Source organism: Staurois parvus, unplaced genomic scaffold, assembly GCF_062004578.1.
Source record: "Staurois parvus isolate SC_StPar_1 unplaced genomic scaffold, SC_StPar_1.0 ptg000282l, whole genome shotgun sequence".
Taxonomy (NCBI): Eukaryota; Metazoa; Chordata; class Amphibia; order Anura; family Ranidae; genus Staurois; species Staurois parvus.
In genome coordinates, this window is record NW_028318078.1 from 9,589,383 (window position 1) to 9,875,174 (window position 285,792).

A 285,792-nucleotide genomic window follows, 5' to 3' on the forward strand; every position below is an offset into this window, starting at 1 on the left:
GCAGTATACAAATTACATGACAACTTTAAAAACATGACACATATACTGACAGAAATGAAAATGCACCTCTAATATGCATCGTACCTAGAACAAATCACAGATATATAAACTTTGGAACTGGCATAATAAGCACGGCTACAAAAAACCCTTATTGTTTACGGTGCAGACAGGAAGGAAAAAAAACAAACAATCCTAAATATAAATAATGAAAAATTATATGAAAAAAATAAATAAATAAATAAAAAAATCGACCCTACTCATAAAAATGAGTAACATCCCACCAGCCCTTGAGGGATGCGTGTCTGCAAATGAAAAGTCCAAAAAAAAACTCCCGTTTGCACAGAACATGAAAGGTGTCACCCCTTCTAGCAGGAGTCCTTACCTTTCTATCACTTGGATGCCAACTATGGAATAATCACCACCATGTAAAGAGTTGAAATATCTAGATACATTGGTGGAACAATTGTTTCTCACATGAACCAGATGTTCACAAAACCGATTCTTCAGCTTTCTGGTCGTTCGTCCAACATATTGTGTATGACAAGCAAGGCAGGTGATGAGATAAATCACATATTTGGTCTTACAATTAAAAAACATTTTAAATGTGAAAAACCTTTCCATTACTGGTATACCAAAAACTATTCCCTGTAATCATGTGGGAACAGGACAAGCAATCCAATGCACCACATTTAAAATTGCCTTGAAAGTGGAGCCAAGAAGTAGATGAAATCGATGTTGGATTGAAAAAAACTTAGGGATAAGGTCCTGCCAGGAGAAGGTGCCCTTCTGGAAATAATGTTAATACTCTTGTTCAGGATTTTGGAAAAAATATTGTCATTGTATAAAATCGGTAAATATTTGATTATATTGTTTATTTGTCCAAATTATGAACTGTAAGACAAAACCCAAAAGGACTAAAATTTATCTGATTGATTTTTCCTAGTACCTCTAAGTATCTCTGATCTATCTTTTTGTTTTGCAATACCATAGGTTCAATCAAGAGCCCACTTTAGGATATCCTCACTCTATAAACAGATGAAACAGATTGTGATTCCCGTTCAAAATCTGATGTATCACTGCATATACGTCATAGGTGCAAAAACTGTCCCACTGGTATTCCTTTAATGGTATGTCTGGGGTGGCTTGATCGTGCTAAAAGGAGATTGTTACCTGCCAGAGGTTTCCTATATAATTTGGTACTAACTTGTTGATCTGTTGCAACCAAACATACATCCAGGAATACAATTGTATCTTTATGAGACTGACCAGTAAAGAACAAATTACAGTTCTGATTCAATTATTCCAGGAACATGTCTGGCTGCATCTCCCTACCATTGCAGATCAACAACAGATCATCAATATATCTATAATATGTTATGATCTGACCACTGAATGGGTTACTACCAGCAAAAATGTGGTACAGCTCCCACCAACCCATGTATAGGTTGGTGAGTGAGGGCGAAAACTTAGCCCCCATCGCTGCCCCACACCTCTGTAGATAGAAAACATGATCAAAAACAAAATAATTATGCTGCAACAAATATTCCAAAACCTGCACAGTAAATCTGCAATGCTCAGGAGATAGGTCAGTATAGTTCTGCAGATAGAACATAACCGCTACATAGGCTAAATTATGTGGGATTGAAGAGTACAAACTAGCTACATCACATGTAAGCCAGATGTAACTCTCATCCCAAATTACATCCTGCATGACCTGTAAAATGGTTAGAATCTCTAAGAGATCCTGGCAACCTACTCACTAAAGGCTGTAATTGTCCATCCAACCACTAACTAAGCCTCTCATTCAAACAAACAATGCCAGTCACTATGGGGTGACCTAAGAGGGGGTCAAGTCTCTTATGAGGTTTAGGAAGATGGTAAAATGTAGGTAGAATAGGATAGTCAGGAACAATAGATTGTGCTTCCTTGGAGCTAAAAACTCCCAAATAGACCCCCATCCTGAACAAGGGTATTAACATTATTTCCAGAAGGGCACCTTCTCCTGGCAGGACCTGATCCCCAAGTTTTTTCAATCCAACATCGATTTCATCTACTCCTTGGCTTCACTTTCAGGACAATTTTAAATGTGGTGCACTGGATTGCTTGTGCTGTTCCCACATGATTACAGGGAATAGTTTTTGTTATACCAGTAATGGAAAGGTTTTTCACATTTAAAATGTTTTTTAATTGCAACACCAAATATGTAATTTATCTCATCACCTGCCTTGCTTGTCAGACACTATGTAGGACGAACGAGCAGAAAGCTGAAGGATCGGTTTGTGAACATCTGGGTGATGTGAGAAATAATCATTCCACCAACGTATCTAGACATTTCAACTCTTCACATGGTGGCAATTGTTCCATAGTTGGCACCAAATGATAGAAAGGGTTAGGACTCCTGCTAGAGGCGGTGACACCTTTTGTGTTCTGTGCAAACGGGAATTTTGGGGGATTTTTCATTTACAGACAGCATCCCTCAAGGGATGAATGCAGAGTGGGAATGTTACTCATTTTTATAAGTAGGGTTAATTTTATTTTTCTTTATTACATATAATTTTCATTATTATATTTAGGGTTCCCCCCCCCTTATTCCTTCCTGTCTCCACCGTACACAATAAGGGTTTTATGTATCCCTGCTTATTATGCCAGTTCCAAAGTTTATATATCTGTGATTTGTTCTAGGTACGACGCATATCACAGGTGCGTTTTCATTTCTGTCAGTATATGTATCATGTTTTAAAGTTGTGTCATGTGATTTGTATACTATGTTATTTCTGATTCAAGTTTAATTGCCAATTGTCAGCAGTTATATTCTGCTTAAAGCTTCCTCTGACAAGTGAAAAATCACTAATGACTGACTAAGCATGTGTTCATGTGAAACATCTACTGCTCCTCTGTCCTGTCTTGGAGCTGTCATGTTCTTATCACACTGCATGTAAAGGATTCCAATAAAGGATTTCATCCACCACATTGCTTGCTGTTTGTGTGGCCAACCATTCTGTTTTTCCATTACATCTGTGATCACGGATCGGGCCAGCACCTGCGTGTCTATGGAGGGGTTATGAAGATTCGGCACTCACCTGGAGCGGATCTTTTGCTATTTCAGCAGTGTCATTTCTTCAGTGTTGTCACATGAAAAGATATAATAAAATATTTACAAAAATGTGAGGTGTGTACTCACTTCTGTGAGATACTGTATAGTTTCAATGGCATGGCCTGCAAATAGTCTGGACCTCAATCCAACTGAACATCTATGGTTATATCAATACAATATTCTTAGGGTAATGCAGGAAACCCAGCAGGACCCAAAAAATTAACAGGGAGCAAAGTTAAAGTCCACTATTGCACCAAAGTAAGGTGTGGATCACAGTACCTAAAATATAGCTATAAAACAAGTTGAAGGGAAAGAAGCCCTAAGGAAGAAGGTAACTTTGGTGATCTAAATAGTTTGACCAAGTAACAAATTTTATTAGAGAACCATAAAAAAAAATAAAAAATAATAATATCAACAAAATGGAAAAGATTTTTCAGTAGAAAAATATACACCTCCACCCATCACCATTAAAAGTTGGACAATGTTGCCAATTAAAACCAAAGAGTCTGGACGGACAGTGACTTTGGGTTGATGTCTGACCATCAACAATATCATGTCTTAGATCATGCAACTCTGCTCAAAACTGAGCATAAAAAGATTAAACAATGTATCAATTTGAAAGGAGGAAACCGATAAGACCTAATGCTGAGGATAGCAGCTGCTGTGAGCGACCGCCGAGCGGCACCACTAGCACTCCACTGGTCAGGCGTGCCCAGAGCGCGGAGTCTAAGCCCCAGGGTACTTGTTCACCAGGGCCCCTGATGGTGGGGATGGACTTGTAGTACCCCGAGACCAGGTCGCCACTACTGAGCACACCTGTCAGTGGTAGGGGTGTTCGCCAGGGGCTCCAACCAGGGAGAGCCAGATGTGAGGAGGTCAGGTGACCCCGATGGGATGGATGGATGGATGGATGGCTGAGCAAGTGCGAAGTCAGACAGGCCGAGTTGGTAACGTAGAGGACGGTAAGGTACAAGGGAGCAGGCAGAGAATCGTCGGGTCACACGCCAGGTCAGCAACAGTAGGTCAGATCTAATGAGGGGCATCCAGGGAGAGAGGTCAGGCAAAGCAAGGGTCTGGGCAGGAGAAATCAGCAGGTCAAGAACAATCCGGGTCAATAAACTTACAAGGCACAGGTTCAGAATCACAGGAAGCAGGTAAGACCAGAAGGCAACGAAATGACAGCTCAGGGACATTTAAAGATCCCGCCCTGCGCTGCCATTGGTGCCCAGCGGGCGGTCGCGGCTTCTACTGCGCATGCGCGAACTCGAACGCCGCGGCCGGCCCGGACCTAGTGCCCGTGTACAGGGCGGAGCAGTGCGCCTGCGCCGGGACTATCGCGGCAGGGATCGAGGAGATCCCTGACAGCTGCTTTGCAACACTGTATAAACCTCTCTCACATAAATGCAAACAGCTGATATAATGTATCCAAACAGTAGCAATGAAGCAAAGAGAAGATTTGAGAATGGCCTTAAAGGCTGGATAAATGCACTTGACAAGCAGCTGATGGAATTATCAAGCCAGCACATTTATTTTAGCAGTTAACTTAGCCCGTATGCAGTGCAGTAAATGGCTTTTATGATATAAAGCATATACATTAGATGTCTCTTAAGTCCAATATCAGGTAAAATGGTCCCACAGATAATTTGGAGGTATCACGTTCTCAACAATATAAATCCAGATGAAAAAGACAAAGACTTGATAAGGCAATATCCACATGATGGCATACTGATTGTAAGTTCACTCAGAGCCACACATTAAAAAGGTAACCGAGGCTTAATACTGCCTCCCTGTGAGCATGGAGCAAACTCCTTGACAGTTCAAACAGTACTTATCACCTGTCAGATGTAGCCTTCTGGCATTACAAGGTCCGTGTCTCCAACTCATGTGCAGGTAGTCTCAGTGACCCGGAGTATGGATACCGCCAGGTGGATGCAGCATCCTTCCGTGGCCAAACAGAACACAACTCTCCTTTCCAGTCTCACATCGCTTCCTCCGTTGCACATGCGCAGAAAGGGCTTTCCAGTACTCAGCCTCACTTCACCGCCATTCATGACCGTACTCTCCAGACATCAAGACACAGTACCAAGGACCCCATGACTGTGGATGCTACTGTAACACGTTTTGACTGCTTGTTTAGACACAAGCTTCCTCAAGTCCAGTAGGTTGTGCCAACCAAACTTCACTTTATAGACTTTGCGAATTACACACATTTCAGGCAGTAGGTAGCTCCAAATACCTGCTTCAGTCAGCAACGTTAGATAAAGACAATCCATGCTGTTCCAAATATTAAAATCTACAATTAGTAATCAAATCTAGAAAATTATAAACAAAAAAAAAAAAAAGACTAGGATACAGACGTGGAAAAATAGACCAGCCATCCCAGGATCCGGAGAGCTGCTATCCTCAGCATTAGGTCTTATCATTTTCCTCCTTTCGAGTTGATACATTGTTTAAGCTTTTTATGTTCACTTTTGAACGGAGGTTCAGGATATAAGACATGATATTGCTGATGGTCAGACATTGCCCTTAAGTCACTTTCAGTCCAGACTCTTTGGTTTTAATTGACAACATTGTCAAACTTTTAATGGTGATGGGTGGAGGTGTATATTTTTCTACTGAAAAATCTTTTTCATTTTGTTGATTTTTTCATGGTTCTGTAATGAAATGTGTTACTTAGATCACCAAAGTTACCTTCTTTCTTAGGGCTTCTTTCCCTTCAACTTGTGTATATTTGGGTGCTGTGATCCACACCTTACTTTGGTGCAATAGTGGACTTTAACTTTGCTCCCTGTTAATTTTTTGGGTCCTGCTGGGTTTCCTGCATTACCCTAAGAATATTTTATTGATATAATCATAGATTTTCAGTTGGATTGAAGTCCAGACTATTTGCAGGTCATGCCATTGAAATTGTACAGTATCTCACAGTGATCATAAAAGTTACCTTCTTTCTTAGGTCTTCTTTCCCTTCAACTTGTTTTATAAGAAAATCTATGGTGGCAATTAAAATGTTACTAAAGCCAGGACCCTCATTCACTCTATCTGGTCTACCACAGTACACAGAACATGGAAATGCAATTATTTTAGAAAATAAAAACTGCTAAATACCTTTTCTCATCAGTAGTTAGAGCAGTCTTGGGACTTCAGCAGAGCACTGGTTAAAGCTTGTAGGAGTTTTCTTTCTGCTCTAGGAGGATGCAAAACCCCTGAACTCTTTCTGGACAGTGCTTTTTGGCCCTGTGCTTATTACATGCACCCTCCCAAGAAAAAAACAAAACAACAACACGCCACTCTCTAGCAATAAACTGAGCATATGCATGTGGCTACGGGTTCAATCTGTCTTATTAGGTGGACATCTGAACAAGAGGAGGGGCAGAGAAGACAGAATCAAATGGTCTTACACAAAGCAAAGGATTAACCCCTTAGGTTCCACAGTGAGTATAACAAGCATGCTTTACTGCATATACAGACCTATTTTACTGTTGTGGGTTTAGTAACACTTTAAAGAAAATGGTCCATGACAAGGCTCCATCCTGCAATGCTGATCTGGCAACAGCAATAAGAGAAAGTTGGAGCCGGACTGATGAAGAATACTGTTTCTCGTTAGTTAAATCCATGCCTTGGAGAATTTAAGCTGTTATAAAAGCCAGAGGTGGTGCAACAAAATTACTAGTGGTGTACTGTAGTGCTTTTTCTCATGATTCCATAATATTTTCCTCAGAATTCCACATTTTTTTCCTCTGCTTGATCTGCAAAAACAGTTGCAGCTGACTACAGTTTTCTTTTTTTTTCTTTTTTTTTTTTTTTTAAGCGTTTCTTAAAGCCAGAGGGTTGGAATGAAAATAGTTTTGAGGCATGTCTTTGATTAGTTTTTTTTTCTTACACAAATAAATTAACATTTTAATGTTAAGAGTGGTGATTCCATACTTCTTGCCAGGGGTTGTATATAGGGGAATCAGGACCTCCTTTCTCCTGTTGGTGACCCCTCTAGTGATGCATCCTAGAATTCTATTTGCTTTCCCCACTGCCTGGCCACACTGTTTTCCCATTTTGCAATCATATGAAATAAGTACCCCCATGCCCTTTTCCCCTGAAGTCTTGACCAACAATGTACCCTCTCAAGGGATTCTTTTTCCCTAGGTGCATTATTTTACATATAGAAACATTGAACTGCAATTTCTACTTTTTTGACCAATCTTCCAGCAATGCCAAATCATGTTGCATGTTAGAAAGACCTCCAGGGATATCAACCCTGTTGCATACCCTTGTGTCATCAGCAAAAAGACATACCTTACCTAACAAACCTTTAATTATACCACTTACATATAAACTAAATACAACAGGACCTAGTACAGAGCCTTGTGGTACACCACTAGTTACTGGTCTTTGTTATGAGTGAACCCCTTGATCCCTGAAAGGAGAGGAGAGAAAGCGGCAGGGATTTCAAATTCCCGCCACTTTCTCTCCTCTCCTACCACTGAGAATATGGAGCATGTGTCTCCATAGTATACATCCCCACAAACTGACTCTCCGATAGGGTGGATAAAAATCGATGATTTAAAAGAAAAAAAAAATGATTTTTTTTTATTTAAATCAGATTTTTTTAATTTTTTTTTTTTTTATTTAAATCAATCAGATTGTTTTCATTTTTAGAAAATTTATTTTAATAAAATGCTTTTGGAGTAAAACTCTATCTAAAAAGATAGTTTTCTATTTAAGATACAATAATAATTTAGCCTATTCAGCATGAAATGGAGCTTAGTTATGTAACATGAGGTTGTATAATATGCAATATTTACATTTTTGGTAAACTCATTCAATGAATCCAAGCTCTACAAGCTGAGATAACATGCACTGCATTCATGCAGTCACACAATTTCACAGTAACCATGAGAAAAAACATGAAATAGAAGAATTTGAGTAGTTCTTTAGCTATGTGTGATTAACCTAAAATTGTTTCCGATATCGCTGTTTTACTAACATGACAGCCTATTATTCTAAAAAGATTCTAACTACCAGCAAGAATGAGTCGGATTCTTTACATTTAAAGAGCACCTGTCATTTTAGATCCATCATGGCAGCGCCTGTTAGCAGGAATCCACTCACCTGCTCACGCCATGCCCCTCACTTTGTTGTGTTCTTGCCGCATCACCAGCTGTCCCATTAAAGTGAATGGGACTATCAGTGAGTCAACAGCGGGTCAGACGGCAGTTGCTCTTTAAAAATTATGACTTAAATTGAACCTTTTCACTAGTGATCTAAATCAACTTAATTTAAACCAAATCCATCCTGCTCTCCAATGAAGGAAACCTCCCAGCACCATTCCTGTGTGAACTCAGGCTATGACAAACCTGGGTTCACACAGGAGAAGTGGTGCGATTTGAACAGGGATTGCAATCCTGTTCAAAATGCATGCTATTCTTTGCAGTGCAATTTGCGTCCATAGATTTTGTATTGAGTATCGGTTAAGTATATGTAATCTGCGAGTACTTGACTGAAAGTATCAGTACTCGTACTCGCCAATAAAAAAAAACGGTATCGGTGCATCCCTAGACACAACATTGCTGCACGCCCCCCCGCCAACATCACGAGAGAAAGAAGGCACCTGAATCAGATGAACTGTGCACTGTAAGTCAATGCTCTTTCGGCAGTTATTGCACTATGCGTCACAGGTATCAAAGAAAGCTCTGCTTGATTTTCTCTTAATGCCACACTTTCACTTAGAAAAAGTCCCTTATGTGTGATTGTAAAGATAAAAAAAATGCTCTTAAGTTTATAAATGATTTCAGCAGTTACACCCAATAGTTTGTTTCCCTATTTTTGTAAAGCACCTATTTTCCTTTTATGTTTACATTGCTTTATGTTAATATTGTTAAAGTTGTTGTTAATACTTATTTTTGTAACTTTATCCTGCATAAAACATTTAACAGTGTCATTTCATGAGAATGTACGAGGGCATGTTTAGGGGTGGGGCAGAGTAGGGGTTGGGCAGGGCAACTAGTGGCAAGTAACCCTTAAACCCTGGCTAGTAGCTCAGAACTTGAAATTTTGAGCCCTGTTTTAGACCCTGATGTCTCAAAGAGAACTTTTCACCAAAAAATCACCACATTTGTCCCCTTTTGATGGAAAAAAAAAGATTTTTTTTATTTTTTATTGTAAAAAATTGCAAAGTTACACCCAAGCATATAACTTTCGCTCCCCCCCAAAAAAATACTTGTACCCCCACATACAAGTATAAACGCACACAGGTCGGGGCACGTGTGAAAACATCAATTGCGATATACATGTTACATATCACGGCACACGCAATAATTCTAGCACCAGTATCTCTAAACTGATGACCTATAGGGGGCTTTATAGAAAATATAGGATAAAGTTTGTCGTCATTTCAAGAGCACACGCAAATTTAAGGTTTGACATGTTGGGTATCCATTTACTCAGTGCAACCTCATCTTTTATATTTTACCACAAAAGTGGGTAATTTATTGCCTTTTTGTGCCCTAAAATTAACTTAAGTGTGTTTTTTACTGACATTTTGTATTTACTAGACCTTTGCGGTAATCTCATGTGACATAGAAGATTGGAACTACCACTATTTTACTCTCTAGGGTGTCTGCTTCCAGAAAATATTTAATGCTTTCTGGGATTTATGTAATCTTCAGGCATAAAAAGGATAAGTTCACCTTCGGGAACATGTTACATGTTCCACCCGTTTTTAGGGTGGAACATGTAACACATTCCCACTCCTGCAGCAGCTTGGCTATCAAAGCCCTCTGTGTGACAGAAGTATGGAGAGAAGTTCCCTGCATCCGCTGTCACTTTTTGAACAGAGCGCAGCTGTGTAGGACTCCATCCATATGACTGCGCCATCCAGTCACAGAGTTCTGTGAATGAATCAACTACAAGTACAGGCATCCTTTGTGGATGTCAGCTTGTAGTTCTCAAAAAAACTATCACAGCGCTGTTGAGCACTCTGGTAGTTCATTGATTCTTCCTGTCAGTGTGAAACAGTCTGCCCGTACAATGTACAGACAGACAGATTATTCCGACAGTCCACAGAAGTCCAGCATTAAACCAGTGAAGCAATCTGCTGATCGCCGATGCAATGCTTTCCAGGCTTCTAAAAACCAAAAAAATAAATGCACATTTTTTTTTTTACTTACAATGCATGTGCATTTATTATTTTATTCGATTTTATTTTTTTAAACGTGAACTCATCCTTTAAACGGCAGCATGCGCTTGTACAGAGCACCCAAGTGCTACCGTGTGCGATGATCAGGGTGGATAAAAATCAATGATTTTTTTAAAAAAAAAACAAAACAAAAAAAAACAAAAAACAGATTTTTCTGATTTAAATCTGATTTTCTTAAATAAAATGCTTTTTTGAGAAAAATATATTACCATCCAAAAATTTTTCCATCATGAAATAAAAATTAGTTTTTTAATTATGTAGAATAAGGCTGTATATGTTTAATTTTTTTGGTAAATAAATTCCATTAATCCATTCACAATGTCATGCTCTTCCAGAGGTTTTTGTAAGATTATTGGGCAGTTTCTCTGCCTACAAGATATTATCAGAGTTAAGAAAAAGACCTTAATCCTAACTTCTACAAACCTATGAATACAGAATCAACCCCTTCAGTGCTAAGTTTCAAGAAGTTCAGTGAATAGAATAGAAACAATATTGTTCTGATTGTTTGGAGTGGAATAGATCTGCACAAGAAGAAAGTGAAACTAAGTGTGAGGAGGAAGGGGCTGACAGTTTAAGTTTCTTAAAATATATATATTTTGTTTAGCCAAATTAGTTAACAAACATGGATGTTTGTTTAAGCAAATACCATATGCTGTAATGTTATGGTTTCAGTTGAATAAATCTATTTAAATTATTATTAAGGTAATGATTATTTTTCTCCTTCCTAAGTACAACAGAAAAGTTGTCCAAATATGAATGATTAACCTATTAAACTGGGGATAAAAAAACTAATATGAAAAGTTGTTATTCTAAAAATCTTCATCTACTTGCATATTAAAGTTATACCAGCAAGAATTAGTCTTTATGTATAAAACTAGGATTTAACTAGTTGCCGACCACAGATAGCCGAATGACGGCTGCACTGCGGCCGGCCAGTTCTGGGTGGACGTCATATGACGTCCACGGACACAGCTGATCACGTGATGTGGTAAAAGGCCAATCACAGCGGCCTTTTACCACGTGATCAGCGGTGTCCAATGACACGCTGATCAGAGGGAAATGCAAGTGCCGGTTCTCGGCTGCACTTTCCTCACGCTGTCAGATCGTGAGGAAAGTACTGCCGAGAACCGGCAGTTGTCAGAGCGAGGATCGGCACCGATCATCAGTGCCCTGATGATCGGCGCCCAGCAGTGCCACCCGCAAGTTCCGCCCACCTGTGCCCAGCAGTGCGCCCACTAGCTCTGCCCACCTGTGCCCAGCAGTGCGCCCACTAGCTCTGCCCACCTGTGCCCAGCAGATCGCCCACCTGTGCCCAGAAGTGCACCCACCTGTGCCCAGAAGTGCCACCCACCTGTGCCCACCCACCAGTGCAGCCCAGCAGTGCTATCAGTCAGTGCCCAGCGGTTGTGCCAGTCAGTGCCGTCTATCAGTACCCATCATCAGTGTCACCTATCAGTGCCGCCTATCAGTGCTGCATATTAGTGCCGCCTATCCGTGACACCTCATTAGTGCTGTCTATCAGTGCCCTTTAGTGCTGCCTATCAGTGCCGCCTATCAGTGCCCATCAGTGCTGCCTCATCAACGCACATCAGTGAAGGAGAAAAATTACCTGTTTGAAAAATTTTATAATAGAAACAAAGAAACTTTTTTTTTTTTTAAATTTTTTGCACTTTTTTTATTTATAGCGCAAAAAGTAAAGCGCCCAGTGGCGATTAAATACCACCAAAAGAAAGCTCTATTTGTGAGAAAAAAATGATCAAAATTTCATATGGGTACAATGTTGCATGACCGCGCAATTGTCAAAGTGCGGCAGCGCTGAAAGCTGAAAATTGGCCTGGTAAATAAGGGGGTATAAGTGCCTGGTAGGCAAGTGGTTAAATCAAGCCTTACTGACTAGTGATTTAAATCAGTTTGATTTAAATCAAATCCACCCTGGTGATGATAACCTAAAGGAATAAAGGTTTTGTTTCTCATTGGGGCCGATGCATCATTTACTCATTCAGCAGATGCGTTTCTGCTGAGCATTAAGATAGCTCAACACTATCCTTTCCTGACGATTAAATACCATTTAAAAAAACGTTCTATTTGTTTGGGTATAGTGTTGCATGACTGTAGCAACAGCACTGAAAGCTGAAAATTGGCCTGGGCAGGAAGGGGGAAAAAGTGCCCGGTACTGAAGTGGTTAATATAGTGTCCTGTGTTAACCACTTTCCCGCTGCCCTATAGAAGAAGTACTGCTACAGGGCTGCGCAAAATCACATATAAATACGTGTTTGCATTTCCAGGTAAGGGGCCTACCCACACCACCGTAGCGGTGTCAATGACCGCAATACCCAGCACTCAGCGATTGTCAGGTAAAGCTGACAAGGGAGAGACTGGTCTGTAAACAACACAGGTCTCTCTCCTGTCAGCTTGGATATGCTGTTTTGTATCTCCCTGCACAGCGAGTCTCCCTAGTAAAACACAGCACACAGTTAACCCTTTGGTCGCCCAAGATGTTAACCCCTTCCTGCCCAGAGTTATTAGCACTGATCATTGTATTAGTGTCACTGGGGAGGTCAGTGGCATTCAGTTTCCAGAATGCCTGCCGCAGTCCCGCTATATTATTATTATACAGGACTTATATAGCGCCAACAGTTTGCGCAGCGCTTTATAAAATGAAGGCAGACATTACAGTTACAGTACAATTTGGTACAAGAGGAAACAGAGAGCCCTGCTCACTAGAGCTTATATAGGTCACTGATCGCCGCCAATACTAGCATAAAAAAATCCCAGTATATATTCCGCCATTTGTAAACGCTGTAACGGTCACGTAAACCAATTAAGTTACACGTATTGGGGTTTTTCTTAGCAAAGACATTTGGCCTAAAATTATGAAGAAATTGTATTTTTCTAATTTTATTAAATATGTTTTATAGCAAAAAGTCAAAAATGTATTTTTTTTCTCAAAACTGTTGGTCTTTTTCTCTTTATAGTGCAAAAAAAAAAAATGCGCAGGCGATCAAATACCACCGAAAGAAAGCTCTATTTGTGGGGAAAAAAAATACATAAATTTTGTTAATGTACAGCGTTGCATGACAGCGCAAATGTCAGGTAAAGGATGCAGCACCGAATCGCAAAACAAATGGCCTGGTCAAGAATCGGGTTAATTCCTCTGGAAGGCAAGTAGATAATGAGTCCCAATGAACTCTATGTCATCTGCAGGACACATTGAGGGCAGTGGAGGTGAATTTGGACCCGGTATCGTGGATTACTGTGTATAGCCCCAGCTTTCTCAACGTCCCCTGCGAAGAGTGACCGGGGTGGGAAGGATCCAGAGCACCAGCCAGGCGAAGACAGGGCCTCTTTATATAGAACACAGGCCGCCCAGGCCCCGCCCACTCACCGTGTAATTCTCCACCAACTCGGAGCCAACGACGGTCACCGCCCGGTGCTCGTCATTGTCCTCCATGAAGCCTGCCGGCCCCTCCATGGTGCTCGGTACAGGACTCGGTTCCCCCGCCTCTACTCGAGCTCTCCGGCAGCCGCCATGTTTGTTTATTGCGGAGCTCCCGATCATTGAACTTTATTGAAACACGAACAGGCGAACAAAGCGATGAGAACACCACCTCCCTGTCCGTCCAGTGTGGGGGGAGGAGGAGGTCGTGCTGGGAGCTCAGCACCGCTGGAAGAGGATTTCACTGGAAAAACCAACAATTATGTCAACCACGCTACTGTACGGGGGGATGTCTTCATTCCTTCACGTTACAATCAGAATTGTAATAGTTTTGCTAGAAATGACTGTAAACCCACCAGAAGTATATATTTTCTGAAAGCAGAGACCCTGGGGAATAAAATGGTAGTTTGAAGTTTTTATGTTGCACAATTATTATTTTTATTTCAGTTATTTTTCAAACTCACGTTTTCAGGACAAATATATTAAACTGAATTTTAGTGCAAACAAGCCCCATGTGATATATAATTTTGAGCAACATATAAAAGATGGCTTTATGTTGAGTAAATAGATACCAAACATGTCAAGTCTGAAAATTGCGCAAGCCAGCGGTACCCAAAATTAGTGGTGCATCGAAATGAAAATTCATGGACCGAAAATTCAGGATGCATTTGGCTGAAAACTGAAATAGACAGTTTTTTTTTTCAATATATATACAGTTTTGTTATATATAATTGTATTATTTTTGACTTTTTAATTAATATCATGAAATAAAATGAATATGAATTTATTTTCAGCACCTTCGGGCCAATAGGCTGCTTTCACACTGAGCAGTTTTTGAAGCGCTTTTGTGTTTAAAAAAAAGGTACAAGAAAAATGCATCCCTTTATATTCAGCCTCGGTTCACATATATGTGGTGTGGGACATCACATGTGATTCGCACAGGAACTGCAACACATTCCAGTGCAAATCACATGCGAATTGTGTGCGGTGCGATTGAAGCCATACATTTTGCATTGCTCTAATTGAACGGCACCAGAAAGGTGCAGGACCCTTGTTTGGTTCAGTGGAGACGCTGCAGAAAACACATGTAGAGCGTTTTTGTAGCATTTTCACATGGTTGCCGTGTTTTTGATTTGTGTTTGTAATCTGTACAGCAACAAGTTAGCCAAAGAAAAGTTCAAAAACATAAAATGCGTGCAAAAACGCACCACAAAAAAACGCATTGCACAATGGACAAAACGCAAACTGCATTGTTGTGAACCAGGCCTGAAATGCATTGAAAATGCATAAAAATCGCATACATGTTGTTTTTGATGTGTTTTGCTGTTTTAGTCTGCCCAGCAACAAGTTGGCCAAAGAAAAGTTCAAAAACATAAAATGCGTGCAAAAAAACACTGCAAAATGGACAAAACGCAAACTGCATTGTTGTGAACCAAGCCTGAAATGCATTGAAAATGCATACATGTTGTTTTTGATGCGTTTTGCTGTTTTAATCTGCCCAGCAACAAGTTGGCCAAAACCCCCCCATAAAAAACGTATAAAAAAATACATAAAAAACATGCATGCAAAAACGCAAAACGCACTGCAAAATGGAGACATCAAAAACTGCATTGGTGTGAACCAGGCCTGAAATGCATTGAAAACACATAGAAAACGCACGTGTTAAGTTTTTGATGCATTTTACTGTTTTAATCAGCCCAGCAACAAGTTGGCCAAAGCCCCCCCCCCCATAAAAACCTCATCAAAAAATGTGTCAAAGACATGCATGCAAAAACGCACTGCAAAAAACACTGCAAAATGGACAAAATGCAAACTGCATATGTGTGAACCAAGTCTGAAATGCATTGAAAATGCATAAAAAACACACGTGTGTTACGTTTTTTGATGCGTCTTGCTGTTTTAATCTGCCCAGCAATAAGTTGGACAACCCCCCCCCCCATAAAAAAACTCATCAAAAAATGTGTCAAAAACATGCATGCAAAAACGCAAAACGCACTGCAAAAAACACTGCAAAATGGACAAAATGCAAACTGCATATGTGTGAACCAAGTCTGCAATGCATTGAAAATGCATATAAAATGCATGTGTTATGTTTTTGATGTGTCTTGCTGTTTTAATCTGCCCAGCAACAGGTTGGCCAAAACCCCCCATAAAAATGCATCACAAAATGTGTCAAAAACATGCATGCAAAAAGCACAGCAAAACTGCAAAAAAAAAAAGGAACAAGAAAAATGCATCCCTTTATATTCCGCCTGAGTTCACATATGTGCGGTGCGGTATATTGCATATGATTTGCACAGGAACCGCACCTCATTCCTGTACAAATAACATGCAATTGCAGCATGCGGTGCGATTGGAACCATACATTTTGTATGTCTCTAATCGCACCGCACCAAGTAGGTGCAGGACCCTTTCTTGGGTCTGCACTAGAATTGCATTGCATGGGTATTCACACCTATGCGATCCGATTATGCACAGCACACCGCGTTTTGCAGACCACTTTTGGGGTGTTGTTAACATACACACCCACAGCGGTTCGCATGAACGGGGTGCAATTCCGATGTGGAATTTGCACTGAATACGCTGCTAATTCCGCATCAATGTGAACCCAGGCTTAATGTATGTCATAACACTGGTCCATTGTGCTTCCCTTGCGGTGTTAAAAATCCTGCTTGCCGCATTTTTGGTGCATATTTGGTGTGTTAAAAAAAAAAAAAAAACGCACCTCCCCATTGAGGTTTGGTTCACAGCAATGCGGTTGTTTGTTTGTTTTTTTGGCTTTTTGCAGAAACACACTACAGTCCATTTAGCATGGTTTCCTATGGGACATGTTCACATCTATGTTTTTTTGAGCTGCTGAGTTTTTGGAAAAGGTCAGGGACTTTTTTAAACACAAAATGTTGTTTTTTTAGGTTCAGTGGAGATGCTGCAGAAAATGCATGTAGTGCATTTTTGTAGCATTTTCACATGTTTGCCTTGTTTTTGATTTTTTTCTTTAATCTGTCCAGCAACAAGTTGGCCAAAAAAAAAAAGATAAAAAACGTAAAACGCATCAAAAAATGTATGCAAAAACACACTGAAAAAACACTGCAAAATGGACAATACGCAGACTGCACTGGTGTGAACCAGGCCTGAAATTCATTGAAAACGCATAAAAAACACGTGTTAGGTTTTTGATGCATTTTGCTGTTTTAATCTGCCCAGCAACAAGTTGGCCAAAACCTCCCCATAAAAAACGTATCACAAAATGCATCTAAAACATGCATGCAAAAACACACTGAAAAAAACACTGCAAAATGGACAAAACGCAAACTGCATTGGTGTGAACCAGGCCTGAATTGCATTGAAAATGCATAAAAACACACGTTACGTTTTTGATGCGTTTTGCTGTTTTAATCTGCCCAGCAACAAGTTGGCCAAAACCCCCCATAGAAAACGCCTAAAAAAGCATCAAAAACATGCATGTAAAAACGCAAAAAGGACTACAAAACGGACAAAACGCAAACTGCATTTGTGTGAACCAGGCCTGAAATGCATTGAAAATGCATAAAAAATGCGCACATGTTGCATCTTGATGCAGGTTTTTGAGTCACGTGACCTATGAAAAACACACCCTAAACGTGGTAAAATTGTGTGTTTTCTGGCCTTTTTTCCTATCAGCAAAATGCCGATAACACTATTTTCGGCTGTTACAGTTCTGCTGCCGATATATCAGTGCATTGCTACCATAATGCTCCATAGGCGACACTTTAAAACCTTTGTAGGTCATCAGTTTGGAGTTAACCATGAAGTATGGCTCTAGAATGATTGCTCTCACTCCAACGTTCACAATGATACTTTACATGTGTGGTGCAATCACCATTTACATATGCATGCGGGACCTGCGCGTGCGATTTCATTTGCGTATACAGAGGAACATACTCATGCTCCCCTACATTTTTTATATGGGGTGATCGCAGGGGTGATGGGGGTATTTTAACTTTGTTATTTTTATTTATTTTATACAATATTTTTCAAAACTTTTTCATTTATTTATTTCTTTTACTTTACTGCCATCACAAGGAGGCTAACAAGCATCCATACATCTTGTATTGACACATATTGCACTGCAAAGTATCGGTACTCGGATGTCGGCGAGTACTTAACTGAAAGTATTGGTTCTTGTAGTGACTGATCAAAAAATAGTATCAGTGCATCCCTAGTCTAAATAACAGTTGAGAGTCCATACCAGCGAGTTCCATATATTTTAAGCCATGATGAAGGGGACAATGTGAGATCCCTGAAATTCATTTGCTGTAGCACCTATTATACATCGAGAATAAAACCTTATTTCAATCTCCAACATTTCAGTGAGGAACTTCAATCTTTACACCCCGTTCACGTCGGTGCGACTTGGCATGCAATTTGCATGCACTGCAACTTGCAAATCGCATGCCAAGTCACACCTTATTGTCCGCAATTGGAGAGGTTATATCTGTGCGGTTCCGATTGGAGCGATTTGGATAGACATCTGTATCAGTCCCCAGTCACATCAGGTGTGATTTGCATGTCAGGCGACTTGCAAATCGTAGGCCAAGTCGCACCCTATTGTCCGCTATTAGAGCTGTCATATCGGTGCGGTTCCGACTTGGTCAGAACCGCACCGATTAAAAAGTAGTGCATGCACTACTTTTCATGCGATTTGCATAGACATCTGTGTCAGATGTCTTGCAAATCGCAAGTAAATCGGCAGGTGATCCAATTTTGAAATCGTGCGACTTCACTGTAAGTCGCACGATTTTAAACCCGGGCTTAATGTGAACGGGGGCTTAGATGTCTTGCAAATCGCACCTGAAATCGGCGGGTCCCCCGACTTTGAAATCGAGCGACTTCACTGTAAGGCTTGGTTCATACTGGATGCGTTTTAAAATTGCGCATTTTGTTAGTGATTTCACAGCGTTTTCTGAAGATTTGTTTGCAACTTGTGAAGATTTCCCAACGATTTCTTGCGTTTTCCATTGCGTTTTGCAGTGCGATTTCTATTGTGGTCTATGTATGTGAAATTGCAACAAACTGCACAAAAAGTAATACAAGAACTACATTTGAAATCGCACTGCAGAAAATCATGTATGTTAAGACACTCCCATTCACATCTATTAGACCCGATTTCAGGTAGGATTTCAATTCCCAAATCGCACCTAAAATCATGGCGTTGTGAACCAGGGCTAAATAACACGATTTTCAAAGTCGGGCTTGATGTGAACGGGGGCTTAGACCCCGGTCACATTGGATGCGATTTAAAATTGCCATTTTGTTTGCTGAGTTTTCTGAAGATTTCACAACAATTTCTTACGTTTTGGAGTGTAATTTCTATTGTAGTCTATATGTGAACTTGCAACAAACTGCAGAAAAAGTAATATAAGAACTACTTTTGAAATCTCGCTGCAGCAAATCACGTATGTTAAGACACTCACATTCACATTCACTAGATCCGATTTCAGGTACGCTTTCAATTCTCAAATCACACCTGAAATCGCAGCATTGTGAACAGGGGCTTAGGCTCAAATATTACTTTCACATTCTGAGGTTTCTGAGGCAGTTTCTTGGTTCAGGGGAGCATTCAACACATCATCTAGGCACCCCATTAGGATACCAGCAGAACAGGTTTGCCAAATACACCAATAGCACTAAATTATTATCTACCTAAGGTTACATCTACCACTTTTTGTTTTGGAGTCAGTGGCAACCAGGACAAATAGAGAGGGTGAATCTTCCCAGCAAGTACACAGTGAAAAAATAGTTCTATCTCTCACACACTACATCCGAAATGAACAAAAAAAATGTTTTGGTTATGTGGGCAGCACAGTGGTTAGTACTTCCGCTTGGCAGTACTGGGGTCATTGGTTCAAATCCCAACCACAACACCACATGCCTGGAGTTTGCATGCTCTCCCTGTGCCTGTGTGGGTTTCCTCCCACACTCCAATGACATGCTAGTAGGTTAATTGGATCCTGTCTAAACTGGCCCTAGCATGTGTATGTATGAATGCAAGCTTGGGATCTTAGATAGCTTAGGGATTGATGTGAATGTGCAATATATATGTAAAGCACTATGTAAATTTATGGCACTGTATAAGTACCTGGGATAATAATACTTACACTTTATAGCTGCATACCTTCCAACCATCCTAGATTCTGCAGGACTGTCCAGGTATTTCAACCATATTCAGTTGTCACATGGATTTGGGCTGAGTCTCAGGGCACATGCTGGAACAAGTTCTGGCATTTGACTTCATCAATTTACACTGCAGGGGAGTGGGTAGCACCAGGCACCCAGGTCCTGTGCCCCATTTTTCCTGCAGGGTGCTTTGGCCTTGTACACACCATACACACAAAAAAAACTGATGGAAACTGATCTGCAGATTTCACTTGCAGAGACATCCGTTTTCATGTGTGCTCCAATGAGTTTATACATGTTGAGGATACCCACTCAGAAAAAAATCTGCACATGATTCTAATGTTGTGGTGTGAACAGGGCACATAGAGAATAATTGATTTTGTTGTGCTTATGCAGAAAGCGTGCAGAAAAACTGATGTCTCTGCACCATGGTGTGAATGAGCCCTTAAGTCCAAGACATCATGAGCGCCCACTTTGCAGAGGCAAAGGATGCTTGCCATAGCCTCCTGTTTGTCTCATGCACAATGGGAAAATGAGTGCGGGAGGAAAGGCTACCTCTTGCATTGAGCCACGCAGTATTTGAGGACTCTAAGTTTCAGAAAGGGAGGGAGTACTGCACTGGGGGGGAGGGGGGGGCAATAACCTGGGGAGGCATGTTCTGTAATAAATATTTGGGCTGGGGGGTGGAAGAATTATGCTGGGAGAAGTGATGGGGGATGGGGAGTGGGGATAAGAGGAATTGTGTTGGGGGGGTATTTGCGCTGAGTGGAGGGATTTGGGAGGGGAGAGGATTTGTGCTAGAAGAGGGGGTTGTGGGGGGGATTTGTGCTGAGTGGCGGGACTGAGGAGAGGGAGGATGTGTGCTAGAAGAGGGGGTTGTGGGGGGGGGGGCATTTGTGCTGAGGGGCGGGATTGAGGATGGGGAGGATATGGGCTAGAAGAGGGGGTTGTGAGGGGGATTTTTGCTGAGGGGTGAGATTGAGGAGAGGGAGGATTTGGGCTAGAAGTGGGGGTTGGGGGGGGGTTTGTGCTGAGGGGCGGGATTGAGGAGGGGGAGGATTTGTGCTAGAAGAGGGGGTTGTGGGGGGGTGTTTGTGCTGAGGGGCGGGATTGAGGAGAGGGAGGATATGGGCTAGAAGAGGGGTTGGGGGGGGATTTGTGCTGAGGGGCAGGATTGAGGAGAGGGAGGATTTGGGCTAGAAGAGGGGGTTGTGGGGGGGGGGGATTTGTGCTGAGGGGCAGGATTGAGGAGGGGGAGGATTTGGGCTAGTAGAGGGGGTTGTGGGGGTGGGAACTTGTGTTGAGGGGCGTGATTGAGGAGGGGTAGGATTTGGGCTAGAAGAGCGGGTTGTAGGGAGGGGGGATTTGTGCTAAGGGGCGGAATTGAGAAGGGGGGTGATTTGGGCTAGAAGAGGGGGTTGGGAATTTGTGCCGAGGGGCGGGATTGAGAAGGGGGAGGATTTGGGCTAGAAGAGGGGGTTGTTGCGGGGGGGGGTTGTGCTGAGGGTCAGTATTGAGGAGGGGAAGGATTTGTGCTAGAAGGTGGCAGTTGGTTTTTGCTGGAATGGGTGTTTGGGAGGGAGGAGAAAAGAGTCTGGGGTCGCTGGAGAAGATTTGTGCCAGAAGGAGTGGGGAATTTGTGATGGGAGGTGGGATTGGGGGGGGGTGATTTGTGCTGGTATGGGGGGTGGGGGTGGAATTTGTTTTAGGAAAGGGGTTGGGGGAAAGGAAGGTCTCTGCTTGAGGGGGGGGGAGATTTGGAGTGGAAGAGGAATTTGGGGTGGGAGGAGGTTGTGTGCTCAGTTGAGGAATTGGGGAGGTGTGAGTTTACAGATTAGTGCTGGATTTTTTGGAGGGGGAATGGGAATGTTTGCTGAAAGTGAGTAACAGTATTTCTTGTGGGGGAAATTTAGCACTCTGCTGACTTTACATTAAAACCCCTGATTCCTGCAGTCCTTTAATTTTGTACTCCTGACCCCTACTATGCATTATACACACCTGACCCCTACATTGTGTGCATTACACACTCCTGACGCCTGCACTCTGTATAGTACACTCCCCGGACCTTTGCACTCTGTATTTTCTGTATTACTAATTCCGAAACTCACTGCAGCACTCTTTGTGTTATGTACTCCTGACCCTTGCACTCTGTGCAGACAGACTCCTGCACTATATACCCTACATTGTACATTCCATACATCTGACTAAATTCTTAATTGTCTCAATAGTTGTAGGTTGTTAAGTAGTCCCTGACTATTTTAATACATTTAAATATGTTTTTCTTTAACCCCTTGATGCCGATGTCACAAAAATATACGGCCTCACGGAACTGGGCTTTTTTCTATTTTATGCTATTGTGCTCAATGTGTTCACCCAAAAAGGGAAGTTCTGTTCTTTCTCCCCCCTTTTTACACTTGGCACTTTATTTTTTTAAGGGGTGGGGGTTTTCACAGGTAACTACTGCCTAATTTCGGATCAAGTGGCCTTGGTGATCTGAGCAGAAGTTCGGCCCCCCTCTTTCCCCACAAGCAGTTAGAGCTGGATGCTCACACTTAGCGCCAGGGAAAGAAGTCCAGTGAAGAAAGCAGCCAGGTGAGGACAGTGCTACCGACTTCTAGTTTTTGTAACGATTTGTAACAATGACTGAACAACTGCTTTAAGCTAAATAGCTGAGGGTTTAATACTGATCTAAGGGCTTGTTCTCACCAGATGCAGTCTGATTATTTATTTTTATTTTATTTATAACAGGTACTTATATAACACTGTAAAAAAAAAAAATATATATATATATATATATATATACACATTCACATCACTCCCTAACCCTCAAGGAGTGTACAATCTAAGGTCCCTAACTTAAATTCATATATACACATACTAGGGCCAGTTTGGAAAGTAGCTAAGTGACCTACCAACATGTCTTTGGAATGTGGGAGGAAACTGGAGTACCCAGAGGAAACCCACGCGGGCACAGGGAGAACATGCAAACTCCAGGCAGGTGGTGCCATGGTTGGATTTTGAACCAATGATCTTGGTACTGCCGGGTGAAGGTGCTAGTTAGTTCTGGACTCCTGTGACCCAGATTCAGCTGACAGCAGGTTAAAGTCCTCTGTTAGCTGACATCACAGAATTGGTCCAAGCTCTGCAGGGATCCTGATAATAATGTCGGTATCTGCCCAGATGCCTAACCGCACAGCTGGCTCAGTCTCTCAGCCAGTGGTGTATTTAGGTTTTGTGCTGCCCTAGGCAATACAAAATCCCCCCCCCCCCCCATGAGAGAGCGAGAGAGTTCAGTGAGTGTGTGTGTGTATATATGATTCTCTCTCTCTCTCTTCCCTCTCTCTCTTCCCTCTCTCTTCTCTCTCTTCCCCCTCTCTTTCTCTCTCTCTTACTTTCTCCCTTACTTTCTCCCTCTCCCTCTTCCCTCTCTTTCTCTCTCTCTCTTTTCCCTCTCTCTTCTCTCTCTCCCCTACTTTCCTACTAGCACATATTTCCCCCATTTCTCCTAGCAAATACCACCCCCCTTCCCAAAATCCAGATTACACTTCATAGAAAAAGTGGAGAGGAAAGAGTTGGGAGGAGGTGAGCTGTGTTGCGTTCTCTGGGCTCTCCCTCCTGTCGTCCATCTAGCACAATACACAATCACTGATAAATCGTATGGGACTGTATACACACACACAGTATGGTTAGCCCCCCCCCACCACCACCACCACTTCCTCCAAGGGCTTCTGATCTCCGGGTAGCAGGAAATGTGGGTAGGGGGTGGTAATCATACTGTGTGTGTGCAGTCACATATGATCTATCAGTGATCGTGTATCATGTGCTGGATGGACAACAGGAGGAAGAGCTCACAGAACACAACACAGCTCACCTCCTCCTGGCTCTTTCCTCTCTTCTCCTCTAACTGCATTCTTCTTTCCTCAGAATGTACCAAACAGTTTATTTGGCCACTCCTAATATTGCTGCTATCTCTCTGATGAATTTGTTTCAGTTTTGAAGCCTTACAATGGCCTGTTTCAATTGCATGTACAGCTCCTTTGAACACATGATGTAGGTTCACAGCAATAGATTCCAAATGCAAATACCACACTTAGAATCAACTCCAGACCTTTTAACTGCTTAACTAATGAAGAAATAATGAAGCAGTAGCCCATACCTGGCCATGAAACAGCTTTTGATTCAATTGTCCAATTACTTTTGGTCCCTTGAAAAAGGGGGGATGGCTACTCTTAAGAGCTGTAATTCCTAAACCCTTCCTCCAATATGGATGTACATACCCTCAAATTAAACCTGAGAGTGTGCACTTTCAGCCCATATCCATTATATAACTATAGCTTGAATATATTTTGGTAAATACCTGAAAAATATTAAAATTGTGCCTGTGTTCAAATATATATGGACCTAACTGTAGGTGCTAGTTTAGTTGTCTACCTGTGTGCATCTCTCTAGTCTACATCTATGAATGTTGACTTGCGGGGTTCCTGCAAAAGCCTGCATTAGATCCATGGCATATTGTTAAGTTGTCACCAGGAACACTATATAGGGCAGAAAAAAAATACCTATTTTCACACATCACTCTCTCACTTTCCAATTGAGCAAGGTGTCACTCTGTCAATGGCAAGCGACATTTCTTTTAGGGATCTTGTCACTGCTGAGTTCTTGCTAGTGACAGGATCGTCAGTGTGCCATGAACCTTCGTCTTCAGATTGATTTCTGTGTCTCTGTAGATTTCCTTAGGTTCTGTGCCCAGACAATATGCTCTATGATGTCTTAAAGTGATAGTAAAGTCATTTTAATTAAACACTTGCCCTCCAGAGGATTTACCCCTCTTTCTGACCAGGCCATTCACCTGTGCAGTTTTTATTTTTTGCTCTATAAACAAAAAAAATGACAACTTTGAAAAAAAAACCCTATATTTTTTACTTTTTGCTATTAAATATGTCCAGTAAAAAAATATGAAAAATCGAATTTCATCATAAATTTAGGCACAAATGTATTCTGCGACATGTCTTTGCTAAAAAAAAATCCTAATATGTGTAAATTAATTGGTTTATGTGAAAGTTATAGCGTTTACAAATGGTGGTGTATATATACTGGATTTTTTTTTTTACTAATAATGGCAGCGATCAGTGACTTATAGTGGGACTGTGGCGTGCATTCTGACACTGGGGGGAAATTACTTGGTGTCAGTGACACCAATACAGTGACCAGTGCTAATAAAAAGCACTGACACTGTACTAATGGCACTGGGCAGGAAGGGGTTAACATGTGGGGCAATCAAAGGGCTAACTGTGTGCTTCATGCTGTTTTATTATGTGGGTGGTGTGCTGTGTTTCACTGTAAGCACACTGCTTTGTATGGCTCTGCTATGCACAGCCATACAAAGCAGTGTGCAGGAGCTGACAGGGGAGAGATCTGTATTGTTTACATAAAGGTCTCTCCCCCGTCGGAAATCCTCGGAGATCGCTGGGTGCCAGCGGGAAATCACTGGTCGGGACCCAGTGATTGACAGCCGAGGCCGCGAATGAGGGCGTGGGTAGGGCCCCTACCCAGAACTGCAAAATCACACACACACATATACAGTGGGGCAAAAAAGTATTTAGTCGGCCACCAATTGTGCAAGTTCTCCCACTTAAAAAGATGAGAGAGGCCTGTAATTGGCATCATAGGTAGACCTCAACTATGAGAGACAAAATGAGAAAAAAAATCCAGACAATCACATTGGCTGATTTGGAAAGAATTTATTTGCAAATTATGGTGAAAAATAAGTATTTGGTCACCTACAAACAAGCAAGATTTCTGGCTCTTACAGACCCGTACCTTCTTCTTTAAGAGGCTCCTCTGTCCTGCACTCATTACCTGTATCAATGGCACCTGTTTAAACTTGTTATCAGTATAAAAGACACCTGTCCACAACCTCAAACAGTCACACTCCAAACTCCACTATGGTGAAGACTAAAGATCTGTCAAAGGACACCAGAAACAAAATTGTAGACTTGCACCAGGCTGGGAAAACTGAATCTGCAATAGGCAAGCAGCTTGGTGTGAACACATCAACTGTGGGAGCAATAATTAGAAAATAGAAGACATACAAGACCACTGATAATCTCCCTCGATCTGGGGCTCCACACAAGATCTCACCCTGTGGGGTCAAAATGATCACAAGAACGGTGCGAAAAAATCCCAGGACCGCACGGGGGGACCTAGTGAATGACCTGCAGAGAGCTGGGACCAACGTAACAAAGGCTACCATCAGTAACACACTACGCCGCCAGGGACTCAGATCCTGCAGTGCTAGACGTGTCCCCCTGCTTAAGCCAGTACCAGTCTGGGCCCGTCTGAAGTTTGCTAGAGAGCATTTGGATGATCCAGAAGAGGATTGGGAGAATGTCATATGGTCAGATGAAACCAAAATAGAACTGTTTGGTAGAAACACAACTCGTCGTGTTTGGAGGAGAGAGAATGCTGAGTTGCATCCAAAGAACACCATACCTACTGTAAAGCATGGGGGTGGCAACATCATGCTTTGGGGCTGTTTCTCCACAAAGGGACCAGGACGACTGATCCATGTACAGGACAGAATGAATGGGGCAATGTATCGTGAGATTTTGAGTGCAAACCTCCTTCCATCAGCAAGGGCATGATGAAACGTGGCTGGGTCTTCCAACATGACAATGATCCCAAACATACCGCCCGGGCAATGAAGGAGTGGCTTTGTAAGAAGTATTTCAAGGTCCTGGAGTGGCCTAGCCAGTCTCCAGATCTCAACCCCATAGAAAACCTTTGGAGGGAGTTGAAAGTCCGTGTTGCCCAGCGACAGCCCCAAAACATCACTGCTCTAGAGGAGATCTGCATGGAGGAATGGGCCAACATACCAGCAACAGTGTGTGCCAACCTTGTGAAGACTTACAGGAAACGTTTGACCTCTGTCATTGCCAACAAAGGATATATAACAAAGTATTGAGATGAACTTTTGATATTGACCAAATACTTATTTTCCACCATAATTTGCGAATAAATTCTTTCCAAATCAGCCAATGTGATTGTCTGGGTTTTTTTTCTCATTTTGTCTCTCATAGTTGAGGTCTACCTATGATGCCAATTACAGGCCTCTCTCATCTTTTTAAGTGGGAGAACTTGCACAATTGGTGGCTGACTAAATACTTTTTTGCCCCACTGTATATATATATATATATATATATATATATATATATATATATATACATACATATATGCACACACACACACGTGATTTTGCACACCCGTGCTGCCCTGTAGCAGTATTTCTGCTATAGGGAGGCATGGAAGCGGTTTAAAAAATAAAAAAAAACCCAAACAGGTTTATACATACTTGCTGTGTGCAATAGTATTGGAGAGAGGCCCCGAAACCTCCTCTTCAGGGGTTCCCCATCGGTGCTCTCGGCTCCTCTGCTTTCTGTAATAGCACGCAGTTGTGCCCTCTTCCAAGCTGGGCTGTGTGTGTCGATAGACGCACACAGTGCTGCTAGGCCCCGTCCCCACTCCCTTCTCACAGGATTTGATTGACAGCAGCAGGAGCCAAAGGCCCCTGCTGCTGCCTATCCCGTGATGCAGGGAAAGAGAGGAAATAGAGTGCTGCATTGAGTGAGGACTCAGGTAAGTATTTGGGGGGTTGGGGGGGCGATACTAATACTGGAACATTTTTACCATAATGCAGGGAATGCTCTAAGGTAAAAAAAATGTCTAGACTTTACAACCACTTTAACTTCTACACTACCTGTTCAGCTCCTGCTACATCAAGATTTGCACACAGATACAAGACACAGAGCTCTGCTGTTATGTAGCGTGTCGCTGTGTGTGACTACCAGGACAGGGTGACAGCGGGAATGTGATGCAGGTGTACTTTGCAATGATATGGATCTGACAGTCCTGGAAGTGTTGGATCCCTGCTACATTTACTTTGCCCAGAACTTCAAAAATAATTTTAAAAAAGATGAACATGTAGAGAATCATTTTAGCATTTATTATTCCCTACTGCTGCCAATGTTTTATAAAAAAAAAGGTGTGGGCTGGTAGCTGGGGCTTTTTAAACCCCTTCTGGACCTTCAGAGATACCTCAGCACAAAAACAATCACATACAAAACCAATGATATTATATTTTATTTACAATAACTTTAAAAAAAAAAACACACACACACAAAATGCAAATAATGAAAGCAATTAAAACCTTGAACCATCTCTTGGATACCAAAAGCTTCTAAAACTCCTTCAGTTTCTAAACTTAAAGCAGAACTTCACTTCTTCAATCAACATTGTCTATTTTCAATCCTTATACTGCTAGCATTAGTAAATAGATAGGAAAGTATATCATATTTACTTTTTTTACACTTCTTTTCACATTTCATTAGTTACTTCCTGGTTTCCAGACCTAGGCCAAAATGATGTCATACATCCCAGGAGTTTTCAGGACCAGGGGAGGGGTTTTCTCAGCTAAGCACACCCTCCTTCTTTCGTGCCTGAGCCAAGTGCAGATGGATTCCAGGAAGTAACTGCTACATGAATCATCTGCCCTTATTCAAGATGACCATGGCCAGAAATGCTAAAGAGTGTTTTTCAAAATAAAGTGTGGAGACAGATGGGTGAGTTTAATTTGAATATTAAAAAGAATTAAATTGCGTTTTCGGTTTGTGGTGCTCAGATGCAGTGTAGTTCTGCTTTAATTACCATGTAATTTATTACATCCACATACCAAGTGGTGCAGTGGTGGTCTTAAACACAGACTGTACAACAGTTCCCTTTGAAATGTGTGCATTTGACCGTGTAACTCGTGCAAGTTCATACAGAGCAAGATCTTTAGTAATGGCAATGTTACTAGTGATGACTAGAATTTCACGCATAGAATTTCTTGTTTTGCAAATTACAACTAATTTACATTTGTAGTAAATGATTTATGTTACGATCTAGGGTAGAAATGATGAAAATCAATATTTGGCCAGTCAATTTGATACAGTTCACATTTACCATTTTTTTCAAATTCCCATAGGACAGTGACGGACATTCAGGACCAATAATCATAACTATTTCACATTGCACTAGTATTAGTTTTCATTCAGCATTGTTGGGTGTAAGGAAAACAATTGAACTGATGCTATTAAACCCTATAAAGAGCATAGCATGTCTATAGTAAAAATGTGCACTTGACTTAAATGACAGGTCAGTATGAAAGATCCTTTAAGCTTCTTTCTGGCAATGAAGCCAGTTGCACACCTAGATTCTGTATATAAAACTCAATAAAACCTATAAGAATGTCAATCATATACATCAGCATCAAATAAAGTGGATTACATGACATGAAGGATATCCATGCTCCCAACTCTATATGATATCCATGCTCCCAACTCTATATGATATCCATGCTCCCAACTCTATATGATATCCATGCTCCCAACTCTATATATTTACTAATTAGGCAGTTTGAATCTTCTTGTGTGTAAGATGTAATTCCTATCCTCTTTTCTTTCGCATTTGTAGCATGACTGTAGCCCAAACTTTTTTTTTAGTTTAAGAGTCTTTAAATTTAGATAGGCTTCACATACATGACTAGTAAATGAATGCCTAACATCAGCAAACACTTTTAAGCAGTTAGAGCAACAGTTTTCTTTTTCTTTTTGGAATAAAGAATTGAAGGACCAAGTTCACCTTTGTTATAAAATCTACTATGTATTCAAGGGGTCCCAATAGTTTTAAAAACACTTTGCAGCTTACAAAATTGGTGCTTAGTTTAAAAGCCATACCTAGTTAGTAGGCAATTGGAGCTTCCCCACAGCCTGGTCAAAAAACTACCAGTATAAGAGATCAGCCTAACCTGCCTAGGATCTTTGACGCACAGTATGTAGGAAATGCCTTCAGTATCACAGGAATGAGCTTTCTCCCTCTTTCATGACTCATGCATGTGCAATGCACTATCTCTCCCCCGGTCTTATTTTGACTGCTGATGCAGATACTGCTGGCCAGGCATCCTAATCCAGTAATCAGCTTCCCTGCACAGATTCAAACAGGAAGCCTTTACTTAGAGTTCATTTAAGATTCTCATTTTTAACTGAAGCCCTGATGAAGGGGAAGTTCCTTTGATCCCTGAAACATGTTGGGTGTCTTTAACACAATGCCAATAAATTAATCTTATCTTTCAGTCTGGCACTCCTTCCATATATGTATGTTGTTTTCTCCCCCTGTCACAGCAACTTTCCTTGGGTCAACCCTTTCCATATGTATTTAGTTTAAACTTTGGATTTTTGTGCTTTTTGCTGTGCTCTGAATATGGATTTTGCTACCTTATACCAAAATTGGGTGCAACTTTTTAATCAGAATAGACAATGTTAGTTCCCCTTATGCATTCATACCTCACATATAAATGCTGGCTATACATGCCATCATAATTTCAACTTTGATTATTTCTTCATCTTGCAATATTGCCACGCAGATGCCAAATTTTCCAGTTTAATTGCCATTTTCAAAAGGATTGGAAAAAAAATTATCTAATACCTCACACATAATAAAAGAAAAACAATTAGACGCATCGCAAATTGATAATGATCATAGTAGTCTACCACATACATTCAAGCTTGATCTTATAAAATTGAAATGTTCTGTCTCATTTGAGTGGTATTCTGAATGCTATTCCATTTGATCAGAAAGTTCAATTGCATATGTTTGAAAACACGGCCATGCAATCACTAAACAGCAGGATAAAAAAAAACAGTCGTATTTGGAAATTGCATGAGAAAGCGTAACATGTATCAGCCCTAAAAGTGAGATGTTCCTTTATGCATTGAGGCTGACTGCTGACACCCATTGTCCGTGTACTTTTCCTTAGTCTATAAAAATCTGAATCAGACTATATGTACACTGATATTTATATCCAGCAATAAATGATCGTGTTTAGCAGTCACAGGTAATTTATAGCATTCTGGTAAGAATGAAGAGATGGTTGCTGATGATCCAGTCTATCAAACTGTAAAAACTAATGGAAACCTGTACTGGTAGAAATGCACAGGCTGCCATTCCTGATCTCTCTTTAGACTTCTAGTAAGCTGGCTGTCATGGCAAACTGATAGTTACAAAGTTTTCTGTTTGTATGGATTTTAGTAGTTTGGCTTCACTGTCTTATTTACCTGTTCCAGGCCAGTGATTTAGAATGTACTATTCCAGAGACAGCCAAACAACTAGCATTTTCAGAATGAGGTCAAACATGGCAGCTTTGTACTTTTTTCAAAGGTTTCTTTTAAATGATAATGCTTGTTGGTCACAAGAGGCCAGGTGACAGGATATTCAAGTTTCTCTTGTTTAAGCTTCTTTTGCAGAGTTTGCTTTTAACAACCTGGTGTAATGTATATACATTTTCCTTGAATCTTAACTGTCTTAATTAGGAGTGGAGATGCCGAACTGATGCCTTTTCTTCATCTGGACTTTTCTCCTTGGATTCTCTATATGCCCCAATGAAGGAACCATCCTCGTTGAAGTGACTATGTTCACCATCACTGTACTGAACAAGGCTGTCCACACTGTCTAAGGTTTTAATGTCCAGGCTTAGTGAGTCCATACTTCCATTTAATGCTTTCTTATCACTGCAATGTAGAGAAGACAAAGTTATATGTAAATGCAATCACTAGAATCCCATGTGCACGTCAACATATTAATGTCATATTTATGTAATTTTATCTGCAGTTTTCATCAAAATAATACTTTGTGTTGCAATTATAAAGGTCCCTGTTCAGGCTCTTCCTCATTTAGGGTGACAACATTCTATTTCTGTATCCTCATTGTGGTTATACTCCATATTCTTTTACAGTTGCAAGAAAAAGTATGTGAACCCCTTGGGATTACGTGGAGTTTTGCATGAATTGGGCATAAAATGTGCTCTGAACGTCATCTAAGTCACAACAATAGAAGAACACAGTCTGCTGAACATAATACTACACAAACATTAGATGTTGCCATGGTTTAATTGCACATAACATGTAAACATTCACAGTGCAGGGAGGAAAAAGTATGTGAACCTTTGGACTTAATAACTGGTTGACCCTCCTTTGGCAGCAATAACCTCAACCAAACGTTTCCTGTAGTTGCAGATCAGACCTGCACAACGATCTGGAGTCATTTTGGACCACTCCTCTTCACAAAACTGTTTCAGTGTAGCAATATTCTTGGGATGTCTGGTGTGAATCGCTCTCTTAAGGTCATGCCACAGCATTTCAATCGGGTTGAGGTCAGGACTCTGACTGGGCCACTCCACAAGGCGTATTCTGTGCTGTTGCAGCCATTGTTTTGTTGAATTACTTGTATGCTTTGGGTCATTGTCCTGTTGCATCACCCATCCTCTGCAGAGCTTCAGTTGGCGGACAGATGGTCATACGTTTTCCTGCAAAATGTCTTGATAAACTCTGGAATTCATTTTCCCATCAATGACAACAATCCGTCCAGGCCCTGAGGCAGCAAAGCAGCCCCAAACCATGATGCTCCCTCCGCCATGTTTTACAGCGGGGATGAGGTTTTGATGTTGGTGTGCTGTGCCTTTTTTTCTCCACACATAGTGTTGTGTGTTCTTCCCAAACAACTCAATCTTGGTTTCATCTGTCCACAGTATATTTTGCCAGTAGTGCTGTGGAACATCCAGGTACTCTTTTGCAAACTTCAACGTGCTGCAATATTCTTTTTGGATAGCAATGGCTTCCTCCGTGGTGTCCTCCCATGTACTCCATTCTTGTTTAATGTTTTCCTTATTGTAGATGTGTCAACAAAAATGTTACCATGTGCCAGAGATTTCTGTAGGTCTTTAGCTGACACTCTGGGATTCTTCTTTACCTCATGCAGCATTCTGTGCTGTGCTCTTGCAGTCATTTTTACAGGACGACCACGCCTAGGGAGAGTAGCAACAGTGCTAAACTTTCTCCATTTGTAGACAGTCTGTCTTACCGTGGACACATGAACATCAAGGCTTTGGAGATACTTTTGTAACCCTTTCCAGCTTCATGCAAGTCAACAATTCTTGATCGTAGGTCTTCTGAGAGCTCTTTTCTGCGAGGCATGGTTCACATCAGACAGTGCTTCTTGAAACCAGTAAACCCAAAACAGGTGTGTGTTTTTTAAGGGCAGGACAGCTGTCAGCAACACATCCAATATCATCACACTGATTGGAGTCAAGGTTGGCTCACTCTTGGCTCCAATTAGCTCTGGGAGAAATCATTAAGCTAGGGCCTCACATACTTTTTCCTCCCTGCACTGTGAATGTTTACATGTTATGTGCAATTAAACCATGGCAACATCTAATGTTTGTGTAGTATTATGTTCAGCAGACTGTGTTCTTCTATTGTTGTGACTTAGATGACGTTCAGAGCACATTTTATGCCCAATTCATGCAAAACTCCACGTAATCCCAAGGGGTTCACATACTTTTTCTTGCAACTGTGTATATATATATATATATATATATATATATATATTTATTTATTTAGGAGACTCAGCATGGGGCAGGAATTGGAAACGGTTAATTGTAGAGGGCAGGTACTTCCCTTTCAGGCTTGTTTATTAAGTTTATTAAGATGGTCAGAGAGGCTGGTTGAAGTCAGTTTTACTGTCAGTAGTGAGGAGACTGGAATGCAGCCTGGAAGGTTTCATAGTCTGACTTTGACCTGTGGGGTGAGCTGGTCTCCAATGGGGACTGTGAAATACTGTGTGTGCTGTGGCTGGAGCACTGAAAGGTATTCGTATATGACTGTGTTGTACTGATGGGAAGATTTACCTGTCTTGCTTGAGCAGAATCTGAAGACAAAGCCTGTCACTTTTCTGTTTGCTGATAAATAAAGAGGATTTTTAAGTTGACCGAACTGTCTGTTTACCCTTCAGACCCTGACAGTATATACATTCTGTGTATATATATATATACATATATATATATATATACACACACACACACATACATACATACAGTGGGGAAAATAATTATTTGATCCCCTTCAGATTTTGTAAGTTTGCCCACTTACAAAGACATGAAGGGTCTATAATTTGTTATCATAGGTGTATTTTAAATGATAGAGACAGAATATCAACCAAAAATCCAGAAAGAACACATGATACAAATTTGAATTGCAGTTCATTTAGTAAAATAAGTGATCCCCTGCCAACCAACAATAATTCTGGCTGGCTATGTGCTTATGTGGTACACAGATTAGTCCTGTCAATTTAAGAAGGTGCTCCTAACGTCAACTTCATTATGTTTATAAAATACACTTGTCCACAGAATCTATTTCTTCCATTCAAACCTCACCACCATGGGCAAGAACAAAGAGCTGTCAAAGGACATCAGGGACAAGATTGTAGACCTGCACAAGGCTGGAATGGGCTACAAGACCATCATCAAGAAGACTGGTGAGAAGGAGCCAACTGCTGGATTCTTCCACTTATTCGCAAGTGGAAGAAATACAAAATAACCATCAATAGCCCTCGGTCTGGAGCTCCATGCAAGATTTAGCCTCATAGGGTAAGGATGATCATGAGAAAAGAGAATGATCAGTGAAGAACTGCATGGGAGGAGTTTGTGAATGATCTCAACGCAGTTGGGACCACAGTTACCAAACAAACCATTGGTAACACAATGCGCCACCATGGATTGAAATCCTGCAGCTCCCGAAAAGTCTCCCTCCTCAAGAACGCACATGTACAGGCCCGTCTTAAGTTTGCCAATGAACATCTAAATGATTCAGAGAAGGATTGGGAGAAAGTGCTGTAGTCAGATGAGACCAAAATTGAGCTCTTTGGCATTAACTCGACTTTCCGTGTTTGGAGGAAGACAAATGCTGACTATGACCCTAAGAATACCATCCCTACAGTCAAGCATGGAGGTGGAAATATTATGCTTTGGGATTGTTTCTCTGCTAAAGGTACAGGCTGACTTTGCCACATTGAGGGGCCAATAGACAGGGTCATGTATTGTAAATCTTGGAAGAGAACCTTATTCTCTTAGCCAGAACACTGAACATTGTGGATGGGTCTTCCAGTATGACAATGACCCAAAACATACCGCCAAAGCAACAAAGGAGTGGCTCAAGAAGATGCACATTAAGGCCATGGAGTGGCCTAGCCAGTCTCCAGACCTTAATCCTATAGAAAGTTTGCATCATGTTTCTTCTAGACTTTTGGTTGATATTTGGTTGGTATATAAAATACACCTATGATAAAAATTATAGACCCTTCATTTCTTTATAAATGTAAGTTGTTGTATCTTTGAAACTTACAAAATCTGCAGAGGATCAAATAATTATTTCCCCCACTGTATATATATATATATATATATATATATATATATATACACTATACACATACACACTATACAACCAATATACTAGAGGTTTTGTTTAATTTTAACCGCTTTCCACCTACAATGTACTGCGGCCAGACGGCAGCAACAGGCAAAGCCTGGCTGTGCTAATACAGGTGGGCGCACAGCGCTCCCCCCCCCCCATGACTGCTATGTGCGGCAGAGACAGTGGAATGAAGATCCCAGTGAATGGGTCCCGGTGAACATGCGATCGTTATGCGATCATGTGATCACAATGTAAGCAAAGCTGTTATGAATCAATCTCATTCATAACAGCTCTGCTTCTCTTCCTAGTGAGCTGTGATTGGCCCACAGCTGTCACATGATACATGGGGCCAATCACAGCACCCTGTACCTTGTGATCAGCTCCAGCCAATCACAGATCACTATCTTAAGCTGTCAAAAACAGTTCATGAATGAGTTAGGTTCATGACAGCAAGCTTTGTTTGATCTTTATTTCTCCTGCAAAGCAAAGCAAAGCAAAAAAAAAAAAATCCCTGATCACCCCCCACAGTAGTACAATGTTACTATGGTAAAATTGTATTATACTGATTAAAGTATTAAAAGAAAAAAAAAGAAAAAAATGTTAAAAATAAATAAAATAAAAAATATTATATTGAGTATTAAAAAAAAAGTCAGTTTTTCTTTTTTTTAACTACTTGTCGACTGCTTACCCGCATTTTGCGGGTGAGCAGCAGCTCTGGACAAAGCGACGTAATCTTACGTCACTTCCTGTTTTGGGGTGTGAACATGCCTGTGCCCCCGCTGCCCCCTCGTCAGTCCAGGGAGAGAAGAGAAAACACAGCACCAAGTAAAAGCACTACATTTTACACGCACATGTTAAATTAGCACATTTAACCATTTGATCACTCCTATTAACCCTTTGATCGACCTGTCACCCAGCCAGTGCCATTACTACAGTGTCAGTATATAGAATTTTTCACTGATCACTGTATTCCTGACAATAGCACCAGGATCACTTAGTGCCCCTCCCAGCTAGGGTCAGCTAGCGTTAGATTGACCGGACACTATCACACTTACGCTATAGGTCGCTGATAATTGCCATTACTAGTATAGTGTTGGTACGGATAAATATATTGATCACATACAGAACTATACTAGTGCCTCCTTTGTATAGTGTCCCCAAAAATGCAATGTTAGCAGGATCAGCCCCGTTCGCTGCCAGCACTAGCGTTTAGCCCCTTCATTGTTTTTCATGGAAGATTTTTACCAATTGATTGTGGGCCAAAGCAATTTATAACAATACATCGCCACCCCCCAAATTCAGCTCTCGCTAGACAATTCACATGGAAACATATCACGGTTTCTGAATTTAAAACTTTTTTGGGCCTAACCCTCAACCTGGGCATTACAAAAAAGAATGAATTGCGGTCTTATTGGTCCACAGACCCGATTCTTCATATGCCCATGTTCTCTGCTGTTACATATATGCTCAACATGGACCTGCAATGTACTGGTACGTCGCTGGACTTTGAGTGGTTATACCGGGAGGATACCTGCAGCTACAGGCATCATCCCAGTATCGTTTTTTTTCAGCTAGTGGTTGGCTTTCATGTAAAAGCAATCCTAGTGGCCAATTAGCTGTTGAATTGTTTTTACAAGCTGCAGGAAGGGACATCCCCCTCCCCTCCTGCTGCCTTTCACAGTTTTCTTGGGCTCTCCTGTCCCACAGGGGAATCCAAGAATGCAGCCAGCAGTTCTTCTGGCTGACTATAGAGCTGATCAGAGACCAGAATGACTCCATTCATTTCTATGGTCTATGAGACCAGAATCTACGAGCATTTCATAATTTCCATTTTGTTTTAAGAGTGATCAGATGATGTAAAGGCAGAGGAGATATCTAGAGTCCAATAGACCTCAGATTTCTCAAAAAACAATACCTGTCAATGCCTATTGCAGTCACAGGGGATATTTACATTCCCTGTGATAGCAATAAAAGTGATTAAAAAAAAAAAAGAGACAGTGTAAAAAAAAAAAAATCAAAATAGAAAAAGAAAAACCCTCCCCCCTATGTGCATTCACACCTGCGTGTGCAAGCATTGACCCTGAGCCAATATGTAAACAGCAGTATGCATGTGAGATATCGCCAGGAATGTCAGATCAAGGGCAGTAATTCTAACACTAGATCTCCTGCGTAAATATAAATTGGTGACCTGTAAAGGCTGTTAAAGCATCGCCTATCGATATATTAAAAATGTATGTACTTTGTCGCCATTGCACGAGCATGCACAACATCATCTTTTATATTTTAACAAGCAAATGGGCAATATATTGTGTTTTTGTGCATTAAAATTCTTAAAAGTTTATTTTTCCCAAAAGATTTGCGTTTGAAAAATACTGTGTGATGGAAAAAATTTCAACACCCATCGTTTTATTCTCTAGGGCCTCTGCTTTAAAAAAATGTTTAATGTTTGGGGGTTCAAAGTCATTTTCTAGCAAAAAAACTGTTTTTACATGTGAACAAAAAGTGTCAGAAAAGGCTTGGCCTTCAAGAGTGGGTGATGTGGGACATAAGCTTCTAATGTTGGCCCTAAAATGCCAGGATAGTAGAAGCAACCCCTCCAAATTACCACTTTTTGGAAAGTAGACACTCCAAGGTATTTGCTAAGAGGCATGGTGAGTATTTTGCAGATCTTAGTTGTTGCCACATTTTTGGAAAATGAAGAAAGAAAACAAAAATGTATTTTATCTTTTCTTTTTTTTTTTCAAAACCCTGTGAAAAAAATATTATCTGTAAAATACTCACCATGCCTCTTATCAAATTCTTTGGGGTGTCTACTTTCCAAAAAGGGATCATTTTGGGGGAGGGGGGGTTTGTACTATCCTGGCATTTTAGGGCCTCCGAAACTGTGATAGGCAGTGGGGAAGTGATATGAGGAAATATACCTTTGGAAGACTGAAGGTGGTCATTGGATTTTGGGTGCCTGTATGTAGTTAGGCTTCCAAAAAGCCTATCACATGTGGTATCCCCTTACTCAGGAGAAGTAGGAGAATGTGTTTGGGGTGTTATTCCACATATACCTATGGCATGCATGAGCAATATATCATTTAAATGACCACTTTGTGTAAGAAAAAAAAATGTTTTATTTTCTAAACATTTGTGCCAAAAAATAAAATGTTCCAGGGACTCAACATGCCTCTCTGCAAAATCCTTGGGGTGTCTACTTTACAAAAAGGGGTCATTTGGGGGTGTTTGTACTGCCCTGGTATTTTAGCACCTCAAGAAATGTGATAGGCAGTCAGAAAGTAAAAGCTGTGGAAATTCCAATATATATGCTATAGTTTGTAGACACTATAACTTTTACACAAACCAATTAATATACATGTATTGGGATTTTTTTTTTACCAAAGACATGTGGCAGAATAAACTTTGAGTTTACTGGATATTTTTTATACCCAAAAGTGAAAAATATTGGTTTTTTTTCAAAATTTTCGGTCTTTTTTTGTTTATAGCGCAAAAAGTAAAAACTGCAGAGGTGATCAAATACCTCCAAAAGAAATCTCTATTTGTGTAAAAAAAAGGACATAAATTTCGTTTGGATGCAGTATTGCAAGACCGTGCAATTACCAGTTGAAATAGCGCAGTGCCGAACAGCATAAATTGTCTGATCCTGAAGGGGGGTAAATCTTCCCGAGGGCAAGTGGTTAAATAACAGTCGGGATGATTTCTAAGTATATCTGGCAGAAGCAGCGATAATTGATCAATCCTCTACTCAGCCATATACTGTACTAGATCAGGGTAGATCAACTTTGTACTCCACTGTATGTTAGTCACTATGAGCAGCACAAGATTATATAATTACTATGGTCAGTATGTTCAGCAAATTGCATAATAAAAACACACTTACCTGTACTCATCAAAAAATTGCTCTTTCACAGACTGTACTTCAACTTCCGGGTGCAATTCTTCTTTTTCCTTTACTAAAAAGGACAGACATGATATTTGTCATCTACTTGTCATATTTTACCAGATTTCCCTTCATCCGCATTTTGCGACCTAATCCTGCATTGTTCCTTTATATTATTTTACCCATTTTATATAGCATTGACACATTACCACTCTGCTTTTGTAAAAAATAAAATGGAACCATTTGCATCAGTCTCTGAAGAGGATATGGCCCTGTCACATTCATACATGTAGATACAACAGAGTCAATATAGTTGGAAGCCAATTAATTTTGCAGTACATCTATAGATTATATGATAAAACTGGATAACCTGGAGGAAACCATTCAAACACAAGGATAGCATTCAAACTGTAACACAACATTCTTTATGGGGAATAAAACGCAGCACTCCATCATTACCAGTTGAAATCATGAACAGCAGTAGTAATACTTGGACTAAAATTACTATAGTCTATTACATAACATTATCAGGATGCAGTTTTGAGTTGGATGATTCTTTGATACCATTTTGCTTCAGGTACCTTGACAATTTCTTCATACATTACTCTTTGTTGATAAATAAAAGCAGTAGGTCCTGCTCAGGTAAGATTTAAAGTAGAACTATAGGCAACACTTTTTTTTCATGTTGGATAGAGTAAGGGAGTGTTATAACCTCTGTAAGGTTTATTTTGGCATTTCTTTGTCCCATTGTGGAGATTTACCTTCACTTCCTGTCCCATAGCCACAACAGGATGTTATAGGAAATCCTTGCAATTTAAGGTAATCTCTTGGGGACCCGAGATCACCAGAACTAGCATCCCCATTGGAACATTTTCCCTGTATTGCTTTTCTGTGGGCAACCCAAAATTTGGTGTTTTCTTTACTTTCACTTTCGATGATTAAACGCCTCCCGCCCACCATATAGTAAAATGACGGATGTAAGGTGGTTCTCTCATTCTGGGAGGACGTCATATGACGTCCTCCCTTTCTAACCGCGCATACACGGCTCTGGGAGTGCGCAGCACGGTGATTGGCAGTGTGCTGTGTCCCTCGGACACAGCGGATCAATGGAAAGAGCCGAAGATGTCGGCTCGGTCATGTGATCAGCTGTGTCCAATCACAGCTGATCACATGTAAACAGGGAAATGCCGGTTATCGGCATTTCTCTTCCCACGAGCTGTCACGCTGACAGCTCATGAGGAGAGGAGAGCCGTAATCAGCATTCCTCAGAGGGGACATGTACACTGATCATCAGAGCACTGATGATCAGTGTTCCCTGATGATCTGTGTAGCTCCAGCAGCGCCACCTGTCAGTGTCCATCAGTGACAGCTCTCAGGGCTCATCCATGCCACCTGCCAGTGCTCATCAGTGCCACATCAATGCCACATATCAGTGCCCATCTGAGCTGCCTTTCAGTGTCACCCATCAGTGCCACCTATCAATGCCAGTCAGTGCCACCTATCAGTGCTGCCAATCAGTGGCACCTATCAGTGCCAGTCAGTGCTGCCTATCAGTGCACGTCAGTGCTGCCTATCAGTGCTGCCTAACAGTGCTAGTCAGTGCCACCTATCAGTGCCAGTCAGTGCCATCTATCAGTGAAAGTCAGTGCCGCCTATCAGTGCCATATATGAGTGCTGCCTTTCAGTGCCCATCAGTGATGCCTGTCAATGCCCATCAGTGCCAGCTACCAGTGCTTCCTCATCAGTGCCCATCAGTGCTCATCAGTGCCACCTATCATTTCCCATCAGTGCAGCCTCATTAGCGCACATCAGTGAATGAGAAAATCACTTATTTACAAAATTTTATAACAAACTAATAAAAAACTTTTTTTTTCAAAATTTTCAGTGGTTTTTGGTTTGTTTAAGAAAAAATAAAAAACCCAGAGGTGATTAAATACCACCAAAATAAAGCTCTATCTGTCACAAAAAAATGATAAAAATGTCATATGGGTACAGTGTTGTATGACCGCGCAATTGTCATTCAAAGTGCAACAGCGCTGAAAGCTGGAAATTGGCCTGGGCAGGAAGGGGGTATAAGTGCCCTGTAGGCTAGTGGTTAAGGTAATCAGGACAAACAGAGTGGGTAAATATCCCTGATAGGGGCACAGACTGCAATGAAAAGTAATCCATCCCCCTCTACTAAAACTTTTTAAAAAAAGTTTAGCCTTTAGTTATACTTTAAGCCTAGAATAACTCATCGTTAATGTGTCCACAGCAGATTATAACCATACCTGTATAATGGATAACATGTCACCTGAAGTTTAACTTTTACCTGCATATTTTCCTCCCCTGTTTCTTTGTACAAAACAAGCAACAAGCATTAACAGAGTTAGAAGAGCTACAGCACACATCAGTCCGATGAACCATCCTTGTGAAGACAGGCTGTGAGGTGCATTAGCGTAAGCTGCAATTAAAATATACAGAAGAAAATTAAAATGCAAAAACACATATTTATATTTGTACCGTTTAAAGTGTAATAATTATGTTGCAAAAAGGCTTCTAGCAAATATGGCTATACAGGTTATGTGCATGTTTAACTTGTTAGATCTATTATGTAGTTTGACTGATCCCCAAAAGAGACTTTAAAAATGAATTTTCCTAAAACCTGATCTGGATTCTCCTTCACCCTATAAACACATCTGATTTATGTGATCATAAGGACAGTCTTTGAGGTGACTTGTCATAGAATCAATGAGGAACCTAAGGTAGGATTTAGATGAGTAATCATGAAACACCCAGTAGACATGAATGGGGCCATACTCTGAGTCTGGGGGTGCACTGTGCAAAGGACGATTTCTGTTCAGAGGCTGTAAAAAGAGTTAGGAGAGGTTTGTTTACTAACAAACCTCATGTGATCACTAGGTCATAGCTGTCATGATGACAACATGAGCCATAGACGATAATGACTGATTCCTGGTCATTAGCAGGGACTGGATTTGTAGGTACTGTACATCCAGGTGACAGCTAGAAGCACACACCACACACCTAGCTGTCAAATGGGAAACATAGATCAGTTCTAGCTTTGGACTTTGTGCCTGAGAGCATTAATATACAGATTGCCAGTGTCTGGTATTTTAAACCACTTCCATTAGTGAGAGCTGAGAAAATGTGCAATAGACTCCCTCAAGAGTTGGTTCTGGCCTGCTCAGTAGATTGTTTTAAAAACGGTCTGAATTATTTCTTAGATACACATAATATAACTGGATACTAACATTTATAGGTAAAGTTGATCCAGGGAATATTGCCTCTCGGGGGATCAGGATGGAATTTTTTACCCTGCAGGAGCAAATTGGATCATGCTTTGCTGGGGTTTTTTTTGGCTTCCTCTGGATCAACTGTGGGTATAGGATTATAACTTCTTTTTTTAAATTTTTTTTTAATGGTTGAACTGGATGGACTTTTGTCTTTTTTCAGCCAGACTAAATATGTAACCATGTATTATGAGAGAACTGCGGGGTCTGCCACTGATGATTTCCTTCTGAAAATATTAGTTGCCTGGTGTTGAACTTTAATACACAAATTCAGAAAACTAGAACAAGCATGCAGAAAAAGAAAGTCAGAATGTAACTAGATTTTTGTTTCAGATCATAAAGTAGTAAAGCCAAAGCAACAACATGAGAGCTGGACAATTGGCATTTTCAGAAGGAAAGGTTTATAATGGTGGCTTGAATATTTCTCTCATGACATGCTTCCTTTAGGGCACGTTCACATTTATGCTTTGCAGTAATGACTGGTAAATGATGTGTTTTACCACAAGTTACAGCAAAGCATAGAATAAAATGCATAGAATGCTCAACCATGGTGCAGTGTGTTGTGGTACCATTTGATTGAACAGAGGTTTTCAATTTCACCCCAATGCAGTAATACAGTAGTGGGCAATGCACACCACACTGCAGCTAACCACAACACACATACCATACACTGTGATGTGCTGTATAAAAAAGGATCATGTCTGTTTTTCTGTTTGATAAGGTGCACTGCCAAAATGGATAGGAAGTCTTAATGCAGTGTTACGTATTGTGTCAATGAAAAGCATTATAAGAATGGAACCTTAAAGACATTAAAGCTCATATTTTTTTTTCAGACTGGATGTATATATAATAGGCTCTGCACTTCTTTTATTTTCATATAAAGGAGAATAACAAACAGTTCATCTAACAAAATCATAGGTATTGGACAGTGAGCATTTAACATCTTTGCGCACCATCTAACATCTGTGAGCACAACTAGTTTTTGGTCATTAGCTGTTGGATTCTCATATGGCCAAGACTAGAGAAGGCAGGGCAGGGTAATACCAAGTATGCGCTATATCAGCAGTGCCATTTATAGCCTGTAACTGTACTTGTTCCTTTATCCATTGGCAGTATCCTTGCCTCCTTAGTGAAGATCTATAAGGGCTTCTAAGTTTTAATGTAATGTTCTCAATCGCAACAGTGACTTTTTTTTCTTTCCTTTTAACTTTGAGCTTTAGAGAAGCCGAGCGAGAGAAAATGGGGTTCACTGAAGCTGTGCTGAACTATTTTTATCTTCTCTGAAGATATAGGATAAAGCACAGAAAAGCTCAATTAGGCTACCAAGTTTAGCTTTGCCTTTTGAGAAAATCAAAGGAAAAGATGAGAACTTCTACTGAGATGGTTGAGGAGGAGATGCCCACCCATTAATGAGAAGTCTTCTTGGAAACTAAACTTAGGAAATAAGGCAGAGAAATCGGTACAGGACTTGTACAATTCAATTCTGGAAATGTTTCTGGAAAAGACTTAGGTGTTATACAGTATATTAAATGATTTTCAGCCTTCTATGACAGTAACTACTGAGATAAGACTGAAAGTCAAAATCTTGTCAAACACTGTTAGATTTTCGTTCAAACATTCAGAGAAAAATAATTTGTTAGAACATTCTTTCTTGTCATCATTGGGGGGAATTTACTAAAACTGGAGCTCTCAGAATCTGGTGCGTCTGTTCATGACAGCTAATCAGCTTTAACGTCAGCTTGTTCAATTAAAGTGTTACTAAACCCACAACATTAAAATCAGTCTGTATATGCAGTAAAGCATGCTTGTTATACTCACTGTGGAACCTAAGGGGTTAATCTTCTGAATTGTGTAAAAACACTGTTTGATCCTGACTTCTATGATCCTCCCCTTCTTCCAGTGTTGCTCTTTTATCTCTTGATAAGATATATTATGTGGAGTCACTTTGCAAATGCACAGTTTGGCGTGCATTGCTAGAGAGATTTTTTTTTTTTTTGCTTGAGAGAGTGTGTGTGATCAGCACAGGGCCAATTAGCACTGTCCTAGAGCAGAATGAAAACTCCTCCTACAAGCTTTAACGTGTGCTCACTTGGACACTGATAGAAGTCACAAGACTGCTGTAAGTGCTGATGAGAAAAGGTACTTAGCAGTTTATATTTACTAAATGAATTGCACTTCCATGTTCTGTGTACTGTGGGAGACCAGATATAGTGACTGCAGGGTCCTGGGTTTAGTAACACTTTAGGTTTTGACAATAAAACGTGGAAGCTGATTTGTTTCTATGCAGAGTTGAACCAGATATTGCACTCTCCAGTTTTAATAAATCCTCCCCATTGAGTCAACTACTTTTGTTTAAAAGCCTTTAAAATTTTGTGCAGACCTGCTATTTAAATGGTATCCTAGATGTATTAAACAGGTTTCATTATAACATGTATAAAAAACACAATAACTACATTTACACTTAGAAATCTGTTCATTTGGAAAAAAAATTCCATCCTGCTCCTTCAAATTTTCTTGTCACTGTGGTCAAAAATGAATGTCGATTTGACCTCACTAAATATTAGAAAATCAAATGAACATTCCAAAAACACAAACATTTTCTAACAATTCTGTTGGTGTATGGCCAGCTTAAGGTAATGCAAAATTGTTTTTTCATAGTGTTGGATAGCATGGGGAACAAGTCCATCTACATCCAGGCAGTTCATGTGGCTGCCAGGGTTCAAGATCCCAGGGCACCTTTGCCAATGCACAATTCTTCCAGTGACATTTCTTACATCATTAAATCTATGGCAATGCAAACACGGCACAACTGAAAGTATGATTTGAACAGTGTGCCTGGGAATTTAGCCCCTATAACATGTCACTGGTAAGTTATTTTTTTCTACTGCATGAGGCATGCAACATTTTCATTATGTTCTGGCTTATGGTAAAAATTTTCAAGTCTTCCACCCGGTGCTTTTAGGGTACAATTATCCATACATGTAATTTTATAGGCACCACTCTGGGACTAGGGCCCTAACTGAAAACTATCATGGGCCCAAAGTACACACAATGCACCACAGGTGGTGAAGGGTTGCAGTATTTATTTATTTATTTCAAGTACTTATATAGCCCCGTCAATTTACGCAGCGCTTTACATATATATTGTACATTCACATCAGTCCCTAACCGTCAAGGAGCGTACAACCTAAGGTCTCTAACTCACATCCATACATACACATATTAGGCAGTGGCTCTCTATTTGTTATTGCTATTTGTGTCCCTATATGCTTAGCACCATTTTATTTTAATTCATGCAGTTATTTCCCACAGAAAAACAACAGAACAATTAATAATTAAAGATATATATATAGATAGTGTGTGTGCATGTATTTTTTGTATTGTTATTGTCATTGAAACAGCATGCACAGACACAGCGAGGTTTGGGACTTCCATACTAGCTCTGTCTTCACACATGTGCAGTCTGAATCCCTGCAGCACATGTGAAGTAAAAAAATAAAAAATAATATCCAATTGTGAGAGAGGGAGTGGGGAGAAGGCAGGGGGAAATATGTTTTTATTTAGGGTGAAGGTCCACTTTAAATGCAACTCTCTTTTGGAGATCTGTCCATACAGCATCATGATTGTACATCACCCACATTCAACTTTTTTCCTTTTGACACCTGCAGTAATGGCCAAAAATGTTGGCACCCCTGCATTTCTTTCAGATAATGCTCCACTTCACCCAGAAAATTGTTGCAATTACAAATGTTTCGGCATTCTCATGTTTATTTATTTTGTTTGTATTGGTATGATACAAAAAGTTAAGAAACAAAAGGCCAAATCTGACCCATTCCACGAAAAACACCAAAAGTGGACTGGACAAAATTATTTGCACCCTCAATTTAATATTTGGTAGCACAGCCCTTGGAAAAAAAAATAACTGAAATCAATTGCTTCCTGTAACCAACAGTGAGTTTTCTAAACCTCTCTAATGGAATTTTGGACCACTCTTCTTTCACCAACTGCTCCATGTCTCTCAGATTGGGAGGGTTCCTTTTCCCAACTGCTGTTCTGAGATCTCTCCACAGGTGCTCTATGGGATTGAGATCTGGACTCATTGCTGGAAAAGTGGTCCTAAATTCCAGTAGATAGGTGTAAAGTGCAAAGTGTTAGATTTGGCTTTTTGTTTCTCCACTTTTGTGTGTCATACCAATACAAACAAAAGAAATAAATATGAGAATGCTGAAACATTTGTAATTGCAACAATTTTCTGGTGAATATGGTGCATTATCTGACAGAAGTGCAGGGGTGCCAACATTTTTGGCCATGACTGTACAGATTTTTAGATTTTGCTTGCTGTTCCACTGTAACTGTTATTGTATGTTGTTTGGGTGCTAGCATATCTCAAAAGACAATTTCATACAAATCGTAAAACAACAGGAAGAACAGTAAAGCAAGAGCCCCAGCTAGAGTAAGTTTAAGAAACCAAGTGATGGTTCAACCAGCTATCATCTGCAAACTACTTAAAGTGATACTAAACCTAAAAAAAATTTACCTTAATGCATTGTTTGCATTAAGGTAAACATTGTTAAGTTCCTTGTGTGAACAGTGGTGTATTTTGGTTTTGTGCTGCCCTAGGCAAGACTAAAATCAGGCGCCCCCCACATGCATCTAAATTTGCCCAACCCCTTCCTGTTTAAGATCCACCCCTTCATCTGTAAACTCTGCCTCTCCCTCTTTGGGCTGCACCTCTTCCTATTAGAGCTCCGCCCACTGTCAACAATGATGGGGCACTATGCCTCCCACACTGACACCAATGATGGGGCACTATTCATCCCACTGACACCAATGATGGAGCACTTTTCCTCCCATTGACACCAATGATGGGGCACTTTTCCTCTCACTGGCTCCAATGATGGGGCACTATTCCTCCCACACTGGCACTAATGATGGGGCACTATTACTCCCACTGACACCAATGATACTTACATTGCTGACCTCTGCTCCAGCGCGGGCTCCCTCCCTCTCCCATCCACAGCCAGCATACCCGGCAGCAGCAGCAGCACCACCTGCTCTGCCCAGATCCCGGCCACACTTACTTTACCGATCAGCTGTCTTCCTTCTTCGGCCGCTCTCTTCCTCTTCACCGGCTCCAGCTGATCCCTCACTTGATCTTTGATCTTCGTGCTGCCCCTTGGCTCCTCCTCTCCAAGCTCCACCTCCTCACCAGTGATTGGTCGTCTGTGTGCCTTTCCTGAGCTACAGATCCAGCGGCCAATCACCGGTGAGGAGGTGGAGCTTGCAGAGGGAGGGACAGGCTTCCATAGGCTGCCCAGTGATCTCGAGGTGTGACCAGATGAGAGGAGCGGCATGTCATTCCGACCACATCATGATGAGAATCCAGGAAGATGAAGACATTGGATGAACACCTTCTGCACCCCTCCTCCAGCAACACCTCGTGGACTGGAACAAAGTGGGCATCAAGTCGCGGACACAGGTAAATCACAGAAGCCTGTCCCTTTCCCTTGGAAGTGTCCCTTCCGTGGGAAAGGGGGGGTGCACCCTAGGCAAACATGCCGCCCTAGGCAAACACCTTGTTTGCCTCAGGCAAGTACGCCCCTGTGTTTGAAGAGAGGGGAGCAGAGATCAGTGCTGAGCATGGCTGCATGGGACGCGAACAACAGCAGGATCCATTTGCTCTTACTGCTGTCAATCAAGTGTCAATCGGTGGAAAGGAAGTGGGGGGGCAGGGCTAAGTCCCACTGTGTGTGTCTATGGAGTGCGGCCCTGTAGGCACACAGGTCGGGAGTGAGCATGCAGCATTTGTCCCCATAGCAAATGGCTTGCTATGGGGACACACGAAGAGGAGGAGCCAGGATCGCCTGCAGGGGACCCAAGAGGAGAAGGAACAGGGCCACTCAGTGAAATACCACTGCACAGAGCAGGTGAGTATAACATGTTTATTATTTTAATTTAAAAAAATAATTCTGCCTTTAGTAACACTTTAATAGTCATTTTTGAGTGGATTCACATGTAAACTCTAGAACGTTGGTAATAACGAGTTAGTTCAGCAGCAAAGAAGAAGGAAATCAATGCAAGATATTCTTGGCAATCTAACAGAGAACACAAAAGAGAAGCATAGCATTGAAACAGCAACACAAACACATCACTAGACACATAACAAGCATCTGCACAAACCTATAGCGGGAACTTTGGCAGCAAAAGCAGGAGTGCGAGATGGGGAAAAAGGAATACTAGAGAATCCTGGAAAAGAAATGAAAATCTTTGAGATAGTGTCCTAAATTATATCAATTTGTACATTTTGTCTGCTTCATATGACACAAAAGCAGAGAGTGATATTGTACAAGCAGTTATTCCACATACAATGTTAACATTATCTAATGGATTTTCATGCAGAAAATTGAAAAATATGCCTTTATTGCCTTGCTTAGTAACAATGGAGGCTTGGCTAAGAAGCAGAACTTGGGATGCCATAGCTAAGCGAGGGGAAGAAATAGACCTTTTTAGAGGGATCCAAAGATTTAGAAAGACATATTGGGTGATCAATCAGTGGTTCTCATTTTAAAATGCTATTATGCTTTCCTTTACATGTGCAACCATGGGGGCCTCTTCAGAGAAACTGATGGCCCCTGAATCCTCCTGGTCTTCTATTTGCAGGATGGATCAGACGCTACAAGTGTGCTCCCCCTAGTGGCCACTCTGGCCTATGCAAGCTGTGTGCGCTCTCCTTCTCTAGTTGAGCTCAGCAGCTACACCTACAGAAGAGATTGCACTGTGCATGTATGCAGTTTAACCAAGGCGAGCATCAAGGGGCAAACATTTGCAGTGGAGTTCAGCAAATGCCAGGACGGGGGGATCGGGGGCCAGCAGGTTCTGTGGAGAGGCCTTTACAGCTGCATGCGTAAAGGAAAGCAAAAACAGTATTTTAAAATGTGGACCGCTGGTATGTACATTTTATGGGATATGAAATTGCATAGGGGATTTTTGTAAAAAAAAAAAAGTTACTAAAGGTAAACTTACACTTTAAGAATTTTCCAATTTCCTAAAGCTGAACTTCAGGGAAACAGCGAAATACATAGATGAAATATATATATGAAAGCTGTTTTACCCAATTTGATTTTCGTCCATTAAGCCTTGAGATGTACAGAGTTCTGCCATATAACCCTTTCAGACAGTCCAGGACTGTCTATGCTACAGTTCAGCAACACTTAGTCCTCATGCACACTGGACATTTTTACAGCGGCTGTTTTTGGCTTTTGGCGTTTTTTTCTACAACCAGTAAACTCCCTAGCATGTTATCATATGTATCTACACATATGCTGTAATCATTGTTTTTTGGCAGGGTGTTTTTTGGCTGGAAAAACCTAGAACTAGTGGGTTTCTAGAGGAGTTTTTTAGCTGTAAAAACGCTCTAACGCTGAAAAACAAGGTAAAACATGGCAAAACGTAGTAAAACGCAGCAAACCAGCGTTTTTGGATGTCTTTTGAAGCAAAAAAAAATGTTTTTTAATAAAAAGCCTAAAACCTGCAAATGTGGAAAAACGTGGAAAAACACTGCTAAATGCTAATGCAAAAATGCTAAAAAACGCTGAAAAACTTGTGTTTTTAACGTGACTTTACAGAGCTAACGCTACCAGCGTTATTAAAACGCCCCGTGTGCATGGAGTCTTACAGGTCTCCCCCCACCCAAGCCTTGCACTGGACAATGAAAGCAATAGCAGCAGACTGATGAGCTCATCTCTGTCATTCTGCTCTCTCAACCTGTCATAATGGTTCTTGCATTGTTGGCTCCTTGTGCTGTTTCTCCCTACCCAAGTCTGAATTTGGATGTACAGGGACTGCAAGAGTCTATAAGGCAAAGCTGCATTATGTGCATCTGTTATACCTGCTTGGAGTTCAGATTTAACAAAAAATAAAAAGAATGCACTGATTCATCAATGAGTATTGTGCAACTGAAGAGATACCTCTTCTACGTCACTGATCAACTGACTCTAACCTGGTCCTGGAGGGCTGGGAACTAAAGAGATTATAAGATAATAAGAGAGCCAACTCAGCGCTTCTTTGTAATATGTATAAATCATTGCACACCTGAGGCTGGGGTGTTCTGCTCAGCTAATAATAGCTGACAATGTAGTATACTTCAGTCATCTAATTGCTAGTTGTTGAATTGGTATAGCAATGGACATCACTCCTCACAGATGAGGTTTATACATTTTTATCATTAAAAAAAGAAAAACACAGAAGCCACCTTTAAATTACCCAAGGTGTCCAGACACAATTTCAAATATATTAATATCTACTCTATCGTCATCATATAAATATTTCTTAATATTTTTAATAACTGCTGACATATGGTATTGTCTATTGTAATATCTTTCTTTTAATTACTAGTAGTGCACCAAGAGAACTTCAAAGAATTAATTTTGCACCGACCAAGTTTGTAATTCAATTGTTTAATTAATCTATCTTTAGTATCTAAAGCCAAATTGTTTTACTTTTGGATAGAGAGAGAAATTGATGAAACCATTGATTGACAAATAGACAGGGTGGTTCACCCAATTAGGACACAGACCGCAATATAGATTTCACAGACATGCTAAACCTCCTACTCTCCATCCAAAACTAGAAAAATGTTTTGCCTTTACATACTATTTAAATATTCCCACCCTATCAATAGCTAAAAACGTATGACTACATATATTAAGCATCTGCTATAGATAAAGCAAGGAACTTGCACATTAGGTCGTCATGTGCACAGGTGGTTTGGCCCATTGGCACACACAAGCAGTTTGGCCCATACACCATACAAAAAAAGGGTAAATTGGTGCCTGGGAGGCACAGGTGTAGTGTATGAAATATAGGGCCACATGCATATGCCCTGAATGCAGAAGATCAAAAGGGCAAAAGTCCCCGTAAGCATACAGCCCTGTACATGAGTACCGACTGGAATAGCGTACACCCATTGCAACATTTCAGCCTGTGGATTTTGATTGCTGCATGTGTGCATTCCGAGTGCCAAGAGTACATACAGTGAGGAACAGAAGTATTTGAACACCCTGCGATTTTGCAGGTTCTCCCACTTAGAAATCATGGAGGGGTCTGAAATTCACATTGTAGGTGCATTCGCACTCTGAGAGACAGAATTTAAAAAAAAATATTCAGGAAATCACATTGTATGATTTTTAAAGAATTTATTTGTCTTGCACTGCTGAACATAAGTATATGAACACCTGAGAAAATCAGTGTTAATATTTGGTACAGAAGCCTTTGTTTGCAATTACAGAAGTCAAACATTTCCTGTAGTTCTTGACCAGGTCTGCACACACTGCAACAGGGATTTTGGCCCACTCCTCCACACAAAGCTCCTCTAGATCTGTCAGGTTTCGGGGCTGTTGCCGAGCAACATAGAGTTTCAGCTCCCTCCAAAGATGTTCTATTGGATTGAGGTCTGGAGACTGGCTAGGCCACTCCAGAACCTTGATATTCTTCTTACGGAGCCACTCCTTGGTTATCCTGGCTGTGTGCTTAGGGTCGTTGTCATGTTGGAAGACCCAGCCACGACCCATCTTCAATGCTCTGACTGAGGGAAGGAGGTTGTTGCTCAAAATCTCACAATAAATGGCCCCATTCATCCTCTCCTTAATACAGCGCAGTCATCCTGTTCCCTTCGCATTAAAGCACCCCCAAAGCATGATGTTACCACCCCCATGCTCCACTGTAGGGATGATGTTCTTGGGATGCAACTCATCCTTCTTTTTCCTCCAAACACAACGAGTGAAGTTTAGACCAAAAAGTTCTACTTTGGTCTCACCTGACCACATGACTTTCTCCCATGCCTCCTCTGGTTCATCCACATGGTCATTGGCAAACTTCAGACAGGCCTGGACATGTGATGACTTGAGCAGGGGAACCTTCTGTGCAATGCATGATTTGAAACCATGACGGCGTAGTGTTCTACCGACAGTGACCTTTGAAACTGTGGTCCCAGCTCTCTTCATGCCATTGACCAGCTCCTCCCTTGTAGTTCTGGGCTGATTCCTCACCTTTCTTATCATCAGTGATACCCCACGAGGTGAGATCTTGCATGGAGCCCCAGTCCGAGGGAGACTGACAGTTGTCTTTAGCCTCTTCCATTTTCTAACAATTGCTCCAACAGTTGATCTATTTTCACCAAGCTGCTTGGCAATTGCCCCGTAGCCCTTTCCAGCCTTGTGGAGGTCCACAATTTTGTCTCTGGTGTCTTTTGACAGCTCTTTGGTCTTACCCATGGTAGTAGTTGGCGTCTGACTGACTGTGGGGTGGACAGGTATCTTTAAAGAGCTCAGACAGGTGCTACTAAGTTAGATTAATGAGTGGAGTAGAGGTGGACTTTTTAAAGGCACAGTAACAGGTCTTTGAGAGCCAGAATTCTTGCTGTTTTTTAGGTGTTCAAATACTTATGTTCAGCAGTGCAAGACAAATAAATTCTTTAAAAATCATACAATGTGATTTCCTGAATTTTTTTTTAAATTCTGTCTCTCAGAGTGGGAATGCACCCACAATGTGAATTTCAGACCCCTCCATGATTTCTATGTGGGAGAACTTGCAAAATCGCAGGGTGTTCAAATACTTCTGTTCTTCAATGTAGGTGATTCCAAGGGGTTTACTGCATTGTGTATTTTGTTTATGTTTTTGATGGTTGTTGGTTTATTGCACATTTGCCCTGCTGAGAAGGTACTCCCTGGAAAGTAAGAGCTATCTCTGCTTGCCAGGCTTTCCTGGGCTTTTTGGGGAAGTACCGCACTCTGCTGGGGCAAACACACATAAAAGGAACCACCGCTCAGGGGCATCAAAGTTATTAAGATGGCTGAAGGTCTGGTTCCAGGTCTCCCCAATGAAAGAACAGAATGCTGCTAAAGATGTGAACTACTAGTTGCAGTTAAGCACCCCCTGTGGGAACATAGTCAGTGTTACAGGCAGTGGCAGACTGACCATTCAGTCACTCGGGCACTGCCAGAGGGCCCGGGGTCAGTAGGGGGCCCCATAAAATGCCCCGGTACCTTTTTTATAGGCTTTTTTGAGTGTGGCCAAGGACACAGGGGCCCCATGATCCCCTATTGCCCAGGGGCCCCATGAGTTGTCAGTCTGCCACTGGTTACAGGTATATGGACTCATTCCACTGCTAAATGGACTTTGAAAATTAAGGGCTTTCTCACCTATATAAAGGTATGATTACTTCATGGTCATTTAGGGGCACCAGGAGATTAGCTATGGGCTCTTAACAGAACATGTACAGGAATATATACTAAAGATATTGCGTGAATTGCTTATTGTTACTTTTTGAAAATTTCAATAAAGAATGTTTATAGTTATTCAACTTGGCCTGGTCCAATATTGGACACACAGCTTCATTCACTGTGCTGCAATATGATTTGATTCCAGCTTTCAGTGCAATTATGTTGTGCTACTTGGATGCAACTTTTGCCTCAGCCCATCTTTTGGGGGCACTAGCGAACACTTTCTCTGGGTCCTCATTTAGGCATAGTGAGCCCCACCCACACAAGCCTGATTTTTTTACATTTTGTGGCTCAAATCATTTGTATGCATGAGGTCTAACAGAGCCACTGTTACAGTGGTTGTAACCCTAAAAAAAAATGTTCTTGTTCCTTTAAAGCATGATAAATAGCACAGTGCTTTTGCATTGTCATTTGTCCCAATACATGTTCTAAAATACCTAGTTGATCTTCCCCTATGTGTACTGACCATGCTAATCATGGTTGCTGATCCATGATAGTGTGGTCAGTTTATGCCCCTTCATCTTGCTGTGTGTTTAGAGTATCAGCATCTCTCCCTCCCTCCCTGCCTTTTACTTCTGCAGTAAGTGTTGTGAGCCAATCTCTTCCCCAGGGGCGGACTGACCATTTGGAAACTCGGGCACTGCCCGAGGGCCCGGGGTCAGTAGGGGGCCACATGAGATGCCCCTGGTACCTTTTTCATAGGCTTTTTTGAGCTTGGGCAAGGACACAGGGGTCCCATGATCCCCTATTGCCCTGGGGCCCCATGAGTTGTCAGTCCGCCCCTGCTCTTCCCCTCCTGCCTCTATTCCCCTGTGGCTGTAAAATAACATATATAAATTAATTGTATCCCCTCTGTTTTAGGAAGATATAAAGTACTGTTTTTTACAAAATTATAATGCTAAACACTTTCTTTGCATAGCGCCTCTGTGTGGTCACGCCTCTGCTAGCTTGCATATGTCAGAGGGAATCTCAGCCCCTCCTGCTGTACTCCCTTAGATCAGGAAGAACAATGGAGGGAGGACATATGACAGTATGCTGTGCTGGAAAGTATTTAGCATTATAATAAAAAAAAAAAAGACACACTGTACTGCATATCTTCTTAAAACAGAGGGGATGCAAGTAATTTACGAATGTTACTTTACAACCACTTTAATCAATAATCAAATATCATCACCTCTTACTATCCTTCTGTTAGCATAGGGGGTTGCCTTCCACTGCAGACCTTATTTTAGCACCCCCATAGTCCTAATACTGCTCTTATTTATTTGTTTGAATGGCAGACAAAAGTCTGAAACATAAAGATCAGAAGTCTAGAGGAGCAGGTAAAATCTATAAATAGGAGTTCATACTAACAGTGCTAAAATCTTTTATTATCCAAGTAAAAACTCTTTTCATACCAATGTCACAGCATTAGCACTTCATATTAATTGCAGACAAATTCAGCTTCAGGAGGTAATGCTAGGTGGCTTACATTATTAGGCTTCTCCACAATTTTGACACATACAATATATATGACTTGTCAGTAGAATGATGGTGTTGGTAAAATGATTCTTTGCCCTTTTTCTTTAATCTTGTGCTAACTGAACATTTTTTGCTGCTGAACCTAGCCTATAAATACACCAGTTTATTGGTTAAAAAATAGAAAATAGGGAGTGCTGGTGTAAATCACAATTATGTTCTATAGTTGCCTTCTAAAATGATTGTCATTGTGTGGACTCCTTTCCTCTGAAGGTGGCTATGCTGCCTAATACAAAAGCCATGTTCCTATTTTTAGTGCATTTTTAATGAAATAGTGTACAAAATGCACAAAGAGATCTCTGCTGTCAATAGCATTATATCTTCCGAGGTGAAAACAGTGTCACTGACTTCAATGAGATTGAGCTTGTTATGAATTTTGTGTCCATTTCTACATGTGCCAATATTGCAAGGAAACTGTAAAAATGGTCATAGGTCATTCTTTGCTGGTCATTTGTTACTGGCATATCGAAACAGTTATAGTCAGAGGTTAAACATGAAAGCATTGCTATTTTCTGTGTTCTGTAATCTGGATTTATACCAACACTTGTAATTTATGTATATACAATAATGTGTCTTGCTATAAATGTGTATCTATTATAAAGCAAATAAAGCAAAAAAGTTGCCCAGACAAAACAAATAAATATACATCAATACATTCAATTAATTAATAATGTTCAGTATATGAATAAACATCAAGGATTACAAATTTATCAAAATACTTATGAATAGTATAGTATATTTGAGTGCACAATATGGTTGCACAGGTACATGTGAGTTTTTTATGTTTTAAATAAGTGTTTTTAATTAACGGAGAACACTATGTAGTGTTTTACATTTTATTTATTGAGGGCCTTTGAAAAGAAAATTGACGGAGATGATTGATACTTTGAGAGAGCTGTTTTCAGTTGGAAGGGAAGATGCTGTGATTAGACCTTTTATAATATTAAGGTCCATCTTGGAAGTTGGGAGTGTGTCCACTGGTGATAGTGAAGGTTTCACTGAATGTTTTTTTCCAAGGTTATAAAGAAATCAGAACAATCATGGATTGTTGTTTCCACACAAACTCTTATACACCTATAGTGAGGACTTTGACACTTTGAAATTCACTTTGAATTTAGTTATTATGTTTTTTTATACTCTCTGCACTATTAATTAATTTATTTTTAATTAATATTTATTTGCTGTATATATTGGCTATTTTAATGAATTTTGTCATCTTTGATGTTCATTTATGCACCTGGCATTATACGATTGACACATATTTATTCATGTATTCTGTTTGGACAATACTTTCCTTTATTTGGCTATAGCAGATGCACATTTACTGTATAGCACAGCACATTATTGTATATTTTCTTTTATTATTTATATCATTGTAGTTTTAGTAGCTTATTTGTTTGAAAGGTAAATTGGCGCAAAGTAACATATTAAGGGACTGTTGACTCATGGTTAATATTAGGTGTGGCACATCTCTGCCAGATCCATTGTATTAACCTTGTAATTAGAGATAGACAGTCTGCGATCTATATTTTTTTTTCACCAAGGGTGGTCCTTGTTAAATCTCAGAAGAAATATTTCTTATAAAAAGAGCTGTGTAGTTTATTTCACTTTGTAATATAAAGTCTACTATATTACTTACTTGCTTGTGCTAGTGTTAGTCCTTCCTCAGTTGCAGATTTTCCGCAGCCCACTTGCGTACATGCCTGCAGATAGAACTTGTATCTTGTGCCAACCTCAAGACGAGGAATTTTTTGGCTGAGAGCATTAGGGTTAGCTATGGTGATATTGCTTAGGTTTCCGATTCCATTGCTTTCATTAACTGAAAAAAACCCCCACAAAGAATCAAGTCACAGAAAGAATTTGTAAAGTAGTTAACATATTGCAACAAGATATCAGTATTTCATATAGTACATAAAAGGTACTCAATGGGGCAAATATATGAAAACTGAAGTAGAGAACACTGGAATAAAAAAAGGAGCAGTTGTCCATATCAACAGATCAAGTTAATTGTTCCATTTGATCAAAAATAACTAGTGGTTAGCATGTGCTAAAGCTCTAAATTTACTCCAGGTTTCAGAAATACATTTTGTACTTGTATTTAAACATAATATGGGTATCAGTCCTATATTTCATTTGTTGCAGGTTTTAAAAGGAACCCCAATATGTCTGGCTGAAGAACATACTCATCTGGTAGTACAAGACATAGTTGGTCAGGATGCCATTTGCCCTTTTTGGTGCTTCCCAGGTTAGCATGAAAGATTCCCTGTCAGAACTTGCAATTTGTAGAAACTGTGGCTGTTCAGGAACTAGAAAGAAAAAAATGTAACATTTGCATAATGGAGCAAGGAGCAGTTAGTTTCAGTAACTCTTTTGAGCAGAAAGCTTGAAATTTAAAGGGTTTATCTATCAACTTTTTAAACCATGATTTACACAACGTTCAACCAAGATTCACCCAAATAATCAAGCCTTATGTGAAAAATGGGTGTAAACTGTGGTAATCTTGGGTGAAAAAAAAGATAAATAGACCTTGCAGTGATACTCTTTTCAAGCAAATACATGTTTTAAAGATGCAAGTTTTAAAGACATTAGGTTTATTTGTCAGCCATATACAATTTAATTACCAAAATTATTTCAGTCTCTAAAACTTTAATTATAGGAAAAGATTGATGTTGCACAATCAGTGAAATGTTTGCTGTGACAGAAGTTGGTTGCTAGGTGCAGCACAACAACATTGAATGTTTCCCTTTAACAGGCACCATTTATATTTAGAGTGGTTAAAAAGGCAAAACTTTTTTTTTTTTTTTTACCTTAATGCATTCTCTGCATTAAAGTAAAAAAACTTTCAGAAGGTGCTCCCACCACTTACCTGAGCCTAATCTCGATCCAGTTCTATGCTCATCTGCAGCAGCTCCTCTTCATGTTCTCTGTTCTCAAAGGAGAATAAGCAGCATCGGGAGCCATTGTCTCCTGCTCCTGTCAGTCAAATCCTGTAAGGAGGGAGTGGGGGATGGGTGGGGGGTGCAAGCAGCACTGTGTGTGTGTCTATAGAGGCACACAGCCTGGCTTAGGATCGAGGCCACAAGAGCCAACGGGGGAACCCAGAACAGTTCAGTGCCGCTGCGTTCAAAACTATTGCACAGATCAGGTAAGTATGATATGTTTGTTATTTTAAGAAAAATGAACCTTTACAATCACTTTAGGTGTGTCTTTGCTGTATTCAATTTTACCAATTTTTGGACAGTTTTGGGTACACGGTGTTGTGTTTTTTTGCACATTAAATATTAACCCTGAAGCTATGTGTTTTTTTTTTTTTAATCAGCATCAGGGATTTTTAATCAGCACCAGGGACAGTATTTACATCACTGACAAGTGTCCCATATGCTGGTGGGTGCCCTGTCCCTGTAAATATTCATTCCTTAGTGCTCTGGATACCTCCATAGCTGTGATCTTCCAGTACCGTGGGGGTTAATACAAGTGGCTCCACCTGTCACAGCACTAATTAAAGGTGCCTTTTCCACCTCCTTGCTTCATTAATATAAGCCATACTATCAGTTCCCACAATGAAAAGCGCTCTATGAATGAAGGAGTCAGACCTTTCATTCATCTGCTCGTCCTCCATTCATAGAGTGCTTTTCATTGCAGGAACTGATAACACAGCTTCTATAAATGGAGCATGGAGATGAAAGGGTGGGCATAGTTGACACTTTTGACCAGTGTCTGTAATAGGTGAAGCCTCTTATACAGGGGTGGACTGACCATTTGGAAACTCGGGCACTGTGTGAGGGCCTGGGGTCAGTAGGGGGTCCCATGAGATGCCCCTGGTACCTTTTTCACAGGCTTTTTTGAGTTTGGGCAAGGACACAGGGGCCCCATGAGCCCCTATTGCCCAGGGGCCCCATGAGTTGTCAGTCCGCCCCTGCTCTTACATAACCCCGCAGCACCAGAAAATCACATATCCCTGATACTGATTTAAAGAAGAATTGTGGGATATCACGAAAAAAAAAACATATATACTCACCTACATGGCTGCAGCATGGATCCAGTGCTGCAGTTGTCCCCTGCCACCTGTAAGACCAAGAATTGAGCGACCACATGAATGCGGATTGCTCAGTTCTCAGTCTCCACTGAGCAGAGAGTGGTGACTATCAGTCACCGGCTCTCTGCTCTGCCCCTCCAGCTCTTACTGAAGTGCCAGGCTGTAGAAGGGGTGGGAGCGGGTGGCTCAGGATCTCAACAGCTAGCTGACAGGCTGGGCCAGTTGCCGGTCAGGCATCTGGGTGGATCCCGACCTTAAAGTCAGGATCCTTTCAGAGCCTGGACCAGCTCTGTGAGACCATCTGACAAAGCGGGCTTTAGTCTGCTGTAGGCTGAATCTGGGTCACAGGAGTGCAGAAATAACGTGCATTCCTGTGACCTAGAAGAGAAGTATGGCCAGAAAAGCTACACATGAACTTCAAAGTTCTGAAACTTTCAACACAAATGTGGCAGGAATGTGTCCTTTACCTAGTAATTGTTATTCTAAAATGTAAACTGTAAAACAGAACTTTAGAAAAAGTAATACATTTATTTATATAAAAAAACAACCATTTTACACCCAGTTCTCTTGTAACTAAAAGCCTTTGCTGACAAAACCTTTCTTCCTGAATTACAAGCCCACCAACCCCCACTAGTTAAATGTTCTGGCTTACCTCCTTCTGGTGTTTGGAATGTTACTGTGGAACTCTCCGGTCCATCTCCCTTTGTATTATAAGCTGCCACACACAGCTGATATTCACTGAACGGGTGAAGTTTCGGAACTATAGCCCAGTCCCTCCTGCCAGGAAATGATAGAACATGGCGCTGGCCATGGTGGGTTTTTCCATCCTGAAGACTTTTCACTCTCCAGTACATTATCTGAAAAAAATATACAATGAACTGCTTAGAATACTTCATTTTAAACAATGTTGCCAAATGTTGAAGGCAGCATTGCCCAACTTCAACAATAGCAGATTTTTAACTGCTGTTTATTTAGCAGGCAAAATACACTGAAAATATCTTTCTACGCCTACAAATGGACATTTTGCTGCTCAGAGCAGTACACACCACTGCAGCCACCATGTTTTTATCTCAGTGCATCTGCTAAATGCCGAGTTGGACAGGTGACACCACAGGGTTTATTTACTAAAGCTGGAGAGTCCAAAATCAGACTCCCTTCTGCATACAAAACCAATCAGCTTCTAACCTCAGCTTGTTCAATGAAGCTTTGGCAATGAAACCTGGAAGCTGATTGGTTTCTATGCAGAAGGGAGTCTGATTTTGGACTCTCCAGCTTTAGTAAATAAACACCCACCTGTCAAATCTACTGAAACTGATGTCAGCAGGACAGAAAGTGAGGGTAAATCTCTCAAAGGGCTCATTACATTAAGGGATTGCACTATTTTTTCTCCTGAAGAGTGATTCACGGTGGATCACTTTTCAGAGGGCGTTTGATAGGTGTGTTGGATGCGTTATTCACCTCCTCTCCAACTGTATAACCCCTAAAAGTGCACACTGCCACACACAGTTACAGGGGGTTGTGGGATAGGCCCATTGACTTGAATGGGTTGTGTTTGGTGGCCAAAGTAAGTATACAACCCTCTCTGGTTGGGATTGCAGCTTTGGTGGTGGTGATGAGGGTAAAATGCGGCTCCTCCACCTGTTTTGATCCCCCCCATAAATTTAGCCTAATAGAGTGCTTATCCTTTCCCACTTTATTGGAAACTAGAAAAAAAAAGGTTTTGGCTTGACATACACTTTCAAGTGTCACTAAATTATCCAAGTTAAACTAAAAAATATATCCAGCATAGAGAACTCTAATGCTAGGTTCACACCTATGCAGGTTTGCGTTTGAGCTGTTTCTGCATTGCGTTTTTACATGTTTTTGATGCGTTTTGAGTTTTTTTCTCTTTGGTTTATTTTTCTTGTTGCTAGGCAGATTTAAAATGCAAAATACATCAAAAACGCGGCAAAAACGCAATACATGCTTTGCTGCAGCATTTCCATTGAAGTGTATAGAACCAAAATTGCAACTTTTTGCGTTCAAAAAAGTTCCTGACCTTTTCTAAAAAACACACCGGGTGAAAACACACAGGTGTAAACATGTCCCATAGGAAATCATGTTAAATGGACTGTACTGCATTTCTGCAAAATGAAAAATGCTGCATAAAACGCTTAGGTGTGAACTTAGGCTGGCCATACACTATACAATTTTCTTGATAATTTTGCTTTCAGTTGTATCCAATTGGGCAGGCCCTTGCACTACATAGTTGAAGGTAAATCTAAAGGAAATTGGACAGAAAATTGGACAGAAAATTGTATAGTGTATGGCCAGCCTTAGGGTTATACCACATTTTATTGAATGTAAAATATTTCATCCACATTGTTCCTTATGGAAAACATTAGCCCTGCGTGCTCACAAGAGACCCTCTTTTCATACAAATCCCGATCGGCAGTTGCAAACAATGCACATCTAAGTGGTCACACGCACTGCTCTGCTAAAACTACATTTCCTATCCATCAATGCTTTTGCCACTTTTACTGTGCATGTGTCCCTGTTGTTGCATTCCTCTTCCTTGTGGATACCTCTAGAGCCAGTGGGGTTTATTTACTAAAGCTGGAGAGTGCAAAATCAGGTTCACTTTTGCATAGAGACCAATCAGCTTCTAACCCCAGCTTGTTCAATTAACCACTTGCTGTCCAATCACAGTAGATTTACTGTGACCAAATGGCAGCTGCAGGCTCAGCAACATAAATAAAGTTGTGATTCTGCTTCCGAGTTTGGGGCACGCATGTGCTCCCTGCTGTCCTGTGCTGCGGTTGGACACAGCAGGATTTTGAAAGCAAGTCCTGGCCAATGATTTATGGCCGGGACCTGCTGATTGGCTGTGTCCAATCACAGCTCAGAGCCCTGTGTTTACAAACAACACAGGGCTCTGTACACAGAGCAGCGATTTGGCTGTTTGGCAGATTGCTTGCCACACTATCACGGTCCCACTATAAGTCGTTGATCACCGCCATTACCAGTATAGCATCATAAATGCATAAATTCCAGTAAATATACCATAGTTTGTAGATGCTATAACTTGTGCACAAACTATCTAATGTATAATTTTTTGGATCTTTTTTTACCAAAGACATGTAGCAGAATACATATTGGCCTAAATTTATGAAGAAATGTGATTTTTTTTGGATATGTTTTATAACACAAAGATTTTTTTCCAAATTTTTTTGTCTTTTTCCATTTATATAATAACAAATAAAAAAACCCCAGTGATGACCAATACCACCAAAAGAAAGACCTATTTTTGTGAAAAAATTATATAAATTTCAGTTGGGTACGGTGTTGCATGACCAAGCAATTGGCAGTTAAAGTAGTGCAGTGCTGAATAGCAAAAAACATTCCATGGCTATGAAGAGGGTAAAACCTTCCAGAGCTCAATTGGTTAAGCTTTGGTATTAAAACCTGGAAGCTGATTGGGTTCTATGCAGAAGTGAGCCTGATTTTGCACTCTCCATCTTTAGTAAATGAAGCCCTGTAGGTAGCCATAGGCAGGGATTTCATCGATAGGCATTCTGTGTTTTTGCCTGCCGATGCTGGATCATGGACATTACTCTAGTCCATGCTGGTGGTGAGCATAGAAAGATGAGAACGTTCCAACATACAGTACAGTACAGTGAATGTAGCCACCCTAAGAAAGTAAGTGGCAGGTGTGGAAGATTGAAAGTTATTTTTATTGATATGCTGGCATACCCTGTCATTATAAGGGATACAGATGGCTTTCAATTAAAATGTTGAATATGTTTTTTTTTAAGGTTTAGTGACATTTAAATTTCACATAAATTTCCAGTAAAGGCTTTTCAATACTAATGTAATTGCAGGTGCAGTTTATATGAAAAGTTTGAAAAAAACAAAGCAAAAACAAAACAAAAACTAAATTTAATAACTCATAGCAGCCAATCAGGTTTCCCTTTCATGTAGTGAGATTACTTTCAGATGGGCATTCCTATTGGGTCCGCCTTTCCGTTTTTCCGATTGGAACCTCCATTCTCCTCTATGGAGTGGTCGACATCCAATCCAATCTGATCCCCAAAAAAGGGACAGTTGGGGATCCAATACCCTCAGATCAGGTTGGATGGAAATGTACAGGCTGTCCATTTTCATCTGACAGCCCATTGAGGAGAGCAAGCAGCTCTGTGTCTGCTCTGCAGCAGCGGAGCAGATATAGAGCTGTCACCTGCTTGCTCAGTGGGGATCAGTGGAGATATCCTCTGCTGAGCAAGCGGATCCACTAAACGGGGCCGCACTGTGTGGAAGAACCCTAAAAGATGAATTCAGATTGGTTGCTGACAGTTACTACACATCCATTAAGTGGAACTAATCCTTCCTATCATTTACAGCCAAGGAAGCTGCCATCCTAGCCTTTATTTGATCTGTAGTTGCCATGGTGCTCACATGTGTTTAGTTGTGACACTAGCCATTTGATAACTGACAGCTTGTTTGAGAGCACAAATAATGCAGGCCATAGACGCGTCAAAAATTTTCGCACTGTTAGTGGGTTAATTGGTCAGCCGTTTTTCGGGTTTTGGCACTTTTTTTTTATTGGTAAAGTTGGAAAAAAATTGGCCGATTTTGCCGATCGCCCGATTTCCCGGCAATGATGGGCAAATCGGCCGATCATTTTACCGATAAAAAAATCTGCGCATGAGCCGTGACCTGCAAGAAGAAGAAAAAGAAGAAGAAACAGAAGATGAAAAAGAATTCCAGTCCTCTATTACATTTGACATGAAAAAGTATTGTGGTTGCAACAAAAGTATCTATTTGTATCTGAATAAAAACATCTGTATCTGAAATGGATACAAATGGATACATTGTTGCAACCACAATACTTTTTCATGTCAAATATAATAGTGGAGCTCTCTGCAAGGAACAGAAGTAATTAAATGCTGGCTGTAGACAGGACGAAAATCGGCTGATTTTTTTTACCATTGGTGGTAACATCGGCCTATTGAACATTTTTCATTTTTTTTAAAAACGGCCGGTTTTCGACCCGTCTATGGCCTGCATAACTGTGACTGTTATTCATGGCATGTTTTGAATGTAACTGTGTTAATAAACAGTTAAATTGATGGGTTTAGTTCAGGGTGGATAAAATCAATGATTTTTAAAAAAAAATAAAAAAAAATCAGATTTTTTTGATGTAAATCAGATTTTTTTTATTTAAATCAGATTGTTTTTATTTAAATCGGATTTTTTTTAAATAAAATGCTTTTTGAGGAAAATATATTACCATCCAAAGGTTATTCCATCATGAAATAAAGATTAGTTTTTTAATTATGTAGAATAAGGCTGTATATGTTTATTTTTTTGGGTAAATAAATTCCATTAATCCATTCACAATGTCATGCTCTTCCAGAGGTTTTTGTAAGATTATTGGGCAGTTTCTCTGCCTACAAGATATTATCACAGATGCTTGGTTTACTTTGCAGTTCTCAAAACTAAATTTGACTCAGCAGAGATCACATGCCTCTTCTTCACAGCAAAAATGTTATAACATGAACAGAGTTAAGAAAAAGACCTTAATCCTAACTTCTACAAACCTATGAATACAGAATCAACCCCTTCAGTGCTAAATTTCAAAAAGTTCAGTGAATAGAATAGAAACAATATTTTTCTGATTGTTTGGAGTGGAATATATCTGCACAAGAAGAAAGTGAACTAAGTGTGAGGAGGAAGGGGCTGACAGTCTAAGTTTCTTAAAATATATATATTTTGTTTAGCCAAATTAGTTAACAAACATGGATGTTTGTTTAAGCAAATAACATATGCTGTAATGTTATTGTTTCAGTTGAATAAATCTATTTAAATTGTTATTATTAAGGTAATGATTATTTTTCTCCTTCCTAAGTACAACAGAAAAGTTGTCCAAATATTTATTTATTTATCGAGTTTATATAGCGCCAAAGGGTTTACTCAGCGCTGTACAATACAGGGGGGGCAATACATGAAACAGAACAGCAACATCAAACAGCACACGAGGGGTTAGAGGGCCCTACTCTTTCGAGCTTACAATCTAGGAGGGAGGGGGTAGAGGCACAGGAGGAAACGGCTGTGGGATAAAAAAACTATTATGAAAAGTTGTTATTCTAAAAATCTTCATCTACTTGCATATTAAAGTTATACCAGCAAGATTTAGTCTTTATGTAGAAAACTATGATTTAAATCAAGCCTTACTGACTAGTGATTTAAATCGTGATTTAAATCGTGATTTAAATCAGTTTGATTTAAATCAAATCCACCCTGGTTTAGTTTGGTTTTAAGGCTTATTAAATAAGCCTTTGGAGGGAATTAACAAAGAGCGGTGGAAGCATAATACTTGCATCACTCTTCTAAACATAAAAAAATTCCCCTTTGTTAATTAGGGGTGATCAGTTCTCTGTTCTGCTGTGGTGTTACACTCATGGCACCTGTGCCTGTACACCTCCGGCCCCCCCCCCCCCGCACTCCCCACTTAGCTCAAAGTTGTCAACCCTCCCCCCCCCCCCCTGCACAAGCAGAGAAAAGGATGTGAGCTATCTGCTGAAACAACTGTTTAGTTAATTTGATACACACCACTCCTGACAGTTTCCCGCACCTCTAATGATGCAGGAAGCTTAGTTAATTCCCCAGTTAGTGTTTTGAACAACCACAAACACAAACAGTACCAGCACTGAAAAATAAAATCACATCAGGGTGCTGATAGCATGGTATGCTTTATGGTATAATGTCTCAGTCTACAATAATGCGGCTGAACTGGACCTGGAATATGCAAGAAATGAGTAGTTTTCCTAGGGAAGTGTACTCTTGAATGATTTTGTACTCTTCACCATAAGAATCTACAAATGTACTTCATGTTTACAGAGTGTGCCCAAGATGGCTCTCTCATCTACCAAATGCTTTGATTCTCCAGGGAGAAAACCGCGATAAAAACACAAAATTAATTTGAAAAAGTTTACAGTAATAATAAAAGCAGATTATTCCAAAGGACTTATATGAGCAACTTGAGCACAGTAATATATGAATCCTGGTGTAAGATTGTTCTTTCTACACAATAAATGTATCTTTATTTGCAATATTCAAATGGTGATGCGACCCCCCCCCTTTTCTTTTGTACCCTCTGTTACCTTGTAACCTGCCAGATGTCCTCTTACTCTGTCCTGAGAGATTTCCATCCAGGTCACGTTAGCTATGGACTGATTTACCATGCTCACCGACACATTAAACGGAGCTGCATCAGGATCTGTGTGGACATAATGTGAACACAATAAATGCTTTTTTTTGTACACTTTAACATGTATGTTCTGTGATAGTGAGACCTGATAGTACCTTTTTGTGTTGTTTATAAGGGAAAAACAAATGCCATATTATCAATCAGAAGATTTCCCCAGATACCGTATAATCACAGAAAATGGATGATTTTGCCCATTCTAAAGCTAAAAAAAGAAAAAAATCTTAAATCTAGAAAAACTGAACTCTCAGCCAATGTCTCTCAGCTGGCAAATGATCTGCTGACAAGACCTGTGCTTGTAATCCCGCTTGATTAAATACCATTGAGACTGGGTTCACATATATGCGTTCCGGTATATCACATGTGATTCGCACAGGAACTGCACCGCATTCCTGTGCAAATCACATGCGATTTGCATGCGGTGTGATTGGAGCCATACATTTTGTATGGCTCTAATCCCACCGCACCTGCACCAAAAATGTGCAGGACCCTTTTTTCGGTCCACACTAGAATCGGATCACATGGGTATTCACACCTATGCGATCTGATTCTGCACACCGCATTTTGCAGACCACTTTTGGAGTGTTAACTTAACATACACACACGCAGAGCGGTTCGCATGAATGGGGTGCCATACTGATGCGGTACGGAATTTGCACATAAAACGCTGTGAATTCCGCACCGCATCAGTGTGAACCAGGACTGAAGATCCAGTTAATTTCTAGACCATTAACATTGTATTCCGTCTTAAAGGAGAAGTTCACCTTTTAGACAAAAATAACAAATGCACATTTTTTTGCAAGTTAAAAAAATGTGCATTTATTATTTTTGTCTACAGCATTGCACCAGCAATCAGTAGATCACTGATGCCATGCAGATCTCCTGCAGACCTGTCAGAATATCTGCTTGCCATAGGGGATGTATGAGCAAGCAGATATTCTGACAGGAAGCTTCAATGAACTACCACGGCGTCCACAGTGCTCCATGGTGCCATGGTAGTTCATTGAAAACTGCAAGCCCACAGCCGCTCAGGTAGGGTTGCTACCTCATCCCTTTAAAACCGAACACATATTAATTACACAGGTTCTGTGGCTGATTAAGGTGGTAATTAAACTCACCTAGTGCCTTATCTGCATTAAATTAACCTCAGATTCTGTGTAATTAATATGTGTTCGGTTTTAAGGCTAGGTTCACATCTGTGCGGGTGGTGCCGCTGTGAGACCGCACACACAGAAGAATGCGGACCCGTGGGCTGGTGCCATTAATTCTAATGGCATGCTGCCCGCGCTGGAAATCGCAAGCGCACTGAGAACCAAGGTTCCCGTGCGGGCTGCGGTTTCCAAAGAAGTGCAGGGACCTCTTCCCTGTGTCCTGGGGCACGGGAGTCCATTCAAATGAATGGGCTCTCATGCCCTGCAAAACGTGGCCCACAGGAACACGGATATGTGAACTCGGGGTAAAGGGATGAGGTGGCAACCCAACTGTCAGGACTTCATTCATTCAGGGAGTTCATTCATTCAGGGAAGCCAGAGGACTGTGAATGAGTGACTTGGCTGGGTGAGCGGAGCACCGCCCAGCAACATTTTTTTTCAATTTGACAGCTAGCGAGGGGGGAGAAGATCCCCCGCTAGCTGGGAGTATTACACCCTGAATATAGGTGTAACACAGGGGCGGACTGACCATTTGGAAACTTGGTCACTGCCCGAGGGCCCGGGGTCAGTAGGGGGCCCCATGAGATGCCCCTGGTACCTTTCATAGGCTTTTTTGGGTGTAGTTTGAGTGTGGGCTAAAACACAGGGGCCCATGATACCCTATTGCCCGGGGGCCCCATGAGTTGTGAGTCCGCTCCTGGTGTAACATGTTATGAAAGATGAACTTATCCTTTAAGTCTTAAGTTATTACTAAAACCAGTAATAATCGAATGCAGAGGCAATTATTTCATATGATAAAGAGTAGATACATTTATACAGTCTTACAGATGCAACCGGAGAGCAACCATCATGCTGATGAAATGGAGTCCGACGCCTGTGCACTACAGCCTACAACTCCAGAACTTCAGGAGGTGCAAGAGGAACCCCTTCATTTACTCAGCCACTACCAAGCATGTGATAGTTCAGTTGAGAGCACAAGCAACTGTGAGAGTCATCATTCATGGCATGTCCTGAATGTAACTGTTTTGGAAATCAGTCAAATCTATAAATTTAATTCCACTTTAAAGTTACCTCTACACTATTGGTGCTCTCTCTATCCTAACTTTTGTTTCAGGACAGCAATTGTGTAAACTCTGAAGCATGGTATCAGCTGCTTTTTTCAGCAATGTTCCAACCTCCATAATTCCCTGATATAGGTTTCCTTTAACTTCTGCATTCAACATTACTTACTATTGTGATGTTACTCCTATGGTGCCAAGGACTTAGTCCTGACCTACACTGTGCACAATTTATTCTACAGCCCACACTGCCAGTTCATTTATATATTACAGAAATGTACATAGCGCTGCCAATGTAAGCTGTGCTCTACATAGACTGTAGCTTACAATCCAATCCCTACCTCCAATATATACATACTAAGGCCAATTTACTTACCAGCATGTCTTCGGAATGTGGGAGGAAACCCACGCAGCACATGAAGAGAACATGCAAACTCCATGCTGTGCTGCCCACATTGGCTCTACTTCAGTGAACTATAGCAACTATTTTGTATTGCTTCATAAGAGTGAAGGCATTGGAAGCAGAGGAGCTGTTAGCTTACTGTCCAGTTGTATGAATAATGGCATCAGATTTTTAAAGTGAATAAAATACTGAGCATGGCTGATTCAACAGAGTCTTAAGAATTGTGCAAAGTAATAAATCCAACAGTGTACAATTATTGAGCATATTGTAGACAGCAATATTTTTAAGGTCATTGGCCGATACTCACTGTCCTCTCCTGAATATACAGTATGAACTTCAGGTTCAGGGCCACTTCCAATATTATTGACAGCTTGGATGTATAGCTGATATGGGACAAACGCCGGTGTGTCCTTTATAATGAATTGGGGATGTTTCAGTTTTCTGTGATGCCATTCAGTCTCCACTCCCTTCAGGCGCCAACTGACTTGGTACTCCAGTCCAGGCCCGTTATGTTCATCAGAATTTAGAGGCTGCAACAACCAATAAGAAAAGCAGATTGCAGACAGATAGTAGGCTGTGTAAGAACACTGTCAAAAGAAAACACTAAAGCTGAACGCCAAGCAGAAGTAAGGGCTCAATCACATCTGTGACTATTATTACCACCCCTCTGCAGTGGATTGCTTTTCAGAAGGCGTTTGACAGGAGATGAGGAGGTGATATGCCACATCTCTTGAATGCCTGTTTTAACCTTCAAAATGGCGACCCATCATGCTGCAGCCACACATGCTATGCATTGCACATGGTTGAGGCACAGCCTCATTCACTTGAGTGAATGGTGTTGAGTGGCAGTGCCACCCTCTAAATGTGACATGCCATTTAAATTTGCAGCATGTGTATAGCCCTGAATGGCTGCAATTCTGTGTTGAGGATGGTGGTTGGGGGTTGGGGGAGGGGGGCGGGCAGCGGAGACAGTAAAACTTTAATTCAACCACCTGCTTTTACCACCCACTGGCTGCCTGTGTGAACAAGCCCTTGGAGACCAGAATGAATGCAGCTCTGTAGTCATTAAGGATAAGTTCACCTTACTTGTTTTACCCATTTTTAGGGTGGAACATGTAACATATTCCAGCATCTGCAGACTCTCCCCCCATGACAGTGAACTAGGAATCTTCTCCCCACACCCACTGTCACAATCTGAAAATAATGCAGGCGAGCAGGGCTCCACCCACATAAATGACGCTTTTTTTTTAGTGAATTGACTACTTTTGAGATAAATAGTGGTATTTTAACTCAAAAATTCATGTGGTATTTATCTCTTAGTGAATTGACCCCAATGTATGTTACAAAGTGTAGCTCTGTTCAGCACCACTTTAAAGCGGAGCTCCACCCAAAAGGGGAAATTCTGCTTTAAGGATTGGTCTCCCGCTCCCTGTTAAGAATTGGCACCCTTGGGGAGCGGGTACCCGAAATTGACAGGTACCCACTCCCACTGCTGCTGCGATAGCCTAGGCTGTTGGAAGTGGAATTTGTCCTCCCTCCCTGTAGTCTTCTGGGACACGTGACAGGTCCCAGAAGACTACAAGACCATCCAGAAAGCGCAGTGCTACTTGCGCATGTGCAGTAGGCACCTGACTGTTAAGCCACAAGCTGGCACAGCCAGGTGCCCACACTGAAGATGCCGGTGCTGGGAACATAGGATGGCCAGTGAAACAGGCTGCGGGGAGGACACAGCGGGATCTAGGGACAGGTGAGTGGCTGTTTTTTAAAAGTTAAAATGTTTATTTTTTACAGTTTGACTGGAACCCCGCTTTAGGATCTTACCTCCCATTTCACAGACATTTCATCAGGACTGTCAGTGTTAAAGTACACCACATTAGGATTCTTGTCTGGAGCTGGAACATAAACAAATCAAAAGCACTGCTTAATAAATTTTGATTATAATGCCTAGAAGTATAAACCGTATATGTCAGCTCACGGAGAACGAGGATTAACATAACTTAATCCTCGTTCTCCATGAGCTGGCATATACGGTTTCTTCCTGCATATATTGGGGAGCAGTATTTGTACGGGTCTTGCACTATCGAGTTGTTTATATCTGTCCTTGTGAGCCAGTGTACACAGTTTCTTGCATATATGAGAGAGCACTATACCCAGGGCTCTTTGTAATATTGATGGGATGAATGACGGAATTGGACATATTTGTCTTCTAAGCCCTATACTACATTTACTGTGTTAATATAAAGAGGAAATGCAATAAGATCTGGATACTGAGATATTCCATGTGCCCCGTGGTGTGGTCGTAGTGGTCTGTATACCCAATTGGATATATTTGTCTTTGAAGTCCCATATTATTGTGCTAATACGAAGAGGAAATACAATATTGCACGTTTATTTTTGGTACTATTTAAGCCTTCAAAGTCCCAAGTCCTAGGGTGTCCCTCCTTCTTCATCTAATTGTTATTTTGGGGATGATGGCTTACAATCAGGAATTTTCCCTCTTTTCCTTAGAAGTATGATATGAAGTATACTGTATCGTATACCTAATTGTTATAAGGTAAATGTACACTAACAGTGTTGGTTGATTTAGTTATTTATTCACTATTTTGTTTGTATTTTTCTACCCTGTGAGTATTTTCATTAACTAGAAAATTCTAGTTGTTATGCAGCATTTAAAGGATCAAGTTCACCTTTTGGAACATGTTACATGTTCCACCCATTTTTTAGGGTGGAACATGTAACATGTTCCTACTGCTGCAGCCGCTGCACAATCCCCTCCTCCCTGTGACAGCAGTACAGGGAGAAGTTCACCATACTAGCTGTCAGTTTTTGAAAGCAGCGCAGCTGCCCAAACAGCTGTGTCATTCATTCACAAAGTTCTGTGAATGAATGAACTACAAGTACCGACATTCTTTGCAGCTGTTGACTTGTAGTTTTCAATGAACTACCAAGACACTGTGGAGCTCTGTTTTAGTTTGTTCAGTCTTCCTGTCAGTGTTAACTGTCTGCTGACAGTCTGCTGGAGACCTGCATGGCACCAGGGATCTGCTGATTGCTGGTGCAATGCTTTACAGGCTCCAAAAAAATTATAAATGCACATTTTTTTACCTCCAAAAAAATTTGCATTTATTGTTATTATTTTTTTAAAGTGAACATATCCTTTAGCTGAAAGTAATTTTGACATGACTTTTTGCTTTTCTTGCAGGTCTGTAAGTTAAGTACTATATTTTATTCAGTACATAGATTTCTGTATGTTTCCTCCAGTAATCATCTGTATATAAATGAATGTGCTTAGCATCCTTATTTGATGACTGCTGGGAGATGCTCGGTCAGGCTTGAAGAGACTCTTTACCCATTCATGGTAAAGAGTCTCTTGCTAGTCCACCCCATCCCATCCATGCTCATCTTTCACATGCACCCATCCAGGAGTCAAACACCATCTAAGCTCCATATTGGATGGTGTCAGAGCTTACATAGCTTTGACAGTGTTATCCTCATATGACAGTGCAGCCAATTGCCAAACACAAACACTGCATTATGGGAGGGGAATCACATATTCCCCCATAATTAGAAGCATTTGATATCTACATTAGACATTGCATTACTCCCAACACAGCAGCAGGGGAACCATGCATAGGTGAGTATACGTTGGTTAATGTGGACTAGTAAGAAACTGCCAATTTGCCTTAAGAGTACATGGGGGTTAAGTCTTTGTAAGCTAGCCATAAACAGATATTTGCCTGAGGGTAAGAGGCTGGGAAACCTTTGCCCACTGTTAATCATGAAACACATCCATATGGACTAATGTAGGGTGAACACAGTCAACACCTTTCTTCATGCTTCCCTTTGACAGTTGGACTTTGAAGTCTTGTTTGTTGCCTATGGACTGTCCCTCAGCTTTAAGACATGCCCCAGCCAACCAATCTCAAACAAAAAATGATTAACCTGGGATGGGTTTTCTAGAATTAACCCCATGTTCCCTAGAAATAAGACTGGGCAATGGGTGGTTGGTCTGCATATGGCATAAACACTGGTACCATAATGTATCTTGATCCCAGGACCATTTATGTAAAGATCACATGGATGTTGCATTTGTCCACTGCCAAATCTAAACAGCAAGCATATGCCTCGGCTAAATTCCAGTTAGAAAGATGAAGAAGCAAAATGCAAATAGCCACTTGTGCTCATTGGGAATTGCAAGTTAAAATGTTTACCTGCTGGTGGTGTGCTGTAAATCTCAGATGCAACACTTGGAGCACTTTTTCCGATTCCATTTACAGCAAGCACACGAAACTGGTAGTTAAAATAAGGACTGAGATATAATTGGACTGTGGTGACATTTCCCGGGACAGTGGTTTCATCCTCCCATTGTCCTGCCTCTTCCATACTCTTTACTGACTGGATGAGGAACTCTGTGAGAAGAAAGATCATAGTTATCAGTAAGCTGTAAATTCTCTGCTGTCCAAAATGTTGAAAATCTCTCAGAATAGAATTATGGCAGCTGCCTTTGTTGACTTGTTTTTTACATTACTAAAGTTGTGCCTTCCTTTGTGAGCCATTAACCTAGAACAGAATAAGGATAAATACGCCAGTCTGAGATAAATATGGAGATTACCATTGCTGATGACTCCCTCTTTCTCAAAACTTAAAGCTGAATTCAACTCCCAAAAGGGAGCTAGTTCTGCTTTAACAACCCCCCCTATATTTCGCCTATTTTTTTAAATTTCTAAAATTGTTAGAACTGACTTCCACTGCCATTCTATCCTAGGCCAGAATGCCATGTACCTGGTCCTGCAGCCTCCTGGGATCCTGTGTGTGCAGGATCAGCACACACAGCTTGGGGGGGGGGGGGGGGCGGGGTAGGTCTGGCACGTCATCAAACCCAGAAGAGGCATTCAGCTGAAGAGTACCAAGATGGTACCTGAACAACATATCAACATATTTCAGTAAGACAATGCTGGATTTGCTGTGCAGGTGAGTATGTGCTCTGAAGAACACTATAGGTAAGTGGGAAAAAATATGGGGGTGGGGGAATTGAGTACCTCTTAACTCTTGCAAGGAAAGGCAATGTATAACTTTACAGAACTTCAAATACTATGGATCTACTGAATGTTCTGCCATGGTTTACACTAAATGTATTGTTAATCTATGCATTTAGTCATTGTGGACTCAATTGCCAAGGTATGTGACAAATTTACTTTAAGTCTGACATCTTTGAATATAATTGCTTAAAAGTTACTGTAGAGCCTTGGTGCTCAGCCTACGATTCTTTATCAGTTTTTATGTGGTCCTTCAGGCCCATGCAGACAGTTATATGTGTTTTCCTTATGTCTCTCACTGTATTTTACTTTTTTCTGTGCTGTTCATCTCTCTTCTTCTTTTGTTCCTATAATTATGCTGAAATAGTGAACGTGGCACAAATCATTTTTAAGGGAGCTGCAAGGAGCCTTGCCATGGAGCTGTGGGTTTCTATCGGTGCACACAGTGGAGGGTAATGCAGTTATAGTCCCTGTGTGAGATGGGGAAACAGCTCTCATTGTTTGAACACTGTGTGGAAGTAAATTAATGTTTTGACTGACATTCTGCGGTTTAGCCACAAGATATCACTGTTTTTCTAACACAGGCTCAGACTGCATAGATTTTTGTATATTCATGAAGAGGTGGGGTTTTGCACTCATAGTAGAAGATAAGTGAACAGGAAGAGGAGATGGCAGCCATGTTTTGGACGATGCTGAACGAAGGGGCCATGTGAGCTGAGTGAAGCTGTTGAGATTGCTGCCAGGAATGCTGGTGAGATTGCTGCAAGGAATGCTGGTGAGATTGCTGCCAGGAAGCTGATGAGATTGCTGCCAGGAATGCTGATGAGATTGCTGCCAGGAAGGCTGATGAGAGCAGAGGAACTAAACAACATATACGGCAAGACCGCATGCTTGTTGGAGAGACATTTGTTCTGTTCAGAGTCACCAGCGCATACAAAGCAGACCTGGGTTGGTAAGATCGGGCACGCACCTCATTTCAGTGTTGGCGTCTTGAGACTAAGTCCAGGCCTATAGTTAGTTAGTTAGGGTCTCTGTTTGTGTCAGGCCACAAGTGTTGTTACTGATTATTGGAAGGACTCCACAACTTAAAGTGACATTTCACATTGGAGAGCTGATAAAATCCCACAAACTCAAGCCAGACTGGCGTTTTGGTCAGAAGGAATACTCAGGCACGTGCTACAGGACCAGTTATGGGAGAGGGAATACTGTAGAGTTGTGCAAGATTGTAAGCTGTTGTGCTGCACCGCAGGCTAGCCCATACCATACACCCATACACTCATTCCTGCTCTTTTAGGGTAATAACAGGTAAGGTGTGGCAGCTTATTTGTACCCGCCAGTAGGTAAATTACTTCACTTTCTACCTTCATCCATCAGAAGGCGCCGTGCTGTGCAGCACAAGGTCTCAGCCTTTGGGCTGGGTGTATGTAAATTTATTGTATGTTTCCAGCATTTGTGGTTGTGTTTATTTGCCACATCTAAGTAAAATTCTGTTGTGGCAAAAGCTTGTGTTGGGGTTGCTTTCCTCGTTCGTGACTTCACTGTATCCTGGGGAGCCCAACCCGGTACATGGCTTACAACTGCATGCAAAGGTGACTCCATAGGATGCTGAATGAGAAAGAAGCCACCTGAAACAGGAAACCTGGAGCAGAGGTCATGACACCAGCGTGAACTGGAACACTTGCAAGGTTTAAAAGAAAAAGAAGCTGCATACTCTGTAAGTGACTAAACCAGCTTCTGAAAATGCTTAAAAAAAACATGGGTTTAATATCACTTTAATATAAAATGAGCTAAATGTCTAGCAGAGAAAGTGAGACTATTCAGCTAATTTAGAAAAGGAGTCCTACATGTTCATTTTTCTAGTTGAGTTTTCACTTGCAAGGGAATTTTCACTTACCTTAGTAAACGTGATGAAAATTTACTTTGAAAAGAATACTAGATCATGCACAGGGAAAATGTTAAAAAACAGGATTTTTGCATGGACATGATTTAACGACTGAAGTCACAACTTCGCCTCATTCAATAAGCTGAACGAATCTTTAATTTTCTCTTTGCAGAGCAAATTTTCACATATCTTAGCGAATGAGATGAGGTTGTGCTGATGTCAGTTATGTTCCATTCCTTTAGTAAATCAATCCTATTGGTCTGCACCGAGGCAGTATGGAGGTGATTATTGCTGATCTCGAAGTCCTCATGCACACTGGACATTTTTACAGCGGCTGTTTTGGGATTTTGACATTTTTCCTACAGCTAGTAACCACACCAGCATGTTATCCTATGTGTCCATGCACACATAGACTTTAATCAACGTTTTTTGGCAGGGACATTTTTTGGCTGGACTAGTGGGTTTCTAGAGGAGTTTTTTAGCTGTAAAAACACTCCAATGCAGAAAAAAACAGCAAAACCCAGTAAATCGTGGTAAATCAGCATTTTTGTGAACCTAAAAATACTAAAAAACGCAAACGTGAAAAAATGCAGCAAAACGCAGCTAAACACTAATACAAAAACACTGAAAAACTCACATTTTTAATGTGACTATACACAGCTAATGTTACCAGCGTTACTGAAACGCCCGTGTGCATGGAGCCTAATTCAAAAATGGAAAGCTGCCTCTCTGTCAGACTAATGCAGCAGCTTTCCTACTTTTGGTCACTGACCTAGAACAAGTATGCAAAACAGAAATTCCAACTTCACTCTGGCTTTTTTCACCCTTCACTCTTGTTCCAGGTCAGTGACTCAGAAAGTATTGCAGCTAAAGACAGCCAGGCAACTAGCATTTTTAGAGGATAGTCAGCTAAAGTAACTTTATATCCCCTTCATCATAGGTTTCCTTAAATGGGCACTTGTCAGAGAGATCCCACTATTAGAATTCTTTAGATACTTCAGAAAGAGATACTGTATTTTGACTTTTGATTTGGAATTTTGATAATTTTGGGGTGGACTGACCCTTTTATCTATCTATGCAGACTGACAGACTTGCACTAACCAAAGCACTAAATTGCAATAATAGTAGCACTGCAAAGCAATATGCACAGCCTGTGTATGTAATGTAGAGATCCAAGAAGTCAGCTACTGAACCAAATTGCCAGCAATCAAGCTAAACTAAAACTAGCCATTAAGAGAAGATGACAGACCTGTGATGGGGCTGTTGTGACTGTCTCCTGCTGTCCATGACAACAAAACACTACGTTCATGCTTTTCCAAAAGACGCAGATCTTCAGGAGGCATTGGAACGTCTGAAATAAAAATAAATTGAATTATTGATAAGGTTAAGAATGTATGTACTGTACATATGAGTTGGTCATACATGTGTTTAACTCTAATTGAATTTTATGTATGATTGAAGACCTGTTTTGCTTATGTTCATTAGAATTATTTCACACATGAGCTTGCCTCCAGACAGAAAATGCTATTTATTTTTCTAATGGCCATTCCTTAGATAAAAAGTTAAATTGTAACTTTATTCAGACCAATATTCAGAGGTGCATTTAGGATCTAGTGTTGAGCTTGGTCCGGACCCAAGTTCATCTGAATCTGGAAGCATTGGTGGGGCAATAATTTTCAGGTGAGAGATTCCCTATCCCACAACTGACGTATACAAAGGAGTGGGGATGCTTCATTGACCCAAAATGGGCATACAGTACATCCAGAAAGTATTCATAGTGCTTAACTTTTGCCACATTATGTTATGTTATAGCCTTATTCCAAAATGGATTAAATTCATTTTTTCCTCAACATTCTACAAACAATACCCCATGATGACAATGTGAAAGAAGTTAATTTTGAAATCTTTGCAGTTTATTAACAATAAAAAATGAAAAAAACTACATGTACATAAGTATTCACAGCCTTTGCTCAATACTTTGTTGAAGCACTTTTAGCACCAATTACAGCCTCAAGTCGTTTTGAGTATGATGCTACAAGCTTGGCACACCTATTTTTGGGCAATTTCTCCCATTCTTCTTTGCAGTACGTCTCAAGCTCCGATTGTAAGCTCTAAGGAGCAGGGCCCTCCTAACCCTCTTGTATTGAACTGTATTGTTGTTGTATTGTCTCACGTTATATTGTAAAGCACTGAGCAAACTGTTGGCACTATATAAATCCTGTATAATAATAATAAAAAAAGGTTGGGTGGGGAGTGTCGGTGCACAGCCATTCTCAGATCTCTCCAGAGATGTTCAGTTTGGTTCAAGTCTGGGCTCTGGCTGGGCCACTCCAAGACATTCACAGAGATGGCCTGTAGCCACTCCTTTATTATGTGGGCTGTGTGCTTAGGGTTGTTGTCCTGTTGAAAGATGAACCGTTGCCCCAGTCTAAGGTCCTCTCACCCTCATTTACTAAGCCCTGGAGCAACTGCACTTGCAAAGTGCACAATCTGACTTATTATTATTATTACATCGAGTTTATATAGCGCCAAAGGGTTTGCTCAGCGCTGTACAATAGAGGGGGGACAATGCATGGCACAGTACAACAATAACAAACAACGTACGAGGGGTAAGAGGGCCCTACTCTTTCGAGCTTACAATCTAGGAGGGAGGGGGTAATGGTACAGTAGGAAGTGGCTGAGGGGAATGAGGGGTGGGAGGAAAGAGGGAGAATGGCCGTTAGGTGAGAATGGGGTAGGCTTCCCTGAAGAGATGGGTTTTGAGGGAGCACCTGAATGTGAGGAGGGAAGGCGTCAGTCTGATGGATTGGGGCAGTGAGTTCCAGAGGATGGGGGAGGACCTGGAGAAGTCTTGCAGTCGTGCATGGGAGGAGGAGACCAGGGAGCAGGATAGAAGGAGGTCCTGTGAGGAGCGAAGGGTACGGGTACGGCGGTACTTGGGGATCAGGTTGGTGAGGTAGTCAGGGGCAGTGTTGTGAACGGCTTTGTAGGTCAGGGTTAGAAGTTTAAATTTGATGCGTTGGGCAATCGGGAGCCAGTGGAGGGAGAGGCAGAGGGGGGTGGCAGAGGTGGAGCGGGTGGTGAGGTGGATGAGTCTAGCCGCTGAGTTCAGGATGGTCTGGAGCGGGGAGAGCCTGCACTTGGGTAGGCCGGTGAGAAGAGAATTGCAGTAGTCAAGGCGTGAGATGATGAGGGAGTGTACTAGAAGTTTGGTGGTGTCAGGGGTGAGGAAGGTACGTATCTTGGCAATGTTGCGGAGGTGGAGCCTGCATGTGTTTGTAAGTGATTTGACATGAGGTTGGAAGGAGAGGTTCGAGTCAAGAATGACGCCAAGGACTTTGGCTTGCGGGGCGGGAATAATAGTGGAGTTGTTGGTGATGATGGATAGATGGATAGGATGGGGGGGGGGGTGGGCAGGGGGAAAGATGAGGAGCTCGGTTTTGGAGAGGTTGAGCTTGAGAAAATGTAGCGACATCCAGTCTGAGATGTCGTTTAGGAGGTGAGTGATACGGGCGGAGATAGTGGGGGTGAGGAGAGGGATGGAGAGGTAGATTTGGGTGTCGTCTTACTTACTTTAAATCAACCACAGAAAGTATTTGGCTTTAGGTGGTTGAAAATTATTCAGTAAACTAAAAATAGTGAGACCACTGAAGCTTCCATCCATAGAATTCACTAACAAGACAGTGTAGACTTTTTAACATCACAATAATTAAAAAAAAGTTGAATAGTAGACTGCCCACCCAGTTAGTGAAAACTTAAAAAATATGACAATCCAATTCACACTCCCATCTGTTAGTTCATTTGCGAAAGAGACTTAAAGTGGAACTTCATTCTCTCAAATAACATTGACTATTTTGAATACTTATGTTGCTAGAATTAGTAAATAAATAGGAAACTTGTTTTGAACAGTTTTTTACATTTTGTTCAATTACTTTCTAGTTTCCATACCTAGGCAAATGATGTCAAACATCCCAGGAGTCTTCAGGAAGGGAGGAGGGTTTTTTCACATATGCACACTCTCCTGCCTGTATACCTAAGTTAAGGGCAGATGGATTCCAGGAAGTAAATGCTATATGAATCATCTGCCCTTACTCAAGATGGCCACGGCCAGAAATGCTAGCAAGTGTTTTTCTCAGCAAAATAAAGGAAGAAGACATGGATGGGTGAGTTTGCTTTGAATTATAAAAATGAATTAAATTGTGTTTTTGGTTTGTTGTGCTCAGATACAGTGTAGTTCTGCTTTATTCTGTGGATTTCATGCCAAGAACTTCCTAGTTTTATTGTAAATACATCACAAAATTTGAAAATTTGTTGTAAATGTTTTCTAAAGAGAATAACACAATACCAGACACTACACATCAGAAGTAAGATACAGTACGCACCCCTCACAGTCACATGGGCTTCTGCTGTCATTGTATCCAGCAAGGTGCTTACAATGCAATAATAGGTTCCTGCATCATCCCAGCTTACATTGTAGATTGTCAAAATGTTTGATTTCACATGTATTCTGCAGCAGGGAAGTAAGAAAAGGTATAGTCATCATTTCCTTATTAGCTTTCTATAATTAATTAAAGTACTTCTTTGCTGTATAAATCTGTATTGTACCTTATTAAATTAAAACAAGTAGCAATGGTCAGCAATAATCCACAACTAACAACACTTAGAATTGATCTTTCAGAAACAAAAAAGGTTAATTTAAGTGAATCTAAATCCATTTTCTGTCTGTTTTTTTCCCAGCTGGAGAGATTCACCCTCTATGTGTACTGGCGACCACCAAAAGGTGAATGGAAAATGAAAATGTTATAGTTGTCACTTGTACAGAAGATGAGGGAAAATCTTCCAATCTTTGGTTCTTCCAGTGAATACTGTTGTAGAAATAATTTTTTTTCTCATTTTGGAAAGATTTGTTGTGTCTTTGGGACAGGAAATAAGGAGAAAATTTCCAAAAGGACTAAAATACAGTTTTAGCTTTAGATGTGCTTTAAAGGTGATTTCTGGATGCTGAAGCTAACTGTACATCAATGCTGATAACTCTATTGTAGGGGAGTCAAACTGGCGGCCCTTCAGCTGTTGCAAAACTACAAGTCCCATCATGCCTCTGCCTTTGGGAGTCATGCTTGTAACTGTCAATTTTGCAGTGCCTCATGGGACTTGTAGTTTGGCAACAGCTGGAGGGCTGCAAGTTTGACACCCGTGCTCTATTGTATTACAAAAGAACTGTTTTTAAAATACCGTAACATTGTACATGATCTCACAAAGGTAAACACATATTGAAGCATAAACAATAATTTCATTACAGCAGTGTTAATATTTGTGGAATTTGTACCACTGATAGTACTTTGCCCACTGTAGATGATAATTAGTAGGACCTAGAACCCCTATGAAGCACAATTTGGTCACTCCAGGTCATAGGGTCAGTTTTCTTTTCTTTTTTTTTTCAATCTGCAGTGGTGAGAACAAACGAAAACCCTGTAAGTGTCCAAAAAATGTGCAAGTGCAAAACCCCCACAAAAAAGTGCAAAACCTGGGGAGCAAGGCTCCTGACAGGGACAAGGTTTCCAATTTGATCAACCTACCCAAAAGACCTGGCAGACCCCTTTCCTTGTGGCCAGCCAAAGCTGACCACCAAGTACTAGGTCAAGGGGTTCTCCCAAAGGAAGGCCGCCAAGTTTGGGGTAGAAAGGAACATGAGAGCCACATATCCCCCCCCTAGGCATTAAGGCAGGCTTGAGGACTCACACCCTCCATCCAGATGTGAAAAATCCACACACATAAATGAAAGGTGACAAACACAGAGAAAAATAAGTAAAAATAAATAAATGTGGCCATGCAAATGTGCACTGGCTAGGCCCTGAGGCCTGGTAGCAAAAATTGCCCCAGACTTAGCCAAAAGGCATAGCCCTAAAAGGTGCAGTGCAGAAACAATTTTTGGACCGTGACCATATGTGCTGTTCACATTGTGGGGTCCCACACTCAAGTGTTACTAGGAGCACCCCTGGGGTGACAACTCCCAGGGGGCACAGACACCATGGACTCTGTCTTCCTAGCCCCTGGCCAAAGTAGACCCATTCAAATCAGCAGGAACTGGGCCCATCAGCAGTCTGTGGGCACCTCGGTTTCTGTTCCAGCCGATAGTAGCCTTCAGAGCCAACATCATTCCAGCAGGGGTACTATACAGCCAACCATTCTTACCAAAGGGCAAGAATGACAGCGAAGCACCCCTACTTGACACTATAAAGAACAGGTGCTACACTTAGTCTTAGCCAAATGGCCAAGAAGGCTCCAGGGTCACCAGTGATACTATCACAGTGCAAAATCAGCAGCAGAGGGAGCACATACAGTGGATATAAAAAGCCTACACACCCCTGTTAAATTGTCAGGTTTCTGTGATGTAAAAAAATGAGACAAAGATAAATAATTTCAGAACTTTTTCCACCTTTAATGTGATCTATAAACTGTACAACTCAATTGAAAAACAAACTGAAATCTTTTAGGGGGGGAAGTAAACATAAAAAAATAAAATAATGTGGTTGCATAAGTGTGCACATTCTTATAACTGGGGATGTAGTTGTGTTCAGAATTAAGTAATCACATCCAAAATCATGTTAAATAGAAGTCAGTACACACCTGCCATTATTTAAAGTGCCTCTGATTAACCCCAAATAAAGTTCAGTTGTTCTAGTAGGTCTTTCCTGTCATTTTCTTAGTCGCATCCTACAGCAAAAGCCATGGTCTGCAGAGAGCTTCCAAAGCATTAGAGGGATCTCTTTGTTAAAAGGTATCAGTCAGGAGAAGGGTACAAAAGAATTTCCAAGGCAATAGCTATACCATAGAACACAGTGAAGACAGTCATCATGTGGAGAAAATATGACGCAACAGTGACATTACCAAGAACTGGACGTTCCTCCAAAATTGATGAAAAGATGAGAAGAAAACTGGTCTGGGAGGCTGCCAAGAGGCCTACAGCAACATTAAAGGAGCTACGGGAATATCTGGCAAGTACTGGCTGTGTGGTACATGTGACAACAATCTCCCGTATTCTTCGTATGTTTGGGCTATGGGGTAGAGTGGCAAGATGGAAGCCTTTTCTTACGAAGAAAAACATCCATGCCTGGCTAAATTTTGTAAACACATGTCTAAAGTCTCCCAAAAGCATGTGGGAAAATATGTTATGGTCTGATGAAACCAAGGTTGAACTTTTTGGCCATAATTCCAAAAGATATGTTTGGAGCAAAAACACCACATCACCAAAGGAACACCATATCCACAGTGAAGCATGGTGGTGGCAGCATCATGTTTTTCTTCAGCTGGAACTGGGACCTTAGTCAAGGTAGAGGGAATTATGAACAGTTCCAAATACCAGTCAATATTGGCACAAAACCTTCAGGCTTCTGCTAGAAGGCTGAACATGAAAAGGAACTTCATCTTTCAGCATGGTAACGACCCAAAGCATACATCCAAATCAACAAAGGAATGGCTTCATCAGAAGAAGATTAAAGATTTGGAATGGCCCAGCCAGAGCTCAGAACTGAATCTGATGCAAAATCTGCAGGGTGATCTGAAGAGGGCTGTGCACAGGAGATACCCTCGCAATCAGACAGAATGTTTTTGGAAGGAAGAGTGGGCAAATATTGTCAAGTCAAGATGTGCCATGCTGATAGACTCATACCCAAAAGGACTGAGTGCTGTAATAAAATCAAAAGCTGTTTCAACAAAGTATTAGTTTAAGGGTGTGCACACTTATGCAACCATATTATTTCAAATTTTTACTTCCCTCTACTAAAAGATTTCATCTTTTTTGCTCAACTGAGTCATACAGTTTATAGGTTACATTAAAGGTGGAAAAAGTTCTGAAATGATTTATCTTTGTCTTGTTTTTTTTCCATCACAGAAACCTGACATTTTTACAGGGGTGTGTAGACTTTTTATATCCATACAGTGCCCAGTTGATCTTTTTTTCCACCATCATGTTGCTGCTAGTATAGATTCGTGAGAAAAAATCCTAATTCATAGCAACATTTTACCAATGTATTGGCTGTGATGGTGGTGTACAAATGAGTAAAGTCTGAGAAACATAATACTAAAGCACTAGTTAATACTGTTATAAAGCTAAATGTGACGGAGGAGATGGCAATACCTTTTGTCGTCCTCTCTTAATTCCTGTTTGTCCTTTTGCCATTTAATTGTGCGAGAAGGAAGGAGATGAGGATCACAGTGAATATGACAGGTCAGGGTTGTACTATGCCCTCTCTTAACCCATGGATGCTCAGGAGACACATATCCTCTTGTAGGTTCTGAGAGTGGAACATGTGGAGATATTTAGTGTATTGTGCAATATGATGTGCTATTGCCAAAGAATATTATTTTAGTAACAATTCAACAGTACCTCGAAGTACCACATTGGCCATGACAGAGGCATTTCCTCTCGAGTTTGACACTTCACAAATATATGAGCCAGCATCTTGTGCTTCTGCTTGCTGAATATGTAGGCTCCCATGTTCATCTATTGTGTAACGGCCATTTACAGGATGCACTATTCTTTTCCCATGGTACCTGGTTTACAAAAATAAATGTGTATGTTTAGTCATATAGCTATATGACTGCCACAGATGAACAGATCTCCACCAATAATGATAAGCAGTGAAACCTGTCCTTGCTGAGATCATATACTGCTGGAGCAGTTGCTGCTTTTCTACATTTTGCAACCAATGTATGAAAGTAGTGTTAGAGCAGGGATAATATTCTTTTTTTTATTTCAGCCGATTTGAAAAATGCAATTAGGCCCCTTTCACACTAGTGGTCCGACCGGGTCTGACTGTCCTTTTTTTTCAGGCGGACCCAATCAGACCCTCCATTCTCCTCTATGTGTCTGTTTGCACCCGCTTACATCCAATCCATTCCGGTCAAAATAGACAGAGGCAGGTCGAATCAGAAGGCTGATGGAGAGCAGGCTGTGTCTGTGCCTGCTCTGCATAAGCAGAGTGAACATGGACCAGCCATTTGCCTGCTCAACCCATGAGAGAGGGACCTAAGTGATAAGGAACATGCCTGACTCCCCATCATTTGCAAGTTACTCAAAACAGTGACTGTTTGTTTTAAGGCTTCCTGCATCCCGTCTCTCCTAGATGCCTTTCCTCCTGGCTGCGCTGTTTTGGCAGATAAAAAGCTTGATGCTTGTAAATACGTGTAGAGTGTTTAGGCACAATTAGCACTGGGGTGTTAATTCATTTATTTGGCCAGAATAATAATTTATTCTGGCCTTTGAAACTAATTAATGCTCAAGTGTTAAATGTGCATTTAAACGCATTTACAAATGTCAAGTGGTTTTTCTGTTGAAATACCACTGATCCAGGACGTGCTGGAAGTGGCTTTTTTTCTGCCTATAAATACCCCTGCCTCTAAGCTCCTCTAAATGCTTGTGTGTACATGGACACATAGGATAACAGCAGGGGTGTTTAGATGCAGAAAAAAAAACAACGGGTTGAAAAGGAAAAACTGACCTGCTTTCCCCATCTACACACTCAACGTGGAATCCCTGTGGAGACTACCCCGCTGCTGTCAGAATCAACATTTCAGGCTATAGCCTGCGGTGCAGATCTAGTGGGGAAAATCTAACAGGGTGGTTGTATAGTAGTAAAGAAAAAGCTTTGGCCATACTGCTCCTTTAAGAATAGCTGTCCTCTATTACAACAGAGAATCAGTAAAGAAGTGGAAAATCACTTACCAGGTAATATCAGCAAGCGGAAATGCAAAGTGCTCACACAGTAATAAGACATTATTTCCCCACACTGCTGCATATGTTCTGCCCTCAGGAGTTAAAATCAATGGCACAATGTCTGTTGGAAGCAAAGTGAGACAATTACCAGAAATAAATCTTTAAGCACTTTTAAAGTCTCACACCTTTATCTCTGTAAAGTCCTTTAGGCCTCACTCACACTTGCAAATAGGTCCAACACCGATTACATTCGAGAACCCCAACAGTTCCCATAGCTAGGAGGCATTCAGCCACTTTTTTCAGGCAAAACTGGCTGAACCACTGACACTTATTGGCTGAATGCCTCCTAGCTATGGGAACTGAACCCTAATGGATGATTCATAGCTGTAATCCAGCTCTGATGAAGAAGGGATCACCCTTCGAAACGCGTTAGCTTGACCAAGAGTTTATCACCCCTCCGGATGGAACTTGCATGTGTGTTGGCTATGGTTATTATATGCCTATTTTCCTACTACTATTGTGAGTATATTTTATTAATATATTCATCTACTGTTTACTGAGGTAATGTGCAAGGTTGGTGCGCTCTCTCTTTTATTCTTTACTACAGACATTAGTTTGATGGTCAGTGAGAAGAATGCTCCTTACACTTGTGGTCATTGGGAAGAATTCTCCCCGTTACAGATAGCCAAAAAGATCAGTGGTGTCAGTGGTAACTTATCTGAGAGGCAGAAATTGCTCATTGCTAAAGGAGCCCCTAACAACCTGTGGAGGAACCCCAGGCTTCCACAGAACCCCGAATGAGAAACTCTGATCCAAAAATACCGTTACTTGCTCGTTACTGGTTAATATTTCCACTTCTTTTCAACCATCCAAAATTAAAGGACATAATATAATACCCAGACATAATATACTTACCCAGAACATCAATATTAGCAGTGGAAAGAATAGTTCCATGTTTGTTTGATGCTTCACACTGGTACACGGCACTGTCTGACACTTGAAGGGAATGAATGAACAGCAGACCTCCCATCCTTTGGTGGTTGTCAGGAAGTGTCCCATCTTTACGTAGAAGTATAAAAAATAGTTATAAAAGGAACTGCAACAAGATGGCCCTTACAATATTAAAGCTAATTACTAATCTGTCTCTAAGCACACTTTCATAAAACACTACTTAGAAATTCAGTAGTTTCTTTACTGAAACATAAGAGATAATATCTAGAAGAAGTAGCGTTACATTTGTCCAAAAAAAGTGTTGCTAATGTGACCACATGCCTCTTCCCAGGCCCATCCAAAGATATGTTCATGTCCAATTTTAACCAATTGGACCAATTTTAACATCAGCAAGGGGCCTGAGCAGTGAGCCAAGCTGTTCTGACTTATAATAATATTATAATAGTATTATAAAAAAATCTGAAGAATATATTTAAAAAATATATATTTTTAAAAAATTTTTTTCATATATTTTTTTAATATATAAAAAACGCATCCACTTTACCTCCTCTCTACAGCAGTTTTTCTCTTGTGCAAAATCACGTATATATATATATATATATATATATATATATATATTTATATATATATGTGATTTTGCACTTCCCCTCATGGAGGCGCACTCGCACCACGAGTGGATCGCTTCTGCTGTGAACTGTCACAGCAGGAGCCGATCTGTGAGTCCCGCCAAATGGATCTTCGCTGGCACCCATAGATCGTCAGTCAGGGAGGAAGAACAGAGCTGTGCCTATGTTTACAGTGCACAGCTGGGAACATGATCCATCACTTCCCCTTGTACCAGCTCCATCTAGTGTACACCAAGCACATAGCTAGGCACACACTTAACCCTTTGATCACCCTAGATGTTAACCCCTTTCCAACCAGTGTCAACCTTACCAACTATGTAAACATATATATTTTTTTGCAGGACAAACAAGGTTTTTTCAGTGATATTGTCTTGCACACTTTTTTTTTTCTACAGATAACAAAATTAAAGATTGTGGTCTTACGTTCACCATTGTGTATTTTAAAACAACTAACGTTAGATAAAAAATATAAATTTCAATCTAGAAATTGTCCTGTTATTAATGGCACTAAAGTTGTCTTTATGGTACATAGAATTGCAAAGCTGTTTGCAAATATATAATGTTTTTTTCAATTTTGCACAATTTCTTAAATGCAAATTTAAAAAAATGAACAAAATGAAAAAAAAATTTAAATAAAAGAAAAAAAATCTGCAATGAAATAATAGCTATAATGAGAAAGCAATTACTAGGGCTGATTAGGGTTAATTAAGATTAAATAGGGAGTTAATTAGGTAGACATTTTATTTAAACATTTTTCTTTGCAGGTTTGCTTTAACTGATATCATATGCAGTTCATATGCCCCTCCCCCCCCCTTTGATCTGACAAGAATAAAAAAGCGTAAGGCAATGTAACAATAATGTTATTATTTGGAATTTGTCAATTAAGCTTCCAAACATTGTTTAGAACACAAACTTTTAGCTCATGCAACAGCAGCTGCAGACTTTGCTGTGATACTGATATTCTTTATATTTATGTAATATTTGTTCCATTTGGGCAAGTAGTCATTGTAACCAATTAGGTCCCTTAATATATTGCTAAATTTCCCAGTTTCATGAATGTTTGATGGCTCTGCTGACTATGCCAATTAATAACAAACACTATTTAATTTGAAATGGTTTTAGTCTGTAATGTTTGTTTTTACCATCCAGAAGAATTCCGTTTCTTCGCCATAGGATTTCTGGCTCTGGTGTTCCCAAAGCTGAACAATTTAGAATAATTTCAGAACCAACTGACTGTATAGAGCTTTCCAGCTGCTTCTCCCATCTGGGAGGCTCTAAAAAGTATAACAAATCAAAAAGTCATTTTTGCCATGTGATATTCTAACATAAAAGTCATAAAGAAAATATTAAAACATATCGTCCTTATAAAGAAGAAATATGATCTAAATGAAATATGTCAACAACTTATAATACAATAACCTCTTGGGTTATACTTAAAAGTGTATTCTGACAGAGTTTATATTTACAGTACATAAGCTTTTAATAATTTTGGTATTTTGGTTCACTTCCTAAAATTTTGGGAATATTTTCCTTTCTTTCCTAGAGACACAGAAGGAAGTGCAATCTGTGACACACCAGTCTGGCAAAAAATTACAAATATATCTTCCATTATTGCTGGTCATCTGATCCATCTAAATGCAACTAATTGTCTTGTATTTGCCTCAATTCCTAATGCTTCTTTTTTTTATTATATATTTTATTAGTTTCAGCATTACAAAAGTAAGTCATCACATTACTATTCATTACGAAAAACATTTTCCTATACATATTTTCCCTGATACTCTCCCTAACCCCAACCCCCCCCCTTTACCCAGACCCCCCTAATCGATCCCCATTTCCTTTTGCCTTTTCTTCCTATTCCTCCTATATTCTCTGCAACTTCCTTCTCCTCCTTCCTTTCCTCCTACCTTTCTTTTCCCTACCTTTTAAGATATTATTCTTTCTTCTCTTCATTCCCTACTCCTACCACTTCTACGTATTTCCTTGAGATTTTAAACTCCTTCAACCTTTCTCATGTTTTTTAAAATTCTTCCATTTTATCCTCTACAATATGGCAAAGTTCCTCCATCCTATATGTATAATCCACTCTATTTATCCAGTCTTTTATTTTTGGTGCCTCTTGAGCTTGCCAAAATTTAGGTATCAATCCCTTTGCTGCGTTTTTTAAATGGGATATCATCATATTCTTATATTTTTCTGCTGAAAACTCAGTGTTATGGAATAAGCATACACATTGATCCTTCGCAATATTAGTTCCCATATTCTACTATATTTGGTGAATTATTTCCTCCCAGTACTCCCGTACCCACATGGAAGAAAAATATATTTAAATATATTTTAAAAATATTCTTCCTAAATATATTGACATATATTTGGAGTGCTACAATTTTGGCCATATTCAATATATTTCAATATATATATATATATATATATATATATATACTGCATGTTGAAATGCATTTTATACTGCATGTCTTAAAAATACAAATCTACATTTTTTAAATGTGTTTAGCTTGAGGTGATTGTAGCCGTATTAGTGCATTTGCGACAGGAACAATTGAGTACTGTCCGTGATCCTTTTTTTAATTATTTGCACTAACATACATGTATGTTAGTTGTATGTTAGTGCAAATAAAAAAAGTATCATGGACAGTACTCAATTAAATGTGTTTACAAATATATGTAACAAATATATGTTATAACAAATATATGTTAAAATTACTTTTTCATATGTTAAAAAAAAATATTAAGAATATATTTTAAATATATATTTTTTAAAATATATTCTTCAGATTTTTTTAACATATAAAAAAGTAATTTTAACACATATTTTTACATATATTTGTAAATGCATTCCAAAAATGTAGATTTGTATTTTTAAAAACATACAGTAAATTTGAAAAGTATTTTTACAAATATTTTTCATATATATTGTAGTAAAAGCGCATTTCAACATGAAGTATGTGTGTATATATGTGTATATATATATATATATATATATATATATATAATATGGCCAAAATTGTAGCATTTCAAATATATGGCAATATATTTTGGAAGAATATTTTTAAAATATATTTCAAATATATTTTTCTTCCATATGGGTATCTTGGAGCATTCCTACCATATATGTGCCATTGTGCCCTTTATCTCACACCCCCTCCAACACATAACAGGCGATTTCTCTACTTGTTGCTTATGTGTTACATTAGGTGTAATATACCTTCTTGCTAAACATTTATAATTAATTTCCACTACCTCCATGTCTACAGCCCCATGTGTTAATCTAAATATTTTCTTTCTTTGCTGCTCATTCAGTGATATTCCAAGCTCCATTTCCCATTTCTCAATATAAGGCAGAGAAGTGGGTCCTACTATTGCAGTGAGGATCTTATAAATACGGGAGGTACTATGTTTCTGCATCTTACTTACTCTGAATAATTGTTCAAATGGGTTCAACCTGATGCATCTTCTAATTCAAAAAAGTTTATACTGTACATACGTTTTGTGTGGCTACTCTTTGGAAATGACCCACTCTTCCTTTTCCCCCAAGTTTATGTGCGTATTAATTGTATAATGTTGATGGAATGCATATTTCACATGCTTTATGATTCCTTGCAATGTTTTTCCACCAAATGGGATGTATGGGATTCTAACCACAACCAATTTTCTGTTAATAGCCATGATAATTTCCAGACTGATGTTACAACTTAGTCACTATAGATTCATGAAAACGCTTTTAAGCAATATACCTGCTCTATATTTTTTTTCTACTTTTCTTGTATGTCATTATGTGGGGCTTCAGCTCTGTTTGTTTCACTGACATTATGTTTTAAAGAAAAAACCTCAGATGTGTATTCTGAGCATATGGTTATACATGTGCCAGTGATTTCCACAGCCCCGATACATAGCTGTGTACAGCCTCATCTTATAATTCATCTCAATGGGAGGCTAAACACAGCAGCTGTGGGTCCTGGGAGAATGATTACACAGGCTTTGCACGCTGTACAGCCCCTGTATGTGTGCATGAAGCCCAATGGAAAGTTGCAATGAGAAAAATAGAGGGACTGACCTCTTTGTGAGTCACTGACCCAGAAAAAGTAAGCTGCAAGAAAAGTCAGAATTCCTGATCTATGTACAGTAATTGTTCCAGCTTAGTGACTTAGAAATAATGAAGCAATTGAATAGTTATCACAGCCAGGGAACTAGTTTGTTTCAGCATATTAAGGCCTCATATGCACTGGGTGTTTGGTAAGTCCTGTGCATGAGATTCTGGCATTTTGGTGTGAGTGGAAGACATGAGTGCACTGTCCTGGGCCACTGTCGGCACCCTGCAAAACTCTGAGAGGCTGCAAGCTGCTGCGACTGGACTATGCATCGAATGATACCAACGTTTAGGGCAGGAACAAAAGTCCGTAACACAAAAAGTCAGCGTTTTGGGCATTTGTGTCTGGGAGCATACTGCCCTGATTAGGGGCGGACTGACAACTCATGGGGCCCCCGGGCAATAGGGGATCATGGGGCCCCTGTGTCCTTGCCCTAACTCAAAAAAGCCTATGAAAAAGGTACCAGGGGCATCTCATGGGGCCCCCTACTGACCCCGGGCCCTCGGGCAGTGCCCGAGTTTCCAAATGATCAGTCCGCCCCTGGCCCTGAATGTTACTACCACTGGATACACCATCCAGCCGCAACAGCTTTCAGCCACTCAGAGATTTACAGGCTGATGGCAGTGGAGCTGGACCGTGTGCCTGTGTCTTCTGCACGCATGAAATTTCCAGGATCCAATAATCCAACAGGGATTAAGCATTCAGTTGGCATGAGGCCTAATTATTAAAATGATTTCAAATTCTTTTTGAGTAATCTGAATGGACTAACGCTCTTTGAAACAATGTACCTTCTACATGAACGTGAAAACTGCGATAGGTAGAGCCCATTTGATTTTTGGCTTCACAGTGATATGTCCCTTGATCTGCTTTAGTAACCTCTTTAATTTTAAGAATTTTCCCAAAACTTTCTGTTACTGCATGATACTTTAGAGAATCTTCTCCATCTTTTCTCCAGTGGATCGTTGGTGTTGGTCTAAAAACATAATCATAATAATAAGTAGTTAACAATGAAAATATACTGTATATATATATATATATATATATACACACACACACACTATATTGCCAAAAGCATTGGTCGGCCTGCTTTTACACGCACATGAACTTTAATGGCATCCCAGTCTTAGTCCTTAGCGTTCAATATTAAGTTGGCCCACCCTTTGCAGCTATAACAACTTCAACTCTTCTGGGAAGGCTGTCCACAAGGTTTAGGAGTGTGTCTATGGGAATATTTGACCATTATTCCAGAAGCGCATCTGTTAGGTCAGGCACTGATGTAGGACAAGAAGTCAATATAGTGTGTGTATGTGTGTGTGTATCTATATATATATATATATATATATATATATATATATACACAATATACAGTTAGGTCCATATATATGTTTGGACACAGGCACAATTTTCATACTTTTGGCTCTGTATGCCACCAGAATAAATTAAAAAGGAACAATCCATATGAATTTGAAGTGCAGACTTTCAGCTTTAATTCAGGGGGTTGAACATAAATATCAATTACAAATTTTAGGACCTGCAACCATTTTTATACACAGTCCCTCCATTTTCAAGGGCTCAAATGTATTTGGACAAATAATTATAATCATAAATAAAATGTTCAGTTTATTATTTTGTTGAGAATCCTTTACTGGGAATGACTGCCTGAGGTCTGGAACCCATGGACATTACCAAAGACTGGGTTTCCTTCTTTCCGATGCTTTGCCAGGCTCTAACTGCAGTTGTCTTCAGTTGTTCTTTGTTTTTGGGTCTTTCTGCCTTTAGTTTTGCCTTCAGCAAGTGAAATGCATGCTCAATTGGGTTGATATCAGCTGATTGACTTGGCCATTGCAGAATATTCCACTTTTTTTCCTTCAATGCTCCTGGGCTGCTTTTGCAGTGTGTTTTGGATCATTGTCCATCTGTACTGTGAAGTGCCATCCAATCAGCTTTGCTGCATTTGGCTGAATCTGGGCTGACAGTATATCTCTAAACACTGCAGAATTCATTCGGCTGCTTCTGTCTTCTGTCACATCATCAATAAACACCAATGACCCAGTGTCACTGGAAGCCATGCCACTGGAAGCCATGCATGCCCATGCCATCACACTACCTCCACCATGTTTTACAGATGATATTGTGTGCTTTGGATCATGAGCTGTTCCAAGCCTTCTCCACACTTTCTTATTTCTATCATTCTGGTACAGATTAATCATAATTTCATCTGACCAAAGAATGCTTTTCCAGAACTGGTTTGGCTTTTTTAGCTGCTTTTTGGCAAAGTCTAATCTGGCGTTTCTATTCTTCAGGCTTATAAACGGTTTGCACCTTGTCGTGAACCCTCTGTATTTGCTCTCGTGAAGTCTTCTCTTGATTGTAGACCTTGACAATGATATGCCCACCTTCTGGAGAGTGTTCTTCACTTGTCTGGATGTTGTGAATGGGTTTTTCTTTACCATAGAGAGGATTCTGTGATCAACCACTACTGTTGTCTGTGGACGTCCATGCCTTTTTATGTTGCTGAGCTCACCAGTGCGTTCTTTCCTCAGAATGTACCGAACTGTTGATTTGGCCACTCCTAATGTTGCTGCTATCTCTCTGATGGATTTATTTAGTTTTTGAAGCCTTACAATGGCCTGTTTCACTTGCATGGACAGCTCCTTTGAATGCATTTTGTAGGGTCACAGCAATAGATTCCAAATGCAAATACCACACTTAGAATCAACTCCAGACCTTTTACCTGCTTAATTGATGAAGAAATAATAGAGTATCCCACACCTAGCCATAAAAGAGTAATTGTTCAATTACTTTTGATCCCTTGAAAAAGGGGCAATGGCTACTCTTAATTGTAATTCCTAAACCCATATCCAATATATAACTATAGCTTGAATATGTTTTGGTAAATACCTGAAAAAAAATGACATTGTGCCTGTGTCCAAATATATATGAAATGTTTGCCCACTTACAGAGAAATTATCAGTCTAAAAATCGAATGGTAGGTATATTGTAACACTGAGAGACAGAATAGCAACAAAAAATTCAAAAGAAATGCATGTCTAACAAATTATGCACTGATCTGCATGTTCATGAGGGAAATAAGGATTTGATCCCCTTCACAAAACATGACTTAGTACTTGGTGGCAAATCCTGAGAAGCTTGCTCTGTCCTTTAAGATGCTGATTGGTGAACTTATGTTTCTGACTGAATACTGAACACTTATCTTTAATAACATGGAATGAAACTAGATCTACAATTACATATTTCTAATGATCACATCACATCTCAATTACCCTACTCTTACATTTATATTACAGCTGCATACTTTATTTCTTATTCTTAAGCCCCGATGAAGAGGGCAAGGTTTGGTCTTCAAAAGTACTGGCTAACGTGTATAGTCTTTCACCTGCTATTACAAGCCAAGGCAACCATGGGAATATTTGGTGTGTAGAAGCTGCCAATACAGTGTCCAGACATCCTATACAAATACGACTTCCATATTATTGGATAGTAACACTAATAGAAAAATTTCAGGGTTCCAGTGCTACCTACCTATTCCCAGAAATGCCTATTGTATTAGTCAATAGGCCACCTGCCCAATCCCCCATCAGCCTACTTTTTTTTACTAGGCTCTGCCTCAACTTTGGCCTGCATGTATTTCTGAAAATTACCAAGGAGTGTCCCCTACCCAGCCTCAGCTACAGAAGAGTGATAGAGGAGAAGAAAGTGACTGTTGATTTTCTGTGAAAAAGGCCACTGACTCTCTTCTTGGCATCAATACCAGGCCTGTTGGGATATCAAGTGAACCTGTTACAATACCCTGAATGGGTTAAATACAGGTTCACTTTAAATTAAAAAAATCTACTTTGAAGTGGGCCTTGCACCTCACCAGGTACAGAATCCTGTGCTGTCCTTGTCTGTTTCTGACACACCTGCCTCTCTTCTGCTGGTGGTCTGGTCCCACACCTTTTTGTCTTTTTGCAAGTTAGCCATCTATCCCTGGTTCTTGTAGCAACCCCCCTTCCCAATGATGTGCTATTTAAGGCTGCAAGAATTGGGTACCAGCAATGCAAGCATCCTAAGATATTGCAGGATTTCTTGAGCAATGGAAAATACAGCCTTGTGGGAAATGTGACATACAGTAGAAAGCCCAGTAGGCAGAGTAACAGCAAATTAAATATCACCCTAGCCTAGGTGAACATTAGGGAAGTAGGAGGGCGTTATTGAACTATTTAAAAAACTGGTATGTGTAATAGAGAAAAAAAAACTCTGCAATTTTAGGGAGAAAGAAAGTGGGAAGAGAAAAGAGATCAGTTTAGCTAATAATAGTAGCTTATAATGATAGTGATAAAACATTTTTTAAAGTAAAACTTACAATCCTTCTGCAATGCACTCCAGCAGCAATACTTCGCCTTTCAGCACAACAATAGGGTTGTTTGTTCCTCCTTGGGTTGTTAATATTTTTGGAGCTCGATTTTTTAACTGGCCATCTAAAAATAAAAATAAATGTCTTATTACCAATCAAATGAAGGTAATAAACATACCCTAATTTGCAGCAGTTCTCTGCTGTGTGCTTATAATTCATTATCAAATTTATACTTCATGAATAAGAACACAGTATATACAATATAAGTTCATCAGTTACCAAAACTATGTATTTTACACCTAATATACATAATTAGAATAAATAACCTACACTCTAGGACTTACATGTGATCTGAAAGTGCCTAAATATTTAAATTACTTAAAAAAACAAGGCTGCTCATGTAAAAAAGCACAAACATGAACTCATGTAGTGTGCGGCTGCTATTACTCACCTCCTGTTCTCAGGGCTCAAAATTACAAGTCCTGAGCTACTAGCCAGGCCTTAAGAGTTACTCGCCACCAATTGCCCCACCCAACCCCTACCCTGACCCACCCTAATTATGCCCCCCCCCCCAACAGCCATGTCCTCTACCCTATTTCACACCCCCTCTCCCCCCTACGCCCCTTCACACACACCCCACCCTCCACAGCCATGTCCTTTGCCCCCCTTCACACCCGCCCCACCCCCATGTCCTGTGTTCCTTCTTCACTCCCCCACTGCCATGTCCTCTACCCCCATGATATGACACCCTATTTAATATAGCAGTAAAATATTATTTAATTGATCTGCCTGTGATAAATAAAATATAGATAAAATATGATTGGCTACTATAGGCACTGTACCAATCTTTACTGCCTTGTAAATAAATATTTTAATGCTATATTAAATATAGCATTAAAAAAATTAAAACCAATGAATGACTCACTTATTTAGCATAAGCACAGCACTGGGCAGGGGAGCAGGAGCTGCCAAAGTTAATATTTCCTATTAACACGTTGGTGACTGGTTGCTAGGAGGTCCAAGCAACCAATCACCAGCTAGTTAATAGGAAAAGTACATTTTGGCAGCTCCCGCCCAATCCCCCTCCCCGCTCCACCCCCACTTCATCTAGTTCTTCACCGACTCCTGCTGTATGCCAGGCCCTGCTAAGAGAATGACGGGGGGCACAGACTGGGAAGGCAATCGGCTCCTGTTCAACCCCACCTGCTGTCGGCACCCAATAACCCCCCCATGCAGCTCCACACTCTGCCTCAGCTCTTTAGCTTATTTACACATGCCTGATGCGAGCAGAAATTTTGAGGGCTGTTCTTCTGAAAATAGGAATTAATTGGCCATCATGCCAATTCCATGAATTCAATACTTTTTGAACAATTAAATCAGAACAAGAATGCCGATCAGGAGCTTTGACTTATTCAGTACTTGTGGGAGAGTTGGATGCTTGTGACCCCCACCATTCATTGTGGTTCTATGCCCCAGATGTCAGAGGTTAGAGGAGAATGAGCAGACTGGTTCGCAATGATAGAAAGGCAACAGTAACTCAAATAAAAGCTCAATACAACCAAGGTATGCAGAATACCATCTTTTAACGCACAATACATCAAACCTTGCAGCAGATGAGCTACAACAGCAGAAGACCACACCAGTTAGCAAGGTTTACCTAATAAAGTGGCCGGTGAGTGTATAATGCCAACAGGTAATGCATTACATCTGAATGATCCCTTAGAACTGGCATCCAGACTAGATGTTGATTTTGAGTAGATGCACTGTAGAAGCTTAGTAAAAGTTAGGTGTGACACACTACTAAAAAAACTTTCATATAACCAATATATTGTTGCCTTTATTGAAATGGATAGTGTTTAACACCTTGATGCAATTTCTCACTAGTTTAGAATGGTCTGTCAGTTTGAGCTAATGCAGGTTGTGCATCAAAATTTTGGTTGAAAAGTTAGGAGAACGTTCTTACTGGTAAGGATTTTGAGGCGAATTGGTGTCTTCTGTGTCATATGCCTGATCCTGGAGAAAGCAGCAAGGCAGGAATAATTTGTTGAGCTGTCCATTCGAGTTACATGTGAGAAATACAACTTCCCATCAAGTCCAACTGACACACGTTTGCTCTGAGTGATATGACGAAGATCTGAAATGAAACCACCAGTAGATAATAAACTGTATGTTTTGCAAACAGGCATACATAAATGTGATGCTTTCCAAATATATTTCACATGGAGCGCAATAAATGTCAGTGGACACCTGAAATCAACCCTCCAGAGATGCTTACTTATCGGGTACTTGCTTTTTGGTTATGGGGATCATTTGCCTCACATATCATTATTTCATGCAACAATGTTGGCCCAGAACTGTCACAAAGGGGACAGTCCTCTGCCCTGTGCAAGCTTTGACTGTAATGATTCTTAGCTTACAGAAGATGTTTTCTTCCTACTCCTGGCAACAAAATAGAGCAGCAGGGAAAAATAGGAAGGTAAGCATATGCTGGTTATGGTGGCTAAGAATCAAACATGTTGCTTTGCCCTTCATGAACAAAGAATTGATTCACTTTAAAGCAGAACTAAAGCATATTTATTTCAATGCAAACACTCTAAAATTGCAAGTTACAATTTTTGCATGAATGCATATTTGCCAACCTGTGTTACCTTTTACATTATCTATATTTTATATTGTTCATATGGAATTTTGCCCAGTCTGTTCATCAGCATTATTGGGAGATGATAAAGGGGTGGTATCATCTAAAGCAGCCTTTTTTTTTTACCACAGATAAATTTCAGGTCTCAGGGAACCCTTTTGAAAACCAATTCATTGGTGGTCAGTGGAAAAAATGCCCCTTGCATTGGTAGCTACTGAATGGAATGTCCCCCTTACAGCAGTACTCTGTCACCCATATAAATAGCTCAAAAGTTCACAAAGCTGGCTCAGCCAAGTGGTATTGACCCCAGAACTATGAGGACACCATTAAAAGGGAGGTCTGTCTGCCACAGCTTAAGGGACCTCTAGCAACCTCTGGAGGAACCCTAGGGTTCCAAGTATCCCTTGTTGAGAATGTCTGATCTAAGAGAAGTAATGTAATCATTCCCTGTAGGCACATTTTTTAATTTTTTTTTTCTTTTTGCCAGGAATTAATGTGCAATAAGGCATTTCTACCAATCCTCTCTTCCTCCTACTCCTTTTAAACCTTTTGTTATTTGTTAAAAAATGAAGCTGTCAAAAAAATAAGGACGAAAAAATGGACAGGACTTGAAGCCACTCTGTTGGTATCTGCCTCTTAAGCAAATATAGGAGCATAATGGCATACTAAGGGGATGGTGTGGGAAACCTATGACCTCTGTAAAGATTGCAGAGCTGAAGCAAATAGAGAATCTTGAGTCCTGCACTATGTCTGCATGGCAGCTCAGAGACCCTCTGGAAAATCCACAAGACGAATACTTTTGGGAGAGTGTATGTACTATTTTAACTTGCAATTTTAGAATTTTAGAGGGTTTGCATTAAAAAAAAAAAAAACCTTCTTTAAAGCTTCTGCTACTTCTGCTTTAAAGCATATTTTCTCCACCCTCAAATATCTGAATGGACGCAAGCAATGTTAGGAACTTTTGGTGAAGGGATAAACAGATATTTCTACCAAGTAGTGTTATGTATGTAAAACATAAGACCAAGGAAATTCTAAAGCTCTACCAAAATAAAGCATTGGGTTTTTTTCAAAACGTGAACAATTTCTACAGTGCCGCACAGCGGCTAAATGATTAACACTTCCACCTGGCCGTACTGGGGTAGTTGGTTCAACTCCCAACCATGGCACCACCTGCCTGGAGTTTGCATGTTCTCCCTGTGCCTGCATGGGTTTCCTCTGGGTGCTCCAGTTTCCTCCCACACTCCAAAGACATGCTGGTAGGTTAATTGGATGCTGTCTAAATTGTCCCTAGTATGTGTATGTATGAATGAAAGTTATGGACTTTAGACTGTACACCCCTTGAGGGTTAGGGACTCGTGAATGTACAATATATATGTAAAGCACTGTGTAAATTGACAGTGCTATATAAGTATCTGTAATAAATAAATATAGAGCCAGTTATTAATTATGAGATAATATGCACCCTACTAAAGAGACCATCTGGGAACACAAATACAAAATAGACTCTGAGTTTTTACCAGGTGTCATCCAGTGGACAGAAACTGGTGGGATGCCAGCAGGAGGATCACAACTTAAAACAGCAGGGTCCCCTTCTTCTAACTCCAATGGTGGGATTTCCTCTCTTGGAAATCTAGGATCTCCTGTAGGGTATGGAAATGTTAAATGTATATTTGTAACCAAAAAGAAAAAAAAGAATATCAACTTTACTTGTTGACTGATCCAGTCCTATGTTGAACATTCAAGTTAAAGATAAAGAAGATACTGTAAGTCATTTATGACTGATAGCTATTAATTGAATAATTGTGGAAACTAAGTTCTGATACCAATATTTATGCTTTTCATGCTTGTTGGTGGGCAGTTCAAACAGAGTAGCACCACCTCTGTGTCCATTCCTGGGACTGGAGTAACAGAAATAAAATGCCTCATTGATCACTGTGGTACCTATCAAACACCAGTCACACATATGAAAGTAAAATTCCAAAGATATAAATTGCCTGAGTGTTCTTTTTTTCACATGAAGATAGTTTATTTATATAAATATTCAAACAGATAACATGAAACAACCAAGTAAAACACAAAAAATACGTTGTAAAAAATATCCAATCTTGCATAAGGATAATTTCTAAGAAAAATTGATTTTGGCTTGGGTGATTGAAGTTTAACTCAATAAGCTACGGTAAGTGAATTTTCTTTCTGTAATATGAATTTTCACTTAGCTGAGTGAATTAGATGATGTTGTGCTGACTCTGAACATCCAATCATGTAAACCCCCCCCCCCCCTTTTTTTTTTTGCACGTTTGCACATTTTTTGCAAAGTGAATTTTTACTTTGTTAACCTTATTCACTGAGATAAAAGAAATTGACTTTGCAGAGTGAGCATGCCCTAATCCTTTTGTAAATTGTGGGCATGGTGTATTGTGGAAACATTTACTGTACATATATTCACTGAAATAATGTATGTTATTATATTTTCTTCCCTTAGACTGCTTTGTACACACAGTGAATAGAAATGGTACACTATACTGAAGATCAGAGGACTGGAGCACACACTTGGTTTTAGGAAGGTAAATGAATACCTGGATCAATAAACGTAGTCTCCTCTGAAATGGCCGTTCCTAGTTTGTTTAAGGCATAACAGCGATATGTCCCATTGTACTGTAAAATGTTTCCATTATGGTGGATTACAAAGGTGCCAGAATCTTTTTCAGTCTTTACATTCGGGTCAGTAATTGGACTATATGGGTGCCCATTTCTAGTCCAATGGTATCTGCGTAACAGAAAAACAGTATAAGCATTTTACATGAGTGCCTGTTTATAGTCTAAATACACAAAAACTGTACATAAATACCTAGGAATATTTTTTATGAGGGCAAGCAAAATGAGCATTTTGTCCGTGTAAATTAATGAAAGGGATGAAAAGAACAGCCGTTTCTTAAGCTTGTAAGCACAAACCTCTGGCAGTAGAGCTGCATTTATTGCCAACACACACTGCCAAGTCCTGAATGCATGTCAGCTGCTCTGCTTTGTCTCTGGAGTCAGTGAGCAGTGACTTCAACAAGGAAGGCACTGCCAAGCAGTCTAGCAAATTAACATTAGCAGAAAGTAATGAAATAAATGGTGTTTCCTTATGGATTTTAATGGTAATTAATATGCCCGATATGTGAGATGCAGTGCCAATGTTTTACAAGATAGGGACATGGAGAGAGATAGAAATGCTTCTCTTTAGTAGCGTAGGAGACTAGAACCCTTGTCAGCAGAGGTGTCCCTAGGGTTGGTGTCACCCGGTGCGATAACACTCGGTGACACCCCCTCTGATGATTCCCGCAGGATGGATCGGATCTGCGGATTGGGGAGGATAATGGATCGGACTCCAAATTATTATGCTCAATCCGCAGATCCGATCCATCGTCGCTATGCAACCTATACGGGGTGACCCCGGACCCGCTCAACGAAAAGGTAAGTTGTAAAGCAAGCCGATGATCCCCACAGGATGAATCGGACTCCGATCCATTATGCTCAATCCACAGATCCGATCCATCCTGCGGGGATCGTCGGCTTGCTTTACAACTTACCTTTTGGTGGAGCGGTTCCGGTGTCACCCCTTGCGGTAGGTGTCACCCGGTGCGGTGTGCACCCCCCACACCTGCCTAGGGACGCCACTGATTGTCAGATTTTTCTTTACATCCTGTCTAGTAAAACATTTATCAGCAGGACAGCAAGTAAGGGCAGATATTTCTAACATGTGGGTAGGTGCAGCGTGGTGCAGTGAGGGGTGTTTTTTCACTCGAATCAGCTCTCAGAACTCTCCTCACTGAACTCTGCAGAGTATAATTCCAGCTCTCTGCCCCCTTTTTTTGAACTTTCAAACCAGGTTTATAAAACCAGCACTTTCAACAGATGTGGAGAAGAGAAGACTGCAGATAAATAGGTACAACGTATGTAGGAGGATTTGTTCCATCTCTGTGTATTGCCTGAGGCCAGTCACTTCATTGGGTATATGTAAGGGTTTACAACCACTTTAAGAATTAGTGCAAACTCTTTATTGTTTCATTGCAAACCTCCATGTTGAGGGCATGTGGTCTGGTATTGTTCAAGAGGGGGTGGGAGTGCTCGCTTGTTCCTCCCCTTTCCTGACCATCCAATCCTCAGAATCCATAACAGACCCGAAGGGCTTGGTATGAATGGGGGGGCATGCTGTTTTTAAAAACATTTTTAATTGTCGGCAATTATTTTTACATTCAGCAGGTTCCCCGCTGACAGATGAAACATTAAATGTTTTCACTTCTAAAACACTGCATGACTTAACACCTTCCCGCCCGGCCTATAGCAGATTGACGGCCGGGCAGGACACATGCTGTTGTGACTGGGCGTCATATGACGTCCTGCCAAAACAAGCCGCTCACGTGGCCACGGGCCACGCAGTGGCGCAATCTGTCACCAGCTGTGTCCACGGGACACAGCCGATGACATATCACTACACTGGCCTGTTGCCAGTGTCATGTGACCGCTGTGACCAATCAGAGCAGATCACATGTCCTGTGTATACAATGGATGGCTTCCTGTCATGCCATCCATTGTATACAATTATGTTGTTAGCTGTGACTGGTCAAGGCAGTCACATGATACAGACAGGGCCAATCACAGCCCATCTGTATCATGTGATCAGCTTTGCCCATTCACAGCTAATCACAACAAAAGTCTGAATGAATCAGTTTCATTCAGTAACAATGATTGTAAATATCAATGAAATACATTGGTATTAGCAATCACAATGTGTTCAAAAAAAAATCTTGATCATTTGCCCAGAGTCATTCAATGTTACTATGGTAACATTGTATTGCTTTGGTCACAGTGTGCTGAAAAACAAAATAGTAAAAAAAGGAAAAACATTTAATAAAAATAAAACAAAAATAGAAACATTTGAAAAAAAAAATACAAATTCAATTATTATTATTATTTTCACCAAAGAAATGTAGCAGAATACATGTTGACCTAAATTTATGAAGAAATGTTATTTATTCGCAAAATTTTATAACAGAAATGAAAAAAAATGCATTTCTTTTCAAAAGTTTCAGGTGTTTTTTGCTTTATTTAGCAAAAATTAAAAAACTCAGTGGTGATTAAATACCACCAAAAGAAAACTGTATTTGTGTGAAAAAAAGATAAAAATTTCATATGGGTACAGTGTTGCATGACCGCACAATTGTCATTCAAAGTGCGATAGTGCTGAAAGCTGAAAATTGGCCTGGGCAGGAAGGGGGTATAAGTGACCGGTATTGAAGTGATAATAATATAACTCATGCGGTATTTACAGCCGCCTATAGAATTAGTGAGAACTCTTCATTAAATAGGACAGTAAAATCAAGGGAAGACTGTTTCACAAGCTTTGTGCAATTTCTGTGATTTACTGGATACAAGGACAACTGTTGGCTAGAATCCCTTAGCAATACTTGTTTACCATGTTCCAAGTGTTATTGCAAATAATATGTTTCTTGTTAGCAGACATGCTGCTGGAATTCTTTATATGAACTGATTTGTGGGGCTAATTTACAAAAGCTAGAGCAAATGTAAGGAAAAGAGTAGCTGCTGCCCATACCAACAAATTCAATATTGTCTTTGGGATAAAACAAATTAACTGATACATCTGCAGGATAGCTTGTACTTTTGAAAAACAACTTACTGGCAGGAATACCATATAACAATAGAAGAAAGAAAGCCTAAAAAAGCTGCCATCCCACCTACGAACTGGTGTGCTGCAATATAGTATGTTTGCTTTTGGGTTTAATACTTATTTAAGGAATTTGATTGGCCCATGACAAGCTGCCACAGTTTTCATAAATGTCTTCTATCAAATACTTAGTATTTCCTTCCGCAATTCTGCACAAGTGCCTCTGTGGTGTTCACGTTTACCCACATTCAGATAGATCAAGTGCAATGTCAGAAAATGATGTGTCCCATACACAGTCTGGCTTATTTAAGAAATGAGTGCAAAGAACAATGATAAAGATGTGAAAGATGAGTTCTGATCGGTATGATTTGACATTTTTTTTTTTGCTTTCAATTGAAGGAAGGATATCAGAGACATGCTTGGTGCATCCAAACTGTATACTTAAAGTGTTACTAAACCCACAACAGTAAAATCAGTCAGTATATTTCAGGTACATATATAGCGCCATCAACTTACACAGCGCTTTACATACTGTATATATTGTACATTCATCAGTCCCTTACTCTCAAGGGGCGTACAAACTGAGGTCCCTAACTCATATTCATACATACACATACTAGGACCAATTTATACAGGAGACAATTAACCTACCAGCATATCTTTGGAGTATACGCAGTAAAGCATGCTTGTTATACTCACTGTGGAACCTACGGGGTTATTCCTTCGCATTCTGTAAAAAGGATGTTTGATCCTGTCTTCTCCAATCCTCCCGTTCTTACACAGTCCCCAAACCATCTCCTGATAGAACAGAGCCTTGGGAGCAAACTGCACATGCTCAGTTTGGTGTGTATTGCTAAAGAGTTTTTTTTATTTCTTGGGAGAATGCATGTGATTAGCACAGTGCCAATCAACACTGTCCAGACAGAGGTCAGGGGTCCTGCAGCCTCATAGGGTAGAATGAAAACTCCTCCTATAAGCTTTAACCAGTGCTCTGCTGGACACTGATAGAAGTCTGCTCTAACTGCTGATGAGAAAAGGTATTTAGCAGTTTATATTTATGGAAATAATTGCATTTCCATGTTTTGTGTACTGTGGGAGACCAGATAGAGTCAATGCAGGGTCCTGGGTTTAGTAACACTTTAACAGAACTAACATACCCTACAGAGAAAGTGAGAAAGTTAGCATTTCTATGATATCATGCAGTTGACATACATAAGCTCTTGGCCCACAACTCAAAAGGTACAATATGTATGTACAGTACACATGAAACGTCTTGATAAGGGAATCTTAAACAGATAACTTACTGTGGCTCAGGGTTTCCCTTAGCTTTACACTTGATGGCAAAATCTTCACCTACTGGGAAAGCGACCTGGACTCCTTTGGTGACTTCAATGATTGTTGGCAATTGTTCCACTGCGGGAAACAACATAGTTAGTCAAATGAAAACTAATAGCTGTCCATTTTCTGTTTGATTATTACTATTTCTTATAAACCACCATTTCCTAAGTCACATTGCTAGCTTGTATTCAAATATGTCACCCAAATAAAAAATCATTTGCCATGTACTAGACATGTGCGGTTCATTTCATTCCGAAACACATTTCGGATGAATTTTTTTGTTATTCGTAGATTCAGATATATCCAAATAACAAATTACAAATATAAGGAATTTAAAACGAATCCGAAATAAGGAAACGAAATTTGGTCAAAATTTGATTTGAAAACAAACTAGAATTTGAAAAGAAATGCGAAAACAAAACTGAACAAACATTTGAAAACAAATTTAAAGCAGAGCTCCACCCAAAAGGGGAAGTTCTGCTTTAAGGACTGGTCCCCGCTCCCCATTGTTTTTCAATTTTTTCTCCACTCCTCTCTTGATGCAGCACTGGTTACTTGAGTGACCAGTCGGCAGAGCCAAGCTCTGTTATTTAGGGGTGGGTCCTTAGCCCAATACAATCCTGACCAATAACCATCCCTTTTAAACAGGACTTTGGCGGGTGAACAGGGTGGAAGGTGATCATGGGGAAGGTAAGTATCAGCAGCAGAGGGGCAAAAAAAAAAATCAAGCAATCCCATTACTCATGCCAAAGCTTTACAGATCTAAAACTTCAACTGGGTGGGGTCAGTGGTGTATTTATGTTTCTTGCTGTCCTAGGCAACACAAAAATCGGCCCTGACACTGACACTGTCAAACACCCCCCTCCCCCATGATAAGAGCCTGACATTGACCAACAACAACCCCCGACCCTCCCACCCCAGAGAACCTTCCACTAACACCACCCCCCATACACTGGCAACCCCCCCAACCCAGCGAGAGAGAAGACACTCACCTTCACAGCTCCAGACATCTGTGGGAACAAGAGTCAGGTTCTGCATACACCATCAAGCAGCCTGCAGCCTCTTTCAGATCCCACCTGGTCCCCATGCTGCATGTGTCCTTTCTTCCATCTAATCTTTAGGGGGGTTGCGCTGCCCCCCTGAAAGATGCCTCTGTCCCCCTGAAAAATGCTGCTGCCCCCTGAAAAAATTCCGCCCTAGGCAAATGCCTTGTTTGCCTTGTGGTAAATACGCCCCTGGGTGGGGTAGCAATGTTTGGTTAGCACATTCAGGTAACACCACTGATAAGATGTTTATGTTTATTGCCAGCCATCATCGCATAGTGACTGTACACCCTGGATAAAAGAATAGGTTTGAATGCTAGCACGATAAACATCATATTCAACTACCACTACCCACCTAAATTTTATAATAAAAATGTAATATGTTGCAGCTCACAAGTCCAAAAATATGGTGGCTGCATTGGTTTGCTTTTTACATTGTTAACATTATTTCCACTTGGCACTATTACCAGTAACATACTTTCTGTCCTAGAGTAGGAAACGTTCACTTACTGTACTGTATCTATGAAGGAGCAGCAGTGTCACCCTGATCTGGACTAGGTTTACTCTCCTGATCTGAACTACAACCATCTCTGTAGGCATCAGAAACAATGGGAACAATGTAACTGATAACAGGCTGAACGCATTTTCAAAGATTAGCTAACAGTTTTTCTGGTATATATATTTTTTGGCACTTACTGTATCAAAGATAAAGACACTTTCAATGGTATAATTAACAATTCAAAAGGGAGTAAAAACGAGAAGTTCATTGTTAGGGTTTACATATACTTTAAGGGATTAGTTCACCTTTTCAGAGAAAATAAAAAGGTGAACTAACACTGTACATTCTTCCCACCCCCCAGTCCCCACTGTACTTGCCTCCACATGGGTGATGAGCTGTCAGTGCCCACGCAGCTGGTGCAGCAGTCCAGGGATTTGCAATCCCTGCTCTTGTCCCCCTTCTATCTGCTGCGCTTCCATAATGGATCAGAGCTGTGCTCTGTGCTGGTGCTGTGTTAGCGTAAAGTGCTAGTTCTCCTTTTCATTTATTCTGAAAAGGTCAACTTACACTTTAAGTATCAGTATTTCCTAGGGTTACTTATCTTCTGCCACCAATCAGCATCAAACCAGGCTGAATAGTTGCTGTAAGGAAATAACTAATATTAAGATCACAATTATACACAGGACCCATAGTATAAGGGGTCTTGGATGCTTATACCTCATGTAGAGCTACCCCCTTAGGAGTCACTGACGTTTTGGGTCCCCCTATAGTCCTACACAGCCAGGCAACATGCAGTTTCCATTCAGACTTGTACCAGGTGACAAAAAACAGTCCTTGAGCTTTATTTTGAAGTTTATTAGGGGTCTAGAACTTGGATAGGGTAAGGGGTATATGGAATAAACAAGGGAATGGCAACTGAGGACAAACGTCCTGAAACTATATTACAAGTCTTATGGAGAGTTAGCCAGCATCTCCCAGTTTACCTCTCCAACCCCAGATGCTCCTAGTTACTACTAGAAGAGAAATAGTCCAAGCTGCAGAGTGAGTTAAGTTTCCCACCCAAATGCTTTCTCCTGTTTCTGGCCCGGGGGTGTAGGTATACTCACTGAGTCCTTCTCTTGTGCTGCTGTTGGGTTGGTGGCTGCCTCCAGGCCTTTAAGCTGGGCACCTCCTTCCTTGCTGCCAGGTGATCCTCTCTCAGGGGGCATGTGAAATCCACAGCTTTCCTCCTTTCCAGCAACCGTCCTGCAAGTCAGCCCCTTCCAGCCCGGGCTCCCTCCCAGGCTCCTACACCTCAACCTCTCTCTTCCACCTCCTCACTCCTACTCCTCCTGTTGAGCAGGCTCCCTTACCCTTAAGGGTTGTCCTGGCCCCTTGCCAAGCCTCCTGCTGGGAATTGGTCAGGATCCCTCAAGAGTACAAACCAGTCACTCCTCAGATCCACCCACTGCCTCTAGACCTTCCTCCAAAGCTGTAGAGCAGGGGGAATTCCAGAGCCTCTCAACCTGCCCCAAATTTAACCTCCTGACTATCACACCCAGGCTGCTACTCAGCCCTCCTCTCTGACAATCAGGATTCTAGTTCCCCCTAGCTAACTAGGAAGGTGCTACACTTACAAAAGCTACTACATGATTTTTGAGAAATAAACATATTTGGAAACTACATACTGTATAGTATATTCCAGAAATGTACAGTATATGCACATATGTTCATTTAGCTCCATTTTGGAAAGTTAAAAGCTGTATATTAAAAAAAGTTATCTCAAATTAGACTGTCTGGTTATGTTTGTGGCAGGATTCCAATATGCCTCTTTTCTGGCCTGTGTATGTTACATGGCTTCTATGGTGAATAAAAAGTACACATTGACAAAAGATTAAAGGGTTTCTTTAGGAAACCATTCAGCCATGAAAAGTCACATACTTTTAAATAAACTTTTTGATGTACTATGTGATGCACAAACTGATATATTTGGTGCCAGGATCATTTGTGCTTATCTTTGGTAATAGTTATAAAATGGCCAAGAAAAAAAACAAATCCACAAAGAGTCAGACCAACCAAAATAAATATTTTGGTTACATTTATGGAGATATGTGGGCACGGTCATTCTTTGGCTTTTGATACTTTCATTTGTAAGAGGGGCTCTGTGATTAGCTGGATGTTGACGCCAAAGCACAAGTTCCTGCCCCACTCTTTCTAGAACACTAACCCACCTGCTGAGGCTATACCCTCTGCCCAAATTGTGCCCTACAGCATGCCAGAGGCCTCCAAGAGACATTCCTAGCTATTGACCTTTATATTCCAAAATGAAGGAATGGTGGTACTCGGAAAATGGCACAAACAGTCACATCACATCGACATACATTCCAGAGTCACTTGACAGTATATTGCCAATCACATTTAGTGGATGGTCCACAGCAGTCATGTGAAAGCATACTCAGCACTTTATGCAGCCATCTTCCCTCTGACAGTCTCTCACTCCACCCAGGGTCATTAGTACAAACTGGAATGAGATCTCTGTAGTCCCTTCCTCCATAAGTACACCTTTCCCGGGACCCTCCATGGGAATAGCCTCACTTTTAGCCTGGCCTAAAATGCTTTATGCAACCCACCCTAGCCCCTGCCTCCAAAAGGGTCAGGAAGTCTACAACTGGCTCGCCTGGGGCCTCCAGCCCTGCCCAGGGCCCCCATGTGCTGGCTACATCTGTACTTGTGTAGGGTGATTGGCTCCCATGCCCCAACTGCACTAGGGCTCCTCCCAACCTAGCTTGTAACTGGGCCCTGACTTGCTCACAACATCACTACAGGAGTGATCTAATTAAAGGGGGCCTAGCACCTGATGACTCTGCTTTCTGCAACCAGACGCTATTCTGGAACAGAGCCACCTAGTGGAAGACTAGCTAGCTGCACCTGCCTACATGTTTTTGGCAACAGCACGATCCACCATTCACATTACATCAATATCTAGTACTATAAGCAGTACCGGACCTGATTTACTGGCATCCACAATACTTAAAGTTTATGTCCAACCAAAATGTTTTTAGGGCCCATCCACTCGACTGTTGTGGTAGTGCAGGTTATGTGCATCAGTGTGCTACAGTGCCATTCATTGAATAACACACCAATACACCTCCACCACCCACCTCCAAAACTAACCATGCTGATTAAAGGATAGAACTGAGTAGCTGTTAGGGATCCGGGTATGACCAGAAATGTGTGGACTGACACAGGGAAGTAACAGGCTTCAGAAATGATATAATAATATAATTTATTATTATTATTAGCTACCCAAATATACAACGCACAGTAAATAAACCAACCTTCCACTAATCTTAGTATGTGCAGGAACACAGGCGCAGTCAGGGGTGGAGAGGTGGAAGGGTCAGGCCGGCCATATGGTTCTGTTAACGACCGTCTGGTGATACCCCTAGCAGTCCACAGGACAGGATTCCCCAGGGCACGGAGTCTAAGTCCCAGTCTGCTTATTCACCAGGGACCCTGATGGTGGGGATGGACTTGGAGCAGACAGGAACCAGGTCGCGGCCCCTGAGTACACCTGCTCGTGGTAGAGGGATCTGCCAGAGGTATATGCAGGTAGGAAGCCTGATGTGAAGAGGCAGAAGGTGTGAGCAGGGATGGCTGGATCCGTGCAGGATGGATGGATCGTCTGGGTAGCGTAAGGCGTAGTCAGGCAGGCCAGGTCAGCAACGTGCGGGCAGCGAGGTACCGAACGAGCAGGCAGAGAATAGTCAGGGTCACAAGCCGGGTTCAGGAACTCACGGGCAGCGTGGTACAGAGGATCAGGCAGAGAATGGTCAGGGTCACAAGCCGGGTTCAGTAACTCATGGGCAGCACGGTACAGAGGATCAGGCAGAAGGATGGTCAGGCAAGCCAGGGGTTAAGCAGGGTCAGGAACAATGCAGAGACGGCAACAAATCAGATAGGCAGAGGAACAGGAACAGGAACAGGATAGAAGGTACAGGGGCCCATGGGAAACAATACCAAGGCCCTGACTGCGGGTCTGGCCATTCCTTAAATACACCTCCTGCAATCAGCCCCAGGTGTTGGCTGACTGCAGGAGTGAGCTTCTGGCTGCTGAGAGCACCCGCTGGTCAGCCCTGGTACTGCAGCCTACACGGCAGGTGAGTCCCACCACCAGTGCTGAGTCCATTCCTGACAGTAGCAGAGAAATATTCTCATCATTGTGTTGCTTCTCCGTTCACTGTCCAGGCACAGGGTGGAGACCTGTAAGTGAGGGTGAACCTGCTGCAGAGAAAGATCAAGTTCCCTTCCCTGCTAGGCAGAATCTCAGAACAGGATGGACAGAAATCGTGACATCACCACTTCGTCTCTCCACCTTATCCAATCAGAGAATGTTTTCCATTCACTGAAAAATTAAAAAGCAATCTCTGAATGGCATCTGTGCTGATCGGGTGGCCTCCCCTGTTCACAATGCAGCAGGGAAGCAGCTCGGCACAGGAGCCGGAAGCCAATGTTGATTTCTGTTGTAGTGATGTCTGTTACAGTGATTTCCAGCTTTCACAGCAATCCCACAGTTATGGTATAAGCATAGTTACATCGCTCCAAGTTGGACCAAAGTAACTATGTAACAATATCCATACCTGCAGTTCATCTTTAAAGTGGTAATAAATTCAAATGCAAACATTTATTATATTGCATCTTACTAATTCTTAGATATATTGTCTGCACTAGTTTTCTTTTTTAGGCTTTCTTCCTTTTTTTCATCTGGTGATACAACCAGTAAGTCTGTTGTTTTTCAAGCTCTTCTGCAAATGTATCAACTTAGAGTGTTGAGACAAACCATTTGCCACTGACAGGGGAGCTTACAATGATCAGCTTTTATTTATTCATGTAAAACCTTTATCCCAGTGTTACTGGTCAGATCACTAGGTGAAAACAGATGGGAAAAAGCATAAAAAAGAAAACAAATGCAGCCACCACATCTAATAATAGGTAAGCTGCAATCTATTACATTTTTGGTTTTGGGTTTAATACTACTTTATAATAATATAACATAAAAAAATTGTTTAATCGTAAGTTTTCAGTGAATTTACACCCTATTCTAAATGTTTCGTGCTTACTCTGCATAGTGCATGTTTAAACTGCCCAGAAACACACATAAATTCAGTTTCAGGTCCAATTCACACCAAACACAAACGTTTTTGTGTATTCCAGTGTGTTCCATTTAAAAAAAAAAAAAGTACTGTATATTTATTTAAGAGTTCTATAGAATATGACAACACCGAAAACAGAATAGAACGCAAGCAGACCCAGTATTTCTCGTAAAGCAAACCCCCCCACCCCCCCCCCAAAAAAAAACCCAGTAGTGGTAAATTTTACATTGCAAATACCAGGGTGTTAACAGAAATAAAACATTTCCACCAACCTCCACCAAATCAGACTGGGTGAGGTCAGGATGGTACATCTGACACCAAACCTTAAAGGCATTTTTGACAGCCTATCAGGGGCGGACTGACAACTCGGGGCCACCGGGCAATAGGAAATCATAGGGCCCCTGTGTCCTAGCCAACACTGAAACCACACAGAAAAAAGCCTGTGAAAGGTATCAAAGGTCCGCCCCTGTAGCCTATTAATTTCAAAGAGCTGCCAAATGCGTGGTAACGCACAAAAATCAAACCGCACCAAACTGCTTGGTATTATGCAGTTTGATGGCCTCAAATTCATGGCATTAGTTAGATGACTTTGGGGGGACATTAATATTTCATATCTAACAAGGGCAGTGTATTTCCGTGTGGTGCAGGCAGTGTCAGGACCAGGTCATCCAGCACCCAGGGCAAAGAAGCCAAACTGCGCCCCCCTCCTTCATTATGTGCAAGCTTAGGGGATGCTACCCCCAGCAGCAGGGGCAGACTGACCATTTGGAAAGTCGAGGAACTGCCCGAGGGCCCGGGGTCAGTAGGGGGCCCCATGAGATGCCCCTGGTACCTTTTTCATAGGCTTTTGTAAGTTTGGGGAAGGACACAGGGGCCCCATGATCCCCTATTGCCCGGGGGCCCCATGAGTTGTCAGTCCGCCCCTGCCCAGCAGTCATCTGTTTGTCAAAATGCCTGGTATCAGAATATTCTCTCTGGCACCCCCATCCATACAGTAAACTGCTGCACCCGGGGCAGCCGCCTCTCCTGCACACCCCTTGTCCCACCTCTGTGCACGAAATGCACACAGAAATACACCTTTCCCACACTGTGTTCTAGTGTGAGAGGGCCCTTAAAATGCACAAAAACACTCATGAATGCATGCAGTAATGCATATCAAAAACATGTAACTGCATGCACATAGTCATACAATAAATGGATTCTTAGCTATAACTTACTGTATATATTATTTGCCATAATGGTCATTATTTTGACATGTGTGAGTCATATTTTGAGCTCTTGTTGGCTCTCATTGATGGAAATAATGATCATTATAGCTTAGTGAATTGAACCTACTGTCTTTAACAGATTGTCTTGCAGTAGAGCCAATAAGAACTGCAGTGATGGAAGATGACGAGGACTATGGACCACAAAACCTTCCACTGCAAACAAATGAGAGCAAGGCTTCCCGAATAGCAGAACAGTTATTCATGGATTTTACTGCCTTGTAAAGGCAAAATGAAATGCAGGAAATGTGAACAGGCACGCAAATTATTTATTGCCTCCAGGACAAATGAAATACCCAAAACATGTCTTATTGTCTAGACACAGCCAAATATGTGCAGCCATATATTCAAATTGCATACAGTTTTCACTGGTGGAAAATATCATACAATGGTTCTTCAGGACTTAAAGCACACCTGTGATTATTATCTCTTAGATTGTAAGCTCCAAGGAGCAGGGCCCTCCTAACCCTCTTGTATTGAACTGTATTGTTGCTGTATTGTCTCCCTTTATATTGTAAAGAGCTGAGCAAACTGTTGGCACTATATAAATCCTGTATTATAATAATAATAATAATTATTATAAAAGCACCATCAGTGGCAAGCAGCTGAGAGCATCCCATGCGTATTTCTTTGTAGCAAATGGTGCTGTCATTGGGGCAGCTAAAACAATACTCCTTTAAGGGCCTGGTTAATAAATTTTTCAGGTTAGTTCCAGGACAATAAATGTATCAGGATAGTGCTAAGCCAAAAATATGTCAGAATAGGGCATGTCCATCCAGAATGCACATAAGGTAAAGAGCTCCTCAGTCTACGTTCACACCTCTGCAGGTTGCGTTTGAGGCGTTTCTGCATTGCGTTTTTGCACTTGTGTTTTTGCTGCGTTTCTGCATTTTTTTTTTTCATTTTTCTTGTTGCTAGGCAGATTTTAAATGCAAAACGCATCAAAAACGCAACCAAAAAAATCAATACATGCTTTTCTGCAGCATTTCCCTTGAAGTCTATAGAACCAAAAACACAACATTTTGCATTAAAAAAATGATGACATAATCTGACAACTAAAAGATATTTTAGTAACTCTTTGAAATGACTTTGTTGATCTGCAGAGCTGATCTATGTCAGATATTTGTAATACAGTCAAAAACTGCACAAACACCAGAATTTTTAAGTTGTTGCGTTTTTGGAAAGGGACAAGGGACTTTTTTAATATCAAAATGCAGCGATTTCAATGTTCAATGGAGAAGCTGCTGAAATGCATGGTAGTGCATTTTTGCTGCGTTTTGCACTTTGCATTTGTATTCTTCCCAGCAACAAAAGAAATTCCACTTTAACAAAAAAAAAACCAACAGCTGAGCAAAAACGTGTCAAAAACGCGTAGAAAAATGCAAGACAGACTGCAAAAAGCTTTTGAGAAAGCATCAAATGCAAAATGCATATATGTGAACCAAGCCTAAGTGTTACCCTTAAGCTGACCTTACTTTTTGTTAAAAAATTGTCATTTTCAGAACATTTGTTTGATTAACTGACAGGCAATGGGGACAATTTGACAATTGGTTTCGATCAGAAGGAGCAAAAAAAAAAATAAATCAGAGGACACGAATGGAATTTTTTTGTCAAATCTACTGTGAGCAAATTTCTAATTACTCCATTTTCTCCCAGCTGAGAAAATCATAACTAGTTTCATGCATATACACATGTCAATCCAGAAGTAGAACATCCGTTCCACAAAAATCAAGACATTGACATGGTAGATGAATGAAAAGTAATTAAAAATCAGTTCATGAAAGTACCAACTACCTGGGCAGCACAGTGGCTTAATGGTTAGCATTTCCGCCTGGCAGTACTAGGCTTAGTGGTTTGAATCCCAACCACAGCACCACCTGCCTAGAGTTTGCATGTTCTCCCTGTGCCTGCGTGGGTTTTCTCTGGGTACTCTGATTTCCTCCTACATTCCAAAGACATGCTGGTAGGTTAATTGGCTCCTGTCTAAATTGGCCCTAGTATGTGTATGTATTAATGTGAGTTAAGGACCTTAGGCTGTACGCCCCTTGAGGGTTAGGGACTGATGTAAATGTACTATAGATATATATATGTATGTAAAGCACTGCGTAAATTGACATCGCTATACAAGTACCTATAATAAATAAGTGGTTGGAGGAGTGTGATTTATATACTTTCTCTCCCAAACGTTTGAAAAAAAACCTACAGGTATAAGGTCAGCTTTACAATTTACTCAGAATGCATGCACTTAACATGAAAACTATATCTGGTGCTAGGTACACTTTAAAGGACAGTACCACGTAAAAAATTCAGTTCTGGGCAGGGGCGGACTGACCATTTGGAAACTCGGGCACTGCCCGAGGGCCCAGGGTCAGTAGGGGGCCCCGTGAGATGCCCCTTGTACCTTTTTCATAGGCTTTTTTGAGTTTGGGCAAGGACACAGGGGCCCCATGATCCCCTATTGCCCAGGGGTCCCATGAGTTGTCAGTCTGCCCCTGGTTCTGGGTATATGCTAAAGAAGTCGACTCAACCACCATATTACTATATTTCTCAGAGAGTCTGGATGCAATATCTCAGTGTCAGTTCCTAACCACCAGTCCTCTACAGATATGAAGGATTCTTTCGCTACTGCTTGGATTTATCACTTTCTCCTCTTGCTGTGTCATGTGCAAAATTTCCTCCATGCTCTCCAAAATTTTCCACCCTACCGCACCTAAGACACAAAGATGTCAATGTTAATTTACTAATGGAATTGAGAATCTTCCCTCAATGAATTTTAGCTGTTTTCACTTTGTGTCTTACAGTATGTGGATGGAATATATAAATATGAATATGTTTTTTACACAATTAGTTCATTTAAAAGAGAAGTATTGGATTTTGTTTGTTTTAAAAATCATACTTACCTAGGTGGATGCTGCATCAGTCCGCTGCTGCATCTGTCCCCCGCCAGCTCTAAGGGCAAGAACTCAGTGATCACATGACCACTGAATCACTGAATTCTCAGAAGAGAGTGGTGACTATCAGTCATCGCTGTCTGCTCTGTCAACACCGCACTCAATGGAGCGCTGGGCTGTGGAGGGGAAGGGAGCAGCAGACTCAGGCTTTCAGCACAGAGGTTGAGCCATGTGCTGCTCCTGACTCTGGGGTGGATCCTGACTTTAAAGTTGGGATCTTTCCCCAGCCTGGACCAGCTGAGTGATGTTAGTCGACAGCAGGCTTCAGCCCGCTGTCAACTGAAAACAGATCACAGGAGTGCAAACCTAGATACACCACTGCTGTCATGTGTATTGACACATCAGAACCGAACAAAAGCTTTGGAGAGCTTGAGCTCCCCCCGATATATGCCACTCTACATCTGTTGTCTGCACAGGGCAGGCACATTACTGTGGCTTTGCAGTGACCTTCACATAGAGTGGATGTCACGACTAAGAACTCCTGTCTCCTAGTCTTGTCCCCCAGGACAGACAGCACCCTAGGTGGACCACTGCTTATATCATTTAATTTTATAGCTGAATATATTTTTATTTATTATTTTCATGTTAGTTGTCATTTGTATAATATAAATAGGAAGAATAATACAATGCCTATCACACAGACCAGTATATGAATAAATACCAATGAATGCTGGTGTTATAAGCTATTTTTACGATAATTCCAAAAAAAAATACAGATGTAACAATACATAACAATTTCCAATTAAACAATAGCAATTTTTTTGTTTTTTTTAACAAAGTATGAAAAAAATACTTTAAGAGTACCAAAAAAGTAATGTGATTTAAAAAAAAATTATAGAATGTCTTTCATGTCACTTCAAACACCATCTTCTAGATCACTTCTGTTTTATTCAAATACCCCCTAATGTTTTGCTAAAGGCTTACCTGAAAGTGGTATTTCAACAGCCCTAAAGCATTTAAAAAAGAAGAGAAGGAAGAAAGCAGCCTGCACCCATGGAGAAAGCATTTTTGTTGCGTTGAGGCTGTCCTGGGTTTTCTTCTTTCTGGTTATCATGAAGCGTGGATGGCGGTACTTGCACCTGCAGACTGACACAAAAGAGTCATTCAGTATTAAAGACCAAACAGCACACATAAAACATGGTACAAAAAACACTAGACAATATGCTGTACATAAAAAGGTTTCACCTGTGTACTAACAGAGCTGTATTATTAGCCATTCATTTGTTCAGAATCTACTTCAAAGTCACATCAGCTGTTAAGGCATAGCCAAACCAAAACCACACAGCAAAATATAGCACAACTATGTGTAGCTGGAGTTGCCTGAGTATTGCCCGAGTATTCCTCACTACTATGCTGACAGCCATGCACAAGGTATTTTCCCGCAGTCAGGTGCCTACACTGTTAGCTCATTGGAGTCCAAGACCAGTCTAGGTTTGTTGTTTTGTAGTTTTATTTTAGAGGAACTTGGATAGGTTAGGGGTTTGCAGTAGGATGCTCCGAAACAAAACTATTCACAACTTGAGGACACTAGCTGTTCTGAGATGGAGTCTTAGGGGAAGTCCCTTGCTAGGAGCAGATGGAAGTCTTCTACTAAAATGGCAGTGTAGTATTAAAGAAGCTTGGACACTGAGGGCACTGAGCCCATGTGCTCTTAGAATATAAATACCAGCCCCCGGCATTCAATGGGGCCATCCTCCCCCTTTAACTGGCCAGAGCTGTATGCTCATTCATGCTGTTCATTTGCATAGTTCCCACCTATGTTCTGGAAAGGTCTAGTGGCTTCCAGAAGGCAGGAGTAGCTCAAGGCATACTCAACAGCAACACAGCATCATGAGCAGGCCTGACTAATAGATTGCAGCACTCTTAAGCAGAACACCAAGGATAAATTTACATACTAGCTCCCCTGTTGGGTAGAAAAGCAAATTACACTAATCTAACTACTTACATCCTAGCACCTATACTACATGTGTTAAAGGAAACATGTTCTAATAGAAATATAGAGTCTGCCATTTCACATGGCATACCAATCCATGCATCGGTCCAAAGGGCCATCTTCACACACAGGTGTTCCATGCATCATCCTGCAGGCAGTCCCATTCATGTCTACTGGGATACAGTGGTTGTATGAACACAGCTGCTGGTTACAATTTGACAGCCATGTGTGTGCGCAGACCCAAACGTAAAGAGTGTGCGCAAGGGGCTGTGCACCCTACTGCCAGACTGGGACCAGGGACTGTCTCTGTACAGCTAGAGCATCCTAATAGGCCTAAATCTGCAAATGCTTGTAGCCTTTGTGTCTGGATGATCTTCTGGCTTCAGTACTTTCTGAGTTACTGACCTGGATCATATATGCAGATTAGTAGTTCTGACTGCATACGTACTTAGTAAAAAATAGAACTATCCAGCTCAACTTGCCAGCCTACCCCAGTCTAATAATGGCTATTGTCGGCAAGGAACATGGATAAGTATAACTTATCAAAGGAGGGGGATAAGAAAGCCAGTATGTTCATTTTGGAGGTTCAGTCGGTGCATTGGACACCCTGGCTGCCGTTGTGCTACATGCTGGGTGTCAGGTGCGCTCCCATGACCTTAATGAGGGGTGGGCTCCCTCAGGTTCACCTGCCCTTGTTTCTATCCATTTAAATGCATGTGCCTCCATTGTGAGGACTCTCAAGATTTATAGAGGTAGGACCACAGATACTCAGGGTGCCGTGATGTGGCTCTGTGGCTTACGTATGTATTTGCAAATGTGTGCTAACTAAACCCCTGTTTTTAAATGCATGTTCTTAGACAGGTTAATTTGGTTTTTGATAGTTGGCTAACTGGCTGGCAGGTTGAACTGGCTTTTTATCCCCCTCCTTTGATAAGTTATACTTATCCATGTTCCTTGCCGACAATAGCCATTATTAGACTGAGGTAGGCTGGCAAGTTGAGCTGGATAGTTCTATTTTTTACTCTGTGACGCCTTCCATGTTCACTGTTTAAAAAGCCAGTTATAGACCTGGGTAGGTGACCAGTTTTTTCTTTGCATACGTACTTATTCTGGGTCAGTGACTCAGAAAGTAAAAAAATGAGAGCCAGAAAGGAAGTCTTGTCAGGAGGGGATCAGCAAAGAGCAAATTCTGTAATTCTCTCACTATGATTGAAAAGGAATATGGAGGTTGGCATTGCGACCCTCTCATTCAGAAGATAACTGCATATTTGTCATGCAAGTCGGATGGATTCTGTACTTTCTGAGCCACAAACCTGGAACAAGTAATACTTGTCAGGAGTTCTGACTTCCTTCTGATTTTCTGCATGCTTCTTCCAGGTCAGTGAATTAGGAATTAAAAAACAAGAGAAGCCCAGGCAAATAACATTGTTAGAAGTAGTGAACAATGGCAACTTCCATACTTCTAGTACAAGTTTTTCTCTAAAGAACACCTGTTAAGAGAAATATGCAGGCTTCCATTTACGATTTCTGAAAAGGCAGGTTTCTTTTTTACAGGAATAATATACAAATTGCTAATATTCCAGAGTTTTCAAATAAAATATGTAGAGCTATCCATGAGAGGACATTATGTTTCTGTTTTGAGCAGCCTAAATACAGTTGTGTCCAAAATTATTCAACCCCCACTGAAATTGAGTGTTTTGGCCAGTTTGACATTGCTTTTGATCATTCAGTCATCTTGCTTACATTTACAATAAAGAGGCACTTGTAGGTCAGACAAATATAACATAACAGTTATAATGAAATAACCACAAATGTCTTTTCTGTGCTCACAGCATTATCAGTTTTATTCAACCCCCAAGTGACATTCAATCTTAGTACTTAGTACAGCATCCTTTTACAGTTATAACAGCTTTTAAACGTGAAGCATAGCTTGACACAAGTGTCTTGCAGCGATCTACGGGTATCTTCGCCCATTCTTCATGGGCAAAGGCCTCCAGTTCAGTCACATTCTTAGGCTTGCGCACTGCAACTGCTTTCTTTAAGTCCCACCAGAGGTTCTCAATCGGATTTAAGTCTGGTGACTGCGATGGCCACTCCAAAATGTTCCAGCCTTTCCTCTGCAACCATGCTCTAGTGGACTTGGAGGTATGCTTGGGATCATTGTCCTGTTGAAAGGTCCAACGTCTCCCAAGCCTCAGGTGTGTGACGGACTGCATCACGTTTCCATCCAATATCTCCTGGTACTGAAGAGAATTCATGGTACCTTGCACACGCTGAAGCTTCCCTGTACCTGCAGAAGCAAAACAGCCCCAAAGCATGATTGACCCTCCACCATGCTTCACAGTAGGCAAGGTGTTCTTTTCATCATAGGCCTTGTTCTTCCTCCTCCAAACATAGCGTTGATCCATGGGCCCAAACAGTTCTAATTTTGTTTCATCAGTCCACAGAACACTATCCCACAACTTTTGTGGTTTGTCCACATGGCTTTTGGCATACTGCAGTCGACTCTTCTTATTCTTTGGAGACAGCAAGGGGGTACGCCTGGGAGTTCTGGCACGGAGGCCTTCATTACGCAGTGTGCGTCTTATTGTCTGGGCTGAAACTTCTGTACCCACATCTGACAAATCTTTTCTCAGTTCCTCAGCAGTCACACGGGGACTTCTCTCCACTCTACGCTTCAGGTAGCGCACAGCAGTCGAAGTCAGCATCTTCTTTCTGCCACGACCAGGTAGCGTTTCAACAGTGCCCTTTGCCTTGAATTTGCGAATGATGCTTCCTAAGGTGTCTCTTGGTATGTTTAACATCTTTGCAATCTTCTTATAGCCATTGCCCTTCCTGTGAAGAGAAATCACCTCTTCTCTTGTCTTCCTGGACCATTCTCTTGCCTTCACCATGTTTGTAACCACACCAGTAAATGTCTAGAAGGAGCTGAGTATCACAGTCATTTTAAAGCTGCCTAATTGGTGCTTATTATGCTTGATTGCTGCTCGGTGACATCCACAGGTGTTTTCAATACCTGATGGAAAGCACCTGTATGAACCTCTGTTCTTCAGAGTGGTAGTCTTTAAGGGGTTGAATAATTGTGGCAATGAAGAAACCACATAAGAACCATTTACTACTGTATTACATAAACAATTGATGTCATTTTAGTTGCATTTGGGTAGTTACAACGTCCTTGTAGGATTTGATTCTGAATACAATTCCAAATGTACACTATAGTCCCTAAACCCCTTTACAGCATTGGGGGTTGAATAATTTTGGACACAACTGTAGATCTGAAAAAAATAGCACTGGATGGTTACATTAGAAACACATAAAGGGCACACAGAGCCCATAGCCCTGCATTGGACGTGAGCATGCTGAAAACAGTCCACTGCTAGAGCCTAGGGTAGTAGAGGAGAGCTCCTGTGCCGTTGCTGGTGGAGCTCAGGATTAGTTAAGCAAAACTGCTGTTCTGTGTTCCCTAGACCTAAGCAAGCGTTTAACCATTGTGGTGGTGCTTCTACATTGAGGATTTTTCATTTCCGCAAAGATGAACTTTAAACATTTCTCAAGGTATTTCACCTACGTATCACACTTTAACCAAAGATTCAAACATTTTTTAAATTCAATCTTATTTGCAATAATGTGTAAATCTTGGGTAAAGGTTGCGGGAATCCTGAGTATAAACATTGGTTAATAAACCCATGAGTGTTTTTTTTTTAAATGTGGCACTACAAAAAACACATACAAGATGGAAGTACAAGTTTACATATGAGCAGTACAAAACAAAACAGTGTTGGGACCCTTACTTTTTAATAAATTTATAAACAATATAGGGTCTGGGATTGAAAATACCGTTTCAGTCTTTGCAGATGACACCAAGCTGTGCAGTGGAATAATGTCCTTACAGGATGTCTCCAACTCACAAGCCAACCTCAATGCACTGTTTAATTGGGCAACTATGTGGCAAATGAGGTTTAATGTTGATAAATGTAAAGTTATGCACTTGAGGGCTAAGAATATGCATGCATCATACATACTAGGGGGGTACAACTGGGGGAATCAATGGTAGAGAAGGATCTGGGAGTTTTGGTAGATCAGAAGCTTAACCTCTTGGCGCTGGCGCCTCCCGGCCCTTTGAGAGTTTCAGAATCCAGGAGGCGGGGTGGGGTTTTAGGGTCATGTGACTGCCGTGATTCACTGTCACGGCGGTCAAATGATCGGAAAAGGTCCCGATCGAAAGGGGAGGTCGGGACCTTTCCGGGAGTCGCGGACACATGTGCTGGGAGCGCGCAGGGCGCGCGTTCTCAGCACATATGTAATTTCTAATTGCACGCGTCAAGGCCCAGAAGCTGAGAGGCCGCATATTTGTGTGCAATCATCGTCAAGGTGTTAATAATGGCATGCAATACCAAGCTGCGATTTCTAAAGCGAGCAAAATCCTCTTTGTATTAAAAGAAGTATAGACTCCAGAGAGAGAGAGAGATATCATATTACCCCTGTACAAATCATTAGTAAGAACTCATTTGGAACATGCAGTTCAGTTTTGGGCACCAATTCACAAAAATAACACTGGGGAACTGGAGAAAGTACGGAGAAGGGCAACCAAACTGATAAGAGGCATGGAGGAGATCAGCTATGAGGAAAGATTAGAGGAACTGAATTTATTCTCTCTTGAGAAGAGGAGATTAAGGTCATATAGTGAACTCAGTGTAGAGTTATTCACTTTGATGTCATCACAGAGGACAAGGGGGCACTCTTTACGTCTGGAGGAAAATAAATTTATTCTCCAAATATGGAAAGGTTTCTTCACAGTGAGAGCTGTGAAAATGTGGAATAGACTCTCTCAAGAGTTGGTTCTGGCCAGCTCAGTGGATTGCTTTAAAAAAGGCCGGGATTCTTTTTTGGATACACAAAATATAACTGGTTACTAACATTTATAGGTAAAGTTGATCCTTGAGAGGGATTGCCTCTCAGGGGGATCAGGAAGGATTTTTTTCCCTGCAGGAGCAAACTGGATCATGCTTTGCTGGGTTTTTTGCGTTCCTCTGGATCAGCTGTGGGTGTAGGATTATGGATTTTTTTTTTGGTTGAACAGGATGGACTTTTGTCTTTTTTTTCAGCCAGACTAACTTTGTAACTATGTAAAAAGAAAACAAAAATAATCACAGGGAAAAACTAAATATGAGAGGAAGTTGGTAATATGAACATTTAGGATTTGTTCACACTATCAGCCATAACCTGAATTGTCCTACTTTTCATAAGTGCAGGTTACTCCTAGGCACATAGAGAACAATTGCTTTCCATGTGCCCCATCCACACCGCAATGCTGATGTGATATGCAGGGAACTTCAGTAAAATGCAGCATTTCTGCATTTTTCAGTGTTGTGCTGGATGGCACTTAATGTCACCACATAACAGCGCAAAGTGATACTTCAAATACAGTTAAGAAAAAAAAAAAGTAAGCAGTATAATGCACTGAAACGAGTAGCACACTGCTTCCTCCTGGTGCTGCACTGTCACTAGTCCACACAGTTACAGCCTAAAAAATAGTAATAACACCTAATGGAGAAAAATACTTTTTTTAATTTCAGGCTTTCTTCATAAAGGAGCTGCATTCATAACTGGCAGTTAAGCTGACAGTGGAGCCCTGCAGAATACATGGGTATTGTTGTACTCCTAGTTTAATCGTGGCTCATTTAGACTTTTGGTTTGGGGCAAGCTAAAAAAAACATGTGATTGAGATGGTTTTAGCTTTTAGGGCAATAAAGTTGCATATGTCAGTGTAACAACCGATTCTTCTATGTGTATCAGGAGTGCTGACATCAGAGGGGAACCCAACTATTATCATGATAGCATAGCCCCACAAATTACACCAATACAACTTTTTTCTTGCTATAATCTATAGGGTTGGGCTGGGCTGTCAATGTACCAACCAGACCTTATTACATACACAGTATGGTAAAACCCAAGGCTTGTACCAGTCTGTACTGGGTTTTATCAAATGGTAAAACCCAGTACAGTCTGGTACAAACTCAGGAAACTGGTCTGAGGGCTGATTCACACCATGCCTGCATCTGAATCACACAAGAACATGCTTTGCAATTCAGATGCAGGCAGGGCTGTGGAAAAGGGGGTACCACCAGTCCTCCTGTACGGGGCCCAGGCCAGCAGAGGGGCCCAGGCAGCTGGGTGAATCGGATGTGGGCAGGGAGAGTGATCAGCATGGCGGGGGGGGGGCAATTATTGGAACCGATCCCCTGTATGGCTCTCTCTGCAGCAGCTGAAAGCTGGCTTCTTCCCTCTCCCTTCCTCTGACTTTTAGCTGCTGCAGAGAGCCATATAGGGAAACAGTGACAGTAATGCCCCCCCCTGGTGCACTCATCACCCTCCCTGTACACCATACATTTCCCCCTGCTGCCCCCACCCCTGTAATGTAGCCGGCTTCCCTTCTCTCATTAGCAGCTGCAAGCTCACAAAAGGATCCTTCAGGATGGAGAGTAGGGGAAGGGTCTGGTAAATGTTACATTTACCAGACCCTTCCTTTCCTGAATGAACACAATGAGTGATTGGTACCAATCAATCACTGTGTTCATTCATAATTGAAGCCTAGTAAACTGTGTTTTCTTGTGGGAATGGGGGGGGAGGGCTTGTCAAGTTGGCTATATGGGCCTGTGGATTGGGGGGCCCTGTTAGGTTGGCTGTATGGAGCCCCGTGGTTTCTAACAGCAGCCCTGGATGCAGGCATGGTGTGAACCGGCCCTGAATGTTTTAAACCAAAGTACTGTACTGGGTAAAGAATTACAGTCGCAAAGTCTGTGCTAAGGTGAAAAGTGACAGCCTAATATATCTTTCTGATAGCTGGTTATGAAAGTCTTTGGAACTGCAGGATTAAAAAAAGGACACAGACAGCTCTAACTTTTATCCACCTTATAAAAAAGTGTTTTTATGTTTGTCTGTGGCTCTTTGAAAAGCTTCCCCTCACTTTCTGTCCTAGTGACCTGCAACATAATAAGGGAAGATCTCCTCAACGATGATACACACAGCAATAAAAACATATTCCCTAAGGCCCCATTCACATTTATGAATGGGGCTGTTAGCGATTAGATGGGGGAGACCCAGGTGAGTTTAGTTGCATGTGAAAGCCCCATAGAAAAAAAATAAGAAGCTGACAGATCCCGCAAGTAGTCACGACCTCTTCCATGTAATCTCTCAATCAGTGATTAGATTCAAAAGATCTGCCTGGACACAGACTACCTGTGTTTAGGGCTGATCATATAGCGATTACATGCGTGTGCTGCAAATAGCTGCAGGAGATGTCAGCCTCCCTTTGCTTTTAATAGGGGTTCCACCTGAAGCTAGTCGCTGGGAACCCCAACTGAGTCTACTGCATCTAATTGCTAACAGCCCCATTTGCAAATGTGAATGTGGCCCTTACGTCAAACTATCTTCATCCTCTGGACCTATGACCGGTATTATGAACTCTTACCTTTGCAATTCCCAATACCCTTTACCCTTTGAAATAGTTAATATCTTCAACTGTCCAATTATTATGACAAATATAGCTGTTCTGGGTCTATCCACTGTAATCTATAATATTAATAGGAATGCTTACCAATGCGCTAGAATGTTTTTTATTAGAAACACAGGATGCTTTTGTGTTCATACATTTCTATGTTATACATTTCATCCTCTTACTGTCTAGTTGCCCTCCGGTAATGCATTGTATAAATAAAGTCTTTGAAAAACATACTTTCCCATGCTATGGAAAGAGAACAGACTTTTCTACTTGGGTTGTGGCTGCTTTCTTAAAAAAACAAAATTGTAAGACTTTGAACTTTTGATTCGCATGGAATGTATGCTATTTTAAAACACTTAAGCAAAGATACACAATGCTACGTATAACGAACATCTTTGCTTTTTTAAAGTAGAACAAAAGGCCAAAATTTTCATTTTCATTTCGGATAGAGTAAGAAGGGTCATCCCTATCAGTGTTTTTTTTTTTTTTTTGCAATCTGAGTCCAACTGGGGAGATTTCCTTTCACTTCCTCTCTGTGCCAAAACAAAAATCGAGGTGGTTGCCACAGAACTAGTGTCCCCACTGGAAGATTTTTCCTCTATTAGTCTAGGTTCACATCTATGCAGGTTGCGTTTGAGGCATTTCTGCATTGTGTTTTGTGTTGTGTTTTTGCACTTGAGTTTTTGCTACGTTTTGTGTTTTTTTTTCTTGTTGCTAGGCAGATTTAAAATGCAAAACGCATCAAAAATGCGGCAAAAATGCAATACATGCTTTTCTGCAGCATTGCCATTGAAGCCTGTAGAGCCAAAAGTGCAACGTTTTGCATTCAAAAAAGTCCCTGATCCTTTCCAAAAAAAAGCATCAGGTGAAAACGCAGAGATGTGAACCTGTCCCATAGGAAATCATGTTAAATGGACTGTACTGCGTTTCTGCAAAACGTGAACGTAGGGTAACTGTTCTGGTGACAGCAAACATTTTTTATTTTTTTTATTTTCGCTTTCAGTGATAATGGTAAACAGGAAAAATAGAGAGGGTGAATCTCCCTGAGCGCACAGACAGCAATAAAAACCTGACAGGTGTTCTAATCCCTCTCCATTCTGTTCAAAACTATAAAAGAAGTTTTGCCTTTAGTTATACTTTAACTGTTCAATAGTTAAAGAAGTTTGGGGTTTAAAAAAAAAAAATCTATACCCACCTCTATGCTGCAGCTGTCCCATGTCTAAGCCTGAGAACTGACTGATCACAAGACCACTGATCATTCAGTTCTTGGTCAGCTTGGTGCGGACAGTGGTGACTATCAGTCATCGCCCTCTGCTCTGCTCCTCCAGCACTCACTGTAACACCAGGATATGGTCAGGATCCTTCCAGAGCCTGGAACAGCTCTGCCACGACAGCTTTCAGCTAACTCTAGGTCACAGGAGCACAAAAGTAAGTGCATTTATGTGATCCATAAGAGAAGTATGGCCAAATAAAGCTTTGGCCATGCTTCTCTAATGTAAAATGATTCAAATGTTTTTTACTTTAAAACATTTTTCTTTAAATGATACGTTCACTTTTCATAGCATGTTACATGTTACACAAATATTCACCCATTCATCAATTGAATCTTCCTATCAGCAAGTATCGACTTGCCCATACAAGGTAAGAGCTAGCAGATACACTGCCAAGTCTGCAGGAGACCTGCATGGCTCCTACAACAAAAATTAATAAATGCACATTTTTTTTAACCTGCAAAAAAATGTGCATTTATCATTTGTTGTTGAAAGGTGAACTTATCCTTTAATGAGCACAGGGATACCAAATGTAAAAGAGCAGCAATAGGCCATAAAATTCCAACTTTGATGCTCGATCCTCCCTAAGGGTTCATTTACACATGCGGCGGTTTTCACTGGCCTCTGAAAAGTGATTGGTGGAGCAGTGGATCTCTTTTTAGAGGGAAGATGACAGGTGGCTGCTACCTGTCTAATAGTGACAAAGGAAGCACTTGCCAGATGGTAAATTCTTGGATAAGTACAGAGAAGTGGCTGGTTCAAAAGTTAATTTCACTTGGCTGTGTTTGATGCCTTTAACCATCAAATATTTAAAAAAGTTCTTAAAGTGAGATGAACTTTTCTACCAGGCACATCTCCATACATGTCGAAAAAGTTCACTGGGTTAGAAAGTGAGGAGAATTTATTGATTGGGGACATGGACAACAATATAAGCTCTGTTGTCCGTAGAAAGGGTAAGAATTACAATCTCGGTCAGGCTTTTATTGCCATATTTCCTGTGGTATCTAAAATATGGTGGTGCTAAAAAGTGGTTATACAAAGCAGCCACATAGCAGCTGCAGCCCTGAGCTTGGTGTCTTTTTTTGTTTGTTTGTTTTACTTCTGGTTATCAACTGTTCAGGTAAAGTAATCTAGGCAGTTTTACAGCTACCCAATCACTGTTACTGAAATGAGAAGGGCCGTACCCCCCTCCCCCCCTGCTACCATTGGAGGGCAGGGGAGACACTAGGAGTCCAATAGATCCCTGATGGTTCCATAAAGAGTACCTGTCACCTGCCCAAAGCTATCACAAGGGGGCTTGTGATAGCATTAAAGTTACATGGGAAAAAAGGGTTAAAAAAATGTAAAAACACCCCTGTCCCTGTCACGCATACAAGGCAGACACTTGAATATTTCAATAGCAACTGCACCACACTGTGTGAAGTATAGTTATGAATGTCAGAGTCTTTCCTGTTATTAAACAGCCAAAATTTACAATTCATTCTACATTGATAACCTCTAAAGGCTTTTAAAGCATCACCTACAGTGGGCATAGAAAAGACTCACCCCCCTTTAAAATAATTACATTTTGTTGCTTTGCAGTCTGAAAATAAGACAGACACAGTTTTTGTTTTATCCAGCTGTATTTACTCAGTGCAACTTATAACATCCAAGTGAAAGATAAAACATGTCAGAAAAAATAAAAAAATAAAAAACAAAATCACTAAATTGGCAAAAGGATCACCCCGTTGTGTCAGTATTTTGTTGAACCACCTTTTGCTTTAACCTCTTTCCGTCCGGCCTATGGCCGAATGGCGGCCGGCAAAAACACTCACCTTTCCGGGTGGACACCATATGGCGTCCTTTCGGGCATGCGCAGTCTGCACATCTGAAGAGCTGCGCAGCAGCGTGATCTGTCACCAACCATGTACCTCAGACACAGCCGATGACAGATCTGAGTACAGGCCCTGTTGCCGGTACCATGTGACCTGCTGTGACCAATCACAGCAGGTCACATGACAGTTGTATACAATGGATGGTTTCATTCATGCCATCCATTGTATACTAGTGTGTCTAGCTGTGAATGGTCACAGCGATCACATGCACAAGCTGGACCAATCACAGCCCAGCTGTGTCATGTGATTAGCTGTGGCCCTGAACATACGCATTTGATAAATGGCTGTGCAAATATCGTGCAATGTAAAAATTGCAACAGCCACTACCTTATTCTCCAGGGCCTCTGCTTTCAGAAAAGGTATAACATGTTGGGGTTCTAAGTAATTTCATAGCAAAACTTGCTGATTTTAATGTATGTAAAGAGTTAAAAAATGGTTAGAAAGATTATCGTTAACCTTTTTGGCTTTGAGTAGTCACATGGCCCAACAAGATTCTTTTGTGTTTACAACACTCTTGGCCTGAATGACAAATGTAGGAACAAGGAATTAGGTATTTCCTGAAGTCCCTGGGAAGAGCCCCATTTTTTTTTTCTAGTTGATGGGAGGAAGGTACTTGAAAGAAAGACGTTTAGAAATTCTTCTTTAAAACTGTCTATAAATGGAACATGTTTCCTTTTTAAAGCTCAGATTCAGACTGGACTAGTTCTTCCATTCTTCTGGTGACACTCCTTGAAACTCATCCAGATTTTTACCCATTAATTGGTGTAATTACTTGTAAAATGTTGCCATTATTAGACTGCCAAGTATTTAAAGTACACAAATGGAGTGACACATTGGCAACCGGACTGCAGAGATTCAGCTACCCAGTGTAATCTCTTGGTAACAGATGACTTTTTTAAAAATAAGATCAGATCACGGTCAATTGAATCAACATTAACCAAAATGCAACAGACTGATAACATTTTATAGCGGAGTAATAAATATTTAAAGCACTGGATATCATAAAAGTATCTGGCCAGTCCAAATGCCTGTAAGTGCAGCTGGTATTAGCTGCTGAAGGCTCCGCATTATTCTGGTCCGATGGTAGACTGGAAGGATGCCCGTACAGGCAGTCAGAGGGCATTGAAACCCCATTTTCTGGTATGTAATTATTACTAGGCACAACAGTAATTATTGGATCACACATGCAATCCAAATCAACTTTACTGGAAATAATTTTATTAAAGAAATGTGAAACATCCACTTATCATAAATATGTTACATTGTTTAAATATAACATTACAACATTCTGTAATTGAAATATGATTTTATGTTTCCCTTATACATTTGGATGAGGCTACTGAGAGCCCAAGCCAGCTGCTCCCACCCTCTCTTTTGTCTGGCACTCCAGTGGGTGCTGGAGAAGCAGAGTAGAGGGCGGTGACTGACAGTCACCACTCTCTGCTCAGAGCGAACCGAGAGCTAAGTGGTCATGTAATCGCTCAGTTCTCATGGTTAGAGGTAGTGAGGGACAGCTGCAGCATTACAGCAATGCTGCAGCATGGAGGTGAGTATGTATATTATTTTTTTCATAACCCCATACATCTCCTTTAAGTGAAAAAAAAACTGTTGATCATGTCAGAAATTCTGACCTTTCCCTTTGCCCTGTGCACATGTCCTGTGTTACAGTATCTCAAGGAATCTAATTAGCCGTCTTAGTTCTTATTTTCTAAAGATGACAATTACGCGGTCATGCAACACTGTACCCAAACAAAATTTCTATTTTTTTTTAGACAGATAGAGCTTTCTTTTGGTAATATTTAATCACCACTGAGCTTTTTTTATTTTTTGCTTAGCCACTCTGTTACCGCACCATAGCCGAAAGACTTCCTAGCCGAAATGTTCCTCCCGGAACCATGGCCCCCCCCGCGCTCCCCCTGTTGTGCGCACCCGGCAGGCTCTGTGATAACTGTGTCCTTTGGACACAGCTGATCACATATCGTGATAAAGGGCCAATGACAGCGGCCCTTTACCATGTGATCAGCTGATCACAATGTAAACACACTTGCCAATTAATGGCAGTACTCTCCTCACGCGCTGTCACATGCTGATTATCAGTGCAGCCTCATCAGTGCCCATCAGTGCTGCCTATCAGTGCCCATCAGTGCCACCTGTCAGTGCCCATCAGTGCTACCTGTTGGTGCCCATCAGTGCCTCCTCATCAGGCCCCCCTATCAGGGCGACCTATCAGTGCCTATTAGTGGCCATCAGTGCCACCAATTAGTGGCCATCAGTGCCGTCTATCAGTGCCTATTAGTGCAGACTCATCAGTGCCTCTTTATCAGTGCCCATCAGTCCCACTTATCAGTGCACATCAGTAGACAAATTACTTATTTGCAAAATTTTATAGCAGAAGCAATGAAAGTTTTTCTTTTCAAATTTCTGGTTTTTTTTCATTTTGTTAGCAAAAAGCAAAAGTGCTACAACATTATAAGCTAAAAATGGGCATGGTCAGGAAAGGGTTGAAAGTGCCAGGTAGCAAATGGTTAACAAACGGAAAAAAAACCCCCCGAAAATTTTGAAAAAAAAGTTTCTGGTATAAACTTTTGAAAATAAGTAATTTCTCCTTCACACCAATGAAGTCTCTATACCCATAGCAGAGGAAATGGTGCCATCCATCTGGCTGCTGCGTGGCAAGTAAAACATCTCCTACATATGCATTTTTAGCTGAGTGTCTGTAGTTCAAAAATTTTAAACTGTAAAACATTTAAAGAAAATAAATACAATTAGATGAGAAAGGTATCAATATTAGACTTGCTGCTCTTACTGAAATTGTGTATTTTTTACATTTATAACCCTCAAGAAGCTTCAGTGCCAGTACTAGTTATTCTATTTACATTGGAATTTCGAGGGCTCAAGAAACTCAACAAAGAAGTATTTCCCCAGTGATCATCCATTTATTATGCACACAAGAATTGTTTATATGGTGATAACAAAGAGGCAAGTGCAAGAGCATGACTACATTGTTTAAGTGGTATAGTGCACTTAGCATGTAAGAACAGGTGCCAAAAATCACTTCCAGGATACAGGGTGGGTGGCAGCATGCATTGTCCATGCAGACATAATAATAAACTAAGAAGTGGTACTGTTCACACTGAATACATACTGAATAAGATAACATTCTAGGAATCACACCCAGCATATAAAACATGAGAAGTGGTATTATCAGGACTTTTTTGCTGGAACATGAGGAAACACAGTTCCGGCACCTCCAGCACTGAATATAGGGGCTGTAAGGTCTATTGATGGCTACTGGGGAATCTATTGTCACTGGAGGGGGTCTATTTTTGCATGGCGGTCTATTTTTGCTGGTGGGAGATCTATTGTTGCTGGGGAGGTCTATTGTCGCTGGTGGGGGATTTATTGTTGCCAGGGAGGTCTATTGTTGATGGTGGGGAATCTATTGTTGCCATGGAGGTCTATTATTGGTGGTGGGGGATCTATTGTTGCTGGGGAAGTTTATTGTTGCTGGCTAATGGAGAGTCTATTGATGCTGGCTACTGCGGAATCTATTGTCACTGAAGGGGATCTATTTTTGCATGTTGGTCTATTGTTGCTGGTGGGGGGCCTACTGTTATTATGGAGGTCTATTACTGCTTGTGGGAGATATATTGTTGCTGGAGAGGTCTATTGTTGCTGGTGGGGATCTTGTGTTGCTGGGGATGACTATTGTCGCTGGTAGGGGATCTATTGTTGCTTGGGAGACATATTTTTGCTGAAGATGATTTATTGTTGCTGGGGGGAAATTGTTGCTGGAAGAGATCTACTGTTGAGGGAGAGGTCTATTGTTGCTGGCTGCTGGAGAATTTATTGATGTTGGCTGCTTGGAGATCAGTTGTTGCTGGGGGCAGGTCTATTGCTGGCTGCTGCAGGGGATCTATTTTACTGCTTTTCTTGTTATCATTAAAAAATTCCATACAAATAACTTATCACAGAATGACACTTGGATCTGTATTCTCTAAAACCTGGGAGGTGGGTAGGGGGGTGGAACCATTGGACGGTGCTCGGATGTGGGTAGGGGGCAGAGACAAGAAGTGACTCAGAAGTGGGGAGTTCCTGCACTTATTCTTTGAGAAAAAAAGGGCTGGGTATTATGCAGAGTGGTCCATACATAAACAATAATAAAATATACTAAGAATTGCACCCAGCATAAAAGACAGCAGACGTGTTAATGTGCAGCATCCATATATACAGAATAAGAACAGACCCATCAAAATAAAAACATCCCCAGTGCTCAAATCTTCATGCTCCACAGTGAAAAACAGTGTCTAGAAGGCTGCACCTCAGCAAATGACAAAGATCGGGGAATCTTGGTAGTAGCAAAAGAAAACACAAAAGGGCGCACTCTCCTTGTGTATTACCATGGTAAAAGATATATTTATTAAAAAAGTAACAAATGGATACTCACAAAAGGGAGGAAGGGAGTTTGACTCCCGAAACGCGTCAGAAATTCCAACCGGATAGTTGTACCACAGGACCCCTGTTGTCTGGGACTGAAACATTTCGCTCTATGTCTGTTTTCATGTTCTTTTTGTTAGTATCCACTTTTTACTTTTTTAATAAATATATCTTTTACCATGGTAATGCTCGAGGAGAGTGCACTCTTTTGTGTTTTATTTTGTTAGAATAAGAACAGATACTGAGAATTATACTCAGCACAGAGAAAACATTAGGCACATTTTCTAATGTGAGCAAAATCCTCTCTTGTATTAAAAGAGGTATAGACTCCAGAGAGGGAGATATCATATTACCCCTGTACAAATCATTAGTAAGACCTCATCTGGAATATGCAGTTCAGTTTTAGGCACCAATTCACAAAAAGAACATTGGGGAACTGGAGAAAGTACAGAGAAGGGCAAGAAAACTGATAAGAGGCATGGAGGAGATCAGCTATGAGGAAAGATTAGAGGAACTGAATTTATTCTCTCTTGAGAAGAGGAGATTAAGGGGGGAAATGATCAACATGTATAAATACATCACTGGTTCATATAGTGAAGTCGGTGTAGAGCTATTCACCCTGAGGTCATCACAGAGGACAAGGGGGCACTCTTTACGTTTGGAGGAAAACAAATTTAATCTCCAAATACGGAAAGGATTCTTCACAGTAAGAGCTGTGAAAATGTGGAATAGACTCCCTCAAGAGTTGGTTCTGGCCAGCTCAGTGGATTGTTTTAAAAAAGGCCTGGATTCTTTCTTAGATACACAGAATATAACTGGATAGTAACATTTATAGGTAAAGTTGATCCAGTAAATATCCAATTACCTCTCGGGGGATCAGGAAGGAATTCTTTTCCCTGCAGGAGCAAATTGGATCATGCTTTGCTGTTTTTTTTGTCTTCCTATGGATCAACTGTGGATATAGGATTATAATTTTTTTTTTTTTAATAGTTGAACTGGATGGACTTTTGTTTTTTTTAAGCCAGACTAACTATGTAACTATGTTCTGTGAACATACAGAGAACAAAGCAATAGAGAATTATATCCAAGAGACGTAGTACAGTATAATGACCATATAGAAATGTTGTCAACTTCTTAGAAGAAGCAATGTGAGCAGCAATATACATACTGTATGTACTGCATTTTACACACATGGGCATATCAGGACTCTTGCAAATATAGGGCCCATTTGCACCATAATACATGTTAACCTCTTCATGCTGAGCACACGCAAATGTGTGGCCTCTCTGTGTCTGGGCCTTGATGCCGAGTGGCCGCACATTTGCGTGCAATTAAAAAAACCATATGAGCTGAGAACGCGCGCCCTGCACTCTCCTAGCACACATGTCCGGTACTCACGGAAAGGTCCCAATCTCCTCTTGTGATCGGGACCTTTCCCGATCATGTGACCATTGTGACAGTGAATCACAACGGTCACATGGCCCTAAAAGCCCACCCACTTCCTGGCTACTGAAACCCTTAAAGGGCCGGGAGGCGCTGGCGCCAAGGGGTTAAATACCAATTTAACATTCAACATGGTGCAAAAGGTGGAGTTAGCCTTTAAAAACAGAATTATCAAGGCTGAGTGCTGAAAAACTAACTAGGTCATCAACATGACAGCAAAAGCACTAATATAACAGTTCTGCCCACTCCAACTATTAGCATGATATGTTTAGCATTTATTTCCAAAAAATAGGTTAATTTTGGACACCTACTTTTGTCATCCATAAGCTCTTCCTACCAATGTATTGACACAAATGACCCTCATTTGAAACTCCTTCTTATGAGAGCAAATGATCGACCATCTCCTGAAGAGTGATTGGATTGCTTGCGATTGGCACACACCCCTTATCAATATTGAAAACATGGATAACATGGGTTAAAAAATAATTCACAGTTGTCAAACTGGTGGCCCTCCAGCTGTTGCCAAACTACAAGTGCCATGAGGCATTGCAAGATTGACAGTTACAAGCATGAAGCCCAAAGGTAGAGGCATGATGGGACTTGTAGTTTCGCAACAGCTGGAGGGCCGCCAGTTTGACATCCCTGGGCTAAATCCTTCCATTTGCTTAAAGCAGTATTAAATACAAAAACAAAATAGCTATGGGCTGAACCTCCGTGTTTGGTTGGCAGTTGAACGTTCGAACCTAATGAACGCTTGAGCGTGAACTTCAAACTCAATGCAAGTCTATGGGACTTGAACTTGTAGTTCAAAAGTGACCATTTTGAAGGCTTATATGCAAGTTATTGGCCTTACAATATTTTATGTATGGGAACTTGGGTACTGCCCTGAGGGACATGAATCAGTGAGAAAAAAATTTTCAGAAAGTACCGTTTTTAAAGGGGCATCCATTTTGCATTGCTTAGTAAGTAAAAAAAAGAAAAATTCCTTTCCATATCATGCCTGAGGGGTCCCCTAAACTACCTGCAAAGTTGCAAATCTGTAAATTGTATAGAACCTGCTGCAGCAGGACTGACTTTTTCATAAATTACATTTTTATACAAAAAAAACCCCCAGCTTGGTGTCCCCCCCCCCAATCCATACCAGACCCTTTAGGCCTGGTAGGACTTTTATGGGAAACCCCACCTCCCAAAAATGGGGAGAAAAGTGCATGGGGTCTTCCCCTAAAAGCCATACCAGGCCTTTTAGGCCTGTTAGGACTTTTAAGGGTAACCCCACCCCCCAAAAATGAGGAAAAAAAGTGTGGGCCTCCCCCCTAAATTCCTACTCATTCACAAGGGGGGGAAGAACAGCATCAGGGTGCCCCCTTATTTAAAGGGGTACCCTGATGCTAATGAGCCCCACTGCCCACAGACCCCCACAACCACTGGGCCAGGGTTGTGGGGAAGAGGCCCTTGTCCCCATTGGCATGAGGACACCTTCCCTATGCCGAGGGCACACGGCCTGGTAAGCCACAGGGAGGCGTCCTGCCCTGCTAGGCCTGTGCTCGGATCAAGAGTCTGGTAGGAATTTAGGGGGGGACCCAAGGCTCTGTTCTATCAGCAGATAGATTGGGGACAGTAGAAGGAGGGTAGGATTAGAGCAGCCAGGATCAAACATCCCTTTTTACACAACGCAGAGGATTAACTCCTTAGGTTCCACAGTGAGTATAACAAGCATGCTTTACTGCATATACAGACTGATTTTACTGTTGTGGCTTTTGTAACACTTTACTGCCTATTACAGTTCTGTGTGCTATCAAGCTTTTACTGTTACTATGAAAATACAGTAAGGATAAACTGTGTTAGGTGTGACAAGCTTAGTTGTCATTCAACAAACAATAGGATACAGAAGAAAAGCAAATCCTTTTTAAATATGCACAGCCCAAACACATACACATAACACTATGAATATACTAGTACACTATACTAATGCTATAGACAGTCTTTTCCCAAGATCTAAAGAATGGTACCTACAGATGAACATCACAACCTCCATACAACCTGTACAACATAGGTGACTGAGACTTATTGTGAAAATACTGGTGGAACAGAAAATTATATGTGCTCTAAAAGTGCGCTAATCTTTTAAACACACATAATTAGCTCCAATTTTACCAGTGAAAAAAAAAGATTAAAAACAACCATTATAATATAGAAATATGATGGTCCTAATAGCTAAAAGACTCTCCTGTGTAAGGATCGTAATATTTAGTCTATTCCTCTCCAAAAAGTGTTACATAAAAACAATAAATCACATAAATTAAGTTAAATAAATATTGTAATACAAAGTTACATATTTACTGTACATAGTCAGGTTGAGAAAAAGATATAAGTTCTGGTTCAACCAAATGAAAAAAAAAGAAAAAAAGAAAAAGAAATCCTCTTTATGCACAGTTCTATACCCATACAGTAGTTAATCCAGAGGTATGTAAGAAAAACCCTATAGAGCAGGGTTTCTTAACCAGGCTTCCATGGAACCCTAAGGTTCCTCTAGAGCAGCCTTTCTCAACCTTTGACATAACTTTCTGGTCACAGAGAACCCCTGCTAAAAATGACTTTATCTACAATTCATGATACATTAATGTGATAGTCAGAGGTAAGAATGCTCCTTAAAATTGTGGTCTTTTGGAAGAATTACCCCCCTACAGATAGCTTAAACGATCAATGGGAACATTGGGAGCTTACCTAAGAGGCAAAAATTGCTTATTGCTCAAGAAACCCCTGGCAACCTCTGGAGGAACCCTGGTTGAGAAACCCTGCTCAAGAGATTGCTAGAGTTGCTAGGGGTTCCTTGAGCAAAGAGCAATTTCTGTCTCGCAGATAAGTTCCCACTGACAACAGTGATCTTTTTAGCTATCTGTAAGAGAATAAGCCTTCCTAATGACCATGTAAGGAGCATTCTTCCTACTGACCATAACACTAATGTATCATGAATAGCAGATATAGTAATTTTTAGCATGGGTTCCCTGAGGCTGAAATGTTATTGCAAGGGTTCCTCTCTGGTGAAAAAATTTAACAAGGCTTCTATAGAGCATGGTCCAATTTGCTCCAGTGGGAGGACAAAAAATCCTTCCTGATCCCCTAGTAGGCAATCAGATATTCCCTGGATACAAAGTTATACATTATACACTATACTTTAAAAAAATGCAGTTTCATTTTGATCTAATACTGTATGTACAGCAGGGGTGTATTTACCACAAGGCAAACAAGGCATTTGCCTAGGGCGGCATTTCTTTTAGGGGGACAGCACTGACCCCTGGAAGAAGGGACATATGTGGCATTGTGGCATGGGGACCAGGTGGGATGCGTGATAGGCTGTGGGCTGATTGATGGTGTATGCAGAGCCCAGCTGTAGTTCCTGGGGATGGTCAGAGCTGTGAAGGTGTCTTTCTCTCTGTCGGTGGGGGGTTAGTGGAAGGATCTCTCTGGTGGGGGGGGGGGAACAGGGCAGAGGTGTTGTTGGTCACTGTCAGGCTCTCTCCGTGTGGAAGGGGGAGTCTGGTGTTGGTCAGTGTCAGGCTCTCTCTGTGGGGGTTCTGCTGCTGGTCGGTGTCAGGCTCTCTCTGCCAAGGAGGGGGGGAGCCACAAAACTTAAATACACCACTGATGTACAGTACAGTTATAGTTAGTAAATAAGTCAATGAAAATACATGGGGGGTTGATTTAAAGGATATGTGTAAGATCACATCACAGAAGTTTACCAACAAGTGTAGTTTGCTATGGAGTGTATGCTACAGTGTCCGAACCTACAGGAGCTAAGCTAGTAGATGCCTAAATACGAATTTGATTTTCTCTTCCATTTTGGGTCTATCTAGCTGCTGTGAGAAATTAAAGGATAAGTTCACCATTTGACAAAAAATAAAAAATGCACATTTTTCTGCAGGTAAAAAATGTGCATTTATTATTTTTTGTTGCAGAAGCCTGTAAAGCATTGCACCAGCTATCAGATCACTGGTGCCATGCAGGTCTCCTGTAAACCTGTCAGTATTTCTGCTTGACCGTACATCCCATACGGGCAAGCAGATACACTGACAGAAAGAATCAATGAACTACCATGGTGCTCCACAGCACAAGGATAGTTCACTGAGAACTACAAGCTGACATCTACAAAGAATGTCGGTACTTGTAGTTCATTCATTCGCAGAACTGTGAATGAATGACACGGCTGTGTGGGCAGAGCCCTGCACGGTCGCTCTGTTTTTCAAAAGTGACAGCTTGTATGGGGAACTTCTTCCAAAGGTGAACTTATCCTTTAAGGGTACACAACAGGGTAGTACAGTGGCTAAATGGTTAGCACTCCCGTCTGGCAGTACAGGGGTTGTTAATTTGAATCCCAACCACGGGACCACCTGGAGTTTGCATGTTCTCCCTGTGCCTGCGTGGATTTCCTCCAGGTACTCCGGTTTCCTCCCACACTCCAAAGACATACTGGTAGGCTAATTGGATACTGTCTAAATTGGCCCTAGTATGTATATGTATGAATGTGAGTTAGGGATCTTAGATTGTACGCCCCTTGAGGGTTAGTTACTGATGTGAATGTACAATATATATGTAAAGTGCTGTGTAAGTTGATGGCGCTATATAAGTACCTGAAATATACAGACTGATTTTACTGTTGTGGGTTTAGTAACACTTTAAGTATACAGTTTGGATGCACCAAGCTTTTCTTCGATATATATCCTTTCTTCAATTGAAAGCAAAAAAAAAAATGATATAATTGCTCTTTGCATTCATTTCTTAAATAATCCAGACTGTGTATGGGACACATCATTTTCTGGCATTGCACTTGATCTAGCTGAGTGTGAGTAAAAGTAAAAGTGAAAGTGTGAGGCACTTGTGCAACATTGTGGAAGGAAATACTAAGTACTTGATAGAAGACATTTATGAAAACTGTGGCAGCTTGTCATGGGCAAATCAAATTCCTTAAATAAGTATTAAACCCAAAAGCAAACATATATCATATTGCAGCACACCAGTTCGTAGATGGGATGGCAGCATTAGTTTTCTTTTTTAGGCTTTCTTTCTTCTATTGTTATATGGTATTCCTGCCAGTAAGCTGTTGTTCTTCAAAAGAACAAGCTATCCTGCAGATGTATCAATTATTTTGTTTTATCCCAAAGACAAAATTGAATTTGTTGATATGTAAAGTGCTGCGTAAATTGACAGCAATATACAAGTACCTGAAATAAATAAATAACAATGTAGGAATAACATTGCATCACGTGCATGGCTGTCAGAAAAAGGGATACAAACCAGAACCATAAGCAGAGCAATATTGTTTTGCGCTTATACCAATCTTTGTAAGCATACACAAATGTTCATGTGCTAGCCGGTGTATAAGATTTCATATACTGAGCTTGGAATAGTAAATACCTGTATGTAAACTGATTTTTTTCTGTAGTAGCAGAGGGTATGTTTTTTCACATGTTAGGCTTGGTGCATGCACAGTTCAGTTAATTTTTCTTATTGGAATTACATTTTTCAAAAAAATGTTGGCAAATGCATTCTGTGGTGCAGGGAACAGAAGATGCAAAGACAACATTATTTAGATGTTCAACAGCAAACTATTACTGCTATGTACACAATAAACATCAAGGTTCTTGGGTTCTGGGATTATCACTTTAAATGCATTTACATAGAACAGGAGGCATTTGTTGTCGCTGAAAAAAAACACCATACAAAGAAATTTGATACCACTCACATACTGCGCATACCTTCAACACAGACAACATAACAACACACACAATAAAATACATAATCAAATCCACAAATAGTATACATAATTAAGTGTATCATCCTCTTGGAGTAGTGCAGGTAGTTAGGTAAATTTAGTTGACTCCTGTGTAATCACAGGAGCTGGGGTTGCTTTTTAGGGCATCTCAGTGTCTCACAGGCTGTTGCTCTGATTGCCAACCCCCTGTATTCTAGAGGATTCTTGAATTATAGTGGGAGGAAGAACAGAATAAGCAGTTTTGAATATTTATGGAACTCCAGCCAATCCTTGGGGAGGTGGGTGTCCATTAGGTGGTTGGGGAGCCCATTTTTAGCCTGAGGCAGCAGTGCAAAGTACCTTGCTCCAGTCCTTCCGGAGGACACCCCTGTGTAGGAAGAATGGGTGCAAGAGGTGGTGCTAAGAAGACATCCAGGTCCCACCTGAGCTCTAGCTGGGGGGCCTCTTCACAAGCTTAGTCCTGGAATCAAGTTGGGTCTGGAGAAGCTCACTGGAGAGAACCAGGAGGAAGTTAGGGGGAAGACAGTCCAGCTGCTCTATGGTGGTTAAGGCCTGCATCTCCCTCACTGAGAAGAGCCTGGTATATATCGGAAGGAGGCAGCCGATGATCCTGTGGCTGCATGAGTAGATGACCCTGGTGCTGGAAGGCTAGTGACTGTGTGTAGCTTTTGTTCTTTGGGAGAAGTCATAGTTACGGTCAGAATAGAGATTTTATGGGACATTTTTGTACAGTTCATCAGTTTCATGGTATCCCATACAGGGGTGGCCTGACAACTCATGGGGCCCCCAGGAAATAGGGGATCTTGGGGCCCCTGTGTCCTTGCCCATACTCAAAGCATACCCAAAAAAGCCTATAATAAGGTACCAGGGGCATTTTATGGGGCCCACACTGACCCCAGGCCCGAGTGCTCGAATGGTCAGTCCGCCCCTGCCAGGGGCATCTCATGGGACCCCCTACTGCCCCCGGGCCCTCGGGCAGTGCCCGAGTTTCCAAATGGTCAGTCCACCCCTGATCCCATATTCCCTTCATCCCCATCCAAGTTCAACGTTCCAATAAAAAAACCCTAAAAAGACACCCCTAGACTGTTCCTCTGAGCCAGTGGAATAATAAAAAAAATGCTGTGTGCCTGGCCATGCGTGCTCTAATTTGGGGAATGGGACTAACTTCATCAGTGGCTCTTTAGGGGGTCCACTGCATAAATATTCACATTAAACATGCCTTAATAAAACAGCATTAAAATGTAATGCAATTCCACCTTCCACTATTGCACAAAACCCATTTTACCAGTATTTACAAGCTAAAGTTAATATTCCCATTAAGGGCATCTATAAATCTCTAAATCTATTCGTCCACACCTTACTATTCCTAAACCACCTACTCGACAGCATCACTTCAAATAAATGATGACCTGGATGAAAAAAATCCTTCACAACACTCTCTATTATGAAGACATTGGAACTTGAAAATATCATCCAAGGATGGAAGTTGAAAGCCTATAATTTTCTGTGCAGTAATAATGACTTTCTGGAGAGCAATCTTATCAGCTGATAGGCAACCAGTGTAGCACACAGAAACACAGTACACTAGTAGACTCTCAATAGGTGAACAAAGTTCACAAAGAGTTTCACTTCTAAGCCATTTTTCCTGAATACTTTTTTTAATGTAGTTTTTTAATAACCATACTCCTGTTAATCAATCAAGATATATTCTCAGAGATGTGAACACTTAGAAATGTAAACTCTCTCCACACAGTCACCATTTATACAGAGTGGGTCTGAAATCACCTTATTCTTCCTAAAGTCTATACGTTCTTTAGTTATTTTCATTATTTAATTTCAAGGTATTTACTGCACACCACTCCACTACCTTTGGGACCTCATCTCCAAAAGGTTGCTTGCGTCATAATAAAACCTGTTACTGTAATATCGCTGGCAAACGTAATCATTGTATTAGTAGGATGATATGGCCCTTGCATGTTGTAGAGGGCATAAAGCAGAACTAAACCCATCAATTTATCTGTTTCCCAAAGCAGTTACATTTAGGACGTGACCAGGGGCGGACTGACAACTCATGGGGCCCCTAGGCAATAGGGGATCATGGGGCCCCTGTGTCCTTGCCCAAACTCAAAAAAGCCTATGAAAAAGGTACCAGGGGCATCTCATGGGGCCCCCTACCGACCCCGGGCCCTCGGGCAGTGCCCGAGTTTCCAAATGGTCAATCCGCCCCTGGACGTGACTTAAATGATAACTGTAACAGTTACTAGTATGCTTATGTCCATTATCAACTGAACTGTCAAGCCATCAAATGGTGGTGCCATAGCTGATCAAAAGCACAGTACAATGGCAACTGCAAGTCAAACAGAAGCTAAGATGGCAGCTTCCTTGCCTTTAAAGAATTGGGGAGTTTAGTTCCTTTTTAACGTATGCAGGAAAGAGGAATATGGGCCTGTTTTAATGTGCAATAAAATTCCCCTGTTTTACATGAGGAAGCGTGTGAATGGGACAGCTTGGCTTCTCCCTGCTGTTGATTTTAATATAATAAATCAGCCCCAGAGAATCAACGGTATATTTTTTTTATACAGCAAACTAACTTATTCATCATAGTTAGAGAAAACATGTAAAATTTGAGATGTGTGACCAATGAGTGCAACATGCCAGAAAATAAGAGGCATAGAAGAAAATCAATGAATACCACCAGAGTAGGATTGTTAGGACTAAAAGTGACCCCCCCCTATTAAAAGGAATTCTCAAGTATAGATATTATGGTGCACCTTTCTATAAACATTTCAGTTAATTTTATTTCTATCTGTGATTCCATTGGGGAGATTTTCCCCTCACGTCCAGGCCCTGTGAAGCAAGGTCAAGCAATGGGAATAGTTTTTTTTTGCCTTCTTCTAGATCAGTCATTCTCAACCAGAGTTCCTACGGTTCCTCCAGAGGTGACTTGGGGTTCCTTGAGCTGTTGCTAACTGACCCCCTATCTGATGTGTCTTCAACGTTCCAGATCCAACAAAAGTTGGCAGAGTCAGTAGCATGACTGCAAAAGTGGCATTCTGATCAGCCTTGTAAGGGGGAGGGGGGGGAATTTTTACCACTGTACATCACTAATATGAGGAGAATTTTTACTCATGACCTCCTCTGATGCACTAATCATAACATTCGTAGGGGTTTTCTGAGGTCTGAAAAGTTCAAGGGTTCCTCTGCAGTTAAAAGGTTGAGAAAGGCTGCTCTTGATCAACTCTGGGTTTGGGGTTGTGTATTGGCAGGGTTTCAGTTTATTCCGTTCTCTATTGGTTGAACTTGATAGACAGGATGGACATGTGTCTTCTTTGAACCTTACTATGTTGCTTTCTGCAACCATTAGATTTTTTTGTTTAGCTTTCCTGGAAACAGTTTATTCTGTTTTGATGAGGTGAGTAAGAAATGTATTTTTTTCTCCAGCTTTCTTATAGAGTGTACATACCACCTGTAATCACCTCCCTCCTTAGTGGGATGCTTACTTCACAACTTGCATGTTGCTACATATCACTGCTATACAGTCCAGTATTAAACCCCATTATGATGAGTCAGTGCTGTTTGTCTAGAAATATGTGCCCTCTGGGCATGTGTGATTGGCAGCCCCAATACAGAAAATCTCTCAGTTCAAAGTCGACAGACAAGTGGAAATTGTAATTGGGTAATTTAAAAACAACAGAAGTGCAAATGTGAAGAACTTAAGTACAGTCTTATGGAGCCAGAACACAGTTGATTGGCTCAATCTAATCCACACCACATTTTGGTTTTGTATTTATTAAATACAATGCATTGACAATTTAAGTGTGTCTAAGCCCCAAAAAGCTTTTTTTTTTAAATTTTGACACATGTCAGGTTTCTGTTGCTCAATATTTAAAAAAGTACTTGTTATGTTCTTGGTTCTGGATCACCAGTCAACCGACTTTGTAAAAGCAAAGTGTCTTTTTATTTTTCAAAACAGGCAAACAGAAAAAGCTCTCTTCAACATACAAAACAAAAGCAGCCTGTAAGCAGCCTCTGGATCAAAACTAAACCTTTGCTCACCACCAGTAAAGCTTGTCCTTTACCAAGGTCACAAAGTCCCCATCTGCTTAAAGGGTCCAAAGAAAACGACACCACAGCTCAATAGGGTCTCAGCAATGAGCAGCACTCAGCTCTTTCTCACAAGCATAAACAAGCTGTTTCACATCACACCTCACTGACACCTGCTGGCTTCTTCCTGCCCTTTGCAGCCCTCTCCTGCAGGCGGGTTAACCCTTTCAGGACCACAGTACACATAGTAAGGGTTAGAGGCTCTTTCCCACCCAAAAATCTCCAAGCTTCTGAATTCCGGGTCCCATATGTAGACTTAATAGTCCTGGGAAAGCTGCAAATTAGCTTTTCGTCTATTTTGGATCACCCCAGAGCTCCTCATCCTGCATGGTTTAGAATTCCTGAATATACCAATTGAGTTTCTTTGCATCCAGCCTGAGGGGACCACAGCCCAAATAATGGGGACACATATCTGCCTTCCAGAACCCATCTCTGGCATCCTGTACACACTCCAAACAACTTGTGCTATTTATTGAGGTCATCAAAAGTACATTGAAAATGCCATCATCCACCTCCACCAATGTTTCAGGGCCATCTTGTGGCATTACAAGGGTCTGGGGTTGGATGGATTTGTATGCAGCAGGATTCTATTGCTGTCTGTTTCCCTATTATAGAGATTTGTTTCTATGTATGTGCCGGTTACCACCGGCACCGAAAGGAAAAAATCCAAAATTCTGAGTTGTTACCAGAATGGGAGGACAGCAGAAATCATCCAATAGGGACATGTGTTCTTGTGATTATTGTCTGAAAGGGCATGTCATTCACTGAAAAAATGTCTCTCTTCACTTCCTGTTGTGTCTATAGGTCAGGAAGCGAAGAGAAATGTCCCTGATGAGGCACAGATAGCAAACAAAAACCTGACAGAGGTTTTAACTCTTTTGTATTTGCTAAAACACATTTTTGATTTAGATATTACTTTTTATACCTTTACTTTAATGCAAAATCTGTTGGCACATCCCCTGCTGATTGGAGCTGAACAAGACTGATGTCACATTTGTGCCTGTTCAGTTCTGCTCTCTGGACATGGAAAGACCATTGTCAGGTGGCTGGGTGAATACAGACTTTGCTGTCTGTTTACATCAGGCTACCTCTGATCCAGTCCTCAAAAAAAGAAAAGGGTGCAGTCCTTTTTCTTTTTTTTCTGGACCTGGATGAACCCAGAGGTAGTCGGGTGTAAAAGGACACAAGTCTGTTTACATCCACCTGTTCGGAGGGCTCCATGGACTTTCTGATCAGGTCCACCTGAAAAACTGACTCCCTGACCTCACCAGAATGCCTGTGTGAAAGGGCCAAACTGCTTAAAGAGTGTTAGCTGGATTTTGGCTTCAATTTGTCAGTGTATCTAAATCTGCTAGTACATCTTACACTCCCCTCTCCCAAGCTGAACAATGCTGCTATTCAAAGATGTTGCTCCTTCATCCAAACTGTAGGCACTCCAATACAGAAAGTGTGTTACTGGCCAGATCACTAGGAAATTAGAGGGAAACAAGCCTAAAAAATAAACTAATGCCATCTGGTGGATGGAACCTCAGAACTCAGAAGGGAACCAGGCATCTGCAACTCCCAGATGTGTTGGATGTTGAAGAATATTCAACTGCTGTAGATTTGTTAGGTTGGTGCAGTGTGGTGTGGGGGCACCAAAACGGTGTATTTCAGAAATAGTAAAACAGTACACACAGGTTCTGTGGGGAGGTCCACCTGACCGCGACACTTACAACAGTTCAGAACAGAGACAGCAGCGAGTAGATTCTGAGCTGCCAATAACGTCTGCCACGAGGAGCAGAGTGTTGCCTGGTCAGTTCAGCTCAATGGGGAAACATCCTGAGAATGTAGACATAGTCCCTACTCTTTTCCTACTCCACTGGAACCTTTCTCTGTCACTAGAGCTGTCCCTGACAGATGGGTGACCTGTCCCTACACTAGCCACTCATATAAAGCATGCCAAAACCCAGGGGCAAGGGCTTAAAAAAACTCTACTTGACCCAAAATGGTTGGTGCATCCAATTGGATCACTGCTCCAGGTGATGGAGGAAACCATGAAGAAATCCAGTTTCTATCAACTTTCTCCCCAAGCTGCCTTGTCACTACTGTTAAGCGCCACCTGCAGTAGAGAATACAGACTGAACCTGCCTATAGATATGCAACAGAGCAAAGATCAGCGCCATGGACAGCAGAACAAGTAAATATCTATTCTTTACAGGCAACAATGTTTTAATATATATTTTTAATTTAGCGGAACAACAGTAATGATATGAACAGAAATACAGAAACTTGTGTGTATATTTTTAGATGCTGTTCTCTCTGTTAATTCCAGGCACATGCAGCTATTTTTGTACCAGCCTATTTTTAATTAAATTACTTTATTCCACCCATTAGAGAGTGTTGCAGCTCTAGAAGGCTTTCCAAAGACAGTAAACAGTATCAGATCTGTGTAATTTAACTGCCAAGGACCTTTTGTGGACAGACGGGCGCATGGCAATATATGCTTGTTACTGAAAAACCTGCCTACTGCTATAGCAGACATACCCAGGGCCAGCCAATTGATTTCGAAAGTATGAACTCACTGGGAAACCTTTTTTACCTGGAGACAAGTTGCAACAGGTATTATTAGAGATCCAAAGGTGCTCATCTATAGCAAAGATTATCCAATCCAGAAAAAACCAGCAATGTGTGTAATGATTATCTCATACTGTATATATTGGTACCTACTCATCAACTCATGTCCGTTAAATCCATGTATTACAATGGATACTTACAACGTATTTTGGAAAAGCCCCATGGCTTTGGCATGAGTACATTTAGGGCTGAATCACACTTTTTCATTTCAGTAATGTGAGTTGGTGCACTGCGGTGCTGTTACTTTTGAATCCCAAAAAAGTCTGAGTACAGTATTGTTTTAATTGGTAAATTGTATTTCTATGCGCCCTAGCGATGACCTGCTTTTGCCCAGTGCAGATAAATGGAGGTCACTGCATGCAGTATTGAACAAGCCCTACATGTTTCCCCATGTTTAGTACCAAATAATTTATCAATGTGTTAAGGACATTATATTTGTAATGTATATTTCTTGAATATGATAAAAAATGGGACCATAGACACATACACTTTATTGCCACAAGTATTGGGACACCCCTCCAAATCATTGGATTCAGGTGTGCCAATCATCTCCATGGCCACAGGTGTATAAAATCAAACACCTAGGCATGCAGACTGCTTCTACAAACATTTGTGAAAGAATGGGTCACTCTCAGGAGCTCTGTGAATTCAAGCATGATACTATGATAGGTAGCCACCTGTGCAATAAGTCTATCCGTGAAATTTCCTTTCTACTATATATTCACAGTCAACTGTTAGTGGTATTATAACAAGGTGGAAGCAACTGGGAAAAACAGCAATGCAGCCACGAAGTGGTAGGCCATATAAAAAGACAGAGCGGGGTCAGTGCATGCTGAAATGCACAGTGCACAGAAGTCGACAACTGTCTGCAGATTCAATAGCTAAAGACCTCCAAACTTCATCTGGCCTACAAATTAGCACAACAACAGTGCATAGAGTGCTTCATGAAATGGGTTTCCATGGCCGAGCAGCTGCATTCAAGCCTTACATCACCAAGTGCAATGCAAAGCATCGAATGAAGTGGTGTAAGGCACACCACCACTGGACTCTAAAACAGTGGAGAAATGTTCTCTGGAGTGATGAATCATGCTTTTCTGTCTGGCAATCCGATGGGCGTCTGGGTTTGGTGGTTGCCTGGAGAACGGTACTTGCCTGACTGCATTGTGCCAAGTGTAAAGTTTGGTGGAGGGGGGATTATGGTGTGGGGTTGTTTTTCAGGGGTTGGGCTTGGCCCCTTAGTTCAAGTAAAAGGAACTTCTCGGGCGTCAGCATACCAAGACATTTCGGATAATTTCATGCTCCCAACTTTGTGGGACCAGTTTGGGGATGGCCTCTTCCTGTTCCAACATGACTGCGCAGCAGTGCACAAAGCAAGGTCCATAATGACATGGATAAGCAAGTCTGAGATGGAGGAACTTGACTAGTCTGCACAGAGTCCTGACCTCAACCTGATAGAACAACTTTGGTACCAATTAGAGCAGAGACTGCGAGCCAGGCCTTCTCGTCCAACATCCTTGCCTGACCTCACAAATGCGCTTCTGGAAGAATGGTCAAACATTCCCGTAGACACACTCCTAATCCTTGTGGACAGCCTTCCGAGAAGAGTTGAAGCTGTTATAGCTGCAAAGGGTGGGCCAACTCAATATTGAACCCTACGGACTAAGACTGGGATGCCATTAAAGTTCATGTGCATGTAAAGGCAGGCGGACCAATACTTTTAGCAATATAGTGTACCAGTCAGTATTTCCAAGAACCATTCAGTGTTTCCTTGTACATGTTTACTTCCATAAGGCAAAGTATAATATTCAATTAACTAACATTTTTATTTCAATCACAACTTCTTCTTCATCAGAGATCAGGAGAATACCTGTCATAGGTACCCATCTCCATAAACAGAAAGTCCTAATTCATACAGTTAGCAAACAGACTCAAAAGCACAGTAGAGTAGATTTACTAAAACTGGAACACTCAGAATCTACTGCAGCTCTGCATGGTAGCCAATCAGCTTCTAACTTCAACTTGTTCAATTAAGCTTAGGTAATACAAACTAGGAGCTGTTTGACTTCTAGATTTGCACCAGATTTGTCACTCTGCAGTTATAGTAAATCACCCCCACAATTGTCTAGCTGCTGTTCCTAGCATCATCTACCAGACTCTGTCAAAAGCTAACATTTACACTCAGAGAAACCTTTTCCAAAGTAATTAAAAATCTGAGAAGTTTCCATTGGCCAGTGAAAAAAAAATAGTATCTGTTTATATTCTCTATCAAATTCCCTTTCTGTGAAAACAATCCTCATGTGCTCCAGATCAATGTCAGCTTCTTAAACAAAACAAAAATAAAATGATAACACACACACAAACACACACACACATATATATATATATATATATATATATATATATATATATATATATATGTAGTGGCCAGTAAAAAAAACACAATCATTTTTTATATTCTATGTAAAATTCTGCTTGCTGCAATTATTAAATCTTTTTTGTGAAAACAATCCCCATGTGCTGCAAGTCAATGCCAGCTTCTTACGCAAAAAACCCCAAAACACAACAGAAATAAATTAATAACATATAAACAATTTAAAAAATCAATAAAAAAAGTAAATATTAATAAATCAAAAAAAGGAAAAATGTGCAGAAGCAAAGCAACAAGCAATAATACAATCTGACTTTAATAAGGCTAGGACTGATGTGTAAAATGCAGTTCCATATAGCAACCGAACAAGAATCAAATTTTATTTTTCTGAATACTCTAGAATGACAAAAAATGTATAGGTTGCTATGATCACAACATTTTGCTCATCATTTCTCTTTGCAATGTTTAACTATTAATTAAACCAGAAAATGCTAACATAAATATATATATTCATGATAATAATACATCACCTTTATGCCCAGTCTTACGAAAAGTCGTAATGAGATGAGAGCAGAGAGAGAGAAGTGGATAAGGTACTCTGGTAGCTGTATATATTCAACCGCACCCTTACAGTTACTAACAATGTATCTGACATCATATACACCCGTCACTTCAAGGGCTGTCAATGTAACAGGGTTGCATAGAAGACAGCATTGTACTTACCATGCTTCTATTCCTATCTCTTGATTGCAGCAATTTCACCGCCCCTCAATATCTCCACACAACGTGATGCTGATTGCTATGCTGACCTGTTAGGACAAGAATTCAATGAAAACAGTTCAAAATCCATGTACACTGTTAAGCTATTGCTTAACACTCAGCCTTCCCGGGAAGTCTACAACTAGTTACTGCATGTTTTGGGTAAGGCCTTTATAAAATGACTATAAGGCAGTTACTAAACCATGATCGTAAAAATAGATCATGGGCTTACATTGAACAAATAAGTATTTTTTTATGAAGACCTGCCTTGCTGTACTTTAATGCACCTAAAATTAGAAAAGAGAGATGAGCCTTTCTCTTCAAGGATACTTAAGACTTAAATTGTTGCTGTAATAAGCGGTGAAAAGTTAATTAGCATTTGCGCATATAACAGTTGCTCAATTCTTTTATTTAAAGGAATGTATGGGTTTTTCACTCATTATGGATACATGAAAGAAGCCGACTAGATGCAAATCATGCTTTTAATGTGTGTTAGGCCAGGTTCACATCTCTCCGGTGTGGTATTGTATGTACCTTAATGCGTGTTGCATTAAGTCAGCCCATTAAAGATGAATTACGGTTATAGCAAATTTTATATTGTTGGAAAAACGGAAGAAAAAGAAAATAGGCTACACACTTAAAAGGCTAATCTCAAAGACATAATTTATTGTAAATCATTAAACCATACAGAATAAAAACACATTGCATCGGGGATCCAGGAACCACTCCCGACCATAAAACCCCCTACCCCTCACATAGGGGGTGAAAGCTCCCACAATGGGCGCTCCCAAGCTGGTACCAGGGAAGGTACCCAATATGACCCTGTGTGTATCCACTGCACCCGCACCACCCCGAGAGACCAAGCCCCCTCCCCCAACACCACAACCACCTCTCAACCACCCCTCAGAAAAAATCCCCCTAAAATGCCCCCCAAGGTAACCCAAACACCCCTCCCACAAGAACCCTTCTCATCCCACCCACCCAACCCCCCCCCCCCCCACACACACACACAAACAGGAAAGCAAGGAGCTGCGGTGTAACACTTGCCCACTACAACCTCCTACCCCCCAGACCCCACCTGATCTAATACCCAATCCACCAACACACTGCATGAGAAAGACAAATATAAAACAATCCTATGGATAATGATAATATGAAACTCAAATCGTCTAAATCAACACAGTCCAATCTTCTTCATAAATGCCGTGTTCTTATTGTGATATCATATGCATCCATTTACATATGTGTTTGCCGTGCATATTCCAAAAAAGTGTGTTCCACCAGTGAGATTCACCACCTCTCCATAGAGCCTCTTACCTCTCTATCTGACCTTTACTGGACAGAGTGACAGAGTGGTGTACAGGCAGATGTCTGGATGCTGGAGGATTGTGACCCAGATCACTGTACAATGCTGTTCGACCTTACCCTTGTGGAGGTCAGATTACAATATTGTACTTTGGTGATTTGACACAGTGGGATCACATTATTATTATTTACTTGTTTTGCTGTACTTTGGAGGTTTATATATTTTATGAGGTGTGAACGCATGACAGAAACAAGCTGCAACATAGCAATTTTATTATATATACATACACTGTTTATGTTTTAATAAATAAATAATTTGCGCTAGTAAATGTGTATAAATATATAAATATATATAAAGAAATCATCAAATCATAAGTCCAGAAAAAAAAAAATATATGTCAATACCACAAAAAAAAAACTTTTAAGTGCAAAAAACTTTTGTGCAAAAAAAGTGTCTAAATATGAAAAATTTCACCAAAAAACCTTGATAATATAATGGCAGATCATCCATAAATATATCTTCAGAAACGGAAACTCTGCAACACACCGATCCTCATCGATCGAAATAACAGGATGAAAAACTTTGTAGTTAATCGAAAATCCACTTCTCCAATAGATAAAGAACCACCTTCAAACGTATCCATGGGGGGAAATGCCAAGCACTCGAGAGAAACAGAAAGACTTCATGGTGCAATATTATAAAAACCAATTCCTTTATTAGGTACTCATTGCACTTACTCAAGAGGTGTCCCAGCCGACACCAGCATCAACAGCATAACAGCAATCACATAAACGAGCCTGACTACTCAGCACATGCGCAGTAGCTGGCAGCCAAAAACGTAATGATGTCACATCAATCAAGCTCCGCCCTACGCGTTTCGTCATCGACGTCCTCACGGAGCGGATAGATGTGAGACGTCTCAACCTCCTTAAATATTCACTCACAGGAAACGAACAGCTGACATCAATGGGGAATCAAGCAAAGCAAGCCGCCCCACAGATGACAGGAGTCCACAAAGGATATACAATGTATCCAATATATTTGCCATCACAAGCAAAAAAACTTTAAAACAAGAGAACAAAAATAAAATAAAAAGAAATTTAAATAAAACACTAATGATAAATAAATTAAATAAATAAATACATTAACGGGCCAGTACCCTCTAAGACTGTGTTTCAAAAAGGGAACTTAAAGGGCCAGTAACACTTTAAACACAAATAAAGGGGAACTCTAGTAATAATACAAAAATAATGCAGAAATTGTACAAAAAGCATACAATCTCCCATATATCATCTTTAAACAGTTGCCTATATAAAAATATACTTAAAATAACATAAAAATTAAAAATTAAAAATTTGTGAGAAAACAATTCAAATCTATATCGACATTTAACCCAAATGGTTGCAAGGAATTTAGTTCATAAATCCAAAACGTCTCTTTTTTGGAAATCTCATTAACCAAATCCGAGCCCCTCCAATGGGGTTTTACCATCTCGATCCCATAAAAGGTAAGTAAACTCGGATCACAATTATGTACCAATTTGAAATGTTTGGATACACTATGTTTATCAAATCCTTTTACTATGTTTCTTATATGTTCGCCTATTCTTGTTTTTAAACATCTCCCAGTTCTCCCAATATATCTCAAATGACATGGACATTCTAAAACATAAATCACATGTGTAGAATTGCATGTAATCAGGGATTTAATATCATATTCTTTTTTGGAAAATGAAGAGCAGAATGGCTTTCTTTTTTTATTATTACCAACTTTTACAGTCCTACAAACTTTACACTTCCTACAAGGAAAAAAAACATTTAAATTTGGAAACAGATCGAACTTTTTTGGGGGTTCGATGACATTGCGAGCCAGTTTCATCCTAAGAGACTTATTTTTCTTATAAATGAATTTAGGAGTTTTAGATAAGAATTTATTTAGTATATCATCTTTTAACAAAATGGGCCAATATTTTTTAAAAATTCGTTCAATATTTTTGTATTGCATATTATAGTTAGTAATAAAGGGTACATTATTTTCAAATCCCAAATGAGCCTTTCTATTTCCAAGAAACGTCTCCCTATCTTTAATACTAATCGAATTTCTCTCTTTAATCAAAAAGGTCTTATCATACCCTTTCTCTATAAATCTTTCAATTAACACCTCAGATTGATCGAAAAAATCTTTGTTAGCGCTACAATTTCTTTTTAATCTGGTAAACTGACTTTTTGGAGTGCTATATAACCAATTTGGATGATGTCCACTAGAAATAGGTATATAGCTGTTTTTGTCCACTTCCTTGAAGTAAGTTTTGGTACAAATTTGGCCATTATCTTTATATAGGACCAGATCCAAAAAATTAATTTGCTCAAAATCACTAATAACAGTGAATCTCAATCCATAGCGGTTCATATTAATATATTCCATAAAGGAATCGAGCTTTTCTCTGGATCCATCCCATACCATTATAATGTCATCAATATACCTCTTGTATAGCGCCATCTCTGGCCATTTATTGAAAATACTTTCTTCCTCCCATTTATCCATTACCAGATTTGCCACACTGGGAGCATAGTTAGCTCCCATGGCAACACCCTTACATTGCTGAAAAAAAGTGTTGTTGTACCAAAAGAAATTGTTATTCATCGCAAATTCAAGTAATTCAACAACAAATTTCCTCTGCGATCTTTTCAGGAGTGATTTATGTTTAAGGGCCCATTTTACCGCATTAATTCCATCATTTTGATCGATGTTAGTATATAAAGATTCTACATCTATAGTAACCAACATACAATTATCAACATTATGTAATTCTTTAAGAATGTTAATAAGATGTCCACCATCTCTCAGAAAAGCCCTATTTGTCATAACAATGTTTTTCAGAAAAGTATCAACATATTCACCAACTCTTGCAAATAAAGAATTTATCCCACTCACAATGGGTCTCCCCGGTGGGTTCTCCTTATTTTTGTGTATTTTTGGTAAATAGTATATAGTAGGTATTTTCGGATGTTTAATCAATAAATATTTTGCTTCTTTGTCAGTTAATACCCCCAACTCTTTTCCTTTGTTAATAATACACTTAAGTAGTAATTTAAGTTTCTTAGTGGGATTTTTTTGCAAAATTTTATATGTATCTTCAGATTGTAATAATCTCTTCATTTCTTTTTCATAGTCATTCTTATTTAAAACAACAATACTTCCCCCTTTATCAGCACTTCTAATTACTATATTCTTTCTCTTTTCAAGATCCTCAATACCCAATTTTATATCTGGTGGAATACAGTACAAATTTTTAACATTAATACTCTTAATCTCATTTTCTATCATATTTTTAAATACCTCCAGAAAAGCATTACCAGAAATCTTAGGGTTAAATGTAGAAGCATTTTTTAAACCACTATTTTGAAAACCATGAGAAGATGAAGTAGGATTGTTTCCTTGAGATTTATTCAATTCAAAAAAATTTTTAATATTAAGTTTTCTCACAAATTTTTGCAAATCAATAAAAACATCGTTGCCATGGGAGCTAAGTATGCTCCCAGTGTGGCAAATCTGGTAATGGATAAATGGGAGGAAGAAAGTATTTTCAATAAATGGCCAGAGATGGCGCTATACAAGAGGTATATTGATGACATTATAATGGTATGGGATGGATCCAGAGAAAAGCTTGATTCCTTTATGGAATATATTAATATGAACCGCTATGGATTGAGATTCACTGTTATTAGTGATTTTGAGCAAATTAATTTTTTGGATCTGGTCCTATATAAAGATAATGGCCAAATTTGTACCAAAACTTACTTCAAGGAAGTGGACAAAAACAGCTATATACCTATTTCTAGTGGACATCATCCAAATTGGTTATATAGCACTCCAAAAAGTCAGTTTACCAGATTAAAAAGAAATTGTAGCGCTAACAAAGATTTTTTCGATCAATCTGAGGTGTTAATTGAAAGATTTATAGAGAAAGGGTATGATAAGACCTTTTTGATTAAAGAGAGAAATTCGATTAGTATTAAAGATAGGGAGACGTTTCTTGGAAATAGAAAGGCTCATTTGGGATTTGAAAATAATTTACCCTTTATTACTAACTATAATATGCAATACAAAAATATTGAACGAATTTTTAAAAAATATTGGCCCATTTTGTTAAAAGATGATACACTAAATAAATTCTTATCTAAAACTCCTAAATTCATTTATAAGAAAAATAAGTCTCTTAGGATGAAACTGGCTCGCAATGTCATCGAACCCCCAAAAAAGTTCGATCTGTTTCCAAATTTAAATGTTTTTTTTCCTTGTAGGAAGTGTAAAGTTTGTAGGACTGTAAAAGTTGGTAATAATAAAAAAAGAAAGTCATTCTGCTCTTCATTTTCCAAAAAAGAATATGATATTAAATCCCTGATTACATGCAATTCTACACATGTGATTTATGTTTTAGAATGTCCATGTCATTTGAGATATATTGGGAGAACTGGGAGATGTTTAAAAACAAGAATAGGCGAACATATAAGAAACATAGTAAAAGGATTTGATAAACATAGTGTATCCAAACATTTCAAATTGGTACATAATTGTGATCCGAGTTTACTTACCTTTTATGGGATCGAGATGGTAAAACCCCATTGGAGGGGCTCGGATTTGGTTAATGAGATTTCCAAAAAAGAGACGTTTTGGATTTATGAACTAAATTCCTTGCAACCATTTGGGTTAAATGTCGATATAGATTTGAATTGTTTTCTCACAAATTTTTAATTTTTAATTTTTATGTTATTTTAAGTATATTTTTATATAGGCAACTGTTTAAAGATGATATATGGGAGATTGTATGCTTTTTGTACAATTTCTGCATTATTTTTGTATTATTACTAGAGTTCCCCTTTATTTGTGTTTAAAGTGTTACTGGCCCTTTAAGTTCCCTTTTTGAAACACAGTCTTAGAGGGTACTGGCCCGTTAATGTATTTATTTATTTAATTTATTTATCATTAGTGTTTTATTTAAATTTCTTTTTATTTTATTTTTGTTCTCTTGTTTTAAAGTTTTTTTGCTTGTGATGGCAAATATATTGGATACATTGTATATCCTTTGTGGACTCCTGTCATCTGTGGGGCGGCTTGCTTTGCTTGATTCCCCATTGATGTCAGCTGTTCGTTTCCTGTGAGTGAATATTTAAGGAGGTTGAGACGTCTCACATCTATCCGCTCCGTGAGGACGTCGATGACGAAACGCGTAGGGCGGAGCTTGATTGATGTGACATCATTACGTTTTTGGCTGCCAGCTACTGCGCATGTGCTGAGTAGCCAGGCTCGTTTATGTGATTGCTGTTATGCTGTTGATGCTGGTGTCGGCTGGGACACCTCTTGAGTAAGTGCAATGAGTACCTAATAAAGGAATTGGTTTTTATAATATTGCACCATGAAGTCTTTCTGTTTCTCTCGAGTGCTTGGCATTTCCCCCCATGGATACGTTTGAAGGTGGTCCTTTATCTATTGGAGAAGTGGATTTTCGATTAACTACAAAGTTTTTCATCCTGTTATTTCGATCGATGAGGATCGGTGTGTTTCAGAGTTTCCGTTTCTGAAGATATATTTATGGATGATCTGCCATTATATTATCAAGGTTTTTTGGTGAAATTTTTCATATTTAGACACTTTTTTTGCACAAAAGTTTTTTGCACTTAAAAGTTTTTTTTTTTTTTTGTGGTATTGACATATATATATTTTTTTCTGGACTTATGATTTGATAATTTCTTTATATATATTTATATATTTATACACATTTACTAGCGCAAATTATTTATTTATTGGTACACTTTATATATGGTGATTTTTTGCAGCTGGTACACTATTAGTAAGTTATATAATTTTGACCATAGGCGCTATTATTAATTTTTCTTACTGTTTATGTTTTATATACATTTTTTCACATTTGTTTGGTGATCTTTGTGATGTACAGTATCTCACAGATGTGAGTACACCCCTCACATTTTTGTAAATATTTTATTATATCTTTTCATGTGACAACACTGAAGAAATGACACTTTGCTACAATGTAAAGTAGTGAGTGTACAGCTTGTATAACAGTGGAAATTTGGTGTCCCCTCAAAATAACTCAAACACAGCCATTAATGTCTAAACCGCTGGCAACAAAAGTGAGTCCACCCCTAAGTGAAAATGTCCAAATTGGGTCCAATTAGCCATTTTCCCTCCCAGGTGTCATGTGACTCCTTAGTGTTACAGGGTCTCAGGTGTGAATGGGAAGCAGGTGTGTTCAATTTGGTGTTATCACTCTCACTCTCTCATACTGGTCACTGGAAGTTCAACATGGCTCCTCATGGCAAAGAACTCTCTGAGGATCTGAAAAAAATAATTGTTGCCCTACATAAAGATGACCTAGGCTATAAGAAGATTGCAAAGACTCTGAACTGAGCTGCAGCATGGTGGCCAAGACCATACAGCGGTTTAACAGGACAGGTTCCACTCAGAACAGGCCTCGCCATGGTCGACGAAAGAAGTTAAGTGCATGTGCTCAGCGTCAAATCCATAGGTTGTCTTTGGGAAATAGACATATGAGTGCTGCTAGCATTGCTGCAGAGGTTGAAGGGGTGGGGGGTCAGCCTGTCAGGGCTCATACCATACGCCGCACACTGCATCAAATTGGACTGCATGGCTGTTGTCCTTGAAGGAAGCCTCTTCTAAAGATGATGCACAAGAAAGCCCGCAATCAGTTTGCTGAAGACAAGCAGACTAAGGACATGGATTACTGGAACCATGTCCTGTGGTCTGATGAGACCAAGATAAACTAATTTGGTTCAGATGGTGCCAAGCGTGTGTGGCGACAACCAGGTGAGGAGTACAAAGACAAGTCTGTCTTGCCTACAGTCAAGCATGGTGGTGGGAGTGTCATGGTCTGGGGCTTCATGAGTGCTGCCGGCAATGGGGAGCTACAGTACATTAAGGGAACCATGAATGCTAATATGTACTGTGAAATACTGAAGCAGAGCATGTTCCCCTCCCTTCGGAGACTGGGCCGCATGATAACGACCCCAAACACACCTCCAAGACGACCACTACCTTACTAAAGAAGCTGAGGGCAAAGGTGAGGAACTGGCCAAGCATGTCTCCAGACCTAAACCCTATTGAGCATCTGTGGGGCATCCTCAAACAAAAGATGGAGGAGTGCAAGGTCTCTAACATCCATCAGCTCCGTGATGTCGTCATGGAGGAGTGGAAGAGAACTCCAGTGGCAACCTGTGAAGCTCTGGTGAACTCCATTCCCAAGAGGGTTAAGGCAGTGTTGGAAAATAATGGTGGCCACACAAAATATTGACACTTTGGGCCCAATTCGAACATTTTCACTTAGGGATGTACTCACTTTTGTTGCCAGTGGTTTAGACATTAATGGCTGTGTGTTGAGTTATTTTGAGGGAACAGCAAATTTACACTGTTATACAAGCTGTACACTCACTACTTTACATTGTAGCAAAGTGTCATTTCTTCAGTGTTGTCACATGAAAAGATATCATAAAATATTTACAAAAATGTGAGGAGTGTACTCACTTCTGTGAGATACTGTACAACCTCTACTCCAGTTACCTCCACTAATTTCCAGGTCTTGAGCACTTAATGGTCTAGGGTCGTCAGTGGTGTACCCCAGGGTTCAGTGTTGGGGCAAAGAAAAAACTTACAAAGAAAAAACTGGTCACCTACCCAGGTCTATAACTGTGAACATGGAAGGCAACACAAAGTAAAAAGTGTTGGGACCCTTACTTTTTAATATATTTATAAATGATATAGGGTCTGGGATTAAAAATACCATTTCAGTCTTTGCAGATGACACCAAGCTGTGCAGTGGAATAACGTCCTCACAGAATGTCTTCAATTTACAAGTCGACCTCAATGCACTGTGTAATTGGGCAACTATGTGGCAAATGAGGTTTAATGTTGATAAATGTAAGGTTATGCACTTGGGGGCTAAGAATATGCATGCATCATACATACTAGGGGGGTAGAACTGGGGGAATTAATGGTGGAGAAGGATCTGGGAGTTCTGGTAGATCACAAGCTTAATAATGGCATGCAATGCCAAGCTGCGGTTTCTAAAGCGAGCAAAAATCCTCTCTTGTATTAAAACAGGTATAGACTCCAGAGAGAGAGATATCATATTACTCCTCTACAAATCATTAGTAAGACCTCATCTGGATTATGCAGTTCAGTTTTGGGCACCAATTCACAAAAAGAACATTGGGGAACTTGAGAAAATACAGAGAAGGGCAACTAAACTGATAAGAGGCATGGGGGAGCTAAGCTATGAGGAAAGATTAGAGGAACTGAATTTATTCTCTCTTGAGGAGATTAAGGGGGGATATGATCAACATGTATAAAAACTTCAGTGTTTCATATAGTGAACTCGGTGTAGAGCTATTCACCCTGAGGTCATCACAGAGGACAAAGGGGCACTCTTTACGTCTGGAGGAAAAGAAATTTAATCTCCAAACACGGAAAGGTTTCTTCACAGTGAGAGCTGTGAAAATGTGGAATAAACTCCCTCAAGAGTTGGTTATGGCCAGCTCAGTGGATTGCTTCAAAACAGGCCTGGATTGTTTCTTAGATACACATAATATATCTGGATACTAACATTTATAGGTAAGGTTGATCCAGGGAATATCCGATTGCCTCTTGGAGGATCAGGAAGGAATTTTTTTTCCCAGCAGGAGCAAATTGAATCATGCTTTGCTGGGGTTTTTTTGCCTTCCTCTGGATAAACTGTGGGTATAGGATTATAACTTTTTTTTTCTATGGTTGAACTGGATGGACTTTTGTTTTTTTCAGCCAGACTAACTATGTAACTATGTTGAACTGCTACACTGCTGCATTGTGAACACAGGAGGCCACTTGCTTGGCATGGGCACCATTCGGGAACGCTATGCATTTTCTCAATGAATGCTGATTGAATGGGGTAGAGAGGCGGGGTGGCACGCCCGGACTGGGACAAAAAATGGGCCAGGGCATTTTAGTTGGTGATGGAATATTCATGGAGTCGGTCCTCCGCACTGTAATATAAAGGGGCACTGTGATATAAAGGGGACTGCACTGTAAAGGGGCTCTGTATTGATTGCAGTGTTCCTTTACAGTGCAGTCCCCTTTATATCACAGTGCCCCTTTACATTACAGTGCTCCTAGAGATATAATCACAGAGCCCCCTATATTGAAAGAGATGGCCCAATCCAGCAAAGAGACATCCCCATATAGCAAAGAAGGGATGTTTCTTTGCTGGACAGGGATGTCTCTTTGCTGGGTGGGGATGTCCCTTCTTGGACTAGTTTTTTTTCTTTGCTGGATTGGGATGTCTCTTTTCTGGACAGGGATGTCTCTTTGCAGGATGGGGACATCCCTTCTTTGACTGGGCTGTCTCTTTGCTGGATTAGGATGTCTCCTTGTTGGATCCAACTGGGCAAAGAGACAGTCTGTCCAGCAAAAAGACAGCCCATCCAGCAAAGCGACATCCCCATATAGCAAAGACGGGATGTCTCTTTGCTGGATGGGGATGTTCCTTCTTGGATTGGGCTGTCTCTTTGCAGGATTGGGATGTCTCTTTGCTGGACCCAACTGGGCAAACAGACAGTCTGTCCAGCAAAGAGACAGCTTATCCAGCAGAGACAGCCCGCCCAGCAAAGAGACAGCCTCTACAGCAAAGAGACAGCCCCTCCAGCAAAGAAACAGCCCATACAGCAAATAAACAGCCCCTACAGCAAAGAGATAGCCCACCAGCAAAGAGACAGCTCATCCAGCAAAGAGACAGCCCCTCCAGCAAAGAGAAAGCTCATCCAGTAAACAGACAGCTGCTCCAGTAAACAGACAGCCCCTCCAGCAAAGAGACAGCCCCTCCAGCAAAGAGACAGCCCCTCCAGCAAAGAGACAGCTCATCCAGCAGAGACAGCTCATCCAGCAGAGAGACAGCCCATCCAGCAAAGAGACAGCCATCCAGCAACGAGACATCCCATAAAGCAAAAAGACAGCCCATCCAACAAAGAGACGGCCCCTTCAGCAAAGAGACAGCCAAAAGAAAGCACTATTTGTGTGAAAAAATCTCCTAGATTGTAAGCTCCAAGGAGCAGGGCCCTCTAATCCCTCTTGTATTGAACTGTATTGTTACTGTACTGTCTCCTTCTGTAATGTTAAGCACTGAGCAAACTGTTGGCACTATATAAGTCCTGTATAATAATAATAAATATTTCATATGGGTACAGTGTTGCATGACCGCGCAATTGTCATTCAAAGTGCGAGAACACTGAAAGCTGAAAATTGGCCTGGGCACGAAGTGAGTAAAATCGCCTAGTAGGCAAGTGGTTAAAGAGATTTCCAACTTCCGCAGGGATGCCACAAGTATGGAACATACATACTTGAATAGGTCCAATGTAACAATGCAAAAATTGCCATACCTGGAATCCAGCTGTAATTTTCAATGGGATCTGATTACTAATGCACCCCAATATGTCTAAAACTGCACCTCACCCATTTTCAGGAATGTAATTAACAATAATGCATTGCCAGTGCATGTGTGTTGCCTTGGTTAGGGTGCCATTCGAAATAAAAGGCACCACAGCTCCCAAACGTGTGTTACTGCACCAAGGAGGAGCCCTAATATTTTAAAAACCTTGTTTGCATGAATAATTTTAAAATGATATACAGTACATAGAAACAAATCTCTATAATAGGGAAACAGACAGCAATAGAATCCTGCTGCAGACAAATCCATCCAACCCCAGACCCTTGTAATGCCACAAGATGGCCCTGAAATGTTGGTGGAGGTGGATGATGGCATTTTCACTTTACTTTTGATGACCTTAATAAATAGCACAGGTTGTTTGGAGTGTGTACAGGACACCAGAGATGGGTTCTGGAAGGCAGATATGTGTCCCCATTATTTGGGCTGTGGTCCCCTCAGGCTGGATGCAAAGAAGCTCAATTGGTATATTCAGGAATTCTAAACCATGCAGGATGAATATATATAAATTCTACCAAAAACAGTGATTATTCAGGTTAGTGATGTCTGATTGCTATTATTTTGAACACAACTGTATGTACATGGGGCACCCATGGTGCTATTATGTCAGATTTTGATCATGCTAATTACAGGATACCTACAGTGTGCCCACTGAGCTATTATACTTCTGTCCCCTCAACCTTCCCTGGAATTCATAAAGACTGCCGCAGGCAGTTTTTGCAAAAGTGTCTCTCATGCATGCTAAAAGTGGTGAAGAATGCACCAAATTCATGCACCTGTCTAGAACTTGAATTTGAGTCATGCTGCGCCACTTTTAGAAAGCACATGAAACACTTTCACAAAATCTGTCTGAGCCATTCTTTTTCTCTGTACAGTAAAAGAAAGTTGGACTTAATAAGCTCCACTTTTATATTTGGCGCATTCAATACGACAAAATGTAAAAGTGACGCATCTGAATTTGGTGCATGAATCACTGTCAGAATAAAAAGCGTTACAAATGCTCCATGAATTTGACACAATACATCAATAAGAGGGATTAACGGCAGAAAAGTGGTGCAGCAGCTTTATTGAATTCCCACCATTATCTGTTCTTTAGACAGTTAGATATCGTTAACAGTGTCTCGTCCTCTAGAGAGGCATACAGATGAACTGCACTAAGCCACCTAAACCAGATGCTGTGCGTAATACGGTCTAAGGGCTGGTTCATACTACAAGTGTTTCAGTTCCTTTTTTTTCTGCATCCAAAATGCACAGAAATTAGGTTATAATGGTTGTCAATGTCATAGGTCACATCAGTGCTTGCAGTTCCAGTGCATTCCAGATGCAGAAAAAAAAGTGGAACATGCTGCATTTTTTCTGTACAGAACTGTACTGGAACGCAGTAAAACGCATCAAAAACACACAGGAACCCACCAAAACGCACCAAAAATGAGAAACCACAAATAGAGAGGGGAAAAAATTAACTGGAATGCATAAAAAACGCACTGAAACACGGCAAAAAGCATAAAAAAAAGAAACCAGAATGCGCCAAAAACGCGCATGCAAAAACGCATCCGGAACACATCTGGACTGCGCTTCTATAGTGTGAGCCAACCCTAAAGGCTGGTTTACACTATAGAAACACAGTTCAGATGCGTTCCGGACGTATTCCTGTGTGTTTTTATGCATTCCAGTTAATTTTTTCCTCTCTCTTTTTCTTCAATTTAAATAGCGACATGTGTGTTCCAGTGCGTTCCAGTGTGTTTTACTGCAATCCAGTGTAGTGCTGTACCAGGGGTGGACCTGACCATTTGGAAACTCGGGCACTGCCCGAGGGCCCGGGGTCAGTAGGGGGCCCCATGAGATGCCCCTGGTACCTTTTTCATAGGCTTTTTTGAGTTTGGGCAAGGACACGGGGCCCCATGATCCCCTATTGCCCGGGGGCCCCATGAGGTGTCAGTCCGCCCCTGTGCTGTGCTGTGAACTGCAAGCACTGATGTGAACTATGACATTGACAACCATATAACCTACTTTCTGTGCTTTTTGGATGCAGAAAAAAAGCAACTGAAATGCATGTAGTGTGAACTGGCCCTAAGAGTCCATACATCCACAACATGTGGTTTCCAGTCTAGTACACAATCTTAACCATTTTGCTCCCTGATGAAGGAGTTGTTCTTTTTTGTCCTCCAAAATGCATTGGTTGGTGACCATTTCTTTTATCTGATTTTGGAATAAAGCTCTATCTGTATGTGCACATTTCTGGTTTGGTGTCTTGATTTCCTTTGGTTAAAAGCTACCGGGCCAATGGAGATCCTCTGGTCTGCTCCCAATCCAGATAACCCAACAACTCTACCATTTTAATATTTCACATCAATCCTAGAGATCCAACCTGTCTACCCCATTTTCTCCATAACTTATTGGATGACATGTACACCAATGTTATATTTTGCTTTGTTCTCATAGGCGTGTTCATATGAATGTGTAATCCTGAAAATGACCAAAATGTAATTCACCTGCTGGTAATAGGGCTTCAGGCTCCTTTAATACTAGGGCATTTCAAATCGCGGGTGGAATTGCAGCGATTCTGCCTGCGATTTGCAAATGCACTGTGAAAATGTGAAAACGTGCATTCATTTCAATGGCACCTGAAAACGCAGGGAGTTTTTCACGCGATTGTGGCACATTGTTCCCCTTGAAATATACGCCGTGATTGCACAAACAAAATTGCGAGACATGCGATGCCCCAAAAAGTTTCTGGAACAGTTTGTGGGCATTGCGCGTCCAGTGATTTTGTTTGTGCGGTGCGTTTGTCACGTGGGAAAACAACCGTGTTTTCAGAACACGCGAATGCACATTTTCACAAACCGAGGGCAGAATCGCGGCAATTCCGCTCGCGATTTGAAACACCCTAGTGTGAATGGAGCCACAGTGTAGCCTTCATGTGACAAACAGACCCTTTTTAATGTCATTCTATCGCTGTTGCTTTTGTCTTCTGCGCACTTTTGAAGAACAGAATTTAGTTGTAGTGTAAACCCACATTTTGGTAATGTGTGTCCTCTAGTGGCTAGATTTTGGAATCACTGCAAAATTATAATGCATCTAAACAAAATCAAACTAAAAATGGCCATAAACACCATTTTATTTTGTTCAACCAGCAGGTTAAATGATAAGTTCACCTTTCTCAACATGTTACGTTACACCCGTATTTAGGATGTAACATTTTGAACATCCACCACCTCACCCTCAAATCAGTCACCACCAGGGGCAGGCTGACCATTTGGAAACTTGGGCACTGCCCGAGGGCCCGGGGTCAGTAGGGGGCCCCATGAGATGCCCCTGGTACCTTTTTCATAGGCTTTTTTGAGTTTGGGCAAGGACACAGGGGCCCCATGATCCCCTATTGCCCGGGGGCCCCATGAGTTGTCAGTCCGCCCCTGGTCACCACCCTGTGACAGCAGGCAGGGGACCTTTCCCCTGAGCTCTTGGTATCACAATTTGAAGAATGCGCCGCCGTGAGGGGCTTCGCCCACACAAACACCTCACTCATTCGCAGGGTTCTGTGAATGAATGCCTACAAGTACTGTCAGCTATTGTGGCTGACAGCTTGCAGTTGTCAATGAATTGTGAGGGTGCTCTTTCATAGTCCATTGAGCTTCCTGGACTTCAGTAACTGCCTGCCCATATGGGAGGTATGGGCAGAGAGTGTATTGACAGTCTGCTGATCGTGGGTGCAAAGCTTTACAGGCTCGCAAGAACAAAAATAACAATGCACATTTTTTTACCTGCAAAAAAATGTGCATTTATTATTATAATTTTAAAGGTGAAATTATCCTTTAAACAAAAACACTAACAGATTCCTTCAGACTTGCTACATGGTGCAGATCAAATATTCTCCTACTGCAGCTTTTGTATTCTGAAAATGCTGAAACCATGCCTGTGTCTGATTGGAACTCACACCATAGAAATACAGAAAGGAGTGCCATACCAAAACCAGATGAAAGAGTCCAAGATAGAGCTTGAATGGACCAGCATTGACCTCCTCATGGAGTATCATCAGTTTTTGAGCAGCAATGGAGTCATTGTTTTCTTCAAGTCCACCCAAGTTTTATCCTGTGCTGAGCCCTGATTAAGCGGAAGTAGTGTTGCTCCCAAAACGGGTTGGCTGTTTTTATTATTTTTTTGCTAACAATTAAAACTATATCTCATCCAGTTTTGGTATAGTGCCCTTTCTGTATTTCTATGGATTCAGGTATTGTTTGTGCAAATTGAGGGAAGCCTTTCTGTGTAGGAGCCACCTCGTGTGTTACGTTTGATATATACACTATATTGCCAAAAGTATTGGTCCACCTGCCTTTACACGCACATGAACTTTAATGCCATCCCAATCTTAGTCAGTAGGGTTCAATATTGAGTTGATACAAAAGGGATAACAGGCGCATGGTGTGGCAGTCCATGTAAGTTTGATGAGTTCCAAATGGGCATGGGTGATGGTAGTCCAGTAAGTACTCAGGGCAAGCTGCGTAGGAGCGAAGCATAACTCTGCAGAAGGGAAAAAAAGAAACACAGCACCTCTAGGTGTGTACTGTGAAGGTATTTAATAGAAAGATAAGTAGTAACTCACATCTTTGAATTTAAAAACAGACTCATGGGTAAGAGGGTGAGATGCCTGTAGCCAGATGTTGTTGTGTGTCTGATCCAGAGGGGAGATCAATTGAGTCCGTCAGCAGGTGGTGCTGTGCATGTGCAACATAGATGGTAAACCTGGTGGAATCTCCAAGGTGTCTGCCAGCAGATGGTGCTGTGCATATGCAGCATGGATGGTGGAGCCTGGCAGAATCTCCAAGATGTCCGGGATCAGCACATGTGGCGTCTGATGTCATCAAAATGCAACGCGTTTCTGAGCATGTGCAGGACGAGATGAGTTCAGGTGCGCTCTTTCATCAGGCAGGGAGGAGCTGAGGATGAAGCTTGTCTGGTGCTCTGTGACAGTTTCTTCCTCCTTTCCCCGCCCCTGGCCCTGTCTATCATCCGCCCCTTGCTCTATAAAAGGCTCCTTTACCCTCAGCTCCTTCCTGCCTGATGAAAGAGCGCGCCTGGACCCACACCTGTGGCCATGGAGGGGATTGGAACACCTGAATCCAATTATTTGGAGGGGCGTCCCAATACTTTTGGCAATATACAGTAGTGTATATATAAATATATATATAAAATTACACACTGTACAGTATATACACACAGTATATGTGTTTATTGATTTCCTCGGATTACAGGGAAGAATCTGTATGTTTGCTTGTTTGTCTTAGAAACAGAAATCATGTTACTCTGAGTGTTTGAGTGGACAATTTCTCAAACAAATGGTACTGAAAACTGCTTACACAAGCTCTCCGCTAACAATTAGCACTTAGATACAATTATAGTATGTTGGGCTCTTCTATTGTTCTACATTTAATTATGTAACTGAAATCAACAAGTCAAGTTAATCAATAGGAAACAATAGCTTGACCTTCACCTTGACATATATGGCCTATGGCAGTGATGGCGAACCTTTTTGAGCCCGAGTGCCCAAACTGCAACCCAAAACCAACTTATTTCTTTCAAAGTGCCAACACTGCAATGAAACCTGAATATCGAGCTTTTGGTTTAGAAAAAACAACTCGTACAGTAGTGCAAACTAATTAACAGTACAGGGATGACCAGAGACTGCGGACACAGTACAGGAGATGACCAGAGACTGCGGACACAGTACAGGAGATGACCAGAGACTGCGGACACAGTACAGGGATGACCAGAGACTGCGGACCCAGTACAGGGATGACCAGAGACTGCGGACAGTACAGGGGATGACCAGAGACTGCGGACACAGTACAGGGATGACCAGAGACTGCGGACACAGTACAGGGATGACCAGAGACTGCGGACACAGTACAGGAGATGACCAGAGACTGCGGACACAGTACAGGGATGACCAGAGACTGCAGACACAGTACAGGGATGACCAGAGACTGCAGACACAGTACAGGGATGACCAGAGACTGTGGACACAGTACAGGAGATGACCAGAGACTGCGGACACAGTACAGGAGATGACCAGAGACTGCGGACACAGTACAGGAGATGACCAGAGACTGCGAACAGTACAGAAGATGACCAGAGACTGCGGACACAGTACAGGGATGACCAGAGACTGCAGACACAGTACAGGGATGACCAGAGACTGCGGACACAGTACAGGAGATGACCAGAGACTGCGGACAGTATAGGAGATGACCAGAGACTGCGGACACAGTACAGGAGATGACGAGAGACTGCGGACACAGTACAGGAGATGACCAGAGACTGCGAACAGTACAGAAGATGACCAGAGACTGCGGACAGTACAGGGATGACCAGAGACTGCGGACACAGTACAGGGATGACCAGAGACTGCGGACAGTACAGGGATGACCAGAGACTGCGGACACAGTACAGGAGATGACCAGAGACTGCGGACACAGTACAGGGATGACCAGTGACTGCGGACAGTACAGGGATGACCAGAGACTGCGGAAAATACAGGAGATGACCAGAGACTGCAGACACAGTACAGGGATGACCAGAGACTGCAGACACAGTACAGGGATGACCAGAGACTGCAGACACAGTACAGGGATGACCAGAGACTGCAGACACAGTACAGGGATGACCAGAGACTGCGGACACAGTACAGGAGATGACCAGAGACTGCGGACACAGTACAGGGATGACCAGAGACTGCGGACACAGTACAGGGATGACCAAAGACTGCGGACAGTACAGGAGATGACCAGAGACTGCGGACACAGTACAGGAGATGACCAGAGACTGCGGACACAGTACAGGAGATGACCAGAGACTGCGGACAGTACAGGAGATGACCAGAGACTGCGGACAGTACAGGGATGACCAGAGACTGCGGACACAGTACAGGGATGACCAGAGACTGCGGACAGTACAGGGATGACCAGAGACTGCGGACACAGTACAGGAGATGACCAGAGACTGCGGACACAGTACAGGGATGACCAGAGACTGCGGACAGTACAGGGATGACCAGAGACTGCGGAAAGTACAGGAGATGACCAGAGACTGCGGACAGTACAGGGATGACCAGAGACTGCGGACACAGTACAGGAGATGACCAGAGATTGCGGACACAGTACAGGGATGACCAGTGACTGCGGACAGTACAGGGATGACCAGAGACTGCGGAAAGTACAGGAGATGACCAGAGACTGCGGACAGTACAGGAGATGACCAGAGACTGCGGACAGTACAGGAGATGACCAGAGACTGCGGACACAGTACAGGAGATGACCAGAGACTGCGGACACAGTACAGGAGATGACCAGAGACTGCGAACAGTACAGAAGATGACCAGAGACTGCGGACAGTACAGGAGATGACCAGAGACTGCGGACAGTACAGGGATGACCAGAGACTGCGGACACAGTACAGGGATGACCAGAGACTGCGGAAAGTACAGGAGATGACCAGAGACTGCAGACAGTACAGGAGATGACCAGAGACTGCGGACAGTACAGGGATGACCAGAGACTGCGGACACAGTACAGGGATGACCAGAGACTGCGGAAAGTACAGGAGATGACCAGAGACTGCGGACACAGTACAGGAGATGACCAGAGACTGCGGACACAGTACAGGAGATGACCAGAGACTGCGGACACAGTACAGGAGATGACCAGAGACTGCGAACAGTACAGGAGATGACCAGAGACTGCGGACAGTACAGGAGATGACCAGAGACTGCGGACAGTACAGGGATGACCAGAGACTGCGGAAAGTACAGGGATGACCAGAGACTGCGGACACAGTACAGGGATGACCAGAGACTGCGGACACAGTACAGGGATGACCAGAGACTGCGGACACAGTACAGGGATGACCAGAGATTGCGGACACAGTACAGGGATGACCAGTGACTGCGGACAGTACAGGGATGACCAGAGACTGCGGAAAGTACAGGAGATGACCAGAGACTGCGGACAGTACAGGAGATGACCAGAGACTGCGGACAGTACAGGAGATGACCAGAGACTGCGGACACAGTACAGGAGATGACCAGAGACTGCGAACAGTACAGAAGATGACCAGAGACTGCGGACTGTACAGGAGATGACCAGAGACTGCGGACAGTACAGGGATGACCAGAGACTGCGGACACAGTACAGGGATGACCAGAGACTGCGGAAAGTACAGGAGATGACCAGAGACTGCAGACAGTACAGGAGATGACCAGAGACTGCGGACACAGTACAGGAGATGACCAGAGACTGCGGACACAGTACAGGAGATGACCAGAGACTGCGAACAGTACAGAAGATGACCAGAGACTGCGGACAGTACAGGAGATGACCAGAGACTGCGGACAGTACAGGGATGACCAGAGACTGCGGACACAGTACAGGGATGACCAGAGACTGCGGAAAGTACAGGAGATGACCAGAGACTGCAGACAGTACAGGAGATGACCAGAGACTGCGGACAGTACAGGGATGACCAGAGACTGCGGACAGTACAGGAGATGACCAGAGACTGCGGACACAGTACAGGAGATGACCAGAGACTGCGGACACAGTACAGGAGATGACCAGAGACTGCGGACACAGTACAGGAGATGACCAGAGACTGCGAACAGTACAGGAGATGACCAGAGACTGCGAACAGTACAGGAGATGACCAGAGACTGCGGACAGTACAGGAGATGACCAGAGACTGCGGACAGTACAGGGATGACCAGAGACTGCGGAAAGTACAGGGATGACCAGAGACTGCGGACACAGTACAGGGATGACCAGAGACTGCGGACACAGTACAGGGATGACCAGAGACTGCGGACACAGTACAGGGATGACCAGAGACTGCGGACACAGTACAGGGATGACCAGAGACTGCGGACACAGTACAGGGATGACCAGAGACTGTGGACACAGTACAGGGATGACCAGAGACTGCGGACAGTACAGGGATGACCAGAGACTGCGGACACAGTACAGGAGATGACCAGAGACTGCGGACACAGTACAGGGATGACCAGTGACTGCGGACAGTACAGGGATGACCAGAGACTGCGGAAAGTACAGGAGATGACCAGAGACTGCGGACAGTACAGGGATGACCAGAAACTGCGGACATAGTACAGGGATGACCAGTGACTGCGGACAGTACAGGGATGACCAGAGACTGCGGACACAGTACAGGGATGACCAGAGACTGCGGACACAGTACAGGGATGACCAAAGACTGCGGACAGTACAGGAGATGACCAGAGACTGCGGACACAGTACAGGAGATGACCAGAGACTGCGGACACAGTACAGGAGATGACCAGAGACTGCGGACAGTACAGGAGATGACCAGAGACTGCGGACAGTACAGGGATGACCAGAGACTGCGGACACAGTACAGGGATGACCAGAGACTGCGGACAGTACAGGGATGACCAGAGACTGCGGACACAGTACAGGAGATGACCAGAGACTGCGGACACAGTACAGGGATGACCAGAGACTGCGGACAGTACAGGGATGACCAGAGACTGCGGAAAGTACAGGAGATGACCAGAGACTGCGGACAGTACAGGGATGACCAGAGACTGCGGACACAGTACAGGAGATGACCAGAGACTGCGGACACAGTACAGGGATGACCAGAGACTGCGGACAGTACAGGGATGACCAGAGACTGCGGACACAGTACAGGAGATGACCAGAGACTGCGGACACAGTACAGGAGATGACCAGAGACTGCGAACAGTACAGGGATGACCAGAGACTGCGGAAAGTACAGGAGATGACCAGTGACTGCGGACAGTACAGGGATGACCAGAGACTGCGGAAAGTACAGGAGATGACCAGAGACTGCGGACAGTACAGGAGATGACCAGAGACTGCGGACAGTACAGGAGATGACCAGAGACTGCGGACACAGTACAGGGATGACCAGAGACTGCGGACAGTACAGGGATGACCAGAGACTGCGGAAAGTACAGGAGATGACCAGAGACTGCGGACAGTACAGGGATGACCAGAGACTGCGGACACAGTACAGGAGATGACCAGAGACTGCGGACACAGTACAGGGATGACCAGAGACTGCGGACAGTACAGGGATGACCAGAGACTGCGGACACAGTACAGGAGATGACCAGAGACTGCGGACACAGTACAGGAGATGACCAGAGACTGCGAACAGTACAGGGATGACCAGAGACTGCGGAAAGTACAGGAGATGACCAGTGACTGCGGACAGTACAGGGATGACCAGAGACTGCGGAAAGTACAGGAGATGACCAGAGACTGCGGACAGTACAGGAGATGACCAGAGACTGCGGACAGTACAGGAGATGACCAGAGACTGCGGACACAGTACAGGGATGACCAGAGACTGCGGACACAGTACAGGGATGACCAGAGACTGCGGAAAGTACAGGAGATGACCAGGGACTGCGGACAGTACAGGAGATGACCAGAGACTGCGAACAGTACAGAAGATGACCAGAGACTGCGGACAGTACAGGGATGACCAGAGACTGCGGACACAGTACAGGGATGACCAGAGACTGCGGAAAGTACAGGAGATGACCAGAGACTGCGGACAGTACAGGAGATGACCAGAGACTGCGGACAGTACAGGGATGACCAGAGACTGCGGACACAGTACAGGGATGACCAGAGACTGCGGAAAGTACAGGAGATGACCAGAGACTGCGGACAGTACAGGAGATGACCAGAGACTGCGGACAGTACAGGAGATGACCAGAGACTGCGGACACAGTACAGGAGATGACCACAGAGTGCGGACACAGTCCAGGAGATGACCAGAGACTGCGGACACAGTACAGGAGATGACCAGAGACTGCGAACAGTACAGGAGATGACCAGAGACTGCGGACAGTACAGGAGATGACCAGAGACTGCGGACAGTACAGGGATGACCAGAGACTGCGGAAAGTACAGGGATGACCAGAGACTGCGGACACAGTACAGGGATGACCAGAGACTGCGGACACAGTACAGGGATGACCAGAGACTGCGGACACAGTACAGGGATGACCAGAGACTGCGGACAGTACAGGGATGACCAGAGACTGCGGACACAGTACAGGAGATGACCAGAGACTGCGGACACAGTACAGGGATGACCAGTGACTGCGGACAGTACAGGGATGACCAGAGACTGCGGAAAGTACAGGAGATGACCAGAGACTGCGGAAAGTACAGGAGATGACCAGAGACTGCGGACAGTACAGGGATGACCAGAGACTGCGGACATAGTACAGGGATGACCAGTGACTGCGGACAGTACAGGGATGACCAGAGACTGCGGACACAGTACAGGGATGACCAGAGACTGCGGACAGTACAGGGATTACCAGAGACTGCGAACACAGTACAGGGATGACCAGAGACTGCGGACACAGTACAGGGATGACCAGAGACTGCGGACAGCACAGGAGATGACCAGAGACTGCGGACAGTACAGGAGATGACCAGAGACTGCGGACAGCACAGGGATGACCAGAGACTGCGGACAGCACAGGGATGACCAGAGACTGCGGACAGCACAGGAGATGACCAGAGACTGCGGACAGCACAGGGATGACCAGAGACTGCGGACAGCACAGGGATGACCAGAGACTGCGGACAGCACAGGGATGACCAGAGACTGCGGACAGCACAGGGATGACCAGAGACTGCGGACAGCACAGGGATGACCAGAGACTGCGGACAGCACAGGGATGACCAGAGACTGCGGACAGCACAGGGATGACCAGAGACTGCGGACAGCACAGGGATGACTGCTGACCTTTGGGGAGGGAGGGGGAGCGGGTACCTGAATTTGACAGGTACCCGCTCTTACTTCCGCAGAGTTTTTTTTTTTATCTTACCTGTTCCTTTATCCAGCCGCGCGTTGTCTTCCCGGCTTCTGTAGTGTGGGCGGACAGCCGGATGCCCAGTGCGCATGCGCGAGAAGCGCTGTGCTTTGTGATTGGTCCGGCGGCTTCTGGGATCTGTCATGTGTCCCAGGTACCGCCTTACCATTCACAAAGAGCAGTGCTTCTTGTGCATGCGCACTTGGGACCCGGCTGTCACGCACACTACAGCCGGGAAGACAGCGCGCCGCTGGATTCTCCTGGCGTGCCCACAGATAAGGCTCGGCGTGCCGGCTGTGGCACGCGTGCCACGGGTTCGCCATCACTGGCCTATGGCATGTATCGTACAACAGTGCCATCTAGAGGTCAAATTGGAGAATGCTTCTCCCATTGAAACGGCATTGCGAAAGGGGCCACACTTATGTGGGGATGATAAAACTTCTCAAATAAAAAGCCAACAACAAAGACTGAAAAGAGATCTTTGTAATAACGTAATAGCCAGAACAAACTACACTTGAAGATGCTTATTGCCCGATCTCCTAAAAGTTCTGTAGAGTAAGCCTGGGGTCCTCATTGCCTACGGGGATCGTGAACCCTCTTTAACTCGAGTTAAGTAACTTTTAGTGTATTTTTATTGTTTACAGATCATAGTTTCTGGTTATTTGCTAGAAAGTAGGTAGCAATTTGCTTGTTGTAGTTATATCTGTCAGTCTATTACTGCTTTTTCTATAATTACAGTAGTTTATATGTACAGCATTTTTGTTTAGTAAAAGCACATTAATGCACTACAGAGGTCTAAGCTTTTTTGACATATACTGCAAAGTAACTCTTACTATACGAAAGCAAAACACCATTCATTGCACATGCAAATCTAAAAGTTCCCAGCACCTCTTTGAGTATGTTGTTCTCAATCTGATTGGATGCAGGCACTGTAGAGCTGACAATTTTCCAAGCAGATCTTGGATTTTTCAATCATAGGATGTTGAGTTGGGAGGGTGCCACCAACAGGGCCAACCATGGATTACATTTCATCTGGTTCATAAGGAACTGGTGGAATTTTACTCCATGTATGGCTAGCTTAAGGCTATTTATTTATCTACAGGTTTCTTTTGCCTTCCTCTGGATCAACTGTGGGTATAGGATTATAACTTTTTTTTTTAATGGTTGAACTAGACGGACTTTCAGTGAATCTGGTGCTTGATAAGTCAGCTTGCTTTGACATCCCACATGGAAGAGAAATATATTTGATATATATTTAAAAAATATTCTTCCCAAATATATTGACATATATTTGAAATACTACAATTTTGGCCATGTTCAATATATTTCAAAATATATTTCAATAAATATATATACTGTATATTGAAATTAGTTTTTATTACAAAATATATGAAACATATTTTTACACAGCGCTGTATCCCAAAAAATGGCCTGGTCATGAAGGGGGGTAAATTTTCCAGATGGCAAGTGTTTAATTTGACTCTAATAATTTTTTTATTGTTTTTCACCATGCTGTTGGGGGGGGGGTGGCTTTGGTGAGATATCAGGAATCTAAATAGACCCCTGAAGTTTCACTTTTGAGGCAGGGAAAGGGACTGATGACACATTCCCCAGTCCCTTTCTCTGTAGCCTCAGCTGCACTGCAGATGAATGAATAGGAGACAGAGGCTCCTGTCCATTCATAAGCAGTAGCATAGTAGCCAGTTTACTATGCTTCTGTTATGTATGAATACAGGGAGTGATCAGTACCAATCACTCGCTGTGCTCACTTAGAAAAGGAAGAGCCTGATAAATGACATATTTAGTGGCACCTTTCCCATAATCCATCATGAAGATTCCCCTGTGTGCCTGCAGCTGCTGCGGGCAGGAGAGGAAAGGAGGGAAGTCATCAGTGCTGTGGTGGGGGGGCACACAGTGAGGAGGGAGGCTGAATCTAGGCAGCGAGAGAATGCAGTGGGTCCCTACTAAAAATAACTGGAACTGATCTTTTTGTGGCTCTCAGTGCAGCAGCTGGAGCAGAAGATGTTGGCTTTTGGCTGCTGCAGTGAGAGCCACAAAAGATCAATTTCAGTAATATCCTCTACCCGCTGCACTGATCACTCACCCTATGCACACACAATCCCCCAGTTAGGAATGGGGAGACTTCAGGGGCAGAGGGCCCTGTTCATGGGGCCCCCTTATGGCCCCAGGGCAGTGCCTGAGTGTCTGAATGGTCAGTTCACCCCTGATTAAGCTCTATTTACATCATGGATAACATCAGATTTTTTTAGGTTTTGATACAAAATATTATTATCAGTTTAAAATCCTGCTGTTTCTTTTTAGGCTTGATTTCATGCCTTTTTCACCTATTGCCAGGCAAAATAACAAGTCAGGTATGGTAATTTATAAACATTTTAAACACTCAAGTTTTAAAATCATCTCCTAAGGGTCTTCTCATTCTCCAGCAAGAGACTGTTTCTGCTTATGATTAAAAGCATGGGATTGGAAGCCCTGGTGAGCTCAACATATCAAAGTGATACATTTTATATTATTATCATTTTCAGTCCTTTATTTTATGTTGATTCTTTTTTTCTATATTTGCATATGCATGTCAACTGGGGAGTGAGAAGTGCCTCAGTAAAACGTTTAATTTAAATTGAGGCATTCTTCAAGCTTTTTCTTTTTATGATAGCAAAAATATATATATTTATGAAATAAGAAGATGTCTAGAGTTTCATTAGCAGCACTTATTATAAGTAGGCATTCTCTAGTGTTGTTCAATTACATTAAAATTTGCATGCAAGAAAAGTTTGCATGTGAATGGATCATAGGAGAACGCAGTTACTATCACCATGTAAAACACATTATTGGATGGAATTACATCTCTGATCTTTTAACTGAATCAAGACCTTGTTATTCTTGCCTTCCATAATTTTGCCTATTCAAAATTCAGTATTCATCACATAATTCACACCTGCAGTGTATACCCCCACCTAATCCATGCCTGAAAGGGTCTCTTTAAAGCATTAAATATAATGGCTTATGTAAAGGACATCTTAATAGCATTTATGGATTATATGAAAAAGTTTCAAGAGATTATCAGATCTTAATATAATTAAAATTGAAGAAATTCCTGTCTAGAAGACTACTGGAATTTTTACATAGCCTATTTTATCCCAAAAGGCACCTGATATATAATGTAGGTTGCATTTCAATGTTGCATAATGTGAATTATTTTATTTTCTGTGATGGCATAGGGAGTTGGTCACTGTGAATGAATGACATGGCTGTGTGGGCGGAGCCATGCATGTCCGCACTGTTTTTGAAAAGTTTCAGCGGGAGTGGGGAGAAAATCCCCAGTCTGATTTCATCATAGGGGAAATTGGGGGCAGCAGTGGCCGGACCTGGTGCATGTTACGCATTATAACCTAAATATCGGTGTAATGTGTGACATGCTCCAAAAGGTGAACCTATCCTTTAAGCTGAACTCTGGGCAAACAGCTACTGTAAATACACAGATAAAATACATATAGGAGAGCCTTTTTTAGCTGCCATAGATTTTGTATTTCTGTTCATCAATTTCTAAGATTAGAGCTCATTCACACTGTATGCGGAGACCGCAGCTCTCCACAAGACCACACAGAAAAAAATGTTCTCACTGAAGAGAGCAGAGAGATGGGGAAAAATGCAGAGGAGTTCACTTGCAATGTCAATTAATTTCCTCACTTCAGATTGCAGTGCATAGAAATGAATGAAATGTAAATTTCAATTAAGTTAAAAAAACAAAAACAAAAGTAGGTAAATCGTGCATTGCATTGTAAAAATGCAAAACACCACTCTCCTCCGCTTGTAGAGATTGGTGTGAATGAGCCTTTACACAGCTCTGCCAGACAACATAGCCCTGTCTGGCGGGGCAGAAGACTAGGGATGAGGTTTGCCAATGTAGCACCCTCCTAGTTAGCTAGGGGGAGTTAGACCTCAGTTGTTAGCTAGGAGGGCTGAGTAGCAGCCTGGGTGTGATAGCTAGCAGTAGTAAAATCATGGTCAGATCTGAGAGACTCTGCAGATCAGTCCTCTGGAATTTCCCCTTGATCTAGAATTTTCGAGAAAGGTTTAGAAGCAATGAGTGGATCTGAGGACTGGCTGATCTGAAGTTTTGAGGGATCCTGGCCAATCACCAACAGGAGGCTTGGCAAGAGGCCAAGACAACCCTTAAAAGTAATTTAGCTTGCTCAGCAGCAGTTCGGGTGGAAGGCAGAGAGAGACTGTGAGGCTGAGAGCAGGAGCTTGGGAGGAGGCCCAGATAGAAAGAGGGGCTCACCTATAGGCAGTAGAGCTGAAAAGGATGAAAACTCAGACCCTCACATACCCCCAGAGCAAGGACCACCTGTGCAGCAGGGTAGGAGTGGCCCAGCTAGAATGTCTGGAAGCAGCCACCAACCCACTGCCCACACAAGAGAAGGACTGAGTGAGTAGACCTGCATCCCCTGGGCCAGATAAGGGAAGGAGCACTCTGGTGGGAAACCAGATTCACCATCTACTGTCTAATTTTTTAAAGCGACAGGCACCAGATCCCCTCAGGGATACCTCCAGACAGCTGGGTAAAGAAGAGGAGTTTATTTGGAGGTCTGGGGTGGTACTACAGAAGATGCTGGCTAGCTCTCCAAAAGAGACTGTGTTGCAGTATTATTTTTATTATTATACAGTATATATATAGCGCCAACAGTTTGCTCAGAGCTGTACATTACAATGGGAGACAGTAAATGAGACAGTACAGTAACAATACAATTCAATACACAAGGGGATCGAGGGCCCTGTTCCTTGGAGCTTACAATCTAGGAGGGAGGGAAGAGTGGTACAGGAGGAAGTAGCTGTGGGAGATGGAGTGGTAGGAGGAGTGGAGGAGATCTGCAATTAGCTGAGGGCGGGGTAGGCTTCCCTGAAGAGATGGGTTTTCAGGGTGTGGCTAAAGGAGAGGAGAGTAGGTGATAGTCTGATGGATTGGGTAGGGAGTTCCAGAGGATGGGGGAAGTCCTGGAGAAGTCCTGGAGATGGGCATGGGAGGAGGAGACCAGGGAACTAAAGAGTAGGTGGTCTTGTGAGGAGCGGACAGTATGTTTTGGGTGGTATTTGGATATCAGGTCGGTGATGTAGTTTGGGGCAATGTTATGAACAGCTTTGTACAGTAGAACTTGTAAATAGTTCCAGGAATTTGTCCTAAGTTCATCAGTTCAATTGGGCATCCCATACACCCCCTACCCCATCCAAGTTGAAATCCCCCTAATAAAGCATCAAAAACAAGCTGAAGGACTGATTACTGACTCCTGGATGCAAGTCTGTGAAAAATGCGTGTTGCCTGGCTGTGCAAGACTATAGACAGCAACTCCTAAGGGGGTAGTGCTATACCAGCTAACATTGGTTTGTGGCAAACCTTGCAAGTTTGAGATTTGTGTTCCCAGAGACTTTTTGTGCAAATTGACCCGGAGGAATTTTTAAACATAATTGGTCTTTGCACTATGCCAGGCTTAGAAGGGCGATAAGGGGAGATATTGAAAATGCCATTTCCCCAAAAAGCAAAAGGGGTGCACAGAGTTTCCATAGTGCTTTTTTATTGGAATGTATGGAAATGATAGGGAAATTTGATAATCTGCACAGGGAGATATTAGGGTCAGTTTTGAAACTGTACTTTAATTCTGATTGTGATCAGTGATTACTTTTAGCTGCAAGACTTTCAAAGGGTTAAACATTTTTTAAAAATTGTTTTTTTTTGTTTTCGGGAGGTGGTATTTTGGGGGTTTTCATTTACTTTTAGAATATATTTTTTATTATTTTATGTTGATAGGTCATTTTTTTAGATCATAATATTATTATTATTACATTGAGTTTATATAGCGCCAAAGGGTTTGCTCAGCGCTGTACAATAGAGGGGGGGAGCAATACATGAAACAGTACAGCAACAACAAACAGCACACGAGGGGTTAGAGGGCCCTATTCTTTCGAGTTTACAATCTAGGAGATAATTTTAAATATGCAGAGTAAGTATACCACATAACAGTAAAATGTTTGCAGTAAAGTTATACAGTATACTCATTAGCATAATTATACTATAGGTCCAAATATGAGAATGGTAGCAGAGCCAGAGGGCTTTTGCGCAATTTTCAATAAAATTGGCAACTTTTTAAAATTTGGAATGTAGCTTAGCTAATGGAACCAGGAATGTTGTAGCTGGACAGTAATGCACTGCTCACTCAAGTATAAAAGGTCTACAGCAACCAAGAGGTTGAGGCTAAACAAGGAGCTTCAAAAAAGTTGCCATCAGGGGCAGACTGACCATTTGGAAACTCGGCACTGCCCGAGGGCCCAGGGTCAGTAAGGGGCACCATGAGATGCCCCTGGTACCTTTTTCATAGGCTTTTTTGAGTTTGGACAAGGACACAGGGGCCCCATGGTCCCCTATTGCCCGGGGGCCCCATGAGTTGTCAGTCCGCCCCTGGTTGCCATGTTCCCTGGATATCTTTAATAGTTCAATAATGAACTTACTTACCTACTTACTAGAACCCTTTAAATGCCCGCTCTCTACTGGAACATCCTCATTACAATGAAGTGGCACCCGGCTATTTGTCCTTACTGGACACTTAAAAACCTGACTTTGGTCTGACGCACTACTTAGATATGACCAGAAGTGACCTTCAGGCTAGATCATAAGGCCAAATGTTCCGCTCCTTTCTTCCTTGATAGATTTTCTCTGTTTAAACAATTGACTGGTTCCTCTCTATTCTCCTGAAATCAATGGCTCTGTTCTATCTGCTGCTTTTGTCATACTTGGCTAGTTTTTCTTAAGGGATTCTTTCAAAAGAAATTCATTTCCCCTTCTTCTCTCTATATTGGAAAACCACACAACTCAGTATTCTGCCGGTTGAAAGAGAAACTGCAGTTGAAAAGTTTACAAATCAGATGGTAAAATAAAGGCAAACAACTGAATATTTACTAATACAAGATCTGAATGTCTTGTTTAGGTCTCTATATTTTTGCTTAAAGTGGTTGTAAACCTCAGACATAAAATATGAATAAAGCATATCACTCTATAGTGTGTACTTGTCTCAATTAAGAGCACTAAGTGTCATTTCTGTCTGCTGCTTTGTTCCTCTGCATGAATCACTTCTGACAAGATTTCCTGGCACCAAGAGAAAAATGGTGACGGGGAAGGACATCCAAAAGATTGACAGCCCCAGCTCTGTTCCTGTGTGCTGTGTGAAGGGTGTGTATGTTCCTTCCCTCCAATCAGCTCTCAGAGCTCTCCTCACTTAGCTGTGCAGAGTATAACTTCAGCTCTCTGCCTCTCTGCCTTTTTTTCTGACAGTTCAGACAATCTTATATATCCTGGATTTTGAATGGATTTAGAGAAGAGAACACAGCAGATAAGCAAGTACAACTTATGTAGGATTTGTTCCATCTCTGTGTATTACTTGAGGTCACTGGGTATATGTAAAGGTTTACAACCACTTTAAGAATTAGTGCAAACTCTTTATTGAATAGGACAGTAAAATCAAGGGAAGACCGTTTCACAAGCTTTGTGCAATTTCTGTGATTTACTGGATATAATAAGTCTCTGCCCCCTTTTTTTTTTGAACTCTCAAACCAGGTTTAAAAAACCAGCACTTTGAACAGATGTAGAGAAGAAAATATTGCAGATAAACAGGTACAACGCATGTAGGAGGATTTGTTTCATCTCTGTGTATCACTGGAGGCCAGTCACATCACTGGGTATATGTAAGGGTTTACAACCACTTTACAGCAGAATGGCTATTAAAACAATTTCCTTATGGCACCTACCTCCACCCTCTCCCTCAGTGAGATAAAAAGTCCAAATTTAAAAAAAAATATATGTTTATTCTTTTTTGTGATGCATCACAACACCTCTCACATAGGACCCCTGCTGCCTCCTAGGATGTCCATTCCGGTAATTTTAGGGATTCTACGCATGCAGAGATATGCCACAAGTTTTGAGGACTTAGCAGCAACCTGTGGCACATCTCTGCATGTGCAGGGGTTTCCCATGTAGACATTGAAGGTACTAAAATCACAGATACTGTTGTTATTTACACATGCATGAGAAACCTGCACATGTGAAGACATGCCACAGGTCTCTGCCAAGTCTAGAAGCCCTGTCAGAACCTTCCAGCACATCTGCGCTTTCACAAGACACTCAAAAATAGCTGCGCAGGGGGGGGGGGGGGGCAACAATTTAAAGGGACTTAAGTTCCTTGTTAAGAAATAACATCTAGTTTTCTATCCATGTTTCAATAATGGACTGTTACATGCAGCAGTCTAAGTGCATTTTCCACGTTGACAGTTATAGGTGTCCATTTAGAATTCTTACCACTATGCCTAAACTGCATTTTTATCCCATATTTTTCCAAACAAAGTCTTAAAGCAGAGCTACACTGCATCTGAGCACCACAAACCAAAAACACTACTTAATTCATTTTTTAGATTCAAAGCAAACTCCCCATCTATCCATGTCTCCATGCTTTATTTTGCTGAGAAATCACTTTAATTTTGACTTTTAAGTTTTTAGTTTGGCAATCTTCTCCAGTTTCTTAGCCCAACATCAACTGAGGCCCAAACTGCAACTCTGTCTCACAGTAGAGATGTGCACAAAAGAAAATTTAGTTTCGTATTCGTTTGTTAAGTTAATCATTTTGTTTCATCATATCAACTGTCTACGAGATAACTGATTGACTGTCTACGAGATAACTGATCGACTGTCTACGAGATAACTGATCGACTGTCTATGAGGTAACTCAAATGGCAATGAAGGGGGAAGTTTGATTTATGGGTGACTTCAACCAGCCTGACATTAACTGGAATTCTCAAACTGCTATTACAAGCAGGAGCAGAGATGTAATGGAAGCACTCAATGGGCTTTCTCTAAAACAGTAAAATGTCCAACACGAGGAGATAATATTCCAGACCTAGTACTGACAGATGGGGACATCATTGGGGGTACAGTGTTGGCCAGCAAAATGAGCAAACAGTTTGGCCAGGCAGTGGGGAAAGCGAATAGAATTCTAGGATGAAGCACTGGAGGGGTCACCAGCAGGAGGAAGGAGGTCCTGATTCCTCTTTATATATCTTTAGTTAGACCTCATTTAGAATACGGTGTCCAGTTCTGGAGACCTCACTTACAAAATTATATTGATGAGATAGAACAAGTCCAGAGATGGGTAACAAAAATGGTGAAAGGTCAGCGGTATAAAACATATCAAGAGCAGCTTCAGGAACTTAACATGTACAGTCTGGAGGAAATAAGGGAAAGGGGAGACATGATTGAAACCTTTAAATACATCAAGGGGGTGAATAAGGTTCAGGAGGGCAGTATTATTTTTAACACAAAACCAAAATCAAGGGACATAATGTTAAACTAACTGGAGGAAAGTTCAAAAGGAATCTCAGAAAGTACTATTTTAATAAAAGAGTATAAAGAGAGAAAAAACTTGCAGAGGTGGTTAGCCAGTCAACAGTAAAGAGCTTCAAACATGCTTGGTACAAGCATAGATCTATACTCAAAAAAGTTAACAAAAAAAAACAACCCCCCCAAACCCCCCCCCAAAAAACAAAAAAAAACCCCACCAAAAAAAAGAAAAAAAACACCTAAAAACCAGCAGGCTCGATGGACAACTCAATCTTTTTCTGCCATCACTTTTCTATGTTTCTATTTCCGTTAAGTTAGAATGATTCATTTTTGGAATTCGTTTCGTATAGTCAGATTTGTTTCATATATTCGTTATTTTTAAATTGATTCAAAATTCGACTTTGAATTCACAATTCTAATTTTGAAATTCAAAAATCACATTTTCGGAAGACGGCTATATTCCCTTTATTTTATTCTAGTCTATTCTATTTTATTTTCTATTCTATTGTATTCTTTTATCTTCTATTCTATTTTATTATATTCTTTTCTATGCTATTCTATTATTTTATATTCTATCCTATAATGCCGTTTAAGTAGGAATCATCATCGTTTTTCACTTTTATACCTTATTGTATTTTTTGCAATATGTTTTCATCTTGAAAGCAGCTACAAAAACTGTGGCTGCTGTCTTTTAAAATACAGCCACTTAGCTGTCCCTTTTTCCAGCGGTGTCCTCACCGCTCCCTGGTGCCGGCATCTTAAGCGTGGGCACTCGGCTGTGACAGCTTGCGGCTTCACAGCCGGGTGCCCACTGCCCATGCGAGAAGCGCTGCGCTTTATGAATAGCCCCGTAGTCTTCTGGGACCTGTCACGTCCCAAAAGACTACGGGGAGGGAGGGGGGGAGGAACACTTCCAGTTCCGATCACCTAGGTGAGCGCAGTGGAAGTGGCAGCGGGTAACCGCTCCCCCTGCTCCCCAAAGATGCAAATCCTTAATGGGGAATGGGGGAAAAAGCATTAAATCCACTTCCCCTTTTGGGTGGAGCTCCACTTTAATTTACAAATTCATTTTCGAATTCGGATAATTTGTTTAGTTCTAATTTATTTTGGATTCCTTGAAATTTGTTGCGATTGTGATTCAGAATTTGGATACATCGGAATCTCTGAATAACAAAAATATTGGATGAATTTTGATTCGTAACTAAATGCATTGCAAATGTCTATCTCACACCAGCTGCCTCCCAGGGGCAGCAGCCGTAGGGAGAGCAGAAACCTTCCTAACAGAGGAAGGTGAATGCTCTGCCCAGGCTTCCCAAACATATTTTACCTTCACAGCCACTTTCTGACAATTCATGGGGCCCCCGGGCAATAGGGGATCATGGGGCCCCTGTGTCCTTGCCCACACTCAAAACACACCCAAAAAAGCCTATAAAAAGGTACCAGGGGCATTTCATGGGGCCCCCCACTGACCACGGGTCCACGGGCAGTGCCCGAATGGTCAGTCCGCCCCTGCCACTGACTACAGTAAAGCCAAAACTAAATGTAGCCTAACAGGAGAAAGGTGCTGCACAATTTACGATTGCTAGCAGTATAAGATTTAAAAATGGTCAATGTTCATTCAGAGAGTGAAATTCAATTTATGCTGGCCACATACAAGCAGAGTTTAGTTAGATTTTTTTTGTTTAATTTTTTTTTTTTAATTAATGGGTTCAAATCATTGATCATTTTCAACTGTAGTGATGAGGAAAATCAAAGGAGAAGGATGGAATTTTTCTCTAAAACAAAAGGAAATTCTAATTGTGAAAGTGGTTTTTATTCAGAAAAAAACTGTACTTACTATAGTGAGAAAGTGCACCCCATAATCAAATGCTAATTTAAAACATTTGCACGACACTTCAACTAAATTTGTTAGTGTGTTCATACAAAACATTCTGAGTCCATAATGATACTTTTGAACTCTCTGACTAACAATTTCCTGAATTTCTATATGAAAGTTCAAACAAAACTCTACTGGTGAAAGACTAGCTTTAGGTTCCTTAGAGTATTCATTCAGCATTTCCGTATATATTTAACCAGTCTACAGTTTGCTTGTGTTTACTCATGTAGCTACAGGGGCGGACTGGTCATTTGGAAACTCGGGCACTGCCCGAGGACCGGGGTCAGTAGGGGGTCCCATGAGATGCCCCTGGTGCCTTTTTCTTAGGCTTTTTTGAGTTTGGGCAAGGACACAGGGGCCCCATGATTCCCTATTTCCCGGGGACCCCATGAGTTGTCAGTCCGCCCCTGTGTAGCCATAGAATAAAAATTGTGAAAAATGTTTCTTATATTCTTCACAGGGTTACGGGACTGCATGCAAGACTTTACAATCAATCATACAAGTGCTGCTATAAAATGGAACACATAGAGAGAAATTGTGTTTCTAAAACCAGCAAAACCAAAGCAAATTCAAACAGAACTAAAGTCCAACAATAAGAAAATTGCTGGGGGTTAGAGTTTTTCTGTAGAAGGGACATGCAAAGTTTTTCCCCTGGCACCTAGCAGTTTTTTGTTTTCTAGGTACAAGCATGAGCCTTGCAATATACAGTCCCGGATCAATCCTGGCATCTGTAAGATGTTGAAGTTGGAGCTAGGTCCTGGGGACTCCTGTGTACATGTGCAGGAATATTATCAGTGCTTGCCTAATGGTCAAAGAGGAGTGTCATGGAAGCCAATAAAGTGGTAAATGTTACTGGCCTGACAAAAACTGCACTGCAGCACAGTTGCACAGGTCACTACCATGGTAGTGCGTTGGGGTGCATTTCTAAATAAATGGTACCAGAACATATCAAATGTAGCACCCTTCTAGTTAGCCAGGGGTAGCTAGCTAGTTTTTTTTTTTTAGAGAGAGGCTGAACAGCAGCCTGGGTATGATTCAGCCTGGGTGTGAGTCATTCAGGTCATCTTGGGTCAGGGCTGAGGGCTCTGCAGGTTACTTCCTTGATACCTACCCCTGGTCTGAATACTTGTAGGAGTCTCTAGAATGTAGTGGTTGGGGGTGAGAAGGGGCTTATCTGCAAACTTAAGGGACTCTGGCCAAACCCCAAGCAGTAGGCTTGGCATGGGGCCAGGGCAGCCGTTAAGTGTGATTGAGCTTGCTCAGCAGCAGGAGAGTTTGGGTGGAAGATGGAGTGAGAGGCTGGGATGCAGGATCCTGGAAGTGGGCCCAGTGGAAAGGGCCTACCTACAGGCTGGATCTGGAAAGGAGGATCACTGAACCTCACCGGTCCCCAGAAAGAGGACCACCTGTAGAGCCAGGGAAGAAGCCAGTCCAGCAGATGGTCTGAAGGCAGTGACCAACCCAAATAGCTTGCAGGAGAGGAATAATGAGTAATCCTACACCCCCTGGGCCAGATAAGGGGAGAGGGCATTCTGGTAAGAAACCTGACTAGCCCCCATCTGGGACTGTGCATTTAAAGCAACAGATTGTGGGACCCCTTGCCCAGGGATTTCCTCAGTATGGCTGGATCAGAGGAGGATTTATCTGGGGTCTGAGGTGGTACACCAGAAGGACTGGAGAGCTTTCCAAAAGATATCTGCTATAGAGACTTGTACATAGTTGCTAGGAAGTTGTCATCAGTTACAGTTCCCTTGGGCATTCCGTGCACCCCTCAACCCCATCCAAGTTCAATTACCCTTAATAAAACATAAAACCAAGCTCAAGGACTGTTTGCTGTTGAAGTGTTGAAGAAAGTGTCTGGTTGTGCAGGATTATATGGGGACCCAAAACTCAGTGACTCCTAAATGGGTAGTGCTACACAAACAACTGTGTTACTGCAACACATGGGTCTGAATGAGGCCTTAAAGTGTTACCCACTTGGTGATCAATGTACTGTTCAGGGTATTCAACAAACTTTGAAGCACATTTCTACCTTTTGTTGCTCTGAAGCAATAGCTGTTTGTTTCACCAGGCTGATTGGAGACTGATTCTGAATGAGAGGCTCTGGTTCATTCTAATCACCTGGGGAACTCTGACCCTAGGTTTACATCTGTGCGGGTGGTGCTGCTGCGGATCCGCATGAAACTCCGTGCAGGCGCACCACCTGCACAGAGAAATGCGGACCTGCGGGCGGGTGCCATTAGTTCTAATGGCATGCCTCCCGCACTGGAAAATGCAACCGTACTGGGAACCGAGGTTCCTGTGTGGGCTGCGCTTTCAAAAGAAGTGCAGGGACTTCTTCCCTGCGTGTCATGGGCACAGGAGTCCATTCAAATGAATGGGCTCTCGTGCCCATGCAAAACGCGGCCAGCACCGACGCATATATGTGAACCGGGGGTGAATGTTCTAATGAGATATGCTGCAGGGGCTGAATCAGGGGCGGACTGACAACTATGGGGCCCCTGGGCAATAGGGGATCATGGGGCCCCTGTGTCCTTGCCCAAACTCAATAAAGCCTATGAGAAAGGTACCAGGGGCATCTCATGGGGCCCCCTACTGACCCCGGGCCCTCAGGCAGTGCCCGAGTTTCCAAATGGTCAGTCCGCCCCTGGTTTGAATCCCTTTAGATGTATTTAACCCTTGGGGAGTATCTCACTTACAATTTTACTTGTTTCTTAGTGCAGAAATCTTGGAAAAGTGAACCAATAACACAGGCAGGAAATTTTTGTGTGATTGGCTGATCAGTGTACAGAACGCATCCAAGCTGCCATATTGCTTTGCATTTTACAGAAAATTGCTGCAGATTGAAAAGGAAAGGTAATTTTTATTAACATTAAATTACAATATGGCTTAGGTGGCAATAGTGTAAGATATATTATTTTCATTTTATTTGCTATATTTTTCCACAAAAGTAGAGTTACCCTTTAAGGTCAGAAACAAACAGGGAACTATTGTTTTCTGAAGAAGATCAGTAGTAGCGGCCCTATATTTCATTTTTAATAAATAAATAATTAATTTTATTTATTTAGTGCTCCTGTCAGTAGAGATTAGGCAATACAGTCTCGAGCCGCAAGATGAAAGCCTACATCCCTTCATGTAAATTCACGCTTTATTCATCCATTTCCTATAGTAAATTGACCACTATGATTTTACATTTTTGATTTTTTAATGGACATTTCCCATCATTCATTAAACATTTATGTGTCTGAATCTCAACAGGAAATTCATCATTATTTTACAGTTATGGGATGAAAAGGTTACATCTTTTTTTTTAAATGTATTCACATTTTTTTCCTCTGAATTTGTTGAATTTAGAAAATCTCTCTGTTACAGGCTTTACACAATAGGGAAAAAAGCAAAGCGGCATTAGGAAAAAAAAAGAAAACACTCTGTAAATATATGAAGCATTTTATAAGCTCTCTACAGTTTCTAGTTTATTAAGTATTGCCAAGTAATGGCCAGTTGCCTAGCAACAGCAGAGAAAGCTGGGTAGTTTTGTGTTCTTTTTAAGTTATATCTAATGTGTCCCAGGGGACGATCCCCCAAATCAATTTCCTATTTCATTTGCCATAGTTGAGCAAAGAAAGGTAGGATTTGGTTTATATGTACTGTAATAAATCTACAGAAAAGGTATAGGTTATGTTTAAAATGGCATCTATAGGCATTAGGTAAAATCTTTCAGCAAGCCCCTAGGAGAATCCAGGTTATTTTACTATGGAGCTAAAGTAAAAAAAGGGGACACATATAACCTTCATCTGATTTATATAAAGAATGTGCATTACTTTTTTCAGCCAAATCGATCTCTGGGCAGGACTGCAGACTGTTGTCCCTATCATGCTGTGCTCTCCCCCTTCAGATTTTCATTGTTGTTTTTCAGGTTGTGAAGCTCATTAATGCAAACACCACAATGCGTAGTATATGTGCATTGGGGCATATCGCCATTTATTACAAAACTGGCCATAGATAACTAGCTTTTTTATTTTTTGATCAGCTAGTGGGCTGATATAAAAAAAAAAACAAAAAAACAAATACACACAAGAGAATTGGATGAAAGAACCATGTTAGATGTACAGGGAGCATGGAGAAACCTGCCAAGGACACCTGTCCTGGCACTGACTACAGAATAATTTTGAAGAAATAGTGTTCAACACTAATTAGCCTTCATCAGTTCTTCAAAGTACACTTTATTTTTTATCCATGTTCAGCCTTGAAGGCTAAGAGTGTAGCCACCACATTTACTTTGTGAGGCTTGCACATACGTTTTTCCAGGCTTGGTTCCAAGGAGGGTTCCTTTCTGCAGTGGGCCCTAAAGTAAGGGACCCTGCTACCCAGTGAGGAGCATGAAGTGCCAGGCTGCCCCCACCTAGAAACTTCTGTCAGTAACCACCAATGCTCCATCTCCCGAACTTGCTGCTCTTTCTTCTTGTCACTCCTCGCTTCATAACCTTCAAAGTTGTCTGTACATCACATTTCATTCCATAACCTCAAGGGTTGACTTAAGATGGTACTCTTCGTCTATCAGCTCTTTAATAAATACAGGTAAATCCTATTCCCTAGGTAACTCAGACTAGACAATACACTTAACATGTAACTCAGTCTACTGAATAAATGATATGTACTGTTCCAAGACATCACATTTCGTATACCCCAACGTCACTGATTATTCTCCTTCTTCTTTGTCAGTTACATATTATACCAGGCTGTTGGCTGTGCTGTATTAAGCTGTACTGACCATACCTTAGAATAGTTTAAGTCGATCCTGATGAAACACTGATAATGGTCTCATGTGTGGAACCCATCCCACTAAATGGAAACTCCTCCATTACACAGACGTCACATAGTGACACAGGTTGTCCTCACAGTTCTCCTTCGATGCACAAACAGCTACCAGGTCTAGTCTCCTCCTGCATAAATCACTTCAGATATAGGAAGTGAGTCATGCAGGGGAACATACAGCACAACATCAAACATTTAACCCCAACAGCGCCAGCTGTTAACCCTTTATTATCAAGATATAAATGGAACTTAGTAGGCAGCTGCCTACAGTCCTCCATGCTATGCCATTTTATTCTGACAGTGGGGCTCCTCCACTGTCAGATTACATAGATCAGTGGCTGCAGCTGTTGGCTGACAAAAGTTGTCCAATATTCCCATTCAATAGACGTTGACTGATAGAACCAACTGAACCAGCAAAATTTTGAATGAACTATGGCCAGTGTAAATGCTTTAATGCAATGTTGTCAACAAATAGAAATACGCTTGAGAAAACTTGCACAATATCCCTACGCTAAAACAGCATAATAGTGCCTTCATTAAACATAAAATATCTACATTTTTCACTTTTATCAAAAATCCAAAAATTAGGGGTTTATTCCTGGCATTAGGATAGTGGGTGGGGTAATACAAATCATCCTTTTTTGCTCCTGTGCCAACTGTGCATCAAGAACCATTAGGGCAAGATCAAAGTCAACTGATGTCCCAAGTACAGGCCAACACTGGTTGCCTAACTGACAAATAAGTGATCAAAGTGAGAAAAAAAAAAAGTTTAAAATACAATAAACTTTCTTCAGTTTTCTTCCAGATCAGCCCCAGGCCAGACCACACAACTATATTACATAAAAAAAAGTTTTTTTTTCCTATACAGGTCTATGGGGCTGTAATGTACCTACACGTCAAGGAGAGAACTGGGATCTTGGTAAGGATCTCCCTTAGCTCAGGGCAAAGAGGAAAAAGGATAAGAGCACTTTGGTTTAAAATGTGTTTCACCTTTAAGTGTATGATAGTTAAGGGGAAAACCTGTGGTGTCTTTCTCTATGGTGTCCCAAGAATAGTTTTTTTTAAATTATTGATTAAAGTGAAATTTAATCCTAACACTAACGATTCTTAAAAGACCGTCCCCTCCTCCCACCTATCCTGCCTACCCTGTGTAAAAAAAAAAGAACTGTATACTTAACTTTTTAGTCCTTTCACGTGATCCTGCAGCTCCTGCACCCCTGTGAGCCGCGCTACAGGGGAGAGGAGGGAATGGCTGGGCCATGACAGTCTATGGGTGACCCAGGGAATTCCCAGACATTTTCAAGTGCTCCATGACACAAGGGAGCTGGAGCTGCAGGATCACATGACCATACTGGACTATAAAAAAGGTAGGAGCGGGGTGGAAACATTTTCAAGGATAGTATTAGGCTTTATTCTCCTTTAGAACGGTCTGGATAAAAGCGCACAGATGTGTCCCAAAGGAAATAAGTGAATGGTATATGTCAACTGAGATTGGTGGGGAAAAAACTCACTGCTGCCATGGTAAAAACACATAGGTTTGTGGGAAGTATGAACAGGAGCCAGGCGCTGTGTAGTTTTGTGATAAAAGTAATACACCTTATATGGAGGTGTGCCTTTAATAATTCATATGGTAAACAATAAATAACCAGCCTGTGGCTTTAAGAAGCCAGGTTCCAAGATGGACGGCCCATCCGCTCAGAGGGAAGCAGTGGAGTAGAATACCTGTCAGTGCAGGGACCACGTGTGCCCGACGTCCCAGCGTCCTGGATGACGTCACCACTTGATGACTTGATAAAGCGCATATGCGCGAAACATGTTGTCCCGGCAACCGGCATCTTCCTTCTAAAGCTGTGGCTCCAGCAAGAGTTCCCCCCCTCTGTCTCTCCACATCGTGGTGACGTCATCCAGGACTCTGGGACATCGGGTACACGTGGTCCCTGCACTGAGGTGGTCTAGGGCAGTTTGGAGACCACTGCCCTAGACCAGTGGTGGGCAACCTTTTTTTTCAACTGAGCCAAATCTCACCAAAACCACGACTGAAATTTATTTTGAGAGCCACGTTTTTAAAACTGAAAATACATAGGATGGTACACTGTTTTTAGTTTCAATAAATTTTATAGTAATTCATCCCCCATAGTAATTCATCCCCCATATAGTAATTCATCCCCCATAGTAATTCATCCCCCATAGTAATTCATCCCCCATAGTAATTCATCCCCCATATAGTAATTCATCCCCCATATAGTAATACATCCCCCATATAGTAATTCATCCCCCATAGTAATTCATCCCCCATATAGTAATTCATCCCCCATAGTAATTCATCCCCCATACAGTAATTCATCCCCCATATAGTAATTCATCCCCCATAGTAATTCATCCCCCATAGTAATTCATCCCCCATATAGTAATTCATCCCCCATATAGTAATTTATCCCCCATATAGTAATTCATCCCCCATATAGTAATACATCCCCCATATAGTAATTCATCCCCCATAGTAATTCATCCCCCATATAGTAATTCATCCCCCATATAGTAATTCATCCCCCATAGTAATTCATCCCCCATAGTAATTCACCCCCCATATAGTAATTCATCCCCCATATAGTAATTCATCCCCCATAGTAATTCATCCCCCATATAGTAATTCATCCCCCATAGTAATTCATCCCCATAGTAATTCATCCCCCATATAGTAATTTATCCCCCATAGTAATTCATCCCCCCTATAGTAATTCATCCCCCATATAGTAATTCATCCCCCCTATAGTAATTCATCCCCCCTATAGTAATTCATCCCCCATAGTAATTCATCCCCCATATAGTAATTCATCCCCCATATTAATTCATCCCTCATATAGTAGTAGTAAGTAAGTAGCAAGTAGTAAGCCAAGTCCCCCCTGTGTCAATTCACTTACCTTTGCTCCGCGCGTTCCTCTCGCTGTGTTGCCGCGCCGTTCCGGTCTTCAGGGCGGACTGTGAGAGGAGCCTAGCTCCTCTCACGTTCGTCACGCTGCCCCGCCTACACACATCCTGACAGCCAATCACTGGCTATCAGGATGTGAGTGGCAGCGAGACTGGCCAATCATTGCATTTGAGCGCGCTGCCCTGGCTGTTTTTTTTTTTGATCACGCTGCAGAGTCCCTGACGCCCGAGAGGAGGGAGGGGAGCGGGCGCCCGGCACACAAGAGCCGCATTAAAGCGTGTAAAGAGCCGCATGTGGCTCGCGAGCCGCGGCTTGCCGACCACTGCCCTAGACCATACAAAGCAATATGCCCTTGCAGTGCAGGCACAGCCCCACTACAAGGGATAATTTCTTAGTTCCCCAGAGTTGGACTTTAACCACTTCAAGTCCAGACACTTTTACCCCCTTCCTGTCCAGGCCAATTTTCAGCTTTCAGTGCTATCACAATTTGAATGACAATTGCGCGGTCATGCAACACTGTACCAATATGAATTTTTTAGCATTTTATTGAGACAGATAAAACTTTATTTTGGTGGTATTTATTCACCACTGGGATTTTTATTTTTTTGCTATATAAAAGTCCAAAAAATTTGAAAGAAAGTGTTTTTCTTATAACATTTTGCAAATAATCTTTCTTCATAAATCTTGGCCAACATGTATTCAGTTATCTTTTTAGTTAAAAACAAGATACCCCAAATTAGTTTATTACCAAAAATTATAATTTTTCAAATTTTTAAAAAAATGTTTTATATTATTTTTTATTTATACTTTTTTTTTTTTAACATACTGTCACCCTAGCAGTACAGTGTCACCATAGACACTGTGCTACTTGTGGAGGGGTGATGAAGATTTTTTTTTTACACTGATTGCTTTAACACCCATAAAGGCTGTAAAAGCAATCATTTCTCCTTCTTTCTGCCTGCATTCTTGCAGCCATTGAGAAATACTGGGAGAGCTGTGATTGGTCACAGCTTGTCACATGGTACAAGGCTGTTGTGAATAGCCTTGTACCATGTGACCTCTGTGATAATTCACAGATTTCACAATTAGTAAGCAATGATGCTTACTTGCTTACTAATCTTGCTTACTACTATTACTACATCTTGCTTACTACTATTCATGTGATCACTGATTGGCCAATCAGTGATCACATGATCGGGACCTTACACAGAGGTCCTGTACAGTGATAAGTGTTCCGCTGTGTCCTCCGGTGCACAGCTTGACAATTCGAGAGCCGTTTATGAAAGGCAACCCACTCCTGCACTGCTCCCTTCCGGCCGTTTATGTACATGGGCCGGATGGGAAGTGGTTAAAATGGTTCTAAAGTCAAGACCTTTTTTACCTGAATGCATTCCCAGCATTAAGGTAAAAAATGTTTTACTTGCTCCTTCCCTCCCTAAAATACTTACCTGAGTCCTATCTTTATCCATTGCTCTGCTCGTCTACGTGCGACTGGAAGGGGACCCCAGAAAAGGAAGTAATTGGACACTCTGTGCATTACCATTGTGCACAGCAGGTAAGTATAACACGTTTGTTATTAAAAAAAAAAAACAAGCGAGTCTTTACGACCACTTTAAATTATTAAAACAATTTAATTAAAACATGTACATTCATTAAAACCCAACTAAACTGTATCTGAGCACCACAAACTGAAAATTATATTTAATTTATTTTTAATATTCAATCCAATTCACCCAACCATCCATGGCTCCATTTTTTATTTTGTTGAGAAATCACTTTGAAAAACACTTTCTCTAGCATTTCTAGTCCCAGCCATCTTTAGTAAGGGCAGATGACCCATGTAGCAATTACTTCCTGGAATCCATCTACCCTTAGGTCAGGCATGCAGCAGGAGTGTGTGCTCAGCTGAGAAAAACCTTCCTCCCCTCCTCCATAGAGAAAAAAAAAATGTCCATGAAGACTTCTGGGATGAATTGCATTATTTTTGCCTAGGCCAGAAACCAGGAAGCAAGTGAAGAAAGGAAAAAAAAAGTTTTAAACAAGTAAATATAATATACATTCCTATCGATTTACTAATGCTAGCAGCATAAGGATTCAAAATAGTTAATGTTGAGGGAGAGAGTTTAGTTCCACTTATTACATATTTATATATGTTATATGTATAGAATATTATATATCTAAAAAGAGCATGAATAGTATCGTTCCTGCAGGACTCTATGGAACTCATACAGTCTAATTTGCTCCGGAGGTTGATTTGTATTCAGTAATTGTGATTTACTGTGCCCATTCCTAATGAGAAGGAATAATTGAGTTTTGCCTGTGAACTAACTCACACTGATTTAAAGATGGGAGTTTACTAAGGGCACAAATTGTTCACATATCCATCCCTTTCAGACCTAATTGCTAAAGGGAGTTGCGGTGAATAGAGCCTCTTGCAGAGAATGGACTGCTTCACACAAATGTCTTTTGATATAATGGGATTTTTCACATACATTTGGACATTTCATTGTGTGCCTGTAATTTCCATCACAAATGCCACCAAATTCTCTTGGATCACAATGACCCCTCCTTGCCATTGCAGGGTAAAGGAGTAATGAGGCTGAAGTTCAGACAAGAGGGATCTGGGTGGGAGTGATAGAGTTAAAGTGAAAAATTGCTGGAATCTCAATGCACTTCTACAACTGTTTAAAGTGACACTAAAACAATATCTATATTCTCCAAAAGTAATCCAATACGCATGCACTATTTAATGACCCTGGAATCTATTTTTCATGTAATTGCTTCTTATTGTGCTTATCTGCCTCTTTATAATGTCTTCCGTGAGGCCCTGAACCTCACCTTTTCACCCTCATTTCTGTTTGTTTGAAATGAGCAGTGCATCCTGGTTGTGGTCTTGTGCACTACTCTATGTGCACTACAAATCCTATACTCTGTAGTCCCTAGTCTGTCTCATGAGTCAGTAAGAGAGGGTGGTTATGTTCCTACATACAGGCATCAAGGAGAACAAAAGTAGCCACCCTCTAACACAGCGGTTCTCAACCTGGGGGTCGCGACCCCTTTGGGGGTCGAACGACACTTTCACAGGGGTCGCCTAAGACCATCGGAAAACACATATTTCCAATGGCCTTAGGAACCGAGACACCACTCCTCTATCCGTCTCCAGGTGTGGGCGGGATGACATGCCGTCCCTGTCACCTGGACACACCCCCGGGATCAATCCTTCGCCGGTGATTGGCCGCCGGAACTGTAGCTCAGGAGAGGCACACAGGCGGCCAATCACCGGCGAGGAGGTGGAGCTTGGAGAGGAGGAGCTGAGCGGCACCGCGAAAATCGAGTGAGTGAAGAGGAGGAGAGCGGCCGGAGAAGGAAGACATCTGACCGGTAAGTGTCTGTACCATGGGAGAGGGAGGGAGCGAGCGAGCCCAGGCTGGAGCAGGGGTCAGCAAGGTAAGTATCATTGGTGTCAGTGGGAGGAATAGTGTCCCATCATTGGTGTCACTAATACCAATGATGGGGCACTATTCCTCCCCCCACTGACACCAACGATGGGGCACTATTCCTCCCCCCACTGACACCAACGATGGGGCACTATTCCTCCCCCCACTGACACCAACGATGGGGCACTATTCCTCCCCCCACTGACACCAACGATGGGGCACTATTCCTCCCCCCACTGACACCAACGATGGGGCACTATTCCTCCCCCTACTGACACCAACGATGGGGCACTATTCCTCCCCCCACTGACACCAACGATGGGGCACTATTCCTCCCCCCATTGACACCAACGATGGGGCACTATTCCTCCCCCCACTGACACCAACGATGGGGCACTATTCCTCCCCCCACTGACACCAACGATGGGGCACTATTTCTCCCCCCACTGACACCAACGATGGGGCACTATTCCTCCCCCCACTGACACCAACGATGGGGCACTATTCCTCCCACTGATACCAACGATGGGGCACTATTCCTCCCACTGATACCAACGATGGGGCACTATTGCTCCCCCTGATACCAACGATGGGGCACTATTCCTCCCACTGACACCAATGATGGGGTCACTATTCCTCTCACTGATACCAATGATGGGGCACTATTCCTCCCACTGACAACAATGATGGGGGCACTATTCCTCCCACTGATACCAATGATGGGGCACTATTCCTCCCACTGACACCAATGATGGGGCACTATTCCTCCCACTGATACCAATGATGGGGCACTATTCCTCCCACTGATACCAGTGATGGGGCACTTTTCCTCCCACTGACATCAGTGATGGGACACTATTCCTCCCACTGACACCAGTGATGGGGCACTATTCCTCCCACTGACACCAATGATGGGGCACTATTCCTCCCACTGACACCAATGATGGGGCACTATTCCCCCCACTGACACCAATGATGGGGCACTATTACTCCCACTGACACCAATGATGGGGCACTATTCCCCCCACTGACACCAATGATGGGGCACTATTCCTCCCACTGACACCAATGATGGGGCACTATTCCCCCCACTGACACCTATGATGGGGCACTATTCCTCCCACTGACACCAATGATGGGGCACTATTCCTCCCACTGACACCAATGATAGGGCACTATTCCTCCCACTGATACCAATGATGGGGCACTATTCCTCCCACTGATACCAATGATGGGGCACTATTCCTCCCACTGACACCAATGATGGGGCACTATTCCTCCCACTGACACCAGTGATGGGACACTATTCCTCCCACTGACACCAGTGATGGGACACTATTCCTCCCACTGACACCAGTGATGGGGCACTATTCCCCCCACTGACAACAATGATGGGGCACTATTCCCCCCACTGACAACAATGATGGGGCACTATTCCCCCCACTGACACCAATGATGGGGCACTATTACTCCCACTGACACCAATGATGGGGCACTATTCCCCCCACTGACACCTATAATGAGGCACTATTCCTCCCACTGACACCAATGATGGGACACTATTCCTCCCACTGACACCAATGATGGGGCACTATTCCTCCCACTGACACCAATGATGGGGCACTATTCCTCCCACTGACACCTATGATGGGGCACTATTCCTCCCACTGACACCAATGATGGGGCACTATTCCTACCACTGACACCAATGATGGGGCACTATTCCTACCACTGATACCAATGATGGGGTACTATTCCTCCCATTGACATCAGTGATGGGGCACTATTCCTCCCACTGACACCAATGACGTGGCACTACTCCTCCCACTGACACCAATGATGGGGCACTATTCCTCCCACTGACACCTATGATGGAGCACTATTCCTCCCACTGACACCAATGATGGGGCACTATTCCTACCACTGACACCAATGATGGGGTACTATTCCTACCACTGATACCAATGATGGGGTACTATTCCTCCCATTGACATCAGTGATGGGACACTATTCCTCCCACTGACACCAATGATGTGGCACTACTCCTCCCACTGCAAAATTACAGTTATGAAGTAGCAACGAAAATAATTTTATGGTTGGGGGTCACCACAACATGAGGAGCTGTATTAAGGGGTCGCGGCATTAGAAAGGTTGAGAACCACTGCTCTAACAGGAAGTTGGATCACAGCAGCACAAAAGAAAACAAAAATAGGAGTTTGGAGGAAGCTGAGAGCAATAGAAGGGATTTTTTAAAGTGTTACTAAACCCAGTACCCTGTATTCACTGTATTTGGTCTCCCACAGTACACAGAACATGGAAATGCAATGATTTTAGTAAATATAAACCGCTAACTACCTTTTCTTATCAGAAGAATATAGCAATCTTGTGACTTCTATCAATGTCCAGTAGAGCACTGGTTAAAGCTTGTAGGAGGAGTTTTCATTCTCCACTGATTGTCCTGTGAGGCTGCATGACCCCTCACCCTCTGTCGGACAGTACTGATTGGCCCTGTGCTGGCCACATGCACTCTTCCAAGAAAAAAAAACCTCTCTAGCAATTCACACCAAACTGAGCATGTGCAGCTTGCCCCCAAAGCTCTGTTCAATCAGCAGATGGATTGGGGACTGTGGAAGAAGGGGAGTATCAGAGAAGTTGGGATCAAACAGCCTTTTTACACAGTGCAGAAGATTAACCCCTAAGGTTCCACAATGAGTAAAACAAGCATGCTTTACTGCATATACAGGCTGATTTTACTGTTGTGAGTTTAGTAACACTTTAACCGCATGCCGCCCAGCCACTGTACATATACGGCAGCAGGGCGGCACTCACAGGCAAAACCACGTTTTAAGACGTGTGTTTTGTAAACAAATAGGGGGCGCATGCGAGGCGCGCTGCCGCCCTATTTGTCCCGTGGATCACCGCCGCAGATGTCAGTCGCCGGGTCACAGCCGCGCGTTAGCGGCTATGTTCCGGCGATCGGCGGCAAACAGTGACAGACAGCACAGCTGCAGTAGCTGTGCTGTCTGTCACTTCCCTGTCAGCTCGAGGATGAGCTGATCGAGAAAGAAGAGTTTCTCTCTCTCGATCAGCGGTGTCCCGTGCAGCACACCCCCCCGCCCCCTAGTAAAACACTCCCCTCACTCCTATAACCCTTCCCTGCAAAATAAAGTTAACCCCTTCCTCCCCAGTGCCATTAGTACAGTGTCAGTTTTTTTTTTTTTGCACTGATCACTGTATTAGTGTTTTTGGGGATGTAAGTGACCCCAAGTCAGTACCCCCCAATGTCAGAATGTCCGCCGCAGTCCTGCAGTCCCGCCATAAGTCGCTGGTCGCTGCCATAAGTCCCTGATCGCCGCCATAATTCGCTGATCGCCGCCATTATTAGTATAAAAAAACCCTAAAAATTCCAGTATCTTTCCCGCCATTTGTAAATGCTATAACTTTCACGTAAACCAATTAATTTACACGTATTGGGTTTTTTTTTTTTTAGCAAAGACATGTCGCAGAATGCATTTTGGCAGAAATTTATGACTAAATTTGATTTTTGCATTTTTTTTTACTGGACATGTTTTATAGCAAAAAGTCCAAAACATTGTTTTTTTTTCCTCAAAATTGTCAGCCTTTTTTTTTATAGCGCAAAAAATAAAAACCGCACAGGCGATCAAATACCACCAAAAGAAAGCTCAATTTGTGGGGAAAAAAAGGATGTAAATTTCATTTATGTACCGTATTGCATGACCGCGCAATTGTCCATTAAACTAGTGCAGTGCTGTATAGCAGAAAAATGGCGTAAATTGCAGTATTTATAGTTTGTAAATGCTATAACTTCCACACAAAGCAATCAATATACACTCATTGGGATTTTTTTACCAAAAAAATGGAGCAGAATACATTTTGGCCTAAATTTATAACCAACTTTGAGTTTACTATATATTTTTTATAGCTGAAAGTAAAAAATATTGTTTTTCTTCAAAATTTTTGGCCTTTTTATGTTTATAGCGTGAAAAATAAAAAGCGCACAGATGATCAAATACCACCAAAATTAGTGCAGCGCCGAGTAGCAAAAAGAGGCCTGGTCATTAAGGGGGGTAAATCCTCTGGAGCTCAAGTGGTTAAGATAAGACATACGCGATTACATTTTTTTAGCTTAGTTTTTTTTGTGCTATTTAGGTGTTCAAGGCTCATTTACACTATTGCATCTTAATGCACACAGTCCAACACACTAAAACACAACTTCCCCATAATAAAAATATTGTCTGTTCCCATCTCAGTCCTGTAGTGCAGTGCATTTTGGAAAGTCGGGCATGTATTTTTTCGTGCATTGAGAGGCTCATAGAAATTAACAGCAGCACATCAAAGGCATGAAACATGCATTTTGATGCATAGCAACAGGGATTAACATGCCTTGGTCAATGGTTGTTAACCCTATCCACCAAATGCACATCAAAATGCATGTCAACAAAGGAAATGCACCTTAACACATGACAATGCACCTGGTGAAAGTATATGTAAACCCTCACCTTGTAAAACAACCCATGCAGGTTAAAATAGAAAAGAAAGGCAAAATATTTATGTTTACATATAAACAACATTATAAATACCCTTCTGTATCCACTTGCCCTCCTGAGGATTTACCCCCATTTCTGACCAGGCCATTTTTTGCAATACAGCTCTGCGTTTAACTGACAATTGCGTGGTCAACACTGCACCCAAATGAAATTTACATCCTTTTTTCCCTAGAATAGCGCTTTCTTTCGGTGGTATTTGAGAGCCTGTGCATTTTAATTTTTTTGCGTTATAAACATAAAAAGACTGCAAATTTTGAGAAAAAAACTATATTTTTGACTTTTTGCTATTAAACCTGCCCAGAAAAAAAAATGAAAAGAATCAAATTTCTTTAAAAATTTAGGCCAAAATGTATTCTGCTACATGTCTTTACTAAAAGAAAATCCCAATAGGTGTAAATTAAATGGAAACGTGAAGGCTTAGCGAGCGCTTACCAGATAGCAGCTAAATGCACAACAAAGGAACCACAAACCTTCTCAATAAATAACAAGAATAAAAATAGTGCAGCGCTAAGACATGGTGCAATGTGTATGCATGATATATACACTGTGATGCTAATAGAAACAGCTAATTGACTAGCAGTCCACGTAGAATTTTATCATTAATAACGTGATTAGTATAATATCCGTCCCATATAAGGTGTAGAGCAATGGATTTCCAACAGTAGATTAATTGAACAGTTTTGCATTAAATCTGTGTGGCCCCAGTGTGGGAAATAAAAATAATTGCGTGTGATAAAATGGTAAGATTGCAAACTCACCAGAAGCGCAATCTTAATGCGTATTAATCATATCAATCAGCCAGAGGTTCTCCCATCTAAAGAGGTACAACCTGGTGTAGAAATCACATCCTCTGTCGGTCTGGGCGCTTAAGATGTCAATCAGAGGTTGCAATTTTTTGTAGCTGTGATTCGACTTCCTGTTAGAAGGTGGCCACGTTCGTTCTCCATGGTCCCACTGTCACCATCTCTTTCTCACTCCTGATATAGACTAGGGACTATGGGATATACAGTATAATGTGCATGGAGCAGTGCGCATGACTGCAATTAACCTGCACTGCTTGTTGCAAACAGAAGTGAGGGGAAAAAGGACATATTTGGGAGTTCACGGAGGACATTACAAGGAGGCAGAAAAACACAGTAAGAATACCAACAGCAAAATAGATTACAGGGCCATTAAATAGTGGATATGTATGGATTATTGTTGTAGAATAAGTATATTGTTTGACCATGTCATATGACGTCCTGAACTTTCAGTGGTTATGCCGTGATGATGCCTGCAGCTGCCGGGATCATCCTGGTATCTTATTTTACAGCTGACGATGCACTTTTATGTAAAAGTAATCCTAGTGGTTAATTAGCCGCTAGATTGCTTTTACATGTGGTAGGAGGAAGTGTCCCCCCCCCTGCTGCCGTTCGATGCTTTTTTAGGCTCTCCCGTCACACGAGGAGCTCGGGACTGCAGATGGCGGTTCTACCAGGCTTACCATAGGACTGAAGGACCAAGGACCAAGGACCAGAACATCACCAATCATCTCTATGGTATAAGAAACTGGAAGCGCTGACAATTTTGTCACTTCCGGTTTTACGAGGACATAAACATGCCATTACTTGCTTATGAAAGGATCTGATCAAATTGATCTTGGTTTGATCAAATGCTTGTAAGGGCAGAGGAGAGATCTGGGGTCTAATAGACCCCAAATGTCTTATTAAAGAAGACCTGTCAGTGTGCTAGCTATCACTGGGGATGTTGTTGATTGCTTGTGATAGCAATAAAAGTGATTTTAAAAAAATTAAGAGACAGTGTAAAAAAATGAATTAAAATAAATAATTTTAAAAAATTTAAAGCGCCCCCCCCCCCATGCTCATGCGCAAAATCGAATGCGTGCATAAGTACCACACATATACATAAACGGTGTTCGCACAATACATGCGAGGTACTGCCATGAATGTCAGAGCGAGAGCAATAATTCTAGCACCAGACCTCCTGTGTAACTCTAAACTGGTAACCCATAAATGCTTTTAAAGCATGGCCTAAGAAGATTTTTAGGTGCCATAGTTTGGAGCCATTCCATGGGCGTGTGCATTTTTAAAGCGTGACATGTTAGGTATTCTTTATTCTGTGTAACATCATATTTTATATTTTGCCAAAAAATGGGTATTAAATTGAGTTTGTGTGTGTTAAAATTAATTAAAGTATATTTTTTTAAAAAAATTTGTGTTTAAAAAACTGCTGTGCAAATGCCATGTGACATTAAAAAATAAAAAAACACCCACCATTTTATTCTCCCAGGCCTCTGCTTAAAAATATATAAATAATGTTTGGGAGTTCTAAGTAATTTTCTAGCAAAAAATTATGATTTTTATATGTAAGAGAGGAATTTCAGAATAAGCTCGGTAGGGAAGCAGTTAAAGCGACACCAAAGCTTTGGGTTTTTTTTTTTATAACAAACATGTCCATACTTACCTGCTCTGTGCAGTGATTTTGCACAGAGCAGCCCCGATATTCTTTTCGGGTCCTTGCTTGCACTGCTGGCTCCTCCCCCTTGAGCACTGCTCCCAGGGAAAGCCGCTCACCTTGGGGGCACAGCTCCATAAGAAACATAAAGTTGTGATTCGGCCCTGCCTCCCCGCTCTCTCCTCATTGGCTCGCTGGCTGTGATTGACATCAGCGGGGGTCAATAAGCCCCGCTGCTGTCTCAGTCAATGAGGAGGAAGAGTCCCCAGACAGCATAGGCTGTTGGGAATGTCGTTGGAGGGAGCTCAGGTAAGGAATGGTGGGGGGGGGACGGGGGGCTGGGAGGGGTAGCTGCATACAGAAGGTTTTTTTTATCTTCGTGCATAGAATACATGAAGGTAAAACACCGTGAGCCTTTAGAGTCACTTTAAAGTCACTTTAAATAGGGTCACAACAGTGCCACAGGACAGAGCTTTTTTCTTTTTCTTTTTTCCAAAAAAAGATTGCCAGCTTGCAACAATACTATAATTTTTTTACCCCCCCCCCATCCAATAAAATATTATATAATGGATAGCCTGTGTTGCCTTCAGCAGTTAATCAGAGTTTGCAGTATGAACTAATGTAATAAACTTATCTATTGTAGTTAAAGTGATTCTAAAGGTTTTTTTTTTTTTAAGAAAATCCCCAATCCTCCTCTTCTTGGGTCCCCCGCAGGTTATCCTGTCCCCTCCCTCCTGTCGGGTGCCCCCACAGCAAACAGCTTGCTATAGGGATACCCACTGCTCCGTGTGTCCATTCACGCACAGAGCTGTGGCTCGGCCATGCCCCCCCTTCTCATTGGCTCACTGGCTGTGATCGACAGTTAGAGCCAGTGGTCCCCACTTCTGTCTCAGACAATGAGGAGAATGCACATTGCTGGATCAAGAGGAGGCTTAGGTGAGTATTGGGGGGGGGGGATGCTGCACACAGAAGGTTTTTTAGCTTCATGCATAGAGTGCATGAAGGTAAAAAACCTTCACCCTTTAGAACCACTTTATGCGGAACTGAAGCAAGAAACAACAGGCAGGCAGGCTTTTATTGCAGAGAAGATATGTGTTGTCTCTGCCACCCGCCAGACAATGAAGAGGCTCAAAGACTGGCACTCAGAAGAAGATATTCGCACTGCCATTGGACAGGTAAGTATTCACCCCTTTAGTTATGCTCTAATTCTGCTTTGACACAGTTTTTCCCCATTTACCCATGGAAACATGTTAGAATTGATTTAGATTGTTGAACAAGAGGTCTGCATTATAGCTGCAGCAAATGTCAAGCATCCGATTAGGTGAACTAGTCTATGTATATAAACATATTAGTCTATATATATATATATATATATATATATATATATATATACATACATACATATAATGTGTGTGTGTGTGTGTGTGTGTAACCTTGGAGCCCCAGTAACCTGGACAAAGACCTGTCTACATTTACACTGCTTGTAGCAGCTGGTCAGACCCTTTTTTTGTAGATAACAGCACACTGGTAAACCCAGACTAGAAGTAAGCAATTTCCTCCTAGTGACAGCAAACAGTAACATCTATAGATCCAAAATGTCCAGCTACAACAAAGGGAAGAGCTTCTACTGTTAGAGAGAAAACAAGACAACCCATCACTTAAAGTGCTACTAAACCCAAGACTCTGCATTCACTATATCTGGTCTCCCATGGTACACAGCACATGGAAATGCAATTAGTTTAGTAAATATACAGTAAACTGCTAAATACCTTTTCTCATCAGCAGTATATTGCAGTCTTGTGACTTCTATCAGTGTTCAGCCAAGCACTGATTAATCTTGTGGGAGAAGTTTTAATTCTTCTCTGACTGTCCTATGAGGCTGCATGACCCCTGACCCTCTGTCTAGACAGTGCTGATTGTCCCTGTGCCGATCACATGCACCCTCCCAAGAAAAAGAAAAAACTCTGTAGAAATACACACCAAACTGAACATGTGCAGAGTGCCTCTTAGGTTTCTGTACTATCAGCAGATGGATTGGGAACAGTAAAAGAAGGGGAGGCTCAGAGAAAACAGGATCAAACAGCCTTTTTACACAATGCGGATGATTAACCCCTTAGGTTCCACAGTGAGTATAGCAAGCATGCTTTACTGCCTATACAGACTGATTTTACTGTTTAGTAACACTTTAATGCCCAGGGAAAATGGCAATACAACATTGTAAATATCCCCCCACAAACTTTCTCTACCTCTCTAAAGCTGGTTATACACACATAGATTTATCTTTTTCATTCTAAATGGATTCTTCCATTCACAATAAACAATGCGGATGGATGAATCTCCTACTGCGTCTACTGTATTCTGACACCTGGCACCATGAACTGTCACAATACCTGAACAGTGGCTGCTTTTGTTTGGATGCAGTCACTGTTTGGCCAACAACTTTCAATGTGGTTCCTTCCATTTTTCAGTCAAAGGATGTCAGGCAGGAGGGTGCCAACAGGAATTTTTTTTGCTCCGTGTATGGCCAGCTTGAAACTGTCCCTATACATTACTCAGAGATCTGGTTCAGTGTATACTGGCCATTCTCCTGTTACTGCCTATAAAGCAGCTCTGCACTGGCTTTTCTTTATAAACAGCAAATTGTTGCTTCCAACAACTCCCGTCTCCTACATCGCTGACATTAAGCTTCCTATATTGTCCTTCACAAATTGTTTCCATTGTCATTAAGCACTTCTAATGAATGACTAGCTTAAGTCTAAGTAGAAACCAGTCAACCTACCAGTATGATTTTGGGTGGTAAGAGGCTCCCAGAATGACTTTAGACAGCTTGTACGGAGGAGTAATCAGAGGATACTTCATGCAGCTCTTATCCTGGCTGGAATGAAGCCCAAGACTGTTCAGACAATGCGTTATAGACGTCTCTCGCCCCAGTCATGATCCGAGGAGGTGCCTGTAGCATCAACTAGATCTCCAGATTAACTGCAGGTCCTGCATGGAAAATGTCATGTACAACCCTACTGTCAAATTCTGAACCTGGTTCTGTCAACATGTGACAGCTTTGTTCTTGGTGAAATCTTCTGGTTATTTTCTCTTTTTCAGCGTCATCAGCGTATGAGTCAGGATTTTAAGTATTTATGCTTTTTAAGGACTGGTCCATCCTGCCACAACAACCAAATAATTACATAATTTAACATAAGTATGTGGCCAGGCAGGAAACTAAAGAGACTTCACTGCTCCATTCATCAAAAGGGGTTTGACAGTAAAAATATGTTTTGTTCACTGTCTTTCAAGTGCAGGTTAGAAAAAGAAAGGACTTATCTAACTTATTTATGTGACTTCTATTATGACTGTAGTTACCATAAGGATCCATTAGACTAGAGCCTGGGGTAAAAGAGTTGAAGAGGCAGCACCAAGATTTAAAATGTATAAATTGAATTTGTTTTTTATCCTGGCAACCTCTGGAAATGTGTGGAAACATTTTGCAGTAGAACTGTAGTCAAATGACTCTTTTTAGGTCTGGTGTAGAGTAGGGGCATAGAGGTGCCCAGTGTAATTCCCCAAATTGAATACTAGATGTCTCCATAGTTGGGGTTAGAACCCCTCTAGTGAGAGTATCAGTGTAGATGCCTAGGTAGCCTCTAGAGGTCTCCAGAGTAGTGACTGGGGTGAACCACAGATCAGGAGTCTCCAAACCTTCTAAACATAGGACCGGTTTATTACCCTTCAGACTTTAGAGAGGGTGGACTGTGGCCAGTGGGAGTAGAAAATTCCTGGCTTTAGTAACAATGCCCCATCATTGGTGTCAGAAGGAAGAATAATTCCCGATCATTTGCATCCATGAGAGGAAAAGTGCCCCATTATTGGTGTCAATGGGATGAATTGTGCCCCATCAGTGGTGTCAGTACAAGGAATAGTGTCCCATCATTGGTGCCCATGAGAGGAATAGGGCCCCATCTCTGGTGTCCATGAGAGGAATAATGCCCCAGCATTGGTTTCCATAAGAGGAATAGTGCCCTATCAATGTCAGAGGGAGGAATAGTGCCCCATCATTGCTGTTAGTAGGAGGAATACTGCCCCATCATTGGTGTCAGAGGGAAGAATAATTCCCCATCATTTGCATCCATGAGAGGAATAGTGCCCTATCGATGTCAGAGGGAGGAATAGTGCTCCATCATTGCTGTTAGTAGAAGGAATAATGCCCCATCATTGGTGTCAATAGGAGGAATAGTGCTCCAACATTGGTGTTAATGGGAAAATAGTGCTCTTCAGTTGGTGTCAGTGACAGGAATTATGCCTCATTGTTAACATTAGTGGGACTAGTGCAAAGGCAAACAAAGGGCCTTTGAGACCACTGCTACAGACAATGAGGAGGTGCCAGCCCTGCTGCCACCAGGGCCATCTTAGGTGGAGGACAATATAGTAGTCTGGTGGGAGTCCGCCAGGGATTGGTTGGTCATGGAAAGCAATGAAAAGACCACAACAGTAAAGATGCAGTCTTTGAGGTTCAAGGTTCTGGAAACTTATTCTTAGGGGGGAAGCAAGGAAGGAAAGCTCTATGGACTAACTCACATCCCTTTGGCATGGGGTGTAGACCTTCCTCCTCCGATTCCCCCCCCCCCCCGCCATCACAATAAATCATGCCCCCCCTTTGTAGCCACACCTACAAAATCATGCTATCAAACAATTGGTCACAGACCTTTGGAACAAGTGGAGGACATTTCATGTATAGAGACAAAATAAACAGATTTCAAATAAGAGGCACCAAGATAGGCATGCATAATGGTATCAAGATGAAAAATGACAGAAACCTGGAGGTATGCCCAATGAAATGGGTGTCGTTTCATGGTGTATGGCTTGTATAGTGGGAGTAAAAAATGATCACAGTCAGAAAACTAATAAAAATGTAATACAGTAAGCAACAGCACCAAATATGTAATGTAAGCAAGGCACACTATAAGGAGAACCACATAATTGCACACAAGCATTATCCACAGAAAGCAGAAGCAGCATATAGTACCCGCTAGTGGTGGTAGATCCTGCATTAGGGGCCTATGTGAATTAATTGTGGCAAGGTTGGATGAAAGCCCATGTTCCATGCTCCGACTCAGACTCTGCAGTCTGTTATTTTTCAACTTTCTACCAGATCAAGCTGTCCAGCAAAAGCGGCAGTTAGAGGGTTGAGACAAAACCATTTAAAACTGACTGGGGTGATTACAATGGTCAGTTTTTATTCATTTACGTAAAACCTATATCCTACAAGGGGAAAAGACTGTTGCTGTAACTCTTTATAAAGTGTTAGTTGGAGTTAAGCTTTAGTTTAATAGTGACGTTCATCTTAATCTGCTAGTCTAACACAACCCTCCCCCCAGATTGATGTTGCTGCCGACCAAAGGTGTCCATCCATAATGGAGACACCCCAACAAAGGAAGTGTGTTATTGACTGGATCACCGAGTGAAAATAAATGTTATAAAGCCTAAAAAACACCAATCAGCCACTGAATTTTGGAATTAGTAAGCTGCAATATATTACATTTTTGTTTTTTTAGGTTACTGCTGGTAATCCAAAATTTTAGAGTTGTCCTCAGAACAAGAGGTGAGGGAAAATCTACCCCTGTTCCAGGGGCAACTGTCTGGGAAGAACATTTCCCTCAATTCTTGAGACTTCCTTTAAGTTTCTGTTGCATCTTTGAAGAATAAAATCAAGAATAAAAGGGAAATTTCCTCAATTTTAGAGAGCAAAACAAACTGGAAGACGTTTTAACCCTCTATTCCATCTAAAAATAAAACTTGTGGCTATACACACAATTGCAATCTTGATTCTTCAAATGGCTCTGATTTAAACCGATTCTAAAGGGTCTTTTTTTTGTAAAATAACAAACATGTCTATACTTACCTGCTCTGTGTAGTGGTTTGGCATAGAGCAGCCTGGATCCTCCTCTTCTCGGGTCCCCCGCTGGCTCTTCTGGCTCCTCCTTTCTGCCAGGTGCCCCCATAGCAAGCAGCTATCTATGGGGGCACCTGCTGATCCATGTGTCCATTCACACATGGAGCAGCGTCTCTGCCCCCCCCCTCTCTCTTCATTGGCTGACTGGCTGTGAGTGACAGCAGTGGGAGCCAATGGCTGTCTCAGCCAATGACGAGGCAGAGACCCGGGACAGCTGAGGCTATCATTCATATCGCTGGATTGCGATCAGGCTCAGGTAAGTATTGAGGGGGCATAGAATGCATGAATGTAAAAAACCTTCAGCCTTTACAAGCACTTTAAGTTTCCCCAAATAATCTCACTAATCTCTCCAATCTAAATCTGCTGCGATTTTAAGTCTTTGTGATAATCCCGTGAGCGTGCCAGGCTCAGAATAATTGCACGTAAGTAACGACCGTTGTCTGGTAGCTTTTTTTTGAGGAAAACAATGGATGTTGAAGATGTTTAAAAGTTGAGTCCTTTAAGGACAGGTTACATATGCCTACTACTGAAATCTTTAGATACAACCAGATTGTCTCATTTATCCGCTCGAAGCTCGCTTTATTGGATGAGTCACCTTTGCTCACCGCCTTTGAACTCTCCTGCAGGAATAGGGGTTCCCCAAGAGGCCGGGTCTCTGCAATATTTGCTCTCCTCACTGACCCGAATTCTAAACTCCCTTACATGGAACATTGGGAAAAAGACTTAGCTGTCAATTGTGAATTGAGAGAAAACAGGTGGCACACACACCTAGTGCATTATCCAAGGTTTATTGTAGGAATGAAATAATAAAAACATACTCACAGACGAAGCATGTATCTAAAAAGCATAGAAAAATGACAATGGCCACAACGGCGGGCAAGGAGTTCTCACTGTCAGTGCGGTCAAATGGCTGACGCATTTTGGGGACGAATCCCTTTCCTCAGAGCTGAGGACCGACCTCTGATTCTGATGTATGATGTATGGAAAGAAAGAGCCTCGCTGTTGATGCATGCTTCGTATGTGAGTATGGCTGATTTCCCCGTCTGAGGAGGGCTGCACCCCTGGAACATTTCCTTTGGTTGTCGCTGTCCTGGTACCCTTGGCTTCCCTTTTGGCTGTGCATATCCTGAGGCGCTGGAGAGTACATACGATATCCGGTTCGGTCAATTGTGAATTATCGTATTGGCAAGATATCGCCTTGGCACTGTCTAAAATTTCTATCAATACTACTTTAATTGAAGCTAATTATAAAACTTTGTTGAGATGGTATCTGGTCCCTACCCGGGACTGTGGCCAGGTTGGGTCTATGTTTCACATCTGGTGGCAATGCCCGCTTGTAACTAGAATTTGGATTCGAATGTAAACTTAGTAACGGGTATAAATATTCGCAGATCCCTGGAGACAGCGCTCTTTCATAAATTTCCAGATAATGTTCCCAAGAAATCTCATAAATTGATTTCCTATATGCTTCTGGAAGCAAGATTTACTGTAGCTAGACACTGGAGGCAATCGATCATTCCACTTGACTATGTAAAAAAGAAACTTAATTGGATCATGATTAACGACAAACTCACCTGTGTCCTACACAATAACTCGAAGAAATTCGATAACACATGGAACCTGTGGATCCTATACCTTTCTGTGCCTTAATGACCCTCACCTGGACGTTCCTTTCTACTCGTTCCTTTGTTCTTTTTACTCTTTTTGTATTGCTCTGAATTGTAGATTCTATGTTGGCAAGGCAGATATACCTGACCTCGAATTGGCCACGATTTATGTCTTGTCTTAACTGCCAATTGTTGTGGCAGACTTTGATGTTTCTATCTGTATCTACGATGGAATGTTGTTCATTTATATTGCTTGTTATACTTATGTCTTTTTCCTTTGTAAAACTGTTCAATAAAAACCATTGAAATATAAAAGTGGAGTCCTCCTCTGACCATACTCTAATGTCACCCAGAGCAACAATATGTCATGACTGTGATCCTAAGTAAACACAGCTGTCAAGTCTTGGTAAATACATCTGGGACGGCATCACAGTGAAACTAAATGAATCACATATACAAATACATTCTTTCTTCTACATGTTAGGACCATGAAAGAAAAAAACTAGAAAAGTGGCCCCATAGGATGGTCGCCTATTTTTATATTTTATTCTCAATAGAGGGCCATGGTGACTGTTAGGTCCATGTCTCTCTGGGGTGGCTTTTGCTGGTTCTTTCTGTTTTGTATTTCAGGTACAAGCTATCTGCTGTTGCTAGGAAGATTTATCTCAGCTGCTGTTTAGATCAGTCAGCTGAGCACTGGATTGGTGACTAAACATTTGGTGGGAAAAGTGCTGGCCAATGGGTGCAACCTCTTACTTGTATATCCACTCCTGTCACTGGGTGGAGTCAGCAGTTACCTCAGGACTGTCCGCTGGACTCACCTCTGGATTATCTTCAGCCTTCCTTTTCAATTTTCTGACCTGCGTCTAGCCCAGCAATGGGCAAACTACGGCCCGCGGGCCGTATACGGCCCGGCGGACCTTTTAATCCGGCCCGCGGAGCTAGGCTCCCGCAAGGCCAGTGGTCGGCAAGCCGCGGCTCTTTACAATAGATGCGGCTCTCCTGTGTGCCGGGCGCCCGCTCCCCTCCCTCCTCTCGGGCGGGCGGGCGACCTCCTCTCCTCCTCTCCCCTCCCCTCCTCTCGGATGGCCGCCCCCCCTCTCGGATGGCCGCCCCCTCCCTCCTCTCGGGCGTCAGGACTCTGCAGCTGTCAGGATGTAGGCGGGGCAGCCAGGATGTAGGCGGGGCAGCGTGACGAACTCTTCTCTCACAGTCCTCCCTGAAGACCAGAACGGCGCGGGAATACGAGAGGAACGCGCGGAGGAGCAAAGGTAAGTGAATTGACACAGGGGGGACTTACTATATGGGGAATGAATTACTATATGGAGGACTTACTATATGGGGGACTTACTATATGGGGGACTTACTATATGGGGAATGAATTACTATATGGGGGACTTACTATATGGGGAATGAATTACTATATGGAGGACTTACTATATGGGGAATGAATTACTATAGGGGGGACTTACTATATGGGGAATGAATTACTATATGGGGGACTTACTATATGGGGAATGAATTACTATATGGGGGACTTACTATATGGGGAATGAATTACTATATGGGGGACTTACTTTATGGGGAATGAATTACTATATGGGGGACTTACTTTATGGGGAATGAATTACTATATGGGGGACTTACTATATGGGGAATGAATTACTATATGGGGGACTTACTTTATGGGGAATGAATTACTATATGGGGGACTTACTATATGGGGAATGAATTACTATATGGGGGACTTACTATATGGGGAATGAATTACTATATGGGGGACTTACTATATGGGGAATGAATTACTATATGGGGGACTTACTATATGGGGAATGAATTACTATATGGGGGACTTACTATATGGGGGACTTACTATATGGGGGACTTACTATATGGGGGATGAATTACTATATGGGGGATGAATTAATGTGGGGGATGAATTACTATGTGGGGGATGAATTACTATGTGGGGGATGAATTACTATGGGGGATGAATTACTATATGGGGGATGAATTACTATATGGGGGATGAATTACTATGTGGGGGATGAATTACTATGTGGGGGATGAATTGCTATATGGGGGACGAATTGCTATATGGGGGACGAATTGCTATATGGGGGACGAATTGCTATGGGGGATGAATTACTATATGGGGGATTAATTACTATGCTTACTATGGGGGAATATTACTATACTTACTATGGATGACACATACACATCATTCATCTACTCTTGGTCCGGCCCCCGGGTCCAATATATGAACCCATTGCGGCCCTCAAGTCAAAAAGTTTGCCCACCCCTGGTCTAGCCCATTCTAAAGTTTATTATATCCATTAAGGCTCGCTTACACATGCAGTTAGAGGTATTGCCCTTGGAGGTGGCATATTGGAGGTAAGGGAGGGTTTTAACCTCTGTCAATTTTTTTTTACATCTGTGTCCCATAGGGAAGATTTCCCTTCACTTCCTATCCCATAGCCAAAACAGGAAGTGAGAGGAAATCCTTGGAAAGTTGGAGGTCTGTTCTGGTGTCAAATCAAAATTTGGGATTTTCTTTTAGCTTCACTTTAGATCAGTGGTCTCCAAACTGTGCTCCTGGGGCCAGACGCAGCCCTCTGCTTGCTTTTATCTGGCCCTTGGGACACTATTTCATTCACTGATACCAATGGTACATAATTCCTCCCCAATGACATCAATAAAGAGGCACAATTCCTCCCGATGACAAAAATTGGGCCCATTGACACCAACGATGGGACACAATTCCTTCCACTGACACCAAATATGGGGCATTTTTTTCCCACTGATGTTAGGACCTTTTCTACTCCCAACTGCCACAGTTCAGCCCTTCTAAGGTCTGAAGGATAGCAAACTGGCCCTTTGTTTACAAAGTTTGGATACCCCTGCTTTAGATGATAACAGTCAATAGAGAGGGTCAATCTCTGTAATGGGGACACGGACAGCAATAAATTTAAAAAAAAGTTTTGCGTTTAGTTACTGTTGTAGCCAGGTGCTGGCTATATCCTTATGCCATTTAAGGATGAGACTATAATTAATAATTTTCTCCCTAGTTCCCAATACTAGGACTGCTACATCACTTCCTGTTAGCAGAGTGGATACAGTTTTTATACAGCTGAGGATCTTGGAACCTGTAGTCCTCTAGATAATATATACTGTGTTCCTGTGTGCTGATTGGACTACAACTACCAGAGAGCTGGAAAACGAGGTGGACGCTGGAAAAAACCTATATGTTCTCCAGCAAAGGACAGGTTTGCTCTTTTGGCGTGAGGTTCAGAGCTGAATACAAGGGGATTGCCATTCTCCTCCAGAGACAGTTTGCTGGCTATTGCTGTGGGACTGTGCACACCAGCCCTGCACAGTGGTGACGATGATCAGCACATCGAGATCAGTTTCCCTGCATTGGGATTGTCACTATCTGATCTTCAGACAGAAATCTTTGCTTGCCATGCTGACAAGCCGTTAGGTGGGTTTGGTGAGCGGGCAGATGCCCAACCTCTTTCTGTCATCACTCTAGAGACACTGAATGCAGACAGCTTTACACCTCAGTACCAGGAGATCTTTGCATTAAGCATATCTGCTATCTTCATTGAATTACCAGCATTCACTAATGTATATGGACCCCATCATTGCTAGCAGAAAAAGGCTACCATCACATCAGGAATTTTAAACATCACAGCACTCCAGCTGCAATTTCTATTTAAAGGGACCTCTTCCTAACTAAGCCATTGTTATTCAAATTAGGGTGTCTATACCTATTTATGTTGGAGGATTATATATACATAATTCTTTGCGTTCCCTGTTGGTACGCCGGTGGCCCAGAGGGAGCTGATAAGTCAACAAGCCTTCTCTTTCCCTTTCTACTGCTGGTGTTGCAGTTGTATAGTTACAGCATACTATTTGTGACTGTATGATCTGTAAACTGGTTATTTTAATTTTATTAGTGTTCTGCTTTTATGCATTAACTGGGGTTGTATCCCCTAAACATAACCTTTATTCTGTGGCCTACTCTTTTGAATGAGCCTAACATAGAGGTGTTACTAAAGAATCATGTATCTTGCATTATTATTCTATACTGTTGAAATACGTCTGAACCCAGAGTGTCAGAGGTGTAGTGAGGCTTGTATGGTCAGGGCAACCATTGGGGACAGGCATTGTCAAGCGGCCCCTGCATGGGCAGTGCTACACACTTTATGTACAGTATGTTGTTATGGTATGACAGGTTTTAATGGAGTGTATAATCCCATGTTACAAATGCACGCATTTTTAAATATTGCCTAGTTACAAGGTAACAATGAAGAGGTGTAGTTTGCAGGGGGTCCAGACAGTACATTTATACCCCTGCAAAAGTGATGACAGCTTTGTTGGTAAATTGGCCAGCCTGGGATGATGTAACGTTGCTTTGCACATCCCAGTCTGGCCAATCTGAGTGTCATTTCATGGCTTATTTTCACCTTGTCAAATTCTCAAAATGCGCCTATGTCAGTATTTATAATGTACGTGTCACACGCCTGAACACTTACTAGAGTGTCAGTATCACTTCACAATGATGAAAATGTTTGCAGTAACATTCTTAACTATATTCTTGCTCCTAACCACATCAATGTTCATAATGTGTTTCAATGAGAATGAAATAAAATAATTTTATATAATCAGTGAATATAAATCAAGTTAAATATGGTGCTGAAGCACATCTATTAAAACTAAATATTACAAAATTCATGGACATCCAATACCAGCGATAATAAATCTCAGCAACACATCAATATATTATTGTTCAAAAACAAAAAAATAACAAAGTACAAATTGCAAAAAAATTCAGCAAAGTACAATGCCTTGAAAAAAATTCATACCCCTTGAAATTTTCCTCATTTTGTCATGTTACAACCAAAAACATAAATGTATTTTATTGGGATTTTATGTGATAGACCAACACATAGTTGTACGTAATTGTGAAGTGGAAGGGAAATGATGCATGGTTTTCGAAAAGTGTGGCGTGCAATTGTATTCAGCCCCCCTAAGTCAATGCTTTCTAGATCCACCTTTCGCTACAATTACAGCTGCAAGTGTTCTTGGGTATGTCTTTACCAGCTTTGCACATCTAGAGAGGGAAATTTTTGCCCATTCTTCTGCAAAATAGCTCAAGCTCTGTCAGATTGGATGGAGAGCATCTGTGAACAGCAATTTTCATGTCTTGCCACAGATTCTCAATTGGATTTAGGTCTGGACTTTGACTGGGCCATTCTAAAACATGAATGTGCTTTGATCTAAACCATTCCATTGTAGCTCTGGCTGTATGTTTAGAGTCGTTCTCCTGCTGGAAGATGAACCTCCACCCCAGTCTCAAATTTTTTTGTAGACTCTAACAGGTTTTCTTTTAAGATTGCCCTGTGTTTGGCTTCATCCATCTTCCCATCAGCTCTGGCTAGCTTTCCTGTCCCTGCTGAAGAAAAGCATCTCCACAACATGATGCTGCCACCACCATGTTTCACGGTGGGGATGGTGTATTCAGGGTGATGTGCAGTGTTAGTTTGCCACTGCACATAGCGTTTTGCTTTTAAGCAAAAAAGTTCAATTTTGGTCTAATCTGACAAAAGAACCTTCTTCCACATATTTGCTGTGTCCCCCACAGGGCTTCTCCCAAACTGCAAACGTGACTTCTTATGGCTTTCTTTCAACAATGGCTTTCTTCTTCCCACTCTTCCATAAAGGCCAGATTTGTGGAGTGCATGACTAATAGTTGTCCTGTGGACAGATTCTCCCACCTGAGCTGTGGATCTCTGCATCTCCTCCAGAGTTACCATGGGCTTCTTGGCTGTTTCTCTGATTAATGCTCTGCTTGCCTGGCCTGTCAGTTTAGGTGGACAGCCATGTCTTGGTAGGTTTGCAGTTGGTCCATACTCTTTCTATTTTCGGATGATGGATTGAACAGTGTTCCGTGAGATGTTCAAAGCTTGGGATACTTTTTTATAACCTAACCCTGCTTTAAACTTCTCCACCACTTTATCCCTGACCTGTCTGGTATGTTCCTTGGCCTTTATGATGCTGTTTGTTCACTAATGTTCTCTAACAAACCTCCGAGGGCTTCAGAGAACAGCTGTATTTATACTGAGATTTAATTACACACAGGTGGCCTCTATTTACTAATTAGGTGACTTCTGAAGGCAATTGGTTCCACTATAACACTAAGTTCACACCTATGCAGGTTGCATTTGAGCCATTTCTGCATTGCGTTTTGCGTTGCGTTTCTGCACTTGCATTTTTGCCACATTTTTGATGCGTTTTGGTTTTTTTTTTTATTTTTTACAATTTTTCTTGTTGATAGACAGGTTTAAAATTCACTAAAAAACTTCAAAAACATGGCAATAACTCATCAAAAACACATAAAAATGCAATATATGCTTTTCTGCAGTGTTTCCATTGAAGTCTATAGAACCAAAAAAAGCAACATTTTGCGTTCAAAAAAGTCCCTGACCCTTTCCAAAAAACGCACCGGGTAAAAACGCACAGATTTGAACATGTTACATAGGAAATCATGTTAAATGGACTGTACAGTGTTTCTGCAAAACATTGCAGAAAACGCTTAGTTGTGAACCTAGAGTAAATGTGCAAGAATAATCCTTGCTAGTTCAAAAGAAGTTTTCCATAACCTAACAGCTAACTCAAAATCCTAATACTGAAATTTATCAAACGTACCCATAAAACAGTGTAGCGCTAAAAAAAAAGTGAATACCCAACTAATACCATGTGAAAGTGTAAATAAACAAAATATGTATCTTACTAAAAAATCAACAAAGTGAACCATTCATAAGTGTAAATATTTAATGTGCATAAATAAATAAATAAATAAAAAGTGTAAATCTTTCATGCTCATAAATAAATAAATAAATAAAATGTTCATTTATGAAAGCCCCAGGACGTACGACACCACAAATGCGCACATCTTCGCGGCCATCTTTGACGTGGGGATTGATCGGGAGCTTGTTTGTACAGTGCTGTTTCATACCTGGTACCTTATATATGCAATGTTGTTTTAATAAAAATTTAGTTATGGTTTTATGCTATGGATAGCTTTTTTACTTCCCATATGTCACAATTGGATGCCTGATTTATCAAGAGTGTGTGTTCTCTCTGAAGCATGCCGAGATTTATAGAGTCATATCCAGGGGCGGACTGACAACTCATGGGGCCCCCAGGCAATAGGGGATCATGGGGCCCCTGTGTCCTTGTCCAAACTCAAAATAGCCTATGAAAAAGATACCAGGGGCATCTCATGGGGCCCCCTAATGACCCCGGGCCCTCGGGCAGTGCCCGAGTTTCCAAATGGTCAGTCCGCCCTTGGTCATATCTGATGGTGTGGAGGGAACTGTGACTGACGTTATCTGATACTATTGAGCTGTTTTTGACTACTCAGTAAAATGGGGGTCAAACACATCTGATAGGCTTCTTTTGAGCACTGTATGGGGTGACACAATGTCCATGTGTTGACAACACGGTTTCATCATTCCATCACTTGAAGAGTATCCAGTTATTCTATAGAAATTTTTCACAAGGAGATGGGACATTCATAGATGAACTTTTTATTTATTTATTTATCTATTTATGAGCATGAAATATTTACACTTATGAATTTTTAATTTTGTTGATTTTTAGTGAGATACATATTTTGTTTATTTACATTTTCACGTTTTATTAATTGGGTATTCACTTTTTTGAGTGCTACACTGTTTTATGGGTAAATTGGTTCCACTAGATTTTAGTTAGGGGTACCAGAGTAAAGTGGGCTGAATTCAAATGCATGCCACACTTTTCAGATATTTATTTGTAAAAATGTTTGAAAACCATTTATCATTTTCCTTCCACTTCACAATTATGTACCACTTTGTGTTGGTCTATCACATAAAATACTAATAAAATACATTTATGTTTTTGGTTGTAACATGACAAAATGTGGAAAATTTCAAGGGGTATGAATACTTTTTCAAGGCACTGTAAAAAAAAAAAGTCCTTAACACTGAACTGTTTGGACACAAAAACTTTCATTCATATGTACTCCTTACTACCCACCAATGTTATAAATCCACTATGTGGGCACCAAACCCAGATATTACACTGTAAAAGTATCAGTGAAATCACCACTGTGTTGTATATAGCCTGTGCAGAGAGCTGAATGGTGGGAGGGACCAAGCAGGCTCCACTCACTATAGGCTGCCTGCTGAAAACTACACAAGGGGGGCGGAGACAAGACCAGTCACTCTGCACAAGGAAAGAAAACAGCAGTGAACGGTCTATTATAGGAAGCTTCTGCACAGGGGCAAAGTTTAATTCTGGATTACTGCACATATCTGTAAGGAATACACAAAACACACCAAGATTCCAGTAAGAATACACATGACAAATGTATTTAGACAATATTTGCTTATCCTAGAGATCAGCACTAAATATGTAATATTGTGTCTTCTTCAACGACTTCTGAAACACCATATATTGAATCCAATGCAAATGATGGTGAGTGATCCCATAACCAGTGCTGCTCCAAAATGACTAACTAGATCAGTGACGATGAACCTTTTAGAGACTGAGTGCCCAAAATGCAACACAAAACCCACTTTTTTATCGCAAAGTGCCAACACTGCAATTAAATCTGAATACTGAGGTTTTAGTTTAGAAAAAACAATCCATCTTTTTGTTTTAAAAGAAAAAACAAAATAACAGAGCCTCCACTGACCACCAGCACAAGAGGGCAAAGTTTCACTGACCACCAGCACAAGAGGGAAAAGTTCCACTGTCCACCAGCACAGAGAGGCAACGTTCCACTGACCACCAGCACACACAAGTGGGCAAAGTTCCAATGATCACCAGCACAGAGGGGCAAAGTTCCACTGACCACCAGCACAAGAGGGAAAAGTTCCACTGACCACCAGCACAAGAGGGAAAAGTTCCACTGACCACCAGCACAGAGAGGAAAAGTTCCATTGACCACCAGCACAAGGGGGCAAAGTTCCACTGACCACCAGCACAAGGGGGCAAAGTTCCAGTGATCACCAACACAGAGATGCAAAGTTTCACTGACCACCAGCACAAGAGGGAAAAGTTCCACTGTCCACCAGCACACACAAGTGGGCAAAGTTCCAATGATCACCAGCACAGAGGGGCAAAGTTCCACTGACCACCAGCACAAGAGGGAAAAGTTCCACTGACCACCAGCACAAGAGGGAAAAGTTCCACTGACCACCAGCACAGAGAGGAAAAGTTCCATTGACCACCAGCACAAGGGGGCAAAGTTCCACTGACCACCAGCACAAGGGGGCAAAGTTCCAGTGATCACCAACACAGAGATGCAAAGTTCCACTGACCACCAGCACACACAAGGGGGCAAAGTTCCATTGATTACCAGCACAAGGGGGCAAAGTTCCACTGACAATCAGCACAAGGGGGCAAAGTTCCACTGACCATCAGCACAGATGGGCAAAGTTCCATTGACCACCATCACAAGGGGGCAAAGTTCCACTGACCACCAGCTTGAGGGGGCAAACTTCCACTGACCACCAGCACAAGCTAAAATCTTGTGTTAATAAAAATGAATGTATTAAAACTCACAGCCTGTCCAATATATATATCCTTGGCAGCACACTGACCAGCCATGCAAAATCTAATGAGTACCAGCTCGTGAAGTCACTGCTTGGCGCTGCTACTCCTTTCCAAGCATGTGTATGGCCCCTATGTGCGCTGCTTATCTGATGCTCAGCTGCTCGGGCGATACTGAGGTGACCTGGCTCATGTGCCGACAAAGAGGGCTCTGCATGCCTGCTGCGGCACGTGTGCCATAGGTTCGCCACCACTGCACTAGAGGATGATGACCTCATAGGATTTAGGGCCAATTCACATTATATGTGGTGATAGACGCTTTACCACATTGCAAAACCTCTGTCTCTGCAGGGACACACAGGACACAATTGTTTCCTATGTGTCCCATTCACACTGCAATGCAGCCTAGTGTAGAGTGCTGCAATAAAACGCAGACATTCTTCAATTTACTGTAGCGCACCAGCCTGTATCGCACTACAATGTCAGCCAGCCAGCACAGCGCACACTGCAGTGAACGAAGTATAACTTTTGTACACTTCAAATAAAGCTAATAAAAAAAGAGCAATGTGAACCATACATCACACTGCCCCCTACCAGGGCTGTCAACGCAGAGCGGTCGGAGTGTTAAATTGCTCAGGCTGCTCTGTGATTTACCGGGACGATAGTGTGAATTCGCCCTCTGATCTGATGGGCATCTCTTTTACCAGTCCTCGTATAGCAACATAATATCAGGGAAAAAAGAACTCACCAATACCATAGAATCATTTGCGGAATAAGACCAAGAAACTAAAACGAACCAGCATTAGAGGAATAGCAAAAGTCTTGCCACAAACAGGGCTATCTCTCAATTGCTTGGCTCTGCAGTTGCCCCAGTCATATTCCAAATCAATCAGGGCAATGTTCCTACATGCCTGAGAACCTCATCTTGATGCCTGTCTATGAAAAAGGCAGTGAAGAAAAATCACCTCAATGGGACAAAGACAGCAAGGAAAAAAAAAATATAACAAAGGTTCTAACCCTTCCCTACTCTATCCAATACAACAAAAGCCTGAATACACACTTGCATCTGCATGTCTAAAATTGCTTATATAGCCAGTCTTAACATGTCCGAGGATCTACAATTGGTCTCAGGACATGTTTCAAGTGCAAATAATAAGATGTTATTTGATTTGATTTAGTTACAGAAAATGGCAAAAAGTTGCAAATTGAATTATTTATTTAAACAAAGTTTCTAATAGTAGAAACCCATGGCAGCCAAACTTACTGTTTTTTTGTCAACAAGAATACGGTGCAGCACCCCGAAGACAGCCAAATCTATGGATACAGAATGACTTCTGCTTGTCTCCTGCCAAGATACACCCCTTTGACGCATTCCACCCCACCCACTGGGCTTAATTGTAGAGGAGGACCTTCCCTGCGATTAAGTCATGTGAGCAAGGCAAAACGCATCAGCAAGGCATGGCCTGGGAGGAAATGGGTTGAAGCCATTCCTTACCCATAGATTTGGCTGTCTTTGGGGAGTGGTGTCCTATTTTTGTCATCAGATACTCCAGAGCAATCCAGGATACATTTCTTGGATGCTGGCATGTGTCAGCCAGAAAAAGTCACCAGATGGGTTTTGGTTGGGGCTCCATGGAGTGGTGCTCCATGTATTTTTGGAAAGGTTACACTGGTTTTGGTCAATTATGTTTGAAAACAGAACTCTAGCTAAAGAATAAGATAAAATGAATACCCCGACAAAAGGTAAAATAATAAAACCAGCTTTTGCTTCAATATTCATCTTCACTTCTCCTGCACTACTTTTTTTTGCCACATCCACTTGGACCTGTCCTAGCCTGTGAGTGGACAGTGAAAGGAGAAGTAGCACAGTGATGAGATCATCTTTCTGCCACTCTGCCACTCTGCTTTTACCTCCTATCAGCATGCTTCTTGTCAGCATGTAACCTGTTTGGCTGTCTGTGCTATTTCTTCCTCTCACACTCCAACTACAAGAACTACAATTAGTACTAGAGCAGGGTAGTGCCATTTATACATTCAGGTGAAGTGCAATAGATTTAATTGAGGAGCAAAAAAAAAACCCTAGCCCAATAGGGATGGACTGTGGGGCTAAATTCACAAAGCTATTTTTATCTTTGCTGATCAGGCACTACATCTATCTCATATCTCTTAAGCCAGGGTATCCAGAGGATTTACCGCCCTTCTTGACCAGGCCATTGTTTGTGATATGGCGCTGCATTATTTTAACTGACAATTATGTGGTCATGCAACATTGCACCCACATGAAATTTATGTCCTTTTTTCCCCCACAAAAAGAACTTTCTTTTGGTGGTATTTGATCACCTGTGCGGTTTTTATTTTTTGTGCCATAAACAAAATAGACTGACAATTTTGAAAAGAAAAACACAATATTTTTAACTTTTTGCTATTAAACATGTCCAATAAAACAAATTTAAAGAATCAAATTTCTTTAAAAATGTAGGTCAAAATGTATTCTGCTACATGTCTTTGCTACAAAAAATCCCAATACATGTAAATGAATTGGTTTACGTCAAAGTTATAGCGTTTACAAATGGCAGTGTATATACTGGAATTTATTTTTTTTACTAGTAATGGCAGCGATCAGCGACTTATAGCGGGACTGCGGTGGACATTCTGACACTGGGGAAGGTACTGACTTGATGTCACTGACATCCCCAGTGACACCAGTACAGTGATCAGTGCTAATAGAGAGCACTGAAACTGTACTAATGGCACTGGGCAGGAAGCGGTGAACATGTGAGACGATAAAAGGGTTAACTGTGTGCTGTTTTACTATGTGTGCTGTGTGTGTAAACACTGCTTTGTGTGGCTCTGCAGGAGCTGACAGGGGAGAGATCTGTATTGTTTACATACAGGTCTCTCCCAAATAGGAAATCTTTGGAGATCCCCAGGTACTGGTGGGGAATCTCCAGCTGAAGCCGCCAATGGCCCCCTACCTGGAACTGCAAAATCACATATATATACATGATTTTGCGCACTCGTGCCACCCTGTAGCAGTATTTCTGCTATATGGTGGTGCAGAAGCAGTTAAAGTGTTACTAAACCCATAACAGTAAAATCAGTCTGTATATGCAGTAAAGCATGCTTGTTATACTCACTGTGGAACCTAAGGGGTTAATCCTCTGCATTGTGTAAAAAGGATGTCTGATCCTGTCTTCTCTGATCCTCCTCTTCTTCTAGTGTCCCCCTCTTTTCTCCTGATACGACATTTTGTGTGGAGTCACTGCACATGCTCAGTTTGGTGTGTATTGCTAGAGAGTTTTTTCTTTTTCTTGGGAGAGTGCATGTTATCAGCACAGGACCTATCAGCACTGTCCAGACAGAGGTCAAGGGTTCTGCATCCTCCTAGAGCAGAAAGAATACTCCTCCTACAAGCTTTAACTAGTGCTCTGCTGAACACTGATAGAAGTCCCAAGACGGCTCTAACTGCTGATGAGAAAAGGTATTTAGCGGTTTATATTTACTAAAATCATTGCATTTCCATGTTCTGTGTACTGTGGGAGACCAGATATAGTGAATGCAGGGTCCTGGGTTTAGTAACACTTTAATAGTCCTGTAATTGATTTTTCATTACCTGTTTCCTACTGTGTTTTAGGAACAAGCAGTGCATGTTAGTTGTGGTTATGTGCTCTGCTGAATTTTGAGATTTGGAGGAAGCTAAGAGCAACAGAATGTACAATTATGCATCAGGAATACATACTTGAATACATTTTATATTTTTTAATCCAGAGTTTAGTGTGAGTTTAGTGTCTACAGAGCTACATTGTTGCATTTCTTGCATGGGCCTGTTTGGTAAACAATAACTTTGTAGTTAGCTAAAGAAAACAAATTAACAGAGATATCATGATTTATTTATTTCTAGGGTGAAAAATGAAGGCTTTATTTTGGTGAAGTTTTTTTTTCAATTTTGTGTTTTTTAACATTAAAGTGGAGTTCCAGCTCTTTTTGTGTTTATTAAAAGTCAGCAACTACAAAAATTGTAGCTGCTGACTTTTAATAAACACACACTTACCTGTCCCAGGGTCCAGCGATGTTCTCACCTGCGCCGACCCTTCTCTCCTTCTCTCCACATGCCGGCATTCCCACTGTGGGCACCAGACTGGGACAGCTTGGAGATTCACAGCCAAGTGCCCACTGTGCATTTGCGAGTTGCGCTGCAAATTCTGATTGGTCCGGCAGTCTTCTGGGACCTATGAAGGTTCCCTGGAGACTGCAGGAGGAAGGAGGGGGCTGAACTTCCAGCTCACTTCACCGTGGCAAACTGAGCTGGAAGTGGAAGCGGATACCTGTCAAAACAAGGTACCCGCTCCCCTCCCAAAAGGTGCCAAATATGGCAGTGGAGGGGGGGGAGGAGGCAAACAAATGGAACTTCTACTTTTGGGTGGATCTCCACTTTAAAAAATGAATAAATAAAATGACAAAAAAAAATTATCAATGCTTAGAAAAACAGAATTGAAGAAAAAAGTCATCAGGAAAATTGGTAAGGGGAAGTTGTTAATTGGAGTAAATTAAAGTGATATTGGGGGCATGTATATATATATATATATATATATATATATGTATATAATGTGTTTGCACAGAGCTGTCTTGATCCTCCTACTCATGTGTCCCCAGCTGGCACTCATGGCCCCTCCCTCCTGCCTAGTGCCCCCAGAGCAAGCAGCTTGCTATGGGGACACCCAAGCAAGCTCGCTCCTGAGCCCCTGCTCTGTCTGTCCATTGTTGCATGAAGATAAAAAACCTTGAGCCCTTGCAACCACTTTATGGGTTATTCAGTGTTAAATAGAAACAAATTAAAAAAAACAAAACAAAACAAAAAACACGTTCTTTGTCAGGTTGCTGTTACTGACATCAAATGCAGATCAAAGTTCATCCCTTTAATTACGGATGAATGAAACAGAGTGAATACAAAAGTAACAATGTTTGTAACTCTCTTATTTCACTTTTGAACAGTTTTTGTAAAATGAGCCCCAAACCATGTGAAGTGAAGGGGGAATCGTACTGAGAACATCGCCACCCATATTTTTCCAACATGTGCAAGTTGATCAGATTTAAATCTCATGTCTGCGGTAGGCAGTCAGTGAAGGTGAAACATTTTAATACATTGCAGACCAGTCAAACCTCAGACCTCCATTAGCAGAGTCCTAAAAGGCTCCTAATGTAGCCCTAGGGTAAAAATTCAGGCTGTAGAAATCTGAAGAATGGTTTGAGCAAATACACATTCTGGGTTTTTTTAAATTGCCAGAAACAAATTCTTAATGCTATAGAGTCACCTTTTTAAAAAGTGGTTACACTGCTCTAAGGGAAGATGCCAATCAGATAGACACCAAACACACCTATTGTATAAGGTCCAGAAGAATGAAGGGACACATTCACCCATCTTCTGGACACATTCACCCTCCTAAGAGAGACATTCATAATATTCATATCATATTTGGTATCTAGCAGCCACCATCACCATAGCAACAAAAGATTCTGTGCATTTTGACCCTAAAGCGTCATTGGTTGTTTTGGTGCTGGGGCCAGTCCATTCACACCATGGCAGTTAATGACACTTATTCAGCAAAAACTGGGTCCCATGCTCGCTGCACTCTGAGCCAACCCACGGTGCCACCGCATCCTGGTTGAGAAACACTGCTCTAAACTACCTTATATCTTTGTGGCGGCCATACACAAAACAATTTTATATACAATCATATTGTCAACCGATTTAGTGTCTAAGAGAAAAATATGAACCGAAGATCATGAAGATCCTCCAATGTGCCATACAGTTAACAATCATATCATGTCTATCAACTTTCCAACAAACAGATTTTCTGATTAGAATAATTTAGATGAAATCAAGCAGTTTTACTCAAGAATGATCAATGACACAGTATAAGCCTTTTCAATAATTCATGGATTCGATCATATTGTCTGATTCAGTGAAAAAAACGTTTGTCAGATTGTTACATTTATTGCAATGCATTTGAGTTTTGATGGTGGGATCGATGTGCCCTACTTCCTGAACCTGCTATGTCCATTGTTGAAGGGGTCTCACTACTCCTGTTATATTTATCATTAATTTAATATTTTGGGAATACAGCAAGAGGAGTGAGTATGCAACCTCCAAGGTGGTTGGGAAGAGCCAGGAACTACAGATGGGTGATCTATGTGCTCCCCAAGAGATCAAGGAAGCATGCAGGTGACTCAGCCTACTAGAGTACAACTACAACCAAAATGTCACTTTTGGATGGACTGGCCCTTTAAGCCCCCATCTCCTCCAAGTGATAAACCCTGTACAAATCTCCATCGCTCTGTCACTCCAACTACACAAAGTAAAGAAGAGAGTCAAGTGATTCATTATGTAAATGCTGCTAAAACTTTTTAGTAGTGCTAAATGCATTAGATGTGATTCAACAAGCATCCTGTGTTACATGAAAGCTGTCTATTATATATCTTCAGCCCAGCTTGTATTCAGGCTCATCATGTACAATACTGCAAGGCGTACTGTACACACAATTTTAACGACTGCTATTACGTTGAATTGCAATAAAGTAATTTTCCAGATTTTACTTGTACCAAATATTAACTTACAATAAAGACATCAAAATAAGATCAGATACCTATAACTGAATCTAAAATCCAAAAAAAAAGGGACCAGTTCAAAGTCCAAATGACCAGTATGTTTCTAGAAACAAAAATTCAGAACCTGGCACCATCCTTGGAATTGAGCCATCTAGTCCCCAGAGAACTGGACCACTTGTAGCTCAGCAAGCTCTGCAATAAGTTAGTTATGCTAACTGTCCACATTTTAAAAAGCTGTCCAATCAACCAACTAATTCCCTGAGTCTGTTTGCCTTCCTTTCTTTATTATTCTGCATTAATCTCATTAGAGATAATTACAGGATGACAGCCATTCACACACTAAACTCTTTGACACCATGCAATTTTCTGTGATCCCATGAAATGAGAAGTGAAGGTTTCAGTAGTTCCTGCACCTTGCAGGATCATTTACTCACCTCTCTGGATTTGGTGTGCCTGGTTCATCTCATGGATGTGATATTGGCAGCCTGGGCCCCCCCCCAAAGTGAGGTGCAACCTCATCCCACCCTGATCCTCCCACCGTCCTTCTTCCTAAATCAGACTTCACACAAAGCAGTGGAGAAGATCGTGACCAGAATCCAAATGTCTCCATGCACAGACAGGAGTCATAGCAACTGCTGCAACACTGCGACTATGTGGAGTGAGGGAGACCCCCATCAGCAGCCTCTACAAACACATGGGGTGGGGTGGGAGAAAGACAAAAAAAAACACATTCATCAGAGTAGTGGCAGCATAGCTTCTCAAATACAGCAAGGGACAATTTAGGAAGTCAGAGGAGCCACAGGAGAGAACAAGTGTAAGTTAGGTGGAGGAGCAGAAAAAGGTGTAGTGAAGGAAAGGGTTAAAAAGTGTTGAAGGACTGCAGCAGCAAGTGTGAGAAGCAGCAGGTTAGCGCTGTTTATAGCAGGTAGGATCTAGAATTAGTACTAGAGCAGGGTAGTGCCATTTATACATTCAGGTGAAGTGCAATAGATTTCATTGAGCAGCAAAAAGAAAAAAACCTAGCCCAATAGTGATGGACTGTGGGGCTAAATTCACAAAGCTGTTTTTATCTTTGCTGATCAGGCACTACATCTATCTCATATCTCTTAAGCCAGGGTAGGCAACCACATGCCCTCCAGAGGATTCACCCCCCCCCCCCCCCTTCCTGACCAGGCCATTTTTTGCAATACGGCGCTGTGTTACTTTAACTGACAATTGTGCAGTCTGCAATGCTGCACACAAATGAAATGTATGTCCTTTTTTCCCCACAAATAGAGCTTTCTTTTGAAATTTTAAGTATTTGTTCACCTGTGGTTTTTTATTTGTTGCACTATAACCATGCTATTAAACATGTCCAGTAAAAAAAAAATAAAAAATTTCATAATAAATTTAGGCCAAAATGTTTTCTGCTACATGCCTTTGCTAAAAAAAAATTCCTATACGTGTAAATTAATTGGTTTACGTGAAAGTTATAGCATTTACAAATGGCACTATATGTACTGGAATTTTATTTTTGTTTTACTAGTAATGGCGGCAATCAGCGACTTATGGCAGGACTATGGTGGGCATTCTGGCACTGGGGGGGAACTGACTGTCACTGACATCCCTAGTGACACCAATACAGTCATCAGTGCTAATAAAAAACACTGACACTGTACTAATGACTCTGGGCAGGAAGAGGTTAACATGTGGGTAATCAAAAGGTTAACTGTGTGCTGTTTCACTGGGTGCATGCTTCACTGTAAGCACACTGCTTTGTATGGCTCTGCTATGCAGGGTTAAAGCAGGGGGTGAGAAAGCAACCCACCACTGCCTGTTTAACCCCTTGTTTGCCCTGTTTGCTGTATTGCACAAGGTTGCAGGGCACTTGCACAGTGGCCTCATTCCAGTGGTGTCCCTAGGCAGGTGCGGGGGGTGCGCGCCTCACCGTGTAACACCTACCGCACGGGGTGACACTGGACTCGCTCCACTAAAGTTAAGTTGTAAAGCAAGCCGACAATCTCCGCAGGATGGATCGGATCTGCGGATTGAGCATAATGGATTGGAGTCCATCCGATCCATCCTGCGGGGATTGTTGGCTTGCTTTACAACTTACCTTTTTGTGGAGTGGGTCCGGTGTCACCCTGTATAGGTTGCATGCCGACAATCCCCGCATGATGGATCAGATCTGTGGAATGGGGAGCATAATGGATCGGACTCCGATCCATTATGCTCAATCCACAGATCCGATCCATTCTGCGGGGATCGTCGGAGGGGGTGTCACCAAGTGTTATAGTACCGGGTGACACCAACCCTAGGGATTCCCCTGCCTCATTCACTTGAATGTTTCATGCTTGGCAGTTGCTACACCCACCAACCATGACAGGGTGTAAGAGCCAGCACTACAGGGGAGACATCAACTTATGTGGCTCTTGCTCCCTACTGCAGCTCCAACTTCACAAGTAGTCCCTCTGCATTGCGCTCTGTTTGATGCTCTGGGATGGCGGGTCAGCAAGCCCTGACCATGACCTACCAGTTCACCTAGCCGAGATCTACTGGTAGATCGCAATATACTGGTTGTAGGCTCCCGTCTTAAGCCATACATGGTTAGATTTTGTTTGAACGTTCAATGTTGAAAAATCATCCATCAGAACATTCTATCTGCCATCTTTGAGACAACTAATTTTGTACAAACGCCCCTAAAATTTTGCTTAGTCCTGCCATTTGATTGAATTCCCAGACATATTAAACAGTTTCAATACAATATGTACGATTTTTTTTTTCGAGCAAAAATTGTAGTCACAGTACATGCGGTGATGCAAGACAGCACTAGGGCACATAAAAAGCAATTGTTTTCTATGTGTCCTGTTCATAATACAATACTGGCATGAAGTGCGATGCTTTGCAGTGTAGAAAAATGCAGCATGCCTGCACTTTTCCACACCAATCTGGATGCCACCACACAGTCGGACAATGCACCGCGCTGCTGTGCAGTGATGTGAATAAAGTGTCACTATGTGAAACTTCAAATAAAGTTGCCAAAAAAAAGATGACAAGCTGTGTGATGCTTCCCTGCTGGAGTGAACACAACACTAGCGTGCACAGTAAAATGTGTATAACAGCTTCCAGGTTAGCTGGAGAGGATTTTTGTTAGATAGAGACTGAGTAGCAGCCTGGGATGAGTCAGCCTGGGAGTGAGGCAGGAGTTCACCTCAGGACAGGCTGGGCGGCTCTACAGGTCAGTGCTTCTGGAGCCCTCCCACCCTTCCAAAAACACTGAGAGCTTTCTGGAAGAGGGGCAAAGGAGGGGGACCTTGGCCAATCCCCTGGCAGGAGGCTGGGTATGGTGGTCAGGACAACTCTCAAATGTGGCAGAGACTGGGGGGAGGTGTGCAGTGTCAGGTGATAGATGGACTGAGAGGAAGGCTGGAGTGAGGAGCCTGGGAGGGGGCCCCAGGGAGGGAAGCCTACCTAAAGGCAATTTGCTGGCATCTCCTTGGTAGGACAACCTATGCAGCAGGGAAGGAGCCAGCCCAACATAAGGCCTAACAGGAAAGGACGGTGTGAGTACTTCTACACCCCTGAGACAAATAAGGGGAGAGGGCGGTCAGGGGTAGTACCCAACTAGTTCTCATCTGGGACTGCTTAAGTAACAGCTCAGGGATACCCTCACTGCAGCTGACTGAAGAGGAGGATTCATCCAGGGTCTTATGAGGTACATGGGGACTTCAGTCCTCCTTAAAGAGGACTGTTTTTGTACAGTTTTTGTTGTTGAGAAGTTCGTTCTTAAGTTTTACAGTGCCTTGGGCATCCCATATTCCCCTAGACCCCATCCAAGTTGTCAACCCCTTAATAAAACCAACCTAAACATTCCCTACACTACACAAAATGAAAAAAAAAAAATGGCTTTACAAATGCTTTAACAGCTTCCCAACCTCGCTATAGCCTAAAGACGGCTACAGCGCAGTTGTCCACTTCTGGGAGGGTGTCCATGGATGTCCAGCCAGATCGCACCCCCTGCGGCACGAACCCAGCGATCTCCATGATCGCTGTGTCCTACAGACAAAGCTGATCACATGATAAGGTCAAAGGCCAATCACAGCGGCCTTTTACCACGTGATCAGCTATGTCCAATGACACAGCAGATCACAATGTAAATACAATTGCCGGTTATCGACAGTACTTTCCTCATGCTGTGACAGGAGAGATCTGCACTAATAATTAGGGAACTAAATATCAGTGCCGCCCAGCAGTGCCCAGCAATGCTGCCCATCAGTGTCCATCAGCGTCACCCATTAGTGCTGCCCAGCAGTGTTACCCATCAGTGCCGCTTGTCAGTGCCCAGCAGTGCTGCCTGTCAAAGCCCAGCAGTGCCGCCCATCAGTGCCTAGAAGTGCCGCTGGTCAGTGCCGTCTGTCAGTGCCTCAAAATCGGTGCTATCAGCCAGTGCCGCCAGCCAGTGCCGCCTATAAGTGCCCATCATTGCTTCCTATCAGTGCATCATCAGTGTCTCCTCACCAATGCCCAACTGTGCTGCCTCATCAGCGCCACCTCATCAGTGCAGCCTATCAGTGCCCATCAGTGCTACCTATCACTGCTGCCTCATCAATGACCATCAGTGCTGCCTCATCAGTGACCATCAGTGCTGTCTATCAGTGACCATCAGTGCTGTCTATCAGTGCAGCCTCATCAATTTAAATCAGTGAAGGAGAAAAATTACCTGTTTGCAAAATTTTATAATAGAAACAATGAAAACCTTTTTCTTTTTTTTCAAATTTTTTTCTCTTTTTTCATTTACAATGCAAAAAATAAAAAAACCCCAGTGGGGATTAAATACCACCAAAAGAAAGCTCTATTTGTGTGAAAAAAATTATAAAAATTTCATATGTGTACAATGTTGCATTTGTCATTCAAAGTGAAACAGCGCTGGAAGCTGAAAATTGGCCTGGGCAGGAAGGGAGTATAAGTGCCTGTTAGGCAAGTGGTTAAAGTAGTTGTAAACCTCAGACATGAATTATGAACAAAGCATATCCATCTATAGTGTGTACCTGTCTCAATTAAGAACACTAAGTGTTTTTTCTGTCTGCTGCTTCACTCCTATGTTATCAACATGAATCCCTTCTGACAAGTTTTCCTGACACCAAGAGAAAAAAAGTGACAGGGAGGGACCTCCAGCAGACTGACATCCTCAGCTCTTCCTGTAAGCCTTGTGAAGGGGGGTGTGACCCTTCCCTCCAATCAGCTCTCAGAACTCTCCTCACTGAGCTCTGCAGCATATAACTTTAGCTACCCACCCCATTTTTTCTGACAGCTCTAAAAGCTTTATAAATCCAGCATTTGAAATGGATGTAGAGAAGAGAAGACTGCAGATAAACAGGTACAACGTATGTAGGAGGATCTCTGTGTATCACCTGAGGCCAGACACTTTGCTTATATGTAAGGGTTTAGCATCACTTTAACCACTTGCTAACCATGCTATAACCAAATGACAGCTACAACACGGTTATCCAGTTCTGGGAGGGAGTCATATGACGTTCTCCCAGAACACGCCCTCCCATGCCCCCAGCGGTGCACACAAGGCGATCTCCATGATTGCTGTGTTCCATGGAACCAGATGATCATGTGATGAGGTAAAAGGTCAATCACAATCTCCCTAGGTATTGGAAAGCACCATGGATTTTATGTTTGAAGACACAGTCCGTGTGTGTCAGGGCAGGAGCCGAGGAACGGACAGGCAGGCCTAACAATGTAACGCACTGGCTGACGACAACCACCACCCACAGACCGGAGTCCCTCAGGGCGCGGAGTCTAAGTCCCAGGCTGCCCTTCACCAGGGCCCCTGATGGTGGGGATGGACTTGACGCAGCCAGGAACCAGGTCGCGGCCCCCGAGACACCTCAGCTGCGGTAATGGCCGCCGCCAATGGCGTGTAGCTGGTGGAAGAAACAAAAGAGTAGTCAGACAAGCCGGGGTCAACAACAACAGGACAAAACAGTACAGGACAGCAGACGAGAATCACAGGTCACAAGCCGGGTTCAGCAACAGAGGGTCAGATCAAAGGAGAATACAAAGAATAGTCAAGTCACAAGCCGAATCAGAATACCAGGAGAGTCACGAGAGTCAGAACAGAGTAATAGTGACACAAGGACACAAGACACAAGTGCAAAGAGCATGTGCGGGCCACAGGCTTATATGTCATCAGCCACGCCCCTCTGGGGGGTGGACCTCAGAGACCTGAAGGCATAAAAAGGACTCCCATCATGCACAGCAGAATCTAAGATGGACGCCAGCACATGGAGTAACATAACCTCAGGGAAAAGGTAGGACCTTGACAGTACCTCCTCCTCAAGGGCCCCTCCCCCTCCGCGGCTCAACAAAAGGTTTCTGAGGAAAGCGAGTATGAAAAGCGCGGAGGAGGGCAGGAGCATGGACATCCGCGGAAGGAACCCAGGAACGCTCCTCAGGACCATAACCGCGCCAATGAACCAGGAACTGTAATCGACCGCACACCAATCGAGAGTCCAGGATCCGGCTCACCTCATACTCCTCATGACCGTCAACCCGGACAGGACGGGGCCGAGGCAGAGAGGTAGTGAAGCGATTGAAGATCAGAGGTTTCAACAGGGAAACATGAAAGATATTGGAGATCCGCATCCCAGACGGAAGGGCAAGGGCATAGGCCACCGGATTCACTTTGCGGAGAATGCAGAAAGGACCGACAAAACGGGGAGCTAGTTTGGGTGTGGGCACCCGAAGATTGAGGTTGCGAGTAGACAACCACACCCGATCGCCGACCTGGTATGAAGGAGCGGGCAACCGTCTGCGATCAGCCTGGAACTTTTGGCGCTGAGCTGAGTCCCTCAAGGCCCTCTGGATCTGCCCCCATGAAGAACGCAGGGCAGCAAGATGGTTCTCCACAGCCGGAATGTCCTGTGGTGAGAACCTCTCAGGTAATGCTGCGGGTTGGAACCCATAGTTGGCCATGAAGGGCGACATCCCGGAGGAGGAGTTGACCGCCGAGTTCCTGGCAAACTCTGCCCAAGGCAGGAGATCGGCCGAATCGTCCTGATGGTCTGAAATATAACATCGAAGGAATTGTTCTAAGGCCTGATTGGAACGCTCCGCAGCCCCATTGGACTGCGGGTGGTAGGCTGAGGAAAAGGAGAGACTAATACCCAACTGGGAGCAGAAGGCGCGCCAGAATCTGGACACGAACTGACTCCCACGGTCCGAGACAATCACCTTAGGCAACCCATGCAGGCGAAAAATCTCCCTGGAAAAGACCGTGGCCAGTTCTTGCGCTGTGGGTAATTTCCTGAGTGGAATGCAATGGCACATCTTGGAAAACCGATCGACGATCATGAGGATGACCGTATGACCCCGAGACACCGGGAGGTCTACAATAAAGTCCATCCCTAGATGTGACCAAGGACGCTCCCCATTGGGAATGGGTTGCAGAAGACCCAAAGGGAGATGCCGTGGAGACTTATTCTGGGCACAGATCGAACATGCCGCTACATAAGAGGCAATGTCGGCACGGAGGGTTGGCCACCAGAATAAGCGAGAGACGACCCAACACAGCTGGTTCTTCCCCGGATGCCCGGCAGTTTTGGCGTTATGGTAGGTACGCAGCAGGCGGGTGCGCAATCCCTCGGGTACAAAACATCTACCCTCCGGCCTCCCGGGGGGAGCATCAGATTGGGCCGCCAAAATCTGCTCCCCAAGAGGAGAGGTCAGACTGGTGCGAATGGCAGCCAGGATCTGATCTGGAGGAATAACTGAGATTGGCTCAGTCTTCCCTGGACAACTCAGAGTATTGCCGTGATAACGCATCAGCCCTGACATTCTTGGAACCAGGCAAATATGAAACCACATAGTTGAAGCGTGACAAGAACAGAGCCCATCTGGCCTGGCGGGGTGTCAATCTTTTGGCCTCCGAAAGATAAGTCAGGTTCTTATGATCGGTAAGAATGAGGACCGGAACCGTGGATCCCTCGAGCAGGTGCCTCCATTCCTTGAGAGCCAGAATGATTGCCAACAACTCCCGATCTCCAATCTGGTAGTTGCACTCTGCAGAGGAAAGCTTCCTGGAGTAGAACCCACAGGGAAGTAGGGGTCCATCGGGCGACCGACGTTGAGACAGGAGAGCGCCTACTCCCGTCTCGGATGCATCAACCTCAAGGACAAAGGGCAATCCAGGATTGGGATGAGACAGTATCGGAGCCGACGCAAAGGCGGATTTCAGAGCCTCGAACGCTACGATGGCCTCGGGTGGCCACTCGTGAGGATTACTGCCCTTCTTGGTTAGGTCTGAGAGAGGCTTTGCCAGCGTGGAGAAGTTCCGGATGAACTTCCGATAGTAGTTGGCAAAACCCAAAAAGCGCTGAATGGGCCGAAGACCATTGGGACGAGGCCACTGCAGAACCGCCGAAACCTTCTGAGGGTCCATGGAGAATCCCTCCGCAGAAATGATGTAGCCTAAAAAGGCAACTTGGGATCGATGGAATTCGCACTTCTCAAGTTTACAAAAAAGTTCGTTCGCATGTAATCGTTGCAGCACCTGCTTGACATCCTGGATATGGGACTCCATGGAGGCAGAGTAAACCAGGATGTCATCCAAGTAAACTACCACGCACTGCTGCAACAAATCACGAAGGACATCGTTTATGAATTCCTGAAAAACTGCGGGCGCGTTACACAACCCGAAGGGCATCACCAGGTATTCGTAGTGACCGGTTCTGGTGTTAAACGCGGTCTTCCACTCATCTCCCTGTTTGATACGTACGAGGTTGTACGCCGCCCTAAGGTCAAGTTTGGTAAAGACTGTTGCCCCCTTAAGGCGGTCGAATAACTCAGTAATCAAGGGAATCGGGTAGGCATTCTTAGTGGTGATTCGATTAAGACCCCTATAATCGATGCAAGGCCTCAATTCACCACCCTTCTTCTTTACAAAGAAAAAGCCCGCTCCTGCTGGGGAAGTAGACTTACGAATGTGCCCCCGGGAAAGCGCATCCGCAACGTATTCCTCCATGGCCTTATTCTCCGCAACCGAGAGAGGATACACCCTGACACGCGGCGGAGTGGCACCGGGTTGCAAGGATATGGCGCAGTCATAAGGACGATGAGCAGGTAAGGCACCAGCGCGTACCTTATCAAACACGTCCTGGTACTCCCCATAATCAGAGGGCAACGCAGAGTCCGAGGAGGCACACAGCACCTTAACCGGCCCACGGATGCACCCGGCCCCACACTGTGGAGACCACGAGAGAATCTCGGCTGTTTGCCAATTGAAGGTTGGATTGTGCATCTGGAGCCAGGGATACCCCAAAACCACCGAATAGTGCGGAGAAGAAATCACCTGGAAACAGGCCAACTCCCTGTGAACAGCCCCAATAGCTACTTCCACTGGCACAGTCTCATGGGTAACCTGCGGTGGTTGCAGGGGCCTGCCATCTATCGCCTCGAGAACCAATGGGGTAACTCGAGCCTGCAGGGGAATGGAGTGCTGGGCAGCAAACGAGCTGTCCATAAACAACCCGCTGGCCCCAGAATCTACCAACGCCTGGGCCGTCACCGAGCCCTCCGCCCAAGAGAGGACAACGGTGATCAGTGGCTTATCTCTGTGGAACGTCGGGGACGAGGAGACTCCACCCAAGATCTGTCCCCGACAGGATCTCAGGTGCGAGCGTTTCCCGGACGGACCGGACAGGACTGCCGAAAGTGCCCACCAAGACCACAGTACAGGCAGCGACCCTCCCGACGCCGAGCGGCCCGCTCCCCCTCGGAAAGGCGAGCAAACCCCAGCTGCATGGGCTCACCACCAGACAATCCATCCCCAGGAGGCGTGGGAGGAGAGGGAGGAACGGGTGGGACAGAAAACGCAGGTACCAGTCGATTGGAAGGCCTCCGCAGGCGTTCCTTGAGTGAAGGCCTCTCCCTGAGCCTGGTGTCAATCAGGATCAGGAAAGAGATGAGCTCCTCCAACACCACAGGCAGTTCCTTGGCTGCAATCTCGTCCTTCAGTGTGTCAGAAAGACCATGGGAAAACGCAGCCACCAGAGCCTCATTGTTCCAACCGACCTCTGCCGCCAGGGTACGAAACTCTATGGCGTACTCGGCCACGGTCCGTGAACCCTGATGCATGGTCATGAGCAGCTTGGCCGCCGAGGCGGAACAAGCCGGTACGTCGAATACCCTACGGAAGGCATCGACAAAACTGGAAAAACCTTGAATCACCGGGTCGTTCCTCTCCCATAAGGGATTTGCCCAGGCCAAGGCCTTGTCTGAGAGTAGTGAAATTAGGAACCCAACCTTTGACCTCTCAGACGGGAAGGCGTGGGGTATTAATTCAAAATAAATACCCACCTGGTTGAGGAACCCACGACACTGACTCGGCTCACCCCCAAAGCACTGTGGAAGAGGGGCAGAGCCAGTCATACCTCTGGGTGCCGCTGATGCAGCCACCGAGGTGGTGGACGCAATAGGCGGAGAAGCAGCGGGAGAGACCACCGGAGTGACTACAGGCCCAATAGCACCAGGAGCAAGGTGTGCAGTGCGTGCAAGCAGAGTTTGCAACGCCTGAGCGAACTGATCCAACAGGTGATCCTGTTGATCGAGTCTGGCGACTAGCGTTGGGAGCGAAGGCGTGCCTGCACCGTCAGGGTTCATGGCACTTGTGTAATGTCAGGGCAGGAGCCGAGGAACGGACAGGCAGGCCTAACAATGTAACGCACTGGCTGACGACAACCACCACCCACAGACCGGAGTCCCTCAGGGTGCGGAGTCTAAGTCCCAGGCTGCCCTTCACCAGGGCCCCTGATGGTGGGGATGGACTTGACGCAGCCAGGAACCAGGTCGCGGCCCCCGAGACACCTCAGCTGCGGTAATGGCCGCCGCCAATGGCGTGTAGCTGGTGGAAGAAACAAAAGAGTAGTCAGACAAGCCGGGGTCAACAACAACAGGACAAAACAGTACAGGACAGCAGACGAGAATCACAGGTCACAAGCCGGGTTCAGCAACAGAGGGTCAGATCAAAGGAGAATACAAAGAATAGTCAAGTCACAAGCCGAATCAGAATACCAGGAGAGTCACGAGAGTCAGAACAGAGTAATCGTGACACAAGGACACAGGACACAAGTGCAAAGAGCATGTGCGGGCCACAGGCTTATATGTCATCAGCCACGCCCCTCTGGGGGGTGGACCTCAGAGACCTGAAGGCATAAAAAGGACTCCCATCATGCACAGCAGAATCCAAGATGGACGCCAGCACATGGAGTAACATAACTTCAGGGAAAAGGTAGGACCTTGACAGTGTGTGTGAGACCTTTTACTGCTTGTCAAGAGTACTGTATGTAAATAGTCTGGAGACAGGTACAATTTAAAGACATTTAGGAGGAATTCCTTTGTATATGGTAACCATCTAGGGGTTTATGAATTTATATCAAGCGCAACAGATTTTTATTAAGTTGTACCTCCTACATGTGCCGATTTTCTGGGCCACAGGGATAGGGGGGAGGATAGACTCCAGAATTGGGTTTTTAAATAATATTGGGTAATTCACGTGGAAATACATCATACAATGTTTCTTACAGCACTACAACAATTCCTATGCTATTTTAAAGCTGAATTTTAATCTGCTTATATTTTGCTTTCTCTGGTTGCTCATTTCCCCCTCATCAATATGGTGAGTAAAATGGTAAATGACCACTTTAGCTGCAGCTCTCTCCTCCAGAACTCTCTAAAGTACACATAGCAGAACAAATTTGTCAGCTACTGTATGAAGAGGTAGGGTGGGGGGTTCTGACATCACACCCTTCAGAGCACAGAGCTGAGTGTAATCTGACCTCTGAGTGGAGGGAATGAACACACCCCTCTCTACACTGCCTCACTGGGGAACTGCCAGCTTGTGAGGCTGTCCATCGCCTAATTAGGAATAGAAGTGGGGTGGGCTGTCACCATGAAATGCCCGGTATCAGAAACAACTGCTAGAAGTGAACCATGCAGATTGCAGAGGAAGGAGAGAGCAGCTAGGATCCACACTTGGGGATATGCTTTGTTCATTTTAAAGGTTTCAGACCAATTTACATCTTTAAATAAAACCTTTCTATTATATTACACACCTTATTTTAGACCCCATGATGTCATCACTGAGTATCTGTGCTTCGCTATGCAATGCAGGCAGATAGAGGCTGGTGGGAGGGTCTGGAAGGTTGCTGTACATACTTTCTTTAAGACATCACAACACCCCGCCTGAGTACTCCTCTCATGAGCCCTTTGCCCTGACGCAAGCAGTGAGCTCTCTCTTGATAGCAGCTATGCAAATATCAAATGTTTGAATGGATGGATGGATGTCAGTTTGGAGAAGTGGAGGTTCCTAGGCAGGCTGCATGTAATGCCCACATGTGACTCTGAGCCTCCATAACTGAATGGACTAAAATCCAGTTAAAGAAAGGAGGGGAGCCAGGGCCAGTATACCAGGGTAGGAAAGGACTAGATGATACTGGACATCTTCCAGCCAAGAAATGACGCAGGCTTTATCAGACTTGCTGCAGCTTCTAATGAACACTGTGAGAAGATATCAGTGTGCAATGAAATCAGAATAATTAATTTCAGTACAGGAGAAAAGTCTGTACAGCTATGCATGACTGAAGGTAAGGCTGGAATTCAGATTTAAAATTCTTTATCTTAAAAGTATACTGTATGTAAATATTCCCTAAAATGTATCCCTTCTTTTTAGCTTTGGCATAATGAATATACTGTATATGCCAGGTACCTGCTTTTGGTTCTTGGACTATAAGCCCTAAGTCACAAATAACTTGTGTTTGATTTAGACTCTACTTGGTGGTAGAGTAATGGAAAAAGAAGTGGATTAATCCCACCCATGCATCTAAGCAATTATCATGCAGCATCCTACCTACGTCTCCTCCAAAACCGAGAATCTACTCACAAATCCATATAACCAGCATGGGGAGAATATTGTTTTTATGGGCTTTGTCTTCGGCTTTTTAATTTTAATGAATTAATGAAAAAGCGAATCACATCAACAGTGAGTGAATCCCTGAAGGTTGAGGCAGATGGATGCTGAATTCTGAAGTATAAATGCAGGTGACCCCTAGAATTAATTGATTTCCATGACTACTGAATGAAATGGCAGTACCGCATTGTCTACCTGCTAGAATCTGTGATGCTAAAAGGAATAAGGGCAATAGTCATACATCTGTTTTTTGTTGGTAATCAAATTTTTTTTTTGCCTTTTATCAACCTCTGTCTACCCCCCCCCCCCAAAAAAAAACACCCTCCAAACCCCCCCTCCCCCCCCCAAAAAAAAACACATTTCAAATGCATCTGGACATTGGGGCCTCCAATTGCAATTGCTTACAATTACATGTTACATAGTGCATACATTTTTATATTTTAGAATTACAGTTGCACAGCACAAAAATATAACATGGAGGCAATAAAAATTGGCTAGCAAATGTGTGTCCATTGTTTCAATGGGTCTTCTGGATGTTGATATAATCCTTCCTTGACTACCGATTCCTTCTGAAGAAAAGTTGGAGAAAAGTAATAAGAGAAGGGCAACGAAGAAAGAACAGTAACCCATAGGCCTCATTTATATGGGAGGCACTAAAATAGGCAGTTGAGCTGCAACCACCAAGCCGCAAATTAACATGGCAGCTGCCATGGTTGCGGATTGGTAATATTTATGTTAATAAAACACAAAGGAAGGGTGCAAACACATAGCGCATTACCAAAACCACTTTTATTAAAACCACAAGCCAAAAACATACAAACATAAGATAATACAGGGCTCACGTACCTGGTACGTGGTCCAGCTCTTCCGGGTAGGTTAGACACAGCACAAACTGATCAGCGGGTTCCGGCCAATGATTGATGGCTGGAACTTGTTGATCGGCAAAGAAGGTGACAGGACAGATCTCTGTGCATGTAAACAATACAGAGAACTACTCTGTCAGTGGGGATGAGACTATTTTAATTTCCCTGCAAAGCAGGGAATAAAAACTGACTCATCCCATAGTAAAAGCATGCTGTACACACACAAAACACTATTAGGCATGCATTTAACCCCTTCCCAACTAGTGACATTAGTACAGTGTCAGTGTATATTATTAGCACTGATCAATGTATTAGTTTCACTGGTTCCCACAAAGTCTCAGTTAGTGTCAGATTGACCACCGTACTATTACAGTCCTATAAGTAAAAAATGAATTAAAAGAAAAAACAAATTTCCAGTATACAGTGGGGAAAATACTTATTTGATCCCCTGCAGATTTTGTATGTTTGTCCACTTACAAAGAAATGAAGAGACTATAATTAGTATCATAGGTGTTTTTTAAATGATAGAGACAGAATATCAACCAAAAATCCAGAAAAAACACATGATACAAATGTTATAAATGGAGTTGCAGTTCAGTGAGCAAAATAAGTATTTGATCTCCAAGCAAAACATGACTTAGTACTTGGTGGAGAAACCCTTCCTGGCAAGCACAGAGGTAAGACGTTTCTTGTAGTTGGTTACCAGGTTTGCACACATCTCAGGAGGGATTTTGGTCTATTCTTCTTTACAGATCTTCTCTAAATCCATAAGGTTTCTTGGCTGTCACTTGGCAGCTCAAAGTTTCAGCTTCCTCCATTAATCTTCTATAGGATTAAGGTCTGGAGACTGGCTTGGCCACTCCATGACCTTAATGTGCTTTTACTTGAGCCACTCCTTTGTTGCCTCGACAGTATGTTTTGGGTCATTGTCATGCTGGAAGACCCATCCACAACCCATCTTCAGTGTTCTGGCTGAGGGAAGAAGGTTCTCATCCAAGATTTTACAATACATGGCCCCATCCACTGCCCCCTTACCTTTAGCAGAGAAACAGCCTCAAAGCATAATGTTCTTAGGGTCATAGTCAGCATGTTACTTCCTCCAAACATGGCGAGTCTAGTTAATGCCAAAGAGCTCAATTTTGGTCTCATCTGACCACAGCACATTCTTCCAATCCTTCTCTGAATCATTTAAATGTTCTTCTTGAGGAGGGGGACCTTGCAGGTGCGGCATGATTTCTATCCATGGTGCCGTATTTTGTTACCAATGGATTGTTTGGTGGTCCCAACTGCCTTCAAAAGCTCCTCCCATGTAATTCTCGACTGACCCCTTACTTGATCATCCTTACCCCATGAGGTGAAATCTTGCATGGAGCTCCAGACCTGGGGTGACTGATGGTTATTTTGTATTTCTTCCATTTGCAAATAATTGCCCCAACAGTTGTCTCCCTCTCACCAAGCTTCTTGCTGATGGTCTTGTAGCCCATTCCAGCCTTGTGTAGGTCTACAGTCTTGTCCCTGATGTCCTTTGACTTTTTGGTCATTTGCCCATGGTTTGAATGGAAGAAAGAGATTCTGTGAACCGGTGTCTTTTATACACAGAATGAGTTGTTGTTAGGAGCACCTTTCCAAAATTATCAGGACTAATCTGTGTTCCAAATAAGCACATAACTAGTCTGTGGGAGCCAGAATTATTGTTGGTTGGTAGGGGATCAAATACTTTTTTTACTCACTGAAATGCAACTCAATTTATAACATTTTCATCATGTGTTTTTCTGAATTTTTGGTTGATTTTATGTCTCTATCATTTAAAATACATGTATGATAAAAATTATAGACCCTTCATTTCTTTGCAAGTGGGCAAGCTTGCAAAATCTGCAGGGGATCAAATAATGATTTTCCCCACAGTATATTCCATAGTTTGCAGACACTATAACTTTCATGCAAACCAATCAATATACACTTATTGGGATTTGTGAAATAAAAATATATAGCAGAATAAAGTACATTTTGGACTAAATTTATGAAGAAATTTTTTTTTAATTTTTTTTTTTATTGAATTATAGTAGAACATAAAACATATATATTTTTTTAAATTTCATTTATAGTGCATTTATAGTGCAAAAAAATAAAAACCCCAGTGGCAATCAAATACCGTATCACCAAATTAATCTCTATTTGTGTTAGAAAAAATGATATAAATTTCGTGTGGGTACAGTGTTGCATGACCGCACAATTCTCAATTCTGTGGTATAGTAAAAAATGGCCTGGTCAGGAAAGGGGTAAAATCTTCTGGAGGGCAAGTGGGAAAAAGTGCTTTTGGTAATGCGTTTGTGCTCTTCTGTGTGTTTTTACAGTCACTCTGCTAAGATTCCCCAGTCTGAGGAGGGCTGCAGCAGTGAAACATTACGAGTTGTTGTGTAAAAGTTATACTAGAGGTTGTGCTTGGCAGGCATTACTGCTGCCAAAGCCAACCTATTTAAGTGAATGGGTCCATGCAGTTGTGGCACAGTATTTCAATAGAAAATACCCCTTCGGTGGAAAAAAAATTAGTATTCAGGATCCAGCAGTATTTCCTCCTCAATGCCTGACAACCGTTACTCTTCTGTCTTCTGAAAAGTGATCCACCATGGACCTCTCTTTGGAGGGGCAGCAGGGAGGCCTGCTCATGTAAAAAAGCCCATCCTAACCAAAAACCATGTGTTAGACGACACTGGTAAGCTGGAATGTGATTGGTTGGTATGGAATACCGCCATCTACATATCTTTGTTTCCTGGAAATAGAAATAAGCTTGAAAGTGCATTAAAGCAGGATTTAACTCCGCTATACTTACCTTTGCATTAACAGACCGACACCTGAAAGGTCTCTCACTGGCATTTTCTCCTGGGTTCTTCCAGATGTTGGTCTACAGCCATTTTGATTGGCAAGTGTGGGATGATGTCAGTCTCTTGTATGTGCAGGAGTACAACCATACCGGCACACAGGCACTTTGCCGGAATGTAAACTGAGCTGTGCATGCGCAGCTCAGTGTACATTCTACTGATGACTGTGAGCAGACAGCAGAAATAATGTTGAAGAGCCTGCCTTGCTCATATTTCACTTGCATGAAGCATCAGAGTACTCCCATCAATCAGAGGGAAAACTGCAAAACAGTTACCATGTTCTGTGTAAGGGGTACACAATTCAGGTTATTCATAAATAAATAAATCAATTGAATACATCTATATATACCTTAAGGTGGGCCCTCACCCGTTAAAACACCTTTTTTCCTCCTGGCACCTCCCCCTTTCTCTCTTACAAATAGACAATATTTCCTTAAAGGTATCTAACCTTTTCCTTTTTTGTTGCTTAGACGAGAATGACATAGGGCTCCCCTACCTCTTGGGATGTCCATGCCACACTGCAGATCTTTGGGACCCAGCAGAATCAAGTGGCACATCTGATTACTAAAGGTAAATAGGCTGTGCACTGAAAGTGCAGTTGCTCTAGATCTGATGGGAACATGCAAGGAAAAAAAAAAACACAGCATTTTTTGCCTGCACGTGATTGGATAAAAGAAATCAGCAGAGCTTCGCCTCATTTCAGAGCTTCTCCTCGGATATAAAGCAACTGCACTTGCAGTGCTTTTGAAGTATATTTACATTTAGTAAATCAACCCCATTGTGCTGATCTTTACCAGTGTACCCTAAATGCAGGACAATCTAACGCTCTCCTGTTATCCTTCTGATAAATTGTTCAAAAATCACTACTTAAAGTGTTACTAAACCCAGGACCCTACATTCACTCTATCTGGTCTCCCACAGTACACAGAACATGGAAATGCAATTATTTTAGTAAATACAAACTGCTAAATACCTTTTCTCATCAGCAGTTAGAGCAGTCGTGTGACTTCTATCAGTGTCCAGTCGAGCAATGGTTAAGGCTTGTAGGAAGAGTTTTATTTCTGCTCTAGGAGGATGCAGAACCCCTGACCTCTGTCTGGACAGTGCTGATTGACCCTGTGCTGATCACATGTACTCTCCCAAGAAAACAAAAAACCTCTCTAGCAATACACACCAAAATGAGCATGTGCAGAGTGTCTCCGCTATATGTCTTATCATCAGGAGATAAGAGGGGGACACTGGAAGAAGGGGAGGATCAGGGAAGTCAGGATCAAACAGCATTTTTAAACAATGCAGAGGATAACCCCTTAGGTTCTACAGTGAGTATAACAAGCATGCTTTACTGCATATACAGACTGATTTTACTGTTGTGGGTTTAGTAACACTTTAATAATGACAAACTGGGACAGCACAGCCCTTTGTGCTCTCTAATAAAGGCTGCCTGCAGTTTGTGATTTTCTGTAGGGAAGTCTTGCTGTTTATTTTTCTCTGCATGAACTGACAGAAAAGATGGGAAGTGACTTGCTGTGCCTGTTATGTCCTACAACAGCTCTATAAATACAGAAGAAAGCAAAATTGGGTTACACTAAAGCCCACTGAATAGCGTCTAAATTCTCTCTACACTCCTTGAATCCTTTTAAAGTGGAACTATAATCAATATACAACCCTCGCCATGCTGACTAGCTTTGTGATTGTTACAATAAAAATGATACAATAAAGCCTTTAATGCTAACCTGTATTGCCGAAAACACCGCTCTGGGCTCTATGGGCAGTTGTTCTGATGCCAACATGTGATCGTAGCTGAAGAGAAGGATCAGAATTCAAGAAAGTCGCTGATTTTTGGCTTTGAATGAATACCCTAGTCCAAGGTTCATCAACAAAAATCGCATAACCATAGCCTATGTGTATGGTCATATGGCAAGCCACAGTGTGACTCTAGAGGAGAGTTTTCTGCAGCTCGTGTAAATATTACATGTTCATTATAGGTGGGCATGGAAATGAAGATGTGAGAATTTTTTTCACTTCATTCCACTACATTTATCTACACAATTCATTAGTGCTAAATTTAAATTGGTTGAAAGAGGCTCAAGGCTTTTTACATTCATGCATTGTGTGTGCAGCCCCCTCAAAAACTTACCTGAGCTATATCTCAATCCAGCGATGTGCACAAGAGCAGCAGCTCTCCAGGACTTCTCTTCCCCATTGGCTGAGACAGCAGCAGGAGCCATTGGCTTCCACTACTGTCAATCGCAGTCAGTGAGCCAATGAGAAGAGAGCGGGGGGTGGGGCCGAGATACCCTCCATGTGTAGATGGACACACAGAGTAGCAGCTCGGGAGTAAGCCTACTTGGGTGCCCCCCATAGCAAGCTGCTTGCTGTGGGGGCAGGAGGTAGGGGCCAGGAGCGCTGGTGGGGGTTTATTATTTAAAAAAAATAAATCTGTTTTTAATATCAATTTAATTTATTTTTTAATTTAAAGCCCAACTCCAGGAAACTTAAAGTGGTACTAAACTCCAATTTTAAAATTGTACCTACAGGTAAGCTTTTAATAAGTCTTAACTATAGGTACCCTGAACATCTACTAAATGTGCATCGTTTGGTAGATATTCACATCGGCTCCAACTGATGACACCGCTGTGCATGTGCTCTGAGTGTACCGTGAATGCATCATTGTAACTCCCATGAACATGTGCCATTAAAATGCCCGCTATTTTCCAAGGAAGGGAATCCCCTCTGTTCACAGAAGCCCTGTCCTGGGTAGAGGAACTACCAATGTGATTACACATTGACTAACTGCCTAGATCATCTGTGTCTACATCTGTAGCACCCTCCTAGTCAGCTAGGGGGAGCTAAACTCTAATTGTTAGCTAGGAGGACTGAGTAGCAGCCTGGGTGTGATAGCTAGCAGGGGTCAAATCGTGTTCAGAGCTGAGAGGCTCTGCAGACCAGTCCTCTGGAATTTCCTCCTGCTCTAGAGCTTTAGGGAAAGATCTAGAAACAGTGGGTGGATCTGAGGAGTGGCTGGTCTGTACTCTTGGTGGGTTCTGGCCAAACCCCAACAGGAGGCTTGGCAAGGGGCCTTTAAGAGTAACTGAGCTTGCTCAGCAGGGAGTAGTGGGGAGGAGGAGATTTGAGGAGGATGTGAGGCTGGAAGACAGGAGCCTGTGAGGAGGCCCAGATGGAGAGGGGCTCACCTACAGGCAGAGGACCTTGTAAGGAGGAAAGCTTGGGACCCCCTGAGAGAGGACCACCTGTGAGGCAGGGAAGTAGCGGCCCAACTATAAGGCCTGGTAGCAGCCACTAACCCATCAACAGCACAGAAGGACTGAGGGAGTAGACCTGCACTCCCTGGGCCACTCTGGAAGGAGGCACTCTGATGGGAAACCAGATTAGCACCTACCCGCAACTGTCTTCTTTTAAAGTGACAGGCACTGGATCCCCTGCTCAGGGATTCACCCAGAATAGCTGGATTAGGAGAATCTGGGGGTCTAGTGTGGTACTACAGAAAACGATGGCTAGCTCTCCAAGAAGAGGATTTTTGTGTAAAAACGTATATATAGTTCAGAAAGACTGTCCTCTTACAGTTCCATTGGGCATCCCGTACACCCCTTACCCTATCCAAGTTACAATCCCCTAATAAAATCACAAAAACAAAGCTCAAGGACTGGTCACTGACTCCTGGATGCAAGTCAATGTGAAAATGTGTGCTTCCTGGCTGTGCAGGACTATAGGGGGACCAAAAACTTTAGCAACTCCTAAGGGGGTAGTGCTACACCTTTATCACTGCAGTCCTACAAAGTCAGCATATGCTGTCGCCATACTGCTAGGCAATTTCACATTTTTCTGTTGAATAATTTTTATTAAAGTTTTAACAGCATCAGACAGCAAGAATATGAATAGACTGTGCCCCAGCGCAGTGGGATATACTGGTACGAGTACAACATAAATATGGAAAAAATAACAGTAAATTGGAATGCCAATTATATTGAGTCACTCATCGGTGACGCCAAAGCGTGAAAGCGGACAAAATGAGAAGGCAGACAGAAGCAGAGAAAGGTAGAGAAATAGAAAGAGAGGATAGAAGGAAGAAGGGGAGATAAGAGGGGGTCTGCAGCTGGGGGAAAATCCCACTCATCAACCCATCCCACCTAGTCAACTGGTAGACTACAGGCAAACTTCAGGAAGGAATAAGCTGCTCTGCAATGAATGATAAAGAGTCAGTCGTTGACAGATTAAAGTTTGAATATCATGGTGAGCATAATGAATTACAAACAGATCACATATAGATCAAGCTCCATCCACAGTTTAGTTAGCACAATTACACAGAGAAAAACATCAGTTAACAAAGTGCCCATAAGCATGTACTGACAGTCTCAATGAATGTCTGAAAAATGTTGTGTTGGTGCAGATTTACAAAATTTACATCCCAAATGCCTTTCTGTTTTAGGATGACATCTGAAACAGGCTATAGCTATTTTTGCAGTTGTTGAGAGCAGCATTGCATAGCCAACACACTCACCATGGGGCCCAGAGGTCATGGGAGCTCAGTTGTTGGTTCCCTCTTCACAAACCCCATCCGTACTCTCATTCAAGCAGCAGCAGTAGCAGTAGCCTCAAGAGTATTCTTTTGCTGTCTGTTGTCAATCCATGAATTCTGGAAGTATGTTTAGGCACAACATGCTTTAAAGCGGAACTAAACTCTCTCAATCAACATTAACTATTAACAATCCTTATGCTGTTAGCTCTAGTAAATAGATATGAAGGTATAGTATATCATATTTACTTGTTTTAAACTTTTTTTTAAACTTCTTCAGTTTATTCCTGATTTCTGACCTAGGCCAAAATTAAGTCATACATCCCAGAAGTTTTTTCTGGAGGAAGGGGAGGACCGGCTGTTCTTAGCTAAGCACATAACTAGCAACAGCATTAGAACATTTAGGCTCCATGCACACGGGGCATTTTGATAACGCTGGTAACATTAGCTGTGTAAAGTCACGTTAAAAACATTTTCCAGTTTTTTTTTTTTAGCGTTTTTGCATTAGCGTTTAGCTGCGTTTTCCCACATTTTTCTGCGTTTGCAGGTTTTAATTTTTTTTCCCCAAAAAAATTTTTTTGGGGTAAAAAAAAGTCCGAAAACACAATTTACCGCATTTTACCACGTTTTGCTACGTTTTTTAGCATTAGAGCATTTGTACAGCTAAAAAACTCCTCTAGAAACCCACTACTCCTGGGTTTTTTTTCCAGCCAAAAAATATTGGATCACAATCTATGTTTGCATGGACATATAGTATAACATGTTGGGGCAGGGGCGGACTGACCATTCGAGCACTCGGGCACCGCCCGAGGGCCCGGGGTCAGTAGGGGGCCCCACGAAATGCCCCTGGTACCTTTTATAGGCTTTTTTGGGTGTGTTTTGAGTGTGGGCAAGGACACTGGCCCCATGATCCCCTATTGCCAGGGGCCCCCTTGAGTTGTCAGTCCACCCCTGTGCTGGGGGGTTTACTGGCTGTAGAAAAAAACGTCAAAAGCCACAAACAGCAGCTGTAAAAATGTCCAGTGTGAATGAGGACTTAGCAGTAAACAGTAGACAGGCACAGCAATTACATACCTGGGAATATGCTGCCTTTAGCTGCCACTTATACAAGGTTCGTGCTTTTCCACATAGGAACTATTCTGTAATCATAAAGCTCTCATAGCAAACATGAAAAAGGGTACAGTCCCCTGTGGTGCTAAAAGTCATTCTGTGACTGTTATTAGTCTAATTGCCACTCAGCTGGTAGTCCAAGATGATAAAATGTTTGTCAAAATTAAGTTTAATTGAGTTTAGCCTAAGTTACAAACAAAGAAATCGACACTAGGGTTATAACTTACACTTAGTATGGTGTGTCCCTTGTGCTGATTTTTCTTGTAGGAGAAGTTTTCATCTTTCCTCCCCCCTCCGTTGCCTTAATTTTCCAGTGCAGCATCAGGGGTGGAGGAGGAGGGGTAAGGAAAGATTAAAATTTCTCCTAAGCGAAGGAGAATCATCATTAGGGACACATCATACTAAATGTAAGTTTTTTCCCTGCTGAAATATGGTCAATAAACAGGCCAGGGTCAGTACAGGTTGTAGGCAGAGGCAACAATGCACTGGTGTGGCAGTGATCAGGAACACTGTTGCTAGCTGCATTGGCTCTGGTGACACTGTACTGAGGTGGTGGTGATCAGGGACACTGTTGATGGCTTACACTGGTCTGACCACACTCAGAATGGTGTGGCTGCAATCACTGCACTGGTCTGCTAACACTGGTACTGTTGTGGTGGCAATCAGGAACACTGTTGCTATGTAGCACCCTTCTAGTTTAGCTAGGGAGAGCTAGATCCTAATGGTTAGACAGCAGCTGAATAGCAGCTCAGGTGAGATTGCCAGAGGGGTTAAATTGTGGTCAGGGATGAGAGACTCTGCAGACCAGCCCCCCTGGAGTTTTCCCCCTGCTCTGAGTCTTTTGGAGGAATGCCTTGGAGACAGTGGCTGGATGCACTCTTAAGGTACCTCAGCCAATCCCCAACAGAAGGCTTGACAAGGGACTGGAACTCTCTTAAAAGTGTTGGAGCTTGCTCAGTAGCAGGAGTGTGGAATGGGAAGTGTGGAGAGTCAAGAGGAAAATGTAAGGCTGTGAGGAAGGAGGCTTCCAGGAGGCCTAGTGGGATGGGGCCTGCCTGCGAGCCTGGAGATGGAAAGTAAGAAAACTTTGAACTCACTGGCCCCCTGAGCGAGGACCACCTGTATGGCAGGGAAGGAGCAGCCCAGCTGTTAGGCCTGGTAACAGCAGCCAACCCACAAGTGGTACAGAAGAGGATTAGCAGCCACCAGATTAGCACCCTACTAGTGACTGTTCAACCATTCAAAAGGAACAGGAACCAGAGCCCCTGCTCAGAAAAACCTCCAGATTGCTGGGTGAAGAGGAGAATTTCATCTATGGTCTGGGGTGGTACATCAAGGAGATGCTGGCTAGCTCTTCAACAGAGATTGTGTTGCAGAACAGAAGCTTGTGAATAGTTCTAGGAAGTTTGTCCTCAGTTATTGGTTCCATTGGGTATCCTATACCCCCTTACCCTATCCCAGTTCTAAATCCCCTCAATAAACAACAAAACAAAAGCTCAATGACTGATTTTTGACTTTTAATGCAAGTTTGTGTGGAGAATGCAGATTGCCTGGCTGCGCAAGACTATAGAACTATAGTATAACCCAAATCTCTTAGCAACCCCCTGGGGGGTAATGCTACACTAGATGACACTGGTCTGGTGACATTGGGATTGGTGTGGAGAGGGATCAAGAACACTGTTTCTCATTTAGATGGGTCTGGTACCATTGAGACTGGAGTGAGGGCAAATAGGAACACTGTTGCTGCATGCACTGGTCTGGTGACACTGGGACTGGTTTGGAGGCGATTAGAAACATTGGTGTTGGCTTACACTAGTCTGTTAAAAGGTAGTAGGGAGGCAATACAATGCCACCTCACCACCTGCCGAATTCTGAGTTTGGGACACTCTTCATGGAGCACCGCACAAGGTGAACCAGGCCTCATGGTGACACTGGGACTGGTGAAGTAGTTGTGACTGGCTGCATTGGTCTGGTGACATTGTACTGCTGTGGTGGTGATCAGAAACAATGGACATACAGTAATATTAGAGCAGTAAGTATTGTACATGATCACTGCCACAGCAATTCAATGTCACCACAGTGACACTGCATTTGCCCTGATGACAGTTTGTAAAATAAATCTGGTGTGACATCACCTCAGCTTTTCCAGGCCCTCCCCCTAGGCACTGCAAAAAGGATTGGAACTGTCACTCAAAGATCTGATCTGCTCAAAGGCATTGGTTGTTGGATCAGATCCTTGACTGACAGCTTCACTCTGCTTTACACAATCTCCTGTGCTGTCTGTCACTGTGCTCAGCACAGGGCAGCATACAGACTTTTAGAATCTTCCTGTGATAAAAATATTGTGTCCCAGTTTGTGAGGACTATGATCATTTAGTTACTGCTTGGTTGAGAATGTTCTGTGATGTGAGCTGGATGTTCAAATGTCATTCTGGCTCACTGTCTGCTGCTAGAACTGGTGATCATGGCACTTGTAGTCCATTGACACTTCCTTCAACTCTCCAACTCAAAGTCAGTACCTTGGTACGAATATCAGAGCTCGAGGAAGAGTCTGCAGGATCGTGGTTGCAATGCTATCAGGCTCATTGCAAAAAAAAAAAAATAAAATAATAATAATTGTATATTTTTGTTGCAAATATTCGTGCATTTTTTTCCTTGCAAAAAGTGGACTTAGTGTACTTGGCCTTTAAAAAAAATTCAGGCAAAGGGCATGTTGTGCTTCCGCATCTAAGGACTGAAGTAACATCCTTATAACTGATCCAGTTGTGGTGAGGTAACTTAACCTATAGTCTCGGTAGCTTGGCAGACAGTGACTTGATCCAAATGACATGATGGTAGATTGTAGAAGGCTTAATCAAAAACATATGCAGATCACACCAGATGAACATCAGATAGAGTACATGTGGTGAATGGAGGCTAAACCATGAAGAATAAGGGTGGGACTAATTACATAGAGCTATGGAGTGAGGTAGGGACAAAATTATTAAAGGCAAACAGACAATGTGTAATGATGTATTGATGATGATAGATCACATATTCTTTTTTGCTCTTTGCCCTGACCAAAACAATCCCATCCTGTTCATTGGCAGATATAAACTTACTGAAATCCAAGAGCTTCATAGGTATGGGCAGAGAAAGGACACCCATTCCTCCACTTGATGATTGCCTGGCCTCAACAGGCCAGGCGGGCATGTAAGAAGGTTACAATCTATCTAGCTAAGTGCTGCCCTGGATGGGTGGGTTGGGGTTTACCTTACTTCCCGGTCTTCTCTTGGCAGGTTTTTTTGCGTCCGACCAACTGATCCTGGACATATAAAAATGGACAGTGAGCCTTTTTTGTCATTAATCCTTGTAGTCCTGCAGCCAATACATACTGTATTTCTGAGTGCTGATTGAACTACAACTACCTGAGAGCTGGCGAACCAGAAGGATGCTGGGAGAGCAGATATATTCTACAGCAAGGGATTGTCCCTCCCTCTTGGTGCGGGATTCAGAACTGAACACATGGGGACTGCTTCTCTCCTCCAGACACAGATTGCTGGCCTGCTGCTGCAGGACTCTGCACATCAGTTCAGCACAGCTGTGATGCCAATTGCCTGGGGATGGGAATGACATCACATGGGGATCACATCAGCTTCCCTGCATCGGGACTGTCACTGTCTGGTCTTCACAAAGATTTCTCTGCTTGCCATGCTGACAGGCCATCAGGCGATAATTCTGCACTCCCTGCAAACAGCCAAAAACCTGGGCAAGAACTCTTGTTCCTAGGAGGTCATGCTATCCACAGGATTGCTGAGGGGGTGGATTCTCAACCTCTTTCTGTCATCACTCTAGAGCAGTATAACTAAACCTTTTTTCTGTCAAGGCACTCTTTAAAATTCTGCACAATCTCAAGGCACCCCATTCTAAAATTTAAAAAACTAAACTAATAGTGTTACATAGCGCAGCAACATCCACACATGTAGGACACCCAACATCAGAGGTGATTTATTCTTTCAAAGCAAACACACAATCACGCACTGGTACTGACTAGTGTTCCAGTGTTTCTCTTCTCCCTCAGTTTCTCTCCCTCACTCAGCTAATGTGACCCCAGTGCTGATGGACAGGGGCAAGGGAGGGGCAAACATGGATGCAGATCAGGTGCCCAATGTCCACTATATCAACCGGTGACATCATTGGCTGTTAGGATGTTGGTGGCTAGAAGGTGATAATCAGGACCGGTGCTAGACTATTTTGCGCCCTGGGCAAGACCAGCTACTTGCACCCCCCCCCCAAAAAAAATAAACATTTATCAAAACCATAGAAAATATTAAATCAACAAAACATGAAACTACTAAATTTCTTTTAATGTACAAAAATAGGTGCCATAAGATAGCTCTGACAGATCCCAGGCTGGAATTCCCAAGGCAATGGGGGGAGATAAAATGCTGTGACAGCAGGCAGCCCAGCCCACACACACACAGGGAACACCTGAACTGAGCGATCCCACACAGTGACAGATCTGAAACAACACACCAACACTGACACAGATGTTGGGTGTCCTACAGGCAGTAGAAGACTGTGGGATTGTCAGACGTTACCTTCCTTCGCAGGCTCAGCTCCGCCTCCACTGATGAATGGGAAGAGAAGGGCTGGAACTCCACAGTGAGCCTTCAGCAGCTGCCAGCCAGCTTGCAGTAATGCACTGAGTCTGAGAGGAACACTGGAAGGAGCTGCAGCTCAGCTGCTACACTGTCCCCAGACATCTTCCTCTGTCCTGTCTTCTTCCCCCTCTGCCGCCCCTTCCCTCAGCTGAAGGATCATTCATGACATGGCGGCATCCCACAGAGAGAGTGTTGGCATGTACTGCGCCCAGGCACCCCTAGGTTGCAATGTGCCCTAGGCGGCTGCCTAGTTTGCCTAGTGGAAGCACCGGCCTGGTTGTAATGGTGCAAAGTGAAAACCTGTGACTTTGTGTAACTAAAAAGAAGGCTTGATCCACCCACTGGCTTGGATACAATGTTTGGGCAATTTTTAAGCATTTTGCCAATGCACCCCTGAAGGAACCTGAAGGCACCCCAGGGTGCCTAGGCACCCTGGTTGAAAAAGGCCACTCTAGATACATTGCATATAGACACCTTTACACCCCAGTTACCAGGAGACCTTTGCTTTGAACAGTACCATGGCCTGTTTAACTTGAATTATCAAAACAACAGTCAACAAACCACCTCTCCAGCACTCAAGAGGAATAGACACCAGTTGGAATTATGTTGTGGAGTGGACGTTTGTGGCAGTGCAGCCCTCCTCAGACAGGGAAATCCAATCATAGACTGAAAAAAAAGCATACAGGGGGACGCAAAAACCTAGCGCATTACCAAGATGTATTGAGAGAAATGTAAAAAGCCAATTTCATACTCACAAATGTCCGAGTTCTGAGGAAGGGGACACGTCCCTGAAGAGTGTCAGTTTGCTGACATCACCAACAATTGGGAACTGCCACCACGTTGGTTGATTATTGGTTGTTATGTATGCATTATTTCTTCTGCCATTTGTGAATATGAAATTGGCTTTTTATATTTCTCTCAATAAATCTTGGGTAATGCGGTAGGTGTTTGCGCCCTCTGTGTGCTTTTTTTTGTCCATTCTCTGTAAACCGTAGAGATGGTTGTGCGTACAAATCCCAGTAGATCAGCAACAACTATGCTACAATCAAATTCACTTAAATTCCCTTTCTTCTCCATTCTGATGCTTGGTTAGAACTTCAGCAAGTCGTCTTCACCACATCTTCCTGCCTAAATACATTGAGTTGCTGCCATGTCATTGGCTGATTAGCAGTTTGTGTTACCAAGCAATTGAGCAGGTGTACCTAATATAGTGGCTGGTGAATGTACAGTTACATAATTCTCTGCATGTCCTGCTGCTGGTAGCACAGATGGAGCTGTTAAGTCAACAAGACTTTTCTTCCTCCTCTTGCTGCTGGTGTTACAATTAAATAGTTGAAGCTTACTATGCATGACTGTATACCCTATTAAAACTTGCTCATTTATTATTCCTATTTTAACAGTGTTCTGGTTTTATAGTATGCAGTAATTGAGGTTGTATATCCTAAACCCATTATTCCTGTAGCCTACTCTTTTAAACAAGTCTAATATAGAGGTGTTACTAAAGAATTTTGTCTCTTGCATTATTAACCTGCACTGTTGAAATATGTCTGAACCCAGAATGTCAGAGGTGTTGAGAGTCTTGCAAAGTCAGGACAACCACTGGGGACAAGCGTTATCAAGTGGCCCCTGCTGGGGTAGCGCTACACTTTGTTTTCTGCCTGATCTGAAGTTCTCAAAGAAGTGCAATGCAAGTAACTTGTACATGTCACACATAATCTACAGATTGGGTTATTAGACACATTGGGGAATAAAGAGACAGCACTAAGAGTTATCCTGATGTGAAATCAGTCAAGTGGTTACCAAGGGTAATGGAAACAATAGTTAAGCAGCCTGTCATCAGGGCCGGGACAAGGGGTGGGCAAGAGTGGCGGCTGCTCTGGGCGTAATGGTTACCTGTAGGGATGGGGGGCGCCTTCCTTCTGTTACAAAGCCTGACAGGAGAAAAGATAGCAGCAGTGATTTTGACAAGTGAGTGACTGCTGGGTCTAGGATCTCCTAAGCTTGCACATTATGAATCGGGGGAGCAGTTTGGCATCTTTGCCCTGGATGCTGGATGACCTTGTCCTGGCATTTCCTGTCATAAGCTTGTACCTGTTACACGAGGGACAGCTTCTAGTAGCAAGGGAGATGTTGTTGCCATTCCTTCCGACAGCAGTTTGTCTCCCATACCAACAGGAGCTAGGTCATGCCAAGGTCCCCTCCTGTACAGAGGTACGGAAGCTCAATGGTTTATTCAAGCGCACGTACAGAGCCTGCACTAGGTGCACGGCGGGGCCCTATTCTGCTAATGGAAGAGGTAGTGGAAAATGCTGGACAGGTGGATGTGGACATGGGCTTAGTGAGTCCCTCCTAATTGCAAGTCAACAGTGAAGGTGTACATTGTCACGGGGACCCAAGAGTCAACTAGAGGAAAGTTATGCAAGTGGAGAGCTTGCTAAGAGTGGAGGCTTGCCTTAAGGTTGAGTATTCTCCCCACGGCGGCCTCAGCCATGTCCCAGGGCATTGAGGAAAACAGCACAGAGTAAAGGCACCTCAAGTGTAAAGTAGAGTGATCCTGTTACGGGTGTGTAGTGTAGCCCAGAACCCATCCCAGGGTAGACCTCTTATGTTACCCACACTTGGCTCCCAACGAGGAAGGGAAAAAGGAGGAAGTACCACCCACCTACCCTTACAGACATGCTTAATTCTACACTAGGACCTAACCACAGAAAGTCTGTATTTGCATAGGAAGTTTTTTGGGTGCAAATAAGTGAGGGTATCTACTTGTAACAGAAGTAGATTGTGGCACAAATTGGTGAATATTATACTGGATTCTTTGCTATTGTAACACCCTCCTAGTTACACTAGTTGGAGCTAGATCCCAATGGTTAGGCAGGAGCTGAATAGCAGCTCAGGTGCAATAGCCAGAGGGGTCAAATTCAGGTCAGGGCTGAGAGACTCTGCACGGCCAGCCCCTCTGGAATTTCCTACTGCTCTGAGGCTTTCAGAAGAGGATCTTGGAAGTAGTGGGGGGATCTGAGGAGTGGTCAGCTGGACCTCAGCCATACCCAAACAGGAGACTTGGTATGAGGCTGGACTCCCTTAAAAGGTGTTAGAGTCTGTTCGGTAGCAGGAGTTGGAGTGTGGTGGTGGGAGAGAAGTGTGAGATGAAGATGTGAGATTGGGGGAAGAAGGCTGCCAGGAGGCCTGCTGGGATGGGGCCTGCCTGTGAGCCTGGAATTGGAAAGGAGGAAACCTCAGGACACACTGGTCCCCTGGGAGAGGACCATCTGTGTGGCAAGGAAGAAGCGGCTCAGCTGATAGGCCTGGTAGCGGCAGCCATTCCACGAGGAGAGAATCTGATCTGAGTGAGTACACCTGCTCCCCCTGGGCGCATAGGGGAAGGAGCTTAAGGACTGCCCTATAGCAGATATACTTCTACAGGGTTGCACCTGGGCGCAGAATCACGTACAGTTGCAAGAAAAAGTATGTGAACCCCTTGGGATTACGTGGAGTTTTGTATGAATTGGGCATAAAATGTGCTCTGAACGTCATCTAAGTCACAACAATAGAAGAACACAGTCTGCTGAACATAATGCTACACAAACATTAGATGTTGCCATGGTTTAATTGCACATAACATGTAAACATTCACAGTGCAGGGAGGAAAAAGTATGTAAGGCCCTAGCTTAATGACTTCTCCCAGAGCTAATTGGAGCCAGGAGCGAGCCAACCTTGACTCCAATCAGTGTGATGATATTGGATGTGTTGCTGACAGCTGTCCTGCCCTTAAAAAACACACACCTGTTTTGGGTTTACTGGTTTCAAGAAGCACTGTCTGATGTGAACCATGCCTCGCAGAAAAGAGCTCTCAGAAGACCTACGATCAAGAATTGTTGACTTGCATGAAGCTGGAAAGGGTTACAAAAGTATCTCCAAAAGCCTTGATGTTCATGTGTCCACGGTAAGACAGACTGTCTACAAATGGAGAAAGTTTAGCACTGTTGCTACTCTCCCTAGGCGTGGTCGTCCTGTAAAAATGACTGCAAGAGCACAGCGCAGAATGCTGCATGAGGTAAAGAAGAATCCCAGAGTGTCAGCTAAAGACCTACAGAAATCTCTGGCACATGCTAGCATTTTTGTTGACACATCTACAATAAGGAAAACATTAAACAAGAATGGAGTAAATGGGAGGACACCACGGAGGAAGCCATTGCTGTCCAAAAAGAATATTGCAGCACGTTTGAAGTTTGCAAAAGAGCACCTGGATGTTCCACAGCACTACTGGCAAAATATACTGAGGACAGATGAAACCAAGATTGATTTGTTTGGGAAGAACATACAACACTATGTGTGGAGAAAAAAAGGCACAGCACACCAACATCAAAACCTCATCCCCACTGTAAAACATGGCAGAGGGAGCATCATGGTTTGGGGCTGCTTTGCTGCCTCAGGGCCTGGATGGATTGTTGTCATTGATGGGAAAATGAATTCCAGAGTTTATCAAGACATTTTGCAGGAAAACGTATGACCATCTGTCCGCCAACTGAAGCTCCGCAGAGGATGGGTGATGCAACAGGACAATGATCCAAAGCATACAAGTAATTCAACAAAACAATGGCTGCAACAGCACAGAATATGCCTTCTGGAGTGGCCCAGTCAGAGTCCTGACCTCAACCCGATTGAAATGCTGTGGCATGACCTTAAGAGAGCGATTCACACCAGACATCCCAAGAATATTGCTACACTGAAACAGTTTTGTGAAGAGGAGTGGTCCAAAATTACTCCAGATCGTTGTGCAGGTCTGATCCGCAACTACAGGAAACATTTGGTTGAGGTTATTGCTGCCAAAGGAGGGTCAACCAGTTATTAAGTCCAAAGGTTCACATACTTTTTCCTCCCTGCACTGTGAATGTTTACATGTTATGTGCAATTAAACCATGGCAACATCTAATGTTTGTGTAGTATTATGTTCAGCAGACTGTGTTCTTCTATTGTTGTGACTTAGATGACGTTCAGAGCACATTTTATGCCCAATTCATGCAAAACTCCACGTAATCCCAAGGGGTTCACATACTTTTTCTTGCAACTGTATATATAGGTGATAGGTATATTTGCATTTCCAGATACGGGATGCGCATGCCATACCCACGTCGTGGGTGCGGATGTCAATCCCCAGGTCCCGGACGATAATTACCCGCCGGCGCCCGGTGATTACTGAGCATCTCTGACGGGAAGGAAGATTGTTTTGTTTACAAACAATCTTCCTCCGTCAGCTCGCGTAGACTACTTGGGATGGCTGTGCACAGTACAGCCATCCTGATCAGTGTACTTACAGTGAAGAACACACCCCCTGTCCCCTAGTAAAACTCTCCCTGCACACAGTTAACCCTTTGATCGCCCCTCACATTAACCACTTCCTGCCCAGTGCCATTAGTTGTGCTTTTTTTTTTTAGCACTGATCACTGTATTGGTGTCACTGGGGTGTCAGTGACACCAAGTTAGTTACCCGCAGTTTCAGAATGTCTGCTGCAGTCCCGCAGTGCCGCTAAAAGTCGCTGATCGCTGCCATTACTATTAGAAAAATAAATGCCATTATCTATACTGCAATTTGTAAATGCTATAACTTTCAAGTAAACCAATTAATTTACATGTATCGGGATTTTTTTTTAGCAAAGACATGTCGCAGAATACATTTTGGCCTAAATATATGACGAAATTTGATTTTTGAAATTTTTTTACTGGACATGTTTAATAGCAAAAAGTCCAAAATATTTTTTTTTTCTCAAAATTGTCTGTTTTTTTTGCTTATAGCGCACAAAATAAAAAACGCACAGGCGATCAAATACCACAGAAAGAAAGCTCAATTTGTGGGAAAAAAAGTCTGTAAATGTAATTTGAGTGCAGCATTGCATGACCACGCAATTGTCAGTTAAAGTAACGCAGAAGTAATGCAAAAAATGGCCTGGTCAGGAAGGGGGGGGAGTGGTTAAAGGAACAGGAGCCAGATCCCCTGCTCAGGAAGAACACCTTCAGATTGCTGGGTGAAGAGGAGTCATCTAGGGTCTGGGGCTGGAGCTGCTGGCTAGCACTCCAACAGAGACTGTGTGTCAGAGAGAAGAAGCTGTGAATAGTTCAGGAAGTTGTCGTCAGATTTCAGTTCCCTTGGGCATCCTATAAATCCCTAAACCCATATACAAATTTAATTCAATTAAACAACAAAGCCAACGCTCAAAGCCTGATTTCTGTCTGTGGATGAAAGCTGTGTGGTAAATACTAACTGACTGGCTGTGCAGGACTAAAGGGGGACCCAAATTCATCAGCAGTCCCTAAGGGGGTAATGCTATACTATTACAGGTACACTTTAATGCCTCATGTACATGGATGTTATTAGGCATAAAATATTCCTAGAAAAAGAAGCCAAAAATGGGGTGTACAGCTGGCCATAGAAGAGAATGGATTTACATCCATGTACTTGTGCTGAAGTTCCTATGCTTTGGCATTTACCCACACATGTGCATATGGCGCAATTTCCAGAACAGGAGATTTAAAGTAAAATACAGCGTGGATAAACGACGATGCAGAGAAGCGTCATCGCCTAAAGGGCTACAGGGGTGTGTAGTTATTTGCCTTTATGGCTGGAAGTCCACCCCACGGCTGCAGGAAAATGTCATATTTTTACACTAGGCATGTTTTATGCCTAATTATGTCAGTGTGCCTGTAGCCAAAGACATGGATTACCCTACTTGGCCATAGGCTGTTTACAAAAAATAATTTATCGGTCTCAGACTCCCTAACAAGAAGAAAAGATATTCACCTTCTGTAAGATTTCTTTTCATTCAATTTAAGCATATTTCTTGCTCAGACTTGCTTGTCTGCAATAATTTATTCTGTGTACCTAGAGATACATGATTTATAGAACAATCTATTATGTCTCAGTTTTTTGATCCAAGAAAAGCTGTGGCTGGCATTATTCATGTTATAACCAGTCCATCTGATTCTACTCCAGCATTGTCTTCTTGGCAGCTGCAGCATGCTATTTAGAGTAACACTGCCCCCTAGTGTCCCTTGAGGGATAAATCCGCTTAAAGCGTATCTATAGTCAAAATGTAAAATCATATATTCATTTCCACATTGTATTTCATTTAGTTTTGTTTCCTAATAATCTGATTGATCTTGAAGTTTAGCTGGCCATACATGGATCGAAATTTGGCCAGCTCAACAGGGACCGGCCGAATTTCAATCCTTGTATAATCAGGCTGATTGTATCCAATCCATCATTCGTACAACCAACCTGTCGGATTTTTCTGCATGCAATTACTACCAGTGACTATAGCATCTAGAGGTAATGATTGTGTTCTGTGCTTCCTGCCGCCTCCCCAATGGCAGAATACAATAGGGCTGCGGGAGGTATTCCCCCATCAATATTGACTGTGTTGATGGGGGAATGAAGCTTTTTTTTGTTTTTCTTTCCACCTGTGGTGGAAGGATAGAAAATCAAATCTATGGGCTGCTTTTGTAAATTTACACATTTACTTTCTTGAATTATTTGACATATATTCACTACATCGTGTGAGTAGGCACTGCTGTGTCACCGGTGTCACACATTTCACAGAGCCTGCCTCCTGAACTACAGAGGTGCTGAGGGGAGGAGTTTCAGGAGGCACAGTTAGCACAGGAATCAGTTTGCAGGCAGCCGGGTGCCATAGGATATGTGGTCCGTAACCACTTGCCCTCTAGAGGATTTACCCCCCTTCCTGACCAGGTCGTTTTTTGCATTAAGGCACTGTGTTACTTTAACTGACAATTGCGCAGTTTTGCAACGCTGCACCCAAATTAAATTTACGTCCTTTTTCCCACGAATTTAGTTTTCTTTCGATGGTATTTGATTGCCTCTGCATTTTTTATTTTTTGCGCAATAAAAGAAAAAAGAAATACCGACAATTCTGAGAAAAACTATATTTTTGACTTTTTGCTATTAAACATGTCCAGTAAAAAAAATCAAATTCCGTCATAAATTAAGGCCAAAATTTATTCTGCTACATGTCTTTGCTAAAAAAAAATCCCAATACGTGTAAATTAATTGGTTTATGTGAAAGTTATAGCATTTACAAATGGCGTTATAGATACTGGAATTTTTTTTTTTTATATATACTAGTGATGGCAGCGATCAGCGACTTATAGAAGGACTGCAGGACTGCGGAGGACATTCTGACAATGGGAGGCACTGATTTGGTGTCACTGACATCCCCAGTACTAATGGCACTGGGCAGCAAGGGGTTAACATGAGGGGCGATCAAAGGGTTAACTGTGCGCTGGGAGTGTTTTGTTGGGGGGCGGTGTCTGTGTGCTTCACTGTAATCACACTGTTCTGGGTGGCTGTACTGTGCATTCACAGCAGTGCAGAGCAGTGTGCCTGAGCTGACAGGGAGGAGGGCTGTTAGTAAACAAAGCAGTCCCCCATTGGAGATGCTCAGTAATCACAGGCTGGGACACGGCCTAATGGTGCCATGGGTATATATATATGTGATTTTGCATTTCCGGGTAAAAGGAGTAGAGGGAGTGCATGCGCCCCCTACCCGGAAATGCAAAATCACGTATATATACGTGATTTTGCGCACTCCTGCTGCCCTGTAGCAGTATATCTGCTATAGGGCAGCGGGACAGTGGTTAATAATCAAAAAGTAAATAGAAGAGAAGAAGCTGTAAAGTATACAGGGAATCCGGGAAGTTGTGGAAAGAGAAACAGGCAACACTCACAACATGAAAGGAGATTTTTCAAGTAAGTTTATATTGGATTGTCAATATTAAATATTTAATATTAAATATTATTATTACTACAATGCATTATAAAATGAAAGTATATGCTGCAACTTTATATACCCTTTAAGGCTCCATGCACATTAACATTTTTTTTAAGCTCCTAGAAGCTATTGTCACCACATTTTTTTTTAGCTCCAAGAAGCTAAATAGTGTCATTCTATGTGTCCATGCACACTACTTTAGACTAGTAGCATTTGTTGAGCTTCAGTGTCTAGGAGCAGTAAAAAAAATTGTTTTTCTAGAGTTTTATGAAGCAGTTTTCCAGAAGAATAAAACATTAATGCTCCTAAATGCTACTAAAAGGATCCCAATAGCTTTTTTCTAGTATTTTTTTTTTCATCATGTACTGTAAAAACGCTAATAAAATGTTAACGTTCCTAAACGCTTCTGAATTCTACTAACAAAATGTTATTACCAGCATTTTTTATCCAGTGTTTTTCTCAGCATTTTTTTAGCTTAAAAAAAACGCAAGTGTGTATGAAGCCTAAAGCAGTACAATGTGTATTTACTTAGAAAAACTCCCTCCAGGTCCGAAAACCACACGGCTCCAAAACCTGGGCCATTATGTAAGTCTAGTACAGTTGGGAGCCACTAGCAAATCATGAAAAATAAAAATAAAAAAAACAACTAGTCATGAGTTTGTTCTTGAGCCCATAACTTGTTCTTTTATTTTTTATACTGTTTTACATTTTTTAACTTTTGTGTTTTGTGATTCACAATCATTGCTAGCAGCTTGTTAGGAGATATTTAGGTATAGCTGCATGGGAAGCTGGTACTGACAGATTCCTTCTCGGTTCGGTTGAACATTTGGACCTAGTAGCTCATCCCTACTAGGAGTACATTTTTTTGATGAAGGGAAATTGTATGGCCATTGACAACACAGGAAAATGCTGCCTCTTTTCCCCTGATGCCTGCAAGCACAAACCTACTGTGCCTAATGTCTTATTCTTCCCATAACTGACTTTGTGTTATGTTCATCCAAGCTAGCAAGTATGCAGTGGCACAGCTGTGTGTAATGTGGCCCCATGTAGCAATGGTCACCCATCGCTGGATCCTACCAATCCTAAAGAAGTACAGCTCTTTTGGCTGTACTTCTCCTGTGCTTCACAGGACTGCAGTTCATTCTGCACTCCTGTGACCTGATTCAGCTGAAAGTGGGCTGAAGCTCGCTGTCGCTGGGGAAAGATCCCGACTTTAAAGTCGGGATCCACCCCAGAGTCTGGAGCAGCACCTGGCTCAGCCTCTCAGCGATCTGCTGAGAGCCTGAGCCAGCTGCTCCCTCCCCCTCCACAGTCCAGTGCTCCAGTGAGCACTGGGAGGGCTAAGCAAAGAGCGGTGACAGACAGTCACCGCTCTCTGCTCAGAGCGGCTGTGAGAACTCATAGGTCATGTGATCACACTTAGAGCCGGCGGGGGGAATGCTGAATCCACTTAGGTAAGTGTAATTGGGGGAAAAAAAAGCAATCCCCTACTTCTCTTTTAACAACCTAAGATCCATCTCCTTGCTCGTGTTTACATCAAACTCCTAGAATACCTAGTCTATAACATCACGGATGACAACCTTCTTGATCCCTTTCAGTTAGGATTTCAGTCTGTCTGCACAGAAACTGCTCTTCTAAAACCTACTAATGACTTACTAACTGCTAAAAACAATGGTCACTGCTCTGTGCTCTAAAGCCAGCCATACATGGATCAAAGTTCAACAGGGATCGGCCTAATTTCGATCCACGTATGGGCATCCTGGTTGCACAGAAGTTAATCTATCGATTGACTTGTGTACAATTACCCTGTTGGGTTTTTTCTAATTCATCAGTGTCACTGGCTAGGTGGGTTGGGAGCCCTTGTTTATTGGGATTGACGTGGACCTGCATTGCTGGATGATATGATTGCCAATGGATGTACAGTGCCTTGAAAAAGTATTCACACCCCATTGAAATGTTCCATATTTTGTCATGTTATAACCAAAAACGTAAATTTATTTTATTGGAATTTTATGTGATAGACCAGGGGTAGGCAACCTTTCAGAGGTTGAGGTCTACCTAGACAACATGAGGTAAAGCAAAGATCTCCTGGGGGGGGGTTCTAGGTGGTGCCCTTAAAAGAAAACATCACCCCCCCCACAATAGTGTCTTCTGTTCTCCTTTACATCACCACCCACTGTAGTGTCCTGTACCCCCAATGCTGTGTACTTTGCTCCCCCCCTCCCTCCACAGTAGTGTCCTGTACCCCCCCCCCAAAGCAGTCCACTCTCCTCCCCTTCTAATGAGACCCTGCATGTCTCATTAAAGTGAACCTGTTACCAAAAATCATCATATAGGGGACTGTGGGGGATGTGATGAAAAAAAAAGGTTACACAAAAAAAAATGTTTTTGTTCAAAAAAATAAAGTTACACTGAAGCACATAAAATCCCCCCCAAAACAAAACTTGTTGAGGCCCCCCCCACACATATACGCATGTATGTAGGTGCCCCTGATGCATTTTAGCATGCATCAGGGGTACCTGCACATGAAAACATTGATTGCGAAACACATTACATATCATATAAAGTGCAGAATCTTATGAGCTGCTATGCCAGATAGTGATGCTAAATAAAAAATATAAAAATTAAAAAAAAATGAGATTGTAAATCACTCACGCCATGCACATTCCCATACAAAATGTGTGATATAACTTAAAATTCAATCAAGTGCTGCGCTTCGCTATTGATTTAAACCAAAACTATCAGCATAAACGTCTTTTTATCAGTGTCCATGCATTGGTATTCTATAGATATTCTATTCTATAGATATTCACATATGCTTGAATAACAAATAACTTCTTAGAACACCTCGAGTGATTATACACAGCAAACCGATATGTGTACACCTCCACCAGATGTGCTCTCACCTGGTGTATATGACCAAACCGCTAAGTGAGGTCATATATAGCATGTGTCCCTTATGTGGACTAATATGTGGACTAATATGAGATGTCCAAGATGTTCAATGAGCATGAGCCTCACTTAGCGGTTTCGTCATATATACTGATTAAGAGACGTTTATGTTGATTGTTTTGGTTTAAATCAGTAGTGAAGTGAGGCACTTGATTGATATTTTACGTTACACATCGCCGCACACGCTGGAGTAAGAGCAATCATTTGAAGCGTCGCCTATAGAAAATATAGGGTGCTGAAGTTTGTCGCCATTTCATGGGCGCATACAAACTTAAGGTTTGATAAGTTGGGTATCTATTTATTCAGTGCAACCTTGTCTTTTATATTTTACCAAAAATGTGGGCAATTTATTGCATTTGATGGCCCTAAAATTAATTGTTTGGGTGTTCTTTACTGACATTTTGCATTTACTAGACCTTTGAGGTAATAACGTGTGACGTACAAAATTGGAACTACCTATTACCACTATTATTCTCTAGGGTGTCTGCTTTCAAAAAATGTTGGGGGATCTGTGTAATCTTCGGGCCTGAAATAATTCTGTAAACGTGTGCAAAAAAGGCAAACACAGCTCTGGCAGTGAAAGGGTTCAAGCTGTGCCCAGCGTTCTGTACTTTCCTGGCAACAGCTGCCTCCTATATTTTGTCTTGATGGTTTCCCAGGCTCTCTATAGTTCCCAGGCTTATGGCAGAGGCTTATGGCAGAGTGGCTTCTAGTATTTCATCTCAGATCTTCATCCTTTAATGCATGTATGCAGACAGATCCTCAATTGCAGGGTCTAAAGCACATGGCTAGTTAGGAGGACCCTGATCACTTGACCTCCCCTCATATTTATACTCTCTCCCAGAATGCATCAGTGGACATAAAATTTCTACTGGTTGGCTGAGAGACGTATGCATATTCATATCCCAGTTTCACTGCAGCTCATCCTACTAATACCAAATGTACTAGTGACACCTACTGGCAAAAGGGAGGAACTACAGCTGCACTGAACTTGGTTACATACATAGTTGGTAAGGTTGAATAAGGACACCAGTCCACCCAGTTCAACCTCTGTGGGTGTGTGTGTGTATTAATGTAAAAAAAAAAAAAAAATTGTCATATCCCTGTATACTGTATCTGCTAAGATGCCCATCCAAGAGTTTTTCTAACTGCTTCCTGCTTGCCTGTCATTGTACAATACGACGTACAATATGACGTCCTTCCAGGATTGTGCCTCACACGTGCCCCGTGGGCCGAATTCTGGCTTGGTCTGTCCTCGGGACACGGCTGACCACTGATCACTACACCAGCCCACTGCCAGTGTCATGTGATTGCTGTGACCAATCACAGCAGATCACATGACAGTTCTAAACAATGAATGGATTCCTTTCATTCCATTCACTGCGTACAACTGTGCTGCAAGCTGTGTTTGGTCACAGTGATCACATGTACAGACTGGGCCAATCACAGCCCATCTGTAGCATGTAATCAGCTATGACCAATCACAGCTGATTACAAAGAAAACTACTAAATGAATCAGTTTCATTAAAAAAAAAATGCTTGCTTATACCAATGTAATTTGTTGGTATAGGCCAGTGGTGGGCAACCTTTTTTTTTCAACTGAGCCAAATCTCACCAAAACCACGATTGAAATTTATTTTGAGAGCCACATTTTTAAAACTGAAAATACATCCCCCATATAGGAATTCATCCCCCATATAGTAATTCATCCCCCATATAGTAATTCATCCCCCAGGCACCGCGCCGCCCCCCCTAAAAAGTGTCAGCATGCCGTTACCGGCGTATAAGTTGACCCCCGACTTTGGAGAAGATTTTCAAGGGGTAAAAAGTCGTCTTATACGCCGGAAAATACGGTATTTGCAAAATGTTATAACAGAAATGAAGAAAAAATTTGAAAAATTTATTTTCGGTCTTTTTTATTTAGAGCGCAATAAAAATAAAAAACCCAGTGGTGATAAATACTACCAAAAGAAATCTCTATTTTTTTGAAAAAAATGATAACAATTTCATATGGATACAGTGGTGCATGACCATGCAATTGTCATTCAAAGTGCAACAACACTGAAAAGGTGGAAATTGGCCTGGGTAGGAAGGGGGTAAAAGTGCCCGTTAGGCAAGTGCTTAAACTATCAATATTTCCTGCTGACACCACCAATTGTGGAAGTAGGTTCCACACCCTTACCACCTTGAAAAACACCATACGCAGTTTAACACAATCCCTCCCCTCATGCTAGGGTACTAGGTGTAATCCTGGACTCCTGTCGTTTCAGCCCCAAATCTAATCACTGTCCAAATTTTGTAGACTTCACCTCCGCAACATCTCCAAGATATGCCCATTTTTAACCACTGAAACCACTAAGCAACTTATTCACTCGCTTGTAATCTCTCGCCTTGATTATTTTAACTCCCTCCTCATTGGCCTACCTAATCGCAGGCTATCCCCTCTTCAGTCTATGAATGCTGCTGCCAGACTCTTCCACCTTACAAACTGTTCTATATCTCCCATTCCCTCTCTGCCAATCCCTCCACTGGCTTCCCATTGCTCAATAAAATTCAAAACATTAATAATAACATATAAAGCCATTTACAACTCTTCCCCAAATTACATTGTCAATCTTGTCTCCAAATATCACACAAACCATCCTCTCCTCCCACGTCCTCCTGCTCTCTAGCTCCCTTCTCTCCTCCTCCCATGCTCATCTCCAGGACTTCTCCAGAGCCTCTCCCATCCTCTGGAACTTTCTACCCCAATCTATCCGACTATCGCCTACTCTGCCCACTTTTAGGTGATCCCTGAAAACCTGTCTCTTCAGGGAAGCCTATCCTGCCTTCAGCTAATATTTGATTCTTGTATTTCTCCTATCAGTTCATCCCCCACAGTTATTACCTTTTGTACCACCAGCCCCTCCCTCTCAGATTGTAAGCTCCAGGGAGCAGGGCCCTCCTAACCCTCTTGTATTGAACTGTATCGTTGCTGTATTGTCTCCCTTTATATTGTAAAGCGCTGAGCAAACTGTTGGCGCTATATAAATCCTGTATTATAATAATAATAATAATAGTAGCCCACCCCTTTATCTTATTGAGGTCTTCTTGTAGAGTTCCTATATCCTGGTGTGAAGTTATTGCCCTGCTTAGCTTTGTATCATCAGCAAACATTGAGATTGAGACTATTTATACCAACCTCTATATAGTTTATTATTATTATATTATTATTATACAGTATTTATATAGAGCTAAAAGGTTTGCTCAGCGCTGTACATTATAGTGGGGTTATGAACAAATTAAACAGAATTAGGGGTTAGGGGTAACCCAAATTACCAAAAAGACTATAAATCAGTCAGGTTACCTACAACCCAGCAAAGCTAAATGTACTGGTATCCCCTGTTTAGGACAGGGTGGCTACAGTGTGTAGCGGGGCCATTGCTGTTTCCCTTTTAAAGAACTGTTTCCCTTTAAAGACTGCATGCTGTCAGAAAGGGTTTGATTGGCTAAGCTCTCAGCAGTACTGGAGTGTTTGTGAGAGTTGCAGTTTCATCACAAAGGCAGACAATGTAACTTTATACTGCACAGGACTACAGGACCAGGATGCTTTGCAAGGAGTAGGGATAGGAGAGCCATGTGTGCCTGTATGGGAGCTAGTCTGCAGCCCCTACTGTTGAAGTACACTGACACTGTTTCCAGAACAGCAAAGATTTCTATGGACAACGGTTATCTACAGCAGCTGCAGTCAGCAACTGTGATGATTTGTACCAGTCACGCACGACGGCAGTTACTGACAGCAACGACATATCCCACAACAGAGAGAGGTCAGAGTGTTGGAAATCGCAGAGGAGGCATGTGACCATCCAAGGTGAGGCACCTCAGAGATTGTGCAGTATCAACAATTGACAACAGAAAAAAACTAGCCAGAGAGATAGAGCCACATTTATCATCCCTTCAAGGAGTTAACCCCGGGAGACTGTTCTTAGATGTGATGAACAACTGCTAACCAGTGAAATGCCAGTCTTTAAGAGTGCTCCACCGAGTATACAAGTGAATTTGGGACTGAGCCTAAAGAGATGTCAGTTTAGCTGGGGATATAATGCTGCTATAGTTGCAGGGAGTTAATTCGGATCTATAGCTATACCGGTATATACGTATATACATGATTATTGTGTTTATTGATGTTATTGTGCCAATTCTAGAAGGTTTGTGTATTCAGTGCATTTAACTGCTATTTTCCAAGTTAATTTTCAGTCTATTTGCATAGTTTTACCTGTCGTATTAAACCTGTTATAAAACATCCCACAGGGTGTACTCGTGTGCTGTGGATCCAATATATACTGTATATGGTTCTTCACTGAAGTAAGGACAGAAGTGTCCTTTAATTCCAGCGGCTCCTTCGGGGGTGAGCGCTACAAGTGTAAAATGTCTTTAATGTTATAAAAGGATTATAGAATATAATGGTTGATGGACCCTACTGGTATCCCAGGCAGTGTGAGCTATATCATGTTTTTTGTAATTCCCTATGATAGCCTACGTCGCTATTGCAATGAGGAAATCATAATAGTTAAAAAAAAAATACTTGCTGTAATATTATCTAGATTTCTGTATTTCTTATCTCTACTGAAAAGCAATTGAGAACTAATGGCATGCAATGTAGGAGGATATAAATGACCTATTTCTACATTCCAGAATTCAGCTCAGTGTGCTTGGAGAATGACTACCTGTTGTGGGAAGAAAGAACAAATGACATGAGACACTTGGACGGACGCCTGGTCTGTTTAGGGAGCAAGGGACGCCCTGGTAGTAACAGCCCGCAGTTATTGTGATAATTGTAGTGCTAACCTGTGAAAGAAGCCTCCCTGTGTGAGTAACAACATGATCGCCGTGTTAGCCCTTTATAGTAACACTTATTTATCACATTGTATTATAACAGCAGTGCAGGGCAACCATTACATGCAAGGGGAATCGATTGAGGCAAGTCTTATGGGCCAAATATACAGTCTATATATATTTGATTTTCTATATCAATAAAGGAATTAAACAAATTTTGTTTTAGAGGTTGTATTCATTAACCGAAAATCACTACTGGAATTTCCGTTTGCGCATTAAGGCCGGGTTCACACAGGCACTGCATGCAGTAGAGCAATCAGTCTTTTTTGTTGAGCAGTGTTAAATTGCTCCACAGGTATGGGACTCATGTGGAGGGGAGAAATAAAACACATAGGTGGCTGCAGGTGGAACGGTGCACAAAATACTCCTTAACCATGTAATGGGAACGTAAATTCTTTTCAATTGTTTTATTAGATATGTACGTAAAAGACATCATCCTAATGCAAGTAATCCTATCAATACACGTTAATGTTTTAAAAACCTTGTTGCTATGTATAATTTATTATTATATTTACATGGGCCATATTAGTGCATTACATATGTAGGCTCTGCTTCCTGCTTGTAGTGCTACACAATGTTTGTGCTTAAAGTCAATTTCCAGTTATGGCTATTTTTGCATAGTTACATTGGTCCAGCTTGGAACAATGTAAGTGTGTATGTGCCATACCTGAAATTTCTCTCCTTTACTACACTGATTACCTCTGGCTTCCAGGTCAGTACCAAGCAGGTGCTCTGCTGGTTAATGAACGCGGGAAATTACTTCCTCAGCTTGGATGCCATTCAGAGAAAACTTTGCATTTTTTCAATGAATGCAAAGCTGATTGGAAGAGGTGGGGCAATGACATCATGATCTCCACCTCTTCCAATCAAAGAATGCAAATTTTCTCTCAATGGTACCTAAGTCAAGTATGCATCCTCCTGTGTTGAATAAGCAGGAGGGTAGCACAGGTCCTGGAGGTCAACAGCAGTCACTTTAGTAGGGGTGCATATTACAATGACTTCCAGTTTCCAGGGGGACTTAATTAATTGGTTTACATGAAAGTTATAGCGTCTACAAATGGCGGTATATATACTGGAATTTTTATTTTTTTATGCTAGTAATGGTGGCGTTCAGCGACTTATAGCGGGACTGCGATGGGCATTCTGACACTGGGGGGGAACTTACTAACTGCCACTGAAATCCCCAGTGACACTAATACAGTGATCAGTGCTAATAAAAAGCACTGACACTGTACTAATGACACTGTACTAATGACACTGGGCCGGAAGGAGTTAACATCTGGGGCGCTCAAAGGGTTAACCGTGTGCCGTGTGCTGCTTTACTATGTGTGCTATGTGTATTTTACTATGTAAGCATGCTGCTTTGTATTGCTCTACTATGCAGAGCAATACAAGGTAGCATGCTGGTGCTGACAGGGGAAAGATCTGTGTTATACAGACCTCTCCCCTGTCAGTGTTCCTTGGTGATCGCTGGGTGCTGGAGGGGAATCTCCAGCCAGGACCCAGCGATCGACAGCTGTAGCCACCAATAATGGCGCGCGCGCCCCCTACCGAGAGATGAAACATCACATATATATACATACTTTTGCGCAGCCCTGCCACCCTGTAGCAGTATTCCTACAATAGGGAGCTCGGGAAGCGGTTAACTGTACTCTCTCCCAAAGCAGGTCTGTGAGGCAACTGACTCTATGAAAATAGTTTTTAAAGCAGAATTATACTCACCTTCTCTCCAGCACTATGGTGTCCTGGAGCTCTCTAAGGGCAGCTGACATCTTTGACCGGTCTGCTTACAGGTATGGATCCCCACCCATTTCTATTGGCTGGCCATAGATTATGTCACTCCCATGCATGTCAATTATGCTCTTGCAGCTTGAGCTGGAGTTTGCCCTTCCTCCCACAGGTGGTTCCTAGCTGATCCAGCAGTTGAAAATGAGGCAGAGAAGATAGCAGCCCAGGAAGCCTCCATCTCCAGCTATTATTATTATTATTATACAGGATTTATAGAGCACCAACAGTTTGCTCAGTGCTTTACAATATAAAGGGAGACAGTACAGCAAAAATACAATTCAATACAAGAGGGTTAGGAGGGACCTGCGCAGCCATTCGCTGCCTCAGCTGTCAATCATTGGGTCCCGGCTGGTGATTATTCGCAGGCGCTCAGTGAGCATCTCCGATGGAGGGAAGAACTGTTTGTAAACAAAACAGTTTTCTCCCCTGTCAGCTCCTGCACACTGCTTTGCATGGCTGTGCATAGCACTTCCATGCAAAGCAGTGTGCTTACAGTGAAGCACAAACACAGGACACAAAGTAAAATGGCACACAGCACACAGTTAACCCTTTGCTCGCTACACATGTTAACCCATTCCTGCCCAGTGCCATTAGTACAGTGTCAGTGCTTTTTATTAGCACTGATTGTGACAGAACGCTGCACCCGACCCCTGCCCTTCTCACCAACTCGTGACCAAAGGACCAGCTAATCTCGCACCGTGCTGTCACTTGCGTAACAATGCCACTCTCAGCTGCACCCTAGGGATACCAAACACAGTGTACCCTTGTCACCCAGGAGAGACCGGAACTACTGGTGCCACCCAGACCCTGCAGCCCCTGTGTCATGGAAGCCAGTTACGGTCCGGTTGCCCACGGTGACTGACTGCAAGTCTGCGGCAGTTCCTCGAGTTTTCCTGCAGACAAACAGCACTGAAGAAGAGTTGCTGGCCAGATGATGTCATCTTTTTTTGCTTACGGCATTGCGTCCTGAGATGTCCAGGTTTCCCACAGGTGTAACATCTGAGAGTGTCAGTGGAGATTGCTGGGACACCCGGGACTGCAGGTGTTGGGTGATGGGAAACTTGACTCACCGATTTAGGAGAGGTTGCTATGGGTGATTTCCCTCCTTTCCAGCCATTTGGAGGAGCCTTGCGGTGGTCAGATACCCATGTGTGGACATAGGTATCAGTCAGTTCTGCTGCAGCTTTGGCAGATGCTGGTCCTCTCTCCAACACAAACTGTCTGACGTCTGCCGGACAGAGGTGCAGCAGTTGATCTTGGACCATGAGATCCTCCAGGGGCGTGAATGAGTCAGCTTTCAGTCCTCTGGTCCACTTACCACATCCGTATAAGAGTCCACAGGTCGCTTCTGCAAGGACCTAAATCGCTTCCGGTACACTTCCGGGATTAGCTGATACTTCCGGACAATTGCATCCTTTGAGAGCTTCATAATCGTCCTCCTGCTCCACTGGCAATTCGACAAAGGCATCCAGGGCCTTGCCTTGTAGCCCTGGTGTCAGGTACCGAGCCCATTGTGCTTGGGGCAGATGGTACTACTGACGTCAAGTTTTTTCAAACGACAGTAAATACACATCAATGTCACTGTCCTTTTCCATTATTGGAAATTTGGCTGCTGTGCCCATTGGCAGAGAGGCATCCCTGTGCTCTAGGGACCTGAGGTTCTGAGCCTGTCGCTGCTGCTGGAACCTAGCCATCTCCAGTTCGTGCTAGCAATCAGCAGCCTCTCTGTCAGCTTGGCATTTCTCTCTCTTAGCTGCTGCTTGGCATTCAAGAAACTGGAGGTATACCAGAGGATCCATCTCCATGATGCGTTTCAGGGCTTCCTCCATCTGAGGAGAGTCTCTGCTGGTTACAGGCACTCTGGTGCTGGCCTGCTCATGCTGTGTGGAAGTGACATTCTGTGGTACTCCAGTGTCAGTCTCTGTTTGCCCATCCTGAACCACTGGGATTGGAGGTGGCAGGAACCCCTTCAGTTTCAGGTTCCCCCGGGTTCTGGTCTGCCCGGATATCATACTCCTGTAGGGCATGAATCAAACTTTCACGATTCTTGCCACCGATGTCAATTCCTCTTGCTTCAAACTCAGCACATAAATCATTTGCTCATTCTCTTGTATTCTGCTAAACCAGGCATTATTGCAAGAAGAAAAGATAGAATACTGTGGAAAGCAAAAATAGGAAGCAACCAGGGGCGGACTGACAACTCATGGGACCCCCGGGCAATAGGGGATCATGGGGCCCCTGTGTCCTTGCCCAAACTCAAAAAAGCCTATGAAAAAGGTACCAGGGGCATCTCATGGGGCCCCCTACTGACCCCGGGCCTTCGGGCAGTGCCCGAGTTTCCAAATGGTCAGTCTGCCCCTGGCAGCAGCTGTTGCTGTATGTATCTTTTATAAAAAACAAAAATATACACCGCTTGTCTCTAAGGACTGTTTCCACAAAGGTTACAATCCTTCACTGCAGAGCTAATTCCTAACACTGCACTGAATGCTCTAATGCAGAACTATCCCACTTACTGTACGTTGCCAGCCAATATGTGACGGAACGCGGCGCCCAACCCCTGCTGCTGTCAGGAATCTAGGAGTGACCAGAAAGGTGTGGACTGACACAGGGAAACGCAGGCCTCAGGTACAGTATAATACAGTTTATTAGCCACCCAGATATATATATAAACGCACAGTGAGCAAACCAACCTTCCAGATATATATATAAATGCACAGTGAGCAAACCAACCTTCCAGATATATTTATTATTATATTATTATACAGTATTTATAAAGCGCCAATAGTTCACTCAGCGCTGTACATTACAAAGGGGGACAGAACATGTGACAGAACAATACCAATACAATGCAAAACATGAGGGGATCGAGGGCCCTGCTCTTTCGAGCTTACAATCTAGAAGATATATAAACGCACAGTGAGCAAACCAACCTTCCACTAATATTAGGAGGTGCAGGAACACAGGCGTAGTCAGGGCTGGAGAGGTGGAACGGTCAGGCCGGCCGTAGAGTTCTGTAATGACCGTTTGGTGGTACCTCTAGCGGTCCTCAGGACAGGATTCCCCAGGGCGCGGAGTCTAAGTCCCAGTCTGCTTATTCACCAGGGCCCCTGATAGTGGGGATGGACTTGGAGCAGACAGGAACCAGGTCGCGGCCCCTGAGTACACCTGCTAGTGGTAGAGGGATCCGCCAGAGGTATGTGCAGGTACGGCTGGATCCGTGCAGGATGGATGGATGGCAGAGTAGTTAGCGTGGTCAGATGGGCCAAGTCAGCAACGTGCGGGCAGCAAGGTACCAAAGGAGCAGGCAGAGAATGGTCAAGGTCACAAGCCGGGTTCAGTAACTCACGGGCAGCGCGGTACAGGGGATCAGGCAGAAGAATGGTCAGGCAAGCCAGGGGTTCAACAGGAGACGGTCAGCAGAGGTCAGGATCAAGCCGGGTCAGCAACGAAGCAGGAACACAAGATACCAGGTACAGAGGCTCATGGGAAAACATACACCAAGGCCCAGATCACAGGCCTGGTCATGCCTTAAATACACCCTTCTGCAATCAGCCCCAGGTTTGGCTGATTGCACGTGTGAGCTTCTGGCTGCTGAGAGCACCCGCTGGTCAGCTCTGGTACTGCAGTCCACACGGCAGATGAGTCCCACCACCAGTGCTGAGTCCATTCCTGACAGTACCCCCCCCCCCCCCAAGGAGCGGCCTCAGGACGCTCCAGACAGTCCTTAGTGGGCAAAATGTTCCACCGCCCGGGTCAGGTAACTGTCTGAATATCCAACTGCCGGAGAAAACCGGCTGGCTGGGTTTCCTGCTGGTAGACTTCTCTTTGTGTAGGAGAACCCAGGAAGGCAGGTCACTGGGCACAGAATTTCCAGGAGCAGGCTGGGAATCAGATATTGGCCAGTTTAGCTGGACATCAGGGGCTGGCATGTCGGGCTGTGCAGCGGGCAGAGGCACGACAGCGGGCACCGAGTCATCTGGCACGACAGCGGGCACCGAGTCACCGGGCACGTCACCCGGCACCGAGCCATCTAGCAGAACCGCGGGCACAGAGTCACCTGGCAAGTCAGCGGGCACCGAGTCACCGGGCATGTCAGCGGGCACCGAGCCATCTAGCAGAACCGCGGGCACAGAGTCACCTGGCAAGTCAGCGGGCACCAAGTCACCGGGCATGTCAGCGGGCACCGAGCCATCTAGCAGAACCGCGGGTACCGGGTCACCAAGCTCGACAGCAGGCACCAAATTAACTGGCACAACAGTGGGCACTGAATCAACTGGCACGACAGCCAGGCCATCACAGGTCTGGTCATGCCTTAAATACACCCTTCTGCAATCAGCCCCAGGTTTGGCTGATTGCACGTGTGAGCTTCTGGCTGCTGAGAGCACCCGCTGGTCAGCTCTGGTACTGCAGCCCACACAGCAGATGAGTCCCACCACCAGTGCTGAGTCCATTCCTGACAGCTGCCCTTCTCACCAACTCATGACTGAAGGACCAGCTGATCAGCTGCACCGTGCACAAAGATTTTCCAGCTCACGGGACTACAATCTATGTGCCAGCAGCCTGAGAGCGATTGTTCCTGGGTTAGGTTAATTACAGAAATAACCCTTCACACTGCCACCACCACTTCCTCTGAGCTACCCACTATCATCCTCGGAGACTTCAACATCCCTATTAACGTCAATAACCCGGCTACATCCCAACTCCTCCACATAACCTCTTCTTTTGAACTAGCGCAGTGTATACAGTCCTCCACTCACTCCGGTGGGAATACCTTAGACCTTGTCTTCTCTCACCACTGTACTCCCTATAACCTCTCAAACACCCCATTTCCCCTCTCTGATCACAATCTCATCACCTTCACATTCTCCTCGTCCTCTAACACCTACCCCACTAAACAGCAGACAATTACCAGCAGAAATCTCCGAAACCTAAACCCGGCTCCCTTCCACTCCGCAACTGACCAGCTCTACGACAGCATCAACCCCCTGTCCTGCCCTGACCTGGCCACTGCTGTCTACAACAACTCTCTTTCATCCGCTCTAGACTCGCTTGCTCCCCTAACAACACGAAGCATCAGGCCCCGACCTCTACAACCTTGGCAGATTGACCACACCCGAAATATCAAATGACACAGTCGCGTGCTAGAGCGATTATGGCGTAAAACCAAATCCCACCAAACGTTCACCCGTAATAAATCTACCTTCCTAACATACACTTCTTCCCTTCACGCTGTCAAACAAGCATACTTTGTTACCCTCATTAATACCTTCTCTTCAAGTCCTCGTCGGCTCTTCTCTACCTTTAACTCTCTACTTTCTCCACCCCCACCGCCACCCAGCGTCTCAATCACTGCCCACGAGATTGCACACCACTTCCAAAACAAGATCGACGCAATCCATAGGGACATCGCCACTACACAGACACCCACCCCACTTAGCATTCCTCACACCATACCTCCCTCAACACTGTCCTCCTTTGACCTCACTACCACCGAAGAGGTCCTTAAGGTCTTCTCAGAAGTCAGCCTCACCACCTTCCCCCTGAACCCTGTCCCCTCACAACTCCTTCGGTCACCCTCCTCTTCCATCCTATGCTCCCTCACTCACATCTTCAATCTCTCCCTCTCTACAGGTGCATTCCCCTCCCCTCTAAAGCACACGCACATCACTCCCATACTTAAGAAACCGTCCCTAGACCCCACCAACCTGAACAACCTTAGACCCATCTCCCTGCTGCCATTTACCTCTAAACTCCTAGAACGCTTAGTCTACAATCGTCTGAGCTCCCACATCACTGACAGCAACCTTCTCGACCCCTTACAGTCTGGCGTTCGCCCCCTACACTCCACCGAAACTGCCCTACTAAAGCTCTCTAATGACCTACTAACTGCAAAAACCAATGGCCACTACTCAATACTCCTACTACTCGACCTCTCCGCGGCTTTTGACAAGGTTGACCATCCCCTCCTCCTCAAAAAACTACACTCTTTTGGCCTCAGAGACTCCACTCTCTCCTGGTTCTTCTCCTATCTATCACAGCGCTCCTTCAGTGTTACCTATAACGCTGCCACCTCCCTCCTCACTCCCTCTTTCTGTAGGGGTCCCCCAAGGTTCTGTCCTTGGACCCCTTCTCGTCTCTATCTTCACCTCCTCCCTTGGTCACTTGATAAACTCCCACGGCTTCAATTACCATCTCTATACTGATGACATGCAAATCTATCTGTCTACCCCTCACCTCAACCCTTCAGTTTCCACTCGCATTGCTAGCCTACTAAGCGACATATCGGCCTGGATGTCACTCCACTTCCTCAAACTCAACCTTTCCAAAACTGAGCTCCTATTATTCCCCCTACCCGCGCCACCCCCACTGACTTCACCATGAATATCGCTAACACCATCCTCAGTCCATCCCCTCACACCAGGGTACTAGGTGTAATCCTAGACTACCATCTGTCCTTCCAGCCCCAGATCCAATCGCTGACAAAATCATGTAGACTTCACCTCCGCAACATCTCCAAGATACGACCGTTCCTAACCCCGGAAACCAATAAGCAACTTATTCACTCCCTTATCATATCATGCCTTGACTACTGCAACTCCCTCCTCATTGGCCTACCTCATCGTAGGCTATCCCCCCTCCAGTCTATCATGAACGCTGCTGCCAGACTCATCCACCTCACTAACCGTTCCGTATCCGCCACCCCTCTCTGCCAATTCCTCCACTGGCTCCCAGTTGCCCAACGGATAAAATTCAAAACTCTAACAATGACATATAAAGCCATCCACAACACTGCCCCAATTTACATAACCGATCTTATCTCTAAATATCACCCAAACCCTGCTTCTCACAAGGCCTCTTACTCTCTAGCTCCCTTATCTCCTCCTCCCATGCTCGTCTCCAAGACTTCTCCAGGGCGTTACCCATCCTCTGGAACTCCCTACCCCAATCTATCAGACTATCACCTACTCTACTTGCCTTTCGGCGATCACTGAAAACCTTTCTCTTCAGGGAAGCCTATCCCGCCCTCTGCTAATTCTGCAATCCTCTACTCTTCCAACCACTCCATCCCACACAATGACTACCTACTGTACCATTCACCCCTCCCTCCTGGATTGTAAGCTCCAAGGAGCAGGGCCCTCAAATCCCTCTTCTATTGAACTGTATTGTTACTGTATTGTCTCCCACTATAATGTAAAGTGCTGAGCAAACCGTTGGCGCTATATAAATCCTGTATAATAATAATAATAAGGAGGAAACTCACAAATCCAAGCAATAACGCTATGATATTCGCATAAGCTTCTATAATACACACTGTCACCACAGACAGGTATATTCAGAGGATTATTACATACAGTAAAACTCTTCAAGAGACAGGGGTTCTTTAGTTTGTATTAAAAGCTTTAGAGACAGTTTCAACACTTTTCAAAATAGGATTTATTACTAAAAAGGTCAAAATGGTGCAACTAAAATATTTACAGAAAAAGATGTTACAAAGATAAAAATACAACAATAAAACAGAGAAATAAAAGGAAGGAGTTCAGTAGGCAGACTACTTGCAATGTCCTTGGTTTTAGCAGAGTCCAGTTGTCCGAACAAAATTATTGCCTTGGCTCTCAAGTCTGTTAGATGTTTCCTGATTGATGTTAAATGAGAGCTGTCTTCTCCCAACCTGTCAGTTATTTCTATGATATTAAAGGGGTGACGCCTGAGAACAAATGACCAATCATCCAGTCGCCTTACAATTTCATACTAAGGTTAATAACCTCCAATAGGTGGAGGTGGCATCCTAGCAAATGGCAGATTCATATTCAGAATTATATTTTAAACCCAGGGATACCAAACACAGCGTACCCTTGTCACCCAGGAGGGAAGAGACTGCTTTCTTCCCCATCCTAGGTGCTAATATAGTCATGTAAGGTCTTGTTTGACTCACATGAAAATGATCTATCCAAATATATACCTAGTATTAATGTGCCCAGTTCCTGCTGAACTTTATGAATTGTGACATGTGGAAAGTACGTTTTATGGCACGCTCTGTATCCTAGAGCCATATGGCCTAACAGGTCATGACTGACTGAGTTATTGTTTTGCGATCGGGCAGAGGAAAATGGTTTTCAAAACAGACCTCCTGTACCAGACTAATTAGTGGTTTACAGCCCTGGAGCTTTATCTATCTTTGTTTTATTTAAGATAAGAGGCCCTTTTGACGTCCATTCAACTTACAGCTATAAATTCCATTTCAAAATGGAGGAGGGAGGAGAGGAAAGACAAAATGGCTGAGGCCTAACAAGACCTACAAGGCCTAACCAGTATCTATACGGCCATTTGCAAACGCTATAACTTTCACGTACACCAATTAATTCACACGTATTGGGATTTTTTTTAGCAAAGACATGTAGCAAAATACATTTTGGCCTAAATTTGTGACGAAATTTGATTTTTTAAATTTTGTTTACTGGACATGTTTAATAGCAAAAAGTTTTGTTTTTTTTTCTCAAAATTGTCAGACTTTTTTTTTTATAGCACAAAAAAAAAAAACGCACAGGTGATCAAATACTACCAAAAGAAAGCTCTATTTGTGGGGCAAAAAAGGACGTAAATTTCATTTGGGTGCAGCGTTGCATGATTGTGCAATTGTCAATTAAAATAAAGCAGCCAAGTTGGGTCACATAAGAAGCCTACACTGGGGTGGGTTCTTCAGGGCTATGCTGGACACCTAAGATGAGTCACTTGCCTTACACATAGACTAACGTTACTAGTGCCGTGCTCCCCAATGTCCAAGGACAGGGTGGAGGTCGCTTTCAGGGATAGCCCAGCCTTAAGACTGGACCACCAACTCAGAGATGGCCATATACCATGTACACTTGAACAGATAAACTGGACTTCAGTTAACTCTCTCAGGTCATCAATCAATGTACACCTTTGCTGTAACTTATTGCAAGTAGGAATGACATGCTGAGCTTCTGCCCACTCCACCTGTCCAGTATATCTCTTCTACCTCACTGCAAGTAACAAAATGGAGCCCTGTCATACACCTAGTGCTGACTCCATGTGTACACTTACTTAACTCTTCTTCTTTAATACCTGTGCATAGGCCGGGGACCTCTACATGCTGATCTACTCCCTTTGCTATGGGAGATAGACCACCAGGAGAGATAATGCCGACAACTCCCTTCGCTGCAAGAGTATGTTCTACCTTTCACAGGTACACACTTCACGACAGGCTGCTTGTTAGACCTTCATTAACTACTTGCTGTCTTCATAACCCAATATGCCTACTGATCCAAACTGGAAACCACATGTATGCTGGTTACTTGCATACACCTCTTTAGTAACTTTAGACCAGGCAAAGTTTTAAAGCTTTACTGAAAAATGTAATCATGGCGATAATAGTCTTTTCCTAAACTAATCCCTAACTACAGTGGCTGCCCCAGCATACCTGCAAAGGTAAGCGTCCATAATGCAATGTTCAGAATGCTGGTGTCTTCAGAGTGGGCTAAAGGTTCCAGCAGTCCCCCTACATTGTGGAAGGCTCCTGGACATGGGTAAATGATGTGGCAAAAGGAACAGAATCTAACAGCAGGCACTCTAGAGCGGGAATGACTCTCTCTCTTTTGTACATCTTTCTGGCTGTCCGTGTCTTATTTCCCATGCAGCACACTGTCTGCGTGAGCAGAACTCCCCCCCTTTTATTTACAGCACAGGGAGATAAACAGAGCTCAGCAGAAAGTGCGTGAAACTGGGTTAACTCTGTCCCTCCCGACTGGGGCAGCAGCTGTCTCACTAACCAATATTTCAACCTACTTATACTCCTTCCCCTCCTTTAATGCAATCCGTAGAAGATGCGTAACACCGAAAAATACAACCCTTTAACATAGTAAGGTACATACAGTGAAAGAAATAAGTATATGATCCTCTGCTGATTTTGAATGTTTGCCCACTCACAAAGAAATGATCAGTCTAAAAATTGCATGGTAGGTGTATTGAAAAACTGAGAGACAGAATAGCAACAAAGAATTCAAAAGATATGCATGTCTAACAAATTATGCACTGATTTGCATGTTCATGAGGGAAATAGGTATTTGATCCCCTATAATTCAGCAGGATTTCTGGCTACCAGGTATCTTTCATACAGATAACAAGCTGAGATTAGAAGCAGTCTCTTAAAGGGAGTGCTGTTAATCTCATTTTGTTACCTGTATAAAAAACACCTGTCCACAGGAGCAATCAAACAATCAGATTCCAAACTCTCCACAATGGCAAATAGCTGTCCAAGGATGTCAGGGACACGATTTTAGACCTACACAAGGCTAGACTGGGCTACCAAACTATTGCCAAGCAGCTTGGTGAGAAGGTGACAACAGCTGGTGCATTCATTTGCAAATGGAAGAAACACAAAACAACTGTCAGTCTCCCTAGGTCCGGTGCACCATGCAAGATCTGTCAATGATCATGAGAACAGTGATCATCCCAGAACTACATATGAGGATCTTGTCAATGATCACCCGGCAGCTGGGACCACAGTCACCAAGAAAACAATTGGTAACACTACACCGACAAGGATTGAAATCCTGCAGTGCCCACAAGGTCCCTTTGTTCAAGAAAGCACATGTCCAGGCCCACCTGAAGTTTGCCACTGAATATCTGAATGATGCAGAGGAGGACTGGTTGAAAGTGTTGTGGTTAGATGAGACCAAAATTGAGCTCTTTGGCATCAACTCAACTCGCCGTGTTTGGAGGAGGAGGATTGCTGCCTATGACCCCAAGAACACCATCCCAAATGTCAAACATGGTGGTGGAAACATTCTGCTTTGGGGGTATTTTTCTGCTAAGGGGACAGGACAACAGCATCGCATCAAAGTGATGATGGACAGGGCAATTACCATCAAATCTTGGGTGAGAACCTTCTTCCCTCAGCCAGGGCATTGAAAATGAGTTGTGGATGGGTGTTCCAGCATGACAATGACCCAAAACAGACGGCCAAGGCAACAAAGGAGTGGCTTAAGAAGAAGCAATTTAAGGTCCTGGAGTGGCCTAGCCAGTCTCCAGACCTTAATCCGATTGAAAATCTGTGGAGAGAGCTGAAAGTTTGCCAAACGTCATCCACCAAACCTTAATGACCTGGAGAGGAGAGGAGTGGGCCAAAATCCCTCCTGAGATGTGTGAAAACCTGGTGTCCAACTACAGGAAACATCTGACCTCTGTGATTGCCAACAAGGGATTTGCCACCAAGTACTAAGTCATGTTTTGTGAAGGGGATCAAATACTTATTTCCCTTGTGAACATGCAAATCAGTGCATAATTTCTTAGACATGCACTTTCTTTTGAATTTTTTGTTTCTATTCTATCTCTCATTGTTACAATACACCTACCATTCGATTTTTAGACTGATCATTTCTTTGTGAGTGGGCAAACATTCAAAATCAGCAGGGGATCAAATACTTATTTCCTTCACTGTAGAATAAATATGACATTGCGTGAGCAGTAACATAAACCAGGAACAGTCAAACACAACTTGCAGAGTAATTTGTTCTGAAAATTTGGTGGTTGTAGAATGGAGAAGAATTGAGAAGTCTGGTAACAGACATCAAGGAAGGCTGCGGCAGCGGTTTTGCAGCGGCAACAGGTAACATCAGTTCTTGAGGGCTAGCAGCTGGATTGCCCTCATCTTCAGTGGGTGTGTCGCCTGGAGAAGGATCTTCGGCTGGCTGCTCTACCCCAGTTTTTTTGGGGTAGGGGAAACCCTTGAGAGTTGCATCTGGCAGGCTGAAAGATCATGGCTGGCAGTTCCAGGGTAGTTGCGATCGTTATTGATATCAGTGGTTACAGGCGTTATTGATATCAGTGGTTACAGGCAGTCCGTTGGGGCCGAGGTCACTGGGTTCCTCAACACCCAGCATCCTCTGGAACAGGAGGGTTGCACAATGGTGGATCTGAGCTTTCTTCAGGGACCAGTTACTATCTCCACCAATCTGGTGAGAGTACCCTGTGCAGAAGCCAATCAGGAAACAGGAATTTTTAGTCACATTCACTATTGCTGCGCAAGCCTGGACAAGTTCTAACTAACTAAGCCATGGTCCCTTTACGGGTGGTCTTCGCATGTATGCAGTAGGTGTAGCCCCATGTTGGGCACCAAAATGTAAGGGGTAAGGTGGGTGGTACTTTCTCCACGTTCCCCTCCTTGTTGGGCACCAAGTTGGGTCACATAAGAGGCCTACCTCAGGGTGGGTTCTTCTGGGCTATGCTGGTCACCTAAGATGGGTCACTTGCCTTACACATGGGCAACCTTTACTTGTGCCATGCTCACCAATGCCCCAGGACAAGGTGGAGGTCGCTTTCAGCGATAACTCAACCTTAAGGCAAACCTCCAACTCGGAGATGGCCGTACACTATGTACTCTTGAAAAGATAAACTGGACTCTCTCAGGTCCTGAATCAATGTACAACTTCATTGTAACTGATTGCAATGAGGGACATACTTAGCCTCTGCCCACTGCACCTGTCCAGTGTATATCCACTACCTCACTCCCGGTAACAGAATGGAGCCCTGCTGTGCACCTAGCACTGACTCCATGCGTACATTCACTTAACTCTTCTTCTTCCAGATTTTATTGTCAAAGCTTAATTGAACAAGCTGAAGTTAGAAGCTGATTGGCTACCATGCACAGCTGCAGCAGATTTTGCACCCTGCAGTTTTAGTAAATCAAACCCATTATGACCACTAGGTAGTGCTGACAATATTAGAATCACACATAACAGAGAATAAAATAAAATCAGAAATTGTGTCCCGCTCCACTACCAATTGCAAAAATGTGAATAAATAAATATTATATAAATAACAGTCCAGCTTCGAAAGAGTGCATAATGATATCTCTGCAATTATATTACTGCTGCAAACATGTCCTTATGAAATCCGTGACCTTGACACTTCTTCTAGAGCTGTGATACAAAATAATAACTGTGCAGTTCATCAATCATAAAAAATGTTATGCACCTTGACTGGTTGTGCTCTCATCTGGTGTATATGACCAGACCATTAAGTGAGGTCATAAAGGCTTGTGTCCCTTTAATAGGGCTTAATGGTGAATGGATAAGATGATCCCTCTTTCCCTGGGATG

General features: G+C 42.3%; 2 protein-coding genes and 1 long non-coding RNA gene across 8 annotated transcripts in view; 1 reads left to right on the top strand and 2 right to left on the bottom strand.

Annotated features, from left to right (window-relative positions):
- NISCH (nischarin) overlaps window positions 1–13,855 on the bottom strand; it is a 139,240-nt gene extending 125,385 nt beyond the window's left edge. Inside the window, exon 1 of the mRNA XM_089681926.1 lies at window positions 13,669–13,855. Coding sequence (XP_089538052.1) covers window positions 13,669–13,842 — 174 coding nt within the window. The 5' untranslated portion in view covers window positions 13,843–13,855. The remainder of the gene's footprint in view (window positions 1–13,668) is intronic.
- A 14,143-nt stretch (window positions 13,856–27,998) lies between these two features.
- CHL1 (cell adhesion molecule L1 like) lies at window positions 27,999–227,873 on the bottom strand. 6 transcript variants are annotated; one of them, XM_089681930.1, is made up of 27 exons: window positions 227,731–227,873; window positions 150,325–150,410; window positions 117,209–117,363; window positions 105,361–105,469; window positions 100,965–101,155; window positions 99,906–100,028; window positions 97,714–97,884; window positions 95,760–95,874; window positions 92,182–92,366; window positions 88,430–88,561; window positions 86,626–86,769; window positions 85,720–85,831; window positions 84,382–84,548; window positions 84,133–84,289; window positions 80,378–80,502; window positions 77,245–77,346; window positions 73,289–73,486; window positions 70,899–70,969; window positions 69,385–69,607; window positions 66,362–66,477; window positions 59,872–60,076; window positions 57,367–57,489; window positions 56,823–57,002; window positions 48,567–48,632; window positions 41,408–41,539; window positions 39,097–39,169; window positions 27,999–31,478 (listed from the first exon to the last, which is right to left on the bottom strand). In XM_089681930.1, exons 3-27 carry the CDS (start codon window positions 117,336–117,338, stop codon window positions 31,277–31,279), a joined length of 3,552 nt encoding a protein of 1,183 aa, XP_089538056.1. In that variant the 5' UTR covers window positions 117,339–117,363; window positions 150,325–150,410; window positions 227,731–227,873; the 3' UTR covers window positions 27,999–31,276. The 6 variants fall into 6 exon arrangements, with proteins under 6 accessions (XP_089538056.1, XP_089538053.1, XP_089538054.1 ...); XM_089681927.1 differs by having other exon boundaries at window positions 117,209–117,370; XM_089681928.1 differs by lacking the exon at window positions 227,731–227,873 and adding an exon at window positions 206,316–206,416 and having other exon boundaries at window positions 117,209–117,370.
- Window positions 227,874–269,650: 41,777 nt separating this feature from the next.
- LOC149458653 (uncharacterized) lies at window positions 269,651–271,040 on the top strand. The gene is made up of 2 exons (XR_016313394.1): window positions 269,651–269,862; window positions 270,687–271,040. It is a non-coding gene; the product is annotated as an uncharacterized LOC149458653 (long non-coding RNA).
- Window positions 271,041–285,792: the final 14,752 nt, after the last annotated feature.

What these genes read in the sequence shown, in the direction of transcription:
- CHL1 (XM_089681930.1), bottom strand. Translation starts at nt 117,338, where the DNA reads ATGATAACCAGAAAGAAGAAAACCCAGGACAGCCTCAACGCAACAAAA. An exon ending in TTAAGAGAGGACGACAAAAG is followed by an intron (nt 80,503 to 84,132) that starts GTATTGCCATCT and finishes TCCCTGCTGCAG; the next exon opens with AATACATGTGAAATCAAACA. An exon ending in TGTCTTGTACTACCAGATGA is followed by an intron (nt 57,003 to 57,366) that starts GTATGTTCTTCA and finishes GGTTTTTTTCAG; the next exon opens with TTAATGAAAGCAATGGAATC.